The following is a 288,358-nucleotide window of genomic DNA, read 5'->3' as shown; positions in this document are numbered from 1 at the left end:
ATAACCCTTTAACACTTACTTATATGTACCCAAGTGATGTCTAAAAAATCTACAACTCATCCTGCAAAAAACATGGCCTTATATTGCTATGTAGATATAAAAATCATTAAAAAAAAACAAAAAAAAAACAGATAAAGGGGTTGTCTAGGATTAGAAAGAAGGGTCTTCTTTACCAGGAAAAGTACCACCAATCGATGTGTCTGGTTTTGTAGGCTCAGCCACATTCTCCTGAATGTGGAGTAGGTGCAATACCATACACAGCCTATGAACAAGGGTGGCGCTGTCTCTAGAAAAATATGAAGACAATTTTTTCTAATCCCAGATACTCCTTTAAGACCAATATTGGTTTCGCTTAAAGTCCATGTAAACCTTTGAAGGCTTTTATTTTATTTTTTTAATAAAACAATGTATCATATTATTTTAAACAACTTTGTAATTGATTTTTAATACTTTTTTGAGATACAGTGTATCAAAACTTAGGCCTCATTTACACGAACGTAATATACGCGCGTGCGACGCGCGTGCTTTGCACGCATGTCGTACGCACCTATATTAGTCAATGGGGCAGTTTAGACGATGCGTGAATTGCGCTCAGCGCGTGTGCGCAGAAAAAAACTCACGACATGTTCTATAATCGTGCGTTTTTCGCGCACTCACGCACCCATTGAAGTCAATGGGTGCGTGAAAACCACGCATGCCGCACGGAAGCACTTCCGTGCGAACTGCGTGATTCGCGCAAGAGCTGTCAAACTCCTGAATGTAAACAGAAAAGCACCACGTGCTTTTCTGTTTACAAACATCCAAACGGAGTGTCAAATTCGAGATGAGCGCACCGAACTTCACCGGGTTCGGCCAAACTCGTTTTGACCGAAACCGGTAAAAAATGTTCGGGTACGCGACGTCAGGAGACAGTCACTGTCCACGGTGCTGAAAGCGTTAAACTGGTTCAGCACCATGGACAGTGACTTCCGCTCCGAAAATCCATGAACCTGTAAAAAAAAAAAGACGTTCTGACTTACCGATAACTCCGGTCCGACCTCCCGGGATGACAGTTCAGTCCAAGTGACAGCTGCAGCCAATCACAGGCCAAGCACAGGCTGCAGCCAATCACAGGCTGCAGCGGTCTCATGGACTGCGGCGTCATCCTGGGAGGTGGGGCCGGATGACAAGAGAGGGACGCGTCACCAAGGCAACGGCCGGGAGCCCGGACTGGGGGAAGCAGGAAGTTCTTGGTAAGTATGAAAGTCTTTTTTTATTCACAGGTTGGTGTATATTGTGTTCGGCATTCACTGTCGAGGGTGCTGAAAGAGTTACTGCCGATCAGTTAGCTCTTTCAGCACCTTGGACAGTGACGGGCGTCGACTAGCCTCATCTCTATGATGGCGGCTGCGCGAAAATCACGCAGCCGCGCATCATACACGGATGACACACGGAGCTGCCAAGTGCCTTTTGCGCGCGCAAAACGCAGCGTTTTTTTGCACGCGCAAAACGCACACGCTCGTGTAAATGAGGCCTTAGATGTAGATGTAATCGATAACAAGTCAGGACCCACTCTTACCAAAGCAGTCAGTCGGATTCGGGTTGGAACGGAAAGTTGTTTAAAATAATAAGATACATTGTTTTTTTGTTTTTTTTTAAAAGTTCAAAGGTTTACATAATCCACTTCTGGCTTTGGTTAAAAAAAAAAAGAGAGATCAAAAGTTGCATTAAATTGGCCTGTAGGTTTACAATGCTCCAACATATCTATGAGAAATGCTTCTTGGAATTGACTGTAAGCTTTAGAACATCATGCTTTTTATTTACACGTTATGCCAAAAGGTTGAGTGATGATATTTGCTGACACCTTCGTTATACCTGTATATTCTGTTAGGCCCCATGCACACAACCGTGCCCGCAATCACGGCCCGCCGCCTGACAGCGGGCACGGCCGGCCGCCGACTGACAGACGCATTTTCGGGCCGTGCTCCCATACAAAGCATGGGAGCACGGCCCGCAAAATGCGAAAGAACGGACATGTTCCATAATTCCCTAAACATTTCCGCGGCACGGGCACCCTTCCGTAGTGCTACGGAAAGGTGTCCGCGTTCAATGAAAGTGAATGGGTCAGTTTTTGCAGACCGCAATTGCGGTCCGCAAAAACGGAGGTTTTTTACGGTCGTGTGCATGGGGCCTTAGGGCGGGTTCACACGTGGCGGAATTTCACTGAAATTCCGCTGCGGACACTCCGCAGCGTTAATCCGCAGCGGTGCCGTTTGTCCATTGACTTACACTTTAATTTAGCAGTGTTCGTTTAGACTAGGCGTAAAATTCCGCTGCGGAGCATAGGCTGCGGAGCGGAATTTGGTGTCCGCAGCATGCTCTGTCTGTTGCGGAGCAGTGGCGGACTGGTTGCGGACTCATGGCGGAATTTCTCCATTGACTTCAATGGAGAGTCAAAATTCCGCAATGAAGTCCGCAGATCTTATGTGTGCTGCGGAGCGTATTGTTTTTACTACCATGACATTTCTTCATTCTGGCTGGACCTATGTATTTCTAGGTCTACAGCCAGACTGAGGAAGTCAATGGGGCTCCCGTAATGACGGGAGCGTTGCTAGGAGACGTCTGTAAATAGTCACTGTCCAGGGTGCTGAAAGAGTTACGCGATCGGCAGTAACTGTTTCTGCACCCGGGACAGTGACTACCGATCTCAATATACATGTATGTGTAAAAAAATATATAAGTTCATACTTACCGAGAACTCCCTGCGTCTGTCTCCAGTCCGGCCTCCCAGGATGACGTTTCAGTCTAAGTGACGGCTGCAGCCAATCATAGGCCAAGCACAGGCTGCAGCGGTCACATGTTCTGGAGCGTCATCCAGGGAGGTCGGGCTGGATGCCGAAAGAGGGACGCGTCACCAAGACAACGGGCGGTAAGTATGAATTTCTTTGACTTTCACAAGGGAAAGTGCTGTCCCTTCTCTCTATCCTGCACTGATAGGGAGAAGGGAAGTACTTTTCCCGCAGTCCGCAGCAGCTAGTCCGCATCAATTTTCTGCACATTTTGTGCAGATCCGCAGCAGAATCTGCAACGCAGATTCTGTGCGGCATTGATGCGGACAGTTGCGGAGGAAATCCGCCACGTGTGGTCATGCCCTTAGGGTATGTGCACACACACTAATTACGTCCGTAATTGACGGACGTATTTCAGCCGCAAGTCCCGGACCGAACACAGTGCAGGGAGCCGGGCTCCTAGCATCATACTTATGTACGATGCTAGGAGTCCCTGCCTCGCTGCAGGACGACTGTCCCATACTGTAATCATGTTTTCAGTACGAGACAGTTGTCTTGCAGCGAGGCAGGGACTCCTAGCATCGTACATAAGCCCGGCTCCCTGCACTGTGTTCGGTCCGGGACTTGCGGCCGAAATACGTCCGTCAATTACGGACATAATTAGTGTGTGTGCACATACCCTTACACTTTTTCCGTGGTCTTTGTACAGTATTCTTCTACAGTAGTTGTTTTTACACAGTGCTGGGTCCTGAAGTGTCAATAAACAAGAAGGCTGGAGAACAAATTTTGTGCTGTTTGTGATAGACATTAAACAGACAGTGCTATGTAAAGGTGTATAATACACAGTCGAGTCACATTATTATGACCACCTCTTACTTTCGACGTCGACAGCGCTTAGCCCACGAAGGAAGTGATGTGTCGTGGGCTGGCTTGGTACGTATATAAGGTGTGCGATATTGCAGTCTGAACACATATCACTTGTTGTTGCCATGGGTAAAAGGGGCGATTTCTCAGAGTTGCAAAAAGGGAAAATTATTGGCTTTCGGGCTAAAGGTGGCAGTATTTCTCAAACAGCGCAGTTTGTGAACTGTTCACGTGCTACTATGGTGAAAGTGTATCGTGAGTGGACAAATGGCACCAATGTAAATAACCAATGTGGAAACTGCAGAGCACCACGTGCCAGTGATGTGAGAGGTGAACATCTGCTACGAAGGTGTGCGAGGGCCGAACGACCCGCAATAGTGGAGCAGTTCACCAAGGAAATTAACCAGGGGGCTATCAGGGGTGTGTCTAAAACAACAGTTCAGCGAACCCTACTGCTTATGGGGCTCCGAAGCAGTCGACTGCAGTATTGATTCCGTAAAAAAGCAGAAACCTTAGGGAAGGGAGATAAACAGGAAACATTAGCAATGGAAGCCCTTCCATTGAAATTAATGGTAACTATGGTTTCCGTTTGCCTTTCCGTTGATGGGTTCCCCTGACGGAAAGGTCTGACGGAACCCATCAACGGAACCTAAAACTGATGGGAACACACCCTTAGTAGTCATGTTCATACCATGCCCATACATATATAATATGTTTAGCACAAATATTTAATAAGTATATCATGAAGGGGACATTCGGGAAGGTAGAGAACATATATTAAGTGCAACGTGCTTATAAGTAGGCCATACACTCTGTCTTATCATAGGCCACCAGCATGAGTAAGAAATACAATATATGTCTATAACCTAAAACAAATGCCTGTAACAGCAATCACTCAATAATATAAGTAATCATGTTAAGTATGTACCTTACCCATAGTTTTGAGTAGTCAGCCTGATGAAACAAAACAATGTGCTCCCCAACGCGCGTTCCACATGGATGGCTTCTTCAGGCGTGCCTGTGTGTGTCCTGGTTTTACTCCTTTTTTTATACCCTGTAAACGACATACACTTTTGTGCAAGGTCCAAAGATAGCACCAGTGGTTTCTCAGCGTATGCACCCTGCGCGGCCGGAAGCCAGGCTCTCTCTGCTTCCGGTCCCTGGCGCCACCACGCATGCCCGAGCCCCTGACGGGGGCCCAACAGGGGGCTTGAGCATGCGAAGTGTGCCACAAGTGGACCGGAACGAGGAACACAGATTTACACTATAAATTATGCCAAATTATTCTGGTGTAAATAATAGTAAATCTGTCCATCTGCACGAAGCCATGCCCCCTCCTTCTAAACCCCATTCACTTTTCTAGTTATTTTTAAAAGTATTGAGAGAAGTTTAAATCGCACTAATTTGTGACTTTTTACACCACAAATGGCATAAAGCTGTTAATAAGTTTTCCTTATATGTTTACACATTCCACCAATTTACTTTGCAGAAGATTACATTCAGGTTGAACCGGAAACACGTGTTTAGTATTTTCTGCTTCCCTAGGTTTTCTTCTTTATCTTGCACTCATATTTTGACTTGATTTTTATTTCTCTAAAAATTGTACACACATTGGGAGAATGATGGAAAAGCAAGGAAACTAAGATGTCTGGACAGCAAACTCTACAGAGATGAGTCATGGCTGGAAGAAGTGTTCATAGCAGTCTGGGCCAAATGGAGAATATGAGGAAAGAGAACGTCTACCATCAGAGAAGAGGAGAAGACGTCACATGTGAGTCACTGGGTGCAATGGTTGTATATTTTGCCTGTTCTATAGCGCTAAATTTAATTTAAATAGTAATATCCATCCGGGGACCATGTCTTTTAAGAACTAACAATACCCTTAATAACTTATACATCATTCCCCTCATGCAGGGCCACCATCAGAAATGTCTGGGCCAAGGAGTTTGAGCCCCCTTTACTACCAGGGAGGAGGCAATGGAATGTGTCAGTAGGGGTGAAAAGCAAACTGGCAGGGGTGGAGCTGCAGGATGGAGACAGTAGGTGGGCAGGGGCTCTGTCATGGGGCAAGGAATAGAGACTAGGTAGCCGGGCTCTGTGGGGGGTAGGAAAAATGAAAAGTGGCAGGGGAGGGAGGGAGACCAGGGGGGAGATGTAACCTGACAGGAGCACTGTTGAGGGGCATGGGGAAGACAGTAGGTGTTTATGGGCTCTACGAGGGTGTAGGGGGCAACATAAAAAAATAATTGCACTGAAGCGGCCGCCTGTACACAAAAAGCTGCTACTTCGTGCTGCTGGCTTTAAGATCTTCCACCGTCGCTGCACGATGTCTACGTCTCCTCACATGCGGCACCCACTTTACCTGTGTAACCCCAGACTAGATGCCAAAATTAATTCAGCCCTCAGACCAGATCCCCTAAAATAAATTCAGATCCCAGACCAGATTGCGGCATAAACTTACCTCTCTGTGGTCCTGTCTATTCTCAGTGCCGCAACACTAGGTCCTGAAGCGGCGCTGGAAGGAGACATAACTGCTGAGCGAGGAGCTGTGAGGAATATGCCATGTGTGTGCCACTGTCTGTAAAGGGCAAGACGCAATGGCAGACGCAAGCAGGAAGGAGGGAGACCCAAGGAGGCAGGGAGGAGAAGCAAGGAGGCAATGGAAGACCCAAGGAGGCAGGGGGGAGATACAAGGAAGCAGGGGGAAACGTGAGGAGGCAAGGAGGAGAAGCAAAGAAGGCAGGGAAAAGATGTAAGGAGGCAGGGGGCAAAGACAAGGCAGCTTTGTGGGAAAGGGGCAGGAGAGAGACACATCTTAGCAGGGGCTCCCTGGGGAGGCAAGTGACACACAGTAGGTGACAGGGGTGAGGGCTGAACAGATAACAGAGAAGAAAAACAACGTAGGTTCTTTGTGTGGAGGGGAGGACTAATAATGGTTGCCCTGAAGCTGCTGCCTGTAGAGAACATAGGGCATGCTGCAGCTTTAGGAGCTCCAAAACCACCCTCCCACAGTCTACCCAACACCAATTGCAGCAGCCTCACACAGATACATCACTCACTGTGTCAAAAGCCAACGACTGCTGCTCCTGCTGGTTTTCAGTCCCGATGGCGAATGATGGGCCCGGAACTACCACCACCACGGTTTAAATGATGACTTCAAAGTTCTTTCTGTTTCCCTCCCACACACGGCCACACATGTCATGTTCACCAAAGTGAAATCATATAGGCTCAATTGTGGTGGCCATATAATCGATGCTGGCAGCTAGCGGGCCCCTTTTTTTACATTTCTGTTCGGGCCCCTGACAGCAATACCACTAGTGCTGCCCTGATGGTGGCCTTGCCCTAGGATCCTGTCACAACTTGGTAGCAAGTAGATCTCAAGATGCTCCCAAGTAAAAACAGTAGATGTCCACCTTGTTAAGGTTGCCTGCAGTAAAACTATAAGTACATAAGTACAATATTCCACTTACCAAGGAAGCAATAGATCATGTTGATCTTTGACACAAGTGTATAATGCTCTGACCTATCTACATGAACAATGGGTGCTATTAAGTTAAACTGTACTTACAAGTGTTTAGACTTTGTACATTAAGTAATACATGGAGTGTATTATGGAAGTGATCACAGCCTATCACTATTGTGCAGGGAAGACTCAGATGAAACAAACCATTCTCCCGGAGGTGACACATACAGTCTTTGAAGGCTTTTATTATTTCTTTCACTTTGGCATTGAAACGCTTGACTCCTCCCAGCCTCTCATAAGTATTCCATGTATTGTCTAAGCAGCCTGCTAGATCTACCTGTTCAGCGAGGTTAAAGCTACAGTATGTCTCCTGTAAAATTCAATGTGAGCCATTCAAGATGCTTCTTATCAAGTTGTTTATTTCTCACCATATGGTTTCTTGTGTTGTGCCAAACAAGTGCAGAGAAAGAACTAAAGTTTGTTGTAGTGGTGAGTATAAAGATTGTATTGTGGTCATTATAAGTTAGATATGTATTTGTCTATAAGATTTATAGAATTACAGATTCTAAGATCTGAATCTGTTCCTTAACTCTTTGGGGTTTTCTTAGATTCTGGGATAATGCAGTATGTTTATCTGAAGTCCAATGTAAAACTACAGATAACACATTAGGATATCAGAATGAGTCGTGCCATCTGTATTTTATCTTCAATGATCAATGTTACTGCTTGTGTTTTACTGATCTCCCTACTTAGTAGAGTAATTGGACTGCTGTCAATATGTAAGTATATTACGTATGTTGATTTTGACTACAATAAACTAAAAAACTATATCTATGATGCCTGGCCCTCCGAAGCATGTAGGCTGTTATACCTGCAAAAGGGGGTCTAACTCCATATTAACCCCTTAATGACAGGGCCAAGTTTGGCCTTGAGGACAGAACCATTTCTTGATTTTTTTTTTCTCTGTGCATCCAGGCACTCATTACTTTTTTCTTTTTTTTCGATGTAGCTGAATGAGACTTGTACTCTACGTAGGTGCAGGGCCGATTCTAACTTTTTGCTGCCTGTGGCGAAAATGTAAATGGTGCGCTGCACATATAGCCCCCCACATACAGCCCTAGCCCCTGTAGATAGTGCTGCACATGTAGCCCCTTACACTTTTAGCAAGAAAAAAACTTTACATACTCACCTAAACCGGCTCCCGTGCCATCTTCTTGCAATGCAGGTCTGCTGGGGCTGAACGACGCGGTGCCGACTGGCAGGGCAAGTCATTCTGTCCGGCCAATCAGCGCCTTTCAACGTTGCGTTGTTGAAAGGCGCTGATTGGCAGGCTGCCTAGCCCCGCCATTCAACGACGCAAGCGGCGCAATTCCCTAATATAGTGTCATAGGAATTGCTCCTTTTAGTCATGGAGTGAAGTGGAATATCAGTTTCATGAATGCCCTACAGATACATGCTGTCATAATCCTCTGATAGCTTAAAGGGAACTACTCGTGTATTAAATTTTAGATTCAATTATTAGATGTAAGTCTGTAGATGAGAATTAATTATTTATTTTTTATTTTTAGAAACTTACCTGGGGGTGGCCAAATTGGAAATACACACTTAATTTATGCATTGCTTGTATAGATATTACAGCAGGGTGTTCATGCTTTATGGCAACGATAAATAATATGACTCAATTGACAGAGAAATGTCATAGATTATTACAGTCTCCGAGAAGTGGTGTAGTACAACTCTATCCCCCCATAGAGTGACATGGGAGATGCATACAGAGTCTTATGTGTGTATAAATTGTTACCTAATGGTTCTGCGTAGCAAAGCACAGGAAATTATAAATGCCATATCATTATTGGAGCTCTGCTGCAGCTGAAAGGAGAAATGCAATAGCAATACTATATATATATATATATATATATATATATATATATATATATATATATATATATATATATATATATATATATACAGTATGACTTTAAATCCCTGCTCATTCTGAGCGTATGAGTCTAGTGGGCAGTCCAACTCAATGATTGGTAAACCAATGGGGTATCACAGCACCAGATACAAAATACTATGGGTGCAAGCCTCAAAAGAACCTGATCCAAAGTTCTTTGATGTAATCCAAATAGAGAGAGATGAAACAGTACATCGCAAAAATGTGGCATTTATTCATCCAAATATGCAACGTTTCAATCCAATTGGACCTTTTTCAAGAATGCCTGAGAAAGGTCCTATTGGATTGAAATGTTGCATATTTGGGTGACTAAATGCCTCATTTTTTGGATGAGCTGTCCCGTCTCTCTCTATTTTGATCAACTCAATGATTGACAGCCTACCCTATATGAGCACACATACAAAGATAGGTGTCAATCACTGGGTAGGACTGCCCACTGGACTCCGAATGAACAGGGATTTAATACAATAAATGTTAATCTATAGTGAATCTTTTTCAACAAAGCTTTATATCAACTGCTCAGTTCTCCCTACTCTATACTATACTGCCTGCAGAAAGGGAAGCAAGTTCAATGTGACTGGTGGCAGAAAACCATAAAATATGTGATTTGTAATAAAGCTGTCACCAACTGCAGCAAACCATTGTTGTATTTGTGTAAGTACTACTTTAGTTTATTTTGAAATTCCATAAAAATATATTTTCATGCCAGGTCCTGCATAAAATGTCTCCACCTAAAACATAAATCTTTTTCCTTGGCTTTACTGTCAAGCTACTTTAAGGGCACGTTCAGACGTGGCAGAGTTTTTCCGCTGCAAATGTTGGTGCAGATTTGGGGCAATTATGCAACGAATCTGCACCAACATTTGCATATTTGACAGGTAATTCAGACGTTGCCGAAAAGACAGCGGACTTGCCACAGATTTCAGTTTTTGCATTGCAAAGGCTGAAATCCGCAGTGAAATTCCACTTCTCCGCAACAGTCAGTGCATGCTGCAGAGGGAAAATTCCGCACCGCAGCCTATGGTCCGCAGCGGAGTTTTCCGCAGCGTCTGAACTAACTTGCCTAAAAATGTATTGAAACAACTGTAAAAAACGGCCGCTGGAGAATTCCACTGCGGACTGTCCGCAGTGGAATTCCACAGCAATTCTGCCTAGTCTGGCCGTGCCCTAACTCCTTCTCGCTGCAGCCACTTTTGACCTTCCTGACAGAGCCTCGTTTTTCAAATCTGACATGTGTCACTTTATGTGGTAATAACTTTGGAACGCTTTTACCTATCCGAGCAATTCTGAAATTGTTTTCTTGTGACATATTGTACTTTATGTCAGAGGTAAAATTTGGTCGATACATTCATGGTTTATTTGTGAAAGACACCACAATTTAGAGAAAATGTGCAAATATAAGCATTTTTCCAAATTTAAATGTATCTGCTTGTAAGACAGGCAGTTATACAACACAAAATAGTTACTAATTAGCATTTCCCATATGTCTACTTTATGTTAGTATTTTTTTTTTTACCTCCTTTTACTTTCATAGGACTCAACTTATAAGTTTAGAAGAAATTTCTCATATTTTCAGGAAAATTTCAAAAGCCTTTGGGGGGGCCTATATATTATAAACCCCCATAAATAGCCCTATTTTAAAAACTGCACCGCTCAAAGTATTGAAAACGCCATTTAGAAAGTTTCTTATCCCTTTAGACGTCTCACAGGAGTTAAAGCAAAGTGGAGGTCAAATCTCTTTTTTTTGCGGAAATTCCATTTTAATCCATTTTTTTCTGTAACACAGAAGGTTTTTGTAATGATGGGGGTAAGGAAACAGACAAGTGAACCCTAATCTACCCGCCACTCAGTCCCTGCCTACTTGCAACGACCCGCACTAGGCGACGGGGTACAACTGGGCGACGGTCCCTACGCTCAATAAGTGCCCGACAGACAAACAGATAAGGGTACACAGAAGCAAGGGAAAAGGGGCAGTTGCCCACGGCAACACCGTGAGCAACAAGAGTGGTGAACGAGCCGAGTCAAACCAGGAGTGTACGAGGTACCAAACGCAGAGCAGGAGAGTAGTCAGTAAGCCAGGGTCAGTATGAAGCAGGGACAAATAGTTCAAAAGGGCCAGGAAACCACACGAGAAGAATCACAAGCAAGGAGGAACAGGAAAGGCAGGTATAAATAGACAGAGGGCGGGAGCTAGCTCCGTCTGGCCAGGCTGTGATAGGCTCTCCCACTCCTAAGCCTGCCATCCTGAGTGGTGGAAGATGGAGTCAGTCTCACAGACATAGAAGCAGGTGCAGACTGATTACCTATGGGCGTGGATACAGAAGCTGTGCCTGGCAGATCCTTAAGGGTATGTTCACACGGCCAAATTTCAGACGTATACGAGGCGTATTATGCCTCGTTTTACGTCTGAAAATACGGCTCCAATACGTCGGCAAACATCTGCCCATTCATTTGAATGGGTTTGCCGACGTACTGTGCAGACGACCTGTTATTTACGCGTCGTCGTTTGACAGCTGTCAAACGACGACTCGTAAAAATACAGCCTCGTCAAAAGAAGTGCAGGACACTTCTTTCAGACGTTTTTGGAGCTGTTTTCTCATAGACTCCAATGAAAACAGCTCCAAAAACGGACGTAAAAAACGCTGCGAAAACGGCGCGAAAAACGCCGCGAAAAATGCGAGTTGGTAAAAAAACGTCTGAAAAGCAGGGTCTGTTTTCCCTTGAAAACAGCTCTGGATTTTCAGACGTTTTTGTTGACTACGTGTGAACATACCCTAACAGTTTTACCAGAGAAACACAAAACTATATTTATTGCCCTGATTCTGCAGTTTTTAGAAATATCCCACATGTAGCCCTAGTGTACTAATGAACTGAAACACAGGCCTCAGAAGCAAAAGAGCACCTAGTGGATTTTGGGGCCTTCTTTTTATTAGATTATACTTTAGGCACCATGTCGGGTTTGGAAGGTCTTGTGATGCCAAAACAAAGAAAACACCCCAAAAAATACCCCATTTTGGAAACTACACATTTTAACTTCACAGGTGTTTCATAGATTTTATTAGAATTTGGACGTGAAAATGAACACTTTTAATTTTTTCCAATAAGATGTCATTTTAGCTAAAAAAAAAAACAACTAAATTTTTACAAGGAATAAACGAGAAAAAGATCCCCGACATTTGTAAAGCAACTTCTCCAGAGTGCGTAAATACCCTAGATGCGGTCATAAACTTCTGTTTTGTCACATGGAAGGGCTCAGAAGGGAAGGCTGGATTGGTTTCTCGGCACCATGTTGCCTTTGCAAAGCCCCTAAGGTACCAGTACAGTGGTAATTCCCCAAAAATGAATCCATTTGGCACCCCTTGAGGAATTCATCTGGGGGTGTAGTTAGCATTTTGACCCCAAAGGTGTTTCATAGATTGTCTCCCATTGATTTCCTCCGAAAATGCCTCCCATTGATTTCAATGGGAGTTGGACGAGTTTTTTACCGCGAGTAAATTAACCGTGTCGCGGTAAAAAGGAGCGTCATGACCCATCTTGAGGCGGTTTCCGCCTCCAAAACCTAATTTCAATCAGTCAGAAAGAGGAAAAAAACGCCTCGACGAGTGTTTTGACGAGTTTTTGTCAAACCACTGTGCAAAAACCGTCTGGAGCAGTTTTTGCAGGAGGAATTTTCCTCCTGCAAAAAAACTCTGTGTGAACACAGCCTAATTATTATTCTGGGTTTCCCGGTTTTAGAAACACCCTACATGTGGCCCTAATCTTTTGCCTCTACATTTAACAGGGCTCTGGAGTGAAAGAGTAAATTAAGGCCTAATTTGGTGATTTACAAAGTATTGGTTCACTGATGTGAAATAATGAAAAAAGAAGTGAGAACTGAGAAGTGACCCCATTTTGGAAACTACACCCCTCAAGGCATTTATTAAGGGGTGTAGTGAGCCTTTTGACCCATTTTTGTGGGACGATCTGTAGTTTTTATTGGTACCATTTTGGGTTACATGCGACTTTTTGATTACTTTTTATCCTATTTTTTTGGGAGGCAAGGTGACCAAAAAACAGCAATTTTGGCATAGTTTTTTACGTTTTTTTATACTGCGTGTCACCATGTGTTATAAATGACATGTTAACGTTACTCTGCGGATCAGTACGGTTCTGGCGATATCAAATTTATAGCGCTTTTTTATGGGGTTTTTTTGCATCATAAATTGTAAAAAGAATGTATTTTTTCTGTCGCCATGTTGTAAGAACATTTAAATGTTTTCATCGACAGCTGTATGAGGGCTTGTTTTTGGGAGATGAGCTATAGTTTTTATAGGTACCATTTTTGATACATGTGACTTTTTTAACACTTTTTTAAATTTTTGGAAGGCAAGGTGACCAAAAAACGCCAATTCTGGCATTGTTTTTTAGGGGGTTTTTTCATCCAATATGGGATGAATAACATAATATTTTTATAGTTCAGGCCGTTACGGATGCGGCAATACCAAATATGTATGGTTTATTTTAAAAAATCAATAATAAAGGACTTGTTAAGTGAAAAAGGGCTATAGTTTTATTTTATTACTTGAGACTTTTATTTTTTACAACTTTTATTTTTTTCCACTTTTATTTTAGTCCCACTAGGGGACTTGAAGTTCCAATTGTCTGATTTCTGTTCAACTTTCTGATTTTCAATTTGGCTACAAACCACTAAGATGCAGCAATCGCTTTTGATCTAGCCAGACCGGGAAGCCAGTGTTAGGCTTCCGGTTGCCAATGCAGCCATCAGCAACCTGGTGTTGGGGTGCAGATTGGCTACGAACACCTGAAATGCAGCTGTCTCTTTCGACTGCTGCATTTAAGGGGTTAATGGTGGGGATCGGAGCTTTCTTCGGTCTCTGCCATTACAGCAGGGTGTCGGCTGTAATATACAGCTGACACCTGCGGCTGATGGAACGGACTCAGCTTCTGTCGTAAGTAAGTATACGTCAAATTGCGTGAAGCACTAGCTTTCCGTGACGCATACTTACGACAAATGTTGGGAAGGGGTTGAATTCTGAACAGTGTTTACAAAACAATTTTAGTAACCACTGTCAATCACTTATCGCTTCAATGAAACAAACATATCAGGCTGGATTCACACATCACGTATTTGTTGCAGATTTTTATTCAGGAGGGAGGAGATGTATAAGTTCTTTCTTTATATCTCCCATTCTTTATGAAACTACTTCTGGCTTTAGCACAAAAATATGCACCATATCTGCAACAAATACGTGATGTGTGAATCTAGCCATACAAAGGCAAAGTTGTGCTTTGGTATTAGGGCACATTCACATGTGGCAGAATTGCTGTGGAATTCCGCTGCGGAGAGTCCGCGGTGGTATTCTCCAGCGACCGTTTTTTACATTTGTTTCTATACATATTTAGGAAAGTTAGTTCAGACGTTGCGGAAAACTCTGCTGCGGACCATAGGCTGCGGTGCAGAATTTTCAGTCCACAGCATGCACTGTCTGTTGCGGAGAAGAAGCGGAATTTCACTGCGTATTTCAGCCTTTGCAATGCAAAAACTGAAATCTGTGGCAAGTCCGCTGTGTTTTCTGCAATGTCTGAATTACCTGTCAAATATGCAAATGTTGGTGCAGGTTCGTTGCGTAATTGCCCCAAATCTGCACCAACATTTGCAGCGGAAAAACTCTGCCACGTCTGAACGTGCCCTTAGGTTAAGTCACTCATGGCAGATTTTGTTGCAGAAATTTTCTGCGACTGAAAATGAGTTCCTTTCATCTGCATGTGGTTGTTTCTGCAGTAGGTGCATGGAATTCTGCAAGTTCCATTCTTATGAATGGAACTGATTTTTTTGCTGCGTATGACTGCACCCTTAGGCCTCGTTTATACATTGGTATTAAATCCCTTGGATTTCTGTTGAGGATGTGCCACAGCTGTGCTGCCGTTGTGTAGTAGATTTGCACAAGGATAAGGCCCCATGCACACGAACGTAAAAACGAACATAATCACGGGCCCATAGACTTCTATTGGCCACGGGTACCTCCCCGTATGCTTACGGGAAGGTGCCCGGGCCGTTAAAAAATATAGAACATGTCCTATTTTAGGCCGTAATTACGGCACGGGCAGGCCCATAGAAGTCTATGGGACTCCCGTAAATACAGGTGACTACGTGTGTGCACCTGCAATTACAGGAGCGTTGCTAGGCGACGTCAGTAAATAGTCATTGTCCAGGGTGCTGAAAGAGTTAAATGATCGGCAGTAATTGTTTCAGCATCCTGGACAGAAACTACTGATCACAATGTAGATCAACCAATATTATAACTTTTGTTCCATCTGTTAACATATTTTTTATTGGGTAAATAGATGGGGGATCAACAACACCTATTTATAAATTCACTCACCATTAGAATAACTTGATGTACTATATATATTTAGTTATTGCGCATATTATTTCACAGGTATTTCGTCATGGCGATAGAAGTCCAACTAGTACATACCCTAAGGACAAATATCTAGAAGACTCTTGGCCTGATGGGTTTGGACAACTCACTGAGGTATATAAAAAAAAAGAAGAGAAAAAATAAATATATACTGTGTATATATATCATCATCATCATCATCATCATCATCATCATCATCATCAATACTTGTGTCTCTCAATTAACAGAGTGGCATGGAGCAACAATATGAGCTGGGAAAGTATCTGAGGAAGAGGTATACTGGATTTCTGAATGAGACTTATAGTAGGCATGAGGTAAATATAGAAGTACTTCCCAAAATAACAATAGGCCATCAATATCTGACTGGTTGGGGTCCGACTACCGGCACACCCGTCGATCAGCTGTTTTGAAGGGCACCGTTCGCCCGAGCACTGCTTTCCCTTAATTACGGTCACTGCTCGTACTGTGAATCGCCGGCACACTTGTAGCAGAAGTTCACAGTATTTGCCGCGTTGCACACGACCGAATGCCACTCGAGCCATTTTTCACAGCATCCGAGTGGCACCCGATAATTTTCATGGACCCCATCACTTTAGTGGATGAATCGTTGAGATTGTTTGCAGAACTCCATTTGCATGTATTATATTGTAATTTGTTGTGGTTTTTCGGTGCAGAATCCATGACAAATGCGCCACCTTTGAAAATGTCATGCCAGACTTCGACTTAACTGACTGATACAGAAAGTAAAATGGATCATAATACATCATATTTTCCATACAAACCAGTTTTCACGCTGACTACAATGAATAATAATAAAAATAATGGAGAACCAGGCTTCTTGTTTTTTGGGTTTTTTTTTTTTTATTGTGTAGAATAGAGTAACAGGCTATGATAATCTGGCAACCAAAATAAAGTTTGCTGACATACCTCAAGACATTTACCATGAGAAAAGTTGGATGGAATTGTTTCTCTGTTTGTCTGTAAAAACAATGGAACCAAATAATGTAGAGACACTCTAGTATGAACAGAGCCTAAAAAAGTATATGAAATAATGCTATTCTCACCCATTTCATTAACTGCCATCCACATTAATTTAACAATTTTGCTATTAAAAAAAACAAAAAAATGATGTGCATTATTTAATCTAGCTAATAATATTGTAAATGTAGCTAAAGTATTCTTGTGCTGTATTAAATTCATTTTCTTGCTGGCCGGGACCAATGCTCCAGGCTGCCACAGTCCTAGCGTAAACCAACATCATCTATGTACAGTAATAAGATATTTTGACTTGATTTATTATTTTCTTTTAGGTTTATGTGAGAAGCACAGATATGGACCGTACATTAATGAGTGCCCAGGCAAATCTGGCTGGCTTATATCCACCTGTTGGCAAGCAAATCTGGAACCAAAATATTACATGGCAACCAATTCCAGTCCATACGGTGCCAGTCTCAGAGGACAATGTTAGTTTTTTAATTCCTATGGAAAATATGTTTTGTACTACATAAGTTTATGGTAGAACATTTTTAAAAATACAGTAGAATCCTTCATTACAGCATCAATGGGACATAATAGGTTCTGGATTAGAAGATATTTTGAATTATGGGACAGTCATAGAAAAGTATATAAAATTATCCATCACTCCAGCATTAAAAGGATTTTCTTTTATTCAAATCATGTTGCAAATAGACTTACGCGTTTCCATCCTTGCGGTTCTTAATCATAACGTAATTAAAAAACATTATTATCTAAATCGTAGAGAGTTAAGCTACAACCCGTATTGGCAAAGTCATGTCTGCTTGTCACACAGACGAAAAGGACATTTTCTATTTTAGAGAGAAATTCCCTTCAACCTAACACCTCAACCAATCACTTCACCTGTTCACACATCAGGAAATAACGCCATATTTCTAACAGATTAAGCAAATAGCTGCATTTCACACATCTTTCTTTTATTTCAGCTGCTTTACATGCCACTAAGAAACTGTCCTCTGTACAAAAAACTGCTAATAGAAACATATGAATCAATAGAGTTTAACAATCTCATAGACTCGTATAAGGTAAGTTAAATAGTATCTTCTATTATTATTATTATTATTATTATTATTATCTTCTATTCTACTGGTAAATCCCTAAATGTTGGCTTTGTTATCTGTATTTTAGATAGAGAAAACCAATTTTTTGAACATATTGGGAAATAATATCAATGTGATTACACCAGTTTTCTAACATAATCGATTTGAAAGAATGGCGTTTGGGTTGATATTTATCAAGCTCCCACCTCCTCCTTCTGTGACATCTACAAACGTTCCATAAGTGATGGATAAAAGGCAGTGTGGCTTGCAAATTGTAGATTGTGCAACTTATTTATTAAAGATTTCTGCATTTTTTTTGCACAGAAAAGTTGAAGTGAGCTATTCAAGGTAATACCTGGCCTAGCTCAGTAGCTGCACTATATTCCTTAGCTTGTGCCATGTTGAGGCGCACGGTGGTAGTATATATGCCCCAATGTGTTTCCTTTTCTTTCTTTTTTTTTTTAATCAATGTATATTAATTATTGTATTGTATAATGTTACAGCAATACCGATCCCTACGGATGTAAAATACACAAAGACAATACAGAAATAACCAACAATAGATCCACATTATTCCCCTGTAATCTATAATAATCTCTAAGGTATATAGTAAAATTGAGGTATATCTAATGAGTAGTATGGAATAGGTCAGCATTTCGATACCTACTTCCTTAAGAACGACATAGATTAAGGACCAACAATACTTACTGACGGGAATGCTACTGTTTATATTGATCGGGTAGTCTGAGCCGAACAAAAATTCCCATACCAACACAAACAAATGGAACTAATATTGGTTATGTGGAAAGAAACTGGTGAAGAATAGAAAAAAAAAAAGAATAGTACAGAAGGGAGAATGAGAGAGCTGGAAGAGGAGAGAGATAGATAACAAAATAAAAAAAGGGAGAAGATTATGAGGAGTTGCAGGAGATGGGAAATCAAATTGAGTCACTCTAAACATGTGCTTGACCCTTGCGGTGACCCTAACTCACCACAGTAATAACCCTAACACCAGACACCACTAACTCTAACTGTCCCTAACACTGTCCCTAATAGGGTCCCCAATCTGCAGACACTGTCCCTAACACAACATCAGGGAAACACTAGGAATTAAAGGCAATGAAAACAAAAATAAACAGATCCAAAACCCAGTGAAACAAGGCAAGCAGAACAGGATGAAACCAAACAACTCTAAAGCAAACAAGGACTGAGTAAATACAAAACAGAGCTGGAAAAACAGAAAAGTAGGTTGGTAACACACTATTTTGCACAAAGAAGCACAAGCAAACACCCATAGCATACGGCATGGGTCCTCAACTGGCAGACCGCGGTCAAAACCCAGACTGCGGACACCAGTTGTCTGGACCAGTGGTGTCGCTAGCACGGGGCATTCGGGCGGAAGCCCTGGATTTTTGGCCCGGTGCTCCGTATCCCAGGGTGACTACCACATTCATTTGTATCGGCGTCCTCAGGATGCCGATACAATTGAATACTTTGGCGGAGCATGGAGATAGTTCCCTGCTCTGCTATTCACTAGGCTACAGGCCACGTTAGGCCTACTGCCTATAAGACACTGGGGCAGTAGTGTGTGTGGCTCTATCTACAGGAGGAGTGTGTGTGGCACTATCCTTGGAGAGAGTGTGTGTGGCACTATCTACTGGGGGTGTGGCAATATCTATTGGGCTGTGACACTAACTACGGTGGTTTGTATCACTATCTACAGGGGTGTGTGACACTATCTACAGTGTCTGTGTGACACTATCAACAGGAGGACTGTGTGTGGCACTATCTACAGGGGGACTGTGGGTGGCACTATCTACAGGGGGACTGTGTGTGGCACTATCAACAGGAAGACTGTGTGTGGCACTATCACTAGAGGGACTGTGTGTGGCACTGTCTACAGGGGGCACTATGTATGACACTATCTACAAATCTTTACTAATGCTGTTCAACTGGGACCTTCACCTGATGACATACCCCGGTAAGTGGACCTTTGCTAAAAGTAGTTGAGCACCCCTTCTATATGGTATCACCAATACCCTCAGGTTAAATTTACATGTGGTGAATTTGCTGTAGAATTTCCATCCGGATTTGCTGACAGGAAATCTGCAGTGTATTACAGTAGCAGCAGAGTGGATGCGATTTTAATAAATCTCATCCGCGCACTGCAAAAAAATGTGTTCTGGGATTTCACTGCGTATTAGCAAATTCCAAACACAAAAATTATGTATTTTGAAAGTAAAAAAAAAAAAAAGAGAAGACTTTACTCACTCTTAGTTGGCTGATTTTCGCAACAGAAAATCCACCCAAAAATATATGCACTAACCTAAGCATGATTTAGTGCATATATTCTGACGGATTTCCCTGCGGTTTCTGGGTCAGGTATACTGCAAACTTTTCCGCAGCGTATCTGACCAGTCTGAATTTACCCTGATGTTGAGGTCAGGGATTCTTAAGTAGAGGCAGACAAATCAGGTCGCTCACTCCCAATAAGCCTCAGTGGCTCACATCAGTGTGGCTACACTAAGGCCCAATTCATACGACCTTAGATTTCGTCCGTAATTACGGTCCTTAATTACGGTCCATAATTACGGACCCATTCATTTCTTTGGCCGACGGACACATTCCCGTATATTTACGGGAAGGTGTTCATACCATAAAAGCTTCCGTAAAAAATAGGATATGTACAATTTTTTTATTTTACGGACTGTGCATCCCATACTTTATAATGGGAGCACGGTCTGCAAATGCGGATGACTGTCACGGACCTTGATTACAGCCACAGTCGTGTGCATGGGGCCTAAGACGTTTTGTAGTGGTACTGATTGATTTTAACTATTGAGTGACAGCTGCGGTCTACAAGATTGCATGCAACTCAATGTATTTAATTGGACTGCAGGTATAGATCAATAGTAAAAATCAATCAGTAGCACTACAAAAAGTCTCAGTGTAGCCCTGGCCATAGCAACTGCCCCAGCTGCTGAGGAATAGGTAGGAGATGACGAGCATGCAGGAAGAGACCTGCTGCTCATAAGCGACTGATAGGGTGGTTGTTCTCTGTAGGTGGTGAGAAAGAGTGTAGTCAGGGCCGGCGTTAGGGGGGGGCAAACTGGGGAATTGCCCAAGGCCCCCATCCTCTTAGGACCCCCTGCCGGCAGCTGCTATGGGGCCCACTCCGCCCGACCCATAATATTTATGCGCCGGGTGGCACAGGCACCCTCATGCCCGGTGATAGCAACAGCCACATTCACTTGTATGTGCATCCTCAGGACGCAGACACATGTGAATATTATAGGCTTCAGTCAACGTTAGGCCTGCAGCCTATAGGCGCTGGGACGAATCCCTGCACAGGCCGGCGAGATGACATCACTGCATCACGCCGATCTGCACATGCGTCCCACCCCAGAGGCTTTGCATCGGAGCCCTTGTATGTAGAGTCACACATCGCCAGACAGCCCCCACCCAAAAAAAAATTGTGCTTACCTTGCCCTATTCCCGTGACGGAGTGTCTGTCCGTCACGGGAATAGGCAAGGTAAGCACAATTTTTTTATTTTTTTGGGGTGGGGCTGTCTGGCGATGTGTGACACTACATACAAGGGCTGGAACGCTTTGTGACACTATATACAAGGGGGGAGCACTGTGAGACACTATATACAAGGGGGCGCTGTGTGACACTATATACAAGGGGGGAGCACTGTGTGACACTATATACAAGGGGAGAGCGCTTTGTGACACTATATACAAGGGGGGAATGCTGTACAACACTATATACAAGGGGGAAGCGCTGTGTGACACCATATACAAGGGGGGAACACTGTGTGACAGTATATACAAGGGGGGAGCTCTGTATGACACTATATACAAGGGGGAGGAGCACTGTGTGGCACTATATACAGGGGGATTCTGTGTGGCACTATATACAAGGAAGGGAGACTGTGTGGCAATATACAGGGGGGATTGCTGTGTAGCACTATATACAAAGGGGTTCTGTGTGGCACTATATACAAGAGAGGGGGGCTTTGTGGCACTATATACAAGGGAGGGGGGTTCTGTGTGGCACTATATACAAGGGAGCGAGCTGTGTGGCAATATACAGGGGGGATTGCTGTGTAGCACTATATACAAATGGTGGCTTGTGTTGCAATATACAGGGGGGGTTGCTGTGTAGCACTATATACAAGGGGGGTTCTGTGTGGCACTATATACAATAGAGGGGGGCTGTGGCACTGTATACAAAGGGGGGGTTGTGTGGCAATATACAGGGGGGATTGCTGTGTAGCACTAAATACAATGGGGGGTTCTGTGTGGCACTATATACAAGAGAGGGGGATTTGTGGCACTATATACAAGGGTGGGTGTTCTGTGTGGCACTATATACTAGGGTGGGGTGCTGTGTAGCAATATACAGGGGGATTTCTGTGTAGCACTACATACAAAGGGGGGGTTGTGTGGCACTATATACAAGGGGGCTGTGTGGCATTATATACAAGGGGGAGCTGTGTGGCACTATACACAAGGGGGGCTGTGTGGCACTATATACAAGGGGGGGCTGTTTGCCAATATACAGGGGGGATTGCTGTGTGGCACTATATACAAGGGGGGGCTGTGTAACACCATATACAAGGGGGCTGTGTGGCACTTTATACAAGGGGGGCTGTGTGGTACTATATATATATATATATATATATATATATAAAAGGGACAGGGGAAGTGTGGCACTACATATATATATATATATATATATACACACACAAGGGAGGGGGCTGTGGCACTACATACAAGGTTGGGGGGCTGTGTGGCACTATATACAATAAGGACTGTGCATCGCTATCCATTAGTGGGGGTTGTGTGGCACTATATATAAGGGGGAGCACTGTGGCATATGACAGGGGGCTGTGTGTGGTGCTATCTACAGGAGGCACAACGGGGTATTATTACTGTGGGTGCACAAAGGGGCTCGGTTACTGAGGGGACACTTTTATTGTGTCGAGCACTGAGGGATCATTATTACCATCTAGGGCACTGCAGATTACAAGTATGTTTAGAGGATGTAGTATAGGTGGGGAGGGTGCTTGAAAAGTGAGAAACCAACATGTCTGTGTGTCAAATTCTGCAGAGATGTGTCGTGGCTGGACTAAGTCGTCACAGTGGTCTGGGCTGGATGGAGAAAAAAAGTGAAAGTTAACGGCTCTAATCAGAGAAGACATCACCTGTGAGTCACTAGATATAAATGTGCTGTAATCACTTATATCATCTGTAGAGCTCCTGTGTATAATTGGCACCTACCACTATATGGTCACTACATGGTGGTAATATTGGTCTTTGTACAGTGTTTTTATTCCGTAACAGTATCGGAGTATTATTCAGTAACTATGTGGTTATGGTGTGGCAGTATTATTCAATAACATTATGCAGGTAATATTTCATCTGGTATAGTGGTATGATATAATTACTGTATATGTATATAGATAATTTTTTTGTGTGAGTGGGGGGACATATGCTTTGGGTCTTGCAACACTCCTGGATGCGCTAGAAATTAGCGATGCAGTTCTCTTCACACCGCCTTCTGAATTGACTGCATTATTGATACAGTAAGGGTGTGTTCTCATCTGAGTCGGGCTTCCGTCAGACCTTTCCGTCAGGGAAACCCATGAATGCAAACCAAATGGAAACCATAGCTTTACATTTGCATTACTATTGGTTTCCGTTTGTCTCTGTTCCGTAAGGTTTCCGTTTTTTGGACGGAATGAATTGCGCAGTCAACTGCGCTATAGTTTCTGCCAAAAAAACAAACCTTACGGAACGGAGACCAAGGAAACCATTTGCAACGGAAACTTTACCATTGAAAAAAATGGTAATGCAAACAGAAAGCTATGGTTTCCGTTTGGTTTGCGTTCATGGGTTCCCCTAACGGAAAGGTCTGACGGAAGCCATCAAAGGAAGCCGGACTCAGATGTGAACAGACCCTAATTCAGCATTTGGGGCCCCACTTTTAACTTTGCCCAGGGCCACACTTTGTCTAAAACCGGTCCTGAGTGTAGTTAAAGGGGTTGTCCGAGATACGATATCAAATTTTCAAAAAGTGTATCATACATTACCCATTATACAGACAACCTAAATAAAGCAGTATTTTAAAAAAAAATCCACTTACCGCCTATCTTCTTTGAATTTACCACCGTTTGTTTACATGCACTCCAGGTCCGGTTTGTTGATGTTTCCTTCTGATGAAACTTTTTTTTCCCTGCATGCATTGCAGGCTGTAATGAGCGTGCATGTAGGGTCCATGTGTGACACTGTTTGTTAGACCCTGTATCTAAGCCTAACACAATGTAGGCTTAGATACAGGACCCCAGCAGACAGTAATCTTATATAGTATACTATTATAGGCTCTGCTCCGGGACTCTGTGGAATCCCCTGACATTGGAGCAGAGCCTATACTAGCGTTGTGAGGCTCCTCCTTGGGTCTGCTCTGTCCTCTCCCTAGGGAGCAACAGGCAGCAGATAACAGCCTCAAGGGCTGCATGCGGCCCGTGTGCCGTGTGTTTGGTAACCCGTTATCAAAGCCTACTATGTGTAGGCTTTGGCAGTGTATCTAGTTCTAAAACATAAAAGTGCCGGTGCTGATATTGTACCTCGTAGACCGGGATAGTCATACGCAGGTGCCGTCCTTGTTCACTGTGAACACGCACAGGCGCGCTCATAGTGAACAACTACATAGGCTGGACGGGCACTAAAGAACCAGCACCTGCAGAAATGACACGTCACCAGTGACGTGTCGTATACCATCCGAGGTCTCTCTGGTCCGAGACCATGTGATGGGTATACGACACTATAGTGGTCTTAATTAGAACTTTATTGACTATTCCCATTGAGATACATGTCCCGCCTACTATTGTATCCTTAGGCTACATTCACACGAGCCTGACAGATTTATGCACGTAAAAAAACTGCGTATCCAAATATGAGGCAGCACTCCGTTAATAGAGAAAAATAGTAAGGATCTGTTTATTCACCAAATCTTTTGGAGAATTAACAGATCCTTACTATTTTTCCCTAGCATTTGGTGAAGAGACAGATCCTTACCATTTTTCACTATTAACGGCAGCGTACTGCCTCATATTTGGATATTGACTGTCAAGATTTAGGACACTGGTCGTGTGTCTGATGAGGAGTTGCACCCTACGCTACACAGGGTGGTGCTGCTTTTCTACCTTTTTTTAATTTAATGATAAATATTTCTACACTATCTTCTGATTAAAGATTATTTTGCCAAAAGGAGAAAACTGGCCATAGACATAAGTCTTTCCTCCATTATTATGCAAGTTAAACTCTGCTGAACAAGGTTGTTATTTCTTTAGAGGAAGGCAGGGTTCGGCCATCTCGGGGGAAACAAAGGATCAGACCGTTAAAACGCTATTTTGGTCATTCCTTTTATTTCCTGGCACTGGGAGACCATTGGTCTTAGCCTATGGGCATTAGATTTTCTCCAGATGTCTCAAGATCTCACCTCATGTTTATGGCTACTTTAAAGAGGCTCTGTCACCAGATTTTGCAACCCCTATCTCCTATTGCAGCAGATCGGCGCTGCAATGTAGATAAGAGTAACGTATTTTTTTTTTTTTTAAACGAGCATTTTTGGCCAAGTTATGACCATTTTTATATTTATGCAAATGAGGCTTTCTAAAGTACAACTGGGCGTGTTTAAAGTAAAAGTACAACTGGGCGTGTATTATGTGCGTACATCGGGGCGTTTTTACTTCTTTTACTATGGGCGTTGCGAATGGGAGTGTATGACGCTGACGAATCAGCATCATCCACTTCACTTCGTTAACACCCAGCTTCTGGCAGTGCACAGACACAGCGTGTTCTCGAGAGATCACGCTGTGACGTCACTCACTTCCTGCCCCAGGTCCTGCATCGTGTCGGACGAGCGAGGACACGTCGGCACCAGAGGCTACAGTTGATTCTGCAGCAGCATCAGCATTTGCAGGTAAGTAGCTACATCGACTTACCTGCAAACGCCGATGCTGCTGCAGAATCAACTGTAGCCTCTGGTGCCGATGTGTCCTCGCTCGTTCGACACGATGCAGGACCTGGGAAAGTGACGTCACAGCGTGATCTTACAAGAACACGCTGTGTCTGCACTGCCAGAAGCTGGGCGTTGTGAAGAGAAGTGGATGATACTTCTAGTCACAACGCCCAGCTAGTAAAAGAAGTAAAAACGCCCCGATGTACGCACATAATACACGCCCAGTTGTACTTTTACTTTAAACACGCCCAGTTGTACTTTAGAAAGCCTCATTTGCATAAATATAAAAATGGTCATAACTTGGCCAAAAATGCTCGTTTAAAAAAAAAAAAAAATGTTACTCTTATCTACATTGCAGTGCCGATCTGCTGCAATAGGAGATAGGGGTTGCAAAATCTGGTGACAGAGCCTCTTTAAGTATCTATTGTTTTATAAAATTTTGTAAAAAATTCACTTAGTTTAAGCCTATCTGTAATAACAAGGTTAGATGAAGGCCCCATGCTTATATGCATAATTTCTCTCCTCATCATGTGGTTTGTTACAAAAGTGGAATAGTTGACAGTAATCCACCCATCCACATGAGATAACTGTCGGATGTCAGCTATTTCTGGAGTCTCCCCTATAAACCTACAGAGTGTGCATGTTCATTTCAATGAGGATAAGGAACCAAGGATCGGGCATGTTGAAATCCAATATGACCGATCCTTCTCTCCCCAGACATCTGCTTTAGGGGAACAATTGAAAGGCTCCGATACCCATGAGATTGTCATTGCCCACTATTATTCCAAAATAAAAAAACACTATTGTGTTTGTATGTGATCCACTTCACCTCCATTTCTTTCCTTTATCATCCAAATCATGTTCTTAATGGATCAATGTTAACATAGGGGATATGCATAGTGGATAATATTGTATTTTTCTTACAGGACTTTCTAAATAGTTTACAAAATGACACTGGTTTCTCATCCGAAGACTTAACTGAAAGTAACAAGTGGTGGATAATATATGACGCTTTGCTCTGTGAGGTAAATATAATTACATTTTACATGTGTCGTATGTGCTACTAATAAATAGATTAAAAAGGGGTTTTTACTTTAACTATATACCACACATCATTTAAGGTCTACTACCATCCCATTATCCCCACCACATGCAACCTGCTATAAACCTTCTCCTTGGGAATTTGCCTTAAACATAGGTCATGGCACTAGCTGTGGTATTATTTAGGCACAGTATGGCACCAGCTGTGGTATTATTTAGGCACAGTATGGCACCAGCTGTGGTATTATTTAGGCACAGTATGGCACCAGCTGTGGTATTATTTAGGCACAGTATGGCACCAGCTGAGGTACTATTTAGGCACAGTATGGCACAAGCTGCGGTATTATTTCAGCACAGTATGGCATCAGCTGTGGTATTATTTAGGCACAGTATGGCATCAACTGTGGTATTATTTAGGCACAGTATGGCATCAGCTGTGGTATTATTTAGTAACAGTACAGCACTGTTAGTTGAACACTGTTATAACACTATTACTTCATGTAGGCACTGAATGTTACTGATAGATAGCACTCTACTTGGCACAGTGTGCACTATTATTTAGGTAATATTATGGCAGTTTTGCTTTCTATTTGTTCCCTTCCAAAAAATTAAGAGGACTCCTTTGTCTCCATGTCCAGGGGCAAGACTAACGTATCTTAAGAGATAGAGTGATTTGCCCAAAATTTATTAGGACACACCCCCCTTAATAAATTCCGAAAATCAATAAGCCTGCTGTATATTTGCACCCAAGTTTGCACCATTTTCACTCGTTTTCTTAATGTGGCTTATACTACGTCACTTTTATTGTCACTTTACAAAATATTCAAGTGACAAGAAAAGTCACACATTTTAACGCACATTGTTTGCACGTTACCATTTGCCAAACACTGCTTTGTACATGTGGGCCATGGTGGGTAATTGTCAATATGCAGCATGCTCCATATGTAGTATTGTGGCCTGTCTCCGCTAGAAGCCCTTTTTTCAGTGCATCTAGGAGAAAATATGGTCTGAAATATAGCACCCAATTCAAAACACACAAGCAGGTGTGAATGAGACCTAACTAAGATAAAGTGCACATGAAATGATGTCCATTTATTATAGCAAATTCACAATTACACGCTGCCAGACTGGGTAACCAAGGATGTCATGGACAAACTCTCTAAGCTATCTGATATTAGCATGTCAACTTTATATGGAGTATACAAACATTATGAGAAATCCAGGCTACAAGGAGGTAAGTTAGTTTTATTAAATTCCTCTAATTCTATATTTTAGTTGTCTGCTTTTGACCAGATCTATAACACCAATGTAACTTTAAAAAAAAACAGTTTTGCATTAGTTTGCTGTATTTGCAATATGCTAAGTTTGCCATAAAGGGAAAAAACACAAATCTATCAAAAAATGGGCTCACTCAAAAATCCACATGATGCGTGTCAATAATCACATACTATAAAAGTAGATACATAACTAAAAAAAAACAAGAAACACTGATTACCATATGTGACAACTGTGTGGGCATGTTACATTTAGGTTTTTGCATTTGACTTTCTATGCTTTGCACCCTAGTATACATACCTTACATATCCTGTGATTTAGGCATCTATATATCCTTGCTGCTACCACATTTAGTATATGCGACATCCTTTTAGTGTTCATGGTTTGTTTTAAATATATATATAATTAATAAAGTATTTAATTTTTGAAACGCAACGAGTGGAGTGTTTACCTTTATGTAGGTTGCTTGTGATATGGACTGTTATGGCACATTTTACTTCTAAAGGGTATTTCACATCTCAAGACCTTTCTATTACCATGTCCAAGCTTTCAACAATTGAGGATTCTGTGTATGTTTTTTGATTGTATTTAATGTCTTGTGGTTCCTTACATGTCTTCCACCTTTAATGCAAGTGTAGAACATAGATCTCCACCCCTTTAAAAGCTCCAAACTTTAATAATTACCCTACCAATACCAGGCAAAACCGCCAGATACCCAATTTTTTGGACCAATTTTCGCGCCATATTGGTGACATAAATTATATGACATAAAACTTTTTTCAAAATTATTGGTATGTAGATTGTAACTGAAGACCAAGTTGGCTTCATTAAAGGCCGACATACAAGGAGTTAAAATCAGATTGCTATCTCCAGAGATGCTCATTTCCTGAGATGTGGAAAGATGGAGATTCCTAGAGACAGTCCTAAATAAATTTGGTTATATTTTTGTAATTAAATATTCGATATTATCTTTATATACCAACCCTTCAGCATTAGTATATACTTACAGTTTATTTTCAATATAAGCAACGGGACACGACAGGGATGTACCTGCTGAAATGATTACAAGATCTCCAGAGGTTAAAGGTTTATTGGTAGGTGGTAAAGAACATAAAATAGGCTTATTTGCAGATAATGTGATAATATTAATAAGCCAAGTGCCACTATCCCCTCTTAACGAAATCCCAAAGATTATTGGAAAACATTTCAATGTACCTTATTATAAATTGATTATTTCTAAATCATTACTGATGCATCTTTAGCTTCCCCATTCACGCCTTGTCTCATTCTAAATTTACTTGGACGGAATTCAGTATCCCATATTTAGCGATTAAATTGACTCCTCAGATATCTCAAGTTGTCTCTGACCTTTTGTCATCTTTAGAATAGGTCAGTAATCATTTTGAGAAATAAGAGTTATCTTATACAGTATTGCCAGAATAAACATTGTTAAGATGACAATGTCGACAAAGTTTTTATATCTATGCAAAACCATCCCATTCATAATTCCTCTTTCAACAAGGTCTCAGATTTAAACATTATTTTTCCATTTTACTTGGAATAGGAAAAGGGCTAGTGTAGCGTATAAAAATGAAGTTCTAGGAGTTCCTGATTTAGAAGCCTCTAGCATAGCTGCTATTCTAGACCAATTACAATGTTGTTGAAATTCCCTGAGAAATTATTTATGGTCTCAATTGGAAGATAAGGCTCATCTTTGCTTTTTATTTAAAGAGGCTCTGTCACCAGATTTTGCAACCCCTATCTGCTATTGCAGCAGATCAGCGCTGCAATGGAGATAAGATTAACGTTTTTATTTTTAAAAAACGAGCATTTTTGGCCAAGTTATGACCATTTTTGTATTTATGCAAATGAGGCTTTCTAAAGTACAACTGGGCGTGTTTAAAGTAAAAGTACAACTGGGCGTGTATTATGTGCGTACATCGGGGCGTGTTTACTTCTTTTACTAGCTGGGCGTTGTGTATAGAAGTATCATCCACTTCTCTTCACAACGCCCAGCTTCTGGCAGTGCAGACACAGAGCGTGTTATCGAGAGATCACGCTGTGACGTCACTCACTTCCTGCCCCAGGTCCTGCATCGTGTCGGACGAGCGAGGACACATCGGCACCAGAGGCTACATTTGATTCTGCAGCAGCATCGGCGTTTGCAGGTAAGTCGATGTAGCTACTTACCTGCAAACGCTGATGCTGCTGCAGAATCAACTGTAGCCTCTGGGTGCCGATGTGGCCGACACGATGCAGGACCTGGGGCAGGAAGTGAGTGACGTCACAGCGTGATCTCTCGAGAACACGCTGTGTGTCTGCACTGCCAGAAGCTGGGCGTTCTGAAGAGAAGTGGATGATACTTCTCGTCAGAACGCCCAGCTAGTAAAAGAAGTAAACACGCCCCGATGTAACACAATACACGCCCAGTTGGACTTTTACTTTAAACACGCCCAGTTGGACTTTTGCAAGCCTCATTTGCATAAATACAAAAATGGTCATAACTTGGCCAAAAATGCTCGTTTTTAAAAAATAAAAACGTTACTGTAATCTACATTGCAGCGCCGATCTGCTGCAATAGGAGATAGGGGTTGCAAAATCTGGTGACAGAGCCTCTTTAAACAGATTTTACCCTGGGGAAAGTACTAAAGCTCAATACATGTTGAAATATGAAAGGGGAAATTTGGGCGATTGCTATACTTTTGATAAATAGAAAAAAGCATCTAGTTTGGCCTATGTAACCTATTAATGCATAACTTATACAGAATTGATGAGAAAATCAATTTAAAGCCCTGTTCACATGACACTGTGGACATCCATGTGTCGTAAACACCGGGAAAAGTTCCCACCGTATACCTCCGACAGAGGGCTGCGACGTATCCCATTATACAAGCATAGAGTGTGAAACGTTGCCGATAGTGTCCCATTGTAAAAGAAACGTATACCACGCAGTATGCAGGTTTTTTACCATATACAGTTCTATGGAATAGCATAGTCTATTATGCTATAGCATATTTTTTTTTTTTCAATATACCAATATATACTGGCCCGACGGAGGCCAAAAGGACATTCTTGTGGCGTCTGTTGGGTAAGCTTAGTGTGTATGTCGGGAGCTTTTCCTGGGAAGGGATGTGGTTTGATCAAAATTTAACTACATATGTGGGGTTCCTGTCCGATACTTTCAACTATTTGCAAAGATATGTTTAAATTGCTTTCACAAATTTTGGACCTAAAGATAATGGAAGACCCTGCCCTAGAGGTTATAGACGTGCATTTGGAGGAATTTTCCCTTTCTATTAGGGTGGTAATTCATCACATTCTCATTCATACAAGAATCTCCATACCCTTTTGTTGGAAATCTTCCATATCCCCTTCCATTAATGATAATATTAGTAGAAATAACTGTCCTTGTCATTATAAACTTCTCTTTCCACGTCCTCTGTAGCACATCATAAAACTCTGACAACCTGGAAACCTTGGATATTGTCTAAATATTATCTGTGATCTGATCTCGCAACATTATATTCTTTTACTTTGTAATCTAGCACTGTCTCTGAATATTTAGGTATCATTTTATTGTTCTGTTTACCTGTTGTATTGGTTGATAGAAGGTTTTCTAGTGACTTTTTTATTCCCCCGCTCAAGTCTGTACATGTAAGAATAATATGATACTGATATTGTAGAATGACGCACATGTAGCACTCTGTGGGGATTTGGTGCCTCTCATTTTGCTTTTCCTTTGTAAATGTTTTAAAATCCTATGAAACATTTTATGCAAAAAGAGATGTAATATTCTGATTTCCCCAGTGAAATAGTTGATTGTGGGGGTCACAGCTCAATGCACACAAAGTACACTTATTTCCATCAGTAATTGTGACCTATAAAGTTAATTAGTTTAGTCCCTAACATGTAATCTAATAAAAAGTAGGATAAGTCTCTAGCTGCTTTTAAGAGGGCAGTGAGCCCCCCTACATTATGGGTCCATGTACAGCTGCACAGATCACACATATGACATGTCCATCTCTGTTATCTCCTATTTGTCTAGTACAAAGTGGTGTGAAATCTACCAATTTAAAGAGGTTACCCAAGAATTTTATATTAACGGCCTATCCTTAGGATAGATCATCAATATCAGATCAGTGGGGGGTCCGACTCCCGACACGCCGATCAGCTGAATAAAGGGGCTGCAGCGCCGAACGCCGCAGCCTCTATATAGTTTACCTCTATATAGTTTACCAGCCACATCGCCGTATACATCCGTACCAGCTGTGCCATGAATGGGACTGAGCTGCAATCCCAGGCACAGTGGCTATGGCTGTGCCTGGCAAACAGTGAAGAGGCCTCTTCAGTCATCTGATCAGCAGTGGGTGCCAGGAGTCGGACCCCACCGTTCTGATAATAAATACCTCTCCTAAGGATAGGCCATCAATATAAAAAAGTCCGGGGAACCCTTTTAATGTGTTTATAACCACAAATTCATAGTCTTTTTAGTTTGATTTGGTTTGTGCCGCATATTATTCCTCTTCCCCAGCTATTATGTCAAATTCCGACAAGCAATGTACATGTTACCTGATTATCTGCTCTCCTTGAGATAATAAATACAGGCTATATGCATGTTTATTCTACAGTTCTTTGAACCCTCTTATACAGGAATACCTCCCAAAATGTGTAGTTCCTCGCCATTAATTAAAATTTCCTCATATTCTTCCACAAAACAATGAACCACAGACAGACTAAGAGGGCTTAAAGGGCACCTGTCACATTAAACATGTGGTCCGATCTAGGGGCAGCAGCAGTGGCGCAACTACCGAGGTAGCAACCGTAGCGGCTGCTACGGGGCCGCAGCTTGAGGGGGCCGTGCCGACAGCTACCCTGTCTTGCAGTAATTGTACCTGTGTCTATAGCACGCCAGTACAAATACATGCATTAGTGTTGAATGCCCGGGCATGTTCCGTGCCCGACCATTCAGCGCCTTACAATGACGCTGATTGGCGGGGCAAAATGACTTGCCTCGCCAATCGGCGCCTTTCAACTACGCTAGCGGTACGATTACGTCATCACGCCGCTTCCATGCTTGAAAGGCGCTGATTGACGGGGCAAGTCATTCTGCCCTGCTCATCAGCGCCTTTTAACGACGCGATGTTCAGCTCCAGAAGAGAGCAGATCAGCATTGCCATCAGATGGCGCAGGAATGGGATCATGTGAGTATGTGAGTATATACAGGGGGAGTTATATGTGAGACACTATATATAGGGGTGGGCTATATGTAGAACACTATCTATAGGAAAGCTATTTTTAGGGCACTTTCTATAGGGATGGGCTAAATGTGGGACACTATATACAGGGATGGGTTACCTGTGGGGCACTAGCTACAGGTGGCTATATGTAGGACACTGTCTACAGGGGTGGGCTATATGTGGGACACTATATACAGGGAGAGCTATATGTGAGACACTATCTACAGAGGTGGGCTATATGTGGAGCACTATCTATAGGAGAAGCTATATGTAGGGCAGCACAGTGGTTCAGTGGTTTGCACTATTGCCTTGCAGGTCTGGAGTCAATATGTAGGCACCATATACAGAGGGCTGTATGTGGGGCACTATCTACAGGGGCTTCTATGTAGATCACTATCTACAGAAGCTCTATGGGGGTCACTATATACAAGGGGCTATGGGGGCACTATCTATAGGGGGCATGGGGTGTGTGTGTGTGTGTGTGTGTGTGTGTGTGTGTGTGTGTGCGTGTGTGTGGGGGACATAGTGTATGGTACTATTATAAATCAGGGACACAGTGTATGGCGCTATTATACAGTAGTTAGAGGTGCAGTGTAACAGCATCTCCCAGTATATCTTTACTATTGTTTGGGTCATGCTGGGAGCTGTAGTTTTACGCCGTATACGTCAGAGTTTGCACTAAATTGAGCTGTATTTGTTCTGGTGTTGTATATATGTACTGATCTTGGTTCTGATGCTGTATGTAAGTACTGAGTTTTGTTCTGGTGCAGTATATATGTATGAGATTGGTTTTGGTGCTGTATATATGTAATGAGCTTGGTTCTGGGGATGTATATATGTATTGAGCTTGGTTTTGGGGATGTATTTATGTACTGAGCTTGGTTGTGGTGCTGTATATATGTATTGAGCTTTGTTCTAGGGATGTATATATGTACTGAGCTTGGTTTTGGTATTGTATATATGTACTGAGCTTGGTTTTAGTGCTGTATTTACGTACTGAGGTTGGTTCCAGTGCTGTATTTATGTACTGAGGTTTGTTCTGGTGCTGTATATATGTATGGGCTTGGTTCTAGTGCTGTATTTGTGTACTGAGCTTGGTTCTAGTGCTGTATATATGTACTGAGCTTGGTTCTGGTGCTGTACATATGTCAGAGCTTGGTTCTAGTACTGTATTTATGTACTGAGCTTGGTTGTGGGCTGTATGGCACTATCTACAAGGGGGAGGTGGGGGCGCTATCTACAAATGGGGTGTGACACTGTATATAGGCGGGGTTATATAGCACTGTCTACAGGGGGGCTGTATGGCACATTCTACAGGGGGCACGATTTATAAGGGGGGGCTGCTTTTGCCACCCGGGGGGCCCCGGTCAAGAGTTTTCTATGGGCCCAGTATTTCCTAGTTACGCCCCTGGAAAGCAGGTTATAGAGTAGTAGGAGCTGAGCAGATTGATGTATAGAAAGATGATGTAAGAAAATATTCAGGATAACCTGTAATTTAGTGATTTAAATCCCTGCTAACTGTGAACTTAAGAGTCCAGTGGGTGATCCTTCTCAGTAATTGGCAGCTATTTCTGTATTCGCACTCATACAGGAAATGCCGTCAATGAATGGTTAAGCCCGCCCACTGGACTCTTTAGCCCACAGTGAGCAGAGATTTAAATTAATAAATTAAAGGCTAACCTGAATCTTTTTGCACAAAACTATATATTTATCTACTCAGCTCCTCCTGCCCCATAACATGCTGCCTACAGTTTGGACAGCATGTTCAACAAGACAAGTTCCCATTAAAAGGGGTTTTCCGGGACTATAATATTGATGGCCCATCGTGAGATCTACATTGGAGCTGTAGACACAAAATTGTAGACATTTTTAAGCAAGACTATTTGCAAAATTGCTTAAATTATTTTTTTTATTCTTTTGTTATAACAAATTTGTTATTAAAAATTACATTTTTGGAGTCCCAACCAACCCCCATGAAAGACAGGAGAGATAAAAAGAGAAACCCTCGATCCTCAAAGATTAAATCTTTCTTGGTTCATTTGGTAACATCCACATCTGCAACAACACAGTTCTAACAATCAAAGCTCTACTCATGGCAATAATAACATACTTTGTAACTCGTAAACCTTGCCTACTACCAAAAAATGGTATATGCAAATAATAAGTATATGCAAATAATACAGGTATGTCCACCAAAAACATAATCTATTATTCCAAAGTAGTGTTTTACATTAAAAAAAATTCACTCATTATTTTTTTTCTCTGTCCCATATTTTAAAGAAAAGATTATTCAAGGGATAAGGTTTCTACTTGAACCTATTTAAATGTTCTTATATGTCCCTAAACCCAAAGGCTTTTTGCCCCTTCTAAAAAAAGAGTTCCAACAAGATATTATTTTCAGCTTCAACCAAGCACCTAAAGTCATGGAGCGTGGCCGGATGTCTGCTTGAGTAGACGTGCTTCACAGGGCTCCCGAGCTCCCTGACTCCCTATCCTGACGAAATCGTGGCCATCCTGGTTGCATAAGCGATTAAAAGTGCAGGAATAGTGACTGTGCCCCCCCCCCCCCCCATATCTGTACCTGTGAGTAGTTCCAGTTTTGGACATTGTGGGCCCTCCCTGGAGCGGGGTGGAGACGAGCAGCACTTCCGGTTGGCGTATGGTCGGCGGCTGAGACAGGCCACTTGCTCGAACAATATCCTCCCTGTGGAGACCTGTGCTGGAGGAGGTTAGTGGCGGAGTGGTAGAGACGGCTCTGTTCCAGGAACATTAACCCTGCACCATCCATATATCGCCGGCATCGAGTTGGGTGTCCTGCGGTACTGTTACGCTGCCGCCCATAGCCACGCTATCTGAGCGGGAATCCAATTGAAAGAAGGAGGAATCTTCCCTGGTGCCTCAAGGGCAATTGTTAGCCCTAAGACTACACTACCTGCACTACTATTGGATTTTGTACATTTACCATATTTATTATATACCCAGATCTGGGTCCTACACTGCTTCCCTGTACGACATTATACTGCAGCAAGTAGGCTTGTTTCATCCCTTGCTCCTGATTACCCTCCATCTTGTGCATACCCTGAAACCTCACCTCTACATCATGGGAGGTAGTAAGGCCGGAAAAAAGGGGAAGACTAAATCCATGACTGGGAACTATATACCCCCTTCTGATGATGAATCATTAGATGACATGGAGGATAATGCTTCTTGTGCAGCCTTGTCTAAAATGAAAGCTAATGCAGTGAAGAAACTGGAACAATTTCTCAGACCTATACGTCTTCCTGCCTCTCCAGACCCGTCTCTGTCCATATTTGAGGGATCCCTGAGTCCTCCGAGACCGATATCCCCACAGGACCAGCCTGTTTCCTCCTCACATGTGGATAAAAAATGTGCTGAACTATTGTCGGCCATTAACTCCTGTCAAGCTATGCTAGTTACATAAGTGGATGAACTAAGTCAAGATTTTGTTATACTGAGGCACAATATGCATAAGGTGCAAAATCGTACTACTGAAACAGAGCACAGGATTTCTGAGGTGGAGCATACTCTACGCCCTATTCAGGCTCAAATTGTGGATCTAAGGAGGCAGGTTGAGGCCTCGGCTGAGAGCGCTGATGACTTTGAGAATCGACAGACGGAATAACATCCGCATACTGGGGTTAACTAAAAAGTCGGAAGGCGCACACCCAGTGACTTTCCTGGATTCCTGGAATGATGGTTAAAGGAGATCTTTGATGCTACTGTCTTTTCTGCATTCTTTACTATTGAACGGGCACACAGGGTCCCTGCTCTCCCTGGTCCCCCAGGTGGTCCTCCTCGTTCTCTTCTAGCTCGGTTGTTACACTTCAGGGACAGAGATGCCATTCTCCAAGCAGCAAGGCGTAAGGGAACTATTCTTTATAATACCCAACGTCTCCAGCAACTCGGATATCTCAGTTACTATACGGAAGCAGCGTGTACGATTTATGCAGGTACAGAAGAAACTCCAAGAAAAGGGGTACAAGTATGCTATGCTGTACCCTGCTAAATTGAGGGTGATTGATGGCCCTACTGCGAGATTCTCTCTCCCTCCTTTCTTATTGCTTTGTTTTATTTCCCACCCCCACCACCTTTAAGCGGGGTCAGCTCTCGGGACTGTGCTAATGTGTTAGCTGTTAGCTTAGTCAGGGACCACTGTTCTCTATTTTTATTTCAGTTAGTGGGTAAGAGTCTACACTTGCAGAGTTTAGTGCTTGACAGGGATTGTTGGGGTCTTATTTTTCTTGTATTTTACGGTTCCATGATACTTATGATGGTTGCTTGTGTGAATGATTGTGCTCTATTTTTCCCTCCCTTCCCATTTTATGATCGTTCTAGGTCTCCGGCTGCTTCCTGTGCTCCAAGCGTACTATGGCTCCAATTAAAGTTTTGAGCTGGAATGTCCGTGGGCTTAATTCTAAATTTAAACGAGCTTTTGTTTTAAATTTTGTGAAGAAACTTTCGCCTCATATCATATGTTTGGAAGAGACATATTTAACCGGACAAAAAATTCTGGCCCTTAAGCGTGCTTGGATTGCAAGAGGATATCATTCCCCTTATTCTAACTATTCTCGTGGGGTGTCGCTTCTCATAGCAAAAAGTGTGCACCTGGAAGTTTTGCAGGTAGCCTGTGACCATTTTGGGTGATATGTTATAATACACTGTTCAGTACATGGTTAAATTTTTGCTGTCATTAATATGTATGTTCCCCCGCCTATAGATCCTGCACTGCTGGATTTAATAGCTCAGAAATTGACAGATATCCCGGTTGGCCCAATTTTATGTGTAGGTGACTTCAATGCGGTCCCTGATGCTTCGGTTGACCGTACGGGAGGTTCAGACGTGTCCTCTATTAACCTTAACTCTTGGTCCTCAATGCTTCATTTGACAGATGAGTGGCGTTGGAAATATTCTATAGATAAAATGTTCTCTTACTACTCCTTTGCTCACAAAACTTTCTCTAGAATTGACCTTGCTATGGCGTCCTGAGACTTCTTACCTACAGTTACTTCTATTACCATCACTCCTATATTACCATCACTCCTAGAAGAATCAGATCATTCAGCCCTCCTACTGACGTTTTCAGCTGGTCCTGCAGCTGACTCCAAAATATGGAGACTCCATCCGGCATGGCTGTCCTCTCCTGAGGTCAGATCTGAGGTGTTGACCTCTCATAGTTTATATTGGGAACATGTAAAGGATCTGCCAGGCACTACGTCTGTGGATACTCCCAGGATTAATCTGTAAAGGATCTGCCAGGCACTACGTCTGTGGATACTCCCAGGATTAATCAGTCGACACCTGAGGCCAGACCTCTTAGACTGACACCGGCTCCCACCAATCAGGGTGGCAGGCTCAGGAGTGGGAGAGCCTATCGCAGCCTGGTCAGTCAGAGTTAGCTCCGCCCCCTGTCCATTTATACCTGCCGTTTTCTCTTCCTCATTGCTTGTTATTCTTCTTGGATTCCTGGCCCCACTGCTGCCTTGCTCCAGCCTGCTTCTGCCGTTCTTCTGCCTTGCTTCAGTTCCCGCTTATCCTGCTTCGCTCTGCCCCTGGCTTGCTTCCTGCTCCGTGCTCTGTGTTTGTATACTCCACTACATCCTGATCCTGACTGGCTCGTTCACCACTCCGTTTCCTCACGGTGTTCCGTGGGCTACTGCCCCTTCCCTTGCTTGTTCTCTGTTTGTATCCCCTTGCACTTAGTCAGCGGAGGGACCGCCGCCCAGTTGTACCCCGTCGCCGTAGTTGTACCCCGTCGCCTAGGGCGGGTCGTTGCAAATAGGCAGGGACAGGGCGGTGGGTAGATTAGGGCTCACTTGTTCCCTTCACCTCCTTCCTGCCATAACATAATCAATTGACACCTGAGGCCGGACCTCTTAGACTGACTCCGGCTCCCACCAATCAGGGTGGCAGGCTCAGGAGTGGGAGAGCCTATCGCGGCCTGGTCAGTCGGAGTTAGCTCCGCCCCCTGTCCATTTATACCTGCCGTTTTCTCTTCCTCATTGCTTGTGATTCTTCCTGGTTTCCTGGCCCTGCTACAGCCTTGCTCCAGCCTGCTTCTGCCTTGCTTCAGCCTTGCTACAGCTTCCGCTTATCCTGCCTCGCTCTGACCCCGGCTTGCTTCCTGCTCCTTGCTCTGCGTTCGTATACTTGGTGACATCCTGATTCTGACTGGCTCGTTAACCACTCTGGTTTCCTCACGGTGTTCCGTGGGCTACTGCCCCTTCCCTTGCTTGTTCCCTGTTTGTATTCCCTTGCACTTAGTCAGCGTAGGGACCGCCGCCCAGTTGTACCCCGTCGCCTAGGGCAGGTCGTTGCAAGTAGGCAGGGACAGGGCGGTGGGTAGATTAGGGATCACTTATCCCCTCCTTCCTGCCATAACAGAACATAACTCTTCCTACCCGGATCCCTTAGTTGCATGGGACGCCTATAAAGCCACAGTTAGAGGTGCATTTGCGGTGGGGGTGGCAAAGCGCAGAGCAGTATCCAGGGAGAAGGAGAGGTTCCTGGTGGGTGAGATTCAGAGGGCCGAGAGAGAGTAGAGTACATAAGCGTGTGCTGTCTACTGAGGCATCGGTGTTTGAATTTGGTGATAAGAATGGCAAACTACTAGCATACTTGGCAAAGTCTGAGCGCCCCTGTACCTCTATTCTGTCCATTGTCTCCTCTGAGAGAATACTAATTACTGTCCCAAAGGATTTAAACCAAGCGTTTAGTGAATTCTATGCTGCACTATGTAGTTCAAGATGTAGTGCCCCCCCCCCCCCCCCCCCCCCCGGAAGAAATAGGACAATTTTTGGACACACTCCCCTTGTGGCGCTTATCTGATGCGCAGGCGACTGAGTTAGATAGCCCGCTTACTGATGGTGATATAGAAAACGCTATTCAGTTGTTGCCTTCTGGGAAGACTCCCAGACTTGATGGCCTAGGGGATTAATGGTATAAGGATAACTGTGATGTTTTAGTGTCTAGGTTTCAGATGTATACTGTAATGCCCTAGAAATGGGTGTCTTGCCTGCCTCCATGTGTGAGACTCTTGTTGTGGTGTTGTTGAAGCCAAGGAAGGATTCCCCTCTTCCAGACTCCTATCGTCCTATCTCAATTATTAACTGAGATGTAAAAATACTAGCCGAAATCCTGGCCACTAGATTAAACAAGGTTATCATGTCCTTGGTTCATCCTGACCAAACTGGCTTTATGCCTGGGAAGGCTACAGATATCAACAAACACAGGCTGTTTCTTAATATTGATGCTGCACAGCATGCCTCCCCTGGTTTTGTTCTCTCTCTAAATACATATAAAGCTTTTGACTCCGTTGAGTGGCGTTATCTTTGGATACTCCTCTCCCAATTAAATTTTGGACCGAGATATATTGCTCTTGTGCGCCTTTTATTTGAAAGGCCTAGCGCTAGAGTGAGAACAAATATGGATGTGTCTGCATCCTTCCCCTTGGGACGTGGTACCCATCAGGGATGCCCACTTTCCCCATTACTGTTTGCCCTCGCAATTGAGCCTCTGGCGTTAGCCGTACGTCATTTATCTTCCATAAAAGTTATTCCTCGGGTTCTATAAATGAGAAAATATCCCTATATGCGGATGATACACTGGTGTACTTGGCGGGTAATGGTCCTTCTCTTCTACAACTGATTGACAGATTTGGGGCCTTCTCAGGGTTATCGTGAATTTGTACCAAATCGGTTATGTTTCCTCTTTCTACTGGATATCGCTGCCAGCAGAGCCTCCCTGTTCCATTGCATATAGTATCTCAATTTATGCACCTTGGGGTGTGAGTTTCCCTTAACCTACTATGCTATCGTGAAGTCAACCTGACCCCCTTAGTGGCCTCTACTGAAAAACAGTTAAATACATGGAAAAAATCTTCCTCTTTCCTTATACGACAGGATTAATCTTTTACAATTATATATCTCTCTAAATTTTATATCTACTTCATGTTTGCCCAATTCTATTACCCAAACAATTTTTTGGACAGCTTGATGGTATTTTACACTCGTTCTACTGGCAGGGGGGCACTCCTAGGTTTAGCCTTAGTCTCCTACGGGCCCCTAAACAAATGGGGGGGATGGCTTCCAACCTTTATCTATACTACTTGGCATCACAGCTGGTGCTGACTGACATTGATTTAAGTAATGCGGCCACTGGGTTGGCAGGAGCACTTATGACTTCCTACGAGAGTCTTGCAAATTCATTATATAGGTTTAAGTCCCTGTGTTATACGCTGCCCCCATTGCAGACTGTGGCTGGTGCCTGGAGGTCGGCACACGTCTTACTAAAAGATACTACAGTTTCCTCTTACTCCCCCGGGACCCCACTATGGAACATTCCCTGGTTGTCTCACCTTGTGTCTCTGCCGGGTGCGGTGTTGTGGGCTAGGGTGGGGGTCCGGTTTCTGGGTCAATTGTACTCTGCAGATAGTGGTTTTGTATCCTTCTCTGAGCTTGAGGAATGGTTTTGGGTCTCGAGAAAGACATTCTTTCATTATCTCCAATTATGCCATGCATGTGTGGCCCAGTTTGGCTCTGTTTCACGTACTATGGGCTTCTCTAGAGTGGAGGATCTTCTTGGCGCTCCAAACGTTCCAAAGACTCTTACTCCAACTTATGCCTTGTTGTTATCTTCTGAAAAAAGGCTATTTGATAGGGCATTTGTGGAGTGGAGGAGACATATTCCTGACTTGGGGGAGGAGGAGTGGAGGGAAGTAGAACTTTCATTCTTTGACTCTGTTATCAGTGCAAGGGATTTCCTAATCAGATATATTATACACCGGTTAGACTCCAGAGCAGAGTTTCCCAACCATTTCAGGCTCGAGGCACCCCAGGAAAAATAAAAATTCTCAGGGCACCCCTACAAAAATAGTTTACAAAACGACAAAAAATGACTAAAAACAAGCACTACACTCTTAGGGTATGTTCACACAACGTTTTTTTGTTAGGCAGAAACTAAAAATCTGCCTCCAAATTCATTTAGGAATTTTGAGGCAGATTTTGAATTGACAGCGTTGTTTGACTTTTTTTTTTTGCTGTGTTTCTTGCCCACATTTTTTTTAAGCCGTTGAAGCGAATGCAAAAACCGCAGACAAAAAAGCACCAAACGAGCGCCGCAGTTTTTTTCTGCCTCCTATTAATTTCAACGGGAGGTCAGAGGTGGAAACCACTCGAAGACCATCAGCCTCCCACTCACAGTAATGATCATCAGCCCCCCACTCACAGTAATGACCATCAGCCCCCACTCACAGTAATGACCATCAGCCCCCCACTCACAGTAAAATTACCATCAGCCTCCCACTCACAGTATAATGACCCCTCAGTAAAGACACCATAAGCCCATTCCAGTAAAGTCACCATCAGCCTCCGTCCCCCCCAGTAAAATTACCATCAGCCCCCTCCAGTAAAGCCACCAACAGCCCCCCCCCCCCCCCCCCCGATAAAATGACCATCTGCCCCTCTAGTAAAGTGACCATCACAGAGAGAAAGTGCGATTACTCCTGGGGAAGGAATAAATAAGGAGGTATAAGAACAACAACTGCAAGCATGTCCAGGCTATTATTATGTGATATCAATGGACATTAAAGGGAGGCAGTGGCGGATTATCATATGGGCGATTCGGGCAGCCGCCCGGGGCCCGAGGCTCCCAGGGGGCCCATGGCAGCCCGAACCGCACATCATCTTGCAGAGGTACCTATTCAGCGCGCTAGCGCTGCTAACTAACGAAGATGAGGAGGGGAGGAGCAGGGAATTGGCCGGGAAAGGGGTAGGACACGCCTCCCTGACAAGTGCGGGCCGCCGCCATTGAGTAACAGAACAGCGACGGACGGCTGTTCTGTTACTCCGAATCTGCAAGACAAGAGCCGGGCGGTCGGTCACCGGCGCTGAGGTCAGTACAGCAGGCTTATCCTCCTGCCCAACTGGTTCCCGACCGCTGGCTGTATTTTTACGGCCAGCGGTCAGGGACGGGTCCTTAAAACCCGAGCCATAGACTTTCTACAGCTCGGGTTTTAACTTGCTGCCCGCGCGATCGGGCAGCTGAATGTCGGGTCTCCGGCTGTCAGTGACTGCCGGGGACCCTGAGGAGAAGACAGAAGCAGCTTTCGCTGCTTCTGTCTTCTCCGATGTCTTCTTACACAGCGTTCAATGAACGCTGTGTATAGGAATAGAGACAGCAGCAGCGGCGCTGTCTCTATTCCTCCCGGTGATCATGTGACTGGTCACATGATCGCCTGATGCCGTTAGTGGCAGGCTGCTGCTGGGTCTAACTAGACCCAGCACAGCCCTATTAGTGACAATCGTCACTATGAGAGGGCTGATTTCCCCTGTAACTGGGGCTGCTGTGCAGCTACAAACGGGCCCTGCGCTAAATTATAATCTTAGATGTGATAGATTTGAGGTGGATCCTGCGTGTCACTGATCCTGTCAGTCCTGCTGACCTGACGGATACAGGATACAAAGCAGCTGTATCTCAAAAAGTAAAAATATTTTTTAATAAAACGTAATTACAAAGTTGCACCAAACACACATTTTTATAAAAAATAAATAAAAACGACGTGATTTTTGCGACGTTTTTTCCATAGACAATGCAGGTTTCGTTTTTTATCGTTTTTATACACACCTTTTTTGCTATTTTACAATTTTTATTCATAAAGTTTGAAAATAATAGTAAACAAATAAGCTTTTTTACGTTTCAGCTATTTTTTTTTGGTAATAACATAGTTTTACCATAAAATAGACCTTTTATTTGAATCGTCATTGTTTACCGTAAATTTTAATATATATTAGGGTAATTGGGTAATATATATATATATATATATATATAAAATTATGATATAAAGTTTTTAAATGTGTACATAACCTTGTGGCACTATATACAAGGGGGAGCGCTGTATGCCACTATATACAAGGGGGAGCGCTGTGTGCCACTATATACAAGGGGGAGCGCTGTGTGGCACTATATACAAGGGGGAGCGCTGTGTGGCACTATATACAAGGGGGAGCGCTGTGTGGCACTATATACAAGGGGGAGCGCTGTGTGCCACTATATACAAGGGGGAGAGCTGTGTGGCACTATATACAAGGGGAGCGCTGTGTGGCACTATATACAAGGGGGAGCGCTGTGTGGCACTATATACAAGGGGGGGCTGTGTAGTGCTATCCACAGTGGTATGTGTGTGGCGCTCTTTATAGGGGGGGCTTTTTGGTGCTATTTACAAGAGGGGGAGGGCTGTGTGGCGCTCTCTACAGGGGGCTGTATGGCACTATCTATATGGGGCTGTGTGTAACGCTCTCTACGGGGAGGATGTGTGATATATAGAGGGGGCTGTGTATGGCGATATCTATGGGGGTGTGTAATATCTACAGGGGCTGTGTGTGGCACTATGTACAGGGGGCTGTGTGTATGTTGTGTTTTACAGTGTGTGGTATTATTATATTCAGGCATGCAGTGTTTGGTGCTATTATATTTAGGGGCACAGTATGTGGCACCATGATAACTTTATTTTCGTTTATAGGTGTGGAAATGTTGGAAAAGTGAGGAGACGTCCGAGTGGCAAATTCTGCAGAAATGAGTCATGGCCGGGAGAAGTCGTCATGAGCGCTGGACCGGATGGAGAAGAAAAGAGGAAAATAACTACTAGAATCTGAGACGTCGTCACCTGTGAGTCACTAGATTTATAGAGAATCTGTCACCTCTCCTGACATGTTTATTATAGGAATCCTTGTATTTCACAAAAAGTCTTTCTGCAGTCCAGGACTGATAGACAATTCCCCTTGTCAGGAGGATGTGTCCCAGCACAGTGTGATACTCTCAGTATGTAGGGACACAGCCCTGTGACAAGGGAAATCGTAACACTGTTAATGCTTGTCCAAAAAAGTAGTGTCAAAAATAGTTACGGCGCGGCAGGGCGGCGGTGAGGAAGGGGGGCCCAAGTTTGGGTAACAGCCCAGGGCCCATGGTCTACTTAATCCGCCACTGCAGGGAGGAGGTATAAGAGGAGAGAACTACAACTCCCAGCATGCCCAGACTGTTATGTGATATCAGAGGACATTACAGGAAGGAGGTATAAGAGGAGAGAACTACAACTCCCAGCATGAACAGGCTGTTATTATGGGATATCAGAGGACATTATAGAGAGGAGGTATAAGACGAGAGGACTACAACTTCCAGCATGTCCAGGCTGTTGTTATGGGATATCAGAAGACATTACAGAGAGAAGGTATAAGAGGAGAGGACTAAAACTACCAGCATGTCCAGGATGTTATTATGGGATATCAGAGGACATTACAGAGAGGAGGTATAAGAGGAGAGGACTACAACTCCCAGCATGTCCAGGACGTTATTATGGGATATCATAGGACATTACAGAGAGGAGGTATAAGAGGAGAGAACTACAACTTCCTGGCTCCATTTCTCACACAACTGCTAACAAAGTAAAGAAAAAAAAGACTTACCCTGCCCAGCGTTAATGGCTCCTCTCCCTCCGTCAGGCTTCTAGTGGGAAGCGGTGGGCGGTACTCGTAACAGACGTCCACGCGTCACGTCTGCTACAACGTCGGGGGCGGAGCTTGTAGCAAAAAAAAGTGGATGAGCGGAGTGCCCCGGCACCTCTGGACGGCTCTCGCGGCACCCCGGTTGGGAACCACTGCTCCAGAGAATTGGGGCCTCCTCTTTGGAGAGATGCTTTAGTAGGTATCAATCTGATGTCGGCACATACCTCCATTGTCTATGGCTATGTCCTAGGATTTTGCCATTTTGGTCAGAGGTAGAGGAGTTCCTTCATGTTCAATTTGAATTCCCTTGGCTCCTTGCCCCTAAGGTGTGCCTCTTGGGCATTATGAATGAGATTGTACAAGGCTATTACGATAAAAAAAAAAATCACTTTACTCTGTTTTGTGCTAGGAAGGTTCTGATTATGGCGTGGAAAGCCACGACGTTTGAAACACTGGATACAGTTAGTAAAGAAATATATACCTATGTATCAAAAATTGTACCTCAACAGGAGATGCAGTAACAAATTTGGAAAGATCTGGTCTAGGTGGTTGGAGACCTCGGACAATGCGATCTAATTCTTGTTTACATTACTGGCTGGGATGGGATCAATGGGGGAGGAATGGAGCGCTAGGTTGAATGGTGTATGAATGTGTGTTTTCTAAGTTGTTGTTAGGCAATGACTGCGGTTACCTTTATTTTTTAATTTAAAGAGGCTCTGTCACCAGATTATTAAATCCCTATCTCCTATTGAATGTGATTGGCGCTGCAATGTAGATAACAGCAAAGTTTTTTTGGTATTTTTTGAAAAACGATCATTTTTGCCCAAGTTATGAGCAATTTTATATTTATGCAAATGAGCTTTTCAATGGACAACTGGGCGTGTATTGTGTTTTTACCAACTGGGCGTTGTGAATAGAAGTGTATGACGCTGACAAATCAGCGTCATGCACTTCTCATCGTTCCCACCCAGCTTCTTTCACTGCAGACACACAGCGTGACGTCACCCACAGGTCCTTCAACCTTGTCGTCGGAAGAGAGAAGACGCATCAGTTCCAGGCGTCAGAGGGTACAGTTGAATCTGCAGCAGCATCACCATGTGCAGGTAAGCATAGCAAACTCCCTAGAGACGAGCATATTACCTTCTCAGACGGCTGGAGCCCATGTATCTTCTCTGTCCGACGCCAAGGTTGAAGGACCTGTGGGTGACGTCACGCTGTGTGTCTGCAGTGAAAGAATCTGGGTGGGAGCGATGAGAAGTGCAAAAAAAAACAACTTTGCTGTTATCTACATTGCAGCGCCCATCACATTCAATAGGAGATAGGGGTTTTATAATCTGGTGACAGAGCCTCTTTAACCGCAATGTATGTACCTTGATGTGATATTCCTTCCTCTACAAACCGCCTACTCAGGAATGTTAATGTATTATATATAATGGTGCCTTGTTTGTTGCCAACTAGTTTTTTTGGTTAGTAATTATGTTGTGCTTGTATTTACTTGTACTATTGAAATTGAAGAAATAAACCCCTTTTAAAAAAAACACTAAGGGCCTAAAGACTGAAATCCAGTGTACTCAAGCCTCCTTAATTCTTAGAATATCTAACAAACTTTTGTTTTACACTGGGACATTTCCACTTCCAGATCTGGTCATTAGTAAATCTATCTATCCATCATCCTAAAAAAAAAACTTTTCACCAATCCAGAGAATTCAGCAAAAAATATGCTAATTGACGTATAAAAAAAAAAAACATTTTAACTAAGGAAACCCTAGCAAAAAAAAAGGGATGTGGAGAAGTTTCCATACCCTAACTTTATCTCTCATTCTGTTAATTAGCAGAATCAACTTCAACTTCCCATTATATGAGGGATTGTGAAACAATTGAAATCTTAAATTGTCAAAACTTCTGGCCACTTCCAACAGTTTTATTTCAGATACAATAAATTTATTTTAAATTAATAAAAAAAAAAAATGATGCAACGGTGGACATAGCAGTTAAGCTATAAATAAAGAGAACATTACCTATGTATTGTATATCACATAAAAATATATACTCTTCAATAATTGTCATTATTATTCTATGTACGATTATTATTTTCCATTAATTATTTTTAGGTGTTCTTGTGAATTCCATTTTGACAAATATTACAAATGCTGCAACAAATCTGTCCAGCAATCTAAAGCTTATCATGTATTCTGGGGTACGTTGAAAATTCGATGTTCTTTTTTTGTTTCTATTAATTTTTTATTGCAATGATTAGCACCAGGTTTTCTAAATAGAGTTGTGTATGGCGTTTGCTACAGGCAGGCTATGTTCACACGGAGTGTTTTGACGAGTTTTTTGACGCGGAAACCGTGTCGCAAAACTCGGCAAAAACGGCCCAAAAATGCCTCCCATTGATTTCAATGGGAGGCGTCGGCGTCTTTTTCCCGCGAGCAGTAAAACTGCCTCGCGGGAAAAAGAAGCGACATGCCCTATCTTCGGGCGTTTCCGCCTCTGACCTCCCATTGACTTCAATGAGAGGCAGAGAAAGCGTATTTCGCTGTGTTTTATGCCCGCGGCGCTCAATGGCCGCAGGCGAAAACGCAGCGAAAACTCTGCGAAAATCGGCGTGCAGGGAGAGGAAAATCTGCCTCAAACTTCCAAACGGAATTTTGAGGCAGATATTCCTCCTGCAAAATACTCCGTGTGAACATAGCCTAATAATGGAATGGCCCTGCATGAAAATAAATACAGTCACGGAGTGGTGTGATCACTTGCAATGCCATCAAAGACGTGGTGTTCTTCTCTACAACATTTTGATGAAGTCCTTGGTTACATAGTGACTGTAGGAACAAGTAATCATGATATGGACTCATTTGTGGTCCTAATTAGGACGTGTGCCTGTCCTGTTACACAGACAACACATTGATATGATTAAACCCTGTGTAATGCTTAATTTCCTCTTTGGTGACACTGCAGGGAAATTGAACCTCAGCAGGCAGACACTTTGATCCTCTTATTGCCAAGGGACTATTCTAAAAAGTAGGGATTGTCCAAAGCGGAGAACCCCTTTGAAGCAGTTGGTACATTTTTAATAACTGATGCTTATTATTTGTGATCAGCTCGTTTGTAGCAGGGCTGCATGCACCAAATCACCTACTATTTACATCATATAGTAGTAGCTTTGCCTTTTTATTCAAAAAATTCTGGTACAAATGTTCTCTCCAAATGACTCTACTCCATCCCCATGTACCTAGATAGCACTATCTATTTGCATAGGCACTTACATTGGCTGGAGCCTGCACCCCATGTGAATGAACGGTGACCCCCTGCTCTGTGCTTAGGTTTTAGTGTAATGTGGTGGTCACCTTGATGGGGAAGCATTACAGACTTTTGCCTGGAAAATTATTTAGACACAAAGTAATACCTCCTTCCTGTGTGGGGAGCAGAGTCAGACCCACCAGAGTACCAAAGAATCCAGCATTGGGTCCAGGCTCTCATACAATATTGGGCCTCAAACGTCTAGCAGAAGACAACCTTATTTGGAGATGACTTTGGAGCAAGTAATTTGTCACTAGGTCTGTTTCTTATGGGCTTATTCATAAATAAGTTATTTGACTAAGGCTACGTTTATATATGTAATGGAGACTTCATTATACAGATTCCATCATAAATTTTCAGTGAGAACAACGACTGCCAAACCCCACGGTCTCCATTGTAAGTCAATGGGGTTCATTATGTGCCGGAGGTATCCGTTGATGATTTTTCTTCTAAATGCCCTATTCCTCTCTCCTAGCATGACACCACAATAGCTGCTCTTCAGATGGCTCTGAATGTCTCCAATGGTAAAATCCCTCCATATGCTGCATGTCATATAGTTGAACTTTACAAAGCGGATGATGGGTAAGTTAAAAATAATGTGCCTAGTTGAGGTATTTGAGAAGACAGTTGCTGAAAGTTTTCATAAGTATTGATGAAATAAAGACCCCTTTCATATCACGTTTGGGAGATCTGTCCTCCCATACATTCAAAAGAATGATTGAATGTTAGCAGAAGGGAGAATGGAAGAATTCCCTGATGAAATATTAAGCAATAGTTCCCCTCTCCCTTGTGCTGTGATTCGATCCTCTTTTTATTCTAAAAAGTCGTATGGGAGAATGCATCTCTCAAATTTAATGTGAAAGGGGTATAAAGTACAAACAAGAGAATAGGTGGTGTGAGAATATGCAAATAAGCACTCAATAGGTAAGCTAAAAATACATTTTATTCAATACTTATAGGAAAGACACACCAATAAAAAAAACAATTAAAAAGTACTAAAATGGTAAAAAACATGAACTAATGCCACTAAACAAAAATTTTCCAAGTTTTTTTCTGTGCTCTCAATTATTCTAACTCTTAGTAAACATTTGCTTTTTAATATACTTTTATACATTTTTAAAAGTGCCCCCGTTCTGCGATCCTGTCGCGTGACCTGGGACATCACCGTTTCTTTGGGTTCTAGTGACATCCTGTATACCAATAACATGGTCTAGAAGCTGATAGTCCTAGCCCAGTATACGGCACGTCACTAATGACGTATAGTTTGGGGGGCGTGTAGTTTCGCTGAGGGGAATGCACATGCACGGTACCCGCTTTAATATCCTTGAAAACAGAGGGAGGAGCCAACTTTATGCTGCTTACAGCGAGCCAAGTATAATGGGACTAGTACGCTCAGCATTACACTGAGTAAACAAACACACCCTGCAATTGCAGTCCAGCAATTAAATCAATTAGAGCGTGCCAGGAACCCTGGTATCAGTAATTACCGATTTTTTAAAAACAAAATTTACACCCATGGTCTCATCATCATTTTTATTTTTTTTTACACACTTGGTCTTATCAAGTATGGAAATGTATGCTTTATTATTATTCTTTTTTTGGAGGGATCTCGGAAAAAGCCTTTTATTAACAAATAGTACCCAGGAATTAGGATTATAACAAAAATCACCTTTTTCAAAAGCCACTATTGGGACCATGTAATCAGGCCAAGCATTCCTGCTATAAAGTGCAAGTGCAATGTGTAGTGCGAAGGAAATATAGAATACACTACATAAATACAACACAGATAAATAATCTAGCTGACCAATGCAGTGAAAAAAAGAGAAATTAAAGAAATGAAACAACTAATGAAGCAAAAACAGGTAATATCACCAATTATAAAAATGGAAAGTGCTGGGGGGACATTGGTCAGATACCAATTTGTATATTTTTTTTAACAGGTTTAACGTGATTATTAAACTACTATTGTTTAACATTTCCAGGCAATACACCGTTGAAATGTACTACCGGAATGACTCATTGGTAGATCCATACTTGGTCACTTTGCCAGGCTGCACTTCATCATGTAGTTTGGCAAAGTTTACTGATCTGACATCTTCAATAATTGTAGAAGACTGGGAGAAAGAATGTGGAGCTGAGTCAGATAAAAGATCAGGTATAATCAAATTTTCTTTTATTACCATGCAAACCAGGTAATTTGGAAAATAATTGTATCATCACCTACACTTACATATAACCTAAAAGGCTTGTCCCATCAGGGATACCAGGGCCTATGGATTCTTAGCATATCCAGATAAAAGCAATAAAACATTCAGAATGTAATCTAATAAGTATTGCACTTTAGAATAAACCTGTATATTATAAAGATACACTAATGAGTTGAAAATTACAGTTCTGACCCCTACATGACATTTTACCCTGGACTACAACCACAATTATCTATTATAATCACATATTATAATTAGCTAATGTAAAACACCACTAACTTTGAAGTTCATTGTAAGACAGGGTGGGCCATAAAAAAAGAAGCCTGTTTCCCTTGTGTGGTTTATACAGAATAATGGATAATGGAAGAATGACGTGCTTACCCGTTACAGGAGATTCTGTAAGTGGTTTCCGCCAGTGGCTATGCAAAATTGTGACCATCTTATCATATTCAGGAACACATACTGCCAAATCACACGTTTGATATTCTGAACAGGAATTTCAATTTGCAGTTTCTGTTCGGGCACTGTCTGGGGATTAGTTTCATAAACCTCACCCTTCAGGTAACCCCACAGATAAAAGTCACACACCGTTGGGTCTGGTGACCGTAGAGGCGACAACTCTTTGCTCACCGTACATTCTTCTGTTAATGTCGCATGAACTTGGCACAGGGACACGTGTGACATATGGCTAGTCTTGTTGAAAGAAACAATGCTCATGATCAGTTAACTGTTCATAGAATTGCTGTGTTCACATTTTCCTGAAAGAATTTGGGATTTTTGAATCAAGAAGTGACTGTTGGCGCAGCTAGTGAACTTTCTGTGTGCCAGTACCTATTGTTCTGCTTATTAACATACCCATTTAGATGGAACTACACTTATTCAGAAATTATGTATTGCAACGGGTCCAAATGACTATATACGATCATATCCAGAACCCAATTGCAATACGCAACACTCTCCTATTTATTCTCCTTCTTTAACTCTTGAACGATTGACACTCGGTATCAGTCACGTAACTATCGCTGTAGCAGCCACTATGGGCCGGACGGCACTGGGCCCCCTCATGCCCAGTGCTAGTGACAGCCACATTCACTTGTATCTGCGTCCTCAGGACGCAGATACAATTGACTACTATAGACTATTGATTACTATAGGCTGCAGGCCACGTTAGGCCTGCAGCCTATAAGGCGCTAGGAAGACTCCCTGCGAAGGACAGCGTGATGATGTCACTGCATCATGCTGGCCTGCGCAAGAGTCCTGCCCGGAGGATGTGCAGCATTCCGTCCTATTTTTTGGGGGGACTATGTGGCAATATACACAGGGGGATTTCTGTGTAGCACAATATACAAAGGGGGCAGGGTGGCACTATATACAAGGGGGGGGGGCGCTGTGTGGCACTATATACAAGGGAGGGTGCTGTGTGGTACTATATACAAGGGGGCCTGGGTGGCACTTTCTACAAGGGGGGGCTCTCTGGCAGTATATACAAGTGAGGGGTCTGTGTGGCACTATACACAAGGGAGGCTGTGTGGCACAATATACAAGGGGGGCTGTGTGGCACTATATTCAAAGGAGGGTGCCGTGTGGCACAATATACAAGGGGGGGCTGTGTGGCTCTATACAAGGGGGAGCTGTGTGGTACTATACAAGGGAGGGCTGTGTGGCACTTTATACAAGGGGGGGTGTGGCAATATATACAAGGGGGGGGCTGTGTGGCGCTATACAAGGGGGCGGGGCTGTGTGGCACTATACAAGGGATGGCTGGGTGGCACTATATACAAGGGGGGCTGTGTGGCACTATACAGAAGGGGCCTGTGTGGCCTATACACAAGGGGGAGCTGTGTAGCACTATATTCAAGGGGGACTGTGTGGCATTACTAAGGGGTGGCTGTGTGGCACTATCTACTAGGGGGGCTGTATGGAACTATTTACAAGGGGGAGGGCTTTGTGGCACAATCTACAGGGGTCTGTGTGTGGCGCAATCTACAGGGGTCTGCGTGTGGTGCAATCTACAGATGTCTGTGTTTGGCACAATCCACAGGGTTGTGTGTGTGGTGCAATCTACGGGGTCTGTGTGTGGCGCAATCTACAGGGGTCTGTGTGTGGCGCAATCTACAGGGATCTGTGTGTGGCGCAATCTACAGGGGTCTGTGTGTGGTGCAATCTAAAGAGGTCTGTGTGTGGCGCAATCTACGAACGGGGGCTGTGTGGCACTATATACAAGGGAAGGGGTCTGTGTGGCAATATATACAAGGGAGGGGGGCCTGTGTGGCACTATATACAGGGGGAGCTGTATGGCACTATCTAGAAGGGGGAGGTGGGGGGCACTATCTACAAGTGGGGTCTGACATTGTCTACAGGGGGCTGTAAGGCACAATCTACAGGGGGTCTGTATAGCACTGTCTACAGGGGGCTGTATGGCACAATCTACAGGAGCACTATCTATAAGAGGGGCTGCGCGTGCACCTAGGAGAGGGGGGCCCAGTTTGCTATTGGGCACAGTCTTTCCTAGTTACGTCCCTGCTCAGTATAGCTTCAGGTGTAGCGATATCAGTACACTTCGACATGTTGTTCTGCTAATGTGCGCCTACTGTGATAATTTTTACGTTGATTTCCTCTGACTTCTCATAATGCTCTCCTGGATAACAACAAGGGGTCTCCGGTTGTCTATTATGTTTTTTGCATCGGCCGCAGATCCTGTGTTACATCACTACCACACCAAACCATGTAAACTGCTTTTTACTGGAACAGGAAGGTCCGGAAATTGACCAGCAAAACAGTCCTGAGTTTCTTTGAATGAGCCTGCGCATACATAGGCCTCCACGATCACGTTTCTTTGTGGAATCAAATACGTCATGTTGGACACACTCACGCAAAACACAACTGCGCTCCACAAAGATTACTCCAAGTCTGACAGGGAAGGATAAGGGCCGGTTCACATCAGCGTTCGCTTTCCGTTCAAGGGTTCCGTCAGAGGTTTCCGTCGGGTCACAAACGGAAACCAATAGCAATGTTTCCGACACCATTGATATCAATGGTGATGCAAAGGAAGCTGTGGTTTCCGTTTGACTCTCCGTTGAGGGGTTCCACGACGGAAACCTCCGACGGAACCCCTGAACGGAAAGCCAACGCTGATGTGAACAGGCCCTTAGATGGGCCTCATACATTTTTTAAACTGCTGTAGTAAAATAAAAGCGGAGTTCTGATTTGTTGCTATGGATGAAAAAGCAATCTTAAATGTAAGAAAGTTTTAAAGAATGAGGCCCAATAAGCATTATACTGTACAAACCACACAAGGGAAACAGAGTTCTGTTTTCTATGGCCCACGCTGTAATATAACGTATAAACTTTATAGTATTTTCATTACCAAAAATGCTCAGTTGCAAACATGGGACAGCAGTTCACAGTTCTTGAGGCTGTCCTTCTTTCACATAACTAAATATTAAGGCTGTGTTCATATCACCATCGCTTTCCGCTGAGGGGTTCTTCTGGAGGTTTCCGTTGAGTTAAACCCTCAGCAGAAAGGCAAACGGAAACCTCAGCTTCCGTTTCCCTCACCATTGAACTCAATGGTGACGGAAACCTGGCTAATGGTTTCCGTCTGTCACCGTTGTGACAGGGTTCAGTCGTTTTGACGTAATCAATAGCACAGTCGACTGCGCTATTGGTTCTGTAAAGAACAACAGAACCCTGTCCCAACGGTGACAGATGGAAACCATAATCTAGGTTTCCGTCACCGATGAGTTCAATGGTGAGGGAAACGGAAGCTGAAGTTTCCGCTTGCCTTTCCGTTGAGGGTTAAGCCGACGGAAACCTCAGACGGAACCCCTCAACGGAAGGGCAACGGTGATGTTAACAGGCCCTAAGGCAGTCAACAGTCACTTGCCTATTAACCAATTACAGTAAAATGTAACCAGCATTCGGGTGTGGAAGAAAAAAGTAGCCTAGGTGAATGTTGCACCAATGCTTTGTTACTGAAATTAAACTTGTTTGCTAATTAAAGCATATTAGGCAATGGGTTTTAAACAATAATTTGAGAAGAGTGTAGCGCTAAAGGGGAGCTACAGTTTCATGGCATTCCAACTGATTTTACGGCAAGGAAAAAAAAAACAAGCTTATTGGTAATTTTATTATTGATGGCATCATGAACAAATCACAATCTTGGTTGATGGAAAAGCCTATGTAATTATTTCACGTGAATCTTTTTTTAGATTATTACCTGCCAAAAACATTTCTCTTGTTTAAAGGGGTTAAAAAAAAATAAAAAAAAATATCGTAAATCCATTTTACATGTCTCTTGTTTTCCCATGGCATTTTGGAGTTGAAAATTTTAGGTTTTTTTCACTCTTGACCTGCTCCTGTTCCTGCACTTGAAAATATCTGTACTTCCTGTAATGGGGCGGTCCATGAGCTGGGAATGTGCAGCTCCAAACTACAATGTCCTTGAGAATTTGCGGCATATGTAACTTCCTCCCACCTTCACTTTCCATCTTACCGTCCCTTGATTTTGAGTGTCTTCTCCCTCCCACCCTCAGTATCCTTTTCCCCGCCCAGTACACCTTACATATATTTTCCCTGCCTCCCTTTTGCACACAATGTGATTACATGATGCAGCGTGCGGGGGGAGAAGCAAGAGTGGGGGAGAAGATCCAGAAAGAGGGGTAAATCAACACTAGGAATGCAAGTCAAGCCCAACAAAAGAGTGGGCAGGAGTTAGATAATTTAAAGTGTCTGTGTCTGTCACAATGAGTGTGTGGATCCACTGGGCCGTACCGCCGTAGCGGGATAGCAGCTGGCCAAACAGGATACTAAGGCAAAATCAATAGTTCGAATAAGGGTACCTGCGGCAATACAGACAGTAGCGATGGCAGGCTCGGATGGGACCTTGGCAGCAGGCAGATACCAGGCGCGGTGAAATACAGCAGGCGTAGTATACGACACAACACGACTCCAACTCTCTACGGCACAGGAACAAGGTAGCACGGGATACAGGTAGCAGGAACGAGAACACTGGGAACTGGAAAACACTAAGGGACCATTTTCAAAGACTAACACGGGTAAACACAACAACGCTCAGACAATGGGGGAAGGGGCAGGGCCCTTCTTAAAGTCCAGGGTGATCATGGGAGCAATCAGCCAATCTAAAACATGTGTGTGCTCCGGCCCTTTAAGGCCGGGAATGAGCTCGAGCGCGCACCCTAGTGGTCACTTTAGGACAGGATGGCCGCATGTTCTGGCATCTCTGGGGAGGAAGACGTCTGCAGGATGATAGGAGTCTGCGGTCTGCGACCGCGAACGTTACAGTGTCGACTCATTATTCGGATTACAAGTACTACAAAACTTCTGACGACGATACTAGAAAGCAATAAGGATGGTGAAATTTCTATTGGAGTTATATTAGGAAGTTATGTAACGAACTGCCAATATGGCAATCATATTTTTATACCGGAAAACCCCTTTTAAAAAATCACTTTTTCATTTGCACGCTGTAACTGTAAAAATACAGTGGTAAACTTTTATATAAACCATATATGTTTAACAGTACAACATGCTTATTGTAAAAACATATTACTTAAAGTTAAACTCGGGGATACTTTTATAATTAGTACAATGGAGATACTAGGGTCATGTAACATACCAAGTCCAGTAATTCTTTTACTCTGGTACCTCAAATGCTCTGTACACCTGTAGGTCCTTAACAACACAGACAAATCCAAAATGGCTGCAGGTTACCGAGATGTAAGGCCCCATGCACACGACCGTAAAAAAACTTCTGTAAAAAACAGACCCATTCACTTCCATTGAACGCGGACACCTTTCCGTATCGCTACGGATGAGTGTGCGTGCCGCAGAACTGTGCCGGGAATTCTTAAGCATGTCCGTTCTTGGTCCGCAATTGCGGCATGGACTCCTCCATAGAAGTCTATGGGGGAAGCCAAAATTGCGGATGGCTACGGAGGTGTGTCCGCAAATACGGATAGCCATCCGCAAATACAGAAGTGTTGCTAAGCAACACAAAGGGGATTTCCTATTAACCAGGACTCTTTTTTTTCGGATCCGTATATACGGATGCAATACGGATGCACTGCGGACTGTATTTGCGGATACCATTCAGCAGAAACGGGTACGTTGCTGATGATTTGCTGATGACCATAAAGCAATACGGAACCGTATTTACGGTCAGTATTTGCGGATACGATCGTGTGCATTTGCGGCCACAATATATTTTGCGAACCCATTCTTTTCTATGGCCCCATGAACACGACCGTGGTTTACACAGATCAGATCGGTGTGGGGGCCGCAAATCTGGACCGAAAAAACTCAGGACATGTCATTTTACGGTCCGGATTTGCGCATTCACAAATACTGGTGAATTGTTGAGTCCTGATGACACACGGATGGACAACAAGGTTTTTATGTGGTCCGATGGAAGAACAAACAAAAAACACAGTATGAGGCCCCATGCACACGACCGTAAAAAACGTCAGTTTTTGCGGACCGCAATTGCGGTCTGCAAAAATTGACTCATTCACTTTCATTGAACGTGGACACCTTTCCGTAGCACTACGGAAGGGTGTCCGTGCCGTGCAAATGTTCCGGGAATTATGGAACATGTCCGTTCTTTTGCATTTTGCGGCCCGTGCTCCCATACTTTGTATGGGAGCACGGCCCGAAAATGCGGATGTCAGTCAGTGGCCGGCCGTGCCCATGGGGCCTTAATTGGGGGGGGGGCATTGAATGGAGGTAATTTTCTGATGGGGGGCGCCAAACTGAATCTTTGCCCTGGGTGAAGAAGAGCCTAGCTTTTAAAGGCGGTGGTATGTTACCTGACCCTAGTAGGTTAGTTTTACTAATTATAGACCTCTGTCCGGAGTTTCAGTTTTAAATAGCAGTTCTCTATGTATAAAGCAAATCTTTCATGGTGGAAATTCCACCACGTATTATTGAAGTAGCAATTCGGATGAGATTTTAACAAATTTCATCCACAAGCTGCGGAAAAAATCTGCAGTGGACACGTGCAGGAACTGACTTGCAGTGCAGATTGTCAATCTGCATGTCAATAAGTAAACGCCGTAGAACTTCCGCACGGACATTCAAGACAGAAATTTCACAGCATTTGTGCAGGAGCCCTTAGGGAGTTTATAGCCTATGTTTCCTTGATGTAATGGAAATCAGGATCTTAAGCTTTTGCATTGTCCACCCCCATGCTTTACACTGCATGTCAGCATGTTCAAATTGGCTGTTGTATAAAAGCACCAGAGGATCACTAAAAAGTCAGTGCACAGACCCTTTGGGCCCATTATAGTGTTAGAGCCTTGGCCCACTGGAGGATCCTCTGATACTCTGGTGAGCTATTCCAAACCTGGTTCAGGCCGCCATCTTCTTCTCCCTGGCAACTGGCACCAGAAGTCCTGCTGACAACACTTGATGAAGAAGCGAGTGCAGATGATATTCAGCAAACAGCACAGCTTGAAAAGGATTTATTAGAGAGTTTGTTTTATAATAATGAATGTTTGTCTGTGTATTTAACTAATAAAGTCGTGATTTTCTTTAGGTGTTGTCGGACTCACCGTTGCTGTGGTCATCCTGAGTATCGCAGTCCTTGGTCTGCTGATCTTATATTGCTGCAAGAAAAGCTCATTAAACTATGGCACAATGTAATAAAAGACTAGACATCTCTTGCTCCTGTATGTGGAAAGAATAACCGTGACAGCTTAAAGAGTTTGTCCCAGAATCAACCGTTTTCACCTATCCGCAGGATAGTAGAGATTGAAGCAGCACAACCAAATACGTGAAAAATAATGATCCTGTTTATTCCACACGCAACGTTTCAGCTCAGTACGAGCCTTTCTCAAGCATAACAGTGTAAGGGCCTGTTCACATCACCGTTCGCCTTCCGTTCCGGGGTTCCGTCGGAGGTTTCCGTCGGGTGAACCCCTCAACGGAAAGTGAAAGTGAAACCACAGCTTCCGTTTCAGTCACCATTGATATCAATGGTGTCGGAAACATCTCTAATGGTTTCCGTTCGTCACCATTCCGGAAGGTTTCCGGTTTTCCGACTGAATCAATAGCGGAGTCGACGTGAAATTCACTGACAGTCTGAACGGCCCCATTCAGTAACATAGGTCTGTGCGACGCGCGTTCAAAATCACGCGCGTAGCACGGACGTATTATACATCCGTGTGAATAAGCCCTAACACAGTGACCACAAATATGTTTCACAACTATAAATCTCATTAAGAACATTTCTTGTTAGAAGTCATAGAAAAAAAGTACAATATCTCATATAAAATCAACTACAATGTGTTCATATGGAAGTTTACAAACATATGTGAATAAATATTGAAAAAGTGAAGCATACATACAGTGTTATCATTATATTGTGTAAATAAGGTCAATCAGTAAGATCGACAACACATGCATAAACAATAGTGAATATCATGCCATCAGGTGTATAAAACATACAGTATATCGATTAAAAACAAAAATACTTCACCATCCCTGGGAAAGCTGTCCACGTCCTATACGGTCTACTGCGCATGTCTACTAATCATAATACGTCTAGTCTTACGCCTGTGTGCGTCCTGACGTCACGTGTCATTTCGCGCATGCGCTGGCTAATACACCAGATATACCAAATCTATTTTCCTCTATACTGAAGGATCACTGGACTGTGACCCAAGAGGCATGCACCCACCTAATCTATCTGTCCGGTGCTGCTGATTTTTTGCTTTAAAGAGGCTCTGTCACCAGAATAAAAATGCTCTATCTCCTACATCAGTTTATCGGCGCTGGAATGTAGTTACTAGCAATGTGTTTTTATTTTAAAAACTATGTTTTTTAACAAAGTTATGGCATTTAGAACATTTATGCAAATGAGGTCCTTAATGCCCAACTGGGCGTTTTTTAATTTTCAACCAAGACGCAGGGATGAAGGACCTGTGGGCAGAAGTGACGTCACAGCGCGATCTCGCGAGACCGCGCTGCTCAGTGAATCTAGCTTGGGTGTAAGACAGAGAGGTGTATGATGCGGATTGGCCAGCGTCATACACCTCTTTGTCATACGCCCACTTGGTTGAAAATTAAAAAACGCCCAGTTGGGCATTAAGGACCTCATTTGCATAAATGTTCTAAACGCCATAACTTTGTTAAAAAACATTGTTTTTAAAATAAAAACACATTGCTAGTAACTACATTCCAGCGCCGATAAACTGATGTAGGAGATAGAGCATTTTTATTCTGGTGACAGAGCCTCTTTAATACTGCATACACGCAGCTTTTCTGTTGCGGGTTTAGACATTGAATTTAATGGGGTGCTTTAATCAGCAACAAAGCAGTGTGGGTTCGTACCCTGAGGGTATGTTCACACAACAGCGTCCGTAACGGCTGAAATTACGGGGATGTTTCCGCCTGAAAACATCCCCGTAATTTCAGCCGTAACGGCATGTGCAGGCGCTTGAACGCCGCGTCCATTACGGACGTAATTGGCGCTGCTATTCATTGGAGCCAATGGGCAGATGTTTGTCAACGCTATTGAGGCGCTATTTTCGGACGGAATTCGGGGCAAAAACGCCCGAATTACGTCCGTAATTAGTGTGTGTGTGAACATACCCTAAAAGGGAAGCTGTCACCAGCATTTCACCTATTAAACCAGCAATACCTGGTGGACGTTTGTGAAACATCATTTCTATATAACCTATAATTGTCTTCTTAGTCGGATCTGTACCTTTAGTATTCAGTATTTTAATGTTCCCACACCGTATGCTAATGAGCATAAAAGAGTCAAATCTTCGTTTGAAAAGAGTCAAATATTCGTATGAAAAGAGTAATATCTTCGTTCCATCAAGTCTTTCCAAGTTTACCCCGCCTCCTTACTTTTGATTGACAGCTCCTCACCTTCCCCAGCACACAAAATCCCACGCTTGTGTGTTGATGTCCTCTTCTGGTATATGCGCACTAAGGGGCAACGGATTATTACGATAAAAAGCGCGAAATGTTTGCAGACCGTTATTTACAGTCGGAGGAGGAGTTTAGGAGAGGGGATAACGGCAATGAACTTTTTATAGCAGTGGCCAGTGAGGGATATGTAAAGTTCAATAGGTGAAATGCTGGTGACAGGTTCCCTTTAACCCTTTCACGACCAATGAACGTCCTGGTCGGCTGCTAGTTCCTGCCCCAGGACGTTCATTTTCGTCAGTATTTAAAACTGTCACTCTGTGTGAACACAGAGTGACAGGCGCGCGCTGACAGCTGTCCTAGACAGCTGACATATCAGTCTCGCCGGACAGCAGACCATCGCCCTTGCTTTCGGCAATTAACCCCTTAAGTGCGGCGACGGATTGCCGTCGCCGCATTTAAGTGGTTTGAAGCACATCGGCAGCCCCCACGAAGTGATTGTGGGGGCTACCGATGCTTGTCGTGGCAATCGGAGGTCAGATAATGACCTCCGGGTTGCCATGTACGGAAGCCTCGGAGGAGCAGCCTCCGGCCGGTCCTCCGAGGCTTCCTGTCAGAGTGACAGTCACGTCACAATGACAGTTAGAGTACATCACACTACGTGTGTAGTGTAATGTACTCTAGCAGCGATCAAAGCTGCAAGTCTAAGTGTCCCCTAGTGGGACAAGTGAAAAAAGTAAAAAAAAGTAATACAAATGTTTTAAAAAAAGTGTAAAAATAAAAGTTATAAGTGATATAAACACAAAATGCTTTTTTTTCCTATAATAAGACTTTTATTATAGAAAAAAAATGAACACGTTAAAAAAGTACACATATTTTGTATCACCGCGTTCGTAATGACCCCAACTATAAAACTGTAATGTTATTTTTCCCGCACGATGAACACCCCAAAAAAAACCAATAAAAAACTACGACAGAATCACAATTTTTTTGGTCACCACCGCTCCCTAAATAAAGAATAAAAAGTGATCCAAAAGTCGCATGTACCCAAGAATAGTACCAATAAAAACTTCTATCCGTCCCGCAAAAAACAAGCCCTTACACAGCTTTTTTTACAAAAAAAATAAAACATTTTTTTTTTATAAATAAGTCATTTTATTGTGCAAACGCTAAAAAAAAGGACCAAACCTATATACATCTGGTATCGCCGTAATCGTACCAACCCGCAGAATAAAGTAAAAATGTCATTTATAGCGTACGGTGAGCGCCGCAAAAAGAAAATCTAAAAAACGGTGTCAGAATTCCTGTTTTTTGCTCAGGATTGCAAAAAAATTGAATAAAAAGTGATCAAAAAAAATCGCATGTACCCCAAAATGGTACCAAAGAAAACTACAGATTGTCCCACAACAAATAAGCCCTCACAGGGCTCCGGTGGTGAAAAAATAAAAAAGTTATGGCTTTCAGAATATGGCGATGCAAAATGTGCAGAGTGTCCAAAAGCGGATAAGATCGGGCGCCATTTATCAGTGCGACACCGGCCCCACATCTATGAATTATTATTTATTTACCGCATTATTATACCCTCTTATTATGCCCTGATATACTCCGCACAGATTACACATACCCCCAAATTATAAACTGAAATACCAGCAAAACCCCAAACAAAACTACTGCCAAGCAAAATCTGCGCTCCAAAAGCAAAATGGCGTTCCCTCCCTTCTGAGCCCTGCAGCGTGCCCAAGCAGCAGTTTGCGCCCACACATATGGCGTCGCCATACCCGAGAGAACCCGCTTAACGTTTTATGAGGTATTTGTCTTCTGTGGCACAAACTGGGCACAACATATTATGCACTAAAATGGCGTATCAGTGGAAAATTGCAATTTTCACTTTGAACCATCCGCTGTGCATTAACCCCTTTGCGCACTATGACTTAATTGCCCGTCATGGTGCGGCGGTTGATGTATGGAGCCGGCTCACGTGCTGAGCCCGCTCCATACGCTGCGGGTGTCGGCTGTGTATTACAGCAGGCCCCCTCGGTACTAACGGACAGGTACAGCGATCGCTCTGATACAGAAGCCTGTAAGAATAACAATATACTGCAATACATTAGTATTGCAGTGTATTGTACCAGTGATCCAATGATCGCTGGCTCAAGTCCCCTAAGGGGATTGATTAATAAAATGTGTAGAAGAATTATAGTTATTAGTAGTGAGAATTTTTATTTTTTTAAAGTAAAAAAAAACACCTTTTCGCATTTTTCTTCTAAAGTAATGTAAAAAAATTAACAAAATTGGTATAGCTACGTCCATAAAAGTCCGAACTATTACAATATACCATTATTTAATTTGCACAGTGCACACCTTAAAAAAATGTAATAATTGAAACCGCCAAAATCGCTGTTTGTTTTTTTTGTCACCTTCGCTGTAAAAAAAAAATGTAATACAACTTTTGAATCACTTTTTATGTACCAAAAAATGGTACCAATAAAAACTGCAGCTCCTCCCGCAAGAAATAAGCCCTCACACCGCTCTATTGATGGAAAAATAAAAAAGTTATGGCTCTTGGAAAGCATGAAGTGAAAATCTAAAATATGAAAGCAAAAAATGGATCAGTCCTGAAAGGGTTAATTCATTTCTAATGAAAAAACGTATGAGCACATGTGGGGTATTTCCGTACTCGGAAGAAATTGCTTTATAAAAAATGGTTGTTTTTTTCCTCCTTTATCCCTTGTGAAAATGAGAAAATTCTAGATATTAATTTTCGCGCCCTAATTCTAACAAACTCTGCAAAAGACCCGTGGGGTGTAAATGCTCACTATACCCCTAGAAAAATTCCTTGAAGGTTTTTCCAAAATGGGGTCACTTTTGGTGGGTTTCCACTGTTTTGGTCCCTCCAGTGCATTGCAAATGCGACATGGCACCGAAAACAATTCCAGCAAAATCATAAATCCAAATGGCGCTCCTTCCCTTCTGAGCTCTGCTGTGGGTCCAAACAGCAGTTTATTACCACATATGGGGTATTGTCGTAATCGGGAGACATTGCTTTACAAATGCATTTTCTTCGTTATTCCTTGTAAATAAAAAAAATTCTATGTTATTTCAGAAAAAAAGTACATTTTAATTTTTACAGACTAATTCCAATATATTTAGCGAAAAACCTGTGTGGTCAAAATGCTAACTATACCCCTAGATAAATACCTTAAGGGGTCTAGTTTTCTAAATGGGGTAGTTTATGGGGAGTTTCTATCGTTCTGGCAGCTCAAAGCCTCTCCAAGTGTACAGTGGGGCCTAAAACATTTTCAAGCAAAATATGAGTCCTGAAAGCCTCCGGGTGCTACCTTCCTTTTGGGCCCTGCCGTGTGTCCAGGCAGCGCATTAGGGCCACAATGTGGGTATTTTTGAAATCAGGAGAAACAGGGTGATAGATTTTGTGGTGTGTTTCTTCATTCTCATGGTCGCTTTACAAAGAAATTGGTCTTCAAACTGATACTTTTATGAAAAAAAGTGAAATTTATTTTTTTTCACCTGCTATGTATTACATTTAGCAAAAAACTGTGGAGTCAAAATACTTACTATACCCCTAGGTAAATACCTTAAGGGGTCTAGTTTTCTAAATGGGGTCATTTGTGGGGGTTTCCATCACTGAGACCTATGAGCCTCTGAAAACCTGGCTTGGTGCAGGAAAACAAAATGTACTTCAAAATTTATAAAATTATTATTACATTTGTAAGTCCTCTAAATTGCTGAAAATATATTTTATTTTTTCAAAAGTGCTGCCAAAATAGAGTAAAGAGATAGAAATATATATATAATTTAAAAAATTGTACAGTATGTGTGTACATATGTGACATATTGCAGTTAAAAATAGGGAAAAATTTTAATTTTTACAAAATTTCTTCCATTTTTCTATTTTTTAATTAATTTCCACAAATTGTATCAGTCTACTTTTACCACTAAAATAAAGTACAACATGTGACGAAAAAACAATGTCAGAATTACTTGGATATTCAAAACTTTCACACAGTTATTCTCTGATAAAGTCAGACATACCAGATTTGACAAATCTGGCTTGGTCATTAAGGTACAAACATGCCCGGTCATTAAGGGGTTAAAAAATTCTTTGCGGGCTGAATAGTTTTTGGGGTTTTCGTTTTTACGGCTTTCACCGTGCGGTAAAAATGACAACTTATCTTTATTCTGTGGCTCAATATGATTACAGTCATACCAAATTTATATAGGTTTTATATTTTACTACTTTTATTGATAATAAACTTTTTGTTAAAAAACAAAATGTTTTCTGTCGCCACATTCTGAGAGCCATAACGTTTTTATTTTTTCACCGATTGAGTGTGAGGGCTTATTTTTTGCGGGACGAGCTGCAGGTTTTAACGATACCTTTTTTGGTACATAGAACTTTTTGATCACTTTGTATTACATTTGTTTTGAGAGCTAAGTTGACCAAAAAGCGATTTTGGTGCTTTACATTTTTATTTTTTACGGCGTTCACCGTGCGCGTTAAATAAAGCTATGCTGTAATAGTTCAGACTATTACGGACGCAGCAATACCAATTTTGTTTCCTTTTTTTATTTTTTACATTACTTTAAGAGGAAAATGGGAAAAGGTGAGTTTTTTGAACTTTGAATATATATTTTTTTTCACTACTAAAAACTTTTTTTCACTTCTTCTTACACACCTTTTTAGCACCCCTAGGGGACTTGAACCATCGATTGTTAGATCGCTGGTACAATATACTGCAATACTAACATATTGCAGTATATCGTCATCTTTACAGGCTTCTGTTAAGCCCTGCCAGTGGCAGGGCTTAACAGAGGCAGAGTGAAGGCAGTCCTGGGGGCCTTCATTAGGCCCCTGGGCTGCCATAACAACCAGTGGCGTAGCTATAGGGGTCGCAGCGGTCGCAGTTGTGACCGGGCCCCTAAGCCTGGGGGGCCCACGGGCCCCCGTTGCCATACAGCATGTTTTCGAACTAAATCTTCTGTGCCGTGAAGCCGGCACTTCCTGGTTACGGTCACATGGTACACTTAGTGTACCATGTGACCGTGTTGTCACGTGACACGGCTTCCAGACAGAGCAGAAGAGTCGGTGCGGAGGACTCCAGGTAAGCTGCAGTGTAGTGTAATAAATAAAGTAAAAACAAAGTAATGTTAAAAAAAAAAATACACATACACCTTTTTTATAATAAACATTAAAATAAGTCTCAATACATAAAACATACACATAATCGGTATTGCCGCGCCCGTAATAACCTGCACAACTATTTTTTTGCATCATTTATGATGTGTACTCTGTAAAAAAATAAAATAAAAATTGCTTTCTATCACTTAGGCCCCATTCACACGACCGTGCCCGCAATCACAGCCCGCGATTGCGGGCACGGCCGGCCGCCGACTGCCACCCGCATTTTCGGGCCGTGCTCCCATACAAAGTATGGGAGAACGGCCCGCAAAATGCAAAAGGACGGAAATGTTCCATAATTTTCGGAACATTTCTACGACACGGACACCCATCCGTAGCGATACAGAAAGGTGTCCGCACTCAATGAAAGTGAAAACGGAGGTTATTTACGGCCGTGTGCATGGGGCCTAATTGTGAGGCACAAGGTGCGATGATGAATTTAACCTCCATGTGCCTCACATTAATAGTAATTAACCCCATCATGTACCTTACATATTAACCCATTATGACTGAGAAACATGATGGGGTTAATTACTATTAATGTGAGGCACATTCAAAATTCATCATCACACCTCGCGCCTCACATCAGAAAATGGAAGAACTTTTTTTTTTTTTATTACTGTTGGCAAAGTAAACGAAGTATCGGTATCGAAGTCCAAATTTTGGTATCGTGACATGCCTACACTGTGGGTCGCGTCCCCCTGGGGGTTCGTGAGTCACTCACCGAGGTCCCGGTTCCAATCAATGCTGGAGCAAGGAGCTGACATCTCCTTAATCCAGCATTCCCTGTGCGGGCTCGACGCAGGCAGGCAGGATGTAGCGACATCATCACGCCTGCCTGCGCTGAGTCACTCATAGTACATACCGGAGGAGGCGAAGGATCCTCCACTCGACGTGGGAACGGGGATAGGTAAGTAATTATGCACATATGGGGGCATTATACTGTATGGGGGGGCTGATATTGTGGGGGGGGGCATTATACTGTATGGGGGGCTGATATGGGGAGCATTATACGGTATGGGGCTATTATGGGGGGCAGTATACGTTATGGGGCATTATACTGTGTGGGGGGCAGCTATGGGAGCATTAACTGTGTGGGGGCATTATACTATGGGGGCTGTTGGGCAAGGCGTCTGGGCATAGGAGCGCGCAGGGGTCTGATGATGATGGTGGTGCTGGGGAGGGGTAGGGGGGCCCAAGCTAAATTCTTGCACCCGGGCCCATGAGCCTTTAGCTACGCCCCTGATAACAACTGTCATCACCCCCCGATCTGAGATGCTGCAGGCGCGATTGACCGCTGCATTTGAGGAGTTAAACAGCCAGGAACAGCACAATCGCTGCTCCCGGCTGTTAGTACCGGGTGTTCACTGTAAAATACAGCCGATACTCGCAGCACATGGAGCGCACTCAGCACATGAGCGCGCTCCAAACATCACCCCCACATCTGTACGTAATAGCACGTCCGAGTGCGCGAAGGGGTTAATACCAAAATAAACTAAAACTCCTCCCGTAAAAAATAAGCCCTCACACCACTCTATTGATAGAAAAATAAAAAAGTTATGGCTCTTGGAATTCGGGGAGTGGAAAACAAAAATCAAAAAATGGTTTCGTCCCGAAGGGGTTAAAGTCTAAGAAAATCACTGACTTGGATATCTTCACACCTGCCAAACAATTGAGTGGAGAGGCCCACATGTTTGGCTGCTATAAAAGGTCAGGCGGTCAGGGTTTGAGAGGTGGGCAGGATTGTCAACATCATTTTTCTTTTTTTATCTAGACAACTTATCCAAAAATCAAGGCGACAGACAACAATTTAGAGGACTCTGTCACCACATTTATGCTGCCATGTCAGAGGGGTGTGGATGGTAGAAGACCCCACAGGAAATTTCTTGCCAGAGCTGATGGTGCACACTGCCAATTTTGTTACGGCTCAGGATGTCAAGATGGCTGGCTTTGTCTGTAAACTGGCAAATGTTAGGCCAAGGCGATGTTAGGCCCTCCTTGATACAAGCGCTGTTCTTCTTTGGGCCTCAGGATGGTGGCTGCTACTTCATACTTTGCAATTTAGGCCTAAAAGCCACCACATGGACCGACTCTATACCACTGCTGGCCATCTCACTTACTGTCTTTGGTCATGTCTCTTCTACATACCTTTCACCGTCCAGCGCAGCTATATGTACAGTGGGCCCTCACACACCACCTATGCTCACTCTTCAGGACCTGACATCACGGGCCCAACGATGAGATACTGACTAGCTCGGTTCTCAGTTCCAGCTCCAAAGCCGTTGGTCTTTCTCTCTTTCCGTCCATTTCCACGGCAACTTTTATCTTCTTCCCCTCCTTACAACAACACGTCTTCTCTCTTTAGTACGCAGAGCTTAGGTCTCGCTAACTTCCTCCCAACACTGAACATGGACTGGCGTGCTAACTGCTCTTTTATAATCCCAGTGCCGGCCCTAGGGCATGATCATGCTCATGCCCCCCCTCATTACCCTGTACACAGCAACAAATGCATTCCAAAATGGCTTCCTGGCCGTATATCCCGGCGCTGTAAATTTATCTGCGTGAACAAGCCAAGCACTTTTCCTTACCTGATATTTACAATCACAATAACCTGCACAAGCTTCTTTCACTTAAAGAAAATCACAGACGCATCAATTTTTTTTATTGACTCTGGTCCCCTATTTATACAGATTGTCTGTTCATTTACAGATGATTCACAACGCTGGAAGTGGGAAGGGGGCCCAATAGGTACAACATTAAAAAGAATAATAAATATATTGGACCTCTTTTATCAAAACTAAGAGAGAAACTGACCTTGTTGCCCATAGCAACTGATCAGAGCTCAGCTTTCATGTCTAAAACTGCTGTGAAAATACAAAAGCTGCATTGTGATTGTTTGCTATAGGCAACAAGGCCAGTATTCCTGTTAAACAGTTTTGATACATGAGGTCTATAATTTCTTCTACATACTTACATTAAATTAATGAAACTAAAATTAAATGCATGAGACATTCCCTTTAAGTGGCCCAATAAAAATGAAGTTAAAATGGATTAAAAAAATGAAAAATAAAAAAAGAGAAATTATTACTATGGATGACACGTTATTATTGTAGATAGTAATTGGTTTCTGTGGTCATGTGACTAGGGATGACGTGTCATTCATCTGCATTTCCTAAAGATAGCAGTGTGGGGGGCTTTGGCGACCAGCATTGCAGAAACTGTGCTGAATTTAAAGGTAACTATATTAGAAACTAAATTAGAAATTTTAAATTTATTTTTTTAAAGGGACGAGTTCCGTTGTTAAGTGTCATGTCTGAAGTGCAAATCAAGAGGCTACGATATTCCTGAATTCCAAAGATGATTGAAACCTGACCCAATGATACCAAGTCTTGATGAACTTTGCGTGAGTACCTCTCATAGAAGCCGTGAGATCCTCCATCCTCATGATCTCCTGTATCTTATCGAGGTAATGAGAGGCGGGGCCCCTGCCTGCCTGCAACCAGCTCCGAAATGGACCCCCCTCCCGCCCTGGAGGAAACGCCGGGTTGCCCAGGACTGGAAACATGGGGGACGGGGAAGGGGAGATCTCTGTCCGAGGGAAGACCTTCGACGCAACTGCCAGTGAGGGCCCTATTGTCGGGTGTGTCCTTGCTGGTATAGGGGTATCCCTGCCCAGCCAAGGTAGGGCCTGCAAGGGGACAGCCATAGACGACTGTTCCATCGACACCCATTGTTTGACCTCCGTGTGGCGGAACCAATCCAGGATGCGCGCCAAGTGCGAGGCCTGATGGTAAGATACGAAGTCAGGGAGCCCCACGCCCCCTTCACTCTTAGAGCGAAAAAGCGTGGAGCGGGCTATACGGGCCGGTTTCCCCACCCAAATGAAGCGGTGGAGTAAGGACGACAGAGCTCGGAAGAAAGTGTGGGGAATGTGGATCGGTAGGGCTTGGAAGAAGTACAGTATCCGTGGGAGGATGTTCATTTTGAAGATTACACATCTGCCGAACCACGTGAAGGTACCCTTCGTCCAGGAATCCAAATCGCCTTTTACACACTGAAGGAGAGGAGGATAGTTAACTGCATAAAGGCGAGAGAGATCCCTGGAGGGCTGGACCCCCAAGTATTGAAGCGAGTCTCTGGCCCACTTAAAGGAGAAGGACCCCGACAGGTCATCCACTAGGGACTGCGGCAGTGATATGTTGAGAGCCTTGGACTTCTGATAGTTAATTTTGAAATTTGACAGTTTCGAGTATCTACTCATCTCCGCCATGAGGTTGGGCAAGGAGATCCTGGGTGCCGTGAGGAAGAACAGAAGGTCGTCCGCATACGCAGCCACTTTATGGGATCTTCCACCCACTGATACTCCCGCTATGTCTGGGTTTGAGCGAACCCGACAAAGGAAGGGCTCCAGGCACAAAATAAAAACCAAGGGTGACAGGGGGCATCCCTGCCGCGTACCGTTGGAGATAGAGAGCGGGGAAGATAAGGTGAGTAGAGGCTCGAAATCCATTGCATCATGTGGGAACCCAGCCCGATGTGCCGCAAAGTGGTCGACATAAAGTCCCAGTCTACCCTGTCAAAGGCCTTCTCCGCATCCGTGGACAGCAGTAGTGTGGGCGGAGACGAGGCAGCCGCGTGATAAATCAGATTAATTGCCCTAGTGGTGTTATCCCTGGCTTCCCTAAGGGGCATGAAGCCCACCTGGTCGTAGTGGATCAAACTGTGCAGGAGGGGTGTGAGCCTATGGGCCAAGATTTTCGCAAACAGCTTGAGGTCTACATTAAGCAGTGAAATGGGGCGGTAGTTTTGGCAGCTGGTGGGGTCCTTTCCTTCTTTGGGTATAACCGTAATGTATGCCCGCAGTGCATCCTGATGGAGAGAGCACCCGTCTGTGAGAGAGTTATAGGCCTGCAGGTAATGAGGCGCGAGAAGATCTGAACAGACCTTGTAGTACTGAATAGGGAGCCCATCCGGGCCCGGCACCTTCCCCACCGGAGAATCCTTCAGGGCCCAGGACCACTCCTCTGGCGAAATCGGCTCTTCCAGAGCCGCTAGAGCTTCCTGCGGGATACTTTTCATCCCCGAGGAGCGGAGATATGCCTCCATCTGCTCCCGTCTAGTTCCCCCATCTGCGGTGGGAGAGGTCCGCGGGAGATTGTAGAGTGAGTGGTAGTATGCCCGGAAGGCTTCCGAGATGTCCTGGGGGTGGTGTAAACCCCCAGCTCCAGGGACCTGTACCTGGGGGACATAGGTGCGTGACCTAGTTTTCCGCAATGCCCGTGCCAAAGTCCTACCTGGTTTGTTACTGAATTCGTAGAAATGTCATCTACACTTTACTAGGGAGGCCCTAGCCTTAGCAAGACAAAGAGAACGGACCTGAACACGCAACTGCCCCAACTCCGCCCCCATCACCCGGTCCAAGGAAGCCTTGTGGGACTGCTTGAGGAGGTGTATACGAGATAACAGTTCACTCAAGTGAGCCGTCCGCTCCCTTTTAAGTTTAGATCCGATCCGGATGAAGGAACCCCGAATCACGCACTTATGTGCCTCCCAAACACTGAGCGGACTGACATCTGGGGATACATTCGTAGCAAAATACTCCCGTAGGTCCCTGTGTATTTCTGAGATTACCGTCGGGTCCTGCAGAAGCGAATCATTTAACCGCCACTGCCAGGAGCGAGGGTGGGCTGCAGGGAGACAGAGAGAGAGTGTAATGAGGGCGTGGTCCGAGAAGGTTATGTTATCTATTGAGACTGAGGAGAGGTTGGAGAGATGGGAGTGGCGCAGGAAGAAGTAGTCTAGTCTGGTGTATGTGTTGTGGGGGGCCGAAAAGAAGGTGTAGTCTCTTGTCGTCGGGTGCATAAGCCGCCTCGCATCTATCAATTGGTATTCATGTAACAACCGACGCACCTGGCGGTGTGCCGACCTTGGTAACGACGAGTGTCTGTGTGAGGAGTCTATAGTCGGGTCTAATATAGTCCCCCCCTAGTATGAGAGTGCCTTCCAAAAAACCATCCAACTCCGTCAAGACCCCATTCAAAAAAGGCGACCTGACCGGTGTTGGGGAGATAGCATGTGGCCAATGTGAACAGTGTGTTAGCCAACCTACCCTTCACGAAGATATACCGTCCCGCTCCATCTGTGCGAGTCTCCACGTGCTCCCACGGAAGAGAACGAGAGATCAAGATAGAGACCCCTTTGGTCTTGGAGTCCGGTAAGGTACTGTGATACCCCTCAGTGTAATGAGAGTCCGTCAACCGTGGAACGCTGTCCGCCCGGAAGTGAGTTTCCTGGAGGAACGCCACATGAGCTTTCTTTTTCCATAGAAGACGGAGGATGGAGGATCTCTTCTCTGGAACGTTCAGGCCCTGTGCATTCAGGGAAACAACCGTAATGTTAGACATGTGTAGCCACAGTAGGAAAACAGAAAGGGGGGGAAAGGTGGGGAAAGAGACGGTTACCCCCGTAGAGAGGGGGAAGGGCCAAGAAAAGGGACGCTAGCATCCCACTAACAGCGGAGTACAAAATCCCTAAACAATACTTTGCGTGTTATGTAGGGCCCGGGAGAAAACACCCCCTGAACATGACACAACAGCGCGGGAACCTAGTGGGGAACGTAGAAGGACAGCGGCGTGAAGAGGTGATCTCCCTGAAACTCGCCACTAATTCGGACTAAGGTTGTATAAGCCCAAATAAGAGCAGGCCGGAACCCCGGACTCGGCCGGATTACTGTAACGGGTGTATGTAGTTTCCTGACCTCCCACCGCAGCGCAGTATGATGGGGAAAAAGGTTCCCTGAGAAATTCCCCCAGACCTCACAGACTAGACCCCCAGGCCCACCTAAAATTCCCCTTTGGCCTGGCAACACTCCCTCCCGCAAAAACCTGAGAGGAAACCTGAGGAGAAAAGGAAGGGGGGTTAGACACTCATAACAAACAGCCCCCCAATGATATCCTCATGGGTACAGTGATACATTAGCCTTCTGGCCGCTGGCCGATCAATTTCTTCGGGGCGAGCGCCGTCCAGATGCCCGTTGCTCACGAGGACCGTCTCTAGGAGGAAGCAGAGAAGGGCGCACAGAGTCCGGGTACAGGCCTCCCCCTGGGGAAGAGCGACGGCGGCGGCTCCGTCCAGTCTGGGAGGCGCACTGGGGAGATTTCGAGGAAACGGAAGGCTGCTTCCAAGTCGTCCGGAGAGCGGACAGCAAAGGATTGCCCCTGTCGGCGGAGGATGACGTGGAAAGGATGGCCCCATCTGTAGGAAGCGCCTGCTTCTTTAGTTGCCTCCAGCAGAGGGCGTATCACCCTGCGCATATGTAGAGTCAGCCTTGAGACATCCGGCAGAATGGTCACCTCCGAACCCTGGAAAGGAATGGCCCCCCGCTCCCAAGCTCACCGTGCAATGTCCACCTTTTGTTAATAAAAGTGCACCCTGCAGATGACATCTCGGGGACGATTACTTTCCCTGTTCCGTGGGCCTGCCAAGCGATGTACCCTATCCATTTCAATGGCCAAATCGCGTGGTCTGTCCATGAGCTTGTTGAAGATATGGGTGACGACCTCGTATAGCTCCTCAGGCGGTACAGATTCTGAAATACCCCTCAGCTTTAAGTTGTTCCGTCTCCCCCTGTCCTCCACGTCGTCCAGGTGCAGGGAGAAGTCCCTCATTTGAGTCGATTGGATGTCCATAGACTGAGAGAGAACCGAAATGTCCGTTGTGTGAACAGAGTTCTGGCGCTCCAATGCGTCTACCCGTGCGGTTAAAGATCGTAAGTCCTGGGTCACCACCCCTATGGCCCGGTCATGCTTCTCTTCCAGTCGGGCTAGGCGAGCATCCAAATCTGATTTCGTGGGCAGTGCCCTCACCTTCTCCCATAACTCTGCCAGGGTCCGTTCCATAGGAGGGGGGCCAGTAGAAGTCGTTAGGTGGGGATCAGCGGAGGTGAGCGGGCCCCTTAGTATAGCTGGTGTGCCCTGGCTCAATGATGACATGTCCTCTGTGTAGTAATGCAGGGGGACAGCAGAGGAGAGTGGCGCCTTATCTACCGCGCCATTTTTTCCCCTGCGGCCATGTTCCCGTCCGGTCTCAGGGGGATGCTGCTGGGGGAGGGGAGCGGCAGCTCTCCCCGGAGGCACAGACCCTGCCACGATCCCTGCATCAGGACCTACCTCCGGGGATCGAGCATCAGAGGAGCGGTCCTGCAGTCCTCTGGAAGATCCAGCCGGGACTACGGTGCCGGTGGGCGGATATTCCCCACGCGACGCCTACTGCTGGGATGGAGGAGGGCCGCGGTGAAGACCCGTCGCGGCCGGATCGCAGGTAACGGTCCATTGAGGAGGGACCTGGTGTGACCAACTGAGACTTGCGGTGTCTCCCCTTGGTCATCCCTTGCCCGTGGTAGTGTGTAGAGAGTGATGCGGGTCCGGAGCTCTGAGCACACGCGTCCTCACACAGCCATCGTCAAGCCACGCCCCCAGAAATTTTCAATTTTAATATACTTTGTAACTTAATTTTAGGGGTCTTATGTAATGAAACTGCTGTCCATATGCCCTGTTAGAGCATAAGGACATCATAGAGGGAGGGTCCCAAGCTCAGGATTTCTCTCTATGAGGCCTTATTCAGACGATCGGGATATACGTCCGTGCAACACGCGTGATTTTCACGCGCGTCGCACGGATCTATATTAGTCTATGGGGTCCTGCAGACGTGTGTGATTTTTACTCAGCGTGAGTCCGCTGAAAAAAAGTCACGACATGTCCGTTCTTTGGGCGTTTTCCGTGCGACCAGCGTGATTCGCGCAACAGCTGTGAAAAGGATGAATGAAAACAGAAAAGCACCACGTGCTTTTCTGTTTACAAACATCCAAACGGAGTGTCATAATGATGGCCGCTGCGCGAAAAGCACGCAGCCGCGCATCATATGCTGAGGCCACAGGGAGCTGTTAAGTGCCTTTTTGCACAGGCAAAACGCCACGTTTTTTGCGTGTGCAAAAAGCACACGCTCGTGTGAACCCAGCCTAAGTCAGAGCAGAAAACTGCTAAGAACTGTGTATTACATGGTTGCCCATTCAGGCTGTTTTTAGAGAAGGAGCTGTCTTGGTGTGACAACCAGTGGTGTCATTGTGCTAGTGCGCAGTTTCTTAGCTGGTTGGGCGCAGCAGAGCACTCCTAAAATAGGCCTCCTGTGCCCTGCCACTCTCAACTGTCAAGGTCTGTAGTAGATTCGGAGTCCGATAGCTGAAGCGATCAGGCAGGACGGTGGTAATAGCAAGAGAAGTCAAGTAACATTCCAGATCGATACACAGATAAGCGGCAACAGGTTGTAGCACAAGGCAGAGACGTGGTCAGGAAATATTTCAAGTTTGGTACTTAGATAAGCAGCAACAGTTTGTAGTGTGAGGCAGACTAGAGGCAGTTAGCTCAATAGTCTGGCAAGGAGGAAGTGCAAAGTCCAGACTTACTGTATATAAGAAGCCGAAAGGGTAAGAGCAATCAGGAAATCAAGTTTTAGCTAAAAGTGACTTCATTAATTTGAGCAGAAGTTTGAAATGGCCCAATATATGTCTGGCCCAATTTTGCAGAAGGTATTTCAGCTCTAAATTTTATGTGGGAAGAGACACTTTTCAAAGTTAGGCCAGATTCACACATATGAGTGCAAACTCAGACATGAAAAACAACCATTTTTCACTGCTGAGTTGCACCCGTGTGGGTCTCTTTTTCATGGAAGAAAATAAGACATGTTCTATTTTTCAATGGACCCTTCACACGGTTCGTTGAAACAACGGCCGTGTGAACGGCCCCATTGAAATGCATGCGTTTGTGTGACGGCCGTGTTTTTAACAGCTGTCACACTGACTTATTCTACGTTCTTTTGAATAAGCCCTGAGTGTTTTAGTGCAGATGTGTACTGGCACTATAAAATGAGACTGGTACCAACAACTAGTCTTCACCCTGTGCCAGAGGAGAATTTGAATGTATTTTTTAATCCAACAGATCAGATGTCTCCAGTTTCATCTGTTCTTTTACATCAGTGACAGCGATTGCATAGCTCCCAATGGTCCCGGTTTCTCACCGCTGTCCCACCGTCCCAGGCGGTCTGAAAAATGTCCTGCTGGGAGCTGCAGCTGTATCAAAACAGCTGATTGCTGCTGACAGGCACCCTGCATGCCGGACTACTGCAGCAGCGATCAGCGTCAAAAGAAGGCAGGAGGTCTTGCGGCGGTATTCTGACTGGGATCAATGCCGGCCCGGGAGTGGACCAGTCCAGTCACCTGACCTGTCATCTAACCTCACCGGTCAGGTGACAGGTCAGATGACTGGACTGGTCCACTGCTGGGCCGGCATAGACACCATTGAGAACGCCGCAACAAAACCTCCTGCTTTCTTCTGACGGTGAGTGCCGTCAAAGCAGAGCGGAGAGTGGCAGCATTGGGCTACCTCTACCGCTCTGGTGGTATTGTGGCACAAAGTATAAGGGGGTTGGGTGGCACTATGTACAAGGAGTAGGGGGTTGTGTGGCACTATGTACAAAGGGGGAGGGGGGTTGTGTGGCACTATGTGCAAGGGGGAGGGGGGTTGTGTGGCACTATGTACAAGGGGGGGAGGAGGGTTGTGTGGCACTATGTACAAGGGGGGGAGGGTCGTGTTGCACTATGTACAAGGTGGGAGGAGGGTCATGTGGCATTATGTACAAGGGGGGAGGGGCGTTGTGTGGCACTATGTACAAGGGGGGAGGATGGTAGTGTGGCACTATGTACAAGGGGGAGGGGTTGTGTGGCGCTATGTACAAGAGGCGGGCTGTGTGTGGCGCTATCTACAGGGGGCGCTGTGTGTGGCTCTATCTACAGGGGGCTGTGTGTGGCGCTATCTACAGGGGGGCTGTGTGTGTAGCTATCTACAGGGGGCTGTGTGTGGCGCTATCTACAGGGGGACTGTGTGTGTAGCTATCTACAGGGGGAGCTATGTGTGGCGCTATATACAGGGGGGCTGTGTGTGGAGCTATGTACAGGGGGTGTATGTGGAGCTATGTACAGGGGGGCTGTGTGTGGCGCTATCTACAGGGGGGCTGTATGTGGAACTATCTACAGGGGGGCTGTGTGGAGCTATGTACAGGGGGGCTGTGTGTGGAGCTATCTACAGGGGGAGCTGTGTGTGGAGCTATGTACAGGGGGGCTGTGTGTGGAGCTATGTACAGGGGGTGTATGTGGAGCTATGTACAGGGGGGCTGTGTGTGGTGCTATCTACAGGGGGGCTGTGTGTGGAGCTATCTACAGGGGGGCTGTGTGGAGATATCTACAGGGGGGCTGTGTGGAGATATCTACAGGGGGGCTGTGTGGAGATATCTACAGGGGGGCTGTGTGGAGATATCTACAGGGGGGCTGTGTGGAGATATCTACAGGGGGGCTGTGTGGAGATATCTACAGGGGGGCTGTGTGGAGCTATCTACAGGGGGGCTGTGTGGAGCTATCTACAGGGGGGCTGTGTGTGGCGATATGTGTGTGGCGCTAATGTTACACTTAAGTTAGGAAAAGTAATATAAAGACGATACAACCTGATCCATAATATCTCTAATATCCAGACTGTCCAGAGATCCGCAGTGAGAATGTGCGCTTGTTATTTGAAGAAGGATCTGGCCGTGATTTGATGTGCTTATGCGGGATATTGGTCGTGGTTAGGGGCATGGCTTAAAAATGTCCCTCTTTTCCGAATTCAAAAGTTGGGAGGTATGGGATTGTCCTACGGATCTTATTTGAGCAATAAACAGCATAGCGGCCTGAACTCCCACAATAAAAGCAAGGATTTTCTGCTGTTGTAAGGGGTTTTCAAATAACATCAATTTGCATGGATTAAGACAAAAATTCTGTATTTTGCTGGGTCTTCAGGGTCGATTGACCAAAAGAGAAGGTAGGATTATTTGCATATATCTGGCTGCATTTTTGATGACCTGTGATTCAGTTATTTTATCAACTGTGCTGGGGGAGATTCAACAAAACTGGTGCAAAGAAAAAGTGAAGTAGTAGCCCATGGCAACCAATCAGATTCGACCTCTCATTTTTCAGAGGCCTTTTTGAAAAAAAAGCAGTGATCTGATTGGTTGCCAAGAGCAACTACTCGACGTTTCCTTTGATACAGTTTTAATCCTATGTGAACATGACTAGTACGGACCACTTTTCACCTGCTGAGTTTTCATAAAATAAATCGTGCACCATTTCAAACTCCATATTTGCCATTGAAACCTGTGTAATTTATGTATCACTGGCACTACATTGTCTAATACCGAATTATCAGTACGTTTGCCCATATTAAAAATGGTCGCGCTGAGAAGGCAGAGACTTCCTGCTGTCATAGACGTCAGATACAGGCAAGTCAGCTGACAGTCGCCTGACAGGTAGCGGGGAGAGTGATTGTATTGAGGGCGCATGCGTGCTGCTTCTCCTGGGCTGTAGACTGGAGCACCGGGGAGGGGAGTAAACATGGCGGCGTCCAGTGCCAGTCTTTGAGTCAGCTAGAGAAAACGGTGCAGTGATAGAAGCTTTCGAGAAGGAGAGAACTGCCATATCTGGACAGTCATAACCGCGCATCTAAGGAGGAGGGACTGTGCGCCTTTAGAGCCGGGAAGGGGCGGGACTGGAGTCCCGGGTACATCGCGGCTGCCTGCTGGTAACGTGCCGCTCGCTACTACTATATGTGCAGGTATGTCGATACGGTATATGTAGCTGGGGTCACGTGATATGCTGATAGGGATACTGGTTAGAAATGATGATGCTTAATTTCCTGTACGTGTGTGTGTGTATATATATATATATATATATATACATACACACACACACAGAATATAGGACTACAGCCTGACTGGGCACTACTGCCCCCATCGTGTTCATGAACAAGAAGACAGCGCTATCTATTTTTACATAATCTATAATAGTAATTGGCGAAACTAATAAATGAAGTATACGTGGGTAGCGGCTGGCATGTATACTCGCTGTATGTAGCTATCTGTCCTATGGACAGTGCAGGTAATCTATCAGTACTAACACTTCTATGAATAGGAGTCCCATTATTTGTCAATGGTCGTTGGAAGGCGCCGGCGGTATCTGTAATACGATGGATCTGGCATTGCGTTATGGATTCCGTTATAAATGGAAACCACAACATAGATGAGAACAGAGCCTTAAGGTTATCTATTAGCTCTACGGTTAAGTCTAAATGAGTAAATACTTGCATTTCCCAGAAACCTCACTTTTAGAACTCCCGGTTGTGCCATTCCCCTGATATTCCTCCTGGAAATGTATAAATACTTTGACAACTGGGTATCTTTGTCCCATTGTCCAATCAGCGCTGACCGTTTCAGACTGTGTAGGGACACACCCTATTGAAAAGGAGAATTGTAATGCCCAGCTGTCAATTTGTTCATTCATTTCAAGGAGGAATAACAGAGGAATGTTACCGTGCAGTGTGCTGAGAAGATACTCCAGAATTGTTATGTTATGGGAAATACAAGATCTGTCAGGAGAGACATGGGATTTCCCCACTATAGGCAGTGATGGCATATTTCTAGGATAGGTCTTTACTTATTTATCAGTGGGGTCTGACTCCTGGGACCCCACCAATCCTCAGAATGAAGGGGTAGTTAAGCGCCTCAGTTCCTTAACAGATGCCCCTGTGCAGGGAACTTCAGCGTATCCTTATTCACTTGAATGGCGCTGTTTTTCAGTGTCTTTCACGGTCGGGGGTAGGGAGTGCAACTGTGCAGGAGAAATACCCCTCGTCGGTTCATTTTTGGGATAGTCATTGGTCCCAGAAGTCTGATCTCCACCAGTCAGGATGTTATGGCATATCCTAAGAAATACCTTAACTTTCAATGAAGGAAGTGCATATCATTTACATATTTTATTCAAATATATTTAGGTAAAGAACCTTTTTCTTTAAAACATTTTTATTTTAAATAATGGGGGTAGAAGAACACAGTCATCTTGTCAGTCTCTCTACCCACTCCAATACCATTCTAGTAAAACTCGGAAAAATATGTTCCCACTAAGGGTATGTTCACACGGCCTATTTACGGACGTAAATCGGGCGTTTTTGCCCCGAATTACGCCCGAAAATAGCGCCTCAATAGCGCTGACAAACATCTGCCCATTGAAAGCAATGGGCAGACGTTTGTCTGTTCACACGAGGCGTATATTTACGCGCCGCTGTCAAATGACGGCGCGTAAATAGATACCCGCGTCAAAGAAGTGACCTGTCACTTCTTTGGCCGTAATTAGAGCCGTTATTCATTGACTCCAATGAATAGCAGCGCTAATTACGCCCGTAATTGACGCGGCGTTCAAGCGCCTGCACATGCCGGTATGGCTGAAATTACGGGGATGTTTTCAGGCTGAAACATCCCCGTAATTTCAGCCGTAACGGACGCCCTCGTGTGAACATACCCTAAGACTTGATGCAGTGCTGGACGTCTGTTGTCACCTTCCGCTCCATGACACCTGCGACCTCCTGAAGTGTTAGGGTATGTTCACACGCGTAACCAAAAACGTCTCAAAATACGGAGCTGTTTTCACGGGAAAACCGCTCCTGATTTTCAAAATTTTTTTTTTTTTAATCAAAATCACGGTTTTCGCTACGTTTTTTACTGCCGTTTTTGGAGCTGTTTTTCTAGAGTCTATGCAAAAACAGCTGAAGAAGTGACATGCACTTCTTTTTCGCGGCCGTTTTTTGTTTACATGGCCGTTTTGAAAAGCGGCCACTAAAAAACGGCCCGTCGGAACAGAACGCCGTTTTCCCATTGCAATCAATGGGCAGATGTTTGGAGGTGTTCTGCTTCCGATTTTTCGGGTGTTTACGACCCGAAAAACGGCCCAAAATATGCCGCGTGAACATACCCTTAGGCCTTATTCACACGGACGTGTTACACGTCCGTGCTACGCGCATGATTTTCACGCGCATCGCACGGACCTATGTTAGTGAATGGGGCCGTTCAGGCTGTCAGTCATTTTCATGCAGCGCATGTGCGCTGTGTAAAACTCACGACATGTCCTATACTTGCCTGTGTTTTGCGCAGTGCGCACCCATTGAAGTCAATGGGTGTGTGCAAATCGCGCACGGCACACGGAAGCACTTCCGGGTGCCGCCCGTGATCGCGCTACAGTAGTAAAATAAATGAAGAAAACAGAAAAGCACCTCGTGCTTTTCTGTTTGTAAACCTAAAAACAGAGTGTCATAATGATGCCGGCTGCGCGAAAATCACGCCGCCACGCACCATATGCTGATGACACACGGACCTTTTGCGTGCGCAAAATGGACACCTCCATGTGAATAAGGCCTTGGATAGTCGATAGGTGGGGTCCCCAGAACCTCTGCCGATCATGAGATTAAGCTAATACAGACTAGATAGGTGCATTTAGTAACGTGCAGTTCTCTTATATATTAATAATGGGGTAGCCTGGTTTAGATCATCTCTATCCATTCTCCCGATTATGGCTTATAGATCTATAGTTTTTTGCTTGAGACTCCCCTATATTAGCTAAAACAGAGAGCAGCGACTAAGAGCATGTTGCCTACTCGGGCAGATTATTGATTTCAGTAGAAGCTTTTTAATGCCTTATCCCTCTGTACCGTCGCTGCAGGGGAAATAAGGTCTTGCCACATGAAGCTTATCGCAGGGGTCTGGGCAGTGGGACCACCTATAATTAGTTCATCTCAGGGAACCTGTTTTCTGCTGCTAAGGGGTTGCCCATATCAAGGATCCCCTTTAACTGATTCTCTTCCAAGACCATACTGAACAGTCTTCAGTCTGCATCCTAATAGCAGAATACAGACTGCTGTAAATGGCAGCCTATATATAGCATGGTGACGTACACAACTGTTGTGTCACTCGGGCCGTTTTTGACGGCATCCGAGTGGCACCCGGTAGTCTAAACGGACACATTCACTTTAGCGGGTGAATCCGATCCGAGGAAAGATCGTCTTCGGATCACTGACTGGATAAACGGTCGCGTGCATGAGGCGTCACTCTGTCAGCACTGATTGGTCACTGTCTGTCTAAGGGTATGTTCACACGCAGTGACCAAAAACGTCTGAAAATACGGAGCTTTTTTCAAGGGAAAACAGCTCCTGATTTTCAGACGTTTTTTAAGCCATTCGCGATTTTCGCAGCGTTTTTTACGGCCGTTTTTGGAGCTGTTTTAAAAAGTCAATGAAAAACGCCTCCAAAAACGTCCCAAGAAGTGTCCTGCACTTCTTTTGACGAGCCGTCATTTTACGCGCCGTATTTTGACAGCACATCATAATTCCCATTGAAAGCAATGGGCAGATGTTTGTAGGTGTATTCGGGGCGTTTTTTCAGGTGTAATTCGAGGCATAAAATGCCCGAATTACGTCTAAAACCACTGAGTGTGAACATACCCTCAGGCTGGGTTCACACAGTTTTTCGCAGGCGGAAAATCTGCGTCAAAATTCCGTTTGGAAGTTTGAGGCAGATTTTCCTCTGCCTGCACGCCGATTCTCGTGGTTTTTCACCCGCAGCCATTGAGCGCCGCAGGCATAAAACGCAACGAAATACGCTTTCTCTGCCTCCCATTGATGTCAATGGGAGGTCAGAGGCGTAATCGCGCGAAGATAGGGCATGGCCCTTCTTTCTCCCGCTAGCCGGTTTTACTGCTCGCTGGAGAAAATCGCCCCCGCCTCCCATTGAAATCAATGGGAGGCATTTTTAGCCGTTTTTGGCGAGTTTTGCCGAGCGGTTTCCGCGCCGAATAAATTGTCAAAAAACTCAGTGTGAACCCTGCCTAAGTTAACACCCAGTTGTCAATTTATTTATTCGTTTCTAGGAGGAATAACAGAGGCATGTCACAACACAGAGTTCTAAGAAAATATGCTCCAGGATTTTATGGAAACTACAATTATTCACTAAAATAGACCTGTCAGGAGAGGTGACCGGTCCGCTTTAAAAGTGGGGGCACAGTAAAGGTTGTATCTACAATTCTTTATCGGTCTGGTCATAGACGTGACTTGTTCTCCCTGACTTTCCCCTACGGAGAAGTAGCTAGTCCTGTAGAGTCACAGTGAAGGCGTGTCCACACGTAACGGAATCGCTGCGTTTTTTCCGTCCGGAATTGTGGACGGAAAATACGCAGCGGAATACAGTAGCAGCATAGTGGGTGAGATTTAACAAATCTCATCCACACGCTGCGTAAAATTTCCGTCCTGAAATTCACTTGCGGTGCGTTTTTTTGTTTCACCGCATGTCAATTCCCGCTGCTGAAAGTGGAGTGGATTCGCACTATTTTCTGCAGTAAAAAACGCAGGAAATGCTGCGGGTTTTCAGCAGCGGAATGTCTTCTAGTTTTAACGGAAATGCTGCAGATATTTTCTGCAGCAATTCCTTTACGTGTGGACAAGCCTTAAGGCAGTCCCCGTAGACATGAGTTCCCGACAACCCAAATAATGTGCATGGGCAGCTTTACTCCGCATTGTTATTCGGGCGCTCCGGACCTGATCGTTTGCCATCTTCTTCACGCTTCTCAGCAGGCGTTGCTTCATAATAAAGAGATCTATTGCAATGATTGTGTGTTTTTTAGGATTGGATTCCCTGTGCCGTTGAAGGTTTTACAGGCATATGCTTCATCTTAAACCTGGTATTGTCAGGCCGGCTTCACCAAACATTTCCTGCTCTCGGCTGATTCTTGCTGATATCAGCACCGTCCCCGACTGATGCAGGAAACTATTCCCAGCAATGTGATGATGTGCATTTTCCATACTTGTCATTTCTGTTTCTGGCCTTGTATTGTATTCTACCACTTCCCCAGCATGTGCTTCTGATCTAGCTTTGATATGATTTACTCTCATCCATGGGACTTTGCCTCCGGACAGGATCACATTTCACTGCGGCAGGGCTGATGATCAGCGCCCACTTCCGTGCTCTTATTAATCTGATCAGTTTATAATCATGATTGGCTGGCTAGATCTACCAAATGTCACGTCATGTGACGACAGGATTCATAAATGAGGAAATATTTCCTTTTATTTTATCGCGCATTCTATTTGTTTATCTAGAATGAAAATGGGTGTTTTATAAATCTATGTGTTGTGATGTGAGTCGTCATCAGGTAGGCACAACCTGAGACCCAGGGGCACTGTGGGACTGAATCTACAGGGAACATCACTGAGTGGCAGGCACTGTGGGGCTGTATGAGTTCTATTTTAAATGGAATATTGGGATGTGCAAAGTTTTTATTAGTGGTTAGAAATTAAAAAAGGATTAACCAAACAAAAGCAATATTTGGCTAAATTTCACATCCCGCCTATCTCCTTTATGTAACTTAAAGGAGAAATCCAGGCAAAACTACAAGGCCTTGTCCACATGTAACGGATTTGCTTTGGAAAGTTTCCGCAGTTTCCGCATTAAGTAGCAAACAATCCGTTGTTGAAAATCTGTGCCATTTTATGCGTTTTTTACTGCGGAAAATAGTGTTTTTTGGGTTTTTTTGGTGCGTTTTTTTCCAAGGGCTGTGTGATGGTGATATTTCTTCTTCCTGTGATGTCATTTTCACCCCTTGAAAGAAATTCTGCAGCATTTCCGCAGAAAATTACGCAGTACATCGGAAAAACGCAGGAAATCGGTCCGCTTTCCGCAGCAATAATTGACATGCTGCGGAACTAAAATTACGCACAGCAGGTGAATTTCCGGACTGAATTTTTCCGCATTGTGTGAATGACATTCGTTAAATCTCACCCACTTTGCTGCTACTATATTCCGCTGCATATTTTCAGTCCGCAATTCTAGACAGAGAATATGCAGCAACTCCGTTACGTGTGGACAAGCCCTTACTGTGTTATGCCTGAGGGGGCGGTACATGACAGATATTCGCTTTTTGGTGCTCTTTGAATCTTTTTATCATGCACTGCCCCCCCCTCCCCCCCCGGCCCTGCATTAGGTACAACACAGATACAAAATTTTTCCCAGAGTGATGTTTTAAAAGGGTGTTCCTATGTGAGATTTTTATGGGATATCCCCTGTTCACCACTCCAGAGAGGAGATGAGGCGGCAGCACATGCATGCTGCATTGTAGTTTATGGAAGTTGCAAAACACTCCCCTATTTCTGTGTGCTCCGATAGATGGGAGTCCCAAAAGTGGGGACCCAATCTCTCAAACGTTTATGCCATATATTGTCGATGGGCCATAAGTGCTCCAAAAGGAGATTTCTGTTTTATTGCAACCCTTGTAAGCAGTACAATCTGGCAATGTGGCTCTTAGGCCAGAAAAGTTTGTGCACCCCTGGTCTACGCTAATGTAGTAGGGAAATCCATAAATAGCTGTTTTCTAATCTAATGCTCTTCTCTCTCTACCAATAATAATTCAGAGAAGTTGCCTGAATGAGGAATTCCCCATAGCGTTGTCCTCGCAACCACCATGCATGCCAAAGGAGTGATCCTGGAGTATATAGTCTGAAGTGGCTGTACAGGAAGGTCTTTGATATTAGTGTCTCTCCCTATACGAGGACCTGCAGTCTATTTTTACTTCAATGACGTGCCTGGGATTGGCTTTGACATGTATTTCAGGCTTTGTTCCTTTGTTGATAATGGTTGTATTTTATTTATTTTTTTGTTGCTTACGGGAACTATGAAATCTGAGAGATCTGCGTTGTTTTGTGTTTTATTATCAAGTTGAGACAAATGCTGGAGCTTTGTTTTTTTTTTAAATTTTATTTATTAAATATTTACAAAGAAAATACAGTTCTTATAATGATCTGGGATATCGCTAGTGCCAGAGGTCTCTGTGTTGTTTTTTTTTTACCTGAACTGTGCACTCGAGTGAATGAAGCGGTGCGGTACTTTTCTGCATAATAGGTGGGCAGGAGCGCCGCTGTACAGTAAAAGACTGAAGGATCATGGGGTTACTGGCAAATTGACCCCCCCCCCCCCACCCACCAGAAAGTGAGGGCATATCCCAGCGATACTCCATCACATTTAATTGTGGGGAAAACATTTTGTGTACACACGTTTATTTCCTGTAGCTTATATGGCGCCAGCGTATTTCCCAGCGTTGTACAGAGATTTAATCAGGCACAGCGGTTCTTTTCTGAAATGGGGCTCACTTTCTTACACACATTTATTACACACGATTATCAATGTGTTCACGACAGTTTTTGATGTAATTGCGTCTCTTTAAATAGGTCCATCGGAATGTGTGCCAAATTTGCGCATTGACGGGAGAACTGGGCTTTATCTGCCAGGAGACCTAGTTAAAGCCAAATTTTTTAAGCAGAGTTAGTAGAAATTGCACAAAATTATTGTTTGTATACAAAATCATGGCAGATTTTGCCACTGACTAAAGGGTTATACCCATCACACGTATGAAGAGGATATGCCAACACTTTGTGATCGGTGGGGTGCCGGGCAACTCAGTTTTTTCCTTCATAGCGGAACTATTACTGGAGCACACCCCTTGACCCCAGCTGTATTGCAGTTTCCTGTACAGTGGATGGCCGGGAGCGCTGCTGTGGAGGGAAAAACATTGACGGAACTGCAGCACTAAAGCAGCTGTCCCTTTATTGCCTGGATCCATGGGGGGCCCAGTTGCTATATGTTGCCCACATTGAACATAAAAAAATAAAGCCATCCGATTACCAATAATAAAGTTTTCAAAACTGTTCAGTTGCATGGTATAATTGAAGCAGAACTATTGTGAGGAAGTTACTTTTGTGATTGTTGTCATAATCCCAGGGATGGGGAAAAAAATGCCACAACCTTTACATGCTGCAATTTAGGAAACTACACTCAACAATCGTGCCCTTATGACATCCGTTACTAGTAATTCACTTTACATGGAAAACCATGTCCCAAAAGTGCTATCGTTGTGTAATGAAAACAGCGGTTCGTGAAGCTGACATTTACTTACAGCAAGCAGTGATCTTGAAAATGCTGATGGTATAATACTGGACATAAGACTAGAAAACCTCTTGAATCTGTGACGTTTCGAATGGTTTGTGGCAAATTTCTCTGATTATTTAGGCTTTTGAACTAGGGCGCCTCTGCAGCTTTTTCTAGTGCGACTTTCCAATTTGAACTCAAGCTGCAGCCTAGAAGAGTGTTTTACGTTGCATGCAGCTGGTTGCGCTCCTGTGCAGTGCAGCTGTCGCTAGATGGGTCAAATTGTAATGACGAACTGCAAAAAAGTTGCCGTGGAGTAAACCAGCCTTATGCTCCAGGGCTAAGTTGTCCTACGTGGGATCCGCTTTTATAAAATAACTCTTTGGGGGGAGATTTATTAGGACTGGCGTTTCATACGCCAGTCTTAATAACAAACAAGCTGGAATAAGATGCGACAAACTTATTAATAGGTGTTTGCTTCTTGATAACTTTGTCGCATCGCCGTCAGTCTCTGTGCCGCTGAATGAAATCTACGCCAGCTGGCATAGACTTCAGCTAGAATTTACGCCAGTTTCTATGCACAACACCTGCCTGAATCTAGCCTTGCTGTTTCGAAAAGTGGCAAAGGCAGCAGAAATGTCCCGGAAATTGCAATTTTAGACCTTTTTTTGTTTTGTTTTTTTTTACGCCAGAAAACTGGTGTAAAAGCGTTGTTACATTCTCCCCTTCGTTCTATACACAAAGATTTGTCATGTCCTTTAAAAGAAATGCGACACAATATGAGTTATTTACTAACTTCTGGTCCGTATGCAAATTTAGATCTCTCTTATTGGAGGAGCACTTTGTACTTTTTATTAGCCATATACCCTTTAATTTCATACTTTATATTTCTATACAGTTGTTATATGCAGTACTGTCACTAGAAACAGTACATCAAAAAACAGAATTGAACATGCTTTTTGCTCTAGCTTTATTAGGCCATGTTCACACGGATTTGCCATGGCTAAAACTGATTTGTTCCATGGATTTGCCAATGGATTAGATTCAAGAGAGCTAATCCATGGCTTTTCCGTAATTCAATAATGAACATGCTCTGGATTTTAAAATCCAAATTTCAAACACTTTTTTTTAATTTTTTTTTATTAAACAGGTCAGTCAGTGTGTTTAGTGTAACTTAAGGTCCCATGCACACGAACCTGCTTTTGCGGCCACAATTCCCCCGAAAATCCACGGGAGAATTGCGGCCCCATTCGTTCCTATGGGGCCATTCACATGACTGTGGTTTCCATGGTCCGTGCATGGCCCGGAGCCCGGACCGCAGAAAGAACGGACATGTCTTATTACGGCCGTGTTCTGCTGTCCAGGCTCATAGGAAATAATGCATGGCCAGCGATTTTGATGGCGGCTCGCGGGTGACACCCTGCCCCCGGCCGACCCGAAAATCACAGCCATGGCTACGGTTGTGTGCATAAGGCCTTATAATTTTGTTTTTTATTAAATATTTGTTTTTACTTTTGGAGATACAGCTGTTTGTATTCTCTATGCAGAGCAGCTGTATCGTTCGCTATGACCTGAAATCGTCAGTCCCGCGGACCTGACGGGTTCAGTTTTAGCGGGTTCTGCGTCTCTTTGTTCATAACTTGGATGTGATAGATGACAGGTGGATCCTGCAAATCAGACACTCGCAGGACCCGCTGACACTGAACCCGTCAGGTCCGCGGGACTGACTATTTCAGTTAGGAGCAAGATTTAGCAAACGATACAGCTTCTCTATATAGAGAATACAGTACAGTAAAGTAAAACCAAATTTTTAATAAAAACTAATTATAAAGTGACACCAAACACACTGATAGGCAATTTTTATTTTTAATAAACAGGTCAATCAAAGGTGTACATAGCATTTAAAATCTGCGAAATGTGCAGGGGGCCTAAAAGTGGCTTAAAGCATGGATTAGGGAGTCGAGACTGCGCATAGCTGTGCCCTGATGTTGAAGAGCTAAAATGAAACACAAAAACTGGCAAGCAGCCATAGAAAACAAGAAAAAATCTATATCATTTTAATCCCACGACTGAATATCCACTTTAATGCTTAAAATTGATCTTTATTGGAAACCTTTAATCGGGTGCAGTATATTGTAGTCCCTCTTGGCAGGCAAGGAGTCGGGGATTTAAAAAAAAAATCCTCTAGATTCCAGGTAGCGTTTTTGGGTATTGAGTTTGGGTACTGATGTTGATTCGGACACCACATCAGAACGATGTTTGCATTAGATTCATTTTACAAAATGGCTAAGAAGAAACGTGGCTGAAAATGTACGGAAAAAACGCTGGCATTTCTAAATCTGCCTCAAAAATCCACAAGGAATTTTGAGGAAGATATTTTTTTTTTTCTGCCTGACAAAAAACTGTGTGAACTGACCTGTATTGTTTGCAGAAGAAGTAAGTAAATGAATCCGCTAGTGATGAGATGGCAGATCTCTGGATATTTGTAGGAATGTCAGAGCTTCGTGTTTGCTCATTTTACACCTAAGCTACACTTTTCATATTCCACCAGTAAGTGAGTAAGAATCTAAATAGTTCTGTTAAGCAAATAGTTCTATGTATACAGATGTAGCCGAGCTCGTCATTCTGCACAATTCATCATGATGTCATGATGTCTTATTACCGATGCAGCGAGGCTATAGAGCTGCCATGGACGAGAGTGGTCCTTTTTCTGGGAGCAAAAAAACAACAACCCTTTTTTTTTTCATTTTGTTCAAACCCTTTAAAAACCTAGGTTTTTATATAAACCAACATCCTATTACTTACAAACCGACTAGTTTGAGGCAAATCGCATGATGGAACCACATTTTCTGGACTTTTAAGGGGGCCTGTCATGTGTTTTTTTTTTTTTTTTTAATCCACATACCTCTGTTCCTGGCGTCTTCCCGATTCTAGTACTGCAATTTAAAAATCTTTTTGCCCTCCCGTAGTCTTGCTACTGCCCCTGCTCCGCTTGCCACCTAATATGCTCTTTTTGAGTAAAGGTACAGAGAGAATAAGGCCTGTTCACACAGAATTTTTTTTATACAGAAAACGCGCCAAAAAACGGCGGAGGCGTTTTTTCCCCACGAGCGGTAAAACCGGCTCGCGGGTAGAAGAAGCAACATGCCCTATCTTCGGGCGTTTACGTTTCTGCCCTCCGCTGCGTTTTTGGCCGGGGGTGAAAAATGCGGCGGCAAACGGCGTGCAGGCAGATCAAAATTCCAGATGAAATTTTGACGCAGAATTTTCTGCCTGCAAAAAACTGTGAACAGGGCCTTACTCATCCCTCCTCAGTAGGTGTTGCCTCCTGCATCACTGTGACGCTGTCCAATCAGAGCGGGTCTTCTGCATCACTGTGGGGCTATCTGCTCTGATTGGACAGCGTCACAGTGATGTAGGAGGCAACGCCTACTGAGGAGAGATGAGTTCTTATCTGCACCTTTAGGCTGGATTCACACGAGTATTTTACGTCCGTAAAGGACGGAACGTATTTCGGTCGCAAGTCCCGGATTGAACACACTGCAGGGAGCCGGGCTCCTAGCATCATAGTTATGTACGACGCTAGGAGTCCCTGCCTCTCCGTGGAACTACTGTCCCGTACTGAAAACATGATTACAGTACAGGACAGTTGTCCCGCAGCGAGGCAGGGACTCCTAGCATCGTACATAACTATGATGCTAGGAGCCCGGCTCCCTGCAGTGTGTTCGGTCCGGGACTTGCGGCCGAAATACGTTCCGTCCATTACGGACATAATGCGCTCGTGTGAATCCAGCCTTACTCTTAGCTGCTAGATGGAAGGGAGTAAAAAGACCAATGACATAATAAAGGTCATTAACATTAAAGGGGTTATCCGGGGACCAAGCCCTCAGTCACGTGGGGCCGTGTCGGAGCGTCATCATTATTAGAAAAGCTCCTGCACTTCCGGGAACAATTCACGAGGTTTGAACTGTGCCATTTAGTACAGAATTTATAATTAAAGTATATTAGTAAGTGACTTCTTTTCACATAAATATATTATTGCAATGCAATTTTTGGTCCCCGGATAACCCCTTTAACCCCCACCAAAAATCCACAACAAAGTACAATTGATGTCAGTGGTTTAGAGAATAGAACAACCTGCATGGATTTAAGAACATGCTGCAGATTATTGAACTAGTATCCTGATGCAGATTTGCGCTGTATTTGTTATGGATTTCCCTTGCTCTATTGTGAAAGGTCAAATCATGTTCGGGCCTGGGTCACCGATCCTGCCGGAAATACTGGAAACAACGCACTAATGGAATGGGTGCCGGTTGTCTCTGTCGTTTTAACGGAATCCGCGCTTTTGATATTTTCATTGTACTGCTCCTCCGATGGAGCAGAACGGAAACCCGAATGCAGATGTGAACAGGCCCTTAAAATCCGAATGTAAATTAACATGTTCATACAAGCGGTTTTACAGGGAATTATTAGGCTAAATGCAAACGTTGCGTAATTTGATGCGGAAAATCTGCAGGTAATATCCGCACTTAAGAGTGCGTTCGCTTTCTGCATTTTTAGGTGCGGTTTATATGCACCGCAGGTCAGTTTATACACGGAAAAATTCTGCAACGTGTATATGACAGTACTTGGTATCTCATTTTCTTTGCTGCTGCGGATTTGTGTGGCAGAGATATATGCATGGTGTGCGAGTGGCGGCACAGATAATCCTGTTTGCATTATACTCTATGTAATATGAACAGTGGTGTGGCTTATTGCTATCTAATGACTATGGCGGCTTGGACCAACTTTCAGAATAGTCTAGCGGGAATCCTAATATAAAGTGCATTTGTGCACAGATCACTAAATGAGGATGAAGAAATCCTTCAGTGGTGATGTCATCCCTAAGCAGTTTTTATTGTGGCTCCGTCTTCCCTGCTACGCGGGTTGATCTTACTTATCAGAGCAGCTTTTGAACATGAATCACAGGAAAGATCCATTTCATCCTTTAGTAAACGGCTTTTAATTGCAATTTGGTTCTAAAAATAATCCGTTTAAATTGAATCTCATTTCCAGATGCAATTGGTTCAGTGTGCCAGTATAAGGCCATAGTCACACTGAGATTTTATTCCTTCAGGGATTTTGAGGCAGATTTAGATCTGCCTGCATGACTTTTTCCACGGTCTTTCGTGGCATTTTGGGTTGCGGCCATTGAAGCTAACGCAAATAACGCTCATAAATGCAATGCAAGTTTTTTTTTTCCTGCCTTCCATGGATTTCAATGGAAGGTCAGAGGCGGACACCATGGCAAAAAAAGGACATGCCGCTTTTTTTTTTTTTTTTTTTTTTTTAGCGCGAGTGGCCGAAAGCCGCCCGGGGAAAAAAAACGCCTTTGCCTCCCATTGAAATCAATGGAGGGAGATTTTGACTGTTCTTTGGTGCTGATCCAGATGCAGTTTCCGCATAAAAATCAGCGCCAAAAAACTCTGGGCTGACCCTTACAGTTTTTTTTATTTTTTTTTTTAACCTCCGCTCCAAATTTTGGAACGGCTTTAAACCGTAATGGCAGTAAAAAACAGAGGTTCCCATTGCAGTTATTCAGTAGTCTTTCCACTCGTAAATAATTTTATAGCCGTGATATTTGCTAAGCAGCAGCCTAAATATTTTCAGACTGCTGCTTAGGCTTCGTTCACATCTGCGCCAGGGTCCCATTCTGACGTTCCGTCTGAGCTTTCCGTCAGAACGGGAGCCTGACTGACACAAACGGAAACCATAGGTTGGGTCAGTCAGGGCTCCGTTCCGGCGGAAAGCTCCAGCGTTCCGTCGGAACGGAGCCCTAGCGCAGATATGAACGAAGCCTGAGACAGCCATTGTGTGATCGTGTTGTAAAGATTCAGCATTGACACTCGAGGTAGAAGAGATTGTGGCCTCGTGTCAAACACAAGCATAATCAGGGTATAATGTCGTCCATGGTGTAACCACCGTGGTATTACTAGCAGGACTGTTGTGTATTGCTGTCAATAGGAGAACACCGCTCCTTACTGAATACATGAGCCCAGCTTACTGTTCAAGAATCCTTCACCTTTTGGCTAAAACTAGACCAAAACAGTGTAAGGGTGTTCACACTGCTTATTTTCAGCCGTAAACGCCCCGAAAAACGGCTAAAAGTACGAGGGCTGAACGCCTCCAAACATCTACCCATTGATTTCAATGGGAAAAACTGTTTAGTTCCCACAGGGCGTTTTTTTACGCGCCATTTGTAAAAACGGCACGTAAAAAAGTGCATGTTTTTTTTAGCCGCTTTTCATTGTCTCAATAGAAAAACCGCTACAAAAGAGGCCGTAAAAAAATGCATCAAAAAAACGCCTGATGCATAAAATACGGCTGAAAATCAGAGGCTATTTTCCCTTGAAAACCGCTCCGTATTTTACAGCTGTTTTTTGTTTAGCGTGTGAACATACCCTGACGGATCGCAACTAGCTTTACCTACTGGATGTACTGTGTGACAACACTGCAGTCACTCTGTGACATCGTAGTCCAATCACGGACTAACCTGTTGGTTATACTGTGTGATGTCCATTCACTCACCGTATGACCTCATTCACTCACAGACTAACTTGCTGGAGATACTGTGTGACCGCATTATACTCCCACTGTAACATCATAGTCCAGTCACAGACTAACTTGCTGGAGATACTGTGTGACCGCATTATACTCCCACTGTAACATCATAGTCCAGTCACAGACTAACTTGCTGGAGATACTGTGTGACCGCATTATACTCCCACTGTAACATCATAGTCCAGTCACAGACTAACTTGCTGGAGATACTGTGTGACCGCATTATACTCCCACTGTAACATCATAGTCCAGTCACAGACTAACTTGCTGGAGATACTGTGTGACCGCATTATACTCCCACTGTAACATCATAGTCCAGTCACAGACTAACTTGCTGGAGATACTGTGTGACCGCATTATACTCCCACTGTAACATCATAGTCCAGTCACAGACTAACTTGCTGGAGATACTGTGTGACCGCATTATACTCCCACTGTAACATCATAGTCCAGTCACAGACTAACTTGCTGGAGATACTGTGTGACCGCATTATACTCCCACTGTAACATCATAGTCCAGTCACAGACTAACTTGCTGGAGATACTGTGTGACCGCATTATACTCCCACTGTAACATCATAGTCCAGTCACAGACTAACTTGCTGGAGATACTGTGTGACCGCATTATACTCCCACTGTAACATCATAGTCCAGTCACAGACTAACTTGCTGGAGATACTGTGTGACCGCATTATACTCCCACTGTAACATCATAGTCCAGTCACAGACTAACTTGCTGGAGATACTGTGTGACCGCATTATACTCCCACTGTAACATCATAGTCCAGTCACAGACTAACTTGCTGGAGATACTGTGTGACCGCATTATACTCCCACTGTAACATCATAGTCCAGTCACAGACTAACTTGCTGGAGATACTCTGTGACCGCATTATACTCCCACTGTAACATCATAGTCCAGTCACAGACTAACTTGCTTGAGATACTGTGTGACCGCATTATACTCCCACTGTAACATCATAGTCCAGTCACAGACTAACTTGCTGGAGATACTGTGTAGCAGCAATTCACTCACCCTATGACCTCACCGTCCATTTGCAGACTAAGCTTCTGGATAAACTTTGTGACAGCGTTCTTTATACCTGTACCCACACTCTGACATCAGCATGCAATCATAGACTAATTAGCAGGAAATACTATCTGACAGCGCTATTTATGTTTCAGATTAACTGCTGGATATGTTGTGTGACAGCATTGTACCCGCTCTGACATCATAGTCCAATCCGTACTTAATCTGATTTATATTCTGTGACCGCATCGTACCCGCTCTGACATCACAGTCCAATCAGTACTTAATCTGATTTATATTCTGTGACCGCATCGTACCCGCTCTGACATCATAGTCCAATCAGTACTTAATCTGATTTATATTCTGTGACCGCATCGTACCCGCTCTGACGACATAGTCCAATCAGAACTTAATCTGATTTATATTCTGTGACAGCATTGTCCAATGACATCACAGTCTAATCATTATCTAACCTGCTGATGCACTGTGTGACTGCCCTCAATCTATGACATCACCATCCTATCACAAACTGTGTGTGCGTCCACTTGCGGTTTGCCTCCATTTCTCATGTTGTTTTTTAAAATAAAGCAGGATGAGAAATATATGGTTAGCGCAGCCCGTTCAATCAAAATTTATTTTTTGTGTCCCATTTGACATTTGTTTACTGGGCTTCAGTCCGTTTTTTCAGCTTTGTACAGTATGATGCAGTACTGATCCCTTCCTTGATGTATTGGATTAAAGGATCCCATTGGCTTGAATTGATGGATGAGGAATAACAAATCTATTTTCCATCTGTCTTTTCCTCCTCAGAAATAAATAATTCCTGGTTAGTTGAATGGTATGGCTTCGTTCACATCTGCGTCAGGGCTCCGTACAGGCGTTCCGTCTGAGATTTCTGTCAGAATGGAACTCTGACTGAAACAAACAGAAACCATAGGTTTCCGTTTGCATCACCTTTTGATTTTAATGGTGACGGATTCGGTGCAAATGTTTCCGTTTGTCTCCATTGTGAAAGAGTTCCGTAGTTTTGATGGAGGCAATAGCGTATTCAACTGCGCTATTCATTCCGTCAAAACGACCCAACCCTTGCACAACGGAGACAAACGGAAGCGTTTGCACTGGATCCGTCACCATTTAAATCAATTGTGATGCAAAAGGAAACCTATGGTTTCCGTTTGTTTCAGTCAGGGTTCTGTTCTGATGGAAAGCACAGTTGTAACGTCTGAACGGAGCCCTGATGCAGATGTGAACGAAGCCTTAGGAAAAAAAATACAGATTAGAAACGGAATGTGACTAAGGCCTTATTCGCACTAATGTGTTAAACGTCCGTGTGACAGCCGTTGAAACAACGGCCTTCACATGGACCTATATAATTCAATGTGGCCGTTCACACGGCCGTTGTTTCAACGGACCGTGTGAAGGGTCCGTGAGAAAATAGGACGTCCTATTTTTTTTCACGCATCCCTCCATAGACTCTTTTATGGGGGATGCGTGAGATCGCCGTTTTTCTGACGGATAGAAAACTGATGAGAAATGGATACTAACAATCCTTGTTTTCCACCATCTACTCTGTGTAGTTTCTAAACCAAACAAATCAAACCAATCAAATCAATTTTACCATCTCTGTTTACTTCCTTCGGGTAAAATGTAAGGAGTGCTTCTAAAGCCCTGTTCACACAAGATAGATGGAGATATGCCAAATTTATCCATAGCGGCCTGCAAACACGACGTTTGTCCTTTTTGGAATTTGCTGGACAGATGTACGTCGGTAGACTGTTTTTTCTTTTTTTTTTTTTTGTCAGCTACATAGTGGCATATACTGTATCAGTCCTTTAAATTTGGCGTGAAACACGATGTGAACAGAGCCTAATACCATTGATGTTCAGTATTTAAATTGAGAAGATTCAGTCAAGCCAGGCCCTGGAGAACTCTGACCTATTGTTTATCGGTCATCCATAGGCCTTACTGGAAACATTTTCTGTGAAAAAAGGATGTGCCGTATGTGTTTTCAGACACGTTTCTGTGTTGTAACACGTATAGAGGCGATATAGGACTGACAACTGCTGAGTCGGGGTAAGCAGAAATGACAGTAAATGTACAGCCACTTCCTTTCTATCAGCAGAAAGAATCCTGAAATGCCTATGGATAAGGGTCATATTGTACCGGAGTTTAGCGAGAACTTTTATAGTCCCAGCCATAAAATTTAATGACCGAAGGTTACCAAGGTAATTTTATAATCCATATTTTTCTCTTCACTTTTGGAGATGGAAAAAAAAAAAGTCTGTATTTTTCTTTTTTAAACTACACCACTATTGTCCATGGTATTGCAGTTCAGCCTTATCTAAAGGGGTTGTCCACATTTGAAAAACAATACAGCAATACCCATTTAATATTTATTAAAGTATTTTTTAAATATACTTACCGCCTCAATGTTTCAGATGTCTTCTAATTCCGTCTATTGTCACGTGACTCCGCCACCGTCGGAACTTTTCTCTTCCGCTGATGTATCGTTTGGTCTTCAATCCTGACTTCCGGACGAGCTCCTCTTCCAGTCTTCTTGCTTCTTCTCTTCTGAATTACGTCTTCTTCCCCTTGCGCCGACACATGCGCGCTAACCTACAATATTTTGCGCATGCACATTGAAAGCAATTTCATTGCGCATGCACATTAACAGAAAGTTCATTGCACCTGTGTTCGAGGCATCCTAAGGGCTTATTCAGACGAACGTAAAATACGCGCGTGCAATGCGCGTGATTTTCACGTGCATTGCCCGTAGCTATATTAGTCATCGGGGCCGTGCAGACATGGCAGCGTTTTTTGCGCAGCGTTGCTCCGTTGCAAAAAACTCACGACATGTCAGTTGATTCAGCGTTTTCAACGCATCACGCACCCATTGAAGTCAATGGGTGCGTGAAAACCACGCATGTCGCACGGAAGCACTTCCGTGCGAACTGCGTGTTTGCGCAACAGCTGTCAAAAGGATGAATGTAAACCGAAAAGCACCACGTGCTTTTCTGTTTCCGAACATCCAAACGGAGTGTCTTTGCGATTAGCGAAGCCGGACAAGCGAACCGAACTTCACCGGGTTCGGCCGAACTCGATTTTGCCGAACCCGGCAAAAAAATTATCGGTACGCGACGTCAGGAGATAGTCACTGTCCATGGTGCAGAAAGAGTTAAACTGTTTCAGCACCATGGACAGTGACTACCGATCCCAATAAACATGAACCTGTAAAAAAAAAACGAAGTTCTGACTTACCGATTAACTCCCGGCGTCTTCCTCCAGTCTGACCTCCCGGGATGACAATTCAGGCCAAGTGACAGCTCCAGCCAATCACAGGCCAAGCACAGCCTGCAGCGGTCACATGAACTGGCGCGTCATCCAGGGTGGTGGGGCCCGATGTCGAGAGGCGCGTCACCAAGGACGCGTCACCAAGGCAACGGCCGGGAAGTTCTCGGTAAGTACAAACTTTTTCTTTTTTTCACGGCATTCACTGTCGAGGGTGCTGAAAGAGTTAGCTCTTTCAGCACCTTGGACAGTGACGGGCGTCGACTAGACTCATCTCTATGATGGCGGCTGCGCGAAAATCACGCAGCCGCGCATCAGACACGGATGACACACGCAGCTGTCAAATGGTGTTTGCGCGCGCAAAACGCCGCGTTGTTTGCGCGCGCAAAAACGCAACGCTCGTGTGAATCCAGCCTAAGACTCCTCAATACCCACCCCGTTCTTTCTTGGATTACGTCTCAATGTGAGCACTATTTTATTTTCATTCGTGTTATCCCTCGGTGCCATTATCACTGTAGATACCATTTTGCGGGGCGTGCGGGCACGGAGGGACTGTATGATACTTGTATGGTGATACACGGAGCCACGGGGCAATCCGGGTGCTGCCGTACAGCCTTCTACCTTTATTCTTATGGTTTTTTTTTATTAGGCTATTTTCACATGCAGAGGAAAATTTCTTCTGCGGGATTGGCATGAAAACCTGCTGAAAAATCCATGTGTTACATGACATATAGCATGTATGCCATATATGAATAACTAGAGCTCTTGTATTTACCGGTCTGTGGTCTTATTGTACTGGTATGCCCACTTTGTTTTTTTGTGCTATCCATTTTTAACTGATAGCACCCTGACACCCTTTCAATGGGGCCATGCACACTTACGTTGTTTTACCGGAACCGTGTGGCCGTTCCGTCAAAAATATTACCGGTCCTACTCCTGTCCGTTTTTTACGGAACAGTCTCAGCCTTTTCATTGATTTGGTCTGTAAAACAACGGACTGCACACGGAAGCCATCCATGTGCAGTGCGTGTTTCACGGAACAGTCATTAGCGGCCATACAACGGCTGACGGAAGTGTGCACGAAGCCTAATACTGTTTTCTAATTTTCGTTTTTAAGCATTTTTCTTTTCTTCTGCACATTATGTTTTGCGTTCTTTCAATAAGAACTCAAGTGTTGGAAACTTCCATTCACACCGTACTTCAAACAAACATGAGCGCTTAACACACATTCATCTTTCCATTTAGGGGTTATGCTTATACTAGGAAAAACAAATGTTTTAAATACAACATTTGTAGTAAAAAAACAATAAACCTTATGAAGTTTCAGCCTTGTCTTAATACAGACTGTTGGGAATGGGCAATAGAAGTTCTATTACAATTGATAACATGCTGTCAACCAGGACTTATGGGAATGTAAATTGCCACTTGACAGAACAGTGACAGCGAAAGTGCCTCAACCGGGACTAAAAATCTAAAGTCCACATTGCAGATTTTTTATTTTTTTTTGTAAGTGACAAAGGTAATTTGTTGGCCTCAGCACGGGCAGATTTTACATCCTGACCTTTGTGTGTCAGTATGTTAATAAATAATATTCTTTTCAATGAACATGACTGCAACAATAGTACCAGTATGGAAAATGACGACTCGGTATCTGGCACATGTTCCAGTGTCAGCACATTTTCTGTTGACTTGTGCTTTGCCATGCGTATCAATACATTTGTGCGCACAGTTTCTGAGTAGCCATTGAAGCCGCTAGATCTATGAAATGAATGTAACATTTCTTTTGAACTGGAGGTTATAAGTTGTAAGAAGAAATAATCTCAGTCTGTTTTAATAAATACTTTCCTCATGAAACAACAATTCTGGAACATCTTTTCTTAGAACTCTGCATTGTATCATTCCTCTGTTATTTCTCCTGGAAATGTATGAATAAATTGACAACTGTGTGTTATCATTCCGTTGTCAAAGGGGCGTGTCTCTACCAGGGCCGGCCTTAGGGGTGTATCACTCCAGCTTGTGGAAGGGGGTGCCGCGCTGGCTCCCTTCCCCTGCATGTGTTTCTGAAGCACCTGGGCCCGGCGACTCTGCAGCTGCCTTTCCGCCCGGGCACTTCTTCTATCAGTGGCGTCACTACTGCTGTAGCAGCCATAGCGGCTGCTAGCAGCGACACCGGGCATGAGGACCATGCCACGCTGGGATGTGCCCCCATGCCCAGTAGCGCCGCTAACAGTTCCTGTGGCTGCTAAAGCGGTAGCAACTACATATTCAATAGTATCTGCTTCCTTAGGACGCAGGTACTATTGAACGCTATGGCAGAGCAGGGAGCTATCAGCCTATCAGGCGGAGTGACAGAATCCCTGTGCAGGCCGGCGTGATGACATCACTGGATCACGCTGTCCTACGCAAGGATCCCGTTGTCTGCCTTGTGGAGCAGCTCCGTTCGTCGTGGGAATGGGGCCTAGGTGAGTACAATTTTTTTTATTATTTTTTATTTTTTTTTGGTGGGGTGCTGTCTATAAGTGGTAGGTGGGGGACTTAATGGCACTGTCTACAAGGGGGAGGTGAGGGTCTGTATAGTACTTTCTACAAGGGGAGGTGGGTGGGCTGTATGGCACTGTCTACAAGGGGGGGTGGGGGCTGTATGCCACTGTCTACACGGGGAGGTGAATAGGGCCACCTAAAACCCAGTTCTAGCTTTTTGTGCTCACACTGCCTCTTGGCCACTTACTGATTACATGGTCGGGAATTACAGAAACAGCGTAGCTCGCAGGCTACGCTGCTTTTGTAACTGCCATTCATTACTTAGTTTCCGTAACTCCAGATCATGCAATTAGGAAGTGGCCGGGAGTCAGCATGAGCGCAAAAAGCTAGAACGAGTTTTAGGGGGCCCTGATCTAGAGAGAGGTGTGGGACCTGCAACTATCTGACCTCTGACATATTCTGTGGATATGTCAAATGTCACTCATGGGAAAACCCCTTTAATAGATTAATACAGTCTTCGGCCCCATGCACACTACCGTCAAATTCATCCGTAATTACGTTCCGTAATTGCCCACGGACGCCTTCCTGTATATTTACGTGAAGGTGTCCGTGTCGTAGAAAGGTTCCGCAAAAGATAGGACATGTCCTAATTTTTGCTTTTTACTGACTGGGCTCCCACACTATATGGGAGCACGGCCTGCAAATGCGGTTGGCTGTCCAAAGCCGTCAGTGGCCGGCCTTGCCCGTAGCCCCGGTTTGTGATTTCGGGCACGGTCGTGTGCAGGAGGCCTTCAGGAAGTAATACCGTACAACCCCCTCCCCCATAGAACAGGGGACATGTATACAGAGACTTATCTGTTTATATAGTGTTGCTATCCTGCCTTATGTAGGCCTGCAGCAGTACAATAGAGATGTCCTTCACTAGCCCACCCCCTAATGATAATGATATGACTCTAGTCACCCTATCACAGTCTGAACAGCAAAGCTGGCAAGTGAGCTGTAGGAAGTGTTGGCCTATTGTGACTGCTCAAGTGTCCAGTGCAAAAACTAGAATATTTCTGTTTTTTGTTGGGTTTTTTATGTGGATAGTCCTATTAAAAAAATACCACCGACTGTTAAAAAAACCAAAAACGAACTCTTAGGCCTCATGCACACGACCGTAGCCATGTGCACGGCCGTGATTTTCGGGTCGGCCGGCTGCGGACTGTCAGCCGCGAGCCACCTGCAAATCACGGGACATGCACATGGCCGCGGCCATTATTTTCAATGAAGACGGCCGTAATAAGACAGGTCTGTTCTCTCTGCGGTGCGGGCTCCCGGGCCATGCATGGACCGTAAAAACTACGGTCGTGTGCATGGCCCCATAGAAATGAATGGGGCCGCAATTCTCCCGTGGATTTTCGGGGGAATAGCGGCCACAAAAGCACGTTCGTGTGCATGGAGCCTTATATTACCCTACCACAATGCAAATTGTCTGCCTTCTTGGGCACTGCGTTACCTGGACTTCTCCTCCTTCGACTTCCATTTTTCAGGTTTTTTTTTCCCCCCCCTGCGTTAACTTTTTCTTTATTTTTCGAAAAACAAAAATAATTTTATTTTATTTTTATTTTTTTTAAAACCCAAAACAAAACCCTAATGTTATTTTCTAATGATACATTCCCTTTGAACTTTTACTTCACTCACATACACCTCTATTTCTCCACCCCACCTGTTTTAAACAATTTTCCGATTTCTTCACTCTCTTTCAACCAGTAATTCTTCGATGGTTGTTTGGAGTGGATGCTTTTGCAAAATACTACGCAATGTTTTTCTGGTTGCTTTGTCTTGGCTTGGGATGTATCTGTGACACCCTCACTCAGTCTTGGTTTATAGACAGCAGGTGCTTTGGAATCTTATAAATGGATTTTCCATCTGAGAGATTACAGTGTCAGGATTAAGTCTTTCCAAGTGACAAATCCTTTCCACAGCTTTGGACTCATTTGTCCACTTCTTTAAAATAAGAAAAATAGTTGAAATTGTGTGAAGCGTTCTCTTTAGCTAGTTCGTGTGTAATACTAATGATACGGACAGTGCTGAAGTATAAACTGATGTTATTAACCTTGGAATAGGGGGAAATGGAGCTTGAGGGTTCAATAACTCATCACCGGTGGTACCGATGGAGATGTCAAAAGAATTATGTCCAACCTGCTGCGCTACCCTGTGGGTTGTTTATACAGGTTTTTTTTTTAACCTTCAGGGTTAGGGGATATCATTTGGGGTCTCATCGATTTGCTTTACTTAGAATTATGAAACTTTCATAATATAGAAATGATGTATTGCCATTAGTAGATTTATATAGTGTGATCACAATACTGGAAGCCATTCATACATGTGGAGTAGTTATGTCATGTTTTTAATTATTATTTTTTTTTTTTTTACAAATCTCTGAAAGAAATCATTTGGAGGCTGAAATACCATCCTGTCAACTTCTTGCTCACTTATCTGCTGGGCTTATTACAATGAAGGAAATTTGCAAACACAATTGCGCTAAAAATTCAGTCGAAAGGCCCACCACTACTTTCATCATTTTTGCTATTCAGAAAATAGTCTATCGTTTGTGTCTTCTTATGTCTCAATGACTTTGTGCTAGAATCCAGGACATTATCAATTAGTAATTTCCTGTGTACACTTATTAACGGAGTGGCTGTAGACAGTATGTAGTTAATGTTTCTGGCTTGTGGGACATTTGTGTTGTCTGCTCTTAGTACAATGTCCTTTTGTCTAAGATATCATTAGTGAAAGTATGTGATGTAGTTTTCATTTTGTCTTGGGAGGCTTAGGCCTCGTGCACACGACGGTGCAGCATTTACTGTCCGTAAATGATGCACGGATGTGTTGCGAGGTGTCATCCGCATTTGCAGAGCGTGCTCAGACTAATAAGTATAGAAGCACCGTCCGTAATTGCAAAAAATAGGGCATGTCCCATTAATTGCGAATCATTTCTACGGCCCTGACACCCCCTGTTAATATACGGGATGGCGTCTGTGGCCGATACAAACGAATGGGTCAGTATTTTATTATAAAAATGACGGTCATGTGCATGAGGCCTTAAGTGGCATTTTCAGAAATGGTATAAATTCCAGAGGAAGAGAGTAGCTTTTTCAACCCCCGTAGAAGCAATTCAAAACTACCTTATTTGCTAATGAAAAGGAATTAAAACACATTTGAAAAGCAAATTTAATTAAAACATACAAATTAAAATATATAGAAAATATATATACAAAGCAAAAACTGCTCAGCAGACATTTTTTCTTATGTATTTCATAGGTATTTAAAGGTGCACTTTTTTTGCACATATCACACTAACTCGCCAGTAATATTCTAGCAATGTCATTTTGTTTCTTCCAAGTTCAGTTGCATCTATACATTTTGAACCTTTTCATTATGGGAAGCTTTGTTGTGTGATCCCAGTCTAACCCCCAAAATAGATCATGCTTACTCTCCCCTGTGTAGATGGCTTCTTGTGAACTACAGGATTACATCTTTACCTGCAGGAGTGCAGTGATATAATAGGTAGGGTTGTCAAGATACCAGAATTTGGACTTCGATATCGATACTTCGATATACTCGATACCAAAACGATACTTTTGCCAACAATAATAATAATAAAAAAGTTCTTCAGTTTTCTGATGTGAGGCGCGTGGTGTGATGAATTTTTTTTATACCTCCACGTGCCTAACATTAATAGTAATTAACCCCATCATGTACCTCAGTCATAATGGACAACATTGGGTTAATGTGTGATGTACATGATGGGATTAATTACTATTAATGTGAGGCACATCGAGGTTCAAAATTCATAATACCTCGTGCCTCACATTAAGTGAAAGAAAGCGTTTTTTTTATATTCTCTAACAGCATAAACATGAATGACGCTATAAATGTGTTTTACGGTTGCGACTATACCGAATGTGTATGTTTCATGTATTGAGACTTATTTTAATTTTTAGTGTGTGTGTGTGTGTGTGTGTGTGTGTGTGTGTGTGTGTGTGTGTGTGTGTTTTAATTTAACATTACTTTATTTTTTTTAAACTTTAATTTACTGGCATATATCTATATACACAGGCAGTTGTTAGGACATACCGAACAACCCTGGGGTCCTTCAATAGACCCTGGGCTGTCTGCTCATATATGGTATGGCCCTCGATCACGTCACAGGTCTTCCCTGTGAGGTGATCTACAGGGCATCTCCCCTTCTCATTTTCCCCTGAATGCTGCGGTCAGCTTTGAATAGCGGTGGAGATGAGAGGTTTCTCCGATATCCGCCATTGGAGTGGGGCTGCGGCTGTGGCTGTGTAATACAGCCATTGCCCCGCTCCTGACAATAAGTGTGCACACGGTCAGCATGAGGTGAAGTGGCCGGCGCTGCACTAATGAGCGCAGGCACTGAAGACAGAACATGGGGGTGTTTTGCAGTGCGCCCGCCATGTTCTGTCTTCAGTGCCGCCGCTCATTAGTGCAGCGTTGGTCGCATCACATCATGCTGACCAGGCGCGCACGTCTCAGGAGTGGGGCAATGGCTGTATTACATTACACTCTCATACATTCATGTATTACTATACTAAGCTGTGCGGCCGTACAGCTTAGTATCGAAATACATGAAATAATGGTATCGAACCGTTTGAGGGTGTACGGTATCGAAACAGTATCAAAGTTTCGATGCATCGTGCATCCCTAATAATAGGCATCCATACAATGATTAGCTGCAGTTATACAACTCTCGTTACTCACACTGCCTGTCTATACTGTCTGTGTGTGCAGAGTCAAGTGTTTTTCTATGAGATTCTGCTACTTGCTGCCTCCTGTGAAAATTGACACAAGCAGGAAGCAGAGGAGACAGGCTGAGTTGCATCACATAGAATACACTGACTCCACAGTGTGAGGGCAGAAGTTCTAGGTCACCGATCTATCACTTGCTGCACTTAAATTGGACACAGAGAAAGTGCAGTGTGATGAGACTCTGCCCCCTCTATCGCTGCAAAACCAGAAGCCTCATGTGAAATGTAGGCTGCATTAGGGGAAACCTATCAGAGGGGAAGAAGGAACAAAGATGGCAGCCAACCCATAAATGGCACATTTACTCAAAAAGGTATGCACAAGGCATACACAGGAGACTCTGCATTATTTTCTATTAGCCTGCACTGCATAGACCAAAAAAAAAATTGCTGTAGTGTTTTTTTTTTTTAATAAGAAATTATTTAATAGCAAATATATTTATTAGACACTCCTCACCACTCCATTAAATATATAACACAGCATTTATACTAGAAGAAAAATAAAAGTAGAAGACAAACGCCATATCACACAGCCCGGGGCTGGGATGCGCTCCCTCTCGCAGCCCGGGGCTGGGATGCGCTCCCTCTCGCAGCCCGGGGCTGGGATGCGCTCCCTCTCGCAGCCCGGCGCTGGGGTGCTCTCCCTCTCGCAGCCCGGGAACGGTGTACAGTACCACTTTTATATTGCTATTTAGTGACCATATAGTGGTCCAGGCGCTTCAGAGGATACATTTCTGATCACATAGTCACAAGCTGAATAAACCACAATTAGGGTATGTTCACACGGCCTATTTACGGACGTAAATCGGGCGTTTTTGCCCCGAATTACGCCCGAAAATAGCGCCTCAATAGCGCTGACAAACATCTGCCCATTGAAAGCAATGGGCAGACGTTTGTCTGTTCACACGAGGCGTATATTTACGCGCCGCTGTCAAATGACGGCGCGTAAATAGACGCCCGCGTAGAAGAAGTGACCTGTCACTTCTTTGGCCGTAATTAGAGCCGTTATTCATTGACTCCAATGAATAGCAGCGCTAAATACGGCCGTAATTGACGCGGCGTTCAAGCGCCTGCACATGCCGGTACGGCTGAAATTACGGGGATGTTTTCAGGCTGAAACATCCCCGTAATTTCAGCCGTTACGGACCCCCGCCGTGTGAACATACCCTTAAATCATTGACTCGCAGGCAATTGCTGTTCCTGGCTGTTCGTGCCGGGTGTCGGCTGTAATGCACAACTGACACCTGCAGTGTATGGAGCGTGCGCTCCATACTTCCCTATAACACTTATCACGTACATGTATGTGATAACCCTTTTAACCCATTATCTGTTGTTTTAAAATTGATGGCCTAATAGGTGAACCTTTATTACAGCTATGGTCAATCCCAGAAAAAAATAAAATAATGGGGTCTGATATAGAAACCTCATTAGGATAAAATACACTTAGGGAAAAATCCTCAGCGGATTTTCTAGAAAATTTGCAACAAAATTTGCAGCATACCCACAGTTTCACACGGATTAAAAAATGTTTCCTGATACTTGTGGATGAGGTTTTTAAAACCTCATCGACATGAATTGTACTGTAAATTGCTGTGGATTTATGCACTAAAAGTCCGCGGTAATTCAGCAGCATGGGAGTTCACCCTTAGTGTATTCTGCGTAAATAGATGGGAGCCCCTAAATCAGATCAGTAAGTCAGAGCAGATTGGCTCCAAAAAGTTTTTCTGTCTCTGGAGAAGCCAGCACATCTGCGCATTACACGGACAGCTCATTGGTTTTAATGGACACCATGTAATTCTTCTTTCCCCTGTGCAAGCAAAATAAACACTTGCAGTCTGGATCTCCGATCTGAAAATTCTTCTTCTAACAAAAAGAAATTGTCAAAGTGGAAGACTCCATAAGGCCACGTGCGTGTTACGTGTGGATTTACCATGCAGATTTTTCTGTGGCAAATGAGCAGCGTGAAGCTGTCCCAGCAAAGTGAATGAGATTACAAGTAATCTCATCTACACGTTGAAGAACTTTTCCGCACGTAAATTGACCCGCGGTACAGATTTTAGAATTCGCAGCACGTCGCTTAATATCTTGCATTTCTGTCTAAAACTTCTCAACATTAAAATCTGCAACAAAATGTCAAAACTGCACCTAAAAACTATCTTTAGATTTTCTGTATCAAATTCCACAATGTGTGCTTCTATCCTTAAAGGGGTTTTCTGAGCACCGGGCGGTTCTTCATACTCATGACATATCCACAGGATAGGGCATCAGTATATGATCAGTGGAGGTCCGACACCCGGACCCCACACTGATCAGCTGTTCCGGCTGCCTCCGAGCACCGGATGTTATGCAGTGGCCAGTGTCTGAAGCCGATTGCTCCGCTCACAGTATATCGGCCGTGCTGCAGTGTACCTCTGTCTTTGTAGATGATGTGGTATTTTTGACATTTCTATAGCTGGGCCTGCTGTGTTTCTCAAGTTATTCCTATACGTACCCATCATGTTCTATTATGTTTTTATCATCCTTCAGTAAGTGCAGTTTACTGGCAAAATACATCACAAGATATGGTGTCCGTTTTGGTTGTGTATTTGAGCCAAGTCCTAGAACTGAGGCTTATCAGAATAGTACTGGACTTAATTTCAGCAATTTTTAAGGCGCACATATAAATTGGACAGGCTTTGATAGCAAACACGCGGGTAACTTATCTAAAGGAATAGCAATAGTGTAACTGTCATTAAATGTGCAGAAATTGTTCCTGCATAAATGTTTCTTCTACGATATCATTAGATAAAAATTATACTAGTGTGGGCAAGAAATGTGATCTCTTTGCTTATTGACTTCTAGTAAATAATAAAAATCGTAGTCCTATTGACCAAAAACGGTTAGAACATAGCCTAATCAGTGCTTCGTACCACCATGGTAGGTAACATTTTAACATAAGATGTCCTGTCTTTGCCCTGTGACTCCTGCTAAAACTAAGGGACAGCGGCACTCTAAGGCTATGTTCACACGGTGGATTTACTTGGCGGACCCGCCGAAAAATCCGCTGCAGAATTATTCCTTCCGTCAGCAGGAAGATTCCTACTCCCGTTCTTTTCAACAGGTGGATTCCGCCCAAACCTCCCAAATATTGAGCAGGGTGCTTCTTTTGTCCGCTAGCTGAAAAAAATCAGCTAGCGTGAAAAAGAAGCGTCTGCCTTCTATTGTAATGAATAGGAGGCGAAATTTTGCGGCGGCGGGTTCCACCGCAAAAAATCCTCAGTGTGAACAAGCACAGTGCAGAATACAATACTCAGCAATAATCCGCAATTAAATCCAGTTACTTGTGATGTCTTCTCTGATCAGTCCCCTAAATTAATTCAGACCCCAGACCACGTCCCAAAATTAATCCAGGTCCCCAAAATATATACAGACCCCAGACCAAACCCTAAAATTAATGCAGACCCCAGATTAGACCGCAAATTACGTCCTGAAGCTTGATCGCGTCGGGGCCCAGCCTGTGGTCTACCCGCCGTCCCGACCCTGTGCGACTTTAACTCTCTGCATTGAAATGAATAAAATCTGCTGTGACAATCCGCAACAAATCAACGACAGACTTGATTTGCTGCAAGTTAAAAAATCTGCAGTATACCTTTAATTCTGCATTGATTTTTTATTTTATTTTTTTTCAGCTACATGTCGATGGGGTTTTACAAACCCCATCCACATGTATTGTACTGTAAATCGCTGTGGATGTAGGGTGCAGAATCCACACTGATAATCTCCATTAATTCTGCAGCATGTGAGTTCACCTTTAGGCTGAGTTCACACAGGGCAGATACGCTGTGTAAAAGCATGCAGCGTATCCGCCCTGTGCGCCGCAGGAAATTCCGGGCGGAAAACCGCATCAAACTGTGGTGCACTTTGTCGCCCGGAATGGCCGCTGCGAAAAACTGCTGCGTTAACCGGGGGTTTCATCCCAGGAGACCACTGCCGCCTGTGATTGGCTGCAGCGGTGGTCACCTGGGATGAAGAGTCATCCCAGGAGGCCGGTACTCTGACGTTATCCAGACCGGCCTCCTGGGATGATGTTTCATCCTATGTGACCACCGCAACAGCCTATGATTGGCTGCAGCGGTCACATGGGATGAAGCGTTATCCCAGGAGGTCAGCTGGAGGAAAAAAACAGACTCCTGGGTTAGTATATAAGATTTATTTTCCCCGGAGTTTCGTTTTTTGGCATTGAATCGCTGCGAGCCTGCCGCAAAAAAAAACACAACTGCTATTTGTTGCGTGTTTTGCTTCCCCATTGAATACAATAGATTAGTTCTCTCTCATCCACTTTGCTGCTACTGTATTTACTGCGGGTTTTCTGCAACTAATTCCGTTGCGGAAAATCTGCAGTATTTACGCAATGTGTGAACTGATTTGGATATGTTCACATGCAGAAAATATGGTAGCTGGAAGCCCACAAACATCTGTCCATTGAAAACAATGGGAAAAATGGCGTTCTGTTCAGACGGGGCCTTTTTTGGAGCTGTTTTTCATAGTGTCAAAATACTGCACAAGTAAAAGCAGCTGAAAATTATGGAGCGGTTTTCAGAGAAGACATCCTCCTGATTTTCAGCTGTTTTTGAAGCGGTTTTTCTATTGACTTGTGATTCTGTTGGAGCCCCCATTCACTGCAATGGGACAGTAATTTGCACATAAAAATAATTAAAACCTATAACTAATTATTGGAACATTGCTATACTATCAAAGCCGTAGAAAGAATTAGTTTACTTTTTTGCTCTGCTCTAACTTTTGTATAGAGTAATTCAGTTGTCCGCCTCTATAAATGACATGTATTTTTATTTTGTACTAATATTGTTTCACTTGCGACATTCCTTTGTGAACATTAATTTACATGTTGTATTTTTTTTTTTTTTTCAGGTCTCCATGCAAAATGAATATAATTAGAGAGAACAAGGATCTAGCCTGTTTCTATACAACAAAACATTCCTGGAGGGGGAAGTAAGTTATTTTCTTCTAATTATGATGAATTAATTGAAAACATGTTTTGTTAAATTCCTTTAATCTGCCACCCGATAGTCCAGAAACTCCCATAATCCAGAACTTTCGTGCAAATCGGGAAATTTACAAGGCCAGAGTCAGAAATCTGAGCAGGCTATTATTGCTAAAAATGAAACAAAAAAAATTATAACATTTATTTTGAACTTTCTTCCCGTGCGTTTTCTACACTTACAAATATTTTTTTTAATACTTTTCTATTAATGTCAAGTTATCTAAAATATTTTATAATCTGGCATTTATCCGGTCCTAAGAAAGAGGACCGGTCACCTCTCCTGACACGTCTGTTTTAGTAAATACTTGTATTACCCATGAAATAACAATTCTGGAGCATCTTTTCTTATTTTCTTTTTTTGTTGTCTTTCCTCTGTTATACCTCCTAGAAATGTATGAATAAATTGACAACTGGGTGTTACCAGATGGGAGGGTGTCCCTACACATCCTGACTATATCCAATCAGTGTTCCCAGTCTCAGACTGCGTAGCGGTACACCTCTTTGACAAGGGGAATGGTGACAGCCTGTTGTCAATTTATTCATGCATTTCTAGGAGGAATAACAGAGGAAAGACAACATAGAGTTCTAAGAAAAGATGCTCCAGAATTGCTAGGAGGAATGGCACAACTTGGAGTTCTAAGCGAATATGTTCCAGAATTCTTTAATGGTGAATACAAGTATTTATTAAAATAGACATGTCAGGAGAGGTGACAGGTTCTCTTTGAGGCAATATTAAATGCATTGTGTACAGTCCTAGTGTTCACACTGAAGTGGTGGTTCAGTTTTGGATCACTCCCCTTTCTATACATAAGGTCTTGAATTGTCTCATTTGAAGCCTTTTATCTCTGTCTCTCTTGTGTTACTATTGGACTGCTGACTGCACATTCAGCATGGAGTGCACTTAGCGTCTCCTAATGGCAATGTCATGAACAAATACACAGTAAACAGTGAGGTTCCTGTTCTTCCCAAACTTCTGTCCCTACCTACTTGTACGACCCGACCTAAACGACGGCACACAACTGGGAGGCGTTCCCTATTCTGGTACAAGTGAAAACTGACAAACCGATAAGACCGAGACAGTACGAAATAACAAAGGGTCACCTGGGAAGTATACGGAGGGAGAGGCAGGGCAATTGCGCCGCAGACAAGTCCGGGTGCAGAAGGCGGAGTCAGGCAGGCAGGTTCAAACCGGGAGAGTGCGGAAAAAAAACAAAAGCCAGAAGGCAAAGAAAAGTCAGGAGTCCAGCCGAGGTCAGGTCACGAAGTTAAAATGCAAGTCGCTCAGGGGAGTCTGAAACAATGGAAAGCACTAGGCAAGGAAACACTAATTGCAGACACAGGCCAACTATCCCAGGCTGAACTAAATAAGGAAAGGGCGGAGCTCAGGAACATCAGCCAGGCTTTGATCGGCCTGACGCTCCTGAACTACTATTGGTTGCAGACTGCCTTAGTCCGCCAGGCCGGGCGATGCCCGAGCAAGTAACTCTAGATGTCCTGGAGACAGAGGGAGCCACAGGCAGAGAGTACGTGACAGGCAACATGCAGTTTTGTGCCAGTTGGAAAAGGGTTGCGAGGGTGTATTCTTAATACTTCTGTGGTATTACACTTGATGGATGTTTTGGTGCTTTTTACACAAAATTACAGTGCCATGGTCTTATCAGAGAAGGTGTGAGGATCAGCTCTGGGTTCTCGAGTTTCCTCTCATATTCCAAAAGCATACTGGTATGTTAGCAGGCTTTCTACGAAATTGGTCCTAGTATATGTGTGTGCTGATATAGGATAACATTAGATTGTGAGGATTATTGAGGGTAGGAATTGATGCCAATCTCTGTACAGATCTGTGGAATATGTTGGATGCCATAGAAGACAGGGATTGGAGAACCCACTGATCTTAATGGAGATCCAGTCGTCCAGTCACAAGAAATTAATGGCTTATCCCCAGGATAGGGCCTTAATATCTGATTGATCGGGGTCTGACTCCCGACACCCCCACCGATCAGCAGTTTAATGGGCCGCGGTGCTTGTACAAGTGCTGTTTCCCTTTCCTTACTGTCACTGCTCTTCGTGTGAATCGCTGACAAACACGTAGCGGCAGTTCACAGTATTAGAGCCTTCTCCCATTCACTTGAATGGGAGAAGGCTGTAATAGTGTGAACCGGCGCTACAAATGTCGGTGATTCACCGTACGAGCAGGTAGGGAATGAAGGGGAAGTGGCGCTCGTACGAGTGTCGCGGCCTCTTGAAAACAGATTATCGACTCGGGTGGCGGGAGTTAGCTATCAGATATTAATCCCTTAACGACCGAGCCATTTTTTAAATGTTTTCACTTCAAAGAGCCATAACTTTTTTTTTTTTCTTTCAGTCAATGGAGTGGTGTGAGGACTTATTGTTGCGGGAGGAGTTGTAGTATCTAATGGCACTATTTAAAGTACCGTATAATGTACTGGGAAACTGAAAAACTGTCATTCCTGCATTGTTTTTTTGGTTTTCGTTTTTACGGCTTTCACTGTGCAGTAAAAACGACAACTTAACTTTATTCTGCGGCTCAATATGATTACGGTGATACGAAATTGATATCGTTTTTTTAATAGTAATATAAGTAATTTTAAAAAACCCAAAAACATTTTGTTAAAAAAAAATAAAAAAATACGAGATCCGTAACTTTATTTTTTTTTTTTTCCCGTGGATTGAGAGGTGTGAGGGTTTATTTTTTGCGGGACGAGCTGTCGTTTTTGATCACTTTTTTTTTTTATAAAAAAAAAAAAATGTGCGATTTTGATGGCTTAAATGTTTTATTTTTTAACTGCATTCACTGTGCGAGTTAAATAATGGTATATTGTAACAGTTCAGACTTTTACAGACGCAGCGATACCAATTTTTTTAATTTTATTTTTTACATTACTTTTCAGTACTATGAAAAAAATATATTTTTATATATATATATATATATATATATATATATATAATTATTTTTATTTTTTTATTTTTTTTTCACTGCTAGAGACTTTATTCAACTTTTTTTTTTGCACCATTTATTAGTCCCCACTTGAACCAGCGATCGTTAGATCTAATGTATTGCAGCATATCGTCATTTTCACAGTCTTCTGTTAAGCCGTGCCAGAGACATGGCTTAACAGAGGCAAACAGAAGGCAGACCTGGGGGCCTGCATTAGGCCCCCGGGCTGCCATGACAAACACTGGCGCATCGGGGGGATCGCAGTGTGGGGGCGCTGATGAGCTGTCGAAGCTGGCCGCCCCCTCTTCAACGCTTCAGATTCTGTGTTCACGATTGACCATAGCATTTGAGGGGTTAAACGGCCAGGATCAGCGCGATTGCTGTTCCCGGCAATTGTCTGGGCTGTTGGCTATAAAACACAGCTGACACACGCGGGGTACGGAGGGTGCTCAGCCCGTGAGCGCCCTCCATACTTCCTATGACACTTATCACGTACGTGTCAAGGGGTTAATGACCTATCTTGAGGATAGCCCACTAATTTCTTACAACTGGACAACCCTTTTAATCACACCAATATGACATAATATTAATAGATGAGTTTAGCATTTACCTCTGTTTGCTATAAAGCCAACGATAATTGAAAGTATAGACTTGTGTCTAAAATAGTATACATTTGTTTTATTTTGCCATGTTTTTTTTAATCGTCCCATATATTTTCTGTTAGTTTATGGTTATACTTTTGTAGTATGTTTTGTATATGTGGTTTTATTTTCCTGTTTGGGGTCTGCAACATCCTTTAGGTTTATTCAAGAAATGGGGAACCGCAACGTAGAAACTGTAACGGAGAAGAATTGTTTCTCTCCAAAATCGACTAACTTTTTTTTGAGTATTTCACAACATAGTCTCCTATTAATTACATGCAGATATTATCGGTGTGTTTCTCATAGTAAAGTACTGCACATTTAAATAGGACCGGTCATATTTCTTTTTATCGTATAGGTTGCAAATGTATTCCTTTTTTTTTTTTTTTTTTTTTTTTTTTTTTATTATTGAAAAAGTACAATGGACAAGAAGCTGGTCACACAAAGTGCTTTCTATGCGAAACATGTCAATTTTGAATAAATTCAAAGTTGAATATTTTGTGATGGGCATTGAGAATACCGCATGTAAAATGTGTATTACACCAAATTCGTAGAAAAATAGAAGGTGACAGTCTTTCAATCTATGATTAAAACTATGGCATTTAAAGACCATAAATCGGTGGAAGTGATGGTCAAGTCATAGAGAGATTTTCACCCTAATTTGAAAAGATCCCCCTTCTTTTCTATCGATTGCCTCTATCTTAGCTACTAGGTATATTTAGTCTGTTTTAGGGAAACTGGATGGTAGCCAATATGGCTGCCATGAAAGCAATCACAGTGGTTTAAAGAGTAACTGGTTCATAAATTTTTTGACGTCAGAAGTTTTGATCGGTGGGGGTCCAGGTTCTAATACCACCACCAATCGCTAGAGCTAAGGGGCAGAAAGTGCTCAGCCGAGTGCAGTGCCCCTTCTCAGACTGGCGAGGCTAGCTGAAGACGGGCTCATAGAGCTACTTTTTTTAAATTAAGCTTTCCCTGACCAAGGCAGATTAGCCTTTCAGGAGTCATGATTTTAATGTCAAATAGCATTTTTCAACAAAATAAAATTCAAAGGACTGAGTGTATTGAATCTTAGTGGATTATATGGCAAATGGCACTTCTGAGCTGTTAAGAGTATAATTGATAAGAGGGTATTCGCTGCACTGAGTTCTATTTCAGATGTTCTGAATTGCATCCTCTTGAAAACAAAAATTCAAGCTGATAACTGAGGACATTCTTGTAAAATGTGCTGTATACTCAGCAGAGCAATAAATATTCAGCAGGGCAAGGGGAAGAAAGCAATGAGCCAATGATCACCTGGTCACCTTCTTCTTTGCCAACAGCAATGGCATAGCTATATGGGGTGCTGAGGATGAAGTAGCACCCAGCCGTAGTGGCCTGAAGATAGATCTTTATCACCCATTCACAGAATAGGTGATAAATGTCTTACCGCTGGGGGCCTCCCCGATCACTATAACGGGGTTCCCGAGCCCCCTGTTCCTCCTCACTACCCCACGCATTGAGGAGGACCTTAAATGAAGCAAAGGACAATCATGTGTGGTGACGCTCCGTTCAATGCCTGAAGGGCTGATGGTAACAGCCGTGATCTGAACTCGCCCTTTCCATCAGTTCCACAGATTTTGAATGGAGTGGTACCATTTATGCTCGACCGTTCAAAGTTCTCCTCACTGTGGTCATGCAGTGAGGAGGAATGGGTGCTTGTAGTTATCGATGGGGATACCAGCGGTGGGGCCCCAGCAGTCAGGCATATATCCACTACCTTGTGGATAGGTGATAAATGTCTATCTTAGAAAACAACTCTTGGGATTGGCTTTTTACAATAAAAAACATTTTTTCAAATAAATTTTGTCCACTGTACTAGATCCAGGTTCTTTCAGCTACATTTCTGGTCAGCAGGAGTTGGGTAACAAATAATCAATCGCCTGTCGCTTGTGTTCGTACACGTCTATGACCGTGAAACTCAGAGTTTTCATTTCTAAATTTTGAGCTCCGCAGGGGCAAATGAGACGTGTTTTGTATAGCAATATTTTGATATTATAAACAAGCAGGGTAAAGAGAGGCAGATTTCTATGTTTCACATGCTCTAGCTGGATCTGTTTTCTTTACCAACACGGCATTAATATCCCTTCGCATTGAAGGAGTTCCCTGGCCCTGTCTGATGAAAAAGATGAGATAAACGTTGTAATTAAAACCTCCAGTGTATAAAGGTCAATGCTAGAGTAATTCCTGCAATAAGTGCAAGCCTCAATTTTCAATATCTGCGCGACTTTATTTACTTGCTCTAATTTTTTCCCATGTTCTTAAAGGGGTATATCCATCTAAGACATGAATAAGGCAGGCATCAATATGCCATAAATGTCTGATCGCTGCGGGTTTTAACTCTGAGACCTGTGCCTATCTCTAGAACAGGGGTCTCCAGACCCCCGTCCTGTCACCACATCCAGGCGGACTGTAAGCGTCTCTACATAAATTCCTAAGGGAGTTACCTCTGGACTTTAAGGGCGGATTTACACGAGCGTGTGCGTTTTGCGCACGCAAAAAACTCTGCGTTATGCGTGCGCAAAAGGCACTTAACAGCTCCGTGTGTCATGATCATATGTTGCGCGGCTGCGTGCTTTTCGCACAGCCGCCATCATTATGACACCCTGGATGTTTGTAAACAGAAAAGCACGTGGTGCTTTTCTGTTTGCAGTCATAGTTTGCCTGCTGTTGCGCGAATCACGCACGTCCCACGGAGGTGCCTCCGTGAGGCATGCGTGATTTTCACGCACCCATTGACTTCAATGGGTGCGTGATGCGCGAAAAAAAGCAGAAATATAGGACCTGTCGTCGTGCGCAAAAATCACTGACAGTCTGCACTGCCCCATAGACTAGCATAGGTCTGTGCGACGCGTGCGAAAAGCACGTGCGTTGCACGGACGTATTACACGTTCGTGTAAATCCGCCCTAAGGATATCTCTGCTCGTCTGCTACATCATGCACGCTCTAGCCAAGCAGATGAGCAGAAACTTCAGTTATGTCCAGAGGAGAGGGGCTAGGGATGAGCGTGCAGAACACTTCCTGGTTTAGCAGAGAACTAGTCCCTAATTAGCATACAGCGCCCAAAGGAAGTAGGCTATGTTCACAGGGCTTATTTTCTGACGTTTTTTGGGCCATAAATGTCCGAAAAACGGCAGACAAAAAGGGGTGGGGAGGGTGTTTAAGTGGCCGTTTTGAAAACGGCCGCGTAAAAAAACAGCCACGAAAAAGACGTGCATGTCACTTCTTGAGCTGTTTTTGGAGCCGTTTTTCATTCTCTATAGAAAAACAGCTCCAAAACCGGCCGTGAAAACGTGAGTTTGAATAAAAAACGTCTGAAAATCAGGAGCTGTTTTCCCTTGAAAACAGCTCCTGATTTTCAGACATTTTCTATTCGAAGCGTGTGAACATACCATAAATGTCCTATTTCACACTTTTTAAAGCCCCAACATTATGCAATAAAGCCCATTGTTTTACTCTACATCTGTCTAGCGGTGTCCCTATGACGTGGCGAAAAGTTGTTTTTTTTAAAGTATAGGTGCATTTTAATGTTCCTCTAAAGTGTATGGTTAAAGTCTCAGACTATTTCCATATATTTGCTCGGCTGTAAAGACTTTCAAAGCTAGATCTTGGAAACAGGTAGGTCCCCCTACCCGTCATTACCTATACACTAGATTAAAGGAGATCCGCTCTCTTGAATATTTAACTGCTTCCCTTAAGGGTATGTGCACACATAGTGTTTTCAGGCGTATTTCCAGGCGTTTACGCCTCGAAAAACGCCTGAAAAAACGGAAGCAGAAAACCTATAAACATCTTCCAATTGATTTCAATGGGAAATACGGCGTTCTGTTCTGACGGGGCATTTTTTTACGCCTCACTTTCAAAAAACGGTGTGGAAAAAGAGTGCATGTCACTTCTTGAGCCGTTTTACTTTGACTTTATACAAAAACGGCCATAAAAAAAACGCTGCGAAAAACGCGAGTGGCTTAAAAAAACGTCTGAAAATCAGGAGCTGTTTCCCCTTGAAAAACGCTCTGTATTTTCAGACGTTCTTGATTTTGTGTGCACGCATACCCTAATAATGCATTGGATTCTTTTCAGGCCCTCTGGGAACCATGGGACAACCGGTCTATTTTGTCCATCAGAGATTAGACTGATTAAGGCCCTGTGAGAGCGGGGTAGAGTCCCAGGTCTTTTGGGCTTAAAGAGGCTCTGTCACCAGATTTTCAAACCCCTATCTCGTATTGCAGCAGATCGGCGCTGCAATGTAGATTACAGTAACGTTTTTGTTTTTTTCAAAAACGAGCATTTTTGGCCAAGTTATGACCATTTTTATATTTATGCAAATGAGCCTTTCTTAAGTACAACTGGGCGTGTTTAAAGTTATGTACAAGTGGGTGTATTGTGTGTGTTACATCTGGGCGTTTTTACTTGTTTTACTAGCTGGGCGTTGTGAATAGAAGTGAATGATGCTGACAAATCAACATCATCCACTTCTCTTCGTTAACACCCAGCTTCTGGCAGTGCACAGACACACAGCGTGTTCTCGAGAGATCACGCTGTGACGTCACTTCCTGCCCCAGGTCCTGCGTCGGACGAGCGAGGACACATCGGCGACAGAGGCTACAGTTGATTCTGCAGCAGCATCGACGTTTGCAGGTAAGTCGATGTAGCCTCTGTCGTCTGGTGCCGATGTGTCCTCGCTCGTCCGACACGATGCAGGACCTGGGGCAGGAAGTGACGTCACAGCGTGATCTCTCGAGAACACGCTGTCTGCACTGCCAGAAACTGGGTGGTAACGAAGAGAAGTGGATGATGCTGATTTGTCAGCATCATACACTTCTATTCACAACGCCCAGCTAGTAAAACAAGTAAAAACGCCCAGATGTACACACACAATACACGCCCACTTGTACATAACTTTAAACACGCCCAGTTGTACTTAAGAAAGGCTCATTTGCATAAATATAAAAATGCTCATAACTTGGCCAAAAATGCTTGTTTTTGAAAAAAAAAAACATTACTGTAATCTACATTGCAGCGCCGATCTGCTGCAATAGGAGATGGGGGTTTGAAAATCTGGTGACAGAGCCTCTTTAAGATTACCTTACCACCTCTTTGTTCTTCCCCTTGTCTTGTTTGATGTCTTGCTTTTATGCCTTTTTTTTTTTTTTTTCTTTTTTTTTGCACTCTGTTCTTATATTGTAATTACCCAAGGTTTGTCTTTAGAGATCCTTTATTTCATGATGCTATATGGAATGCTGTGCAAGTTTTCCCCCATAATTCTGCTCTCAATACCCCATAATGACAGAGTTAATACAGAATGTTAGGAATCTTTGCTAATTTATTGAAAATGGAAAAACTAAAATATTTCATTGACTTAAGTATTCAGACCTTTTACTCCGTACTTAGCTGATGCCCCTTTGGCAGCGATAACCGCCTCCAGTCCTCTTGGGTATGATGCCACAAGATTTGCACACCTGGATTTGGGGATTTTCTGCCATTCTTCTCTGCAGATCCTCTCAAGCTCTGTCAGGTTGGATGGGGGCCGTCGCTGGACAGCCATTTTCAGGTCTCCCCAGAGATTGGCTTTGTCAGGGCTCTGGCTGGGCCACTAAAGGACATTCACAGAGTGGTCTCTAAGCCACTCCTGTGTGGTCTTGGCTGTGTGCTTAGGGTCATTGTCTAGTTGGAAGGTGAACCTTTGGCCCAGCTCCTTGTATCTTTACCTCAACCCTTTCCAGTCTCCCTGTCCTAGCCGCTGAACTCCTCCCTCCCCCCCCCCCCCTCCCTTTTTGCTGTGGAAAGGCTTGTTTCTGGCCCCTCTGCCATAAAGCCCAGATTGGTGGAGTGCTGCAGTGATGGTTGACCTTCTGGAGATTTCTCCCATCTGCACACGGGATCTTTGGAGCTCAGCCAGAGTGACCATTGGGTTCTTGGTCACTTCTCCACTTATCAAGGCCCTTCTCTCCCAATTACTTAGTTTGGTGGCCAGCTCTAGGAAGAGTCCTGGTTGTTCCAAACTTCCTCTATTTTAGCATTAGAGGTCACCAGGTTCTTGGGAACTTTCGGCCTCAGAAGTTTTTTTTGTACCCTTCTCCAGATTTTTGCCACCACACAATCCTGTCTGAGTTCTGCAGACTGTTCTTTCCTCCTCATGGTTTGGTTTTTGCTCTGATATGCATTGTCAGCCTGTGAGACCTTATATAGACAGGGGTGTGTCTTTCCAAATCATGTCCAATCAAATGAATTTACCACAGGTGAACTCCAAGGTGTAGAAAAATTTCAAAGATGAAATTTAGCTTTGGGGGCCTCTTATTTGTCTAGATCACGTGTCTTAGCAAAGGGTCTGAATACTTATGTCCATGCAAAATTTTAGTTTTTTTCATTTTTAATCAATTTGCAAAAATTATAAAATTCTGTTTTTACTTTTGTTTATGGGATATTGAGTTCAGAATGATGGGGGTAAAAACAAAATGTAAAAAGTAGGGTCTGAGGACTTTTCGAATGCACTGTGACGACCTTGCCCTTTTGTATATCGTGTATTAGTCTACGTGTAATTTCTTTTTGAAACTTTAACTTTTTATTAAAAAAGACTATTAAAAAAAACAGTCAATCGTTTTTTCCCGCCGTTTTCAGTCATGCAACGAATCCAGTGCTTACATTTTATTTATTTATTTTTCTTGTTTCTATGACGGAACAGAAACTGAAAGGCAAGCATGTTCTTATCTGCACAATATTTCACCTGTTTGAGCAGTGCTTTGTTCTCCAGAGCTTCTCTTATCACTGTAGCGGCACGTTACAACCATTGTCAGCCATTTTAGGAGGGTATGGCCAATTGTTATTGATCACGGAGCATACGTGCAAGTATATAAAACACTTCCTTCTCTAGCTCTATGAGGGAGAGCTGGAATCACAAGTTCCCGACCTCTACTGATATTGGTTCCCGTTGAACCGAAACGTCGCTGTCTTGAGGTGAATAAATCCGCCCTGTTTTCATCTACTTTGAAGTCCTGGTGCCGTTACTGCGTCCTATGGTTTTTCTCTATCTAAATTGGGGAATTGATTCATCCTTTGGTGACGAGCACATGGCCTGATTTTTGGATTTGCTGGAGTGCTGTGTTCATTTGTATCTGGACTGTGTGTGTGTGTGTGTATATATGTATATGTATATATATATATATATATATATATATATATATATATATATATATATATATATATAATCATTTATTTTATTTCCACTTTGTGTTTTTCTGTTGACCTTAGTGTAAATAGCCTAATTCATTCCACTGTAATTCAGTATTTGTGCACAATCTAAGATCATTAAGTTATTACTTTTTTATAGGTGCTAAATATATGGGTTTATAATTTTGCATTGTAGCATCTATAGCTTTAATGGTTAGATGGTCCCACTTGCATTTTGTGTAATTTCTTAGTAAAACGGTTGTTTGCCCTGTGTTTGTCTGTTGCTCCAATCAATCACCCATTTTGCTTCGGGGGAGAAGATAAGTCTGTAACAAAATCTTCTATTCTTTCCTGTTGTCTAATGTTCGTTGTTCAGCTATACGCTGTGTCAGCTCTTCTTATTCAAGCATATTTTTCTAGGAAAACAAAATGATGATGACCTTTATCACTGTGCCAGTGAATGTCTCTTCATGTAGTAGCATTAAGTTAAGCTGATGCAGCCATTTTATTATACCCCTGTATTCGTTTTTCCAGATTCCAAACAATTGTTATGTTAGAATTCTGTTGTTGAATCTTAGGGTGAGTCCAAACGCGGTGGTTCTATCGGTTTCCTGCGTTTTTCAGAAAAACTGTGTCAAAAGCCACAACTTGGCCTAACATGTTTGCTGTCAAAGTTCCTTGGTTCTTTGCTTATTTTTTGTGAAGTTGAGAGGCTGTACTATCTAAGCCGAGACATGGCAGCGACTTTGCTGTCATATTCTTTAATAAAATGGCGTCCGTATTTAGATACATATGGAAGGAGTACATAATGATGTAGGTAATGGCTACAAAATACAAATAGAACAAGAAAGCATTGAATATTCAGACATGTAGCACCTCTGATCTCTCCTAGCGACATTCATGTCCAGCTTAATCCACAGTACCGCGTGATCTCGCGAGATCACGCTGTGCTGTCACTTACTCCCGTAGTTCCTTCACACAAGCGACAGGAGAATGACCGGACATCGCCGTCTGGTCATACTCCCTTCGCTTGTGTGAAGGAACTACAGGAGTAAGTGTCCGCACAGACTGATCTCGCGAGATCACGCTGTGCTGTGGATTAAGCTGGACATGAATAAAGAGAAGTGTATGACGCTGATTGGTCAGCGTCATACACTTATCTTTACTACACCCACTTGGTCAAGAGTAAAAATAAACGCCCATTTGGGCATTAAGAACAAATTTGCATAGCACTTAAAATCCTCTTAACTTTGTCAAAAATAAAAGTTTTTAAAAAAAAAAACAAAACACATTACTTATCTACATTCAAGCGCCTATTAGGTAGAAGATAGGGCAGCTATAAACTGGTGACAGAGCCTCTTTAACCCTTTCCCGTCGTAAACAACTTTCAATTTCAAACAACTTTTTTTCCTCCACACCTTCCAAAAGCTGTAACGTCTTTATTTTTCCGTCGGTATAGTACTATGAGGGCTTGATTTTTGCGGGACGAGTTGTAGTTTTTCGTAGCACCATTTATTTTGCCATATAATGTACTAGGAAATGGGAAAGAAATTATTTGTGGAGTAGAAAAAAAAAAAAAAAGCGATTCCTCCATGGTTTTTTTTGCGCACCGTTTTTACGGAATTCACTGTGCAATTAAAACAACATGTTAACTTTATTCTGTGGGTCAATAAGATTATGGAGATACCAAATATATATATATATATATATATATATATATATATAGTTTTTTTCTATATTTTACTACTTTTACAAGTAAAAACCGAAGTGTAAAAAAGAAAATGTATTTTGTGTCGCCAAATTCCGAGAGCCATAAGTTTTTTTATTTTTCTGTCGATTAAGTGGTATGAGGGCTTATTTTTTGCGGGATAAGCTGTAGTTTTAATAATACCATTTTGGTGTACATGCGACGCTTTGATCACTTTTTATTTCATTTTTTGTGGGAGATTAGGTGACCAAAAAAATAGAGATTCTGGCGTTCACAATTTTTTTTTTTTTTTTTTTTTTACGGCGTTCACCATGCGGGTTAAATAATGATATATTGTAATAGTTCAGACTTTTATGGATGCAGCGATACCAATTATATTTATTTATTTGTTTTACTATGCTCTAGGGGGAAAATGGGGAAAGGGTTTTTTGTTTTTTTTTTAGTTTTTAAAAAAAACAACTTTATTTAACTCATTTTTAATTATTTTTTTTAATAGTCCCCCTAGGGGACTTCAACCAGCGATCGTTAGATCACTTGCACGATATACTGCAATACTAATGTATTGCAGTTTATCGTGATTCTGACCGGCAACAATTAAAGAGGCTCTGTCACCAGATTATCAAATCCCTATCACCTATTGAATGTGATCTGCACTGCAATGTAGATAACAGAAAGTTTTTTGTTTTTTTTTTTTGTTTTTTTTTTAAACTATCATTTTTGCCCAAGTTATGAGCAATTTTATATTTATGCAAATGAGCTTTTCAGTGGGCAACTGGGCGTGTTTTCTCGTTTTACCAACTGGGCGTGTATTGTGTTTTTACCAACTTGGCGTTGTGAATAGAAGTGTATGACGCTGACAAATCGGCATCATACACTTCTCATCGTTCCCACCCAGCTTCTTTCACAGCAGACACAGCGTGACGTCACCCACAGGTCCTTCAGCCTTGTTGTCGAACGAAGAAGATACATCGGCTCCAGGCGTCCAAAAGGTTAATATGCTCGTCTCTAGGGAGTTTGCTATGCTTACCTGCACATGGTGATGCTGCTGCAAATTCAACTGTACTCTGACGCCTGGAGCGGATGTGTCTTCTCTCTTCCGACGCCAAGGTTGAAGGACCTGTGGGTGACGTCACGCTGTGTGTCTGCAGTGAAAGAACCTGGCTGGGAATGATGACGTCACCCACAGGTCCTTCAACCTTGGCGTCTGAAGAGAGAAGACTCATCAGTTCCAGGCGTCAGAGAGTACAGTGCAGGTAAGCATAGCAAACTCACTAGAGACGAGCATATTAACCTTTTGGACGCCTGGAGCCAATGTATCTTCTTTGTCCGACGACAAGGTTGAAGGACCTGTGGGTGACGTCACGCTGTGTCTGCTGTGAAAGAAGCTGGGTGGGAACGATGAGAAGTGCATGACTCTGATTAGTCAGCGTCATACACTTCTATTCACAACGCCCAGTTGGTAAAAACACAATACACGTCCAGTTGGTAAAACGAGATAACTGCCACAGTTGTCCATTGAAAAGCTCATTTGCATAAATATAAAATTGCTCATAACTTGGGCAAAAATGATCGTTTTTAAAAAACAAACAAAAAACTTTGCTGTTACTTTGCAGCGCCCATCACATTCAATAGGAGATAGGGATTTGATAATCTGGTGACAGAGCCTCTTTAAGCCCTGCGGTCGCTATTGACAGCAGCATTAAACGAGCGGGATCGAGCGCGATGCCGCTCGTTACTCTGAAGTGTCGGCTGTAACAAACAGCCGACACCCGCATCGTATGGAGCGGGTTCACTTTGTGAGCACGCTCCATACTTTCCCTACCCGGCTATGACGTAACTGTAGGTCATATTCGGGAAGGGGTTAATTACTAGCAGACACTGCTAACAGCATTTGTGTTATATATTGTGGGTGTGGGAAATGTATTATTTTTAACTGTTCCCATCTATGTATCTTTTTAATGTAATTTCATTATGTTGTTTGTTCTAGGTATAAAAGAGTGTTTTCAGTGGGATCCCATGCCATAACAACATACAATCCCACCACTCTTGAAGTTACAAATCAGGTAGGTAAAGATAAAATGTTAAAAAAAAAATAAACAATTTAAGATGAGTTTTTGTTAAAGGGTTTTTCCCACAATTGAATATTAAGTTTCTCTGTTAGATCATGCAAAACAAGAATTATTTTTAAGAATTGTTCCTGTGTCTTTATATTACTGTTACATACTTTTTATGGTGCCTCTGGTGTCCTCAAGGGCTGGTAAGAAGAAGCCGCTTCTGGTGTTCCCTTATTGGCTGGCCTACATAATAACAGGAATCACTCTGCCGCCTTTGGCCAAGAGGATTCAGGCAGTGGGACTGAGCTACTTGGCATGTTACCACCGGCATTGGACACAGGAGCAATTTTAGGCCAGGTTCACACATAGCGTAGATACTGCGGAAAATCTGCAACATAATACAGTATCTGCAGAGTGGATGAGATTTGAACAAATTTCATCAACACCCTGCGTATAGAAGCGGAAAAAATGCTCAGAAATTGACCTGCAGTGCATTTTTTTTTTTTATCATCAGCATGTCAATTGTATTTGCGCAATCGCTGCTTTTTTGTTGCAGGTTTCCCCCATTGACTTAAATGGGGAGGTAAAACCAGCCTCAAACGGCAGATGTTGCGATTTGCCCCTCAAAAATCGCAACTTGTAAAAAAAAAAAAAAATAATCTTAGACTTACCCAGATTTCTGTGCTTTCTCATCCTGGCCAGCCTCCTGGGATGACGTTTCGTCCCACGTGACCGCTGCAACGGACATTTTGGATGAAACGTCATCACAGGAGGCTGGGCTGCAGGACAGCAGAGGGATGCGTCACCATGGCTATGGGTAAGTATGAAACTTTTTTTTTCTTTTTTCGTTCAGTTTTTCTCAGCAGACATTCTGGCCGACATTTCCACCTCAACTGGAACAAGTGCCAGCTTGAGGCTGCATGCACACATTGTGTCATTTGGTGCAGTAAATGCGCATCAAAACCGCAGGTAGACGCAGATAATTTCACAAGTAAAATCTGCACACTAATAGTGTATATTTTTTTTATGCGTCTTTAGGTGCGGTTTTTACATTTTGATTCGAAAATAGGTGTGGTTTTATCCTGCAGATTTTGTTTCTTTTTTTTTTTTTTATATATATAAACTTGTCAGATACAATTCGCAGACAGAAAGATAAATTGACATACTGTGGATTTTAAAATGTGCCCCATAGATCAATTTATATATGGAAAAATTTTGCAATTTGTAGATGAGATTACTTGAAATCTCATTTGCTTTGCTCATGTTGTATTACGCTGTGTATTTGCTGCAGGAAAATCCACGCAGCAAATCCGTACGCAATGCACATTGTGTACGTTTGGCCTAAAGGAAAAGTAGAAACAGAAAACAACTTTATCTAAGGTTTTTATCATATATATTATCTCTAATATATTATATATATGTTTTAAGTCTTTTTTTTTTTATGTGACTATCCATATAAAAAAAAATCCTAAAAAGTAATGAACGCATTTTCTCCTACCTACTGTACTTAAAATGTATAAAGTAAGCTAAAATCAAATTCATGAAGTAGATCTTGATTGTTGTTTTTATAAAATCATTGTCAACCCGGTGAGGTTGATATTTTTCTCATGTTATACTTATTTATTTATATTGTCCATTTACACTATGTACACCTTTAATAAAAAAACAACAACAATTATGCAGTCTTGAAACTATTCCTACCATTTTGTGTCCACACCTCCTATACAGACAAATGCATCCCCATGGTAACAGACTACAAACAAACCCTGTGTTGTCTTCTGCAGTTATACTTCTGTCCTCTACTTCTTGTCAACTTGCATTAGATAGGTTAGTAAGAAGTAGAGACTGATGGCCGAGAATGGCTTTAGACAACATAATTTGTGTTATCATTGAGATGCAAAGGTCTGCAATGGAGCTGTATACGAAAAGCAAAGATTTAGCTTTTTGGCAGTGAAAGGGAAAAAGAACGGTGTCAATCAAACACACAACTGGGAACTGCTTTATGGCCTAAAATAACAAATCTGCACATACTCTCCTTTTTAAAGCCCCAACAGCCAGACTATACTGACTTTATCGATGTGGCTAGTGAGTGCGTATTTGTTATTTTTAGCCCATAAGCAACTCCCGTAAATTATTACTCACATCTCTAAAAACCCCTTTAATGATTTTAATACAAAAAAAATAGAATAAATCCTATGCTGATTATGGGTTTTGTGTTTCAGTGGCCTTATGGAGACATTTGCAGCATCGGTCCTGTGGGAAAAGGGCAAGGATCAGAATTTGCCCTCACATTTCGGAAGGGCAGTGGGAGGAAGTCTGAAACATTAAAGTTTTCTACTGAGCACAGGACAGAACTTCTGACAGAAGCCCTGGTAAGATATTTTTGCACATTCTACAGATTAGCTGTACTGGAGAGCACTTGATTGTGAATATACACTGCTTCAAAAAATTAAGGGAACGCTTAAATATCACATCGGATCTCGATGAACGAAAGATTTCAGTTGAAAAACTTTACTGATATAATTTGTGTAATTCTTTTGAGAACAAATTCACGTATCAACGGTCCATGGAAACCAAAATCAAAAAACCAATTGAGGGTTAGATTCCAAATCGCCCCAAATATAAAAGTAAAAAATTTAAATCACAGGCGGATCCAACTTGTGTGAATTTTCATCACGGCAACACATAATGCGTGCTCCTTATGAGACAGCTGGATCAGGGCATTAGTAAGCTCCTAGACTCTGTGCCACTACTTGGCGTCTAATGCATTGATTAATAATGTCCTAGAGGTTCTCAAAGGTCTGTGGAACATAAGGGCCAGTCAATGGCATCAATGCTCTCAACATTGATAAACTACCTATACACCGGGGCCACGTGAGACCGGACATTGTTCTTCATCAGTAGTAACCGAGGGCCCAGTGCACCAGAGTAAGGTCTCATAATGGCTCATAGGATTTCAACCTGGTACCGAACAGCAGTCAGGGTACACGTGGAGGTTTGTGCAACCCTCTAAGAATTTGCTTCCTGTGACCATCACTGACCCACTGTCAAACCAGTCATGCTGGATTATGTTGCAAGTAGTGTAAAGTTCACCACGGCGTCTCCAGACTCTCATGTCTGTCACGTGCTCATTTGTGAAGAGAACGGGATTCCAATGGCGGAACTGGGAATTCTGGTGTTCTCTGGCAAATGGCAATCGAGCTGCATGGTGCTGGCCTGTGAGCACAGGTACAACTACAGGACGTCGGGCCCTCATGCAGTCTGTTTCTTTATTTCCAATAAACATTGTATTAGATTTGTCTGCAGAACATAGTATACAAAGAGGTGCCGCAACATGTGGGACCTCCAAAAACATAAAATAATTGAATAGAGATACAGGGAATCAATCAAAATCATATAAATCTGAGTATCATATCAAATGACATGTCCGTACAGTATAATAATACAACAGCCCAGAGTATGCGTCACTCCATGGTACTGCAAAGGTCAGACGCAATCGAGTTACATAACACAAATCAGTAGGATGTAAAGCGGAACCTAGAACACATTGGGAACGGGAGGTAGCATACTCCATAGTTTCCAGTCTTTCTCAAACTTAACTAGTGTGTGATTTTTTTGATAGCCCATGACCTTTCTATTTTGAAGGAGAACTAAATTTGATGCAGTAATTCTGCTTTAGTAAAGGATTCAGACTATTTCCATTTACGGGCGGCCAGCAATACATGGGACAAGACTACACCCCCATCATTCGGGATTTGATCACGACCCAGAAAGCACAAAGCCAATCCGGGTGAAGCCACTATATGAGATCGTAAAATTTGGGAAATAAGCCGGAAAGCAATAGACCAAAGAGAGTGGGCTATTGGATGTTCCCACCACATATGCATGTATGTACCCCTAGCTCCACAACCTCTCCAACAGAACTCCGATGCAGAGTCAGACATTTTAGCCACTTGAGTTGGTGTAAGGCACCACCTGAAGGCAATTTTCCTTGACATTTCCCAACGTATCGAGTATTTGGAAATTCTCTCTTTACCAACGCCAATCATGAAAAGATCTATCCAGACACAAATCCATATCCCATTTAGAGATGTATGAATTTTTTTTCAGTAGGTTATTAGCATAAAACATTAGAGCTAGACGTGCAAGGGACGGAGTAAAAACATCCAGTGAGGAGAGCGCATGTCGAATGCACAGATACTTATAAGAGTCTACGTTCGGAATGCCGTATGAGGAAGAGAGGACTTGGAATGAACAGAAGGTAGCGTTGACGTAAAGACAGGAAATTTTTGCCAAACCTGCACTTACCCAGGAGTCCATATTCATATTATCTAAATAATATAAATATCTGAGAGGCATATCTTTTAGAGACTCACAATCCCCGCCATCAGATTTGCGAAGAAAGTAGAAAATGCATGCAAGGAGACTGATGTCCCCACCAGGGGAACCCTCGGAGATAACCTTAGGGGATTTTATATTGATACGCCTGGACCTATTATCCGCACCTTTTAGTCTTAAGCCATTGAACTTCTTCCAAAGCATTATGGGTGTCTACTAGCTGACTGCGGGCCTTCCTGGAGAAGCCCGACTACCTTTGCAACCTGAATGGGCTGCAGGTACCGCCGCATGCTACCAGAAGTGACCAGGACACTATAAAAATGCAATACTAGAGAAGAATCCATCAAAAACGATAAGGAGAGCAGAATTGTTTGTGGCCACCACCTGCAAAACCATTCCCTCTTTGGGGGATGTCTTGCTGATGCCTTTCCAGTGCACCTGTTTCTACTTTAATTTGCACCAAAGCAGGTGAAATTGATTAACAATCGCTTATGCTTCCCAATGTTCACACGTTGTGGTAAAAATTTGTTTGTTTTTTTTTGCCACGATTTGCAACAAAGCTGCGCTACTATGCGTTAAAATAACGCATTTTGACCATGATGTGTGAACTCTGCCTTACTGGACAGACATTCCTGAAGTTTACCGGTAATTGACTTTGGGTTATACTGTGATGCTTAAATGTTCCCTTCATTTTTGTAAGCAGTATATAAGTGTATGTTTGAGTATGTCAGTTTTCAGTATTTGCATGCCTGTGTGTTGTCTGGGGTTTACTTTTTATTTTTGTACTGCCTTGTAAACGCAGCATATTTGTACTCAAATTGTTTTTTTTCCCCCCCAATAGCGATTCAGGACGGATTTTTCTGAAGGGAAGATTACTGGAAGGGCAAGTATACTATGAACAACCACACATGCAATAGCATTAAAAATGTCACATCAGCTGTAATACCCAGGGACTCTATTGATGTGTTTTGGGAGGGTTTTCTCATTGGCAAATCGAGGCTACATATTAAGATGCCACTTGAGATAATAAAAATGGTTTCTACAAGGGTAGATAAGCTAAGTCTCTTTTTAATATAGAAACTGTTAAAACAAGTAAGGCAATTGTAATTTGTGTTATACACCCAGCTTTGGAAAACATGGGCAGATTTATCAATGTATATCTGACTATTTTCTGAATTACATACATTGAAAGTGATTTGCATTATAGCCAAATGCCATATTTAAAAAGCTCCTAGGCCACTTCCTCCCGACGCGTACGAATGTGTTGTTAAAAGTGGGCGGGGCTTTCTGAGTTGCACTGAGCGCAACTCCTATCTAAAAGATTTGACGCTTTTCTAACTAGAAAAGTATTTAAAAACAATACCATGTCTTGACTGTTGCGCAAGAGTATAGGCGCACTACTGCAGTTTTTTCAATTAAAGTGCAATTTCGGATCGCATAGAGGTTACAGCTGACTGCAAAATTGGTGCTACTTACTCCTTTCCTCCTCTTCCCCTGTTTTCTTAACTGTTCACTCAGACATAATTGACTCATAGAAGCTGTAGAGTAGATAGAAGACAATTCTAAGCTTTACTGAGAGATCAGGTTACAGCTGCCCATAGAAGTCTATGTAGAGAGGCAGGGTAAAAAGAAGCAGGAGACTTGTTAACTGTCTCCTATACACAGCATAAAGAGGAGATCCATTATACAGCAGTAAGGAGCAGTGCAGCTGGAAATCTAGCACTATGGTGAGCTATAACCCTTACCAGAAGAAACATGGAGAAGTTTATACATCAGTAATGAGCAGCATAGGTGAGGCTCCAGCACTGTTGTGAGATCTAACTGTCTGTCTGCAGCTACTGCCTCCTTCTGCGCTCCCTCCCCTCTCCATAGACTTGAAGTGGCAACTGTAACCTGATCACTCAGTGGAGCTTGTAAACAATCTCCTCCCTGCCTCACTGAAAACAGTTCTATGAGTGAATTTTGAGTGAATTAACAGTTAAGAAAACGGGATGGTAAGAGCCTGATAAGTGGAAAAAGAGGCATTTTTCTCTAATAAGATATATCACAAAGTTTATATTTTGTATCATTAATACATAAAAAAATATTTATAACTGAAGGTATTCTTTAAATATCTAGATACACTGAATGACCAATTTATTTAGAGATATCTGTCCTTTCACATTTAGGGCTTTCCTGCATTGAAATTATACAAGTGACCCCAGAGTGCAGCATAAAATCAAGTGAGCAAGTTTTCCATGTATTCATTTCAGTGTGAATCCACATTAGAATAGGAAAATCGAGCGAACTGAGCAACTTTGATTGCGCCATGGTCATCCGTGCTGGACTAGGGCCAGCATTTCAAAAACTGACAACCTTGTGGGGTTGTCTCGTGCAACGGTGTCGAGTATCGGAGAATGGTGTGATCAAGGATAATCCAGTGAAAGGGGATCCTGTGGATATCGGCAACTCGTCGACAAAATCGGTCAGAGGAGAATCTCATGAATATTTTTGATAAACAGGCAGTGCACAGTCAATCAAATTGTGGCCAAATACAATGCTGGTGCTTCAATTAACATGTCCATACCCACAACTCGACGTTCCTTTGCACAGATGGGCTGTGATAGCAGGCAACATGTTCCAGTGTTATTGCTGTCTAAGGCAGACAAAAAGGCAAGACTCCAGTGTGTAAAAGAGCGTAAAAATTGGATTACTGAGCAGTGGAAAAACATTGCCCGGTCAGATTAATCCAGATTTCTGTTGCACCATGCTGATGAGAGGGTGAGCATTTGGCGCAAGCAGCATGAGCCGATTTACTCTATCAGGTGTCAACAGTTCAGGTTGGTGCAGGTAGATTATTGGAGTCTTTTCTTGGTGCACACTGGATCCTCTGATACCCGAGGATACATTTTTGAATAGAAGGGCTTATTCAAGCAAAGTGGCGGACCAAGTTCATTCCTTCATGGCAGCTGTTTACTTTATGGCAGAAGGCACTTAGGAGAAGCTATCCTGTCCGCATGGGCGAATATTCCTGCAGAATGATTTCAACACCTAGTGGAGTCAATGCCATGATGAATTGCTGCGGTTCTGAAGGCCAAAGGAGGTCCAACGTGCTAGTAGATGGGTGTCTATAATAAAGTGGTCATTCAGTGTACAATCAATGTTTAATTAAAGTTCTTTGTATGGTATTTAATAATAATGTCCTAAATGGATTACATTTGTTTGCTTGGAATGGGTAAGGCCCTTTTCACATAGGTCTTTTTGCAGGTAGAAAAAAAATCTGTCTCCTAATTCTTTCAGGAATTTTGAAGCAGATTTGGAACAGCCTGCGTTTTTTTTTTCTCTTTGTATTTCGCTGCATATTTTGCCCACGGCCATGGACTCTAATGCAAGGGTTTTTTTTCTGCCCCCCATTGATTTCAATGGGAGGTCAGGTGGAAACCGCAGCAAGAAAAAACATGCCGTTTTTTCCCCCCGCGAGCAGCCGGAGAAAAAATGTCAAACATTGAACAACAATGTTCTCTAGTCCCATTTAAATCAAGTGGGGCGATTTCGGCAATTTTTTGGCGCTGATTCAGACGTGGTCTCTGCATCAAAATCAGCGCCAAAAAACTGTGTAAACTGACCCTTAGTGTATAGCAGGGGTCGGGAACCTATGGCTCGCGAGCCAGATATGGCTCTTTTGATGGCCGTATCTGGCTCGCAAACAGGGCTCCTACCCAGTGGCGGATTATCATTAGGGCGTTTCGGGCGGTCGCCCGGGGCCCAAGACTGCCAGGGGGCCCAAGGAGCCTATGACCGCCCGAACCCCCTCATGCCCAGTGGCGTCGCTAGCACCGGAGGGAGCCCCGGTGCCAGGACCGCACCTGTCAGGCGAGGGGAGCTTTGCTTCTACTTAGCAGCCGTGGTCTGTGCTGCTTTAGAAGCTCCCCCTCCAGCCCCCCTTCCCTGCTCTAAACATCTCTGCTGCTAGCTGTCGGGACATGGGGGAGGGGAGACTGTCGGCGGGCTCTGTGCTGTGAGCAGGAGAAGAGCTGCAGTGAAGACATAAAAGGTAAGTGCATGTGTGTTTAATATCCATATTCATGTGTGTTTAATGTCCATATTCATGTATGTTTAATGTCCATATTCATGTATGTTTAATGTCCATATTCATGTATGTTTAATGTCCATATTCATGTATGTTTAATGTCCATATTCATGTGTTTACAAGGTGTACTTTGTGTATAATGTGCATACTCGTGTATAATGTGCCTACTCGTGTGTACTTTGTGTACTATGCATACTTTGTGTATAATGTGCCTACTTTGTGTACTTTGTGCATAATGTGTGTACTTTGTGTACTGTGCGTACTTTGTGCATAATGTGCGTACTTTGTACTGTGCGTACTTTGTGCATAATGTGCGTACTTTGTGCGTACTTTGTGCATAATGTGCGTACTTTGTGCGTACTTTGTGCATAATGTGCGTACTTTGTGCGTACTTTGTGCATAATGTGCGTACTTTGTGCATAATGTGGTACTTTGTGTACTGTGCATACTTTGTGCATAATGTGCCTACTTTGTGCATAATGTGCGTACTTTGTGCATAATGTGCGTACTTTGTGCATAATGTGCCTACTTTGTGCATAATGTGCGTACTTTGTGCATAATGTGGTACTTTGTGTACTGTGCATACTTTGTGCATAATGTGCGTACTTTGTGCATAATGTGCGTACTTTGTGCATAATGTGCCTACTTTGTGTACTGTGTGTACTTTGTGCATAATGTGCGTACTTTGTGCATAATGTGCGTACTTTGTGCATAATGTGGGTACTTTGTGCATAATGTGCGTACTTTGTGCATAATGTGCGTACTGTGTGTACTTTGTGCATAATGTGCCTACTTTGTGCATAATGTGGTACTTTGTGTACTGTGCATACTTTGTGCATAATGTGCGTACTTTGTGTACTTTGTGCATAATGTGCGTACTTTGTGCATAATGTGCCTACTTTGTGCATAATGTGCCTACTTTGTGCATAATGTGCGTACTTTGTGTACTTTGTGCATAATGTGCGTACTTTGTGCATAATGTGCCTACTTTGTGCATAATGTGCGTACTTTGTGTACTTTGTGCATAATGTGCGTACTTTGTGCATAATGTGCCTACTTTGTGCATAATGTGGTACTTTGTGTACTGTGCATACTTTGTGCATAATGTGCGTACTTTGTGTACTTTGTGCATAATGTGCGTACTTTGTGCATAATGTGCCTACTTTGTGCGTACTTTGTGTACTTTGTGCATAATGTGCGTACTTTGTGCATAATGTGCGTACTGTGTGTACTTTGTGCATAATGTGCCTACTTTGTGTACTAGTGTTTAGGTAGTGTTAGCAATAGTTACGGCGCGGCAGGGTGGTGGTGGAGAAGGGGGGCCCAAGTTTGGGTAACAGCCCAGGGCCCATGGTCTTCTTAATCCGCCACTGCTCCTACCTGTCTATGGGAAGGATGCATGCACCGCGCTCCATCAGCCCGTGCACCGCGCTCCATCAGGCCGCGGTGCACGCTGATATTGGTAGTTCTTTGATGGCCTGATAAGCATTGGCGGCAGTGGTGAGCGGCAGGGAGCATGGACTACATTTCCCATAACTCCCTGCATAGCCGCGCCGTCTGCAAGCACGCACCTGCGTCCCCTAGTGAAGCGGCATCTGCCTCCTCCCTTGTGTCTCCCTTGGACGTTAACGGTAGGAAGTATTCTATTCGTCGTTGGTTAGCAACAGCATTAAAACGTTATTATGTTATAAAAAAAAGAGTTCGGAGATTTGTTGTTCTTTAAAATTAAATACAAGTCAATGTGTGCACTTTATGTACAGTGAGACTATTTAATAAAGTTCAATTATTTATTACGCTGGGTGTGCCTGCTTGTATGTACCACTTTAAGTAGTAAATGCTTTAGTTCCCTATGGGTCTGAGCCTCTCTTTTTTGTTCATTTTCTGTAAGACCAACACTTTTAAAAGGGCCACTGACAGATACAATTGCTCCAGCGGTCACTTAGTACACAAAGGAGTGTTCCTCTCTGCTGCACTAAGCCACCGCTGGACCTAAACAATAATTCGCTGTAAAATAATAAAATAGATAATTGACATAACTGACAATGCGTTGTGTGACATGTCCAACATTCCAGCTTCTTTCTTCTGCGAATGCCTCAAAGCTGGCATTCTCTCAACATCAGGTGGGAAGAATGCCAGCTTCCAGTCATGCGCAGGAAAAAGAAGAAGCCAGACTGCTGGACTGATGTCATGCATCGCAAGCTCACAATGTAAGTTATTTATTTAATTTTTTTACTGCTAATTACCATTGTTTCAGTCCAGTTGTGGCTTTATACAGCAGGGAGGAGCATTCCTTGCTGTACTAAGTGAACATTGGAGCGATTGATCTGTCAATGGCCCTTTAAACATATTGTACGGCTCTCGCGGAATTATATTTCAAAATATGTGGCGTTTACGGCTCTCTTAGCCAAAAAGGTTCCTGACCCCTGGTGTATAGCCTTGGTTTAATTAGTTTCCTATTTTGTTTTAGAGGTACAACTGCTACAAGCATCACTGGAGTGATAGTAGAAAATTAGTCACTCTGGAAGTGACTCCGGGGGGAATAGACCAAATTGATCCAACGAACAATCGTGTCCTCTGCTCTTATGACTATCGGAATATTGAAGGTTTTGCAGAAGTTTCTGATTACCAAGGAGGGTTCTGCATTTTGTACGGAGGTTTTAGTCGACTGGTAAGTGTTTCTGGCCATTTTATGGCTTAAATTTTTTTTTATCAAAATGTTAAGGCCCTGTTTACACGGTGGATTCTCCATAGACAAATCCGCCATGAATTTATTTTAATTTTTTTATAGAAAATTCACGACAGAAATCCGCAACTGAAAATATAATTTCTGACGCAGACTGGCCAGCGTATCCGCACGCGGATTAGCTCTATTGTAATTCAGGGTATCTAATCTGTGTCAATAATGAACGTGCTGTGGTTTTGAAAATCTGCAATGTGTTTATTCCGCGCAGATATTTTCTAGAGCATGTGAATAGGGTATCAACAATGTTCTCTCTAAGGCCGGGTTCCCACGTATCAGCTGAATTCTGTGCGGAAATTCCGCAGCACTTACAGTAGTAGCAAAGTGAATGAGATTTAGAAAGTCTCCTGCCCACGCTGTGGGAAAAAAAACGCACAAAAGTCGTGCGGAAAGTGATCTGAGTTGCATGTCAATTTATAAAACCGATAAAAACAAGGGGACATATACAAAAACACCGAAAAAGGCCATACTTACAAATGGACACAGCCAGGTCAGAAACGCTGATGGAGAGTGAGCAGGTGCTTTAAATAATAATAGCCACTCCCACTAGTCTTGAGGGGAGTGGTGTGTGGTGCATGGGATGTGTAGTAAGAAATAATAAATGATTATTATTTCTTACTACACATCCCATGCACCACACACACCACTCCCCTCAAGACTAGTGGGAGTGGCTATTATTATTTAAAGCACCTGCTCACTCCTTCATCAGCGTTTCTGACCTGGCTGTGTCCATTTGTAAGTATGGCCTTTTTCGGTGTGCATGTCAATTTATGCTGCGTGTTCTGTGCGGAGATGCTTCGTGTTTGGCTCATAGACTTCAATGGGGAGCAGAAATTCTGCAACAGATTTATTTTGCGGTTTTTACATCGTTTACGCAGCGGAAACACATTAAAAAGCGCTGGGAATTCGCAAGTGCACATATAATTTGCTGTAACCAATGCTAAATCCGCAGGTAAAACCGCTGCAGAAAAAAAAGTTTCCGCCGCAATATGAGCTGAAAAGCTCACTATTTCGTGTGGATTTCTGTCACAGATTTACCAGCGTTTTTCTAGAGATGCTGTTGTGGATTTTCTGTTGCAGAACATCTGCAGCGTATCCTGTGTGTGGAAACATGCCCTAAGCCTTTGTAGCTGGTGAGCGGCACAGTTAGGCCTTGTTCACACGGCGTGTATTCGATGAGTTTTGCAGCGTTTTACGTGCCGAAAAATGTGTAAAAAATGCATGCTCTGAGCTTCCCATTGACGTGTATATGATACGTTTTTTTTTGTGTAAATAAACAAGTGTCAGGTCGATTCTTAGTGTGTAGAACAAGCTTAATTCCCATAGTCAATGGGAGTCCTAATTACGCAACCCGAAAAATGCGCCTCAAATGCGGCAAAAAAACGCGTCAAACACCTGTACTTTAAAAAGCACTTGGCAAAAACGCTACACGTAGTCTGTTTTTGAGCGCCGTGTGAACAAGGCCTCTCTGTCATGGGCACTGTGTTATCTAAGCCAAGTACAGCATCAAGTAAATATTATTGTACAGTGCTCCTTTATGATCTAGGGCAGTAAAGGAGTTATCGTTAGTATCCCTGATGGTCTAGAGTAGTGAAGTGGTTAATGTCAAGATCCCTTGTTATCTTGGGCAGTGATGGGGTTAGTTTTAGGATCCCTGGTGGAGGACAGTGTAGGGTTTAACCTTTCATACCTAGTCCAGTGGTTACTCACCTCTCCGGGATCCAGCATTGTCCTTACTGTAACGGAAAGACGACCACTTATCGTTCAGTTTCTTGTTCTCTCTCTGAACTGATCATAGAGATGAGCGTAGGGAGGGGGTAGAGAGGATGGAGCAGCTGTATCTGTACAAATGCTCGGTTCTCTCCGTGATTGGGCATAGCCATTCAGTAGCGCTCTACCGATCATTACGGGGGAAGCTCAGGGAGTCTGTACAGGGGTAGCCTCTGTGCAGTTCTGCAGTGCAGCTTAAAGGGAACAGCAGTCAGTATAACATACTCTATTCACATGCTTTGTAAGGAGTTAGGGGATTCCATCAGTATCCACGACAGAAACCTTATTGTGTGAACATGGCATTAAGCTGTGAACTTGAAAGGGTTTTCTCCTAATGGTCTTTGGTATATATCCATTAGATATAAAAACTCACTTCAGTGGACAGTGCAGCAACAATGTTAAAGGGTTATTCCCAGCTCCCTGTTTATTTTTATTTTTTTAGGTAATTCATTTATATATGTAGTATTTTGCACCCCTTGCAGTCATCCACATCTTAATACTTCTTATGGCTCCGTCTATTTTCGCCCCTTCTCCTACCCCGGCGTTTCCTGAAGTGTGGTCGTGTCGCTCAAGCATTTCTCTCCGCCACTATCTTGATTCGCGCTCCTGATGCTGCTTTCAAAAACTTCTGATAGCAGCACTGGACTCGCAAACGAAGGGAATAGCTCGAGGGTTGCTGTCCAAGCCCTGGAGCAGTTTCTCACAAATAATATGACCAGCTGGGGAGGAGGAAGGGTTGGGAGATCGCAGTCTCCGCGTGCTCCCAGCAATCTAGCCAACAGAGACTGAGAACTGCGCAAGCGCGTCAGCAGATTGCAAACAGCAGCAGTGGTCGTTTCCATAGGAATGACCACCGCAACAAAGATGGCGGAATGGGGTGAAGAGAAGGCTGTAGCTGCAAAACACTTCACTACAGAAAGGTGTTTAAAGATATTAAGTGTTTTTCACTCCTTCACACTTGGACATAAAAATATATGTTGGGAATAACGTTTTAATAGATCCAGAAGCCTCTGCAATTAAATCAATAGGAGTACAGTATTATGTGTATTGTGATTAGTTTTTTATTTATTTTTCTTGTGTGTCATCGCCTGTTCATTTTCCCTTTATCAGTGACTTAGTTGTTTGTAGAATTAGAATAATTCTATCCCTGATGTAACGGAAATCATACACATACTTCCTGGTGAGCTTGTGGCGGGCTTGTGCTTATATAAAGCAGACAACCTGAAAAGAAAGATCTGCAGTGTAAATGATTAGACAAAAAGGAAGTGGATTTTAAAGTATGTCAGGCACCTTGTAGATAATTCAGCTAAACTGCAGTTATGAAGTCCTAATAGATCTCTTCTAAAAGCAGCGAACACTGAGGGAAATAAATAGCAGGTAAGCATCACAGAAACCTAGTGGCTGACGTCTCATTTTTAAAGGGAATGTGTCGCTAGAAAAACATATTTGTTTTAGTTAAACAATTATTATTTAAGTGATTACACGTTGTTTTCATTTTTTCACTAGTCAGGAAATATTCTAAATTAGATTCTAATTTATAACAGCAGTTCCCAAAATTGCAGCATGGTCAATGTGGTAAAGCAACCTTATTGCTTTATGCTGCAAATTTGGGGTAGACACACTCTCTCTAGTGTCCTCACACAATTCCCCCTCCCAGGAGAAGGAGGGGTTTGAATCTTCAAACCTCCTACACTGTGTGCCACCATTTTCTGAGCGACTGCACAGTGGAGGAGGATTAGATACAGTTCTCAGACGACAGTATAACACGAACATAATACACACATCACATACACGAACATAAATGACCTCCTGCCGCCGCCTCAACTCCTATTCCTTGCGCCTTTACTTCCTTGAACATATGGCCGGAAGTCGTCATCTTACTGTCTGGCAGCGGCTTCCGGCCCACAAGAAAATGGCGCCGGATTTCGCTCTGCGAACGAGCTTCGTTTTGGTCGTTCCCACACAGACGGCGTACGCTGCAGAGAATGGAACGGCTCCCGTTCGCATTCTCTATGGGGTTGTATGTGCCATGTTCCATCTCTGTATGTGTCGTTAATCGACACATACAGAGATGAAAAAAAGATGGCAGCCCCCATATAGAAATAAAAGAAAGTAAAAAGTGGAACACGGGAACACAAATAAATAAAAATTATGTTAATATATTTAAAGCAATATGATAAAAGAAAAAAAAATGTCATGACACCTTCCCTTTAAGTCCCGAGCTCTATTTTGTTTTCTTACTAGTTCTAGCTAGTCTCCCATCCTCCCTGATTTTTGGGATGATCCTTCTGACTCTGGTGATGCTTAGCTCTATTTCAGTTAAAGATGATCTGTCACCAGTTTATTAATTCCCCATCTACTGACTAATCTAATAGGCGCTTTGCTGCTAACTAGTGTTTTTTTTAAAAACACGTTTATTTGCGGAGTTATGAGCATTTTTCTAAATATGCTAATAGCCAAATAGGAGGTGACACTTTCTTTTCACTCTGGGCGGTGTAATGTTTTCTGTATGATGCTGTCCAATCAGCATACAGCTTCTCCCCCTTCCCTGCCCAGCAACACAGTGTGATCATCATCTAGTATACAACTACCATTCCCGACTGTGTTTTCAATATCTCCGGTTGTGTCACAGCTAGAACTCCGATCCTGGTGTCATATGAAAGATTAGAATCTCCTCTTTCATATGCCACCACCTAGAACCACTGTTCTAGGTGGCCCACAGCCCGAGATATGGCTGTTTTGAAGTGATCCCCCTTCCCTCTGTCTCTCATACTGTGTGTGAAGCAGCTTGATGCTGATTGGACAGCGTCAGAGGCTGTGAGGAAGCTCCGCCTCAGGAGAATCACTGCTGTTACCTCCCACTTGTCTAATAAAGGCTCATTTACAGATTTAGAAAAAAAGCTCAGAACTTTTAAAATACCCAACTTTTTGGGACACCATTTTCACTAGCATGATCAGCGAGACAGTGCCTCTTTACCCCATTAAATATTGGGTGCTATGGTTTTTGTGAAAAGTAGACTGACTGCTGGTGTTTTGTTGTTTTGCTTGGTTTAGTAAAAATTGTAATACAATAGAAAATATATTTTAGCCTGAAAGACATAAATAACACGAATTATACTCCTCTGCTGTGCTTGAAAACCAATATCTGCCACTACACCCTCACATTATGACTGACATCACCACTTGTATGAAAGTTTTCTGTAATCCCCTGCACTGTCTAATTGACTTTTCTGAGAGTTTGATTGAATTCAGTGCTGTGCTACATGGCATCATGGACCTTAATTTCAGAACCTTGAAAAGGCATGTAGGGAAGATTGTTTTTATTTAATCATCCCAATACCACGACTTAAAGGGTGGAACTGCTTTTTAAACTACTAAACTTTGGTTGAGTATGTAAGAAATTGCTAAACCAGCAGTTCTCTAATTCATTGTTAATAATAAAAATACACTGTTTAGGTGCCAGAATTCGAATGCTTTCCCTTCTATTTAATGTGTTTCCTTTTCAGCATTTATTTGCTACAGAACAAAGGGATGAAATAATTAAAAGTGCCATAGAGCATGCTGGCAACTACATAGGAATTTCCCTGAGGACAAGAAAAGATCCTATAGAATTTGAGCACTTTGTGAACCTTCGTTTGGGGAAATATAGCAATGATGAATCTATCACCTCCTTAGCAGAATTCATTGTTCAGAAGATAACTCCAAGGCACACGGTAAGGTTTTTCTATGTTTATATGCACTTATCTGACTTTATTTAAAGTGGTCAACACACTTTTACAATGTAGTCACCTCCGTCATTACTGGGAGACACGGGTTTGGCTGTTTAATCTACATGATCAGCTGAGATCATCGGGGAAAATGTCAAACATTGCAGCGGCATTCCCTGCAAATGAATTGGTGGCCATGTTGTACATGGGCATGAAGTGTCCTCGGGAGTGGAAGTGGCTCTCCACTCTGAATGCTTGATGGTTGTTCTGAGGAGTGTATAGACACCCTTAAAGAGACTCTGTCACCACATTATAAGTGCCCTATCTCCTACATAAGGAGATTGGCGCTATAATGTAGGTGACAGTAGTGCTTTTTATAAAAAAAAAACGATCTGTTTTCACCACTTTATTAGCGATTTTAGATTTATGCTAATGAGTTGCATAATGCCCAAGTGGGCGTGTTTTTACTTTAGACCAAGTGGGTGTTGTACAGAGGAGTGTATGACGCTGACCAATCAGCATCATGCACTCCTCTCCATTCATTTAGTCAGCGCATAGGGATCGTTATGTAGGAGATAGGGCACTTATAATGTGGTGACAGAACCTCTTTAAGCATACTTTCTCTAAATTCATACAGCAGTTTTATTTTCGTAGAATTTAAACATATTCTTCCATTTACTTTACATTTTTTAAACAATGCCTTTTATTACTAAAGGTATAAGAACAAAGTTTAGCGGCTCTCCTCTCTTGGTAATAGAGGGTACTGAGCAGGGGACCCTCCTCTATGAAGTCCATATGTCTTAATAGGGCACATAGACACGGGTTGTCCTTGTGAAACTACTCCCCTTAAAGGGATTGTCACAAGATTGAATATTCTATTTTTCTGTTGGATCAAGCAAAGCAACAATTTTTCAATTGGAATGTTTTTTTTTAAATTCTCTTTTGTCTAGATATTATTTTTACATATTTATGGCACCCATTTTCTTTTTTTTATTCCTTATCAGGATGTCCACCTAATGTGTTGAATGGTTCAGAATTGGAAATCAGATTGCAGTGCAGATAAGCGGGATGTGTTTGTTTTTTGTTTGTTTTTTTGTGGGAGTTTTTTCATCCAAGGGCCTTACACAATTTTAACGTAATCTGTAACGAAATAATGTATAATGAAAAATTAAAACGCATGTCTGGAGGTCTGAAGAAACAAAGGCTAAATCTTGGGATGGAATGCTTTGTTTCTCACACGTCGGCAATATGGCTGCCACACACTGGGACTCTGTAGCCGTGCATGAATCACCTATGGTATCTTAACGTCAAGAGCAAACATTAAATGGGTTATCCCATCAGGGCAACACTTTTTTTCTTAGGCCTGGCTACTGTAACCTCCAGTGATCAGCTGAGGACTGAAACCTAAAAGTTACATTAAACTGTACCAATTCAATTGTATACAAGACCATATAATGCAAAGTCTCACAGAGACCCTTCAAAACAAGGGCTGCTATTGACATTGGTTCTTCAACCTGAGTTTACCATGAGCAGAGAATCCCCCACCATGATGTCCATGTATGACATGGAAAGGGTTTGTACTGAGCAGACAGCTTTGTATGTCCTGCATGTATGCTGTAGATATTGGAATCAATGAAGGTGAATCAATAGATCTGCTTCATTAATAATCTCTCTGGTTGGGAGACTTTTTATTTTTTTGCGGATTCTCTCTCTCTCATGACCGTGGCACTTTAAATTATACTTTGCTATGTACGTTGCAGACTTACCAGAATTGTCGGTAATAATTGAGTTGTAATATTCCAGAAATATCCGGTCTTCTAGAATTTCATTAGGAGGAAGTTGTGGATATGCGATCATTTAATTGTGTGTTCTGTTTTAGGAGCCAGAGAAAAGGTTATTAGCACTTACTGAAACGTGTCTGGTGGAACGAGACCCAGCAACCTACAACATTGTGACACTGAAACCACTCGGAGAGGTGAGTCCCAGTGGTTTGAAAGATCCTGTATGAGTCTAACTTATGTTTCTTCTAGTAGAAGATGCAGTCTTGGTCATCTGCCATAAACCTTCGCTCATAGCTCTGGGAAATGCTTGGAAGTGTAAATGGACACAAAAGAAAACTTACATTTCTACAAGCGTAGGGCGGAACTGAACAATCTGGTGGGAGTCCCCATCAAAAACTAGATTTTGCTCTTCACAGACTGGAACGCTGTTAAACAACTACGGCGTCCCACGTTGTCTAAAGTTACTTTCACATGCTGCATCTGAAGCAAATGTTTGTACTTTTAACTTGGCTACATGGGTTTTACTGCAGTACTTTCCCATAGAAAGTTAGATGATAAATTACGTACTGTACATTTCATGTACATTTCCTAAAAAATAGAAAATATTTTGTTAGTTTTCGCCTTGACTATTGGATCTCAAAGTGCATTACTTTACATACATATTATCTATGTTTATGCAAGAACATTTTTCTTATAGCTATTCCTCTATTATGGTGAAGCTCCCTCTTTGATTTACATAGTCTTTCTAAGGGCCAGTTCACACAGTTTTTTGACGCAGAAACTGCTTCGGAAAACGCACCAAAAAATGTCCGAATTTGCCTCCCATTGATTTCAATGGGAGGCAGAGGCGGTTTTTTCCCGCAAGCGGAAAAAGAAGCGGCATGCCCTATCTTCGGGCGTTTACGTCTTTGACTGCCCATTGAAATCAATGGGAGGCAGAGAAAGCATATTTCGCTGTGAAAAACGGCGTGCAGGCAGATGAAAATCTGCCTCAAAATTCCGGATGGAATTTTGAGGCAGAATTTCAGCCTGTAAAAAAACCTGTGTGAACATGGCCTAATATTTCTTCGTTGTTGCTATTTTCACTTATTTTCTATATTATTTTTTTTTACTTCGGTGTATAAAAGACAAATAAACAAATGTATGTTTAAGCTTTTGCTATTATGTGTGTCTTTTTAGTACTTTGCGTGTATAATGGTGTCCAGCTATGAATGGGCTGTAGGTCTCAGTGACTCATTAACATTTTAAATGGGTTATCAATTAGTTTGATCATAAAAGTGTGATCAAGTGGAACTGTGCTCTGGAACTCAAACTGATGCTCTTTAAAAGCCCCTTGTTCATGACATCTGTAGTTTATTAATGCCCTATCTCCTAACTAATCGAATAGGCGCTATTGTCCTGATAACTTATGATATTTTTTTTTCCAAAAACGTTTATTATGTGCAAAGTTCTGAGCATTTTTCTAAATATGCTAGTTTGACTATACTTGCGAAATGGGAGGTTACTCTTTCTTTTTACTCTGGGCGGTGTAATGTTTTCTCTGACGCTGTCCAAGCGTCATACAGTTCTCCTCTTCCCAGCCCAGCAACACAGCCTGATCATATAGTATATAGCTTCCATTCCCGACTGTTTTCAACTGGTGATACCTCTGGTTGTTTCACAGCTAGAACTACGATTAGAATCTCATCTTTCATATGCCACCAGAACCGCTGTTCTAGGTAGTTCACAGCTGGAGATATGGCTGTTTTGAAGTGACTCCCCTTCCCTCCAGCCTCAGTCGCTCACACTGTGTGAAGCAGCTTCATGCTGATAGGAAAGCGTCAGAGGCTGTGAGGAAGCTCCACCTCAGGAGAATCGCTGGTGTTGACACCCACTTGTCTAGTATAGCCTCATTTGCATACTTAGAAAAAAGCTCATAACTTTTTAAATAATAAACTTTTTGGGACAGTTTCCACTAGCATGATCAGCGTGACTGCGCCTATTAGATTAATTAGGAGATTGGGCGTTACTAAACTAGTGGCAGATCCTCTCTAAGGCTAAAGAACTGGCCGTGTTTGCACAGACCGTCTCCATAGAGCTGGTTGGGAGTGATGGAAAGAGCGGAGCGCTGTCACTTGGCTATTTCCATTGCTCCTATTCATCTCTAGGGAGATTGCGCAAATGTGGCCATTTCACCAGACTTGAAGACATCAGTTTAGGTTCTTGGCATCAGTGGGTGGGTGTCCCAGTAGTCAGAACAGGCAAAAGTTAAAAAGAAAATGAAGGTGGTTCTTTAATCGATAAAATGGCGCAATTGGGAGTGGCGCAAATCATAATTGTGTTTTCTTGTCTAGATTTTTGCACTAGTGTATGACCCAGAAAACCCTCAACTCTTTACCATTGAATTTATCAAAGGTCAAATTCGGAAATACTCTTCCACGGAAAGGTATCATCCCTTTACTTTTAAGTTGTGAACATATTTTCAGTTATAAAAATGTTGATTTTTGGGTCACGGGTTGTGTTTACAGTTATAGGCTATGTTCACACAGTGGATTTTGCTTGGCGGGTTCACTCGCAAAATCCGCTGCAGAATTATTCCTGCCATCAGCTGGAAACTTCGTACTCCCATTCGCTTCAATAAGTCTGGGCGGAATCCGCCAGAAGAACGGGCATGCTGCTTCTTTTGTCCGCTAGCTGAATATCCGCTAGCGTGAAAAAGAAGCGTCCGCTGCAAAAATTCTGCCCTGTGAACAGGGCCTAACACACTTTGTCCAACCAATTCTGTTTATTTGCAGTTAATCACGGTTGATCTTCTGTTTAATCATGTATCCATCTATGTATACATACCTCTAGACTAAATCATAAGAATTTCTAACATTCAGTAGCCAGCATTGGAATTTTTTTATATATATATATATATATATATAAAATTAATTTTTTGCTGAAAATCCCACGTTGATCTTTTCTACAATATAGAATTGACTGTAACAGAAATATCTATTGGTTCACATTGTAGTCATCCTTTGTGATGTTATCTAGAAATAGGACTTCAGTATATGAATGACTTTCTAAAAAGGTTATTTTTCTTGTTTGTTTTTTTTTCTAATCAAAAACGTATATACTATTTTATTAGTTCACAAGTGTTATTTGGCTTAGTAATAGATACAAAATAAAGTAAACGAAAGAACTTTGAATTGAAAGGTTTGAATTTCATTGTGAAGATGTTTATTCTCAGAGATTCCTTGTTGGCGAGCCTTTTAGATGGAGTCCGAGCTTCTGGTAATAGGGATATCTGTGTCAAAATGACTCCAACACAGAGAGGCCAACGGTGGGGTCTCATGAGTGTGCCTGTGGATGAAGAAGTGGAAAGTCTTCACATGAGATTTCTTACTACTCCGCCAAGTAAGTAGACATAATTAACATATTCATTATAAAAGAGTTTTAGGTTTTTTTGCCCTCAGAAGAAACCTCCTTAGTCTACCAATAAAATCTCTCGTGTAATGTAGTAATTAGAAATCGGAGAGAAGGGGATGAGGGGGATGCACCTTCTCTATATATCTGCGGAGCGGCAGTAGTAGGGATCTGTCAGATTGGCTCACAGTACTAAACACAGGTCTTGCATCACACCAGGAAGAGCTTTCCCACTCTAGAGGGAAATAAAAAAGTTACAATTTTTTCAAAAGGTGTTCAAAGGGATGGGAATTTTTGGCAGCACTACATGTAATACACCTATAGATGCCTAAGAAGGTCTTGGGGTTATTTTTTGTAAAGGGGGTTTTACACTGGGAAATTATCGAGCAAACTTTAGTTTATGGAACGCTCGTTGTTGATAATTGCCCTCTGTAAACAGGGCAGCGACCAGCAGATGAACTAGCAAACGCTCAATCATCTGCTGATACTATCGTTTTAAAGTTAAATATTATGGTGTCCGCAGCACATCTCCCTGTGTAAATCGTGAGACAATCTGCCGGCGTGGTGATGATCATAATAATGTATGGGGACGAGCGATCGGAGTAACGACCGCTCGTCCCCATACATAGCTCCTTGTGACCGGAGCAAACTAGTGCCAATCAACGAGCTGTCTCGTTGATCGGCGCTCGCTGCATCGGCCAAAATCTGCCGGTTTATTAGGGCCTTAATAATAAACATGTTTTAAAGTGCAGTTGATAACCCGGAATTCTAGTTTTAACAGTTTATATGTTGGTATCAGTGGGAAACATATGCAGAAAATGGCACATGTTCAGGAACAGTATGCGGGCGCCTTTAAGTCTAGCAACTAATTGTCAAGTGTGAGGTGATCATCATAGAGTGCCTCTCTTTATTCTCTTAACAAATGGTTTACCAGTGTGTTCTCTGGTATGTCACAAATGATAGACAATAGGAAAAAAAACTTTCATTTTTAATCTCTTACAGATGGAGTATTTGCAGATGCAGTGTTTAGGTTCAATTCTAACATCTCTTACAGTGGAGTTCTGCATGCAGTAACTCAAGATGTAGGTATATTATGATATGATACAGTTTATCAAATTATTTTTCTGTATGTTATATAATGACTTGTTCATTGTACTTAAAAATGTTAAAAAATATTTGGAAACCTTATTCCTGTACAGCAGGGTAAGGCCACCCTGGTGAGGCAGAAATCTATGTTCTTAAGATCCACCACGATAAAAAAGTATTTTGACACAGAAGAGAAGTGACCCTGTTCTTATTTTTATATGACCATTTTGATTTTTGTGCGTACGTACGTACGTACGTACGTACGTACGTACGTACGTACGTGCGTGCGTGTTCCAGACAGGTCTTGTAAGTTTGTGTTATCACCGAGTTTGTGGGGTATGTTCACCATATACACAGTGAATGCTCCTGGCTTATACAACCAACATATCCTATAGTGAACCTAACGGCAACTGTAACACCCAGCTTAGTTGCTGCTTTCCGTGCCCGGTGTCAGATCAGGCGGCAAAGGGACACTTTATAGAATAGGACTGAGCTGCAGTACCAGGCACAGCCACAACTGTATGTATAGTGCTGTGCCTGGGTAAACATTGAGAACTTAATTTAGCTACTTGGCGGGCGGGGTCCGGTTTGCCGAACACCCAATGACCAAATATTGAACTTATTTCTACTACTTTATTGTTTTAAGTTGATGCAACGGCCCTCTCAGTGTGGTCTTTGTTTTGCCAAGATGAGATGACAAAAAAAATGTTCATTGTACACAAACACGAAGAAATGTGCCGTGTTGGTTAAACTTTTATTGCTGCGATGAAATAACATTGTGTAAGGAAAAGATTTTAGATATTGGACAACCATGGAGTTCAATGCTGGTAAAAAAAAGAGCACAATCTGATTTAGTCATTTCACACAATATAATGGTGATTTTTAATTGAATTCCAGATCATGTGGATATGAATTTCCATCCGTGTTTTATTATCCGACTTCCTTTTTATTAGAAACAGGACCCTCTGATATTATAATAGTATTTAGCCGCATGTACAATAGCGATATTACTAGATGTGCCGTCATTTGAAGCGTGTAGAATAATGGTTTTATAGGGGCAGTGTTAACCTGAATGTCGGACAACTGTTACCATTAAGATAAATGCTGCATGCAAATCCTGCTGTAGATATAGTGAAGCGAAGGCCTCCATCAGGATAGGAAGACCTCTTCTAATGCATAATAAATAAAGCATGTTCCTTGCTGAATTATTTACAGAAAGTAATTATTAGGTGTGACCGTTATGAAAATGATTAGAAAAGTTATTCATATGGTATAAACAGCCGTTTACAGGGTCTAAGAAGTTTTTATGATGAAATGGATTAATCCTATTCTTAAAGGCTATGTATACCTTTAAATTGTTTTGGGTTTTTTTTTGTGTGTTTTTTTTTTTTCAGTGTTTGGTGCAACTTTCTAAATACTTTTTATTAAAAATAATTTTTACTTTTTGAGATACAGCTGCTTTGTAGGATCGACCTGTTATCGATCACATCTAAGTTATGTACTTAGATGTGATCGGTAACAACTTGATCCTTCATGGATCCACTGACACTCAACCCAACCCGTCAATGCCGCTGACCTGACGGATACAGGTTTCCGCGCTAGATACAGCTGCTCTGTATACAGGATACAAAGTAACTGTATCTCAAAAAGTAAAAATAATTTTTCATAAAACGTATTTAGGAAGTTGCACCAAACACAGACATTTTTATTTTAAAAAAAAACTATCAATTTCAAGAGTACATAGCCTTTAACTCCCTTTTCAATATATATATGTATTTTTTTTTTTTAAATATCAGAAATATATACTCCAGCTCGGAAATTGCATGCTCTCTCCCATTTCTACAACATGATCATACATTTTACAACATATGATGTCATTGCCTGTCTCATCCTCCGCTTATTGTACCAGTCAATAGAAATCTTTTGTTGTGTTTCGCTTTATCCCTAGCACCTGGTGTGTATTTAGTCCTATTAGATTTTCTCCTAAACTATCACTGTGAGCAACTCTATCATGAAAGAGAGACCCTTTTAAACATGGGCATATTGAGATAAGCTAAAGTTAAAACGAATGGGTGCTAAGAGCTTTCATTATACTGCTTACAGATTCCTAGCCTGGCTTCGAACTGAAAAGGAGATTTTATAGCAGCAGCCTATTATACTCCAATATATCCTTAGCACCCATTCGTTTTCAGTGGGTGTTTGTGAGAGGGATAGAGAGAGAGAGAGATCCCCTTGTTTATTGTGCCTTTGTCTTATGACAGGTGATGTAATATAGAGGAGAATAGGAAAAAAAAATATCAGTTTTTCCTCCTTATTTGCGCTTGTGTACTTTGCAGGTAGTTTGTTTTGTTTTTTCATTTGTTTGTAGCTGACATTTTTTTGTTTTATTCCTGTACAGGGCCTGTTCTCTGAAAATAAGGAGAAGTTAATTAATAACGCCATAACCTCCTTGCTCTCCCAAGAAGGAGAGCAGACCGCGTCTAATGCAGAGCTGGAAAGCCAATTTCAGGCAGTCAGGCGACTAGTGGCCTCAAAAGCCGGATTCCTGGCCTTTACTCAGCTACCAAAGTAAGGAGCGTATCATGAAGAAAATCCGTTTTCTGCTACTATACTCGCTGCCTGAGGCCTCACATGCAGTCAGATGTGTTACTTGGACTTTAATGCTAACTAATATTTTATACTTTTCACAAAGGTATCTAGCCCTCCTTAGAGTTCACCTTACTGTACTAATATCGACGGAATGAGTCATGGGCGAAGTGGTCAATTGATTAAATCTCATAACATGGGTATAATTGTATATTGGTCATAAATTTAAAAAAATATTTCCACCCAAAAATACACCTGAAAATAGTTTTCTTCCCCAGAGGGATAGATAAGAAAAAAAAGGCATAACCCCTACATCACAAGGTGCTATGAAGTCTGCATTCTCCATTGTGAATTTTGGAAAACACTGGAAGATAAAATGGTTAAAACTAAAATAGCTGAAAAAAAAATTGATGTAAGAACTTGGGAGAGAAAAACCTTACAAAACATTAACTGCTTCCTAATGAAATTTATGTATGCAGTATTGTATATAAAAACTGCATGTTGGGTGCCATTCTACACCCCTGAAGTCCATGCGAAACCGTATATCACAAAATTGCTAGGAGTAGGGCAATATATCGCCTTCATAGTAGTGGTCTTTTACATGTGAGGGGTTATTCCTATCTCATAAAGCGATGGCACATCGCTAGAATATGCCATCGCTTTATAATCTGTGGGGATCTGACCTCAGGGACCCCCACTGATCGTGAGAATGTAGGGGCTGTAGCTGTACTTTAGCACTGCAGCCACTAATGTTTCTCCCTGCCCAGCGGGACTCCCTGCCAAGAGAAGGGGGCCGAGCTGTAGCTACCTGCATAGCCGCGCTCTAACGGCGGAGATCAGAGAAACCGTGGATCGCCGCCGCTATTCCCATGAATACTGCGATCAAAGCTGACTGCAGTATTCAAGCATACGCCTTGGATTGTGTCACAGGGAATCCCTGTGAAGCGATCGCGGGACATACCATATATGGGCGGACAGCCCAGGGTCCATTGAAGGATCCCAGGGCTGTCTGACCATATTTCCTGTTAGGACATGCTTAGGTATGTCCCAACAACTGCCTGTGTACTATCAGTGCACAGGCTAATGTACTGGCATATAGAATATGCCAGTACAATCAAGTTTAAAAAAAAAACAAAAATACACACATTTTTTACAATAAACATTAAAATAAAAGTCTCCATACATAAAATATACACATTTGGTATAGTCGCGACTGTAATAACAAATTTATAGTGTCATTTATAATGTTTACGCTGTAAAAAAATAACTGCTTTCTTTCACTTACTAATGTGAGGCACGAGGTATTATGAAGTTTGAACCTCCATGTGTCTCACATGAATATGAATTAACCCCACCATGTACCTCACACATTAACCCAATGTTGTCCATTATGACTGTGAGGAACATGATGGGGTTAATTACTATTAATGTGAGGCACACAGAGGTTCAAAACTCATCACACCACAAGCCTCACATCAGAAAATGGAAGAACTCCCTTTTTTTAAAATTTTATTATTGTTGGGAAAGTATTGTTTCGGTATCGAGTATACTATATACTACAATACTACACAAAGTATCGGTATCGAAGTCCAAATTCTGGTATCGTGACAACCCTACATTGTAGGGGATGCATCGCTAAAGCAGTGCTGCTTCCCCTTCATTCTCAGGAGCCTAGCACAATGCCTTCACTTTGAGATAAAAAATAAACCTTTAAAATAAAGGAATGTAGTTGAAAAGTCCCCCTGTTGGGATACGGCCCCAGTTTTGACAAGAAAATACAGGTAGAGATATGACCATAAATATGGACATGTTAAATTGACCTTAAAGGGATCGGCAGGCCATTTTAATAGTCGAGTAATGGTTCATTTTTTATTTCAGAACATTTCCTGCTGACAGATTAATTTATTAAACTCTATGAGATTGCCCTTTAAGATGACGGTGTATGTTAATGATCGAAATGTTATGGCGTTAATCATTTTTACATATATGTTACTTGAGACGTTTGATCCCACCAATGGAAATCTGCTCCACTTTTTGAAACACCTCTTGTTCTTGCTTTACATTTTTACGGATTAAGTAATCTACCTCTGTTGTCTGATAGAAAGACATGTAGGGCAATGCAAATGCTATAACCTATTGGAAAGAGTCATTCATATGGAGGAAAATATCAGTTCATGCATGCCAGTTTCCCGATAAGCAGTCTGATTGCAAAAGGGAATCGAAATTCTCATATCGGGGATGCAATCTATCAAGGGATACGGCTATAGGCAGCTTTAGTTTACATAGTGGAGTAATGTAAATGTTCAGCCATTATGACCTAATGATATGGCGTTTCCTGCTATTTATTGATCTGCAATTGGAGGTCAGAAATGCTGAAGTAAATGAACTCCATTACGTACTCTCATCTCAAACATAATAACCTTATCATTGAAAGGGCACTGCCAATAAGCTGCACGACCTCATTGTTGAATAGCTCCGACTCTGGTGTCTTCACATTTCTACCTGTACGTAATTATAATATATAGACATATGTATATATCGAAGTGTTAAAATTAAGTACCATAGACACAGTCAGACTATGTTGAGCGTGTTGAGCTCCCTTGCATTGGTGACTATGTTGTTAACCAGTGTTTTCTTTGATTTGAAGGTTTCGAGAACGTCTGGGAGTGAAAGTAGTGAAAGCTCTAAAGAGGAATAATGATGGTGTGACCCATGCTGCTATTGACATGCTATGTGCACTTATGTGTGTAAGTGTTTGTGTGCTCTCTTATGGTGAACTAACCATTCATTTATAGTTCGAAGATACTTGACTTGACAATGGTGAATCATGTCTTTAAACAGGGATTGCTTAATGTGCTGTATTAATGTATGCGGTTGTAAACTTTGGGCTGCACTTGATATTTATGTGATTGACAGCCTCCCGATTTGCTTATGTATACAGAGATAGCTGTCAATCACTGAGTAGGACCGCCCAATGGACTTCTAAGACCAGAGGGCGCAGGAATTTAGATCAACCAATGAGCCGTTCTACTGAATCTTTTCCAACAAAACGACATGTTGATCTGCTTAGGTTCCGTTCACGTCTGACGCAGATGTGAACAAAGCCTTCGCTCCCCTGCTGTATAACATGCTGCCTACAGATAGAGCAGCATGTTCATGTTCTTTTTAAGATGTAATATAAAATCCAACATTTTGGGGATTTATCTTGTAAATGCTCTCATGACAGACAGGTTCAGTTTAAAATAGAATTGTGCATGGATTTATAGATTGTATAAAATCTTATCACCTCTGTGTGATGATCTTTTGGCTATTCCTCCCTGCCTGAAGTTTGCCCCATGAAGTGCATTAGTGGTAAAATAAGTACAATGGGGCCAATTAAATAGTTAATAGCCTGAAACATTGAATTTAGCTGATGACAAAGTGACTTAACTTCCCAGTTTTATGGTTTTTATTTTTAGACCTTTCAATCACAAGAACCAGAACAGTAGTTTGATTTGCAAGACAAGTTTTTACAATTCATGGTTAACTTTTTATCATCTGTAAATAATTATAATTTCCTTGCATGATAGAAGGTTCTATATCATTGTCTTATGGTTCTTTTCACCCAAATGTTTTTTTTGTTTTTTTAATTCATGGAAAAAGGAGTATTTGAATATGCACTTATGCAAAAGTGTTACATCTAGCTAATATAGTCGCAAAAAAAAGACACTTGTCCAGCAAGTTCAACCAGGGGATGGGTGAAGGTAAGGAGTAGGGTAAATTTTATAAGTTTATTTCCACCTATTGATCCAGAGGAAAGAAAAAGTAAACCCATAAGGCATGACACAATCTGCCCTAAAAGGGAAACATTTCCTTCATGGTCCCACGTGGCGATCAGACTGGATCAACATTCAAATGATTCTATACATTTACATAAGCGTTGGTGTTACTTTTGTTCTAAGAAATAATCGAAGACTTTCCATTATGTGTTTTTTTGCTAAAACCACCTTCTGCAGTTGGCTATTCCGCAGATTGTCACACTTCATACAGTAAAGAAGGCTTGTCTTCTCTGAGGATTGAACCTTTTTTTTTCTCCAGAAGGAGGGAGTTCCGCGTGGCTATTTATAGGATTGTACATGGTACAGCTTATCACCATATTTTTGGTATGGGCCATTAATATATTTAGATCTATCACGTCCCCCTTAGACGTTGCTTCTCAAGGCTAAATAAATGTACTTATTTTTATCTTTCCTCATAACAAAAATACTCCATGCCACTTATTATGGCTGGGTTCACACCTGTCAGAGGAGCAGAACAAGGGAGTAACGGAACCGTTGCACAACAGACACCGCTGGTTGCCAACTTCCCGTTAGGTTGTCTTTGATTTTACCAGGCAATAGCACAGCATGCTGTCTCCGGTAATCCCCGGCAAACCCTGCCAGATCTGCGACGGAGGCCGCTAACAGAGCCTCTGACACAGATGTGAACGATGCCTTAGTTTATTTGCGCTTTGTATTTTTTCCAACTCCAGAGCATCCTTTCTATGAACTGGAGCCCAGAACTGAACTGCATATTCTAGATAAGGCCGCACTAATGCTTTGTAAAGTGGTAATATTACATCCCTGTCCCGCGAGTCCATGCTTCTTTTAATACACAACAGTATCCTGCTGGCCTTAGAAGCAGCTGATTGACATTATATGCTGTTATTTAGTCTATGATCTACAAGTACACCCAGATCCTTCAGTGCTTTCCATCAGAATGGTGCCCTGACTGACACAAACTGATTTCAATGGTGACTGATCCGGTGCTAATGGTTTCCGTTTTGTCTGCGTTGTGCAAGGGTTCCGTCATTTTGACGGAATGAATAGCGTAATCGACTACGGTATGGATTCCGTTAAAACGACGGAACACTCGCACAACTGAGACAAACGGAAACCATTGCCACCGGGACTCACAGTTGAAATCAATGGTGATGCAAACGGAAACCTATGGTTTCCATTTGTTTCAGTCTGTGTCCTGTTCTGACGGAAAACTCCGTCAGAACAGGACCCTGACACAGATGTGAACGAAGCCTTAATTGTGCAACTTTTTTTGTTTTATTTTACTTCAGTGTGTATTTTTATTCTGTGCTTGTTTTATTCGCACTTCTGTTCGGTTAGATTTCGGGCAAAATAACGAAAACCTGATAGAAAACTTAACACATCCCATGATGAGTCAATTGAATGAAAATAGATTTGTCATGGTTCCTTTTAAAAGCGAAGCCATGAAGTCTGCGTGTTATAAAATTTTAGAATAATACTCAATGTGTTTATGCTAGTCTAATGTGTAAAAGCATGTGATCAAGCGTTGCTATCTGCCTTAGTTATGCTGCTGTAGAAAATTCTCTTATGTCTGTTTCTCATGGAAAAATGTTGGCACTCCTAGAAACTTGTGATATATAGATCACATTTTATCATATGAAACCGTTTTTTTTGTGTGTTTAACAAAATTCTCACTCTGCAGTTTTTGTGTGATAAGTGCAGCATCACATTGGTCACATATGTTTATTTTGGCTGCTGTGCCTTGAACCTTTTTGAAAACTGTCAAGAAGTTGCTTTAGTTGGCTTATCTGGTATTCTTATTATGGGTATAAATTAAGTGCATACTGGTTTCCTGATGGGAATGGGCTGTCAGCCGGTTTGGCTCTTTGGATGCTCATGTGTTAATGGTACACAAACCTTAATTAAAATAAATAAGCTATAATAAGATCTGTCAGTAGCAGCTAACCTGCTTGTTGATGGTTTCTCTTGATCAACAGATTTTTTTGAGATGCAATGTTAGCCCCTCCCCCCCAACAAAGTGAAGTATATGGGCAGGTGCAAATCCGCTGTGAATGCATAAGCAAACAAACACATATATGCGGGTCTGATAAGCTAAAAACTACCGGCTGCTCGGCACATTAACATGAGTATCTAACTGAAGTTTTAGGTATTCATATAATAAAAAGTCTATTTGGATGTTTGTGTTAATAAGCTGGACTTTCTTGGTGTGGTATGGTACACAATGCCATAAGGTCCGCCAGCAGCAGCTAAGGCTCTGTTCACACCTGCATCGGAGGCTCTATTTGGAGTCTGCGTTGCAGTTTCAGATTTGACAGAAAGAATAGCGCTGCCTGTAGCACTATTCTGCCTGTCAAAACAAGGGACAGCCCGACAAACCCCTTTATAATGGGGTTTGTCGGGCGCGCTGGCGTCTGTCATATGATGTATGTTTTATAATCGGAAACCACGATGCCAATGCAATCAGAGCCTTATCTGGTTGTAGATGGATTCAGAGTATACAATTTTCCTTTGCACAAAGTAAAGGTAAACTGAAAAATAAGCAAAATTTACCAAAAGACCGCTATTACACACATGCTAGATTTTACGTTTGATGACTGTACACGCTATCTGTAGTCTTACTTTAAGTGTAGGATTTACATAGCTGACTTTGGCTTTTCGAGGTTTTTCTCATATTTAATCTGCATATACCTTGTCCAATGTTGTTTTTTATTCCCTTTGTTCTCCAGCCTATGCATGACGACTATGACTTAAGGCAAGAGCAACTGAACAAAGCATCCCTTCTTTCTTCCAAAAAGTTTCTGGAAAACTTACTAGAAAAATTTAACTCGTATGTGGTAAGTAAGCACTGCAACTCTAAGGGCCTATTCACATCCGCGTCGGGTTCCATTTGCGATTTCCTTTCATCCATTGTCAGAGGAACAGATGAACGGAAAGCCGAATGTAAACTATAGCTTCCATTTGCATTAGCATTGATTTCAATGGTAATGCTTCCATTGCAGTTGGTTTCCGTTTGTTTCTGTTCCGTAAAGTTCCCGTTTTTTTTAGCAGTAACAATAGCGTAGCCGACTAACACTTGTTTCCGTGAAAAAAATGTTTAGTAAAAGTTTACGAAACGGAAATAAACGGAAACCAACTTAACGGAATAATTACCATCTAAATCAATGGTAATGCAAACGGAAGCTATAGGTTTCTTTTCGGCTTTCCGTTCATCTGTATCTCTGAAGGAATGGATGAACGGAAAGCCCAAACGGAACCAGACGCTGATGCACATGGTAATGTTTTTTTTTACTTTGGCTTTCCCACTCTTCATGAACAAAACAGATTAGACAGGCTATAGACTTTCTCTAAGATAATTTGCTTTTCTCGGCAAGCGTCCTTCACTAGCTGTGGAAAGTCAAATGTAGTCCTTAAATTGGCTCTAAAAGTCAAGACTTATTTAAAGTCCCTTCCTAAGACATATAAAATTCAAGGATATTACTACACCTTTGTAATTGTTTCTTCATTTAAAAGCCTCTTGATATGGGAACGAAGGATTTTGTTGACGCAATCCTTGCCAATATATATTTGACTCAAGGTTTAGGGGTTGGTGTGTCAACTGACACCCGTCCAGTACACTTATCCAAATTTATTAGTTATATCGATATATCGGAGAGAAGTAAGAGACACAGAGACAATGCTTGGTATACCCACAAATATGCTTCTCTACTTTATTGATAAAAATGCAATTACAATAATATCTTTCAAAAGGGGAATAGGCTTGAGGTCAGCCAATTATTTACAATGTGACGGCGCTATCTCAGCCAATTACATACAATGGGGAGTTGCTCGTGCTGAGCCAATCACAAGAGAGACTTTTTACATGTAAGCCTACAATTTCCCATAACATGCCACGACATGGACTGATTGGTCATTATGACCCCCACAGCTGCCATATCACCAGCCTATTCACCATAACAACAATGGTAAAGAAACTGTATTCCCAGACAATATGGGACGGCAGACTGAAAAGATCTGGTAAATATTTAGCTACATTCTCCATAACAAGGAATCTTAACATTAGCTAAGGAATAATAACCTGTAATTATTCAGACACCTTAAATAAACAGATGATTCTTCAAACACAAAATGGGTTCTTTAAGACTAGATGGATACTCCATGCAAGATGGAGTCACATAACCATACTTTCAAAATGGAGTCACATAAACACATTTTACTCACTTTCACAATTTTAAGCTGTAAAATTGTGAATTTCTTAGTTTATTATATTTTGTAATGTATGAGTGAAATTTATTTTTGTTAATTCACATGATCAAATAATTCCCTTTTCTTCAACCCTGGGCAAGCAATATTTTTTTTTTTAACTGGTAACAGTCGGCACTATGGTTTGATGGTTACTAAATGAATGAAAGAGTAACTTTTAGTCAAAAGGGTACATTTCAAATTTCTCCACAACCCACGTATGTATTTGTTTGAAGTATCTCTCTCTCAGGAACTTTGTGTTACTCCTGATATGTCCGAGACCTACGTCCTTGTATTATGGTCTCCTCCGCAACTTACGAGCCTTCATGATTAAATGGACCTCTTCCTTCTGCTGTTCTCCCTTTCTCTCCTCAATGAATGGGATTGAGCTGCAATATCCGACACATGCCTTGGACAATAATGGTGCTGTTTTTGGGAAAAAAAACACCTTTAACAGGTTCCCGACCGCTGGCCGTATTTATACGGCCAGCGGTCAGGGTCTCTAAAGTCCGGCGTATAGTATATATACGGCCGCACTTCAGAGACTGTGCACGTGGGATCGCGTGCACACAGCTCTATGCCCTGGCTGTTGCTAACAGCCATGGGCACTGGGCAGAATGTCAGGGGTCAATCTTTTGGCCCCTGAACATGTGATCGCTGTGACAACCAATCACAGCGATCACATGCATTTCTGCTTATAAAACAGTGTGCACGCGATCGCGTGCACACAGCCCTGTGCCCACGCTGTTACCAACAGCTCTGGGCACTGGGCAGAGTATCAGGGACCAATCTGATGGTCCCTGAACATGTGGTCGCTGTGAAAACCTATCACAGCGACCACATTTGTTTTATTTTGACTTTTCTGGCAGTAAATCTCCTGCCTCTTTTCTTCTCCTCAAACATTGTTTCAGTTTGAGGAGAAGAAGAGACTCGGGAGAATTGCTGCCAGAAGATTACAGTTACAGTTACAAAAAAATACAGTTACACTCTAAAACATTCTCTGTATAGATAGATTTCTATCTATCTATACAATCTATCTATCCATCTATCTTTTTTTCTATCTATCTACCTTTCTTTCTTTTATTCTATTAGAATAGGCAGGTAGGGAGTATATAATTATATATATATCCACATATATATAATATAGCAATAGCGGTTTATTTTTTTGTTAGCGGTAGTGTAGATATATATAGCAGTTAGTTTGTGTTTTATAAAAAAAATAAAAATAAAAAATTGTTTAGTTAGTGTTAGTGTTAGTTACGTTATGGCGAGGAAGTTGTTTAGCGCCGAGGAGGCATACGCCATGCTGTGGTCTGAGTCGGAGACCGCATCAGAGATGGCGTCCGAGATGGAACCTGTTTTAGGTAGTGACGATGACAGCGTCACTTCAGGTTCATCTTCAGGGGACGTTGTCCCTGATGCAGTCGAAACTGCAGAACATGAAAGCGCAGGGCCAAGTAGCGCTGTAGCACGGGACAGCCTGGTCCCTCCAGTCCAGGCTCTTGTATGGGCACCTGCCCCATCTTTTGGGCCTAGAATCCACGGATTTACAGCCACTCCTGGCATAACCGTGGACAATACAAATTTTGTCCAAATGGATTACTTCCATTTATTTATAACGGACGACATCCTAAATCAGATTGTCCACGAAACAAATTTATATGCCACGCAATATATAAGGCAGAAACCTTCATCCACCCATGCCAGAGATTGGACGCCCACCAATTTGCAGGAATTAAAAAAAATTTTGGGGCTCACCCTAAATATGGGTATTGTCAAAAAGCCCTCCATTAGGTCTTACTGGTCAACAAGACCCGCCCAAGCCACCCCAGTATATTCTGCAGTAATGCCCAGGTCTCGTTATGAGACAATAATGAGGTTCCTCCACTTCAATGACAACGCACAGGCCCCCCCAAGTACCGATGCAAACCGGGATCGGTTGTTCAAAATAAGACCGCTAATAAATTCCCTGAATAATTTATTTCTGCAACTCTACACCCCTGAGCAGAATGTAAGTGTGGACGAATCCCTCCTCAACTTTCATGGCAGACTTAGCTTTCGCCAATATCTACCTTCCAAAAGGGCAAGATATGGCGTTAAGCTCTACAAATTGTGTGAAAGCGGGTCAGTATATACCACCGCCTTCAGAATTTATGAAGGGCGGGACCGCACAATAAATGTTCCTGGATGCCCCCCTGATCTTTCCACCAGCATTAAGATCGTGTGGGAGATAATGCAGCCTCTGCTTCACAAGGGGTACCACCTGTACTGCGACAATTTTTATTCGAGTGTGCCCCTGTTTAGGCATTTGCATGCTGCAAGGACTGGGGCATGTGGTACCATGCGCAAAAACAGAATTGGTTTTCCACAGCAATTAGTGGGGAAGCGCATGGTAAAGGGGGACTCCTGTGCTTATGCATCTGAAGAATTGCTGGCGGTCAAGTTCAGGGATCGCAAAGACGTGTATGTGCTAAGCACGATTCATACCGGAGGAACAGTGGCAGTGAGGGAAAGAGGGGCAACATCGGACAAGCACAAACCGGTGAGCGTGTCCGAATATAACAAGTACATGGGGGGGGTGGATTTAAGCGACCAGGTTTTACAGCCCTATTTAGTAAAACGCAAAACTAAAACCTGGTACAAAAAGGTGGCCATTTATTTGTTACAGGTGGCCATCCACAATTCATTTGTGCTCTACAAAAAAAACAGAGGCAGAGACACATACCTGGATTTCCAGGAAAAAATTATTGAAGGCCTCATTTTTGATGTTCAGGACACCCGAGAATGCCCCCAGTCTGAGGATGTCACGCGACTGACTGAAAGACACTTCATCAGTCGGATTCCCCCAACAGCAACCAGAAGCAACCCTCAGAAAAAGTGCCGCGTCTGCAGAAAAGACGGGCACCGCAAAGATTCCCGATATTTCTGTCCCTCATGTCCCTCGCAACCAGGCCTGTGCATTGAGCCATGTTTTAAAAAATACCACACTGTTCTGAATTATTAGATTTTAGTTAATATGTTGAAAATATATTTGCCCTACATTACGTTTTTATTTTTCCCATGATTTTACTCCAAGGGTGAGGGAGGGAATGGGTGGGGGGTGGATGTCATGTTTGCATATTCTCTAAAGTTCATCTGCTGGAGAGCTCCATTTGCATTAACCTGCAATTTCTTATTTTAGAAAACCCCAAAAAAAAAATTCCCATTATACCCCTAGATGAATATTTTGGGATTTCTGCTTCAAGAGCAGATATTTTGGAAGTGTTATAGAAACTCTGTTGAGTTTTGTAAAACCAGCTTTGAAAAAAAGCGATATGTGAAATAATCTTCTTCTATCCTCCGCCCTCCTACATCTCTATGTGATAAATAAGGCCACATATTTGGTATCCCCGTGCACGGGAGAAGTGGCAGAATGTGAACGGAGATTAATTTTGACCGTGGTCTATACCGTGTGTGAAAAATGCTGGTATAAACTGACGCATTTGCTAAAAAATTGCTAATTTTATTTTGATCCATCTTATTCAAGAAACTTTCAGAAGAAAACTGGACTTGCTAAAAATATGATAAACCCCTTGAAGGAAACCTTGTGGGGTCTACTTGTGTGAATGAAGTCATTTATGGTGTGTTTCTAATGTTTCAGCAGCATTAGGCCCCCCAGAAAACAGTATGCTGCTATAAAATCAAATGCAGAATTCCTGGACCAAAAAGCCTCCTTTTATGCCAAGCCCTGGCACATGCCCGCACAGTGAATAAGGCACACATATTTGGTATCCCCATGCACGGGAGAAGTGGAAGAACGTGAAAGGAGATGAATTTTGGCCGTGGTCTATACCGTGTGTGAAAAATACTAGCCTAAACTGACGCATTTGCTAAAAAAGTGCTGATTTTATTTTGTTCCATCTTATTCAAGAAACTTTCAGAAGAAAACTGGACTTGCTAAAAATATGATAAACTCCTTGAAGAAAACCTTGTGGGGTCTACTTGTGTGAATGAAGTCATTTATGGGGTGTTTCTAATGTTTCAGCAGCATTAGGCCCCCCAGAAAACAGTATGCGGCTCTAAAATCAAATGCAAAATTCCTGGACCGAAAAGGCCAAAAAGCCTCCTTTTATGCCAAGCCCTGGCACATGCCCGCACAGCGAATAAGGCACACATATTTGGTATCCCCATGCACGGGAGAAGTGGAAGAATGTGAAAGGAGATGAATTTTGTCCGTGGACTATACCGTGTGTGAAAAATACTAGCCTAAACTGACGCATTTGCTAAATTCTTGCATTTTTTTCCAATTTTGCCCACTTTAGAGAAAAAAATAAAAATGATATATACTGACAAATGCCACTAAAACAAAGCCCTATCTGTCCTTTAAAAAGAGTGTAAAATTCAAAGATGAACTTTATTCACCTACAGAGTTATAGTCATCTAAAGAAGCGCATAGCAAAATTGTGAAATTTGCTCTGGTCATTTAGCTGTAAAACAGCCTAGTCCTTAACCGGTTAATTCTTTTACTTTCATGTATTAATTATGTTCCCCATAACTTGTGGGTTCCTGCTCCCAGTGCCAAAACAACCATAAATTGGATAAGGAATCTTCTCACATTTTGGTGACCGGTATGCTACTGTGAGGTACTTGTTGCTGGACTTTCTCGACCAGGCCTGGTTTTCCTATATAGAAAATATATGGTATATGTAAATAAAGTTGTGGCCCCATGACCTGGTTAACCCTGTTTTTTTGTCATTTGTTCCTTTCTTCTAAGGTGAAAAGAAGTGCCAGAAAATTATCTTTTATTATTGAATGTTGAGATTTTTGAATGAATGTTATAATATTGTGTTTTATTTCTCTTGTAGAATTATGGGTCTGGAGCTTTGGTTATCAGTTCACTCTTGGATTTCCTCACGTTTGCTCTCTGCGCACCATACAGCGAGACAACGGAAGGGCAGCAATTTGATATGCTGCTTGAGATGGTAGCATCAAATGGTCGAACGCTTTTCAAACTCTTTCAGGTATTATGAATTTATAGTTTTATTTTGTTTCTCTTGCATCTAACAATTTTACCATTCTTAAGAGCATATAGTAGATTAAAGTACGGAAAGCGTGTTGTACTGCCTACTAAACACGGGTTATTTTTACATGTATCCAATGTTTTTGGTTTTAGATTTTGATTGTTGGTAAACTGATCTGTTTTTCCGTCTTTATTTTAGCACCCTTCCATGGCTATTGTAAAGGGAGCTGGCTTAGTCATGAAGGCAATCATTGAAGTAAGTCTACCTACTGTATGTTATTATAATGTGTAAATGTTTTGGATTGCTTTAATAACCCAAATTAAATATTTATGGATTTGAATAGTAAAGTAGTAAAACGATTATTTACTAATCTACTGTGTAGTTAGGTTGTTCTCTGGGCAAAACTGATGTGTTATACTTTATTCAGGGCCTGAGGGGATGGTGTATGACAAAAGGATTCACAACATAGAGGTAATCTCTGTGTCATGCACCGCTGCCTCATGCCTTACACTAGGAATAGCTTAGCGTATTCGTTTTACCTACATTGTTCCATTTAAAGAGGCTCTGTTACCACATTATAAGTGGCCTATATTGTACATGATGTGATCGGCGCTGTAATGTAGATTACAGCAGTGTTTTTTATTTAGGAAAACGATCATTTTTGTCGGAGTTATGATCTATATTAGCTTTATGCTAATGAGTTTCTCAATGGACAACTGGGCGTGTTTTACTTTTTGGCCAAGTGGGCGTTGTACAGGGGAGTGTATGACGCTGACCAATCAGTGACCAATCAGTGTCATACACTTCTCTCCATTCATTTACTCTGCACATAGCGATATAGCTATATTGCTATGTGCAGCCACATAAACACACTATAACATTACTGCAATGTCCTGATAATGAATATACATTACCTCCAGCCAGGACGGGATGTGTATTCAGAATCCTGACCACTTCTGTAGCGTCTCTGTGATTTATAGCACAGCACGGCGAGATCTCGCTGTAAATGACCGTTTACAGCGTAATCTCGCGAGACTACGCCTGCTATGCTGTAAATCACAGAGACGCTACAGAAGTGGTCAGGATTCTGAATACACATCCCGTCCTGGCTGGAGGTAATGTATATTCATAGTCAGGACACTGCAGTAATGTTATAGTGTGTTTATGTGGCTGCACATAGCAATATAGCTATATCGCTATGTGCAGAGTAAATGAATGGAGAGAAGTGTATGACGCTGATTGGTCACTGATTGGTCAGCGTCATACACTCCCCTGTACAACGCCCACGTGGCCAAAAAGTAAAACACGCCCAGTTGTCCATTGAGAAACTCATTAGCATAAAGCTAATATAGATCATAACTCCGTCACAAATTATCGATTTCCTAAATAAAAAAACACTGCTGTAATCTACATTACAGCGCCGATCACATCATGTACAATATAGGCCACTTATAATGTGGTGAGAGAGCCTCTTTAAAGGGCTTGTCTTGTCTTGACAACCCCTTGATGGTCCCCAGCTCGGGATTAATCTCTGAAAGCCAAAGCAGAAAGCCTCTCCATCCATGGTTGGCTATTCATTTGATTGGTCTCATGTAATACTACATTTATCCTGTAGCGGATGCTGCAGGGAAAGGAGCCATTGTTGAAATCCTTCCCTGGCTAACGCTTCCTAAATTAATGGTTGGGGGGGGCGCGGAGTGGCATGCAAGATTTCTTTGCTCCTGTCAATGAAGTCCTTGCCTTCATATATGATGGTCAGAACTGGTGGAAAAGTAACACTATTTTAGATTTGGGTTCTTCTGTATCGTCAAAAATGTAACAAAATATTGACGGGTCAAGGTTTAACATAGGGTAGAAATTTGGAACAAATGCCTGCTGGATTTTTTTGGTTCCAAGACAATTCTTCTGGCTCAAACATGTAATTACTGTGATTTATATCCTTTTAATCTTCTAGGAAGCAGACAAAGAAATTGCAACAAAAATGCAGGAACTTTCTCTCAGTGAAGGTGCCTTACCCCGACACTTGCACACAGCTATGTTTACAATAAGTGTCGATCAAAGAATGCTCACAAATAGGTGAGTTTATGGGTTTTTATTTTGTCCGCTTATGTATCATATCAATTCTATGCAAAGCATAGCCTTAAAACAATGGAAATGCCCACAAATTGGCTAATCTAATTACACTGGACAACTCATATGAGCATGTCCGCCAGAGTGTGATCATGTCTCTACTTTTCTATATTGTGGAATGAGTGCAACCCTTATAGGTTACTATGGTCATATTTATTGTCATTGTACTGTTTTTGTTTATAATTTCACTTAACTCCTTAACGCCGAAGGACGGATATATCCGTCCTCAGCAGCTGCTAGTTCGCACAGGAGGACGGATATATCCATCCTGTGATGGCGCGGGTACTGAGACTGTACCCACGCGATCAGCGGCAGGAGCACGGCTGTTATACTCAGCCTGGCTCCTGCTGCAACTGCCGGAATCGAAGCGCGCGCCGATTCCGGCAGTTTAACCCATTAAATGCCGCTGTCAATAGTGACAGCGGCATTTAATGTGTTTGACAGAGGGGGGAGCTCCCTCTGTCACCCGATCGGCGCCCCCGCAAACAAATCGCGGGTCGCCGTCGGGTTTCCATGACAGCCGGGGGTCTAACAAAGACCCCCAGGTCTGCCTTCAGCATCTGCCTGTTAGGCGATGCCAGAGGCATGACCTAACAGGTTGCCTGTCAGTTTTACACTGACAGGCAATAATGCTTTGGTATACTAAGTATACCAAAGCATTATATATGCGATCGGCACATCGCATAGTGAAGACCCCTGGTGGGACTAAAAAAAAAAATGTAAAACAGTTAAAGTTTGTGAAAAAAAAATAAAAATAATTACAGTCAAAGTCAAATAAAACTACTTTTTTGGCCCAAAAAGTGGTTTTATTTAGTAAAAGTGTCAAAACAAATCACACATACACATATATGGTATCCCAGCGTTCGTAACAACTTGACCAATAAAATGAACATATTAATTAAACCGCCGGATGAACGGCGTCCAAAGAAAACGCAAAAAACAACGTCAAAATTCTCTCTTTTCTCCCATTCCCCCCATAAAAAATAAAATAAAAGTAAATCTATAAGTCCTATGTACCCCAAAATAGTACTAATAAAAACTACACATTGTCCCGCAAAAATCAAGCCCACGTACGGCCACATCGACGGAAAAATAAAAACGTTACGGCTCTTGGAATGCGGCGATGCAAAAACAAGTAATTTTTTTCTAAAAGGGTTTTTATTGTGCAAACGTAGGAAAAACATATAAAACCTTTACATATTTGGTATCCCCGTAATCGTGCCGACCCACAGAATAAAGTTAACATGTTATTTACGCTGCGTAGTAAACGGCGTAAACTTATAACGTGAAAATCAATGCTGGAATAGCTGCTTATTTTCAATTCTCTCCTAAAATAAAGTTAATAAAAGTTAATCAATATGTTATAAGCATCTAAAAATGGTCCAATTACAAAATACATCTCGTCCCGCAAAAAAACAAGCCCTTATACGGCTATATAGACGGAATAAAAAAAGAGTTACGACTCTTGGAATGCGATCGTGAAAAAACAAAAAATAATCCTTGGTCATTAACGTGCAAAATGGCCCGGTCATTAAGGGGTTAAAATTACAAAATTCAGCTGTATTTCTGTTGTTTAGGTTAGCTGTTATTTGTTTAAAACAAGAACATTAAAATGTATCTGAAATGTATCTTTTTATTTCTTTCCAGACAGCTGAGTAGACACTTAGTTGGCCTATGGACTGCAGATAACACAACATCTTTACATTTGTTGAAGCGTATTTTGGTATGTAAAAAGGAAAGACTGTTTAGTAATTGTCTACAAAACCAATTTTAAAAAAAAGGGGAACCATACTTTCTAAATTTCCTTAGAACGTATGGTTCCCTCAAAGCCTTTTATCTGCTAACAAGGTTCTGACCTAAATCCAGTTGTTGTTTTTTTTTTTTATTTAAGTGAAGCCATACATTTTTTTTTTAACATAGGCTATATAGTCCACAATTAATAATTGTATATTGTATAATGTGTTTTTGGGTTTTTCAATTATCTTTCTAATTTTGCAGTATAGAAATAAATCTGCAGCCTGGTAACCATCGACAAACAGACTAGCTGAAGTTGAAAGATCTTTTTATGGCTTTTTTTTTTTTTCTTCTTTTCTTCTAATTATGGTTTGTGCGTAAACCAAGGACCGTTCAGGTGATGAGCACGTGATTATTTGATGCCAGTAGGCCCATTAACAAAGTAAAGGGGGCCTGTCTGCTCTCCTGACACGTCTGTTTTTAGTAAAAACTTGTATTCCCAAAGAAATAACAATGCTGGAGCATCTTTTCTTAGAACAATGCACTATTATTCCTCTGTTATTCTTCCTGGGAATTTATTAATAAACTGGGTGTTGCCATTCCCCTTGTCAAAGGGGAGTGTCACTACATAGTCTGAAACTAACAGCACTAATTGAACGTTGTCAGTGTGCAGGGACACACCCCCAACTAGTAACCCCCAATTGTAAATGTATTCATACATTTATAGAAGGAAAAACAGAAGAACAACACAACGCAGAGTTGTAAGAATATATAATCCAGAATGGTTATAGTATGGGAAATTGCAGCTATTTGCTGAAACGGACATATCGGGATAGCTGACTTGTCCTTTAAAGAGAAACTGACGGCTCTACTGACCTGTTTGTTTTAGTAAATACTTGTATTCCCCAATCTTTTCTTAGAACTATTGTGACATTCCTCTGTTATATATCCTGGAAATGTATGAATAAATTGACAACTGAGCATTCCCATTCCCCTTGTCAATATGATATATACTGTCTGACTGTCAGCTATGATTGGCGCTCTGACCGCTATAAAGCTATATTAGGACATTAACAACCGCATGGATTTAAAAAGTGGACGTTGACGCGAAGTATTGTAAACATTTTAAGGGTTTCTGCAGAAAACAAAATGCTTCTAGACTAAACTGACTAGTAAATTCATGATTCCTAGTGTTAAGCTTGTATTAAAATGGTTTGCTTGATCTCCCAGCCCCCAGGTTTGCTGGTGTACCTGGATAGTAAGGATCCTGTTCCAGAAAAAGATATTGACCGAATGCACATCAGGGATAATCTGAAAATTGCTTCTGTAAGTTTTTGTGCATTTTTTTGATTGTATTCTCTGTGCACTCTGGACACAAGTGAGACTACACAGTCTTCCACAAAATATTGTTTGCTAACATGTCACGTTAACAACAGTTTGTTTTAAAACTATAAATCGTTGATCACACCCAAATTTATTGTGCACCCTTTTCTGAGGTTGAAGTGTGCAAAAGCATCCACTGAAGTAATACAATTAATAGCTTTAACCTTATCATACAGCACACGATAAAAGGGTGACCGCACACTGCAAACACCAATGTCACCTATGCCGCTAAATATAAATAAAAATGCATTACTGCTAAATCTACTTACAATAGGGAGGTTCTTAATGCGCATTGTGATCAAATTGTGTGAGCCCACCTGCCACGACAAGGCGTCCTCTATAGGTGGGAACCTTCTCTACCCATACACCCAGAACTGGGACCAAGCCTACAGATATCTGGGGATGGTAGGAACCAGCATGGGAGGAGTGCAAAAAATGGAGGCAGTCACTAACCCCACATATATGAATCAGATAAACAACAATAAAGTTTGAACAGCACATTCCAGCAAAATGAAACAAAACGTGTATGCAGGTGCAAGAACGCCAGTGACTGAAAATATATACAGCACACAAGAAAATGGCGACCGCACACTGCAAACACCAATGTCACCTAGGCCACTTTAACCTTATCATAGTTATCAAGAGTTATTTCCATAATACAAAGCTAGTATATGACATCACCTTGCGATCAGTAGGGGTCCAACTGTCTGGACCCCCACCGATCCTGATAATGAAGAAGTCGCAGCGTTAATTTAGCAATGCGTCCCCTTTTGTGTTTTTTTTCTGCACAGCAATGCTCATAGCCACTGGCTATGCAGAGAACTGCTGCACAGCGTGGGGCCAGGAGTGCTTATGTGTAGGGGCCGCAGCGCTAAAGCTCCTTCAATCTCTGGAGCATTGGGGATCCCAGCAGCCAGGCCCTTACAGATCACAAAGTGATGGCTTTGTGTGATGGGAATAACTCTGTAAGGATTTTTGGATTAAATATCTATGAATAATTAATATAAAAAAAACAAAAAAATATCTATGAATAATTGATTGTCAGCCAGCAGCTTTCAATCAAGATCACTAAAATAAAAAAATGACTTGAGAAATGGGCCTCGTGTTATCGTTCCACTCCAGAAGAAATTGGTGCTCTGTGTTATGTCTATTGCAGGGCCTGAATGGGGAATGCAGATCCTCTATCTTTGGTGTTCTTTGAGTCTGAGTTGTGCACCTCCCTCACCAGGCATAACCGTGTATCAGTTTTTTCCTGGAGTGTTCCTACAATTGCTAGCCACGTACTTCCAAAACCAGTTGCTACATTACTTACAGGGTTTTATATATTACCTACTATTTTTTTTCCCTTTAAAACAGGATCAATATGGCAAATTTAACAAAGTTCCAGAATGGCAAAGGTTGGCCGGCAAAGCTGCTAAAGAAGTTGAAAAATTTGCCAAGGATAAAGTTGATTTGGTTTTATTGCACTGGAGGGATAGGATGGGAATTGCACAGAAAGATGTAAGTATACAGTATAAATGAGAATGTTTTTGTATTTTTTCAATTTTGCATATATATATATATATATAATCTCTATCTTAGTGTTTGGAATAAAACTGAAATATATTGCTACTGGTGGAAAATAAGACCAGAGTCACTGTCTCCTCTTCTTTTTTTTCCTTATATTCACATCCTTTCTCATTGCCTTTTTTGTTCAACCAACCTCTCTCTCTCTCTCTCTCTCTCTCTCTCTCTCTTTCTCTTTGTGACCCACACACTTTTCCTTCCATTTGTTTTTTTTCTCTTTTTTTTTTTTCTTTTATGCCAATCGTTTTTTTTTTTTTTAGTCAGACAAAGGGGGTGTGGCTTTCAAGTGATTTACCAAAGTCTTCCTCCAGTTTGTGGCTGTAAGGGCCTGTTCACATCAGCGCTGCCCTTCCATCGAGCGGTTCCGTCTGAGGTCTCCGTCAGATTAACCCCTCAACGGAAAGGTAAACGGAAATCTTCGCTTCCGTTTCCCTCACCATTGATCTCCATGGTGACGGAAACGTTGTTAATGGTTCCCGTTGGTCACCGTTGTGACAGGGTTCCGTTGTTTTTACTGAATCAACAGCGCAGTCGCAGTTTGCCTTTCCGTTGAGGGGTAACCTGACGGAAACCTCAGACAGAACCCCTCAGCGGAAGGGCAACGCTGATGTGAACAGGCCCTTATATATTCCCTTACAGGATTGTGTCGCAATAGAATTTTACTCCTGGTGTACCACTAAGTTGCTTTTCTATAGTAAGTGACACAAAAGCTTAAAAATTTTAATGTGCGTTATTCATTAGGGACTTTGGACTCCCTCATTAATTATTAGAATGGGAAACATCTATTATTTATCATATATCGATTGATGGATAAGGGCATGTTCACGCGGCTTGTTTTCTGGCGTATTTCGACGCGTAAAATGCTTGTATTACTCTCTGAAATACACTTTGAAAACGCCTGCAAACAGCCTTCCATTGTTTTCAACGTTTCCCATTGACAATGGCAAAAAAGATTAGAAAATACACTTAAAAAAAGCTTTAAATTCTGCTCCAAAAACACCTGGTTTTCAGTCTGATTTATCTTAAAATCAGCCTCGTATTTTTCTACCTGAAAATAAGCCATTCGAACATGCCCTGAAAAGAACAGCTATTTTTATTGGTTATAACGTAGAGTCCATCGGTTCATGGTATGCCTAATTATATTTTAGTCCAAAAATGTTTTAATAAGTGTTTTATTTAATCGAAGGCTACAACTTGAATGACAGATTAATTTTTGACCAAATTAATATTTAAAGGGGTATTCCGGAACTAAAAAATTACATTTATTTAAATAAAACAATGAAAAAGATATAACTTTCCAATGTACTTACGTTTCATCAGATGGCTGTAGCGTCGTATATCCTCCTCCGTCGCCGTCCCCTTAGCAATGCAAAATCTGCACTTCCTGTGCAGACCCGTCCATTTGGTCTTCTGCCTTGCTTCCGGTTTCCGGCTTTCACACTGTACGGTTACGTCATCAAAAATGACGTAACCGTACCACGTGCTTCTTTATTGAATTAGAGCATGCGTGGTGAACACACTCCACCGCGCATGCTCTGTGAAATTATGTGGCTGCGTCTTCAGCGGCCGTGTATATTACACTGCGCATGCGCAAGGTTGAAGGTGTGTAGCGGTGTGTATACGAAGTTGCAGGAATAACGGCCGTTTCGGCCGTCTTCCCGACAGGTGCAGGAGCTGTGACAGCTGCTGTCTCGTACAGCAGCTGCCGCAGCTCCTACAGCGGGGACCGATCGCTGTGTCCCCGCTGTCTAACCCCTTAAAAGCCGCGTTCTATAGAGATCGCGGGTTTTTAGGGGTTAAGTTACCATCGCCGGCCTGCTACACGATAGCGGCCGGCGATGGTTACTATGGCAACCGGACACCAAACAAAGGCGTCCGGCTATGCCATCGACGGAAGCCTAGTGGGTCCTGACAAAGTCAGGACCCACTATGCTTGCTGTCAGTGAATAGCTGACAGTTCTAATACACTGCACTACGGATGTAGTGCAGTGTATTAGAATAGCGATCAGGGCCTCCTGCCCTCAAGTCCCCTAGTGGGACAAAGTAATAAAGTAAAAAAAAAAGTTAAAAAAGATGTGTAAAAATAAGAAATTAAAAGTTAAAAAAATCCCCCTTTTTTTCCCTTATCAGTCCTTTTTTATTAATAAAAATATATAAATAAACGATACATAATTGGTATCGCCGCGTCCGTAACGGCCTGAACTACAAAATTATTTCGTTATTTATCCCGCGCGGTGAACGCCGTAAAAGAAAATAATAATATACCGTACCAAAATCACAATTGTTTGGTCACTTCACCTCCCAAAAAATGTATTAAAAATAGATCAAAAAGTTGCATTTACCGAAAAATGTTACTGATCGAAACTACAGTTCGTTACGCAAAAAATAAGTCCTTGCACGGCTTTATTGATGGAAAAATTATAAAGTTCTGGCTCTTAGAATAAGGTAACAAAAAGTGAATGATTGTTTACAAAACGTATTTTATTGTGCAAACGCCATAAGACATAAAAAAACTATAAACATCTGGTGTCACCGTAAGGCCGAGTTTACACGAGCGTGTGCGTTTTGTGCAAGCAAAAAGAGCGGCGTTTTGCGTGCGCAAAAAGCACTTAACAGCTCCGTGTGTCAGCCCTTTATGATGCGCGGCTGCGTGCTTTTCGCGCAGCCGCCATCATTATGACACTCCGTTTGGATGTTTGTAAACAGAAAAGAACGTGGTGCTTTTCTGTTTTCATTCATCCTTTACAGTGCTGTTGCGTGAATCACGCGCGTCCCACGGAATTGCTTCCGTGCGACATGCGTGGTTTTCACACACCCATTGACTTCAATGGGTGCGTGATGCGCGAACAGCGCACAAATATAGGACGTCGTGCGTTTCACGCAGCGGACATACGCTGCGTGAAAATCACGTACCTGTCTGCACGGCCCCATAGAGTAACATAGGTCCCTGCGACGCGCGTTGCAAAAACGTATAATACGCTCGTGTAAATGAGCCCTAATCGTATCGCCCCATAGAATAAAGTGAATATGTCATTTATAGCGCACGGTGAACGCTGTAACAAAAATAGAATTAAAAAACAATAGAATTGCTGTTTTTTAGTCACCACGCCACTTAAAAATAGAATAAAAACTGATCAAAAAGCCGCATGCACCCCAAGAAAACTACAATGTATTCCTCAAGTGGTCTAGTTTCCAAAATGGGATCACCTTTTGGGGGTTTCCACTATTTTGGTACCACAAGACCTATTCAAACCGGACATGGTGCCTAATAAAAAGGCGGCCTCAAAATCCACTGGGTGCTCCTTTGCTTCTGAGGCCGGTGCTTCAGTCCATTACCGCCCGAGGGCCACATGTGGGATATTTCTACTGCAGAATCTGGACAATAAGTATTGAGTTGCGTTTCTCTGGTAAAACATTTTGTGCATAAACTTTCTAAATGCTGTTGTGAATACTTTGAGGGGTCTAGTTTCTAAAATGTCGTGTTTCATAGGGGTGTCTAATATATAGGCCCCTCAAAGCCACTTCAGAACTGAACTGGAAGCCCAAAAAAAATAATTAGGCAATACTTCGCTTCTATACGAACTAGTTAGCGATTCACAGTGTGATGAAGTAAGGGGAAGCAGCGCTTATACGAGCGGTGCACCCCCTTCAAACAGCCGATGACTTTTCAGTTCACAGGTAGCAGAGTTACATGATGGGGAATTTGTTTTCCTGTTGTGTAACTCTGCTACCTGTCAATGGAAAAATCAGCTGCCAGAGTGAAAAATGTTTCCACACAGAGGAGTACCGCAAAGAAACACCTGGGAATCAGACATGATGGACTAACATTTTTCCCTGTGGTGGATGACTTTTCAGTTGACAGGTAGCAGAGTTACATGAAGGGGAATTATTTTTCATCGATGGCTAGTTAGGAGCGCTGCTTCCCTTTAGTTTTTTCTTGCTCACTGTGAATCTCCGACACAGGATGCAGCGGCGATCCACAGGTATTGCTCCTTTTATCCCAATTCACATGTTAGAATTCAATTTTTTTTATTTTATATATATATATATATATATATATATATATATAAAATACAGTATTTAAAACTAAGACTGTATAAACAGTTAATATACATTTAGAAAACTTATAATTATAAAGACCAAACTTTACGTATCATCATATAGGGTCAGTGTTGTTTAAAAACGCAGATATCCAGTGATTTCAGCTTGTGCTAGCAGTAATAGAATGAGAGCACCAAAATGAAGACTGGGATTGCAGAAGTTAGTAGAGCTGGGTGTAGTAGGCGGAGCAAGTGCACTGCTGCATGCACATTGCATGCTGGGACTAGAGCAGTGCATGCAGGGAGGAGAAACACAGGAAGAGAAGAGGAATGAACTTACTGAGCAAAACAAACCTCTCCAGGTAAACAATAGGGAGTAATGTTACTAAAACCATTTATTATCAAGAAAAAGCTAGACAGAGTGCACTAATATCTTAATAGAGGAACATTGCATTGATTTAAAAAATAAAAAAAAGTATTGGAAAACCCCTTTAAACACCGGTCGTTCCCATTTACCAATTATCTATAAATGTAGAATTGAAACTGCACAAATGAATAGTATGTAAACTAGTCCAATCATTCAGTCTGTATTGTTATTTCTTATTGACCTTATGTTGCTTCAGTTGCTATTAAATTTAAAGGGAAAATTCACCTTCAAACATCTTCTAACATGTTACTGAGATGTCAGAACACATCATTGGTGGGGGTGAGCGCCCTGAGACCTGCGACCTGCACCAATGGCTAGAAAGAAGCAGTCAATGGGAATTTTCTGACTACAAATCCATAGATCTTAGTCTGATGAAATCGTAGACCCCCACTGACAATGTAATTCGACGTGCCTCAGTTTCAAGGGTAATATTCCCTTTAAAAACTTGTGTTGTATGACTTGAGTAAGATATACGTGGCTGTTTAGGGTGCTGTCAACACCAGGTTGTTCTCTAAATCTCTCTTTCCCTTGTTTTTATTATCCCTACTTTCCTTATCAGGACAGAAATAATATGGTGAGTCTGAATTGTCTTCTCTGTGTTCGTACGGCTTGTCTCTTTATGGCTCTGTTCATTGTTTTTTCTTATTGGAAATATGAGCGGATGTAATCTGTTTACTGTAAGTGGTGAGGGGTATAAAGCGGTGTTGGGTTTTCAGATTTCCGATCAGCCAAGTCTGAATGTGATATGACTATGTTGACATATTATTATGCACGTACTTTATCTAAGGAATGTTTTTGTTTTTTTAAATATTTGCATGCATTGCTTGCATCCCCGTATTATTTGGAGTCGTCTGTGGGCTTGCCTGCCTTCTTAACTTTTTGTCTGTTTCCACTTTTAACTAATTTAAGACATACAATTTAGGCTGTATTCACACAGCCTTTAGAGACTCCATTCACAGCCCCAATCTGCAGTCCCCGGTGATTTTGACGGAAGAATAGCGATGCCTGCAGCGCTATTCTCCCAGTCAAAACTCTGGAAACCGATGTAAAATTCAATGTGCCCATTCCTTCTTTCCCTCCGGCAACTTCCGTTTGCACTAAATAGTCAGCTGGTCCCACCGAAATCAGTGGGTTTGGCTGACTTTCATCTGTTGTGTATGGGCATCTTTAGACTCTACAGTAATCTCATGAAGTTAACTGAATGTAGTGGAGTACAGAGCATTGTAATATAGAAACTAAGCTTTACTGTCCATCAAGAAATGGTAATGCAGCTCTGGACTAAAATACAGGTTGTAACTCCGGACCAGAACGCTTTCAGTAGTGCAATATGTTTACAAAGTCATTCTACACTCCTGTATTCTCATATATATTTTTATTGGGTATCGTTCTGGACGTAATATGAAAAACAGTTGATTCTGTTGCACAACTGCTGTAAGCTTTGTGGTAGTAGTTTGGTGGGGTTATTAAAGGGACATGAAATCTAGAATAAAGAAAAATATACAGAAAACAAATGCATTCCTACTTGTCAGCTGGCATAATTTTATGATCTTGTCTTCCGAATACCTTTCGTTTGGGGATGAACTGAGCATAGTGCTTCGTTAAAGGGGGTGGTGCTTTGCCTGCCTGGTCTCCCATTGCAGATATAGCACTGTGGAGGGATTCTGTTGCAGCAAGCTGCCTCCCAGCCAGAGCTTCATCTCCTCTAAATCAAAGGCATATATGCCTACTGGTACACACGTAGAAAATGTACCTTTTTCACCATTTGGAATGCCATATAGGACAGAAAATACAAAGAACCTCACAAAAGTGTTGCCAGTATTTTTTTTTTTTTAAAAAACACAATTTTAGCGTCCCTATAATAAGTCAGCAATCTCTAGTCTTATGTAGATGCCTTGCACCCTCATGCTTCTTTCACGTGGCTGTCATAATTTTTTTTCACATATATTCAGTTCGTTTTAAATACTAATATTGTAACACTATTTGTTTTGTATGCAATCCAGAAATAATTGAACCTTATGAATCATGTCCGTCTCCTATAAACCATTTAGGCCTAGATTACATCTGTGTTGGAGGCTTCATCTGCGCTGCTGTTTCCAATAAAACCACGGACACCCCGACGGAAACCCGACAGAACCCAGTAAATTCAGTGGTATCCGTGGTGAAACGGAACTGCTGTGTCCAATATTTTCGTTGTTTTGCTCCTATGACGGAGCAGAGCAACGGAAATACCAAACGCGGATGTGAACATAGCCTAAGAAGCCCGTTTTTTTTTATTCTAAATGACATTTGGTAAAGAACTGTAAGTTTTGATAAACACTCATTGATATGTGAAGAACCCTTTAAGTGGCATAAACACGCTAGCTGAACGAATTTGAGATAAGTATTTGTTTTATATTTTCAGAATATAAACCAAAAACCTGTCATCCTTCGTAAAAGGCGGCAACGGATAAAAATAGAGGCCAATTGGGATCTTTTTTACTACAGGTGAAAAACAAAATCTCTCAAATGTTTGAATTTTGCTTTTGTCTATAAATGTAACACCACACATACATATATTTAATGAGTTTTGTGTCTGCATTTTTTATTTGTTTCATTATTTTGGATTCTTTATATACATTGAAATTTCTTTCACATACAAGAGGGAATGATTGATTTCAGATAAGAAACAGAAAGCTACAATATGAGATTGCATATAAAAACTCACTTCTTGAATCTTTATTTGAATTCTACCAATACATGTCCTCTGCCCCCTTTAAGAATGGAACTAAATTGTAGAATGAGGCAGTGGAACACATACTTAAACTAAACCAGTTTAACTTTAATACTATCATCGGTGACTGCAGATTCTCCCATGTGGTAACAATTCATATCTGTATCGCTTGTATTTCTTTAAGATTTCACCAGGATCATGCTCGATCCAACTTGATCTGGAACTTTAAAACAAGGGAGGAGTTAAGAGACACACTCGAAGGTGAAATGAGAGCATTTAATGTTGATCGGGAACTTGGAAGCTCAACAGTGATATCATGGAATTATCAGGAGTTTGAGGTATTCCTACATCCCTCCTAAGTTCTTCTCCCATTGAGGCACTATCTTTTTCTTGCATTCATCATGTACTTGGTTTTTATATAATTTGTATAAACCTAAAATGCATCAAATACTTGAAAAGAGAACACTGGAAAGAAATGTGAACTTTTTCAAATGCAAAATGGTATGACTAGGTCCACATCACTTTTAGAATTGTTATTTTTTTAATTACTAAACAAAAAGATATAAAAATCTATACTGCAAAACATTATGAAAGGGTATGCTGGATCTCTAAAAAAAACGATGTAGTTGGCATATTCAGGAAAACAGCAGCACAGCCACCAAAAAAATTCTTCAGTGTGAAAGGACAACTCCCCAAACATGGGTGATGCACGCAGCAAAGAATCCCAGGTCCAAGGGAGACAATCCATATGCAATCGTAGAAAGGAACTGCAGCACTCAAGATAATCCAAAGAAGTGTATTTGATTTATTTACCAAGCATAAAAACACTTGCAACGTTTCAACCCATGAATGGGTCTTTATCAAGCATATGCAGTTGGCATCCATTGGCAGATTTGCTTTTTTCTTTTGTTTGGATTCGTCTGCCATTAAATTCCATTCTAGAAAAAACGTACACCTCAAAAATGTTTTGTTAGCATTGGAATTTACGCTACTATTTAAGACAACACACACGCTCACACATACGCACACGGATACTTTGAATACTTTTGAATCTGTTTTTTAGGTACCAAAAATTTTCTAAAAGCATAGTAAAAAGGTGTGTGCAAAGGGCCTAATTGTAGACCTGACTAAACTCAAAACCTAAACATTCAATCTTGACTTCAGTTAACACCATTGCCCCACCTTGTCATACTCAAGATGAGGTATGGGGAGTTGTTTGGTAGGGTCCTCACAATAGACATCTGGTGGTCACTCGCACCTATTTTTTTCCCTGGCCAGTAATATAAGGGCTCTGCAGCTTCAAAGAAATCCTTTTTTGACCCCTTGAACATTTATTTATTATTTAGGAAAGAAAACCACCAGTGACCAGTGTAAGGACCCTGGCAAATGATTTCTCCTATCTGTTTTTTGAACCTCTGTTAAGTTGACATTGGATGGAGGAGTCAACTGTAGTCATTTTCTGTATTTTAGTGGAGTTCAAGGATAACTAAACGTTTAACAAACTTCTGACATGTCAGAAGTTTTGATTGGTGGGGTCCAAGCACTGAGACCCCCACCAATCGCTAAAACGAAGAGGCAGAAGCGCTCGTGTGAGCTCTTAGCTGCTTCGTTTCTGTTCAGCTTTTTCCGGAAAGCCGATGTAGTGGAGTATGGGCTCATAGACTTTCTATTGAGTCCCTACTCGGCTACATTGATTTCCAGAAAAAGACGAATAGAAACGAAGCGGCTAAGCACTCACACGAGCGCTTTTTAACGATTGGTGGAGGTCTCCGTGCATGGACCCCCACCAATCAAAACTTATGACATGTCAGAAGTTTGTTAAACGTTTAGTTAAACTTTAAGCTATTTAACTACTTGATTGTTAAAGTGTAACCCTCGTTTCATTTTTGTTTTCCATACAAATCAATACTACAAGTGAATATAAGAAACTTATAGTGGGAATGGCTGGGAAAGGTGCTGGATAAGATGAATGTCCAGGGAACCTTTTGGATCTTCTTGAAAGGTGTCTACAATAATCCCCAAGCTCGCATTTATACCTCAGGATTTCTGTCGGCTCCCTTTCACTTGCATAAAGAGACCCATCAGGGATGTCCCCTGTCGCCACTATTATTTAATCTAGCACTGGAACCTATAGCTAGATTTCTGGAGGAGTCAGCAGTGTTCAGAGGTATTCAGGTGGGGTCTCTGGCAGTTAAGTTAGCCCTGTTTGCTGACGACGTTATACTTTTTATGTCAAATCCTCAAGAGCATTTACTGCCGGTCTCTCATTTTTTACAGGACTTTGGGCAATGCTCGGGATACAAAGTCAACATAGCTAAAAGCGAACTGCTGGAGTTGGGCAAACCGTTACCTAAGACCTATTGGCAATCTTTGGGATGTGGGATATCTCCGGTCAAGCACTGCATTACTTATCTAGGCATTCAGATAGGGAAGGTGCCTGAAACTCTGTATGGCCTGAATTATCCACCGCTATTTAAAAAAATACAGGCAGAACTCACCAGATGGTGTCAGTTGCCGTTATCCCTTTTGGGGAGGTGTCACTTGATTAAGATGGTTAGTTTCCCCAGACTGCTATATCCCTTTCAAACACTCCCGCTCTTACTGAAACATGTGGATGTCTCCAAACTGACTTCATTCACAAAATTTATATGGGCAGGAAAGAGGCCTCGCATTGCACTCACTAAGCTCATGATAGGCAAGCATGAGGGGGGCTGAAGTTTCCAAATATCAGGGGTTTTAACGTGGTATGTCTCTTTCGTCATGTAGTGGATTGGCTCCACGAAACGAGCCATTATTCCAACTTAGATCTGGGAAGGGCGTATGCCTCACCCTGGAACCTGATAGCCTTGTTGCACTGTAGAGTTTCTTCTCTTCCGTGCCGTCTCAAAACCTGCATTGTACTGAGAGATACAGTCCTAGCCTGGAAAGCGGTTCGTAAATCCTTCGACCTGCCTCACCTGCTCTCTAAACATATGCCGTTGTGTGGACACCCGGAATTCCTACCGGGAGTAGACAGTGGGGATAGATTCGCCTCTTGGGGGGATGCAGGTATTAATAACGCAGGGGACCTTATGTATATAGAGGAAAGGAGATGGTTAACCGGGGCGGAAATCACCGCTAAACTCAGACCCTTAGAGGGTAATGTTAATTTTTTACAAGTTCTTCAGGTGCGCTCATTTTGCACCTCTAGGCTCAGGGATTTGAATAAGGAAGCCACCACTCATACTCTAGATGAGGTCATAGGCCCAATGACTCTTCGGGCGTCTATTTCAAGGTTGTATAGAGCACTTGGGGATTGTTTTGTCTGCCCGCGACCACGGGATATGTCCAAAGTCTGGGAATGATGGACTCAAGATCCAGGTATAGGAGAGATCATATTGGGTTGGGAGACGGTACGGAGGAGTATCGTGAACGAGAGCTGGAGGGAAACCTATTTTAAATTAATGCATTCGGCTATATATGGCTTCAATATTTTGCCTTCACAGTCCTTTCCCGATCGCATTACGTGTTCTCACAAATGTCACACCCCCCTGACGAATTTGTGGCATGGAGTATGGGGTTGTGCTCACACTAAACGATATTGGGTGATGGTACACAACTATATTTTGGATCATTGGAAGGCGAAACTTCCAATGACACCTCAAGCGCTGCTGTTCCATCAGGGGCGATCGACGGAGGAAGAGTGTGCTTGAGGGTTCAGATCTCCTCCCTCTTTGGTACACACGATTTTACTGGTGGCCTTGAGATGCCTTCTAAGTAAATGGCTGGAAACTGACACGCCGGGGCTAGACCTGATAGTGTCCCGTTTGAAACAGTTGTTAGCTCTTGAGCGGGTGGAGGTGGAAAGACGGAAAGAAACGGGAGCCAAGAAGTTATTCGCTAAATGGCAAATATTTATAGAATTGCAATGCACAGCGGCCGAGGTGGTGGAAATTGTTACGCCTTTCAGGCACACAGCGTGGTATCATACGCAGCTTCTGGCAGGCACTTTAGGAGGCTTGCAACTTCAGTCTAGTTAGGGGATAGATGGGACGTAGCTACTCATTGATGACCTAAGTCGTGTTCAGGGAAAGGGGGAAGTCATGTTTTTTCAGTTGATATGAGGATCGAAACTTATGCCATGATTGTATGTTATGCTATGTTAGTTTAATGTTATTTTGTTGGCCGTTGTGTGCTGTCCATTTATAACGCAACCTTTCTGTGAAATGTTTATAAGAAAATGTGAAAACTGTTAATAAAAAATGTTTTAAAAAAGAAACACTGATAAATGGGGAAAGTAACTTTTATCTAATTAAATATATTACATACTCCTTTCCTCCCCCCTCTGTTTTCATAACTATTCACTTACTCTGAATTTACTCATAAAATCTGTATTCAGTGGATTCAGGGAGGAGTCTATTGAGGGGGAGGGGGAGCAGGAGGGAAGAGCAGCTGCAGAGTGAGAGAGCGACATAGACAGATACAGACCCTGCAGCTATTAAGTATTCTGTCACCCCAGTGCTGGATTTATATCTATACTGCTCCTTACTGCTGTATAATGAATCTTCTCTGGCTGCTGTGTATAAGAGACTATTAGCAATTCTCCTGCTTCTGCTTTCTATTCCCCCCTCATCTCTCAAAACTTTTATGGCCAGCTTCAACCTGATCTCTCAGTGCATATTAGAATCGTCTCCTCTCAGCTCTATGGATTCTGAGTGAATTCAGAGTGTGTGAATAGTTAATAAATCAGGGAAGAGGAGGAAAGAACTCTGATAAGTGTAGAAAGGGGCATTTTTCTCTAGAAAGATAAATTACATAGTTTCCTTTCTCCTGCTCCCATCTCCACTCTCCATAGACTTCTATAGGCAGCTGTAATCTTATCTTTCAGTAAACTGTCTTCATCTCTGCCTCACTGAATATGGGTTTTGGCAGAGAATTGAGAGTGAATGATCAGTGCAGGAGGGGGAGAGGAGTCTAATAATGGAGAAAGAGGCATTTTTTTTTTATATTTTTTTTTATAAGATACATGACAAGGTTTCTTATGTTTGCTTGAACTATTAATTTATGGAAAAAGAAAATGAAATGACAGTTACACTTTAAAATCTATTTTTCTACATGTGTTGCACACTTGTAGTGAATGTAGATTTAAAAAAATAAGTCGTACGACAGCCCGCCACAGATTCAAGTGCAGGTGATGTTTTAATATGTAAAATTGTAACATAATAAGGATATAAATTTGGACACAATATGAGAGCTTTCAGACTTCTACTGACCTTCATGAGGTTGAACCTGAAGAGTGATGGAAGGGAAACTAAGGATAATGAAATAATGACAATGCTTGGTTATAGATATGTTTTGTAATATGTGTGTTTAGAAATATATTATGTTGACGTTTATATGTGAGTGGATGCTAAATGTTATATTTAAGCTGTATAATTCACAGCTTGGACAGGAGAGTTTATTTTGCATTGCGCATAGAGATCAATCTGCATAAAAGGCTATTGCTCTGTACACACTTAGTCTAGCATGCTGCGTAATTCTATCCAGTAAAAGACAACCGATAACCTGACTGACCCATTAGTCAAACCGATCATAACAGATCTATCCTATCCATCGCGGATCCTGTAAAAATAGAAGCCATAATGGCAATGTGAATAAAGCCTCAAGTTGGTGTATTCTGGTTTTTTCTCATGTTGATCTTGCATGCATTCTGTTCTTTATTCTAGGTGAAATACGAGTGTTTGGCTGACGAGATAAAGATCGGAGACTACTACCTACGATTGCTATTGGAAGAAGATGAGAATGAGGAGAACAGTGTTATAAAACAATCGTAAGGAACCATTTCTCCTATGATGTGGTATTCAGATCTAGAATTCATCCGTTTAAGGTCATTTCCTTGTTTTTCTATAGGTATGAATTCTTCAATGAACTCTACCATCGATTCCTCCTCACTCCAAAAGTGAACATGAAGTGTTTATGTTTACAAGCCCTGGCAATTGTGTATGGCAGGTGCCATGAAGAAATAGGAGCATTTACAGATACCAAGTACCTTGTTGGAATGCTTGAGAGGGTATCATGTTTATATTTACTATATGAAATAGATCCTATAATAATAACTAAAGTAATACTAGGATGTCCATTTGTCAACTTCTTGTAACATTATGTATATTCCCTACCTGGAAGCTGTATATGAAGCTATATATAAGATCTATTTAAGGTATATACACCAGTATAAATCCATAAAACATGTACACAAAGGTGTGTGTGTGTGTGTATGTGTATATATATATATATGTGTGTGTATGTATATATATATATATATGTGTGTATGTGTATATATATATATATATGTGTGTGTGTATGTGTATATATATATATATATATATATGTGTGTGTGTGTGTATATATATATATATATATAGAATTAAAATTAAAGAGGCTTGTGCACAGGCCCAGTAGAACAAACACCTTCCATGTTTGGTGTAATGCATTTGAATATAGCCTGGGCAAAGTCTGGAGGTTTGATGCTTCTGCCGAGGCTTTACCCACCACTGAAGATCTTGAATCATGGAGCGGAACAATTGACTATTAAATAAAGGATCTGGATCATTTTTTGGGTTTTGTTCCTGTTCTTGCTTTCAGTGCACTGACAGACTGGAAAGGGACAGGCTCATCTTATTTTTAAACAAGCTGATTCTTAATAAGGTAGGTGGCATAGAAGCTACACATTATCAATAAATTCTACAACCTTTTCCACTGTTGAGGTTGAGCAATAAGTAATATATACTTTTCAATATTAACATTCACTAGAAAAATGTGAAAGATGTTATGGACTCCAATGGAGTTAGGATCCTGGTTGATCTCCTTACCTTAGCACATCTTCACACCAGCAGAGCCACGGTCCCACTTCAGGTGAGTTACACAACTGTAAATCTTTGACATACTTATGGCTTTATATGTAGTGGTCTCACTCTACGGTTTCTAATATTCACACAAAATATAACATTTAGCAACTGTAAGCAAAACGATTTTTAATTGTGAATGCACTTCTTTAAGGAAAAATGTTAAAGGGGTTGTCTAAGATTAGAAAAATGGTCCGTTTTTTAAATTTATTTTTTAGTCTTCCCCCACCCTAGAAGCTGCGTTACTCTTATCCATGAGCTTGATGGAATAGGGCTGAGCTGCAATACTAGACACTGCCCATGGACAAGAGTGGCGCGGTTTCTTGAAAAAAAAAAAAACAGGTCTTATTCCTAATCCTTTAACAGCACCACTGTTACCAAAAATGTACTGCCCTCTGACACTTACTCGTTGCACCCCTTCTAGTGGTAATAATTGTCGAATAACTGAAAAAGAACTATAAGTATATCAGTATCAGTGAATTAAATTAATACTCATGAGGGAGGTACTCACACCACCTCCCAACAGGACGCAGACAAAACACAATGCTACATAGAGGGAGATTACACAGGTGCAATATACTGATACAACACCCGCTCACACGCCTAGTATTCATGAGGGGGGTGGCTGCTTAGTATTATCATTGCATACAAATGTGGCTTTTATAAGAATGTCAGTCACATGGGTGCATGTAGTGCACCGTGCTGGCTTACAGCCTATTAGTCAGGCCCATAATATTAGACAGGGCGGGCTGCCCAGCACCTTCCAATAAACGGACATACCATTCTCCCCCAGCACTAGACCTGACTGCATCCTGAAAAGGTATCCATGATACACGATATATATCAATGATAAACATGAGGTATTGGTGATATTTTGGCCAAAATACGCAAGCTCGCAACCAGTGTCAAGGGTCCCCATCGTATTTGCGACTCCCTACACTCCTATTACAAACCACTGAAAAAGAACTATATTAATTTAGAATCACTAAAGTTTAGTGGTAATAATTGCCTTCAAACACTTCTTTATAATTTAGTATCTATCTTTTACATTGTTGTTGAGGAATTTAAACCACCATTCTTATTTTTGCCTAAATCATGAATCGAACTCTGCATAGAATTATACTACCAATATTGATGTAATGCTGTCCGAATCCCCAGAAGGGTTATTCCCAAATTCATAAATTATCACACTTCCACAGGATAGGTTCTAATTTTCTGATTGCTGGGGTCCCACCGCTGGAACCCCCACCGATCGTGAGAATGGGGCTACCAAACCCAGATCCCCTCACTGCTCGACTGCCGTGAGGGGGACAATGAATGGAGTGGTGGTCCAGCATGCACTCTGCCGCTCCATTCAATATCTGTGGGAATGATGGAAACAGTGAGTGGAGTGGCGGGCGCACGCTCGACCAACTCTACATTCAAACATCTCATTGTGACGGTGCAGTGAGGCTCATCTGGACCGCCATTCCCACGATTGGTGGGGGTACTAGCCGTAGGGCCCACAGCAATCAGAAAAAATAATCAACTATCCTGTGTATAGGTGCTAATTTATGATTTTGGTAATACGCCCTTAAGAAGTCATATCAATATAGTGTTTTCAAAAACAGACTTATTAACCCCTTCCCGCAAATGGGCGTTACTGTACGTCCTTTTTAGCGGCTCGTTCCCGCAAATGGGCGTACAGTAACGCCCTGAGGATGAAGCAGACACAGGAGCTGTGCGCGCTTCATCCTCAGCGGGTGTCGGCTGTAATATACAGCTGACATCCCGCTGCAACGGCGGCGATCACTGTTATGTCCGATCGCCGCCATTTAACCCCTCAAATGCCGCTGTCAATAGCGACAGCGGCATTTTAAGTGATTGATACAGAGGGAGGGGGCTCCCTCTGTACCCCATTGGCCCCCAGCGAAAAATCGCGGGGTTCTGATGGTTGCAATGGCAACCAGGAAGCCTAGCAATGGCTTCCTGGTTGCCAGGTACGGGAGCCTATTAGGTCCTGCCCGAGGCAGGACGTAATAGGCTCAACTGTCAGTTATAAAATGACAGTTATAATACACTGCACTACATCAGTACATACAGAAGTAGTGCAGTGTATTGTACAGGGGATCAGAAGATCAGATCTTCCAGTCCCCTAGTATGTGTAAAATAAAACGTAAAACGTATGTACGTAATAAAAACAATAATCGTCTTGTTTCCCTGATCAAGCCCTTTATAATTAGAAAAAAATGGAAAAAAAGACAAGAACTAGACATAATAGGTATCGCCGCGTTCGTATCGGCCTTACCTATAAAAATATCATATTATTTATCCCGCACGGTGAACACCGTAAAAAAAATACAATAAAAAACAATGCCATAATTTCCTTTTTTGGTCACGTTGTTTCCAATAAAATGGAATAAAAAGTGATCAAAAAGTCGTGCGTAGCCAAACATGGTACCAATAAAAACGACAGTGTGTCACGCAAAAAACAAGCCCTCACAAAGCTCCGTCAACAAAAAAATAAAAAAGTTATGGCTCTCAGGACATGGTGACACTAAAACATTTTATTTATAAAAGTGTTTTTATTTTGTAAAAGTAGTAAAACATATAAAAACTATATAAATTTGGTATTGCCATAATCGTATCAAACCGCAGAATAAAGCAAACATGTTGTTTATGCTGCACAGAGAACGCCGTTTAAAAATTGATAAAATAAAACAGCAAGAGAATTTCTGTTTTTTGGTCCCCTCACCCCCCAAAAAATGTAATAAAAACTGATCACATTATCACATTTACCCCAAAATGATACTAATAAAAATGACAGCTCATACCATGAAAATCAAGCGCTCACATAGCTCGTCAACGGAAAAATAAAAAGTTATGACTCTTGGAGCGCAATAATGCAAAACGACGGCCCAGACTAATTTATATGTGCAGCAGTTCTTCACCTAAAACCCCACGTCATCATTTGCAGCCCCCATTGGTAGACCCTGTAAATGCAGCGAAAACGATGACATTTTGGGGTCTGTGCTACATATGGGGCTAGTGAAGAAGTCAAAGATTAGGCAATACTGGAGTGCGGATATTTTGTACAACACCACAGACACCCTTTATAAGTGTGACTCCTACACCCAATAATCCGGCCTGTGCATGAAGGATTGGTTCAAAGCGTACGTCACTATCCATGGATCATTTTATTATTCATTTTCCCCATTATTACATCATCCTATTATGACCTGTTTCACTCCGCCCAGCTTACATATACTCTGATGTACTCCGCACAGCTTACATATACCCTGATACACTCCGCCCAGCTTACATATGCCCTGATGTACTCCGCACACTTTACATATACCCTGATGTACTCCGCACAGCTAACATATACCCTGATATACTCTGCACAGCTTACATATACCCTGATGTACTCCGCCCAGCTTACATATACCCTGATGTACTCCGCACAGCTTACATATACCCTGATGTACTCCGCACATATTACATATACCCTGATGTACTCCGCACAGCTTACATATACCCTGATGTACTCCGCCCAGCTTACATATACCCTGATACACTCCACCCAGCTAACATATACCCTGATGCACTCCGCCCAGCTTACATATACCCTGATGCACTCCGCCCAGCTTACATATACCCTGATGCACTCCGCCCAGCTTATATATACCCTGATGCACTCCGCCCAGCTTACATATACCCTGATGTACTCCGCCCAGCTTACATATACCCTGATGTACTCCGCCCAGCTTACATATACCCTGATGTACTCCGCCCAGCTTACATATACCCTGATGCACTCCGCCCAGCTTACATATACCCTGATGCACTCCGCCCAGCTTACATATACCCTGATGCACTCCGCCCAGCTTACATATACCCTGATGCACTCCGCCCAGCTTACATATACCCTGATGCACTCCGCCCAGCTTACATATACCCTGATGTACTCCGCACAGCTTACATATACCCTGATGTACTCCGCACAGCTTACATATACCCTGATGTACTCCGCACAGCTTACATATACCCTGATACACTCCGCCCAGCTTACATATGCCCCCACATTATAAGCTGAAACACCAGTAAAACACTAAACAAAATCTGCGCTCCAAAAGCCAAATGGCGGTCCTTCTGGGCCTGGCAGTGTGCCCAAACAGCAGTTTATGACCACATATGGGATATTACTGTACTCTGGAGAACCGCTTAACAATAATTTATGGGGTGTGTGTCTACGGTGGTACAAGCTGGGCACAACACATTGGGCACTGAAATAGCATATATGTGGAAAATGGCAATTTTAAATCTGCAACATCCACTGTGCACTAATTTCTACAAAACCTTTGGGGTTAAAATGCTCACTACACTTCTAGATGAATTCCTTGAGGGGTGTAGTTTCCCAAATGGGGTCACTTCTCGGGGGTTTTCACTGTACTGGTACCTCAGCGCAATGCAACATGGAGTAAAAAACAAATTTTGTAAAATCTCCACTCCAAAAACGAAATTGCGCTTTTTCCCTTTAGACTCTTGCTGTGTGTCCAAATAGCAGTTTATAACCACATATGGGGTACTTCCCTATTCAGGAGAAATTTTGTCACACATTTTGGGGTGTCTTTTCTCCTGTATTGCTTGTGTAAATGAAAAATTATGTGCTAAATCTATAGGTTATTGGGAAAAAAAATGTTTTCATTTTCACGGCCCAATTATAATAAAATCTGTAAAACACCTGAGGGCTCAAAATGCTCACTACACCTCTAATTTAATTCTTTGAGGGGTATAGTCTCCAAAATGGGATCACACCTGGGGAATTTCTACTATACTGGTACTTCAGGGGCTCTGCAAATGCGACATGGCCCCCAGAAACCAATTCAGCAAAATCTGAGCTGCAAAATCCAAATGGTGCTCCGTCCCCTCTGAGCCCTGCTGTGGGTCCAAACAGCATTTTATTACCACATATGGGGTATTGCAATAATCAGGAGAAATTGCTTTACAAATGTTGAGGTGTTTTTTCTCCTTTATTCCTTATAAAAATTAGAAAATTCTATGTTTTTTCAGAAAAAAAGTCTATTTTCATCTTCACAGACTAATTCTAATAAATTCAGCAAAAAACCTGTGGGGTCAAAATGGCAACTATACCACTAGAAAAATTCCTTGAGGGGCATAGTTTCCAAAATTGAGTCACTTTTGGGGGGTTTCCCCTGTTTAGGTCCCTCCAGGGCGTTGCAAACACGACACGGCACAGAAAAATATTCCAGTAAAATCAGTGCTCCAAAATCCAAATGGCGCTCCTTCCCTTCTGAGCACTGCCGTGGGTCCAAGCAGCAGTTTATTACCACATGTGGGGTATTTCCGTAATCGTGAGAAATTGCTTTAAAATTGTTGGGGTGCTTTTTCTCCTTTATTCCTTGCAAAAATTCGAAAATTATACGTTTTTCCACAATAAAAGTAGATTTTCATTTTCACAGACTAATTCAAATAAATTTAGCAGAAAACCTGTGGGGTCAAAATGCTAACTATACCCCTAGATAAATTCCCTGAGGGGTGTAGTTTCAAAAATGGGGTCACTTTTGGGGGTTTCCACTGTTTTGGCACCACAAGACCTCTTCAAACCTGACATGGTGCCTAAAATATATTCTAAAAAATGGAGGCCCCAAAATCCTTTAGGTGCTCCTTTGCTTCTGAGGCCTGTGTTTCAGTCCATTAGCGCACTAGGGTCACATGTGGGATATTTCTAAAAACTGCTGAATCTGGGCAATAAATATTGAGTTGCATTTCTCAGGTAAAACCTTCTGTGTTACAGAAAAAATTTATTACAAATTAATTTTGTAAAAAAAAATGAAATTTGTAAATTTCACCTCTACTTTCCTTCAATTCCTGTGAAACGCCTAAAGGGTTGAAACACTTTCTGAATGCTGTTTTGAATACTTTGACGGGTGCAGTTCAGAACTGAACTCGTCCCTGAAAAAAATAGCCTTTTGAAATGTTCTTAAAAATATGAGAAATTTCTGCTAAAGTTCTAAGCCTTGTAACGTCCTAGAAAAATAAAAGGATGTTCAAAAAACGATGCAAACATAAAGTAGACATATGGGGGATGTTAATTAGTAACTATTTTGTGTGGTATTACTATCTGTTTTACAAGCAGATACATTTAAAATTAGAAAAATCATAATTTCTTCAAATTTTCTCCAAATTATGGTGTTTTTCACAAATAAGCAATAAATTTATCGACCAAATTTTTTCACTAACCTAAAGTACAATATGTCACGAGAAAACAATCTCTGGAATGCTTTTACCTATCAAAGCGATTCTGAGTTATTACCACATACAAGTGACACATGGCAGATTTGAAAAAATGGGTCTGGTCCTGAAGGCCAAAAATAGCTTGGTCTTGAAGGGGTTAATTTGTATCCGTAGTTGGGATTGCAAAGCAGTGTTATGTGCATTATAAAAGTAGCCAAATTGTATCTGATTCCTTTTATAGAGCAATGTCATTGAAGCTTCTCCTGATATGAAGAGGGAAAGTGAGAAGGAATGGTATTTTGGCAATGCTGACAAGGAAAGGAGTGGCCCATACAGTTTTGTGGAGGTACATTTTTTTTTTTAAATTGAAACTGTCAATAACCCTAGGCCTCATGCCCACTTCGGTTATTTTCTTCAGGGTGCTATTCAATTTTTTTTAACTGATAGCACCCTGACACTGTCATTTCTATGGGACCATGCACCCTTCCATTGTTTTTTCTATGGGGCCATGCACCCTTCCATTGTTTTTTCTATGGGACCATGCACCCTTCCATTGTTTTTTCTATGGGGCCATGCACCCTTCCATTGTTTTTTCTATGGGACCATGCACCCTTCCATTGTTTTTTCTATGGGGCCATGCACCCTTCCATTGTTTTGACAGTTCCGTTCATCTGTTCCGTCAAAAGTAGTGCATGTCCTACTTTTGTCCGTCGTTCAGTGACCGTGGGGCCCATTGAAGTCTATGGGTCCGTCAAAAAAACGGACAGCACACGGAAGGCATCCGTGTGCCGTCCGTTTTTCACGGATCCGTTGCTAAGCAACGGCTGGCGGGCCAAAGTTCCCTGCATTCAGCACGCAAGATGGATTTTAATGGACTGTTTAAAACGGAAGCACAACGGAAACCACACGGATGTCACAACGGACACACGGATCCATTTTAAACGGACGTGAAAACGCTGAAGGATGTGTGCATGAGGCCTTAACCCTTAGTAATGGGTTGTGTAGAATGCTGAGAAGACCTGTCTAGTTTCCCCTCTTTCTGGAATCTTGTACTAAATACACATTTTAATTTGTATAAAACTGAACTGCATTGTTATTTTGACAGATGCAAGAATTCTGGGCCAAAGGATTGTTAAGCCCAAAAACTCGCTGCTGGGCACAGGGTATGGACGGTTGGCGCCCGTTGCAAGTCATACCCCAACTAAAATGGTGCTTGCTGGCAAGTGGTCAAGCTGTCCTGAATGAAACTGATTTGGCCACCCTTATCTTAAATATGCTTATAACCATGTGTGGATACTTCCCTAGCAGGTACGTTTTATTTTTTTTCATATGTGTTGTTTCCACTTCCACAAAAATGCAACATATTCAATATTAGTAGGACTAACAAATCCTAGATAAAGGCTTTCACCATCAACATAGAAGTGTGAAACCATTGACTTTTCTTCCATAGAATATTGCTATAGTTAATTTGTTCACTCACAAGGAATCTGGATATCTTTCTTGCAATATAATAACTTTCGTCTGTTCTTGAGATGGCTAATTGACCCAGTGATTTTCGTGAATGCCGTATTTGGAGTCGGGTTAGGCCCCATGCACACGTGGTGGTGTGGTGTGCACGGCCCGTGATTTGTGGCTCGGACGGCTGTAGTGTGTCATCCGCGGGTTGCCCGCAAATCACGTGGCGTTCGCATGGCCATGTACGTTCATTTCACGAAGCCCGGACCGCAAAATGCGGCCGTAATAAAACATGCCCTAACTTTTTGCGGTACAGACTCCCAGGCAATGCACGGACCGTGGAAAACACGGTTGTGTGCATGGGCCCATAGAAATGAATGGGACCGCAATTCACGAACAAATTTGCGAGTAAATTGCGGCCGCAAAAACATGTTCATGTGCGTGAGGCCTTAGAATTTTTTTCCCCCTACCTAAAAACGTGTGTTAACTATCTCCACGGGGAATTTCTTTTTGCCTATTTTTCTGGATTAATACTACATGAAAAAAAGTTGATGTATATGGTGGTGTGTTTTTCAACCTTTATTCAATGACCGGAAATAATAATTTCTTTCCCTAGTTTGTTACCGTTGATGTGTTGCTTGTATCTGGATATAAGTAAGGTCTCACACATTTGGTTGAAAAATGTTCGCACTCAAACTACATTTTTGTAGCCAGTTTAGCAATCGTGACCTTCTGAGCACCCCTTTCTGCCAAACAGACTTAATTGACTAGCAACAGTTTCCGTCGAGGTGTCCATCATTGGACGACGGAAGCGCTGCATGAAGCGGTATTTTTCCTATCAAATTTGACTGAATCTGTGACCGAGCCCCAATGCAGATCCCTTTAGAGTTGATTGATGCTTTGATGTTTTTTTTTTTCCCTCCAGGGACCAAGACAATGCCATTATTAGACCACTTCCTAAAATAAAAAGATTGCTGTCCGATAACACTTGCCTTCCTCATATCACACAGGTCAGTAAGATTTCCTTATTTGATGACCAGACTCCTAGTCAAGTTTTTCCTTTTTGGGCTGTATTCTCCATCTACTTTTTTTTTAGTTATTTTATATTTATTTTTTTCCTCATTTCCCAATACATGAAATGCTAAACATCGAAAAAAGGTTTAGAAATATTCAATGGCTCTAAACATTTTTTTCACTGTTCATTGAAACTTTTGCCCTTCTTTTGCTTTGGCTGAATCCAGTTGTGTTTCCATTTCATTCCTCAGCTTTTGCTGACGTTTGACCCCATCCTGGTAGAGAAGGTTTCCATATTGCTGTATCACATCATGCAAGACAACCCACAGCTGCCTCGTTTCTATCTCACTGGAGTATTCTTCTTTATAATGATGTACACTGGTTCCAACGTGCTTCCTATAGCCAGGTAAGAAGTCACTGATCAGGTGCAACACCAGCTAGAAAAGTTATTGTTTGTATTCCGAGTCCACTATGTAGAATTCTACCGTAGCAGACCTGGTCTTCGCAAAGTTTTCTTACCCACTGTTATTTTCTGTCCTTTTCTGAGATGACCAGGGTTTATATTAAAGTTTAACATGTGATTATTCTTCGCTGTATGTACAGTCTTTTTTCTGTGAATATAGCGATATAAAATTTAGTTTTTTATGTTTTAGTACTGTACAGTAAAGGCATGTTTTGTTCAGAGAGCCTAGCATCTAAGGGGTTAAACGGGCAGGATCAAATATTTCTCTGATCCCGTTACAGCAGAGGCCCAGCTGTCAATCACACCTGGGCTCCTCCTGTTGATCATACAGGCACAGCTCCTGTGCCCACACGATGATCATGACGTAACTGAACATCATGGAGCCTCGAAGTAAGGCAATCCATGATGTACGGTTACGGCACGGTTTCTTAAGGGGTTAAGGCTCTGTTCACACTGGGGTCATGGGTTCCATTTTACAGGATCCACAATAGATGTGATACATTTGTTTTGTGAAGAATATTAATGTAGCCTATCGATTTATTTATTATTTTTTTTGTTTGTTTTTTATTTTTTATTTATTTTTTAAAATTTGTCTCAGGTTTCAGTTTTTTTACTGGGCAGAATAAAGCAGCAGGCTACACTACTCACCCAGTCAGTGAAATGTAAACCCGATTCAATTGAACCGTGACGCTTGTGAAAAACTATTTGGGCAACAGAGATATGACCCTGGGAATTTCCTGCAATTCCCTAATATAAGCATAGATTCACCAAAGGCGCAACTTTTATTTAAAATTAATTTTAAATATTTATTGGGCAGTTTTAATATAGCCTGTATAGTTCCTCAACACCATAGTTTGGTTAGAGCAAATATATTATGAAGATACTGTCAGGGTAAGGCCACACAGAGCGGCAATGACTCCCAACAAACACGCCGGCACCCTGTTCGACACGGCGGGCAGCCTGCTAATGGCCTTCCGTTCCTGGTTACCTGCAAAATCGCGCGGATCATAAAGGGTGTATTAATTAATGGCCTCACGATTTTGCAGGTAAAGGGCCATTTTACCCTCAATAACGTGAGGCAATGCCACTTTGTCTGGCCTTATCCTCACAGTTTCACAAAACCAGACAAACAGATCTTTAAATTGAGAAATATTAGTAATTCTTATTTTCAGGATTTGCCTCTTTGCAGCCGATAGCACTATTAATGTCTGTCTATATGTGCGTAAAGACACAATATTATCATGCAAAATATCATATAGTAAAATCATTTGTTTTTGTTCTTAGATTTCTCAAGAACACTCATACGAAACAAGCTTTCAGATCAGAAGAGGTATGCACACTGTTTGGAAATACTATTTTATGTCAGTTTCACTATAGTCTTCTGTCAGGCAGTCATCATGGTATGGGGGGGGCCCAACCATAGAACTATCCCAGAGGTGAAAAGTGACTAAATAACATGGGTGCTCAGGAATCTGTAAGCCAACAACTATCTGAGAGATGAATGGCCATGGTCCGCTCTGGGGTTATTCTGGGCTCTTCCCAAGTTTTTATAACCACACGAGAATTTAATCGGGCTAACCTTTGCCTATTTTTGTTGTTGGACTTATGTAGGTGCTTAGTGTTTTTATATTTATTTTTTTTAGTCATCGAGCAAGATTTGCAGTGATTTGTGAAACAACTGTAGGCCCCTGATAACTAACATGCAGTCCTTCAGTACGTTTTCTATGATCTTTGAACTAGAAGCATGGGTAGAAGGAAAAAACTTGTGCTTCCATTGGAAATTATATAAGCACCACCTCTAGTATTCTAAAGAAACTCCTGATTTCTGGTGTACTCTTATAGATATATTATTAGATTCCTTTTAGTTTGTCTTAACACAAGTTAAAATATGCAGATTACAAATCGGTTCTAGTTATGGAGTTACGTTTGTTCCCTTTGAACGCACAGTAACTAGGGGCATGCGTGCTATTATAGAGCAGCAGTGACGATTGCGGCCCCTAGCGTAGGTCTAGAAATCCATACAACAGACAGAGCATGCCACATTTATTTAGAATTTAGTTTATCTTGAACAGGCTTGTCTCTGGAAATCACGTGGAAACCAGATTCAACAAATGGAATATATAAAAGCTCACGATACATTGGCAGTTCTAAGGGCTGGACACCTTTCCCAATGCCTTCAATAACAGAACCGCAGTATATTAATGATTTCTTTGTTTCAGAACAAAGGAACAGATATCTTTCAGCGCAGCATCCTTGGTCACATTCTCCCTGAAGCTATGGTATGCTATCTCGAAAATTATGAGTCTGAAAAATTTTCTGAGATTTTCCTTGGAGAGTTTGATACTCCAGAAGCTATTTGGAGCAGTGAAATGAGGTATGCATCACTTTAAGTACTCAAGAATCCTATAGCCTTATCTATATTTTTCCAGTTAAATTCCAATTGTATAGCACTCAATGATGTGGTTTGTGCTCCCAAGTTAACACAAACTGGCCAGACCAATGGGTTGCCAATAGTTTATTTTTTATTTTTTTTGCTAGCTGCATTTCCACGTGTCATGTACATGTTGTGTATTCCCTGGAATCCTGCATTCTTGCTCTTCATTTTTCCTTTAAATGCATAATAGATTTGTTTTCATATTCCTGTTCTACATTCTCTTTCTCCTGATACATTTTCGATGTTAACGAATTTCAGGCGTCTCATGATTGAAAAGATTGCTGCCCACTTGGCTGATTTCAGCCCCCGACTTCAGAGTAACACCAGAGCACTTTACCAGTATTGCCCCATCCCAGTCATCAATTATCCTCAACTGGAGAATGAGCTGTTCTGCAATATCTACTACCTGAAACATTTCTGTGACGCTTTCAGATTTCCGGATTGGCCTATTAAAGATCCTGTAAGTAACCTCTATCAGATAATATTTCTGGGTTTGTTTCATTGCTGTATGAAAATTGTATCTATAAAATGTTTAGTATTTATTTTTATTTTTTATTTTTCTTATCAGGTAAAACTTTTGAAGGACACTCTGGATGCATGGAAAAAAGAAGTGGAGAAAAAACCTCCAAGCATGTCTATTGATGATGCTTACGAAGTTCTTGGTCTTCCTAAAGGGCAAGGCCCGTAAGTTGGAAGAATATAGATCTAAACTATCGATTTAAAAAGAGTGTTACTAAAAAATAAAGTGCTATTGTCTGCGTTCATTAATATGTGAGGCTGAAAACCTGTCTTGATTACGTCAAACTGACACATCTACCAGGCCTGTTACAAGAGAGAGCTGAGATACACTGAAGAGCCCTGCAGCAGGGTTACATAGTTAGTTAGTACGGCTGAAAAAAGACACATGTCCATCAAGTTCAACCAAGGGAAGGGAAAAGGGAAGGAAAAATTTCTACACATAGGAGCTAATATTTTTTTGTTCTAGGAAATTATCTAACCCTTTTTTAAAGCCATCTACTGTCCCTGCTGTGACCAGCTCCTGCGGTGACTATTCCATAAATTCACCGTTCTTACTGTAAAGAAGCCTTGTCGCCTCTGCAGCTTGAACCTTTTTTCTCCAGACGGAGGGAGTGCCCCCTTGTTTTTTGAGGGGGTTTTACAAGGAACAGGATTTCACCATATTTTTTGTATGTGCCATTAATATATTTATATAGGTTAATCATGTCCCCCCTTAGTCGTCTTTTTTCAAGGCTAAATAGGTTTAATTCTTTCAATCTTTCCTCATAACTTAAATTCTCCATGCCCCTTATTAGCTTCGTTGCTCTTCTTTGTATTTTTTCCAACTCCAGGGCATCCTTTCTATGAACTGGAGCCCAGAACTGGACTGCATATTCTAGATGAGGCCTCACTAATGCTTTGTAAAGTGGTAATATTACATCCCTGTCCCGTGAGTCCATGCCTCTTTTAATACACGACAATATCCTGCTGGCCTTTGAAGCAGCTGATTGACACTGCATGCTGTTATTGAGTTTATGATTTACAAGTACACCCAGATCCTTCTCAACAAGTGAATCCGCCAGTGTAGCTCCCCCTAGGACATATGATGCATGCAGGTTGTTGGTACCCAGATGCATAACTTTACATTTATCTACATTAAACTTCATCTGCCAAGTGGACGCCCAAACACTTAGTTTGTTTAAATCTGCCTGTAATTCATGAACATCTTCCATAGTCTGAACTATATTACATAGCTTGGTGTCATCTGCAAAAATAGAAATCGTGCTATTAATCCCATCCTCTATATCATTAATAAATAAGTTGAATAATAGTGGTCCCAGCACTGAACCCTGGGGTACACCACTTATAACCGGTGACCATTCAGAGAAGGAATCATTGACCACAACTCTCTGGATACGGTCCTTGAGCCAATTCTCAATCCAATTACAAACTATATTTTCTAAACCTATAGTCCTTAATTTACCCATTAGGCGTCTATGGGGGACAGTGTCAAATGCCTTTGCAAAGTCCAAAAACACTAAATCCACAGCGGCCCCTCTGTCTAGACTTCTGCTCACCTCTTCATAAAAACAGATTAGGTTGGTTTGACAACTTCTGTCCTTAGTAAAACCGTGCTGGCTGTCACTTATAATGCTATTTATTGTCACATAATCCTGTATATAGTCCCTCAATAGCCCCTCAAACATTTTCCCCACGATGGATGTGAGCATTATAAGATCAAAATTGGTTTTTAGCCTCTGGATGTAAACAAGAATGTTCTTTCACTGACATCAAGCAGAGATCTTTAAAATGGTGTCCTTTTCACTATACTTGTGCACATGTAAGCATGAGCACAGGTGGTGGAGACAGTCGCAATCGCTTCTATAAATACAAAGTTGATTTGTGGCCATGAGGTATAGTCATGCAACTTTAGCCATTGTTTTGCTATGTGCCACTTAGGCAGATGCCCACCACATGTATGTAGTCAAAGCCATGTACAATGTGGCGGCAATTCAGTTACATAAAAATAAATGTGTATAGATATGTTATATTTTCTTGTTCATTAGCCCACCACCTTCACCTCACCAGACCTCATATCCGTCTCATCCCTCAAAATCTTGTCTCTTTGACAGACATATAGGTCTTAACACCGATCCTTGCACCTTCCTCTCTATCTCTCACCTGTGTTCATGCTATACAACAGGCAATCAATAAGAAACATCCCTTAATAAGAAATAGATGCCTTCAGTATAAATATGTAGTCCGTAACCTAATACAAGATTTGCATGGACGCTTATCCTGAGGTCTCTCTTGGCACTGAGGTTTTAACCTCCTCCCTGCCTCTGCTCATATAAAGATAACATTATACATTCGTGAATTATGGGAGTTGTGCTTGCTCCATTAGTTTTTCTTTTTAGGACATGGAATGCACACAATACCATATAAACCAAAGAAATAGGTTTAAAATGTTCACTGTTTTATCACATTCCAACCACTATTAAAAGGAATACCCTTTAAGAAGTTTTTTTGCTTTAAACCATCTCTACTTGTTAGAAAAGTCCCTTGACAATAAGCAGATCACAAAGTTTTCCCCTGCTGGTACATGCAGCGATCAGCTGTAATTTGTGGAGTAACCTTGGCAGTAAGTATTTCATTTCCCTGCAGCGCCACCACAGGGGAAGTTACGTATTGCAGTGACCATTCAAATCAACGGGTTTTCTGTGTAATACAGGCAAGAGAGGGAGTGAATATGTAACTGCTCTCCACTCTAGCCTAGAGCTAAGAATCCTGTAAATTGATCTACCTCTATTAACTCTAAATTCCCTAATAAGATATATGAAAATGGGTTTATAGGTTTTCTACACATGAAGACCACTTCTGTTCATATGCCCTATTCGGGCACATGGACGTCATAGTGGGGGATCCTCTGCTCAGTGCCCTGTTCTATAAGCCATAACTGAGAGCCGCTGTATTACATGGGTGACCCATTCATCAGAATGGCAGCCATGTAATACAACATTTCGCCTGCAGCAGCCGGTTTTGTCCGGTAACAATGTTACTACATTCCATTTGACATGCATTTGACATTGACTAAACATTTTTATTTTTTTGTCGCTCTTTCTTCCTAGTATTTATGCGCTTTAGTTGCTTCAAACAGTGTCCTGAAGAATTAGCTCAGATGTTGCAGATTTAGATTTTGTAAACCTAAAGAAAGCAAAAGCAAATTACATGTCAAAACGTCTGTGAAATGTATCTTCTAAACTGTTAAGCAACTGGAATCTCTTTCCACTTTGTAGACTGATGAATACTCTAGGCCCTTTGTGGGATTTTGCGCTTTCTAGATCAGTAATTAATCTTTTTATTTTCTTTTTATCCAAGGCAAGAAGAGAGTAAGATAAGGAAAGCATACTTCAGACTTGCTCAGAAATATCATCCGGACAAGAATCCTGAAGGAAGGGTTTGTATTAATTGCATTTGCTCGTACCAGTCTAAAGGTACATGATAGTAATGTTTTAGTTGTCTCCTTCTTAAGATTGACCCCTTTTATGCTTATCGCAAGGTCTACCTTTTGTATTTTTATCTTTTTCACGTCAGACGGTTTGTACATGTTGTTCTGATTTTATTCAGAAAATAATACTTTTTTAATTTGAAGAAAAAAAAAAAAAGCTCACTAGATTAAGGCTTTGTTCACATAGTGTTTAAGCCTTCCATCAGAGGTATACGCCGGAAGAATTTTCCAACATCTACTTCTGACAAAAGGCTCCAGTGTATACCACTCTATAGGCTACTACTCTATTACATACAGCGAAAAAAAAAGTTATACCAATTTATCTAAGCCCATTGTATGCCAAAATGGAACACTTTTAAACTACACTAGGTCAATGAGGCCCTATTGATACGTAATGTGAACACCCAAAGGCCACATTCACACGGGGCAAGGCTTCTAGCGGAGAATGCCTACAAGTCCAATGGTACATGCCACGTATAAAATCAGAGGCATATGGAGGTACAGTAGAGGCCTAAAGTATCTCTATTGCTGCCCTATTACGACTCTGTACAAAACGGAGGCCATGTGCATGAGCCCTTAGGTAATATTTTCATAAACTTTATTATAATACAACAATATTCAGTGTAAAACTTCAGGAAATCATTCATTATCCATTAAAAGTGACAGTAGGAAATAACCTTTTATGGTTGATTAGGTATACATTTTTTTTAATTATATTTAATCAGATTTAATTAAATATTTTGTAAAGTTACAAAGGAAGAAATCAATAGTTGAATGCAAATTATCTGACCAGTAAAGGGTTTTTGCTCATCTTTGACATTTATGGCAAAGCCACAGAATATGCCATAAAAGTCCAATAGGGGCAGGTCCCACCTCTGGGACCCGTATCTATCTCTAGAATGAGACCCCTGAACCCCATTCTACCTTGCTCAACACCCGCTGCCTCCTGGCCACTTCCTGATGCTATGGTCGGGAGTTACGGAAACAGCCTAGCTTGCTGTGCTAAGAATGTTTCCATAGAAGTGAATGGTAGTTATGGAAACAGCTGAGCACGGCGATCTACGCTGTTCCCATACCTCCTGAGTTCGGGTAACAGCGTAGCTCTCTGAGATACGCTGTTGCCGTAATTCCCAAGCACTTGACCACCAAGTGGCCGGGAGGCAGCGGGAGCTGAGCTAGCTAGGACTGGGTTCAGGGTGCCCCGTTGTAGAAATAGGGGCGGGTCCTAGAGATGGGACTCGTATCTATCGGACATTTATGGCATATCCTGTGGAAATGCCATAAATGTCCAAATGTGAACACCCCCATAAAGAGGGAGAGGTTCTGTCCAATACTATCAAGTATAAATGTCTATACAGAAATCAACTTCGTCCAAACTGAACAGATAGTGTACTGTGACAAAAAAGACAAGTGAAAAGTGATATCTGTGTTAAGACTGGTGAGCAGCAGGCATTCTGGAAATGGGAGTCTTCGGCATGGAAAGGAAAACCACATTAAAAAAGCAGAAAAGAAAGGAAAAAAGGGATGAAAAATATACACACCACACAATGTGACTTGGAATCTGAGGTTAGGGAAAACATAAAATGGACAGCCTGGATTCTTCTGTTCTGATCCTATTGGTTGGATATGTCTGGTTAGCACTTATTTTCGCTTAAGACAAGTATTCATGTTTGTTAGGTCATTGTCTTTTTAATCGTTGGACTAAAGATCTTTTCCTTAACCATTGCAGCATGTGTATGACTGGCTTAGCAATAAATGTAAAATACTGTATACATTGTAGCCCTGGTCCTGTTTCATGAAGCTCGCTGAATTATGGGCTTGGGTTGTTGTCCGTTATTATAAAATTATAACTATGTGTTGATTTATTTTCCCCATTTTTATTTTCTTTCTATGCACGTCTTGAGCAGCGGTCAGTCTAAATGGCTGATAGATGTTCTATATGACTGGTTACCACAGTGAATGTTCTATTGATACTCCACACAGATTCATTTCAAGTAAAATGTTTGTTGCATTCCTTACCTACTTTTCCAGGATATGTTTGAAAAAGTTAACAAGGCATATGAGTTCCTGTGTACAAAGTTGACGAAGATTGTGGATGGCCCAGATCCAGAAAATATCATTCTGATCCTTAAAACTCAGAGCATTTTATTCAATCGGCACAAGGAAGGTAAATGTATATTTCATTTTTATTATAGATCTGTATGTTTTATAATTACTCGTCCACCGACTTTTCTTCATTGTCTGTTTACCGTTCAGTGGATGTCAACTTCAACTCCACTTACCTCTACGGGTATGTTCACACATTGTGGATTCTGTCCTCTTTATGGGATAAACATTTTTTTATAAAAACATTAAGGCCTCATGCACACGACCGTAGCCATGTGCACAACCGTGATTTCCGGGTCGGCCGGCCATTATTTTCAATGAGCCCGGACCGCAGAACACGGCCGTAATAAGGCTTGCCCGTTCTTTCTGCGGTCTGGGCTCCGGGGCCATTCACGGACCATGAAAACCACGGTCGTGTGCGTGGCCCCATAGGAATGAATGGGGCCGCAATTCTCCGGTGGATTTTCGGGGGAATTGTGGCCGAAAAAAGCACGTTCGTGTGCATGGGGTCTAACAAAAAAAAGTCCGCAAAAATAAATAAATAAAAATCTGCACATATTAAGTATTCACACGAATGTAATAACCTGAGGAATTCATTTTATTTAGTGTAAAACGTGAACAGTGTAAAGAGAAAATAAATTTTTTTTTTTCTATATTCAAGCTGAAAAATAAATTACATACCGTATTTTTCGGACTATAAGATGACGTTTTTAGCAAGAATTAATCTTGTAGTCGGCAGTCAAGCGATCCGGCAGCGCCGGGCCCCCTGACCGCTTTTTTCTTAAACCCTTTCCGACCCATGTGTCGGCACATCATGGAACGGGGAGGGGATGATGTTTGGAGCGGAGCGGGCTCACGCGCTGAGCCAACTCCATACACTGCAAGTGTCAGCTGTGTTTTACAGTTGACACGCTGCTCTAACGGCCAGGAACAGCGATGGCGCTGTTCCTGGCCGTTTAACTAGTTCAATGCCACGGTCAATAGCGACCGCAGCATTTATAGGGGTCTTCCCATGAAGGACATTTGACACATCCACAGGATATAATCCAAAAAATAAAGTATTTGAAGCAGTACAAATCCTGATGTCAGGAGCGGTGTCACGCTGTAAAATCAGACAAAGCCAGTCTGATATAGTGTAATCCTCAGCAAAAGCATGGTTTAACAGCAGCACACGTGTCCCAAATTTCAATCAATGTATTCTTTTATCGGTTAAACATCCAGTAAACATGGCAACGTTTCAACCCGTGACAAGTGGAGGGTCTTTCTCAAGCCTGATACATGTTCAACCATACTTTTGCTGAGGATATCCACAGGATATGTCATAAATGTCAGATAGATGCGGGTCCCACCTCTGGGACCCGCACCTATATCTAGAACGGGGCCCCCTAGTCCCCGTTCTATCTTACCCAGCTTTGCTGTCTCCTGGCCCCTTCCTGGTTAGGTGGTCGGGAGTTACGGAAACGGCCGAGTGCTCGCTGAACTACGCTGTTTCCATAACTCCAATAGAAGTGAATGGGAGTTACGGAAACAACATAGCACCGCGAGTTACCCTGTTTCCAGAACTCGGTAGCTATAAAAACGGTGACATGGTCGAGTTACGGAAACAGCGTAACGCGCTGAGCTTCACTGTTTACATAACTCCCATAAAACTGAACAGTAGTTACGGAAACAGCGTAGCATGCTACGCTGCTTCTGTAACTGCCATTCACTACTAATGATCGCTGGTACAATAATGATCTAATAATGATCTAATCATCGCTGGTTCAAGCCCCCTAGGGGAACTAATAAAATGTGTAAAAAAATATTAAAAGTGAAAAAACATTTTTCCCTAAGCAAAATGGAAAATTAAAAAAAAAAATTGGCATTGCTGCGTAAACTATCACAATATAGCATTATTTGACTCGCACTGTGAACGGCGTAAAAAAAATAAAATAAAAACCCCAGAATCTTTTTTTTTTTTGGTCACCATACCACTAAAAAGAATGAAATAAAAAGTGATGATAAAATCATATGTACCAAAAAATGGTACCCGCAAATAATAAGCCGTCACACCGCTCAAACGATGAAAAAATAAAATATAAAAGTTATGGCTCTCAGAATGTAGTGAAACCGAACCAAATTTTTTTTTTTAACCAATAGTTTTTTAACTAGTGGTACGTTTTAGTCATATTAAATTATTATTCGGTACTACGGTTTATACCTTTTTTTAGATATATGTTATGAGACAAACAAACAATAGCAGATAGGTCAATGTATATAGGCTTTATCAATGTATATAGGCTTATTTGCAGTAACCCATTGTGTTCCTACACCGGACCCACAAAGTGGTGTATCCTCCTTTTTTAAATTTATTTTTAATTAATACATGCTCAGAAAGGGTAGAGTAAAATGGTCTTTTATTTTGTCATTTATTTTGAATAGATCTTCAGCCTTACAAATATGCTGGCTACCCGATGCTCATCAGAACTATAACCATGGAGACCTCCGATGATCAGCTTTTCTCCAAGCTTTCTCTCCTTCCTGCTGCCACTGAATTGGCTTTTCACACCGTGAATTGTTCCGCACTTAATGCAGAGGAACTCAGAAGAGAAAATGGCATAGAGGTACCACATTTTCAGTTCTCACTTATTAACTTTACCTTTAACATAAAATGGCATTAGGGCTTTGTAGTGAAATGACTTTGTGGCAGTCTGCTTCCTGCCACCTACGTAATCCTCTTACAGTCTGTAAGCCCTGATCACACTCTTGTTAATGACATATTTACATCACGAACTGCTCATTACAGTTTTTGTTCTTGTAGTTTTACATTTTAGCATAACCCTAGTCTCTAATTTGTTTTTAGGTGCTACAAGAAGCTTTCTCCCGCTGTGTGTCCGTGTTAACTGGATCAAGTAAGCCAGAAGACATGCCTGTTCAGGTACATCAACTTGTAATAGCGGCAAAAATTCTGATCAGACCTATGAGAAAACGCTTGTTTCCTCTCCTGCCTAATGGATAAATACCTCTATTTGTTATCCTTTGGCTATATGGACACCTTCCATTGATTGTGATTGTTACATTTGGTACAGGTGCCTTTTTAAAGCCAGTTTTGAAGAGAAGCCCAATAGTACAAGTTGTCAGGTCCGTATTTCACACCGAATAACCACCTCTGTAAATTGAAAGCTGAAGGCATGCCTGGAGAGAAGTACACCACACAAATGTCTGAGGTACAGCTTCAATGTCAGCCAGGAGGGACTGAACTTTATTCAGAACAAAGAAACACACACAGAGAAGACACATGCCCCTCCCTATAAGTTTTCCTATACATTCTTCTGCACACTCCTCTTTGCATTCCAGGGGGCGGTGTCTTCCATAGGTGTGTCCGACATGAACAAAGAACTTGTTATATATATCAGTATATTACACAAAGAACTGAAATGTATATACATATGTGTGAGGATAATATTTTTCAGACAATATACATAGTAATGATCCCTGACAGTCCCCCCTAAAAATATTATTCTATCCCTGAGTCTTGCCTAGCAACCTACCACTGACCACTCGAACCAGGCGGGTAGGGGTTTTGGATTTCTTCACCAGCTTGAGACGAGCTACTCCTGATGAGTAACCCCCCTTTGTACCTGGACTTCTAAGGTGTCGGAGTGGTCCTAACTTTCCCTATTCTCCTCTGGATACAGGATGGTTGTCTTGATATAATCTACAAACCACTGCTGGTTGTAATATATATATATTAATCCAGTCTACATTTTTATTAACAGTAATAATTGTCGCACTGTCACTTACTGTCCTAATGGGACTTTACCCCTGCAGATATGACAGGTCATGGGCAGCACAGTGACCTTCACCTCACACCTTCACATAAAACTCCTCAGATTGTAATTTGCAGCACCGCGGCATATTTACACACATTATAATTATAAACCTCAGACATTATAAACAATAGGGCCTCAGCTAATAACATAATGCTATCACCAATCTCATGCTATCACCCTCAGGTCTCGGGTCCCATCAGTTCATTGCCAGTCCTGTACACCATCATCTTCTTCTTCTCCTGTCTTCTGCTCTTCACTGACTGTCACCCTCAGGGTAACCCACACAATTGTGGAGTCAGACTACGTTGGTGTCCAGTGGGGGAGTTATTATTACCCCCTCCTGGTCACTTATCAAAACACTTGATCCTGCTGTCGGATTCACTCAGGTCTTTGGTCTTTACTTTGCTGATGTCATCAGGACTTGGTTTGGTCCTTCTCATCTGTCCGACACAGTCTCCTTTGGTTTACGTCATCAGGCTGTACATAGCACCTCATGTTGTGAGCCTGGGGTGAGATCCCACGTAGGCGGATTAGTGGAGTTGTATTGTGACTATCAAACCCTCCGCATCTGTACTCTTCCTCTGGCAAGTTACTTGTCTGGGTGGCCGCTTAGAATTGTGACACTGCCGTCAGTTCATGATAAACGCGTTGTACTGGCTCAGGCTGTGCCTGCCGCATCTCAGTGATAAAGTTCATCGTGTTAAAAGTCTTTTAGTTCATATTTACTGGCACTTGCTGGGGACCCCCAACTCTTGTCAATTGTTAAAATAAATACTAATCTGGTGATAACATCATCCGCATACACTATAAACGTTGTTCTAAGTACATACAATAATGTCAGGCCCCTAAATGACATCAAACACCTTTATATAAGGAAAAACTTCTCTGTTACAATGGACAGGGCACCTAGAAGATGTGTAACTTACTGGGTACATTTCATTTGCACTTGGTGATACCCTTTCAGCAGGATTTGTACCTTTATCTCAGCTGATTGCCTGGAACATCTCCACCTCACAGAAACATACACAGATTCCACATGTTTATCTGACAAGCGTCTTAAACCTATTTTTCTTACTCTAATCTGGTTCGTTCTACCTGGGAAGGCCTCTCAAGGTCGGTTCTCTTCGTAGGAGGCGGGTATGATAAGGTTGGCACCGGTCTGCCAGGACTGTTCTGTAGGCAAATCAAACAGCTCTAACAGAATTTAGCAGCGACAGCTGTAAAACCTGGGACATACCAATTAGATCTTACCCAAATAATTAATTTGAAGAAAAACATTAACAAATAGCATCTTTACATCAAACGTTCACACTGGTCAGTAACTAAAACTTACAAACTGATTCTTCTTCTTTATATACATATCTATACATACACATATACACTGCACAGAATTCTCTGCTCTAAAATTTCCCTTTCACAACAAAAATAAAAAATAAACAAATAAAAATGTTTTCTAATGGGAATATTCCACTTCTGTACCTTTTATCTGACGCATGACTCTAATAGTCCAATGCTAAGGCTGATCCAGAACTTTACATAAAACTTAACCTCAGTATTTAATATTCCCACAACACTTCTTAAATACAATTATTAAACAAACTAACCTTGGGACAATGTCTAGAGAACTGCTGACATCTTATCATTGTACAAACACCAGTTCAATACTTGGGATAACATTGTTCCCTCGTCACTTACACACAATGTCTGCAATGGGGAAGATACCGGCCGGGCTTCAGGCCCCCCCTGAGAACAGGTCTACACACATGAGCACTTTGTCATACACTTCTACCTCGGGTAGTTGTATGTTCTGCAGTCGCTGGGACGGGTAATCTGGCCGGGCTTCACAGGTACCTTTGCTGTTTTACCTATGTCATGCCGTGCGCACATCACGCCGGCTGCTACAAACCTAGTGGTGGCATTATTGTATCCAGGGACAAGCCAATTTACTGATAACTGGCCGCACATACCCTTGTTGTCAGTTCTGTCTTCTCTCGCTCTCTCAATTGGCTTACCCGATGATCCAATAAAGTTCCTACTACCAATGGGCCCATAATTGTGGGCGATGCCAAAAGCGTACCCAGAGTCAGTGTAAATGTCGGCCGTCTTACCTTCTGCCAGGTTACAAGCCTCAGCGAGCACCTCCAGCTCCGCTCCTTGAGATGAACAAGAAGGTGAGAGTGGTTTCTGGGTAATTTACCTGGTGCCTCGTATCCCGGCTTGTACATACTGTATAATAAAATCTCTTTATTACAAATTTACATTAAAAACCCATGTCACATATAGATAGAACATCTCAAAGGGGTGGCGTCTTCATCCTCTAAAATAAAACCAAATGTTATACACTTCTCCACACTCATCTGATAATCCAGAATACTTTGAGAATCTCACTTTTATCAGGTTCTGCAAATACTTGCTTAATACAAAAACAAATAAAAAGAAAACATTCCCAAAAACTTTACATCAAATTAACAATGTCCAGACAATTTTTGTTTTGCCTTCTCCCTCATCTAAATCCATAAAGACTCGTGTGAGTGACGTCACCTCTGCCTCCTGTGTAAATTTGCTGGTGGGAGATGGTCTCTTACACATTTTTAGATCTCCTGAAACCAAATTAATTAACTCAAAACAAACCAAAATTGTACCTGATCAGTTCCTTCACCCTTCCCCCCTTTGTGGACTCTGCGAAAGTAATGTAGCAGAGTTCAAAACTACATCTCAACATAACAAAGTCTGGCACTAGTTTAACCCCCTGTAATGTGCAACAGCCTGAAACAAAAATGACTTTTTCCTGACGAAAATACATTTGATCTTTACAATGACACAACTCATGTGTGAAATCAAAAACAAAACAATTGTAGTTAGTTATTCAATAAAACAAAAAAATATTATCTCTGATAACATTAATTACTGCAAACCAATAAACTGTATATATAAATAGGGAACGGTGGGGGCACATACATTTTCAAAACCCCGTGTCTCACAGTATCTGTAGTTTAATACATCTGAATTAACATCAAAACACATGAAATCTGATCACATAAATATCGTAACTTTTATCAACAACAGCGCATGCGCAAAAGAGAAGAAATTTATTTCGGTTTGTAGACATTACTGATATATATATATCAGCAGTGCATATTGAAATCCCTTTGTCCCATCAGCCCTGCAGACTGCACCCAGTCAGCCCCCCTCCTCCTCCTCCCAAACACAGCACACTACAGGGGAGAGGGAGGGGGGTCACACACTCATTTCTCACAACTTCTCACAGCTTCTCACAATCTTAACACTTTCAATGCCGGCAAAACAACATACGTATCTGCAATCATTCATCACACCATTGTATAGGAATTATCTACGTTAATGTTTAACCGTACAATCTGACGGCCACCATCTCTATATTATGATGACGTGTTGTTTCATCAGTGAACTAGACTGGAACTTCTGTAAATAGAAAAAAACACTACAAATGACAAAATTAACAAGGTGATTATTTCATACTGATTTGGTTGGGCCGGGCGTGGCCACATCAGGGGTGGGTGGTGGGGGGCAGCCTCTCCCATTGGAAACACATTGCGCAGCTGTGAAGGGGGGGGGGGGGGGTTCCCCACCCACAATGAGGACACACTCAACATGAGGTTACGGACACCATTACCGGGCGTCGGCTGGTCCTGTGTTTTCTAATACATATAACATACAATACCTTTCTTATTACTAACTTCCATTCACTTCACCAAATCATGAATAGGATCGGGTGATCCTGATGATTTGAATATGGACCGTAAACCATCCATTCTAACAGTCTATATTATACACGTAACTTATATAACAATTTTCGGTCTACAACTCTCTTGTCTGGCCACTATATTACTTACAATTTAATACACGACTTAACAGTTTTTTTTTTGTTTTTTTTTGTTTTTTTCAGTTTATACACCCCGCATATGCCTTATCACACGACTTATCAGTGTTTTTGTCTCACGTCTTATCAGTGCATCATTGCACCCCGCGTGCCCGCGTCTCACGTCTTATCACACATGTACTTATGCCCGCGTGCCTATCCACGACTTATCACACATGTACTTATGCCCGCGTGCCCCTGTATAAGACAGGTTATAATACTATCCACGACTTATCACACATATATATTGTGCCCGCGTATTTTCTATCTAGCCCCTAATTACCCAGAGGATGGTTAGTCGGGCGCGACTAAGGTCTCACAGGTTTTTTACCTCACAGCGGAAAATATCACCTCTGTCGCCTGAGATAGTCCAGGAAATCAACAAAAGGGTTCTACAGATCGCCACAAGACTGTCCACTAACACAGATAAGACGAAGATTTATAAAATCAATTCGCTTACCGTGTTATTGCGGAGGTGATCAAATTCCTTCAGTGGGCAACTTTGAGTTATCTGTTTCACCCTGTGATTGTCGATTGTCCGGATTTTGATATTTCCTCGAGTGAGGTCCCATCTGGGTCGCCAAATGTCAGGTCCGTATTTCACACCGAATAACCACCTCTGTAAATTGAAAGCTGAAGGCATGCCTGGAGAGAAGTACACCACACAAATGTCTGAGGTACAGCTTCAATGTCAGCCAGGAGGGACTGAACTTTATTCAGAACAAAGAAACACACACAGAGAAGACACATGCCCCTCCCTATAAGTTTTCCTATACATTCTTCTGCACACTCCTCTTTGCATTCCAGGGGGCGGTGTCTTCCATAGGTGTGTCCGACATGAACAAAGAACTTGTTATATATATCAGTATATTACACAAAGAACTGAAATGTATATACATATGTGTGAGGATAATATTTTTCAGACAATATACATAGTAATGATCCCTGACAAAGTTACCTAGTTACTTAGTTTCTGTATCTACCATTCACAATAGCCGAGAATGACTGATCACTATTCAGCAATAAATGGCATAGCCTATCTATATGCCATAAATGTCTGTGATATTTAACCGGTTAAGGACTAGGCTGTTTTACAGCTAAATGACCAGAGCAAATTTCACAATTTTGCTATGCGCTTCTTTAGATGACTATAACTCTGCAGGTGAATAAAGTTCATCTTTGAATTTTACACTCTTTTTAAAGGACAGATAGGGCTTTGTTTTAGTGGCATTTGTCAGTATATATCATTTTTATTTTTTTCTCTAAAGTGGGCAAAATTGGAAAAAAATGCAAGAATTTAGCAAATGCGTCAGTTTAGGCTAGTATTTTTCACACACGGTATAGTCCACGGACAAAATTCATCTCCTTTCACATTCTTCCACTTCTCCCGTGCATGGGGATACCAAATATGTGTGCCTTATTCGCTGTGCGGGCATGTGCCAGGGCTTGGCATAAAAGGAGGCTTTTTGGCCTTTTCGGTCCAGGAATTTTGCATTTGATTTTAGAGCCGCATACTGTTTTCTGGGGGGCGTAATGCTGCTGAAACATTAGAAACACCCCATAAATGACTTCATTCACACAAGTAGACCCCACAAGGTTTCCTTCAAGGGGTTTATCATATTTTTAGACAGTCCAGTTTTCTTCTGAAAGTTTCTTGAATAAGATGGATCAAAATAAAATTAGCAATTTTTTAGCAAATGCGTCAGTTTATACCAGCATTTTTCACACACGGTATAGACCACGGTCAAAATTAATCTCCGTTCACATTCTGCCACTTCTCCCGAGCATGGGGATACCAAATATGTGGGCCTTATTATCACATAGAGATGTAGGAGGGCGGACGATAGAAGAAGATTATTTCACATATCGCTTTTTTTCAAAGCTGGTTTTACAAAACTCAACAGAGTTGCTATAACACTTCCAAAATATCTGCTCTTGAAGCAGAAATCCCAAAATATTCATCTAGGGGTATAATGGGAATTTATTTTTGGGGGTTTTCTAAAATAAGAAATTGCAGGTTAATGCAAATGGAGCTCTCCAGCAGATGAACTTTAGAAAACATCAAACATGACATCCACCCCCCACCCATTCCCTCCCTCACCCTTGGAGTAAAATCAGGGGAAAAATAAAAACGTAATGTAGGGCAAATATATTTTCAACAAATTAACTAAAATCTAATAATTCAGAACAGTGTGGTATTTTTTAAAACATGGCTCAATGCACAGGCCTGGTTGTGAGGGACAGAAATATCGGGAATCTTTGCGGTGCCCGTCTTTTCTGCAGACGCGGCACTTTTTCTGGGGGTTGCTTCTGGTTGCTGTTGGGGGAATCCGACTGATGAAGTGTCTTTCAGTCAGTCGCGTGACATCCTCAGACTGGGGGCATTCTCGGGTGTCCTGAACATCAAAAATAAGGCCTTCAATAATTTTTTCCTGGAAATCCAGGTATGTGTCTCTGCCTCTGTTTTTTTTGTAGAGCACAAATGAATTGTGGATGGCCACCTGTAACAAATAAATGGCCACCTTTTTGTACCAGGTTTTAGTTTTGCGTTTTACTAAATAGGGCTGTAAAACCTGGTCGCTTAAATCCACCCCCCCCATGTACTTGTTATATTCGGACACGCTCACTGGTTTGTGCTTGTCCGATGTTGCCCCTCTTTCCCTCACTGCCACTGTTCCTGCGGTATGAATCGTGCTTAGCACATACACATCTTTGCGATCCCTGAACTTGACCGCCAGCAATTCTTCAGATGCATAAGCACAGGAGTCCCCCTTTACCATGCGCTTCCCCACTAATTGCTGTGGAAAACCAATTCTGTTTTTGCGCATGGTACCACATGCCCCAGTCCTTGCAGCATGCAAATGCCTAAACAGGGGCACACTCGAATAAAAATTATCACAGTACAGGTGGTACCCCTTGTGAAGCAGAGGCTGCATTATCTCCCACACGATCTTACTGCTGGTGGAAAGATCAGGGGGGCATCCAGGAACATTTATTGTGCGGTCCCGCCCTTCATAAATTCTGAAGGCGGTGGTATATCCTGACCCGCTTTCACACAATTTGTAGAGCTTAACGCCATATCTTGCCCTTTTGGAAGGTAGATATTGGCGAAAGCTAAGTCTGCCATGAAAGTTGAGGAGGGATTCGTCCACACTTACATTCTGCTCAGGGGTGTAGAGTTGCAGAAATAAATTATTCAGGGAATTTATTAGCGGTCTTATTTTGAACAACCGATCCCGGTTTGCATCGGTACTTGGGGGGGCCTGTGCGTTGTCATTGAAGTGGAGGAACCTCATTATTGTCTCATAACGAGACCTGGGCATTACTGCAGAATATACTGGGGTGGCTTTGGCGGGTCTTGTTGACCAGTAAGACCTAATGGAGGGCTTTTTGACAATACCCATATTTAGGGTGAGCCCCAAAAAAATTTTTAATTCCTGCAAATTGGTGGGCGTCCAATCTCTGCCATGGGTGGATGAAGGTTTCTGCCTTATATATTGCGTGGCATATAAATTTGTTTCGTGGACAATCTGATTTAGGATGTCGTCCGTTATAAATAAATGGAAGTAATCCATTTGGACAAAATTTGTATTGTCCACGGTTATGCCAGGAGTGGCCGTAAATCCGTGGATTCTAGGCCCAAAAGATGGGGCAGGTGCCCATACAAGAGCCTGGACTGGAGGGACCAGGCTGTCCCGTGCTACAGCGCTACTTGGCCCTGCGCTTTCATGTTCTGCAGTTTCGACTGCATCAGGGACAAAGTCCCCTGAAGATGAACCTGAAGTGACGCTGTCATCGTCACTACCTAAAACAGGTTCCATCTCGGACGCCATCTCTGATGCGGTCTCCGACTCAGACCACAGCATGGCGTATGCCTCCTCGGCGCTAAACAACTTCCTCGCCATAACGTAACTAACACCAACTAAACAAATTTTTTTTTTTTTTTTTTTTTTTTATAAAACACACAAACTAACTGCTATATATATCTACACTACCGCTAACAAAAAAATAAACCGCTATTGCTATATATATTATATATATGTGGATATATATATAATTATATACTCCCTACCTGCCTATTCTAATAGAATAAAAGAAAGAAAGATAGATAGATAGAAAAAAAGATAGATGGATAGATAGATTGTATAGATAGATAGAAATCTATCTATACAGAGAATGTTTTAGAGTGTAACTGTATTTTTTTGTAACTGTAATCTTCTGGCAGCAATTCTCCCGAGTCTCCTCTTCTCCTCAAACTGAAACAATGTTTGAGGAGAAGAAAAGAGGCAGGAGATTTACTGCCAGAAAAGTCAAAATAAAACAAATGTGGTCGCTGTGATAGGTTTTCACAGCGACCACATGTTCAGGGACCATCCGATTGGTCCCTGATACTCTGCCCAGTGCCCAGAGCTGTTGGTAACAGCGTGGGCACAGGGCTGTGTGCACGCGATCGCGTGCACACTGTTTTATAAGCAGGAATGCATGTGATCGCTGTGATTGGTTGTCACAGCGACCACATGTTCAGGGACCATCAGATTGGTCCCTGATACTCTGCCCAGTGCCCAGAGCTGTTGGTAACAGCGAGGGCACAGGGCTGTGTGCACGCGATCGCGTGCACACTGTTTTCTATGCAGAAATGCATGTGATCGCTGTGATTGGTTGTCACAGCGATCACATGTTCAGGGGCCAAAAGATTGACCCCTGACATTCTGCCCAGTGCCCATGGCTGTTAGCAACAGCCAGGGCATAGAGCTGTGTGCACGCGATCCCGCGTGCACAGTCTCTGAAGTGCGGCCGTATATATACTATACGCCGGACTTTAGAGACCCTGACCGCTGGCCGTATAAATACGGCCAGCGGTCGGGAACCTGTTAAAGGGAACCTGTCACCAGCATTTCACCTATTGAACTCACCTCACCCCTCGCTGGCCACTGCTGTCAAAAGTTCATTGCTGTTATCCCCTCTACTAAACTCCTCCAACCGTAAATAAGTCTGCAGGTATTTTTGCGTCTTTTATGGTAATAATCAGTCCGCCTCGTTCGTTCCTCTTAAGCCCGCCCACTGCCAAAGATTGGCCCGCCCTAAATGCCAAAATCCCATCTGTGGTGCGCGCATGTGACAGTCATGTATGGTCCGATACCCTTCCCTGCTTCTGGGCCTCGAATCTAGTTACTTCGCCTGCGCCGCTATGGTGTCCCGTTGTGCGCATGCACTAGAACAGTCATAGATGCGCAAGCACTGGATTTCGTGTGTGCTGGGGGAGGAGAGGAGCTGTCAATCAAAAGTAAGGAGGCGGGGTTAACGTTTAAAGGCTTGAGGAATGAAGATCTGACTCTTCGAGCAAAGATATGACTCTTTTATGCTCTTTAGCATACGGCACGGGAACGCAAAAAAACTGAATACTAAAGGTACAGAGCCGACTAAGAAGACAATTATAGGTTACATAAAAATGTATTTTCACCCACTACCACCAGGTATTGCTGGATTAATAGGTGAAATGCTGGTGACAGGTTCCCTTTAAGCCTCGCAAAAGAGTAAAGTAAGGCTCTTATCAACAGAAACAGCTTGGCTAAGTTCCGTTTTACGGCAGAATAGGTGGACCACTTTTACCCCAAGGGATGAAGACTCCAATCAGATGAACATGTCATTCCTATATTCTCAGAACATTGACCTGAGCTCCGCATTTACATGTAGAGAAATCTTGTTTGAATAGAAACCGGAAAAATTGCTCCCATGATGCAAAATCAATCCCTTCTATTTTGTGGAATAGTAAGCCCCTCAAATAACAGTTCATTCTGGTACTCACGGTTTTTCTTTTTTTTTTTTCAGGTTTGTGGGCATATATGCAGATGTTACAGTGTAGCTGCTCAGTTTGAAGAGTGCAGAGAGAAGATTATTGAGATGCCAAACATCATTAAAGATCTCTGTAGAGTATTCTATTATGGCAAGGTATGTTTCTGTTATGCTAATTTACCTATACTGTGTGTGTGAGATTGGATATATTTTTTTTTATATTGTGGCATCCAACTATAGGTTATTCCTTTTACATTTTGCTCATCAGTTAATGCATCGTATTTTCAGGATGTAACGAGAAATCCCAATCATCATTGCTTGTATAATCTGCATCTAGGTATAAATAGTTTTTGCCCATAATAGCCCTTTAAACTCCATTTAGAAGTCTGTGTGGCTTGGGAACTACATTCAGCTTGCGTGTCTCTTATGGTTTCTAGACTTCTGACCACATCCACGCTCAGGGCCTCCATTGTAATCCCTAGACTAGGCTGGGCCTGAGAGGAACACTGCTGTTGATACACACTAGCGTTGGTGTAGATCGAGAATAATGGTGTTACTGATACCTTTCGTAAAATCCCAATTAGACTGCCGGCGCCATGTCTGCTTTGCGCTAGGAGTATAAAATAGAAAAAAAAACCGTGTTAGTAGGTCTTTGCGGTGCTTAATTGGAACATTTTACAATGATACTTGCCTCTGTTTTTATAATTGAGTCTCCTGAATTGCCGGTAGCATGTTATTGGGCTAGATCAAAGCTGCAAAAGTGCTCTATAGCATGCGTAGCCGCTTTGGCTCCTAACCGCTTCCCCCGCTTTACTTGAGAGCTGAAGAATGCCCATAATCTATGGGCTATATTCAGCTTTCCTGTGTCAAGATTATATAATTTGACATGTGGTGGTGCCGCCAAGGTTCTATATGTTCAAGCAAGCACTTTAACAGTTTCATTCTAACAAAGGGGCGTCTCAGAACCACTACCAATATGTCAGTTTTCTATAACTGGTCTTATGCTTTAACCCCTTCCCGCTCCTGGACGTACTATTAGGTCATGGCAGCTGTATCGTTCGCGCTCCATGACCTAATAGTATGTCTCGGGAGTAACGGCCGTTTCGGCCGTCCTCCCGACACATACAGGAGCTGTGACAGCTGCTGTCTTGTTCAGCAGCTGTCACAGCTCCTACAGCGGGGACCGATCGCTGTGTCCCCGCTGATTAACCCCTTAAAAGCCGCGTTCTATAGAGATCGCGGCTTTTTAGGGGTTAAGTTGCCATCGCCGGCCTGCTACGCGATAGCGGCCGGCGATGGTGACTATGGCAACCGGACACCAAACAATGGCGTCAAGACCCACTATGCTTGCTGTCAGTGAGTAGCTGACAGTTCTAATACACTGCACTACGCATGTAGTGCAGTGTATTAGAATTGCGATCAGGGCCTCCTACCCTCAAGTCCCCTAGTGGGACAAAGTAATACAGTAAAAAAAAAGTTAAAAAAAGATGTGTAAAAATAAGAAAATAAAAGTTTTAAAAGTGATAAAAGTTAAAATCCCCCCTTTTCCCTTATCAGTCCTTTATTATTAATAAAAATATATAAACAAACAAATAAACTATACATAATTGATATCGCCGCGTCCGTAACGGCCTGAACTACAAAATTATTTTGTTATTTATCCCGCACGGTCAACGCCGTAAAAGAAAATAATAATAAACCGAACCACAATCACAATTGTTTGGTCACTTCACCTCCCAAAAAATGGAATAAAAAGAGATCAAAAAGTCGCATGTACCGAAAAATGGTCCTGATCGAAACTACAGTTCGTTACGCAAAAAATAAGTCCTCGCACGGCTTTATTGATGGAAAAATAAAAAAGTTCTGGCTCTTAGAATAAGGTAACACAAAAAGTGAATGATTGTTTACAAAACGTATTTTATTGTGCAAACGCCATAAGACATAAAAAAAAACTAAACATCTGGTATCGCCGTAAATCGTATCGCCCCACAGAATAAAGTGAATATGTCATTTATAGCGCACGGTGAACGCTGTAAAAGAAATAGAATAAAAAAACAATAGTAGAATTGCTGTTTTTTAGTCACCACGCCATCTAAAAATGGAATAAAAACGGATCAAAAAGCCGCATGCACCCCAAGAAAACTACAATGGATTCCTCAAGGGGTCTAGTTTCCAAATTGGGGTCACTTTTGGGGGGTTCCCAATGTTTTGGCACCACAAGACCTCTTCAAACCGGACATGGTGCCTAATAAAAAAGAGGCTTCAAAATCCACTAGGTGGTCCTTTGCTTCGGAGGCCGGTGCTTCAGTCCATTACCGCCCGAGGGCCACATGTGGGATATTTCTCAAAACTGCAGAATCTGGGCAATAAGTATTAAGTTGCGTTTCTCTGATAAATCCTTTTGTGTTATAAAAAAAAATGGTATAAAGAGGATTTTCTGACAAAAAAAAAAAGTCAATTTCACCTCTACTTTGCTCTAAATTTCTGTGAAACACCTAAAGGGTTCATAAACTTTCTAAATGCTGTTGTGAATACTTTGAGGGGTCTAGTTTCTAAAATGGGGTATTTGATAGGCGTTTCTAATATATGGGCCCCTCAAAGCAACTTCAGAACTGAACTTTAACCTAAAAAAATAAATAAATGAGGCAATACTTTGCTTCTTACATTATACTGATAATGAGCCGTGCCGACCCCGAGATGACCCCAGTTTTGACCGTTTGTATAAACGGAGACCCCTATTAGACCGTTCCAGTGCCCGGTTTTCCCAAGCATACACCCCCGAGAAGTGTATTTCTATTGATGAGTCCCTGGTACATTTTAAAGGGAGGGTTCAATTCCGCGAGTACCTGCCGGGTAAGAGGGCAAGGTATGGCGTAAAGATGTATAAGCTGCGAGAGTGCATCAGGGTATACCTACAGGTTTAGACTATATGAAGGAAAGGCCACCCCCAAACCAGACTGCATCCTGGACTACAATAGGTACATGGGAGGGATGGACTTGTAAGATCAAATCCTGAAGCCCTACAGCGCCATGCGGTGTGGTATAAGAAGCTGGCCGGGCACATCATACAGATGGCATTGTACAATGCGTACGTGCTACGTCGATGTGCAGGCCAGACGGGAACTTTCCTGGAATTTCAAGAGGTGATTATCAAGAACCTAATCTTTAGGGACCAAGAAGGGGGGGCACCCAGTACTTCTGGAAGCAGGGCCACACGCATCGTACCAAGGCGGCAACACTTTTCAGGAGAAGTTCCCCAAACTGGCAAGAAGGGAAAAAGTCAAAAGAGGTGCAAAGTCTGCTATCAGAGGGGGATAAGGGATGACACAATATATCAATGTGACACGTGTCCCGAATAACCAGAGCTCTTTATGAAAGTCAGTTTTAAAATTGATCATACATCCCTTGGTTTATAATTTACCCCAATTTTACTTACCCTGATGCACTCCGCACAGCTTATCCCCCCTCGTCTTTCCCCTCTGAGCCCTGCTGTGTGTCCAGGCAGCTGATAACAGCCACATGTAGGGTATTGCCATACCCGGGAGAACCCACATTACAGTTTATGGGGTGTAGGTCTCTGGTCAAAATGCTCACTACACCTCTAGATGAATGCCTTAAGGGTGTAGTTATTAAAACGGGGTCACTTCTTGCGGGTTTCAACTGTACTGGTACCTCAGGTGCTTCTGCATATATGACTTCGCACTAGAAAATCCCCAGTAGGCCAAATGGTGGTCCTTTCCTTCTGAGCCCTCCCATGGGCCCAAACGACAGTTTATCACAACAAATGGGGTATTGCGGCACTCAGAACAAATTGCGCAACAGAATGGGGTATTTTGTTTCTTGTGAAAATAAGAAATTCAGCCAAAACTACTTATTATTTGAAAAAAATAATTTTGTTTTCATTCCCAGCCCAATTCAAATAAGTTCTGTGAAAAAACTATGGGGTCAAAATGGTCACAACACCCATAAATGAATTCCTTGAGGGGTGTATTTTCCAAAATGTGGTCATTTGTGGTTGGTTTCTATTGCTTTGATACCTCTGGGGCTCTGCAAATGCGACATGGCACCCGAAAACCAATCCAGCAAAATCTGGACTCCAAAGAACACACAGCGCTCCTTTCCTTCTGAGCCCTCCCATGGGCCCAAACGGCAGTTTATCACCACAAATGGGGTATTGCCGTACTCAGGAGAAATTGGGCAACAAAATTGAGTATTTTGTTCCCTGTGAAAATAAGAAATTTTGATAAAAAATTACATCTTATTGGAAAAAATGTCATTTTTTTAACGTCACAGCCCAATTGAAATAGGTGCTGTGAAAAAACTGTGTGGTCAAAATGCTAACAACAACCATAAATTAATTCCTTGAGGGGTGTAGTTTCCAAAATGGGGTCACTTTTGGTGGGTTTCCATTGCTTTGATACCTCTGAGGCTCTGCAAATGCGACATGGCACCCGAAAACCAATCCAGCAAAATCTGGACTCCAACAAACATATAGCGCTCCTTTCCTTCTGAGCCCTCCCATGGGCCCAAACGGCAGTTTATCACCACAAATGGGGTATTGCCACACTAAGGACAAATTGGGCAACAAGATGGGGTATTTTGTTCCCTGTGAAAATAAGAAATTTTGATCACAAATGACATTTTATTGGAAAAAATGAAATTTTTTTTCATTTCACAGCCCAATTCAAATACGTGCTGTGAAAAAACTGTGCGGTCAAAATGGTAACAACAACCATAAATGAATTCCTTGAGGGGTGTAGTTTCCAAAATGGGGTCACTATTGGGGGATTCCTACTGTTTTGGCACCTCAACACCTCTTCAAACCTGGCATGCTGCCTAAAATATATTCTAATAAAAAAGAGGACTGAAAATGCACTAGGTGCTTCTTTGCTTCTAGAGCTTGTGTTTTAGTCCACGAGAACACTAGAGCCACATGTGGGACATTTCTAAAAACTGCAGAATCTGGACAATACATATTTAGTAGTGTTTCTCTGGTAAAACCTTCTGTGTTACAGAAAAAAAAATGAATAAAATTGAAATTCAGCAAGAAAAATGAAATTTGCAAATTTCACCTCCACTTTGCTTTAATTCCTGTGAAATGCCTGAAGGGTTAAAAAACTTTCTAAATGCTGTTTTGATGAATACTTTGAGGGGTCTAGTTTTTAAAATGGGGTGTTTTATCAGGGTTTCTAATACATAGGCCCCACAAAGCCACTTCAGAACTCAAGAGGTACCTTAAAAAAAAGGCTTTTGAAATTTTCTTAAAAATATGAGAAATTGCTGTTTATGTTCTAAGCCTTGTAACGTCCAAGAAAAATAAAATAATGTTCAAAAAACGATGCCAATCTAAAGTAGACATATGGGAAATGTGACTAGTAACTATTTTGGGTGGTATAACCGTCTGTTTTACAAGCAGATGCATTTCAATTCTGAAAAATGCAATTTTTTCAAAATTTTCTCTAAATTTTGCAATTTTTCACCAATAAGCACTGAATATATCGACCAAATTTTACCACGAACATGAAGCCCAATGTGTCACGAGAAAACAATCTCAGAATCGCTTGGGTAGGTTTAAGCATTCCGACGTTATTGCCACATAAAGTGAAATATGTCAGATTTGAAAAATGGGCTCTGAGCCTTAAGGCCAAAACTAGGCTGCGTCCTTAAGGGGTTAAAAGACCAATAATTTGTATTCTTTTACCAGTGTTGAAATGCACTGCATTAAGCATAAAAAACTGCCAATCATTTGGACTGCTGTAGACGATACTTTAAAAGTCTTAGAGTTGTATGCAGATAAATCATTCCAACCCTGTTTTGCTTGTTTTAGGCACTTACTTTTATTCAGCTGCTCTCTGTTCTGGCACCTTGTGAGGGGCCCCCGAGCAGGGGTATATGGGACAATGGTCAGAACATTTTTTTAAGTTATATTGTTAGCAATCATTAAAGGGAAGGTCCACTCTTACAACAAATCTTTTTTTATTGTTCTAGTTATCCTAAAAAACTAAAAAAAAATTAGCAAATTTTTCAAATCGTCTTATTACGATCTCTTTTATATCGTTTTGTCTACTATACAGACCGATGTGTCTCCATGGTAACAGACTACAAACAAACTCTGTGTAGTCTGATCTTGCAGTTATACGTTCTTCCACCTGTCCCCTGCTTGTTACTAACCTACTTGTTGGTAGGTTAGCAAGAAGTAGGGGACAAATGGATGGCAATATGAACTGCAGTATCCGACTACACAGAGTCTTTTAGCATTGACGTGCATAGGTCTGTATAGTAGACACAAAACTGTAGGTTATTTTTCATTTAAGACTATAAAGTTGCTTCATTTTTAATTTTAGATGTATTGGAACACTTTGTTGCCTTCCCATTATGTGTCTGCCAACCATTGCTCTTTGTACTGTGCAAATATTTTTATCCATGCTTCAAGGACCAGTTAATGATGATTGCACAGTATTGCAGTGTGGTGCAGTTTTTTAGTTCGGTATTCCTTCCTATTCCATTAAGGTATCTGTCCAATCATGTATTTGATGATGAAGAGGAGAACTATAGTGTTATAGTATAGTATGAATGCAAATTACAGAATTGTTAACTTATTTATGCCTCTTGTGTCATCATTTACAAACCATTAAAAATGTGCCATTAAAACCTCATATTTGTTTGTTCACAGAAGGTACAGAGACTGTCTTCACTAGCAGTGGAATGCGTCAGTTCCTTTGCAGTGGATTTCTTTCTGCAAACGCATTTGTTCCATGCAGGGATTTTGTGGCATCTACTTATTCATCCTTTTAACTATGACTTTACATTGGAGGAAAGTGGTATTCAGAAGAATGAAGACACTAATCAACAGGTATGTGCACATATCCTCTCCATAATCTGTGGTCTACTTAGATATGACCTCTGTAATAAGTAGATGTCCAATGTAAGGGGCAGCTCAGTTTTTTGCAGGTAGAAAAAAAATCTTCCAAATTCTTCCAGGAATTTTGATGCAGATTCTGAACTGCCAGCGTTTTTTTAACACTTTTTTTTTTTTTTTTCGTGCGGTTTTTCGTCCATGGCCATTGAATCTAATGAAAGATCCGTGGGCATAAAACCGCTCAAACTAGCGCCATTGGTTTTTCTGTCTACCATTGGTTTCAATGGAAGGTCAGAGGCGGACACAGTTCAATGAAACCGCACTGGACATATTAGGTTGGTATTCGGAGAGGGAATCGATAGAATACCAGGAGACTCCATACTAAGTATGTAACGGCAATATCTAGATAGAGGCAATTTTGGAATTGAAAAATTGTTCTGTTTCATCTTTTAAAAATATATTTTTGTACATTGGAACGATGTTGGGAAATAAGTTTTGATGGCGGGTTTTCTGGGAAAATTATTTCCTGCAGAGTTTATTATTTTAATAGCAGTTGGTCACATTTGAAAATGTTCAAAGAAAACTTTTTTTTTTATTCTGCTACCAAACAATGTAATGTTAATGCAACATTTTTCTTACCTGCATTACAGTACACCCCATGTTGATTTACAACCTCTTTTCCATTGTTCAACAGGAAGTTGCTAACAGTCTTGCCAAGCTCAGCCTTCTTGCTCTTAGCCGATTAGGCGGATATTTAACTGGTGAACAAGAAACCCCTGAAAATCCAGTGATCCGGAAAAGCTTAGCGGGGATGCTCACTCCTTATGTTGCTAGGAGACTTTCTGTGTCCTCTCCTGAAGAGGTATAGATAGTCCTGTTGGTCTAGAGCAATATGCTTTTCATACTAGCTGCAATCTGGGTATTACTGTCATAAGCCCATTTGTCTGTACATTGTAAAGATTAATTCATATCATCTGTAGCCATATGACAAACTTATTATATTATAACTTTGACTAAATATTGATGGTGTTTTTTTTATTTTGTTCTTACAGTATATGATCTAGAGGTCATTGTTCATTTTACTGATATTAAATATTGCAACATGATATTCTAAAGCTATAGTCATTGCTATATTATGAGGAGACCGATTTGACTAAAGGCACTGTATCGTTTAGAAAAACCATTTTCATATACCCTATTAGGGAATTCTGAGTGTATAGAGAGAAATCCCCTGTTCAGGATCCTCATCTCTTGGTCAGAGTGGAGAGCCGATATAAAGAGTGTCTCTCGCTCTGGAGGACCTGTCCATTACACAGACAACCCATTGATTTGAATGAGCACTGTGTAATGCTTAATTTTCCCTGTGATGGCGCTGCAGGGAAATTGAACACTTCCCTACAGATAACAGCTCATCACTAAGGGTCCCAGCAAGGGGACACCTTGTGATCATTCTTGCCAAGGTACCCATCAAACAAGTAGGTGTTGTCTAAAGAGGACAACCCCTTTAACTTGTACTAGTTGGTAGAATTGTAAGATTGTCCGCTGTCATTCCATATTTGATTATTTTCAAATAAACAAAAATAGTGCATCAACCGGAAAACTAACGCAATCCTTGCCATGGTAACGAATAGGACAGAAATATAGTGTTTGTGACGTACAATCACTGCTAGATTTATTCTTTTTCACTCCTCAGATCCTCAAAATGCTGAATTGTAACACAGAAAGCCCCTACCTAATATGGAACAACGGCACCAGAGCAGAACTTTTGGAATTTCTTGAATCTGAGCAGGAAAGCATGACAAGACGAGTAAGAAAAAAAAAACAGATCTATTTTGTTAGCAAAAGAGTTGCTCTCCGACAGTTAATGGGGAAAACCCATTGATGTGTGTTATATGCAATATAATGTACAATATACTTAGATTAATAATTATTTTTCAGGGGGAATGTGATAAAAGCTATGGGGCTGATTTAGTGTTCAGTGATCACGCCAAGGAGCTCATTGTGGGGGAGATTTTTGTACGGGTGTACAATGAGCAGCCCACTTTCCAGCTTGAGGTGAGTGTATATTTATTAATGGAACATAAAGTAAAGTTTATCTAGAGGCTTGTGACACGATCTCTGCACTAATACATTACTAACAATCTGTGCAGCTTGACTCAAAGGTGGCAAGTTTAATGTTACATTTTAAGTTTTCGGGGACATTGGTCTCTAATTCTAGCTATATATAATACGTAACCGGTATCGTGTCCTGCCTGTTTAGGGTCTGACTGACAGTCCCAGCTGCTCTCCGCATGCAATAAGTATGTCTGTTTGACCTGCATACATGTTCCAGGAGAAGTGATGGGAAATCACATAGTGTCTGGTAGAATAGTGACTACCATCGAAGTTTTGCCTTGGACATATGAACATAATAGAGGAGTCTTCCCTGCTCGAGACCCCCTCACTGAGGCAGAGTGGAAGCCACTCTTTAAAGAGTAACTGCACTTTCATCAAACTTATATGTCTCTATGATATGACAAAAGTTTAGATCGCGGTTGCTGTGACCCTCACCGTTGTTGAAGCGAAGGTGCAGAAGCGCTCAGCTGAGCGCTTTTCACGTTCGGCTGTGATCAGTACTCATTGTCAGGCTGAAGAAGGTAATTTCCTACCGAGAAAAATATTACAAATTGAAATATACCTGGACATGTGATAGTTAATGAGCTAAAACAAACTTTTAATTGGAATTTGCATCTAGAACTGGATTATACAGTTTCATCACTTTTATTATTCCCGCACAGGTACCAAAAGCCTTTGCCGCTAGTCTGCTAGATTACATTGGATCCCAAGCACAGTACCTTCATACACTCATGGCCATGACCCAGACTGGCAAAGTGGAGTCCGAACAGCATGGAGAAAGATTACAGAAGGTTGAAGTGTCTCTGGAAGCTTTAAGGAATGTAATCAAGCACAACCCCGGTAGTAGTTTTTATTTTTATTTGTTTTTAATAGCATAGTGGGAATTAAGCGCTTGGCATACAACAGTCAATGACAGCCGTTCTCTCACTGGTGATTGCATGGACACATCTGTACACACGTATGGCGCTAAAACATTAAAGAGGTTGTCCCACCATAACAACTTATCACCTATCCACAGGCATGTGTAATGTGTACATGCATTAAATATGTCTAGTGAATAATGTAGTTTTTATTTTTATTTTTTATTATTCTATCCACTTCAGGGTCAGAGACAGAATGCATTGGACATTTCAAGTTGATATTTTCTTTGCTGCGAGTCCATGGAGCAGGAAAAGTTCAGCAGCTTGCTTTAGAGGTAAGTGGTCACTACTTCACAGGTTGGAAATGGACCTCTAATGCACCACTGGCCTCCTTGAAGTTGAATTTATTGCAGCAGATCAATTACTGTAATCATAAAAGCCTTTGTACTCAAAGGGAACCTGTCACTTCAGCCGACCTATGTGTACAATTACACCCGCTAAACACCCCTCCCTTAAGTGCCGAACAGAAGGACTGGACATGGAGTATGATCATCCCAGCCAGTTAGCGGCTCTTAAAAGGGTCATGTGATACAATCTATGACTTCTGTTTCTGAAGCTGAGGGATCATGTGATACATCATATGACTCTGCAGAACTAGGAGGTGCCCCCCCCCCCCATTTAACATGGGGGGCGGACTGTTTAGTGGATACAATTGCACTGGCTCTATTTGGGTATCTCATAGATGCTCCAATTTGAAGAGGTCTGTAATAGTGACAAGTTCTTTAAGTATGGAGATACTAAAAACCGAAAACGGTGAAAAAAAATTCACCGTGGATTAAAGTTAGCAGCCAGCTTTTTACGTTCTTGTAAGTGAGATTTTAAACTATTGCATCTGGAACTGCAACAGTTTTTGGGCTTCCTACGTATTTTCTAAACATTAGGGGAAAATTATTAATACTGTCTTAAAGTTACACAGGAAAAAACTAGGCAAAAACTGCGCCAAATTTAGACATTTTCACTTCCTTACACCATCTAATCGCTGTTGTACTTTACAACGATATTTTGCACCAAAGGAATGGGTCACGTCATTAATCGGGCCTGACAACTCCTCTTAGACACTTTTCTAGACACTTTTCCAAAGCTGTCTAGTAAGGGTATGTTCACACGCTTAACAAAAAACGTCTGAAAATACGGAGCTGTTGTCAAGGGAAAACGGCTCCTGATTTTCAGACCGTTTTTAAGCCACTCGTGTTTTTCGCAGCGTTTTTTTACGGCCGTTTTTGGAGCGGTTTGCATTAGTCAATGAAAAACTACTCCAAAAACGTAACAATAAGTCACCTGCACTTTTTCGCGGCCATTTGAAAAAACGGCCACGTAAAAAAACGGCCCATTGGAACAGAACGCAGTTTTTCCCATTGCAATCAATGGGCAGATGTTTGGAGGCAGTCTGCTTCCGATTTTTCGTCCGTTTACGGCCCGAAAAACGGCTGAAAATAGCCCGTGTGAACAGACCCTAAGGCATAAAATGTGCAAGAAAAACCTATAATAAATGGCACACAGGATTTGCGGCAATTTGCTTTTGTAATTCTCCCCCAGTGTCTGTTATCTGTAGTGCTTTTGTGGCTTTTTTTTTTCTTGCAGATATTTCCATTTATTGTTTTTCTCCGTTTTATTTGACAGGTAGTCAACATAGTCACCAGTAACCAGGAATGTGTTAGTAACATTGCTGAATCCATGGTTCTCTCCAGCCTATTGGCTCTGTTGCATTCATTACCAACGAGTAAGTCTGGGTTTTCCTTTGTAGGTTTGGGAGGTAAATTCAGCTTTCTTACTTCTGATCACGGCATTATGCTTTCCACAGATTGTTACAATAACAATATACCGTAAAATTCCTGTAACCTGGCGTTGGTGGGACCTAAAAAGGTGCCAAATGTTTATGAAAGGATTATCAAATGTACTGAATTATCAGAAAGCCATAGAAAATCATGTAAATGACCTTGTAAGGGTAGACAAGACCGCACTAAATACGGTTTCTGCTTCTAGTCTTGTGAACGTCCAGATGATATATAAACTGTTTAGTGGAGAAGAGTTGTTAAGTAGTAAAGGCTTCCAGAAAGTCAAAAATCACCCCGATATATTGCAAAGACGTAGTCATTGTAGCCGCACAATGGGTTGCGAAATCCACACCGGAATAGACAAAACGATGTTGTAAATTGTCCATAAATATGTTTGCACATGTCGGGGCGACATTGCTTCCCATCGCAGTTCCTTGAATTTAGAGAAAATAATCTTCCCCAAATAAATTATTTTTGTACAGAATAATTCTGTGCAATCTTCTAATAAAATCTAAAGTGTCTGATGTATGATCTGGTATAGATTACAAAGGACCGTAAGATTGGATCAAAAAGGCAAACGCACACACACACGTGTATGTATTTTTATTTCTTTTATATACGGATTGAGTTACCAAAAAAAAAGGGTAGGGGAACTACAATTCTTTAAGGAATCTTTTTGTGTGTTCTCTTTTCAGGTCGACAGCTTGTTCTTGCAACCCTGTATGCCTTAACATCCAGCACAAAAATCATAAAAGAGGCCATGGCCAAAGGTATGTAAAAGCTACTTCTTATTGATGGCCATTGTAAATACGCTATGTACAGCCTTCAGTTTAGTGACATTTCATTTTTTTTCTAGACTACTTTGTAAAGGGTTATTCCCAACTTAGACATTTATTGCATATCCACAGGATATGACCTAAATGTCTGATAGATGTTGGTCCCAGCTCTGGAACCCGCACCTATATCAAGATACAGCTGCTCGGCTGTTTTCATAACTCCCATCCAACAGAACAGCACTCCCACTCTCCACTAGTCCCCGCCTGGAATCGTCAGCTTGCTGCTGCCGAGATGGGGTCGGGTTCATCTTTCAGACATTATTGGCGTATCCTGTGGATATGCCATAAATATCTGAGTTGGGAGTAACCCTAAAACTGTTTTGTTTTTTTTCTTTTTTCATAGGGGCTTTAATCTACTTATTGGATATGTTTTGTAACTCAACTCACCCACAAGTCCGATCACAAACAGCAGAGCTGTTTGCTAAGATGACAACTGACAAGCTTGTTGGTCCTAAGGTGAGATGATTTTATCCATACATTAGATAAATTTATAGCATAAATCCATATTTTAATGAGTCATGTATTCAGTTTAGGAATGATACTGGTGCAAACAGATAATTTTATTGAATTCTATTTAAAACCATGGATAATAGAAATCCTTTCCTTACTTCTAGGTCCGAATTGCACTGATAAAGTTCTTGCCAGGAGTATTCATGGACGCAATGAGGGACAATGCCGAAGCTGCTGTTCATATATTTGAAGGAACCCATGAAAACCCAGAATTAATTTGGAATGATAACTCTAGGGAAAAAGTGTCAACCACAGTCCGTGAAATGATGTTAGAGTAAGTTGAAACATGATTTTTCAATATTGTGATGAAGTCAAATTTCACGATCAAGATCTTTAGCCCTCCTGAAGACTTGCTGTTGTGATTCTGACTACCTTTACACCTTAAGGCGCTTATTTGACTACACATTAATTGGCTCTCTAATTTTTTCTGGAATTATTGAATTGTATGCATTACATACGGTGTTTACACACTATTATAATACCTTCTAGATATTCAAAATTAACCTTTCACTAGACCGAACACTGAAGGGTAGGTACTCCTTTGAACAGAATTTTGCAGGGTACACACACAATTAATCTGCATAATAAATTGAGTAACTTAAAAGGAATACATTACAATCCATATATTAGATAATTTAAGATTAAGCAGAACTCTCCCATCAAATATAGCCTATTCAGTCTTCTATCCCATCAAATACAGCCTATTCGGGCAATGTTCCATATGGACGTCCACTCATGAAATATCACCGTTCCATTTGTATAACTTTGAAACAGCACATAGCGGTCAATATTGGAAAAGATAGGAAAATACAAAGACTGGTGTGAGTCTGTTTCCGTTATTCAAACTTCTATAAAATGGACAAAGAGAACGCCAGCAGTGTTAACCACAGCACCATCTTTCCATGTTTTGGGTAGACATTGTAAAGTGATGTTTAAAGGTCAACATTAAACAACATTGTCCTGAAAACCAAACTGTGGTTACAAAGTGTTTCTTCCGAACGACCATCTAACTGCTTCACGTAATAGGCTTGTGTTAGCTGATTTGTGACTGCTTCACCGATGACCGACAAACTGGTAGCATATGGCTATATCTTGCCATTTTTTCATTCTGTGTGAAATCTGTACATGGACCCTTAACAGGGTATCTAAATAATACAACTTTTCAGTTCTTGGACTTTTAGTTATAGTTCAACCCATCTGTTGTAATGTATTTCTATAGACATAGACTAATGTGCTCCTTTAACCCTTAGGCACTTTAGACAGCAGGTAGAAAATCCTGATGCAAATTGGAAGGTACGTTATTTTATTTAACTTTATTTTTTAAGGTGTTGTATGCAAATAAATGTGTTTACCCTTACACTTATGAAGCCTATATGTATCTTTTACATAAATTTTTGTATTTTACGCTGCTAAACAAGTAATAAAAATATTACCAGACCATGAGAATAATTTTCAAAAACACTTTTCGTTAGCATGTTTTTAATGTTTCCAAGTATTTGCCTTTTAAAAACATGATTTTCATATGTTCTAGTTACCAGATGATTTCAACATTGCTTTTGGAGAGGCACATGGAGAATTATCAGTCGGTGGTGTTTTCCTAAGAATATTTATCGCTCAACCGGCTTGGGTTCTACGGAAGCCGAGAGAGTTCCTTGTTGCTCTACTGGAGAAATTCACTGAACTTCTGGAAAAAAATAATGTTCATGTAAGATTTTTGGGCGATGATTATCAGTTTCAGATAGCTAGATAAACGTGGGGAGATGTAAAGGCCCTTTTACACCGGCCGATAAGCGACCGGTGCAGCGAGCACCGATCAACGAGACCTCGTTGTTCAGTGCTCATTTTCCTGTCACACGGAGCTATAGATGGGGACGAGCGGTCGTTACTCCAATCTCTCGTCCCCATAAATTATTATCATGTCGGCAGCGCGTCTCCCTGTTTACACAGGGAGATTTGCTGCCGACAACGATAATATTTTACTTTCTGAAAACGATACGACCAGCAGATGATCGAGCGTTTGCTTGGTCATCTGCTGATCGTTCCCCTGTTTACACAGGGCAATTATCGGCAACGAGTGTTATATGAACGCTCGTCTGCCCGATAATCGTCCTGTGTAAAACCCCCTTAAGCCTCAAGCATCTTACTTCTGCCATAGATTTGGGACTTTTGAGTGTTTCAAAACCAAAGGGCTTGCGAACCTTTTGTTCTAGACATTGGTGGGTTTCCATTGTTCTGACCACCTCCATTATCAGACATTAATAGCATATTCTATCCATTTGCCATTAAAGTCCATTGTTAAAATACCTCTATAAGAAATGGGAGAAAAGGCACGGTTTTATTATGCACAGATTGGGATGAAGAATTCTGTTAGAATTTATGTTAACGTGGTTGTCTCATCACAGACCACCCTTTTTAGATTGAAGCTGATTTTACCGGCGAAAGCTGCGGTGACCAGTAGTATTACATGGCGACTATTCAGATGAATGCCGTTTGAGTCCACCAGAGCAAGAGCCGCCATCTGTGACCATATGCCCTTATAGAATTAAATGCAGAATTAGTGTTGTATATTGTAGTCTATAGTATATTAGTGTTTTATGATATAGTAAATAATATTGGGTTAAGATTTAAATAAAACCGGTAAAGAATAACAAAATCGTTTATCTGTATTTGTCCCGTAGGGTGAAACCTTAGAAACTGTTACCACAGCAACGGTCTGTTTGTTCAATGCCCAGCCTCAGTTATTGGACCAAGTCCCACCTTTGGGTCACCTGCCTAAGATCCTCCAGGCATTGAGCCACAAGAATAATGCTATTCCAAAGTGTGCAATACGGGTCATTCACACTATGACAGATAATGAGGTACTATATTACTTTTGATGGTGTTCTTTATTTTATGTCACATGACCTCCATTTAATTAAACGTCCATTTTATCCTAGTTATGTGTTCGAGCAATGGCTTCACTGGAAACGATTGGACCCTTCATGTTTGGAATGAAAAAACGTTCAGACATGATTGGAATGGCCTGTGAAGCACTTAATAGGATGTTCCAGAAGGAGCAGACAGAGTTGGTGGCACAAGTGAGAAATCTGTTCTAAAATTTGATGTGACCATAGATGTATCAAAATTATAATTGCACATTTATAAGGTTTGTTAGATGGTGTCTTTTGAATGACTGTTACATGGTCTTGAAAACGTTTGTGTCAAACACAGTAGACATGTGATCGTCTTTCTAGTACTTGATCAGCTGAGACTGTATGGGATACATACTGGTAATGAGCATTTGTTTACTTGGTCAGTGCTATTGCACCACTGGCAACATTTTAAGGACTGTATATATGGGATGTTCAAATAAAAAATGGACGGGATCTCACCCACCCATCAGGAAGAAAACCGTTTATGTCTGGATATCTGGTCTCACTCCTGCATTAGCACTATATTTTAAAATAAATGTATCCCATTGTTCAATTAAAGTCAAAATATTGTATAAGAAATATTTTGGAAATATACCCATTCTGCTCTATAGTAAGTGTGCCCCTGGATCTTTACAAGAACTTGGCGATGCAGCAGCCACTTGAGCCTATTCAAGAGTTGTCAAGCAAATAAAGCTTAAAGTGAATATCCACCTTTTATCATCATAGTGTTTATCGGTCTGAAATTCTGTGCGTATTATTTTCTTAGTATATCTAGCAGTCGGAGCTCTGTTTTTCAGATACAGAGCGCCAAATCCCCTGCATAGGCATAGATTAAAAAAATAACATGCTGGCTGTCTTCTGTCAACACTAGAGGGAGCTGGGGAGCTTACTCCATACTTTCTTACCTTTTTATAAATGTATAAAATTTAATGTGTGTACTTTTTACACTGTTCACCAAGAAATTGTCTGTTCGTAAGCTAAAAGGGACCGCTATGAGTATTTTTTTTCAAGTGTGATAGTATTATTTTTTTTATACCAAGAACAAACAAAATAAAATAAGGTACAATCATGTTCTGCCATGACAGCAGCAAGCAGGGGTAGAATCACCAGGGGATAAATAGATAGTAGCTTTTTTTTATTTTTATTTTAGGTCTATAATAGGGGACATGGCACCCTAGAAATAAGTATGACTAGTATTGCAAAAAATATAAAAATCTTTAATGCATAATAAATTTCAGCAATACAGGATATCAAAAACAATAATATAACAAAAGTAATGATCAGAGAAAAAAAATCAGGTAGGTAAGGTGTTAATAACCTAGGGGTCAACAGAAAAACCCACCTCAAAAACAGCAGAACCACTCCTACATAATCCCACCACTCTATTATCAAAAATAAAGTGCCTCTCACGCAGTTACCCTCCTTTTCCCCACCATGACTTCAGATACGCTCCTTTAATATCCTTCTGGTTTTTCACCCTGCCATTACATGGTATGGGTGTTTGACTTATACATTTTTTACCAGTATATCTGTATACAGTTTTGTAGATGGTGTATGTGCACCATCAGCTGGTGCTTTATATCTATGTACCCTTTATCCATCGTATACTATTTTCCTATGATTATTTATATATTATATCATAGGCTTTTTGGGATAATAGAGTGGTGGGGTTATGTAGGAGTGGTTCTGCTATTTTTTTTTTTTCTTTCTGATCATTACTTTTATTATTGTTTTTGATACCATGTATTGCTGATATTTATTATGTATTAAAGATTTTTATTATTTTTGCAATACTTGTCCTACTTCTTTCTAGGGTGCTTATGTCCCCTGTGCTTTTGCTTATAGGTTGTCTACTTGTATTGTGGGGACTCCTTATACCGGTTTTTGGTCTAGTTTGAGGTTTCTTGTAGGTTTATATATGTTCCTGTATAATAACCAGAACCCTGTCCCAGAAAACCCATTTAACAGATGGCTGTCTGTAAAGTGTTCAATGTTGACCAGTATATATTATATTATTTCCATGTTTTCCAGGCATTGAAAGCAGATCTAGTCCCATATTTACTAAGGTTGCTTGAAGGGCAAGGCCTTGAGAACCTACAAAGTCCTGCATCCACAAAGGCTCAGATAGTTAAAGCGTTGAAGTCCATGACTCGTAGCTTGCAGTATGGAGAACAGGTGAGTAATCCCCAACAATAATATATAATGTATTCATGTCCTTATATTTATAATGTAAATGGCTGTGTGTGTTTTCTAGGTAAATGAAATTCTTTCTCGATCCTCTATATGGAGTGCCTTTAAAGATCAGAAACACGACTTGTTTATTTCTGAATCACAAACAGCAGGATACCTCACTGGTAAGAATTTTTCATCCCATGAAAGTTTGTTCAGATTTTTTACCTTTTGATGAGCATTGTACATTTTTTATATTTTTATATATAATGTACATAAAGAGTTGTCTAACGTTCTAAATACATTGCATTACTTAACTTGTACTGATCCTGATTTACAGTCTATAATATAGTCCAGAGCTGAATTCACAATTCTGTTGGTGAACTTCCCTATTTAAAGGGGGTTGTCTCAACCAGACAACCAATGTCCATTTACCCTATTAGTGTATATGGATGTCATCCAGGGGGTTCTCCTGCTTAGGACTATTAGCCAGAATGGAGAACCACTGCAAAGAGCAGCTCCCACCGGCATACTCTGTGTGACCATGTACTACATGTTCACCCATTAATTTGAGTGAGCGCTGTATTATGACATATTTCCGGCAGTGGCTGCTGCAGTGGACATGTGAGGCCACCCGCAGCTTTCCCAGTGATATGTTCACTGTGGTCCCAGCATCTAGACTCGGGCTTATCAATGGGCAACTTCCTTTTCAAAAGGGGTTCTCCAGTTGAGACAACCCCTATATAATATCTTCACAAAATAAATTTAGGCAATATTTGTAAGACATTAATATGTAGACCAGGTAAGTACAGAGCTATGGTACCAATTAATTCCAAAGGAGAATCCACAAGACAATAGGGGGACATTCCTTTTGTTTCATATGTCCATTCTTTTTCTGAAACAAACAGGAATGGGAGGAAAGTTAAAAAAAAAAAAAAAACCTTCTCAATAAAAAAAAAGATAGTTCCTACTTTCATGTAATGTGATCCATTCTTGTTTTTGGGAACAAATATGCAGATAAAACATAAAAAATATGGCCATGTGCAGAATCCATTACTGTGCTCTCTGCCCATACCATACCCTGGATTACATATCTGTTATATTGCTTGCCTGACTTCTATTCTCTATGACATAATTCATGCTTTTCTGCAAATCTAACTTCACCCTTACTGTCAATAGGAAGGACCGTTTAAAATTAGAGCATCAGCGCGATACCCGAATAGTTATAATAGTGATTATAGTCGCATCCAATAAACAGCCCCCGAGAGGGCCAAATAGGCTTGTTCTTTGGTGTCACATGGTCCCTCTCATCAGCACATTGCCATGCAGTATGTGATTTCTATTTCCAAGAATAGCCGCTGATTATGTGATGCACCATGTTACTCCAAAGATCGGAAGTGCATTTCAAACCTGTGTTTAGCAATTTTGGGGCTTTTTAGTGGGGGTAATTGTACCCACTTTTATAATCCATCAGGGTATGCTGTTTATGTCCTTATTTTAATAGGTCTGGGTTCCCTTTAAAAGGTCGAAAGAAGTAGGCGAGGAACGCAGAAACTAGACTGCAAATTATTCCAACACTTGTTAAAATACATCTAAATGGTGGTGAATGTCATTTGCCACTTAAGATGGGTGTTTTTTCACCCATGTGATTTAAAGGTATACTTTATATTTGTGGCTGATAATACAAGAGAAAAAAACAAAACCGTGGCCCTTCTTTATCAAACCTGTCTAACATAGAACTGGCATTGTTGGCTATAGCAACCAATCACAGTTCAGCTTATTCCAGAGCAGCTTGATGGTACTCTTACACAGCCCAAAATGGGCGGTGTAAACGAGCGTCGATCAAGGAGACGGCTCGTTGATCGGTTCTAGTTTGCTCCTATCACACGGAGCAATGATTGGCTATGTATAGGAACGAGCACTCGTTACTACGATCGCTCTACCCCATAGGTTTTCATCATGCCAGCAGCCTGGTTACACATGGAGATGTTCTGCCGACAACGATGATTTTTAATTCTGCATAAAGTAGCAGATCTGCGTTTAAATGTATACAGTTTTTATACAGAACATGTGCACGGCATGCTCACATAACCCCCTGTGTGGATTGTTTTGGAATTCATATCTAATTTCGCAGAATATTTGGAGAATTAAAGGGGTTGTCTAGTTTCAGTAAATGAATGTTCATTTTTGTATCATTTAAAAGTTAAAAATTTTTCCTATACTTTACTTTTTGCAATAATTCTCACGGTGTGTCCATCACATGAACATTGACAGAATTTTATCCACTGGAAGTTAACAAATGTTCCTACTAAATAACAACAAGCAGAGATCTTGAAAACCGTGAGGAATTAATACAGAAAGTATATTGGAAAATTGGATAACTCAATTATCCAAAAAGATAACATTAATTTTCTGAAACCGAACAACCCCTTTTAAGGCACAAAAACTTGCTTTTATAAAGTGGTTTTCCTGAATAAAGGGTTTTATACAAGATCAACCTTGATCTTGGTCATGTTGATTATTTAGGCTCTAAACCACAAATCCTATTCGATACACTGCTGGGACTTAGCTCTGCCTTTTTCCAACCCTTATGGAGAGGGTTTTTTTTTTTAAAAACGGGAAAACCACTGTGCCAATGCTTACCTGTTCTATTTTCTTAACTGGGCACTCGCACCCTTTTCTCCCATTTTCGGGACATATTGCCTTTTATTGTAAAAAAAAATAAAAAAAAATGAATTGACTGCATTAGGCCAGCATCACACACACTCAGTTTTTGGCTCCTTTTTTTTTTTTTTAGTCAAAGACAGAAATGTATCCAAAATAAAGGAAAGGGTTAAAGAAAACCTGCATCTCCTGTCTTTTTTTTTGTCTATGCCTGTGTTTGGCTATAAAAAAAAATAATCAAAAACTGATATCTGATATTTTTTTTTACTGTATTAAACTGCAGGGCTGTCTTTTGTGGAAATGTCTCTGACATATAGAGGCATTATCAAAAAGACCGTTCTAAGTAGCAATTTACATTCTTGACTATCATGGAAGGTTTTCCGTTAAGTGTGAGTGTCCATTAAGATGAATGGTGAACTTTGTACACCCTTATGCTTGTTGCTCTCTGCTTCCTTCCTGATTTCCTCTTCCCTTGCTTTTTACATTTCTTTTCTTCCTTCAGGTGTCTCTCCTTCCCTTCTTACTGGTAGCAGCCCCCTTCATCTCAGAAGTGGGCTTTAGATGCTCTCTTCCGGGCAGCTTGCTATCTGCTGTGTAGCTCTGTAACACAGGTACAATGCTTGTTGCACCTGCCGCATTCATGCATCTTGTGCTCCAGACATGAACACTGTATATACATAACCCTTCCCCAATCTTACTGGTTTGTGTTGTGTTTAGATCATTTACATGAATTCAACGCTTTTCAAATCAAGTCCTCAAGGAACACCGTAGTCCGTTGTAAATGTAGTGACACTAAATAAATCCCCAGTGCAATAGTAATGCCGCTGCCGGATGCTTCTGACAGTGGCTTCTCTTCAAGCAGAAAAAACGATCAGGAAGAGATTGTGACATGCCCGATCCTCATTTTCACCCACATTTGCTGTCAGAGGATGTTTGGGAGGCCCCATACATTAGATTGACATTAAGCTAATGTGGATGGGCAGCTTAAGGAAATTCTCAAAACATGCCCAGTTGGGGTTCCTTGCGGACTGGAACTGAGAAACTGATCTCGTCTATTAATACTAAATAAGAATATTTAGTTGCTTTGATGCGTTTGACTCCAGAAACTTAAGCAGGTGATTCATCAGGTTAAGCAGGTGATTCACGTCATTACCATCTACATTGAGACTCATTTTGTTGTCCGTATTCTTGTTCAACTTAGATCAAGATTTCCCTACACGCGCCCTACACCTCATTAATTATGTACGGTTTCCCTGACTGGCTCTCTCTTATGATTCTAGTGGAGTGACATGATGTCTAGGGCCAATCACAGCACACCTATGTGAAGTTGTATCCACATTGTCCATGATTGGTTGCCCCGACATCGCAATATCATGTCTATATGGACATATTTAGGGAAATTTATCTTGCGAAAATCTCTAACATTTTTATTCCACTCTCACCATTCATACTAAACCTAGGAGATTTTATATATAAAATTTTGGATGTCACCACTCTTATGTATGCCAGTGCTATTAATGGATTTGGTAAGCTAGAATGTAGTGATACCTCGCCAATGGATTTAAAATTAAAAAAAAGAATGTTTGGTGGTGGAGATCCCTGATCTTCCGATCAATCAAGCATGGGCGAGGGAAGAGAATGTCCAGATTGTTTGAAGCCAACAGCGATGGTGACAGTAACTTAGATAATCAGGTTTTAGAACAGTGCCGTGTTGCAGAGCATCTCTGAATACTTAGCATATTGAACATTGACAGAATAGGAACTCATTTATTCACTCCAGTCAAGAACAGGAAGCTAAGAATATAGTGGGCACAGATTTTAACAAAACCAGACAATTGAAGATCTGAAAGGTGCTGTATGGTTTGATGAATTTCAATTTCTGTTGCACCATGCAGATGACCGGGTCATATCCTCTAGGGAATGTTTTCAACAGCTTGTTGAATTCATGCCACAAGAGGCTACTCTGAGGAAAAAGAGGTCGCATAAAATACTGGACAGGTGTAAATAATACAGTGGCCACCGAGTCTATGTGCTTTTTGCACATTAGACAGGTTTCTGCTGTGACACATGCACATTTGAGAAATATAGATTCATTGACTAGTCAATAGTCTATCTATACACACTGCATGTCCAGCACATAGGGAAAAAAATGCTCCCAACGTATGTGCCAATACAGTTGGATCCTGCTAAATTGGATTTTTGTTACTCGCCATAAAATCCTTTTCTCAATGTGTTCATTGTGGACACAGATGATAACCGTGGTGTGTAACTACTGCCTCTAGGAGGCTGACAATAAGTAAAAGAAAAAGGTGTTTGCTCCTACAAGCTATACCCCTCCTGCAGACACGGAGCTAAACAGTTTGTACATAGTAGGAGAAGCAGAGAAACCTCTAAATCTCACATGGTTCCAGGAACGGGTTGAGGTACCCAGAAGTTGTCGGTGAACATAAGGTGAATCGATGGGCAACCCCTTGGATGAAAATCCAGACTCGGGGGAAATGAAGGCCAAACCCCAGATCCAGACCCTGCTATAGAAAAATCAAAAACCTGGACCAGTAGAAAAGGAAAGCCTGGACCAGGAAAAAGAAGAGTGAGGAATCTCTTCTCACACTAGCGGAGGAAAGACATTTGGGTTCTGTGGGAAATAAGAGATGTAAGATTTTCTGGTATTCAGCATAGTTGTGATCTGTTCGGAGAACCACGACATCTCTGGACTGTGGTTGAATCAGTCCTGGAACCGAAGTTAGTGACTCCTAAAGAACTGGTGGAAGACTGAACCCTGAGAGAGTTAGGGCGTCCCTGAGAGACAGGGGACATTAGCCTGAAAAGAGATAACGTGGGCATACCACGCCAACGAAGTAAGGCCGGTGCCACCAGGATTGTTGGGGTGTCTTCTGCCTTGATTTATCTGCAAAAATCTAGGAAAATGTACAGTAGAAAGAACTGATCTCTGGGTACGAATAGTGTGTAAACTGCACAGGCCAGTGAGTGAAGGGACCACTCTTCTTGGCTTGAATGTGTTTGTTGGGGAAAGTCTGCTATCCAGTAGCACACGTACGGAATGCGAACCGCAGATAATGCCAACGTGGCTCTCATAGCCGACAATAGTATCCTGGCTGATTCTGGAAAAGCTGAGCTGCGGGACCCAGCTTGATGGTTGAAATAGGCAACCGCAGTGAATTTGTCAGACCGGAAATTATCCATCAGTCGGTCCATGGGAAAAAAGACTGGGACCAATAAAATCTGTAGAACTCAAATACTAACAGGAGTGGAAGATTCCTTTCCAGAAGGCTGACGCCTCATTGGAGAGGTTGACCTGCAGAGCAAGTGAGGAAGTGGCCCTGGGGGGTGGCTAGAAAGAGCCTTCACTGGGGACCATGATGTACCGCCAGGAGGAGAATAGACTAATCCATTGGAGTTGGAGATCGCAGTTAGAGGGCCAGAATTGCCCAATGAGTGAGACACTGAGCATAGGGGATGGCCTTCTTGGAAGAAGGTCCCTGGATGATGCTGGAACTGCCATGTTGTGGCCACCACCCTCATGCAGACACTAAGAGCAGTCGCCGGGCTTCCCGAAAGTACTACGAACACAGGGGGAAAAAAGACCCGCCAACCTGAGCAAGCACTGGAGGACTGCCTTAGATATTCAAAGCAAAGGAAAATTTTATCACCGTTCATAGTAACTTCATACAAAAGTGTAATTCCCCTAACAAGAAACAATAGATGCGCTTTAGATCCAGGGCTCGGGTAGCAAAACCCATCCCTCTTTGGGACCACCGAGTAAAAGAAGCTCTATTTTGTAGTCCGAACGACCTACTTCGCAGACCCCTCGATCTTTGGTGGGACTAAACCAAGGAGAAAAAAAGTCCAGAAAATGAAAGAGCCTGCCTAAGTTGGCCCAAATGAATGCAGGAAGGATCCTGCTGAACCCATTTCTAGAGGAGGTGGTGCCAGGAAGGACTTGGCAAGGAGCTGCATTCCCCCGTAGAATGGGGGAAGGTGTGAAAAAAAATCTAAAAGGACTGGAACCAAGGTACTGGTTGTCGCGATTACTTTGGCATGATTGAGAGCACTTCTTGCCAGTTGCCTCATATATAGTTAGTCTCGATACTGAGCCAAAGACATGGTAGTCTGCACAGAGCGCTCGAAAGCTGGATCAGTTGCCACAACTTTGAGTCCGAAAGCGTGGTGGATCAACACCTGTAAAAGCAGTGTAGCGCACCACCGTTTGCCAACATCCAGAGAAGCATCGCTGGGGTACTTTGCTGCAGAGAAAATACTGGTTAGCCAGGTTTGCCAATTTCTCTCGGGGGGGCTCCAGACAAGATGCCCTTGTGATTCCAAAGACATAGCGTTTGCCATGGGGATAGAGAGAGGCTTGGTCAGACAAGAGACCAGTTGAATCTACCAGAGGCGAAGATGGCACTTGGCCAGGAGGACTTTAGATCCAGGTGTTTGGAGTGGGAGAAACGCCTGTCTGGGTGCTTCCACTCTTTCAGAGGAGTCGGTCAGAGTGGATAGGAAACACTTATGGGGAACAATAATCCCCCCCCCCCCCCCAAAGGAGAAACCCTCATGTCTCGAGTGCAGGGTCCATGATCCTTGATCGGAGCGTCTCCCAGTCTTCAGCATTAATTCGGTCCATTATGATTTTTTGGGGCAACTGTTTAGTATATAAATCAGATTTAGGCATGGAAACTACTTGTTCATCGAAGAGGGCAATGTTTGCAGAATTCTGCAAGATGTCTGATTGTGTCCCTGAGCCGCTGGGAAGGAAAAGCAACACATCTGTTGCTTTGAAGACTAATTTGTCTCACCAGGGAATGAGAAGCACAGTCAGTGATGATTTTTTGGGAGAGGGGGGCCACCGTTACTGACTCAGGATCCATGAGGAGGAGGGCAGAGTAAGCAAGAAAGAGGTTGCAGTAGAACCCATCCATGACTCCAGTAGTGTGGTCTAGTAGGCCGCAATGGTGCCGGGGATCTTGATTTTGTTGCTGCGACAAGGCCTAGTGAAAGTAAAATGCGTACTTGCCAGAGTAGGGGGGGTCTGCCTCCAACAAACAATAAGCGAAAAACTGATTAGTTTTAGTATTTGCAGGATGGGCCACGTATGCAACTGTATGGAATAAACTCGCCTATGTCTGGAGAATTTCCTGGCGTATACGCCGAATGTGCAATGTGTGAAAAGAGCCTTAAGGGCCTTTTACACTGGCGGATATTCGGCCGATGCAGCGAGCCCCGATCAACGAGGCATCGTTGATCGGCGCTCGTTTGCTCCTGTCACAAGGAGCTATGGATGGGGACAAGCGGTCTTTACTCTGATCGCTCGTCCCCATACATTAATATCATGTCTGCAGTGCGTCTAACTGTTTAGACAGGGAGATGTGCTGCACACAACGATAATATTAAATTTTTTTAAAACGATACAACCAGCAGATCGTGCGTTTGCTCGTTCATCTGCTGATCTTTCCCCTGTTTACACAGGGCAATTATCGGCAATGATCGTTCTATGAACACTCGTCTGCACGTTAATCAGCCAGTGTAAAAACCCCTTTAGTGGAGTGAGCTGTACAGTGTCTTGTTATTTTGGTGTGTCCTCACACTTTTGTTAGAGCGTATCTTTACTGGTCTGTTGTCTGACGTTGCATTTCAGCAAATGGTTATTCAACGTGTTCAGTCCAGTTAATTCTTGGGAATCTTTTCAAAACTTTGTTGGTAGTAATGGGACAAATGGAAAAATATAGCATAGTAATAAACAAGCCATGCAATAAGCACAATAATGTTTTCAACTCCATTCTCCTCTCATCCATCCATTTAGAATCTACTTCATTCCTCTACTTCCCCATGTCATACTCTAGGGAAAGAGGAAAATTAGATATGTTGAGCTGTTTGGTGTGGTCCTTACAGTAAAGAGCTGATTTGAGACACGGAGGCGTAGAACTCCTTTCAGTAGGGGATTCCCATCTGTACTATTCTGCTATTCCTGCCAGTGTCCGTCCCCTTTTCCAAAAATATATTTCTCTTAAGTTTTCCTGCCACAGCAGCGCGAGGACTACACCAAAAATCTCCACCATATTGCTGCTTCCTCAGCCCCTGTAAGTGTGACCTGGGAAAGAGGGCTCTTTGGTTATCTACTATTACACCTGAATTTGAGTTTACAGTGGCTTTAGGCTATGACTCTACGGTGACAGTCAGACGTTTGTTTGTTTGTTTGTTTGTTTGTTTTCTTGGTTTGTTTTTTTTTGTTGCAAGGTCTCTTTCAACTTTCTTCTCTAATAGGGAATATGTCATTTTAAAGCAAATCTCCATGTCACTGTGGAGCCATGGCCTTAATTGTAACTCATCTCTGCAAGTTGGCTGTATATTTTTATAGGACATTTTCAATAACTAATGGCATGTAAAACTAACAGTCTTTCTAATTTATTCAGGACCCGGAGTTGCTGGCTACCTTACTGCAGGGTCGTCATCTACAGTTATGCCCAATGTACCACCACCAGTGGACCATGAAGTAGGAGATCTTGGCTAGTCAACACAGATGTTACACCAATAATTTCAAAAGGAGGAACTGCTTCTTGCACGAGGAAAAGTGCTTTAAGCCTTTTCTCTTCCCCCCCCCCCCCCCAGGGTTGATTCAAAGGACTTTATTTTCTGCCTTCCTTGTTTTAAGACAAAGTGTTATTCCTTTTTGTAATAAATATATTTTTATTTAGGGATAAAAAAAAATGAAAAAAAAGGTGGAGATGTGATTCTGATGAAGCATCACTATGTAACATACACATGAAAGCACTCTGTTAATCAGCTGTCTGGTTACACAACCTGTTCTGTTCTTTCCTTTTGTATCTAAGCACATTATGTTCCTTTGTATTTGTTTTACAAGACTGTGAATCAAAGTAATAATAATCTCTCCCCAATATAAGTTTTATATTCCAAGAATAGGCAAAGGCGTGGTCTACAATGATAGGGCATTCACGTTGCTCTTCTCTGCCATGTTGGAATTGATTGGGCTCGCTGAGAAGTATGGAATGCCAACAGTGTTCAGTCTGTGAAATGTGTCCAAACCATTAACACCATCCTCTCGAGAATGAAGAGAAGATGATATTCCCGTGTACAGCATAGCTTTACCAAATAATAAATAAAAGTGAATATCAAAATGTCAGCTTGTTATGTAAGAACCTAATATAATAGTGACATGATTCCTACATTATTCCCCAGTATATACAGCTTTCTATGAATGTACATTATACAGATCATTCATTCGTGTACAGAAAATTTTAAGAAAATAAAGGGAAATAATGACCTTAATGGAACTTCTGTCAGATGCTGCCATGTTGCCTACAAATTTATATATTAAAACGATGATTCCGTTGTATATAGTATTTATTGCCTTACTATATGAAGGCAGAGGATTTTTTGGGGTAACGCCATTTAGTGTGACATCCATATTGTTGATAATCACATTCACTCAGATGTATTTGCAACTCAAAATGATAAGCGTTAAGTCTAAACTGTGTTCCAATTGGTGCATATCTTGCCTTGATGGTAGAGATCTAAAAGCATGTGCTGGCCAACAACTGATTCATGCTACACCATACTACACTAAGGGCACATTCACACAGCCGTATCTCCAGTATGTGTTACATTCATATATTTCTTGCTAAAAATGTGATTGGAAAGGTTTTCCTATTTTCCTCTTAGTTTTTTTTTCCATTTTTTTTTTTATTATTTTATCTTTTTTGTAAGATGGGCCAGAAACATTGCTGTGCACCCAACAAGTGATGATAATTCTATCCAGGGAATCACAATGCCTCAGTAATGCATATTTGGCTGGGAATTAAATAAAGTAAAGAAACAAAACTGTGCTGGGCTTATGAAGGTAATCGCCCAGAAAATATAAGTTTTTGGGTTTAGAACTTAATGTGGCTTAATATATCCTGATACCCATGTCGGATGTTTTGACATAGTTGCCCTATATGGCCAAAAGTATTTGGAAATACACCTATATGAGCTTGTTGGACATCCCATTCCAAAACCATGGGTGTTAATACTAGTCCTTCTTAATGAATTAGAATAGCCTCAAAAAGTTTTATTTATTTCAGTAATTAAATAAAAAAATATTATATGGATTTGTTACACACAGAGTGATCTATTTCCAGCACTTTTTTCCTTTTAATGTTGATGATTATAGCTAACAGTTAACAAAAACCGAAAATTTAGTCTCTCAAAAATGTTGATTTTTGGTAAAAGTTGAAGATGGTAGACTCATGGTGTCACACTCTAATCAGCTAATCAACACATAACACCTGCAAAGGTTTCCTAAGCCTTTAAAAGGACTGGTCTGTTGCTCAGTGGTCCAAAATCCTGTTTTCAGATGAAGGTATATTTTGCATTACATTGGGAAAAATCAAGGTCCCAGAGTCTGGAGGAAGAGTGGAGAGGTGTTCAATCCAAGTTGTTTGCGGTCCAGTGTGAAGTTTCCACAGTCGGTGATGGTTTGCGGAGCTGTGTTATATGAAGTCCAGAGTCAATGCAGCTGTCTACCAGGAAATTTTAGATCACTTTGTTTCCCTCTGCTCACGAGCTTTATGGAGATGCTGATTTCATTTTCCAGCAGGGCACCTGCCCACACTGCCAAAAGTACCAATGCCTGGTTTAATAACCACAGTATCACTGATTGGCCAGCAAACTCGCCTGACCTAAACCCCATAGATAGTCTATGGGGTAATGTAAAGAGGAAGAGGAGAGACACCAGACCCAACAATGCGGATGAGCTGAAGGCAGCTATCAAAGCAACCTGGGCTTCCATAATGCCACAGCAGTGCCACAGGCTGATCGCCTCCATGCCATTGATGCAGTAATTCATGCAGAAGGAGCCCCGATCAAGTATTGAGGGCATATACTGTATATACTTTTCAGTAGGCCAACATTTTGGTATTAAAAATCATTTTTGAAATTGGGCTTATTTAATATTCTAGTTTTCTGAGATACTAAATTTTGGGTTTTCATTAACTGTTAGCCATAATCCTCAACAATAAAAGAAAAATAATGCTGGAAATAGATCACAAGGTGTAATGAATCTATATAATATGAGTTTCACTTTCTGAATTGACTGAAAGAAATTAACTTATTGATGACATTCTAATTCATTGAGAAGGACTTTTGGTGTCTACAACAGCCTCCACTGTTCTAGGAGCGCTTTCTACAAGAATTTAGAATGTGTCTGTGGGAATTTGTGCTCATGCAGCCAAAATAGCACTTGTTACTCCAAATCCAGTTTATAAACCAGAAACTTTCTTCAACCGCTTTTGGTTGATTGACTGCCCCTTAGACCATTGTGGTGTTCCTAAGAAATCCTATGCAGAAGACCCATGGTTAAGTATGTGACAGATTACTGCTCTGCATGACTTGAATTGTACATTAAAGGGGTTATCCAGGGACTAAAAATTGTATTGCATTAATATTTTTTGTGTGAAAAGAAGTCCCATACTAATGTACTTTTAATTTAAAATTCGGTACGAACTCGTGCAGTTCAAACCCGGTGAATTGTTCCCAGAAGTCCTATAGCTTTTCTAATATTTTTTTTTTAAATTCTATTTATTTATGAGATTCAAGCATTTACATCATATAGCAATGGCTAAATAGCCGAATCACAATAAGAAAGGAATAAAAAGAACGGAAACTTTGTAACTAATCAGACCTGTCATTACACGTTTCCAAGAGATATGGTATTATGAAAGGTAGGTCAACAGGTAGCATACAGTCATGGCTCATAGTCCATCCCAATCCTAATCAGCTGTGCCAGAGAGAGCACCCCGGATGCCCAAGTCTTATAAAAATTTTCAGGACATTTACGATTGTGGTACAATACCTTCTCATATTGTAGCCCACCATTAACAAGAGACTTCCATTGAGCAAAGGTAGGGATTGTATCAGCCATCCAATGAAGAGCTAAAGCTTTTCGGGAAATAGGATTTCACACAAAAAGATCTTTTGATGATGTGAGTAAAGCTCATCATCCGTCAGGCCAAAAAGACAGAATAAGGGATCATGAGAAACAGGAGACCCCATAATCAGTGTAATGTACCTTAAAACCTCAACCCAAAAAGACGCAATAGGTGCCAAAAAAATATGCCAAAAATCAGCGGCTTCCAGATGACACCTCGGGCACGGCGTAGTTGGAATGGCTCCCATTTTATGTAGATGCATCGGGGTTAAATAAGCCTGATGGGTAATATACAACTGGGTAAGTCTATTGTTAGCTGCCGGTGACACCAGCAGATGTGAGGATTGCAGTTTCATCCAATCTTCATCAGTGATAAGTGGTAGAGTCGTTAACCAGCCCACCTTGGCAGGGGGGAATGTGTTTCAGAACCATTCGGTTCTGTCGTGGAAGGCAATAGCTCAAAATATTTTAGACGAGTGTTCCAACAGACACTCACGCCAGGAACTTTTTCCAGCAGCCTAATCAGGAGATTTCATACCAATATACATATAGAGAGAGGAGAAATAACACACAGACGCTGCTGATCTGCTCAAAATATTCCTCTGGTGGTTTATTGCCAAACTCAATTACAATATCATTCAAAAGGGGTGTAGGCTTGAGGTTAACCAAACAGAGGCAATGTGACAATATTTCTTATTCAGCCAATAGCAGACCATATGAATATTTCAAGTACATAATTATAATTCTTCATTAAAAATTCTGACATCGGGTAACACCTGGAGACAAACATACAATGGAGGTGTTGTTAACTGTTCTTTCCCATGAGGGAGTGTGTTGCGATAACGAGAAATAATTGCATTTTATGTCTGGGTGTTCAGCCAACCCGCTAGCATAGATGTATGAAGACCATATTATGAACACATAAAGATAACACATATCTTTGAGACTCGAGCAACTATGTAGAGGAAAGGTCATTAAAATAATGGAGAATACATATCTTAGTAATTCGGCATCCTGCTTGATAATTCATAATGTAATTTAATACAGAGAATATAATCAAATAAACCATCCTTCACAAACCCCCCTTTTTCTCATATTAAATTACAGAAATTCTATATTATAATTCTAAACCTCAAACAATATATCAATAGGGCCACAACTAATACTATAATGCCATCCGCAATCTCAGGTTTGGGTATAGGGTCCTACCAGTGCATTGACCAGTCCTGTACATCATCATCCTCTTCTGTCTTCTGCTCTTCACTGACTGTCGCCTTTAGGGTAACCCACACAATTGTGGAGTCAGACTGTACGGTGGTGTCCAGTGGGGGATTTATTATTACCCTCCTGGTCACTTATTAAAAAACTTGGATGCTGCTAACGGGTTCACTCATGTTTTTGGTCTTTGCTTTACTTTGACTTTTGCTGATGTCATCAGGACTTGCCTTGGTCCTTCTCATCTGTCAGACACCGTCTCTTTTAGTATACATCACCGGGCTGTACTGTGAGGGTATGTGCACACACACTAATTACGTCCGTAATTGACGGACGTATTTCGGCCGCAAGTACCGGACCGAACACACTGCAGGGAGCCGGGCTCCTAGCATCATACTTATGTACGATGCTAGGAGTCCCTGCCTCGCTGCAGGACAACTGTCCCGTACTGAAAACATGATTACAGTACGGTAATTAGTGTGTGTGCACATACCCTGAGCCTGGGGTGAGATCCCACATAGACTGAGTACTGGAGTTTTATTGTGACTGCCACAAAACCCTCCGCATCTGTCCTTTTCCTGGGGCAAGTTGCTTGTCTGCGCGGCTGCTTAGAATTGTGACACTGCCGTCAGTTCATGACAAACGCGTAGTATTGGTTCAGGCTGCGCTTGCTGCATCTAGGTGATGGAGTTCATCATGTTAAACTCTTTTAGTTCATGTTTACTGGCACTTGCTGGGGACCCACTCCTTGTCAATTGTTAAAATAAATACAAATCTGGTGATAACATTTACATAATGTAAAAATTGTTCTAAGTACATACAATAACAATGTCAGGCCCTTAAACTAAATCAAACACACATTAATGTAAGAAAAACATCTCTGTCCCAATGGACAGGGCGTCTAGAAAATGTGTAGTTACTGGGTACATTGTATTTGCACTTGTTACTCTTTTTAGCAGGATTTGTATCTTGTTTTGATTACCTGTAACAGCTCCTACTCACAAAACTATACACAGCTATCATATGTTTAAATGACAAGTGTCTCAAACCAATTTTTTCTTAGGGTATGTTCACACGTAGTCAACCAAAACGTCTGAAAATCCAGAGCTGTTTTCAAGGGAAAACAGACCCTGCTTTTCAGACGTTTTTTTACCAACTCGCATTTTTACCAACTCGTTTTTTTACCAACTCGTTTTTGGAGCTGTTTTCATTGGAGTCTATGAGAAAACAGCTCCAAAAACGTCCAAAGAAGTGTCCTGCACTTCTTTTGACGAGGCTGTATTTTTACGCGTCGTCGTTTGACAGCTGTCAAACGACGACGCGTAAATAACAGGTCGTCTGCACAGTACGTCGGCAAACCCATTCAAATGAATGGGCAGATGTTTGCCGACGTATTGTAGCCATATTTTCAGACGTAAAACGAGGCATAATACGCCTCGTATACGTCTGAAATTTGGCCGCGTGAACATACCCTTACTCTGGTTTGTATTGCATGGGAAGGCCTCTCCAGATCCCTTCTCTTCGTGGGAGGCGGGTATGATGATAAGGTTGGCACCGGTCTGCCAGGACTGTTCTCTAGGTAAATCTAACAGCAACAGCTGTAAAACCTGGGACATACCAATTAGCTCTTACCAAATCGATCCTTGCAGTCTTGGGGCATATGTGAGGTCACACACATCATCAAAGCAAGTGCCTTGGGTGCTACTGGTTTACCTTCCTTTATCCGTCCACATTCTGTTAGAATCTGGTTTTCACGCCCTTTGCTCCCTGTTGGACACTTCCTGTGGAGAACAATCTTTTAGATCGCATAATCATTAATTGATCTTAATCAGATAATGAAATTGAAGAAAAACTTTAACAAATAACATCTTTATATTAAACATTCACATTGAGCAATAACTAGAAGTGATACATGCAAACTGATTTTCCTTCTTTATATATATATATATATATATATATATACATATATATATATATGTCAATCACCTATGATTTGGATCTGGATAAATCACTGGAGGGTAGGTATCAGTCGACACCCATTACAAATTTCAGTCTAATATATTTTGGCCCATGATTGCGGTAAGAGTTACCGCATATATATGTATATAGAATCCAAAAATCAGGCAGCACTACAAGGTATAAGCAAAGTAGAAAAAGGTGCTTTATTGGTCCATATACACACGGCGTTTCAGCTCAACACAAGAGCCTTTCTCACTTGAGAAAGGCTCCTGTGTTGAGCTGGAACGTGTGTATATATACCAATATAGCACCTTTTTCTACTTTGCTTATACCTTGGAGTGCTGCCTGATTTTTGGATTCTACTACAGAAAGTCTGTTAGCCCTGACCTGGGCAGGTCGGCACCCACCTACGATTTATAAGGCTGTGCGGCTGACATTGTATTTGGACTTTTTTTATATATATATATATATATATATATATATATATATATATATATATATATATAGACTGCACAGAATTTTCTGCTCTAAAATTTTCCTTTCACAACAAAAATATTTTCAAATGGGAATCTAAGAAGTTATCATTTACAAATCATAACACTGACTCATGCCTCTAAGGCTGGGTTCACACGACCTATGTTCAGACGTAAACGAGGCGTTTTACGCCTCGATTTACGTCTGAAAATACGACTCCAATACGTCGGCAAACATCTGCCCATTCATTTGAATGGGTTTGACGACGTACTGTGCTGACCTGTCATTTACGCGTCGCTGTCAAACGACGACGCGTAAAAAAGACGGCTCGTCAAAAGAAGTGCAGGACACTTCTTGAGACGTAATTTGAGCCGTTTTTCATTGATTCCAATGAAGAACAGCTCCAAATTACGGCCGTAATTGACGCCTCGCAAAACGCGAGTACATGCAATTACGTCTGAAATTACGGAGCTGGTTTCTCCTGAAAACAGCTCCGTAATTTGAGACGTAAATGCAGTTATCGTGTGCACATACCCTAATACTCCAATGCTTAGGCACGCTGATCCAGAACTTTACATAAAACGTAACCTCAGTATTTAATATTCCCACAGCACTTCTTGAATACCATTACTAACCAAACTAACTTTGGAATAACATCTAGAGAACTGCTGATATCTTATCATTGTACAAACACCACTTCAATATTGGGGCAAAAACTATTCCTGTCACTACACACAACTTCTGCAATGGGAAAGATACTGGCCAGGTCTCAGGCCACCCTGAGAACAGGTCTACACATAGGAGCACATTTTCATACACACCTACCTCGGGTAGTTGTATGTACTGCAGTCACTGGAACAGGTAATCTGGCCGGGGTGCACTTTTCATAGGTACCTTTGCTGGTTCACATATGTCAGGCCGTGCACATATGCAGGCTGCTACAAACCTAGTGGTGGCATTATTAAAGCAAATTTACTGATACCTGGCTGCACATACTCTTGTTGTCAGGTCTGTCATCTCTTGCTCTCTCAATTGGCTTACCCGATGATCCAACAAAGGTCCTACTACAAATGGGCCAATAATTGTGGGCGATGCCAAAAGCGTACGTAAATTCAGTGTAAATGTCGGCTGCATTACCTTTTGCCAGGTTACAAGCCTCAGCGAGCACCTCCACCTCCGCTTCTTAAGATGAACAAGAAGGTGAGAGTGGTTTTTGGATAATTTACCTTGTGCCTCGTATCCTGTCTTGTACATACTGTATATGATGAAGTAGCTCTACATTACAAATTTACATTGGAAACCCATGTTGCATATGGATAGACTATTTCAAAATGGGGGAGTTTTATTCTCAAAAATAAAAACACGTTATACACTTCTCCACACTCATCTGATAACCTAGAACACTTGAGAATCCCACCCCTAAGGTCCTATAGATACCTGATTAATACCACAGCAACAAAAAATATATTTTATTACAAAAAATCTGGCATAAAATTAACAATGTTCAGATAATTTTCACCTTCCCAACTAAATCTGTAAAGACTCATCTGTGTGTGATGTCAACTTGGCCTCCTGTGAAGATTTTCTGGAGGGGGATGGTGTCTTACACAATACCTCATATTGGGTGGAGACTACAGCACAGCATACACCATCTACACAGAAAAACTCAAAATCTGGGTTACTCATTGGGGTCTCATACACATTTTGTAGATCTCCTAGAACCAAATTCATTAATTCAAAACAAAATACAAATCAAAATAATTGTACCTGATCGGTCTTATCACTACTCCCTACTTTTTGGACTGCAGATGTAATGTAGCAGGGTTCAAAACTACATATCTCAATATAATAACTCTGTCTGGGGATCACTAGTTTGGCCCCCTTTAACCCGTTAGTGACCGGCCCATAGTCTTTTTACGTCGGTCACTAATGGGCCTTATTCCGATGCCATAGACTTTTTACGTCGCGGCATCGGAGTAAGTAAACAGAGCACGGAGCTGTCAAATCAGAGGCAGCTGAGGGCTGGGGGCGTCCCTGCTCTGCCGGGTGAGATCAATATAAGTATTGATCTCACCCCTTTAACCTCAATAGCGAGCACCGCATCTGAGTGGTTTTGGAGAGAGGGAGGGAGCTCCCTCTCATCCCACCGACACCCGGCGATAAGATTGCCGAGTGTCTGTGTCTCTAATGGCAGCCGGGGGCCTAATAAAGGCCCCCAGGTCTGCCTGGAGCGAATGCCTGCTAGATCATGCCGCAGGCATGACCTAGCAGATGCGTGTCCGTTTTAAACGGACAGGCAGTAATACACTGCAATACAAAAGTATTGCAGTGCATTATAATAGCGATCGGAGGATCGCATAGTGAAGTCCCCTAGTGGGACTAGTAAAAAAAAGTTAAAAAAAAGTTTAATAAAGTTAATTTAAAAAAATGTGAAAAAAAAAATGAAAAACCCATTTTTTCCCCTTACAAACTGCTTTAGTATTAAAAAAACAAAATAAAGTTAAAAAGTTACACATATTTGGTATCGCCGCGTCCGTAACGACCCCGACTATAAAGCTATTACATAACTTAACCCGCACGGTGAACGCCGTAAAAAATTAAATAAAAAAGGATGGAAAAATTGCTGTTTTCTGTGAATCCTGACTTGGAAATAAATGTGATTAAAAAGTGATCAAAAAGTCGCATCTACTCCAAAATGGTACCAATAAAAACTACAAGTCTTCCCGCAAAAAAAAAAAGCCCTCATACAACCGCATCGGCGAAAAAATAAAAACGTTACTGCTCTTCAAATATGGAGACACAAAAACAAATAATTTTGAAAAAAAAGCGTTTTTACTGTGTAAAAGTAGTAAAACATACAAAAACGATACAAATTTGGTATCGTTGCAATCGTAACAACCCGCTGAATAAACTTATTGTGTTATTTATACCACACGGTAAACGGCAGAGATTTAGGATGCAAAAAAGGGTGGCGAAATTTCAGATTTTTTTCTATTCCCCCCCCCCACAAAAAAAGTTAATAAAAGTTAATCAATAAATAATTTGTACCTAAAAATGGTTGTAATGTCGAGGTAGGGAAACAGACAAGTGAGCCCTAATCTACCCGCCACTCAGTCCCTGCCTACTTGCAACGACCCGCCCTAGGCGACGGGGTACAACTGGGCGACGGTCCCTACACAATAGGTGCACGACAGACAAACAGACAAGGGTACAAAGAAGCCAGGGAAATGGGGAAGTTGCCCACGGGAACACCGTGAGTCAAACCAGGAGATGAGCGAGGTACAAAAACGCAGAGCAGAAGAGTGGTCAGAAAAGCCAAGGTCAATCACAAGCAGAGGATCAGTAGTTCAAGAAGCTGCAGCAGGGCCAGGAAACAAACAGAGAAGAATCACAAGCAAAGGAGGAACAGGAAAGGCAGGTATAAATAGACAGAGGGCGGGAGCTAGCTCCGTCTGGCCAGGCTGTGATAGGCTCTCCCACTCCTAAGCCTGCCATCCTGGGTGGTGGAAGATGGAGTCAGTCTCACAGACATAGAAGCAGGTGCAGACTGATTACCTATGGGCGTCGACACAGAAGTTGTGTCTGGCAGATCCTTTACAGTACCCCCCCTTTTATGAGGGGCCACCGGACCTTTTCTAGGTGGACCTGGTTTATTGGGGAAACGAAGGTGGAACCTCCTGAGCAATACCCCAGCGTGAACATCCCGGGCGGGTACCCAAGTCCTCTCCTCAGGCCCGTATCCCCTCCAATGGACCAGGTACTGGAGGGAGCCTTGGACCATCCTGCTGTCCACAATCTTGGCCACCTCGAATTCTACCCCCTCAGGGGTGAGAACAGAGACCGGAGGTTTCCTCGAGGGAGCCAAGGACAGGGAGCAGCGTTTAAGGAGGGAGGCATGAAACACGTCGTGTACTCCAAAAGACGGGGGCAACTCCAGTCGGAAGGAGACAGGGTTAAGGACTTCAATGACCTTGTATGGCCCTATAAACCGGGGAGCAAACTTCTTGGACGGGACTTTAAGGCGCAAATTCTTTGACGATAGCCACACCAGATCCCCGACCACACTCAAGGGGTTAGCAGAACGTCTTCTATCTGCCTGAGTTTTTTGTATGCTCTGGGACTCCTCTAGGTTCTTCTGAACCTGGGCCCAGACTGTGCACAGTTCCCGATGAACGACATGGGTCCAAGGTCTCTGGGGAACGGGCAAAGAACATAGTAAGCCCGCTGGTCGGGACCTGGGAGTCTTGGACCTAGCACAAACTTCACAAGCGGCGACGTAGGCCTTAACGTCTTTGAGCAACCCAGGCCACCAATAGTTTCTGGCAATGAGGTGCTTGGTACCCAGGATGCCTGGATGGCCAGATAGTGCAGAGTCATGATTTTCCCAAAGTACCCTTAGCCGGAATTGCAGGGGAACAAACAGCTTGTTCTCAGGAAGGTTCCCGGGAGCTGAACCTTGATCAGCCGCAATTTCAGAGACTAAATCAGAATCAATAGAGGAAATGATTATACCTGGAGGCAAAACACAAGCAGCATCTTCCTCCGAAGGAGGGCTGGCCATGAAGCTACGCGACAGCCTTAATATTTTTAGACCCAGCCCTATAGGTGACCAAAAAGTTGAATCTGGTAAAAAATAACGCCCATCGAGCTTGTCTCTGGTTTAGCCTCCGGGCAGATTCTAGGAAAACCAGATTCTTGTGGTCGGTAAGGACCGTAACCTGGTGCCTAGCCCCCTCCAGGAAGTGGCGCCACTCTTCAAATGCCCATTTAATGGCTAAGAGTTTGCGGTTGCCAATATCATAGTTACTCTCAGTGGGCGAAAACTTCCTGGAGAAGTAGGCACAGGGGCGGAGATGGGTGAGGGACCTGGTACCCTGGGACAAGACAGCCCCCACTCCCACCTCGGACGCGTCAACCTCCACGATAAATGGCTCCATTTGGTTGGGCTGAACCAGCACTGGGGCCGAGCTAAAGCACTTCTTAAGGACCTCAAAAGCCTGGACAGCCTCAGGAGGCCAGTGGAGGAGATCAGCACCTTTGCGAGTGAGATCCGTAAGAGGCTTAGCGATGACCGAGAAGTTAGCAATAAATCTCCTGTAATGATTAGCAAACCCCAGGAAGCACTGTAACGCCTTCAGGGAGGCAGGTTGGACCCATTCCGCCACAGCCTGGACCTTGGCGGGGTCCATGCGGAATTCATGAGGAGTGAGGATTTGACCCAAAAACGGTATCTCCTGCCCCCCAAACACACATTTTTCGGTCTTAGCAAACAGTTTGTTTTCCCGAAGGGCCTGGAGCACCTTCCTGACATGCTCAATGTGGGAGGACCAGTCCTTGGAAAACACAAGTATGTCATCAAGGTACACTACAAGAAATACCCCCAGGTAGTCTCTTAAAACCTCATTTATGAAATTCTGGAAGACCGCGGGAGCATTACACAACCCAAAGGGCATGACGAGGTATTCGAAATGACCTTCGGGCGTGTTAAACGCAGTCTTCCACTCATCCCCCTCTTTGATGCGGATAAGGTTATAAGCCCCCCGTAGATCAAACTTAGAGAACCATTGGGCCCCCTGAACCTGATTGAAGAGATCAGGAATCAAAGGAAGGGGATACTGGTTCCTTACAGTGACCTTATTCAAGTTTCGGTAATCAATGCATGGCCTAAGACCACCATCCTTCTTCCCTACGAAGAAGAAGCCAGCACCTACCGGAGAAGTAGAGGGGCGAATGTAACCCTTGGCCAGGCATTCCTGGATATACTCTCTCATGGCTTCACGTTCGGGACAAGAGAGATTAAATATCCTACCCTTAGGGAGCTTAGCTCCTGGTACCAATTCAATTGCGCAATCGTATTCTCTATGAGGTGGTAACACTTTGGAGGCCTCTTTAGAGAAAACATCAGCGAAGTCCTGAACAAACTCAGGTAGAGTGTTCACCTCCTCAGGGAGAGAAATAGAATTAACAGGAAAACATGACGTCATGCATTCATTACCCCATTTGGTAAGATCCCCAGTATTCCAGTCAAAAGTGGGATTATGCAACTGCAACCAGGGAAGGCCTAAAACCAAATCGGACGATAATCCCTGCATCACCAGTACAGAGCAATGCTCCAAATGCATGGAGCCCACAAGGAGTTCAAAAACAGGGGTATGCTGTGTAAAATAACCATTAGCAAGAGGAGTGGAGTCGATACCCACTACCGGGACAGGTTTAGGCAAATCAATCAATGGCATAGCTAGAGACATAGCAAAATCCACAGACATAATATTAGCAGAAGGCACTGCCGGTAGCAGACCTACCACCAAAAGAGACCTGAAAGGGAAGCAAGATTTTATTACGTTTCATATTTACGGGAAATACCTGTGCGCCCAAGTGACCTCCCCGATGGTTACTTAGGTGCGGAAGTTCTTCCGGCTGCTTATTCTTACGCCTAGGACAGTTGTTCACTTGATGCTTGTCATCCCCACAGTAGAAGCAGAGACCATTCTTCCTGCGGAACTCTCTACGCTGTTGGGGGGACACGGAGGCCCCGAGTTGCATAGGTACCTCCGAGTCTTCCGTGGAAGAACGAAGCAACGGAACCTCGGGAGGCATCATGGGGGAGTCAGAGGAGAAAACACAAACACGTTCAAGTCGTCGTTCCCTGAGACGTCGGTCAAGTCGTACCGCTAAAGCCATAACCTGATCTAGGGAGTCAGAAGAGGGATAGCTAACTACCAGGTCTTTCAGGGCGTTCGACAGACCCAATCTAAACTGGCACCTTAAGGCAGGGTCATTCCACCGAGAAGCTACGCACCACTTCCTAAAGTCAGAACAATACTCCTCAACAGGTCTCTTACCCTGACGTAAGGTCACCAGCTGACTCTCGGCAAAGGCAGTCTTGTCAGTCTCGTCATAAATGAGCCCGAGAGCAGAAAAGAAAAGATCAACGGAGAAAAGTTCAGGGGCGTCAGGAGCCAAGGAGAAGGCCCATTCTTGGGGCCCGTCCTGGAGCCGGGACATAATTATACCCACCCGCTGGCTCTCAGAACCAGAGGAGTGGGGCTTTAAGCGAAAATAGAGCCTACAACTCTCCCGAAAGGAGAAAAAAGTCTTCCGGTCCCCTGAGAACCGGTCAGGCATCTTGAGGTGGGGTTGAAGAGGTGAGGTGAAAGGCACTACCAGGGTAGCATCAGGCTGGTTGTCCCTCTGAGCCAGGGCCTGGACCTGTAGGGAGAGGCCCTGAATTTGCTGAGCCAGGGTCTCAAGGGGGTCCATAGTAGTGTCAGGGACCAGGGTAGACTAGGTATATGGGCTTGTGATTATGTAATGTCGGGGTAGGGAAACAGACAAGTGAGCCCTAATCTACCCGCCACTCAGTCCCTGCCTACTTGCAACGACCCGCCCTAGGCGACGGGGTACAACTGGGCGACGGTCCCTACACTCAATAGGTGCACGACAGACAAACAGACAAGGGTACAAAGAAGCCAGGGAAATGGGGAAGTTGCCCACGGGAACACCGTGAGCAACAAGCGAGGTGAACGAGCCGAGTCAAACCAGGAGATGAGCAAGGTACAAAAATGCAGAGCAGAAGAGTGGTCAGAAAAGCCAAGGTCAATCACAAGCAGAGGATCAGTAGTTCAAGAAGCTGCAGCAGGTCCAGGAAACAAACAGAGAAGAATCACAAGCAAAGGAGGAACAGGAAAGGCAGGTATAAATAGACAGAGGGCGGGAGCTAGCTCCGTCTGGCCAGTCTGTGATAGGCTCTCCCACTCCTAAGCCTGCCATCCTGGGTGGTGGAAGATGGAGTCAGTCTCACAGACATAGAAGCAGGTGCAGACTGATTACCTATGGGCGTCGACACAGAAGTTGTGTCTGGCAGATCCTTTACAATGGTGTTATTAAAAAATACAACTTGTGCCGCAAAAAAACAAGACCTTATACAGCTATGTCAACGCAAAAATAAAAAGAAAAAGAAATAAAAATAATTCTTTATCCAATAAAACAGAAAATAATATATCTGCTAATATTAATTACTGCAAACCAATAAACTATATGTGGGAATAGGGAACAGTAGGGGTAGATACATTTTCAAGACCCCGTGTCTCACAATATCTGTATTTTAATTAATTTGAATTAGGTTCAAAACAGTTCAAAATTAAATCTGGTCACATCATAACACATGAATATGCAGCGTAGCGCCACACACTCCAGCAGTCCATATTTTGTAATTTTACTCTCTCTGCGTACTAAGTACAGAACAGCATGTGTAGAGATAAGACACACTCCTTCACACTGTAACCAGCCATCAGCCTGCCTCCTGTATCCTCACACACATAACCCCCCTTTTATTCAGACCAGTACTTTTCTGGAATGACTCCAATTTAACCTCATACACAAGACACTTTTTTTTTTACACAGAACCGTTGTTAAGAATAAAGAGAATATAGATCCAAAATCAGTGCAATATTGTGGTCACTTGTCTCATCAGTACAATCCATGCCATACCTGTTCAAGGTATAATCTGGTATGTCTGTTTTTAGACTTCACACTCAGGGCCGCCATCAGGAATTTCAGGGCCCCCTACAGCTACATTTTCTGGGCCCCCCTACCGTGGCACCGCCTGTTAACGGTACTCCGTCCAGTACTATATCATGGTACCCAGGGCCGCCATCAGGGGGGGTATTAGGGGTACTGATGTGAGAGGCCCGGCCAAACCTAATTGAAAGGGGGGCCCGGCAACTGCCGCGACTTGCCTTTGGTAGAAAAAAAACAGGCCCCTGCAATGGGGCCCGTTTTTTTCACCAAAAGAATGTCATGAGCTGCGGGCCCCCCTTTCAATTAGGTTTGGCCGGGCCTCTCACATCAGTACCCCTAATACCCCCCCTGATGGCGGCCCTGGGTAGCATGGGGGCCGTCAAACACCGCCGCCCGTGCGACCGATCACGCGCACCCGCAAACTCCCGCGCATGCGCACCGGCGACCGCCTGGAACCGCGCACCGAATTTTGAGGCAGATTTTGACCTGCCCACACTATCTTGCCGCGTTTTTTGCCCGCGGCGATTGAGGACAGCAGACAGAAAACGCAGCGAAAAATGCATTTTCTGCCTCCCATTGATTTAGAAAGGACGTGCTGCTTTTTCTTTTTTCCGCGACTGGCTGCCATTGATTTCAGATTAAATCAATGGGGGGCGGTTTTGGAAGTTGTTTGGTGCTGATTCTGACGCAGTGTCTGAGTCAATATCAAGGCCCAAAAACTCTGGGAACTGGGCCTTATTGTTAGGGCTTATTCAGACGAACGTGTAATACGTCCGTGAAACGTGTGTGATTTTCACGCGCCTTGCACGGACCTATGTTACTCTATGGTGCCGTGCAGACTGTCAGTGATTTTCACGCAGCGCGAGTCCGCTGCGTAAAACTCACGACATGTCCGATATTTGTGCATTGTTCGCGCATCACGCACCCATTGAAGTCAATGGTTGCATGAAAATCACGCCCAGCACTTCCACAGCCGTATAAACTATGAATGAAAACAGAAAAGCACCACGTGCTACAAACATACAAACAGAGTGTCATAATGATGGCGGCTGCGCGAAAATCACGCATCATACGCTGCTGCCACACGGAGCTGTTATGGACCTTTTGCAAGCGCAAAACGCCACGTTTTTGCACGCGCAAAAAGCACACGCTCGTGTAAATCCGGCCTTAGGGTAGGAACACACTAGGCATGAACGCTGCGGATTTTATGCAACACATTTTATTGTGGAAAAGCCGCAGCGTATCACAGTCGCAGCAGAGAGGATGAGATTAGAACAAATCTCATCCACACGCTGCAAAAATAATGGACCTGCAGTGTGACTTTTTGGCTTTTTAAGTCGCATGTCAATGTATTCTGTGGAATCGCTGCTCCTCTGTTGCGGAAATGCTGCGGTTCTGCCGCAAAAATCACAAATGAGAAAAAAAAAAAAAAAGGCACTTTTTTAAATTTATAAAAAAGTTTAGACCCCGGCCGTAGTCCTGGTGACGCGATCCTCTATTCTTAGCGCAGCCCCGCCTCCTGGGATGACGCTGTAGACCATGTGACCGCTGCAGCAGTCACATGGGATGAAACGTCATGACAGGAGGCGGGGCTGCGTTCAGAAGAGAGAGATGCGTCACTTAAACTACGGCCGGGGTAAGTCTAAACTTTTTTTTCCCTGCAGGATTCCCGCAGCGGACACGCCTCACCAAACCTGCGCCACTATTGGGTGCGGTTTTGCTGGCAGAATTCCCTGCGGCTCCCGGGATAAGCTGTGTAGTTTTACTCAGCATATCCGCCTAGTGTGTCCCTTATGATGTCGCTCCTGGAGCTGCTGCCGGTCTCTAAATAGGCAGTTGGTCCAGTAGAATTTGGAATTATTTTTTTTTGTGAACCAGCTTAAAAAAATACAAAACTTTTGTGTTAGGGCCTGTTCACATCACCGTTCGCTTCCGCTCCGGGGTTCCTTCTGAGGTTTCTGTCGGGTGAACCCCGCAACGGAAAGTGAAAGTGACAGCACAGCTTCCGTTTCCATCACCATTAGCGCAGTCGACTGCGCTATTAATTCCGTCCGAAAACCAGCCGGAATGGTGACGAACGGAAACCATTAGCGATGTTTCCGTCACCATTGAGATCAATGGTGACTGAAACGGAAGCTGTGCTGTCACTTTCACTTTATTTGTTTCTGCTCTTGCTTGTGCTCTCAGTCGGCCACTGGGGGCGCATGGTAAGGTGAGCTTATTCCATCTGTTCACTTGTTGTGGTGCTGTGGGATGGCACCTGTTGCTGTGGTGCTGCATTTGTGGGAGGACGTAGCCCAGAGCCAAGGAGGCTTGGCACGGTCTGATGGCATGGGTGCTTTCGGGCCCCTGGGTTGCTCCCTCTGCAGGAGCGCTGCTGCGGTGGCCGCCATGCGGTGCTGCAACCGCTGGAGTAAGGACCTACTTTAAAAGAGGTCGCCGTATACAGTTTGATCAAAATGTTAATAAAGAAATTATGCCTGGCGGCTCAGATCAACGTATACATTGTGGATTGTGCGGTCCATGTCTTTTTCCTCTAAATATTTTGTATACTGCAATATACCTGACTGCTCCGTATTCTTCAGTCTCCCTGCCAAAATCTACACCTGTCTCACATCCCCCTCACACCAACTTACTCATAACCACCTGTAATCACTTACTTTGTCATTTTAAATTATGCCCGGTTAACAGTTAACCCCTGGCCATCCACCATTCCTTACTCAACTTTCCACAAACCATTTATTTATCACGTGCAAACAACCAGCTTTTGGCTACCAGCCTTTTTTTTTTAAAAAATCCACAGTTTGACAGTTTGCTATTCACATCTGGGTCTAGGAGTTTTAGTGATGATTTCTTTAGGGGCTTTGGGTGTGAGCCAATACCAATGTCCTTCACTGTAATTTGTGTAGGTAGTTATACTACTACGACACATGTGGGTCATTCTTCGCTTTGAACACAGATTATTATGTTACAACGGTATTCATTTCCAGTGGTCTGATGTTATACTACTACAGACTCAAAGTCAATACGCTGGATTATCAAATGCGTGTTAGAAATCAGTCTGTACTGATTCCTACCTTATGCCAGGCTGACAATGCATACAACTGGTGGTTTTAAAGGACCCTTACACATAATATTACAAGCTGGCAGTGTGCCAGAAGCATATCAATGGTTATTCCATACAGCATTCAAAGTTTTCCCTATATATATATTTACTTGACTACTACAATCTTGTCAAAGAACCTGATTATTACAGGATCTCTTTTAGTTGTTATAGCATCTTTCTACCCCTGTTTGTCACAATAATCTTTGGCTGTATGCCGCTGGGCTCCCGCTCTGCCCTCTGAGATCCTGGCGGTACTACTGGTACTATCTACAGGATATCTCCGACGAATATCCAACTCCTCCTATTTTTGTGTGATAAGGAGCCGATCATCCTTGAGTCTGGAAGAATGGTGTGTGTACCATAAGGGAGGAGTCAGCCTGACTCTTAGCCTTGGAGAAAAGGTTTGTTTAATATAAGGGAGGGGGTAGTCTGACTCCTAGCATCTATGACGTGGTATATTTTGGGAACTCATGGTTTTTCATTTGAGACGCCTCCTGAGCCTATGATTGGTTCAGGACAAACATATTGTCATTATATGCTATTGGCTAAATGAAATCCAAATTAATGTCATATTGAAAACATTGTAAATGATTGGCTTGAATCAAGCTGCTCCTACTTCAAAAGATATTATTGTAATGGTTTGATGAATAAACGGCAGAGAAGGATTTTGACCATACAAAGCATGGTCTCTTGTGTCATCTTTTCTCTCATATATATATATATATATATATATATATATATATATATATATATATTTTTTTTTTTTTTTCTTTTTTTCTTTATATATATATATATAATTATGTTAGCACCGCTGTAAACTGTTTTGCTGTTTAGAGGAGCTATAAAACTGACCTTCCTTTGAGCTAGTTGAGAATCTGGCGCATTACATTTGTGGGTTCGATTAAACTCTCCAAATGGCTAGAAAAAGAGAGCTTTCATGTGAAACTCGACAGTCTATTCTTGTTCTTAGAAATGAAGGCTATTCCATGCGAGAAATTGCCAAGAAACTGAAGATTTCCTACAACGGTGTGTACTACTCCCTTCAGAGGACAGCACAAACAGGCTCTAACCAGAGTAGAAAGAGAAGTGGGAGGCCCCGCTGCACAACTGAGCAACAAGACAAGTACATTAGAGTCTCTAGTTTGAGAAATAGACGCCTCACAGGTCCTCAACTGGCAGCTTCATTAAATAGTACCCGCAAAACGCCAGTGTCAACGTCTACAGTGAAGAGGCGACTCCGGGATGCTGGCCTTCAGGGCAGAGTGGCAAAGAAAAAGCCATATCTGAGACTGGCTAATAAAAGGAAAAGATTAATATGGGCAAAAGCACACAGACATTGGACAGAGGAAGATTGGAAAAAAGTGTTATGGACAGAAGAATCGAAGTTTGAGGTGTTTGGATCACACAGAAGAACATTTGTGAGACGCAGAACAACTGAAAAGATGCTGGAAGAGTGCCTGACGCCATCTGTCAAGCATTGTGGAGGTAATGTGATGGTCTGGGGTTGCTTTAGTGCTGGTAAAGTGGGAGATTTGTACAAGATTTGTACAAGGGATTTTGAATAAGGAAGGCTATCACTCCATTTTGCAACGCCATGCCATACCCTGTGGACAGCGCTTGATTGGAACCAATTTCATCCTACAACAGGACAATGACCCAAAGCACACCTCCAAATTATGCAAGAACTATTTAGGGAAGAAGCAGGCAGCTGGTATTCTATCTGTAATGGAGTGGCCAGCGCAGTCACCAGATCTCAACCCCATAGAGCTGTTGTGGGAACAGCTTGACCGCATGGTACGCAAGAAGTGCCCATCAAGCCAATCCAACTTGTGGGAGGGGCTTCTGGAAGCATGGGGTGAAATTTCTCCCGATTACCTCAGCAAATTAACAGCTAGAATGCCAAAGGTCTGCAATGCTGTAATTGCTGCAAATGGAGCATTCCTTGACGAAAGCAAAGTTTGAAGGAGAAAATTATTATTTCAAATAAAAATCATTATTTCTAACCTTGTCAATGTCTTGACTATATTTTCTAGTCATTTTGCAACCCATTTGATAAATATAAGTGTGAGTTTTCATGGAAAACACAAAATTGTCTGGGTGACCCCAAACTTTTGAACAGTAGTATATATATATATATATATATAGAAGATCCAAACATAGGAGCAGCACTGTGTCAATAGCCAGAAACGGTTGGTGCTAGCTTCAAAATATCAAGGAGTGACGAGCTCCTCATGCATATATCCAAGAAAAAGAGACTGGAAGCAGCACTCAGCAAAAAAAATGTGAATTTATTCACCCAACACAGCAACGTTTCACTTCCTCCATGGCTTGAAAATGCTTCCATGGAGGAAGTGAAACGTTGCTGTGTTGGGTGAATAAATTCACATTTTTTTTGCTGAGTGCTGCTTCCAGTCTCTTTTTCTTGGATATATATATATATATATATATATATATATATATATATGTCAATCACCTATGATTTGGATCTGGATAAATCACTGGAGGGTAGGTATCAGTCGACACCCATTACAAATTTCAGTCTAATATATTTTGGCCCATGATTGCGGTAAGAGTTTTGGTGCCGAAACCCAGGAGATTGCTCGTCTGATAAGCTGTCGCTGGAGGCCTGGTGGTATTGCATCAGTGAATATCAAAAACCGACCAGTACGTAAGAAGCTTATTCTTACGAACATTTTTCACTCATTCATTGCCGAGGCCGGAATTAGCGGGCATGACGTCACATCTCCTGAACGCAATAATTTTAATCCCTTTCACAAGGTGTTTAACCCCTTCCCGACATCCGCTTTATATATACAGCGGAGGTCAGGTGGGGGAGTATGCCGCACGAGAGGAATCCCGCTTGTTTAACCCTGTAGATGCCGCGGTTAATAGCGACCACGTCATCTAAGCGGTTATAAACAGGGGCGCCCCCACGATGCGATCATGGGGTGCCAATAGTTGTCATTGCAGCCTGGGGGCCTAATGAAGGGCTCCAGGTCTGGCATCTTTGTACTCCAATTAAGACCTGGTACAGACAGGGCTTAATAGGAGCATGTCAGAACCACAATATACTGCATTACATTAGTATTACAGTATACCGTCCAAGCGAATCAACAATCGCTGGTTCAAGACTCCTAGGGGGACTAATAAAAAAAAGTTAAACATTGTTAAATAGTTTTTTTTAATATATATCTAAAAAAATATGAAAAGTTAGAAAAAACCTTTTCCCATTTTCCCCTAAAATCAGTGTAATTTTTTTCTAAACATAACTGTTATTGCCACGTTAGTACTATCACAATATAACATTATTTAACTCATTTGGTATCAACGTAAGCGTATTGACCAACAGAATAAAGTTAACATGTTGTTTTTACCATGGGGAGAGAAAAATTTAAAATAAAAATCAGAAAAATGGTTGCAGAGGGAAGGGGTTAACGTTCAAACGCCTCTGAAAACGCAATGTTTACTAACACAATTGAAAAAAGAGCATCAAAAACACACTGCGGAAACCCAATCTAAGGCTGCGTTCACACGTGTTCAAAATGAGTTTTACGTAACAAAACCGCTCCATTGTGGCACGATGTTGCCATAATCACGGACAAAAAAACACATTTTGATCACGATATGTTAACCCAGTCTTTGACCAGTTTTCTTTATACCTCTTCAAGAACGCTCAACAGGTAATGTTTTCAGGATTGCACATGTGATATACCATATTTTTCAGACTATAGGACGCACTTTTTATCATAGAATCTGTGCTATAATGTGCCGATTCTTATAGCCTGAATGCACCAGTGTAAGAAGAAGCAGGACACTGAGCTCCCTGCTTCAAAGGTCTGTGCAGTGTAATGGAAGCATGGCCTGTGCTGTGTGTAAAAAATCTCTTGGATATCTGCTCACTGAACAGTCACATCTTACACACTGACTAATGTCAAATCTCACTGTTCAGTGAGCAGACAACCCAGACATTATTACACACAGCACAGTAAATATGTGCAGGCGCTGATCTGAAAGGACCTTCTAGCCATGACCCCTCCTATGTAAAAAAACAGCAAGAGCAGATTTATCACTATTACCCCTTCCACTCCACACCTCTGATGTCTCGTCAGTTCAGGGGAGGGTGAGAGCAGTATAGATGCCATTATCTTGTATTTCTGTGGCTGACATTGTATTGGGGGCACTGTGGCTGACATTGGAGCACTGTTAATGGCATTGTTATGGGGCACTGTGGCTGGCATTGTATTGGGGCACTCTGTCTGGCATTGTATTGAGGCACTTTTGATGGCATTGTTATGGGGCACTGTGGCTGGCATTGTATTGAGGCACTGTGGCTGGCATTATATTGGGTCACTGTGGCTGGCATTGTATTAGGGCACTGTAGTACCGTATATATACCCTATTGTCTAAATATTACCCAGGAAATATACAGTTAAAGGAAAAACCCTTTTTCTTCTCTTTTATGCTTCAAATTATGGGTCCGCCTTATGGTCCAGTGCGTCCTATAGTCCAAAATATACAGTAATTATCAGTGATTCAAGAATTTCCATCTATGGAATATCCTCAAATCATGACATTGTTAGGCTTGGTTTGAACAATGCCGATTTATTGCATTGTTGAAGTGCTTCTTAATTGCTTAGAAAAACACATTTTAAAAAAACGCATGCGTTTTACCACGATTGTGGCTGTGCAGCTATTACAGGTGCAGCACCTGGTTTGAATGTGTTTTACCTGTAATAGCTGCATGCCTGCCAACTGCATCGCAAAATCATATTGAAACGTGTTTTTCTTTTAAAATGCGTTTTTTAAAGCAAATAAGAAGCACTTCACAACTACATTAAAAACGCCATGTGGAACCGCAGCCTTAGGCTTACTTGATGACTAGAGTCGAGAAACACTGGTTCTGTTTGCAGTTTACTCTGACCTCTCTACGTTCAGGAGAGCCATCTCTTTTTCAGTAAAAAATATGATTGGATCCTACACAAAGAGAGAATTGAAATGTTCTCTAAGGTAAGGTCTGGAAATTTCTTCCGTCTGTTCGCATATTTTTTATTAAAAAAGACGAATGGGATCAGCCAAATGTAGTGTGAAATCTGCAGAGGCTACAGTCAATTACCATAGCTGGGTCCTAATTAAGCAGAGTCAAAAAAAGCTGCCACCACTGATAAAATGGCATGTAAGGATGACCCATGGGCTAGTGACTTGAGTATGATTACACCGCAACTAGAATTCTATGGAGTTAGTAAAAATTCCAACCATATACTGAAAAACCAATATCATCAAAGCTCTATTCACACTTGTGCTGTTGTTTCCGTTTACAATGGAAACCATGATGCTATTCGTAGCACAGCAGTTATCACAAAAGCCTGATGGACCCCTTTGACTTACAATGGGTTCGGTTCCGTCACTTTCAGAGGAAGAAAAGCAGTGCATGCATCGCAGTTCTTCGCGTCAAAGCTGCCAGGTCTGCCGATGGCGCTCCTAACGGAGCCTCTGCCGTCCGTGTGAACAAAGTCGTATGGAACAGTTACAGAAATATCTGCAACAAATATGCCAGATGTGAATATACATAGGGCATATGGACGTTATAGTTGGATCTGCATGTAAGAGCCACACTGCAAAACCAGCTGTCTGCTGGGCGTGCCAGTTGTCTGAGGAAACCATCCCTTTTAAATGGAACATGTCAGCAGTATTGATCAATCCAAACTGCTGACAGCGCTATATAGAGAATGTAGAGAAAAATCTATGTCTTAATGCCCCTGGTGCCACGATCGAGAGTGATATGGAGATGGCTTCTACATGTTCAGTGCTCTGGGCTCCCTGCACTGAATGCTCCCCAGTCACCTCCAGTGACGTTTCTAGCTTCCAACGAGGAGACCACTAGAGTCGACACTCAAAGCAGAGTGTGGCACTTGCGATTGTGGCGCCAGAGACATTAAGAAGTGAGAAAAAAAACTGCTGACAGATTCCCTTTCAAGGGAATTTATTGTCAGAAAGGGATCTATTGTTTAAATCAACCTTTTAATTTAAAGTGTACCTTTAGTTAGAAATAAAAAATCTTATTTTTCAGTATTTACAATTAGCTTTATCTTGGCGATGTAGTTCATTAACAGAGTTCTTCTGCTTTTTCAATTAGGGTGGATTCACACGTGGCAGATTTTTTTTGCAGAAATTTCACCCCTGGTGCAAGAGTGTTGGCAACTGAGAGGCTGAGTTCACACATCACAGATTTATCACTCATTTTGATGCAGATTTCACCTTTTGCATTGCTATGGGGTAAATCTGCAACAAAAATCAGCATTGTTTGGACCCCAAAACTATCCTAGGCCAGGGGTACTCAACTAGTTTAAGTAAAGGTCCACTTACCTGTGTCTGTAGTCAAGTGAAGATCCAAGATGAACACCAACAGTAAAGATGTCTTATAAATAGTTCTACATAGTTTGCAAAACGTTATCAAGATTTCTAATTATTAATTAGTGGGAAAACTGGACCCCAGACCAGACCCCTAAATATAATATCACCCCCAGACTAGACGCATAAAATTAGATCCCTGACAAAACAAAAAAAAGACATACTTACCTCTCCCGAGTGCTCTTCACTTCCAGCTGCTGCCGCACATGACGTCCTGCTGCTGGCCAGAGTTGGGACCTTGTCTGCGGGACCCTGGCAGTAGTTCTGCTCCTGACAGCAGACCTGCCGTCATAAATGCATTGGAGGAGACACGAAATACGTAGCGTAAACATTAATAAATTTATCTGCGTTTTGGAGTTTCAATCCGCAGCATTTAAATTTATGCTGCGTTTTAGTTGATTTTCAGTTGTGGGTTTTCCCTGTTGAATTCAATGGGGATGCAAATCTTGCAACAGAAAGCCAAGTGTTGCGACTTTTGTGGCGTATTTGCAGCGATTACGCCGCAAAAATCACAACTATGGAAAAAAACAAAAAAAACATACTTACCCAGAAGTCTGTTTCTTCGTCCAGTAATATGACATTGCATCCCATGTAACCTCTGCAGCCGATCACAGGCTATAGCGACGGTCACATGTGATGAAACATATTCCCAGGAGGCTGGTCTGGATGACGTCAGAGGGCCGGCCTCCTGGGATGACGTTACATCTCATGTAACCGCGGCTGCAGCCAATCACAGGCTGCAGCAGTCACACGGGCTGCAGCGTCATCCAGGGAGGCCAGACAAGACTGCACAGGTGGGGCGCGTCGCCATAACAATGGCCTAGGTAAGTATGAATGTTTTTTACTGCTACTTCCAGCAGAGGAAAGTCTGTCCGGAAAAACGCACCACAATGTGGTGCGATTTTTCGGACGGAATGTACTGCATATTCGAGGTCGGACACACTGCATGATTTTTACGCAGCGTATCCAACCTGTGGGAACTTGGCCCAAGTGTTTCATAGAACTTATTAGAGTTAGTACATAAAAAAGCAATTTTTTTCCAATATGTAGTTTTAGTTTAAAATTGTTAATTTTTGCAAGAAGTTAGACGAGAAAAATAAGTACAGCAATACCCCATATGTGTGTTCGTAAACTGCTGTTTGGCCACACGGCAGGGCTCAGAAGGGAAGGAGCAACATTTGACATGGGTTGCAGATTTTGCTGGAATCGTTTTTCAGCACCATGTCACATTTGCCCAAGTTTGGAAACTACATCCATCAAGGAATCCATCTAGGTTTGTAGTGAGCATTTTGACCCCACGTGTGTTTCATAAAATTTGTAAGAATTGGACTGTGCAAATAAAAAATTAGATTTTTCCCAATAATATGTAGTTTTAGTTTAAAATTTTTCATTTTCACAAGGAATCTAGGAAAAAAGCACCCCACAATTTGTTACACAAGTACTGCTGAGTACGGTAATACTCCATATGTGGTTGTAAACTGCTGTTTCGGTACACAGCAGGGCTCAGAAGGGAAGAAGTGCCATATGAAGTGTGGATTTTGCTGGAATGACTTTCTGGTGTCATGTCTTGTTTGCAAAGCTTTTTTATTTTTCATTAGATGGAGCTGTACGAAGGGCTTGTTTATGATCCTTTTATGACCAAAATACTTTTACAGTATTCACCGTGTATAAATGACAGGTTGACATTACTCTGATTGTGTCGCCATAGCCATTACTTTTTATTTTTCTGTCGTCAATGCTCTATGAAGGCTTATTTTTTTTTAGTTTTTATTGATTACCATTTTGGGAAACAGGCATCTTTGTTAATTTTTACAGCGTTCAGCGTGTGGGTTTCATAATGATATCATTTTTATAATTTGCATTGTTATAGATGCGGCAAAACAAATTATGTAAACAAAAAGACTATAATTTTTTTTTACTTGAAATTTTATTTTTTTTAAACTTTTTTTCTTAGTCTCTGTAATGACGGGGGTGGGGAGACAGACAAGTGAGCCCTAATCTACCAGCCACTCAGTCCCTGCCTACTTGCAACGACCCGCCCTAGGCGACGGGGTACAACTGGGCGACGGTCCCTACGCTCAATAAGTGCACGACAGACTAACAGACCAGGGTACACAGAGCTAGGGGGAGAAAGGGGCAGTTGCCCACGGCAACACCGTGAGCAACAAGAGAAGTGAACAAGCCGAGTCAAACCAGGAGAGTACGAGGTGCCAAACGCAGAGCAGGAGAGTAGTGAACAAGCCGAGTCAAACCAGGAGTGAACGAGGTACCACACGCTGAGCAGGAGAGTAGTCAGCAAGCCGGGGTCAATATGAAGCAAGGACAATAGTACAAGAAGCTGCAGCAGGGCCAGGAAACCAAACGAGAAGAATCACAAGCAAAGGAGGAACAGGAAAGGCAGGTATAAATAGACAGAGGGCGGGAGCTAGCTCCGTCTGGCCAGGCTGTGATAGGTTCTCCCACTCCTAAGCCTGCCACCCTGAGTGGTGGAAGATGGAGTCAGTCTCACAGACATAGAAGCAGGTGCAGACTGATTATCTATGGCCGTTAACCCCGAAGCTGTGCCTGGCAGATCCTTTACAGTCTCACTAGGGGACTTGAATACCCAATCTGCTGATCGCTGATATAACACATTGCAAAAATTCTGCATTGCACTGTATTATGCCTATCAGTGTTAAACTGAAAGGCAGTTTCCTATTAGCTTCTGTAGATGGCACACTTAGAGGCCTTTGTTAGGACGCTAGTTTCCATAGCAACCAATCACCCTGTCCCTCTGTCAACTACTTAGATTCCTTGGTCGATAGCAACCAAAGCATCTAGGAGGTTAAAATGGACAGGATCGGAATTAACTCTAATCCTAATCATTGCAGCAGGCTGTCAGATGTATGCTACAGTTGACGCCCACTGCTGATGGCACGTCTCAGCTTCTGAGCTTGCAACATCAACATTACGTACATGAACGCCATTTTGCATTTAGGCCCATAAAAAAGTTATGACTCTTGTTAGGCAGGGAGAAAAAAGCAAAAAATAATAACAATAATGCTTGGTCATTAAGTCCAAAGAAGGCCTGGTCCTTAAGGGGTTAAGGAAGCACTCCAGCAATATATTTTTTTGCCTATATAGTGCAGCATAGGCTATTTTAAAATAATGTAAGGGCTCCTGTGTTTGCCTTGTGTATACCTGTTTTAGGTAATATGCCATTTATGGGTTGTCTGCCAACTTGGTGCCGTCTTCCCCTCTGATATGGTTCCCCTAATGCATTACTCATTTAAAAATCTGATGGCAAAACAGGTGTCGGGGCTCTGTGGTGGTAGTCTTTTTGTATTTGTGGGGCACAACATGCAGCAATCTGGTTAGTAACTGATCTTGATCTATCACAATTATTATGGTTACATTGGATGGCATTTATCTACTGATCGTATACCTCTTGTTCCTGTTAGGTAACTGGATTTATTATTTGTGATGGCTATACATATTTGTGTTATTATAATATTGTCATGCACATTGTGTTTCTCAGACCACCACCTTATGGTTTTTAAATGATGTATGTTGCATTTAAGATCTTGATGGAAAGTAGATGTGCTTAAGGGGGGATTCACACGAGCGTGATTTGCGCGCGTGCAGGCCGCGTTTTTTTCGCACGCCACGCACAGCACTATAGAAGTCAATGAGGCAGTTCAAACAGTGCGTGATTTTTGCGCAGCGTTTGTTCGCTGCGTACTAAACGCGACAGGTTCAATAACTCTGCGTATTTTGCGCATCACGCACCCATTGAAGTCAATGGGTGCGTGAAAATCACGCATGTCATACGGTGGCAGCAGGTCCGAACGCGCGTTTTTCACGCAGTACACATTGTCTCTATGCTAAGGAGTTTGAACTAACTAGTTGAAACCAGCAGAAAAGCAGGAAGTAGCTTAGACAGCAGATTTTCAAAAAGAGGCCAAACCGTTTACTACAGCACCACAAGCAGCTTGCAGGCATGCCTCGGCAGATGGATGTGGCGAAGCTCATAGCGTTAGTTCAGGAGCGTCCGGAGGTCTGGAACACCCATGCGGAGTCCTACCATGACCGCACAGTGAAGGAGGCAGCATGGGAGCAGATTGCAGAGGCGCTGTTCGAGCAGGAGTGGGCCGACAGCCGCACCCGTGACCGCCAACGCATTGGTGAGTGCATATATGTGTGTCGACATCGCTGTGTATAATGACATCCATATTGCCTATTGCGTCCCTGGTGAATCAATGCCTGTCATTGCCAACGTTTCCGTTCAGTGGCATCTTTATATAGTATCATCAAGTTAGGTTTGTTCTTGTGTGGACGTGTGGTACAGTAGTTTATATGCACTGTCTGTGTGCGCAGTAACATCTGGTGTGTTTGTTGAATGATGTGTTCTTTATTAATCATACAGTGGACGATGTAAAGAGACGGTGGCGAAGCTCAAGGGACCAGTTCAGGAGAGAATATGGTTCCGGCGGGCGCAGCGGAGAAGGTGGCACCAGAAAACGCCGCTATATTTATTATGAGCAGCTGTTGTTCCTGCGGGAAATAATGGACATGCGACCGTAAGTACTCGTTATTGGCCCTTTTTGCAAACGTCACCTACCAAAAATGTCAGATACGCCAAAGCAGCTTTGCGTTTGCACAGTAAATTGGGTTCCTCAACTGACGTCTCCCCTATATTCTAGAACAAGCGACACTCTGGATGCGACTGAAGAGGAGGCACGGCCCGAGTGTAGCCAGGCGTCCGAATCCGCCGCTCCCCTGGTCACCCTAACCCCGGAGCCCACCCAAGAGGATCCTGTCCCAGTTGCCTCAGCGCCTGAAGCAGGGCAACCGGACCAAGTGGCACCTAGCCATGCAGCACCCCGCCGCCGACGCCCTGTCAACCCACCCGCAGGTGCACTTGTGGACGCCCGTGTTCTGAAGTACCTGCGCCGTGCTGCTGATGAGGACAATCACGACTTTTTTTGTCGCAGCATGGCACCTTTAATGCTGCGGGTACCAGTGGATAGGCTGGTGCGGCTGCAATCAAATATGCTGTCGCTAATCGACAGTGCTACCCCCCCGCTTAGTCCAGGCCGGTGCTTTACATCTATCGAGCACTGGCGTAGTGTCTTTATGCCCTCAGCGGGGGTACATTTGCCAGGGCCCTCCCAACCTGCCCCTGGGATATCGCAGATGGCGCAATACCCTCCAGCCCCAAGATACCTCTCCCCTGGCCCAATGCCTGGCCCTGTCCGTCACTTCCCTCCATACTCCCTACCTGCCCCAAGTTTACAGGCTCCCATGCAGCCTCACGGCTACCAAACGCAGTATCACCCCCGCTGTGCAGGAACATCCTCATCAGGTCCGGGGACAGCATAGTGGTGCGGATATGTCTGCTTTCACCTCGCCGCCCCATGCCTATCACAACCTGTAGGGGCGCGTGTGTTCTAAGGCCACATGTTAAAAAGCCATGACAGGCTAGGAATCCTTCCATGGTTCTTTATGATATGCATCATGTTGGTGCCAATTTTTGTTGGGCTATGTTCTCCCGCGTGTGTATTTTTCTGTTATGGCGTGTATGTGCCAAAAACATAAACGCCAAAGTTTTATATATTTCACTCCCGTGTGGACAATCCTTCTGTTACATAGATCACCATTTCTACAGCCCCTACCGCTATGAAGTGCCATGTTGTAAGAGGTTGGGACGGTATGACATTTCTCCAGCACATCGTTGAGGTCTTCGTTGGTTGGAAGGGGTTTGGAATACCAGGAACTGAGGTGTTATTAGTATAGTTATTGTTTGCCCATACCTACCTTTACTCACCCAGAAAGGGGCGCTGACATATAGGGCAGGAAATCCATTGTCTACACAAGAGGATGTTATGTCCAGGAATTATTGGCTTATAAAAAGGGTATTCCAAGCGCCTCCCGAGCTTTAAGCTCGCAACCCACGTCAAGGGGCCTCAAGTTTTGCGAGTCCCTAACCCTCCCCCCCCCAACAAATCAAAAAAGGACTAGAGGGATAAACACACGTTCGAGAAAATAATACTAACTTCACCACACCTCAAAAGGCTACGTTCTGCCAGGTTACAACTCAAGGCTGGCTGTCAAAATACTCCGCAAATTGGTGGCGCACTCGCTGGCCAGATGTCGGTGGCCGCCCAGCCTGGGCGAGGCTGGTGGTGGGTGCAGATGTTAACATATATTCCCAATCATGAGCGGCATCATGGATGCGGGTAAAGTTGTGCAGCACAACACAGGCTTTGATCACACATGTCACATTTGACGGCGACATTTGCATTGCTGTCATCAGGACCCTCCACTTGCTGGTCATGATGCCAAAGGCGCATTCCACGACTTTCCGTGATCTGCATAGGCGTTTATTGAAAATGCGCCTACGGTTATCCATGCCCCTGCGCGCATATGGACGCATGACTTGTCTGCTGAGGGCAAAACCTTCATCTGCAACCATAACATAAGGAACGGGTGGACCGCTGGTGCCAGGGAGGATGCTAGGCTCGGGTACATCAAGTTGGTTAGACATTAGACGCTGGCCCATTCTGGATTAGCGAAAAATGCGGGCATCCGCAGAGCTTCCATAGGACCCGATGTCCACGATGGTAAAGCACAAATTACAGTCCGACAAGGCCAGCAAGACTATGGAAAAAAACTGCTTGTAGTTGAAGTATCGAGACCCAGAGTGGGGGGGTTTTCGGACACGGATGTGCTTCCCATCGAGTGCACCAATACAGTGGGGAAATTGGGTGTCGGTTTCAAACTGCTGCGCTATTCGAAGCCAGTGTTGGGCCGTAGGCTGAGGGATCACGCTGCTCTTCAATCTCAGCCACAGGACCACACAGGTTGCTGGGACAATGCCGGAAATAGTGGAATTCAAAATGAAGGGAATGGTAGCTATTGCCGGTCGCCAAAAATCTACAGGAAATCATAAAAGCAAACCACAAAGCCAACATGTTAGGTAGGACATGAAGCACCTAAAACAATGTGTAACCTGGATAACAAAACAGCACATACCGTAAGGTGACAAGGAGACGCTCCTCTGGGGAAATACAGCGTCGCATGTTGGTGTCCTGATAGGTTATTCCAGGCCGAACCAGCTCCAGCAGCATATCAAAGGCAGGCATAGACAGGCGGCAAAAGGCGCGAAATTTGTCAGGGTGACGACGGAGGTCAGCAAAGAGGGTATGAAAATGCCCTTTAGAGGTGCGTTGGGCCACTATTGGGTGAACCCACATCCTACCTGATCTCCGCCGGTGTGGCCGTAGAATGCTACCGCGTTGGCCAAACCTCCGGGATAGCATCCATGCTAATAGGACACGGGCCAGAGAGCTAGGTGGCATCAATGCAGTGTGGCATACAAAGTAACCGCAAATACTGGTTTGAACACTGGGTTGCACCAAAAGCACACAAATGAATAAACACAGGTGCACACATCAAGCAGGGGAGCTGCATTCTTGGCCTTTTTTGAGGCTGGCGTAAGCAGAACAGCTGCGTGCGTTTTTTCCACGCGCAGGAAAAACGCATGTCTTACGCGCGTATTACACGCACACATGATTAAAACACGCATTGCTCACGCTGCTGACACGCGCGCAAAACGCTGCGTTGTTTGCGCACGCAAAAACGCAACGTCCGTCTGTATCTGCCCTAAATCTTATTACACTTCTTTATATAGTTCACATGTTCATGTGTCTGAGGCACAGCTTGAGACATACTTATCTGGTTTCCCCTTGCCTCTTTTGTCCTCTGATAGAGTTTTTGGAGACCCCATTACAGTTGGAGGAATTGCAGGACGTGGTATCATCCCTAGCTAATAAGGCTCCGATGGTCTTCCGGAAGAATGTTTTAAAAAATTGGGTGGCATACATTTGCCACACCTTCTGGATGTTTTTTCGTCGGCTGTTAGGGACCAGGGCTTACCTGACACTATGAGAGAGGCAGTGATAGACCTGTGGCTAGACTTCGTGTGAATAACTTTCTGACTGATAAGTTTCCATTAGGTAGAGGTACATGGCAGGTATACCCCTCAAGGTATTCACAAAATTGTTAAAAGGGTTCTCCCGGGTATGCCGATGCCATATATGTGGAAGTAAACTGCTTTTTGGGCACACTGTAGGGTTCAGAAGGGAGGTAGCGCCATTTGGCTTTTGGAGCGTGGATTTTGCTTGTAGTAGTTTTGTTTGGAGTCTTACTGGTGTTTCCGTTTATAATGTGGGGGTACATGTAAGCCGGGCGGAGTATATAACGGGCATAGTCAGGTGGTATAATAATGGGGTAAAAAAAACAATAAAATGATCCATAGATGTGTGTTACACTGTGACACAATCCTTTCTGCACAGGCCGGTGTCGCACTAATAAATGGTCTTTACTTATTCCCCTTTTGGTCCACACTCGGGTTCTTTGCAGTTTGAGGAATTTTGCTGGGAAGTGTTGTCCTGGTATAATACGGGCACCCTTCCAGCAGATATGTTTGGGCCCTCCCCTTCCTGGTTCCCTAATTTTAGGGGCCTTGATAATTCGCAACTTGAAACAGAAGAAACGTTCCCCTCGGGCCGGCACAACTGCATATTTTTATTTCCTGGCTTATTGGAGCCTTAACTAATTTTATTTTTTCATAGACGTAGTGGTATGACGGCTGTTTTTTTGCGGGACGAGCTGTAGTTTTTATTGGTACCATTTTGGGGTACATGTGACTTTTTGATCACTTGTTATCCTTTTTTTTTTGGGAGGCAAGGTGACCAAAAAACAGCAATTCTGGCTGATTTTTTAAATTCTTTTTATACAGCGTTCACCATGCGTTATAAATTACATGTTACCTTTATTCTGGTCAGTCCGATTCCAGTGATACCTAATATATAGCACTTTTTATGTTTTACAACTTTTTGCACAATAAAATAACTTTTGTAAAGAGAATGGATTTTTTCTGTCGCCAAGTTGTGAGAGCCATAACGGTTTTAATTTTTTCGTCGACGGAGCTGTATGAGGGCTTGTTTTTAGCGAGACCAGTTATAGTTTTTATAGACACCATTTTTGGGTACATGCGATTTTTTGATCACTTTTTATTTCAATTTTTGGAAGACAAAGTGACCAAAAAATAACAATTATGTCAGTATTTTTTAGGGTTTTTTTACGGCGTTCACTGTGCGGAATAAATAACATAAGCGATACCAAATATGTATGGCTTTATTATTTTCTTCAATAATAAATGACTTGATAAGGGAAAAAGGGCGATTGTGTTTTGTGTTATTATTTGACTTTTATTGTATTTTTTACAGCTTTTATTTTAACTTTTTTTACACTTTTCTTTAGTCCCACTAGGGGACTTGAAGGTCCAACTGTTTGTTTGATGTTCTAATACATTGCACTACCTATGTATTAGAACTGTCAGTTGTTCACTGACAGCAAGCCGATCAGGGTCCGCCTCCGGACGGGGCCTAATCGGCTTCCGTAATGGCAGATAGGAAGCCATTGTTAGGCATTCTGTTGCCATAGTAACAGTCACCAGCCTTGCCATCGCATGGCAGGGCTGCCGATTTCATACAAACCACTTTGATGCAGCGATTGCATTGAATCGCTGCATTGAAGGGGTTAATGGCAGGAATCGAAGCTAGCTCCGGTTCCTGCCGTAGATCGGGGTGTCCGCTGTAACATACAGCGGACACCCACTGCTGATGACGCCGGCTCAGCTTCTGAGCCAGAAGCTGAGCTGGCGCCATCTTGCCGATGGTACCGGAAGCCTCCTGGGCCCCGCCGACGACGGGGTTTAGGAGGATTCCCTTACTGGCAGACCGGGAGGTAAGTATTAGCCCTCCGATCGCCTTTGCAGCCACCGGCAACCCAGCGATCACGTTGCTTGGGTGTCGGTGGCTATAAACTCCTCACATGCTGCGACCTACTTGCAACGACCCGCCCTAGGCGACGGGGTACAACTGGGCGACGGTCCCTACACTCAATAGGTGCACGACAGACAAACAGACAAGGGTACAAAGAAGCCAGGGAAATGGGGAAGTTGCCCACGGGAACACCGTGAGCAACAATCGAAGTGAACGAGCCGAGTCAAACCAGGAGATGAGCGAGGTACAAAAACGCAGAGCTGCAGCAGGGCCAGGAAACCAGCAGAGAAGAATCACAAGCAAAGGAGGAACAGGAAAGGCAGGTATAAATAGACAGTGGGCAGGAACTAGCTCCGTCTGGCCAGGCTGTGATAGGCTCTCCCACTCCTAAGCCTGCCATCCTGGGTGGTGGAAGATGGAGTCAGTCTCACAGACATAGAAGCAGGTGCAGACTGATTACCTATGGGCGTCGACACATAAGTTGTGTCTGGCAGATCCTTTACACTGTGTCCTGAAGGCCAAAACAGCCTGTGTCCTTAAGGGGTTAAAGGAGGGCCTGAGTCTGCCAGCTGTTTTAATGAATCTTTAAATCCAAATATGCTCAGAAATAGAGATCAACGAGAGCACTAAGTGTTGAAACCTTAAACTTTAGGGTGTTAGGCCTTAAGTTCTTAATAAAAAGGACCTATAACCTTTCTTGACTTGTCTGTTTTAGTAAAAATAAAACTGTATTCCTCATGAAATAACTATTCTGTAGCATCTCTTCTTGGAAATCTGCACTATGCCGTTCGTCTATTATTCCTCCTAGAAACGTATGAATAATTTGACAACTGGGTGTTACCATTCCCCTTGTCAAAGGGGTGTGTCCTACAGTCTCCTTGTCAACACTGATTGGACATCGTCCCTTAACTGGAAACACCCCATTGGACGATGCCCTAACTTGTAAAACCCAGTTGTCTATTTATAAATTTATAGGAGGAATAACAGAGGAACGCACAATGCAGAGTTCTAAGAAAAGATGCTGCAGAATTATTATTTCATATGGAATATAATTATTTATTAAAACAGACATGTCAGGAGCTGAGGCAGGTCCTCCTTAGGACCCTCCTGAAGGAAGTCTAGGATTAGAGGAATACCAGGGGCACTCAAGATATTAATGGGCCCAGCTGCGGATCCACAGAAATTTCTCCAAATCTGGAGGTAAATTTCTGATGTAATCCTCTTTCAGCTGGCAAATCAGGTAGAGATAACCTAATCTGCCTTTATTATTAAAATAAATAAACGAATAAACTATACATAATTGGTATCGCCACGTCCGTAAAGGCCTGAACTACAAAATTATTTTGTATTTAGCCCGCACGGTGAACTCCGTAACAGAAAATAACAATAAACCATACCAGAATCACAATTTTTTGGTCACTTCACCTCCTAAAAAATTGAATAAAAAGAGATCAAAAAGTCGCATGTACCTAAAAATGGTCCTGATCGAAACTACAGTTCGTTACGCACAAAACAATTCCTCGCACGGCTTTCTTGATGAAAAAATGTTAAAGTTCTGGCTCTTAGAATAAGGTAACACAAAAAGTAAATGATTTATTACAAAAAGTATTTTATTACGCAAACGCTATAAGACATAAAAAAAACTATAAACATAATCGTATCGCCACGCAGAATAAAGTGAATATGTCATTTATAGCGCACGGTGAACGCTGTAAAAAAAAATAGAATAAAAAAACAATAGTAGAATTGCTGTTTATTAGTCACCACGCCACCTAAAAATAGAATAAAACTGATCAAAAAGCCGCATGCACCCCAAGAAAACTACAATGGATTCCTCAAGGGGTCTAGTTTCCAAAATAGGGTCACTTTTGGGGGGTTTCCACTGTTTTGGCTATAAACATAGGGTATCGCCATAATCGTATCGCCACGCAGAATAAAGTGAATGTGTCATTTATAGCGCACGGTGAACGCTGTAAAAAAAATTGAATAGAAAAACAATAGTAGAATTGCTGTTTTTTAGTCACCACACCACCTAAAAATAGAATAAAAACTGATCAAAAAGCTGCATGCACCCCAAGAAAACTATAATGGATTCCTCAAGGGGTCTAGTTTCCAAATTGGGGTCACTTTTGGGGGGTTTCCACTGTTTTGACACCACAAGACCTCTTCAAACTGGACATGGTGCCTAATAAAAAGGAGGCCTCATAATCCTCTACGTGCTCCTTTGCTTTGGAGGCCGATGCTTCAGTTCATTAGTGCACTAGGGCCACATGTGGGATATTTCTCAAAACTGCAGAATCTGGGCAATAAGTATTGAGTTGCGTTTCTCTGGTAAAATCTCTTGTGTTACAGGAAAAAATTTAATAAAAAGGATTTTCTCTCAAAAAAATAAATATGTAAATTTCACCTCTACGTTGCTCTAAATTCCCGTGAAACACCTAAAGGGTTCATAAACTTTCTAAATGCTGTTGTGAATACTTTGAGGGGTCTAGTTTCTAAAATGGGGTGTTTGATAGGGGTTTCTAATATATGGGCCCCTCAAAGCAACTTCAGAACTGAACTGGAACCTAAAAAAAATAAATAAATGAGGCAATACTTCGTTTCTTACATTATACTGATAATGAGCCGTGCCCACCCTTTAATGACCCCACTTTTAACCGTTTGTATAAACTGAGACCCCTATTAGACCATTTCAGTGCCCGGTTTTCCCAAGCATACACCCCCGAGAATTATATTTCTATTGAGGAGTCATTGGTACATTTTAAAGGGAGGGTTCAATTCCGCCAGTACCTGCTTAGTAAGTGGGCAAGGTATGGTGTGAAGATGTATAAGTTGTGCGAGCGCCATGCGTTGTGGTATAAGAAGCTGGCCGTGCACATCATACCGATGGCTTTGTACAATGTGTGCGTGCTACGTCGATGTGCAGGCCAGAGGGGAACTTTCCTGGAATTTCAAGAGGTGATTATCAAGAATAGAGATGAGCGAACTTATCAAAAGTTCGGTTCGGCTAGTTCGCCGAATTTCACAAAAAAGTTCGGTTCGGACCGAACTAGTTCTGACCGAACCTGTCACTTACGTGCGCCGAGCATGCTACTGTCCAGGGTGCTGATAGAGTTAATGGGCTGCACTAACTCTTTCAGCAACCTTCACAGTACATGCTCGGCGCGCGGAAAATACCATTTAAATGTAATAAAAAAATAAAAATTATACGTTCGTACTTACTTTCCTCCTGTCCGGCCTCCAGCGATGACGTTTCATCCCTTTCGCCGCTGCAGCCAATCACAGGCTGTAGTGGCGGTCACGTACGTCAGGATGACGCTTCATCCCACGTGACCGCCTCTGCAGCCAATCACAGGCTGCAGCGGCGACATGAATGAAACGTCATCGCTGGAGGCCGGACAGGAGGAAAGTAAGTATGAACGTATTATTATTATTTTTTGGCATGTATGTATGTTGGCATGTATGTATGTATGTATATCTGTGCATGTATGTTTGCATGTATGTTGGCATGTATGTATACATGTGCATGTTTGTATGTATATTTGCATGTATGTATGTATGTTTGCATGTATGTATTTTTGCATGTATGTTGTCATGTATGTATGTATGTATGTATGTTGTCATGTATGTATATATGTGCATGTGTGTATGTATATTTGTATGTATGTATGTTTGCATGTATGTTTGCATGAATGTATGTTTGCATGTATGTATGCATGTTTGTATGTATATTTGCATGTGTGTATATATATATATGTATGTATGTTGTCATGTATGTATGTATGTATGTATATATGTGCATGTATGTTGGCATGTATGTGCATGTGTGTATGTATGTATGTATATTTGCATGTATGTATGTTGTCATGTATGTATGTATATATGTGCATGTATGTTTGCATGTATGTTGGCATGTATGTATACATGTGCATGTTTGTATGTATATTTGCATGTATATATGTTTGCATGTGTGTATGTATGTTTGCATGTATGTATGTTTGCATGTATGTATGTTGTCATGTATGTTTGTATGTATGTTGTCATGTATGTATGTATATATGTGCATGTATGTATGTTTGCATGTTTTTATTTTTGCATGTATGTTTGCATGTATGTTTATATATATATATGTGCATGTATTTATGTTTGCATGTATATTTGTGCATGCTTGTATATATGTATTATGTATCTTTGCATGTTTGTTTGTATGTATGTTTTCATGTGTGTGTGTGTATGCATGTATGTATGATAGTTTGCATGTATATATGTGTGTATGTTTGCATGTATGTATATTTGCATGTATATATGTGCATGCTTGTATATATGTATGTATGTATGTTTGTATATATGTATGTATATTTGTATATATGTATGTATGTATGGCCATGTATGATACTGTCTGCTGGCGCCCTGTATCTAAGTCAACTTCACGGCAGGCTTCTATACATGGTATAACAGTCAGTATCACACATTAAACTGAATCTAAGCCTACGACATGTTTTATTTCATTATTTTATTTTTTTACAGGTTTGGTGTTTGGACTACGTCGGTTTCGAGGACTACTTCGATGACGGTTTTTTTTCTACAATAAAATGGTTAATGAGGGTTGTGTTGGGGGTGCTTTATTTCAATAAAATATTTTATCTATATCTTTGTCTTTTTCTTTTCAAATTTTATTATTACCACTTTAGTAATGGCCGCTGTCTGAGTGACAACATCCATTACTAAGGCGAGGCTTAGTGTTAGCCGGTGCAGAGGCTAACACTAACCACCATTATTACCCCGGTACCCACCACCACCAGGGGTGCCGGGAAGAGGCAGGTACGATCCAGTACCCGACCATCTGTTGTGATGGTCGGGCTCTGGGGCGGCCGCAGGCTGGTATTATGAGGCTGGGAAGGGCCAAAAACAGTGGACCTTCCCACCCTTGTAATGCTAGGCTGCTGCTGCTGTGTTGTATCTGGCTGGTTATAAAAGTGGGGGGGACCCCACGTCATTTTTTTAAATTATTTATTTATTTACATTTTTTTTTTTTAAAAAGACATGGGGTTCCACCCAATTTATCATAACCAGCCACATACAACACAGTGTTATTAGCCTGGGAATGGACAAAACCAGTGGCCCTTCCCACCCATGTAATGCCAGACTGCTGCGGCCTTGTATATGGCTGGTTATTAAAAATGTGGGGGACCCGTCTATTGCTAAATTTGTTAAATTCCAAAAAAAAAACGACGTGGGGGTCCCCCCCATTTTTATAACCAGCCCGATACAACACAGCAGCAGCAGCCTAGCATTACAAGGGTGGGAAGGTCCACTGATTTTGGCCCTTCCCAGCCTCATAATACCAGCCGACGGCTGCCCCAGTACCCGACCATCACAACAGATGGTCGGGTACTGGATCGTACCAAGCTCTTCCCGGCACCCCTGGTGGTGGTGGGTACCGGGGTAATAATGGGTGGTTAGTGCTAGCCTCTGCACCGGCTAACACTAAGTACCGCCTTAATAATGGACGCTGTCAATCAGCCAACTGCCATTATCTAGGCACTAATAAAGTTTGAAAAAAAAACACAAAGACAATTCTTTTTTATTGAAATAAGAAATCCCCAACAAAACCCTCGTTAACCATTTTATTAAAATTTGAAAAAACGCAGATCTACGCAGTAGTCCAACGAATCGTAGATGTAGTCCAATCGGTACATCAAAATCTGCAACAACATAAAAAAACAGTTATCAATGTGAACAATACCAATACTTCTACTCTCCTACACACACATATATACACGCACACACACACAAACAACCATACACAGACACACATATATACACAAACACAACAAGATATACACACACACATAAACAGACAAACACATATACACGAACTCACACATATCCAAACACACACACACACACACACACAGTTATACACACATACACGAACACATATACACAAACACATATACAAACAAAAACACACATACCCAAACACACATATACACAAACACATATACACAAACACACCCATATATACACACAAACACACACCCATATACACACATATACACATATACAAAAACACACACAAACATCTACACACAAACATATACACAAATACACCCATATATACACAAACATATACACAAAACACATATACACAAACACACCCATATATACACACACACATATAAAAACAAAAACAGACAAAGTCACATACCCAAACACACATATATACACAAACACACATACACAAACACGGTTTCTTTTAAATGCTGCTGGGGAACCCGCTCGATCCACTATATAAGGCTGCGCTACAGTGCAGCATTTAAAAGAAACAGGATCCTGACCTGTCCATAGAGTTTAAGGCAGCACAGAGTATTTCAGGAGATGAGCGTGCAGATTCAGTGCTGCTGCGAACTCTGCTCTTACCATTACGTAGCTCTCAGTCTGTTACCTCTCCTCCACTCCTGTCCTCCAGAACACCTTCACATGATTGGCAAGTCACCACGTAATGGTAAGAGCAGAGTTCACAGCAGCACAGAGTATTTCAGGAGATGAGCGTGCGGATCTTGTGCGGGGTGGTGACTTGCCAATCATGTGAAGGTGTTATTGAGGACAGGAGTGGAGGAGAGGTAACAGACTGAGCTACGTAATGGTAAGAGCAGAGTTCACAGCAGCACTGAATCTGCACGCTCCTCTCCTGAAATACTCTGTGCTGCTGTGAACTCTGTTCTTACCATTACGTAGCTCAGTCTGTTACATCTCCTCCACTCCTGTCCTCTATAACACGTTCACATGATTGGCAAGTCACCACCACGCACAAGATCCGCACGCTCATCTCCTGAAATACTCTGTGCTGCTGTGAACTCTGCTCTTACCATTACGTGGTGACTTGCCAATCATGTGAAGGTGTTCTTGAGGACAGGAGTGGAGGAGAGATAACAGACTGAGAGCTACGTAATGGTAAGAGCAGAGTTCACAACAGCACTGAATCTGCACGCTCATCTCCTGAAATACTCTGTGCTGCCTTAAACTCTGTGGACAGGTCAGGATCCTGTTTCTTTTAAATGCTGCACTGTAGCGTAGCCTTATATAGTGGATCGAGCGGGTTCCCTAGCAGCATTTAAAAGAAACAGGATCCTGACCTGTCCACAGAGTTTAAGGCAGCACAGAGTATTTCAGGAGATGAGCACGGGCAGCCGTTCGTTTTTCCGAGCCGTGCTCCCATCATGCACACGACCGTAAAAACACCCGTTATTGCGGGTCGTAATTACGACCCGCAATAACGGGCTCATAGACTTCTGTTACCCACGGGTACCTTTCCGTATTCTCACGGGAAGGTGCCCGTGCCGTTAAAAAAATAGAACATGTTCTATTTTACGGGCCGTGCTGCTATAATTATAATGACAGCACGGTTCGCAAAAGCGGCCGGCTGCCCGTGGCCGGCCGGCCGTGCTCGTAGTTACGAGTCGTAATTACGAGCACGGCCCGTAAAATAAAAAAATAGAACATGTTCTATCTTTTTAACGGCACGGGCACCTTCCCGTGAGAAAACAGGAAGGTACCCGTGGCTAACAGAAGTCTATGGGCCCGCTATTTCGGGTCGTAATTACGACCCGTGATAACGGGTGTTTTTATGGTCGACTCGTGTGCATGAGGCCCCGTAATGACGGGTGGCTACATGTGTGCACCCATCATTACGGCAGCGTTGCTAGGTGACGTCAGTAAGGGTATGTGCACACACACTAATTACGTCCGTAATTGACGGACGTATTTCGGCCGCAAGTACCGGACCGAACACCCTGCAGGGAGCCGGGCTCCTAGCATCATATTTATGTACGATGCTAGGAGTCCCTGCCTCTCCGTGGAACTACTGTCCCGTACTGAAAACATGATTACAGTACGGGACAGTTGTCCTGCAGAGAGGCAGGGACTCCTAGCATCGTACATAAGTATGATGCTAGGAGCCCGGCTCCCTGCACTGTGTTCGGTCCGGTACTTGCGGCCGAAATACGTCCGTCATTTACGGACGTAATTAGTGTGTGTGCACATACACTAAATAGTCACTGTTCAGGGTGCTGAAAGAGTTAACTGATCGGCAGTAACTGTTTCAGTACCCTGGACAGTGACTACCGATCACAGTACCTGTAAAAAAAAAGACGTTCATACTTACCGAGAACTTTCTGCTTCCTCCAGTCCGGTCTCCTGGCCGTTGCCTTGGTGACGCGTCCCTCTCGACATCCGGCCCGACATTCCTTGATGACGATGCAGCCTTGTGAGCGCTGCAGCCAATCACAGGCTGCCGCGGCCTCTGCAGCCAATCACAGGCTGCAGAGGCCTCTGCAGCCAATCACAGGCTGCCGCGTCAGAAAAGGTCGGACTGGAGGAAGAAGAGGGACTCGTTAACAAGACAACGACCGGGTACGTATGAAATGCTTTTTATTTTATTTTTAATCAGCAGCCTCTTTTCTCTATCAGTGATTGATAGAGATAAGTGGCTGCCGATTTGTATAATGTTTTTGACCGGGTTCGGTCAAAACGGGTTCGGCCGAACCCGGTGAAGTTCGGATTCGCTGCGAACCGAACTTTACCGGAAGTTCGGACCGAAACCGGGTTCGGTTGTCCCGGTTCGCTCATCTCTAATCAAGAACCTAATCTTTAGGGACCAAGAAGGGGGGGCACCCAGTACTTCTGGAAGCGAGGCCACACGCATCGCACCAGGGCAACACTTTCCAGGAGAAGTTCCCCAAACTGGCAAGAAGGGAAAAAGTCAAAAGAGGTGCAAAGTCTGCTATAAGAGGGCGATGAAGGATGACACAATATATCAATGTGACACGTGTCCCGAAAAACCAGAGCTCTGTATGAAAGAGTGTTTTAAAATTTATCATACATCCCTTGGTTTATAATTTACCCCAATTTTACGTACCCTGATGTACTCCGCACAGCTTATCCCCCCTCGTCTTTCCCCTCTGGGCCCTGCTGTGTGCCCAGGCAGCTGATAACAGCCGCATGTAGGGTAGTGCCGTACCCGGGAGAACCCACATTACAGTTTATGGGTTGTATGTCTCCGGTCAAAATGCTCACTACACCTCTAGATGAATGCCTTAAGGGTGTAGTTTTTAAAACAGGGTCACTTCTTGCGGGTTTCAACTGTACTGGTACCTCAGGGGCTTCTGCATACATGACTTCGCACCAGAAAATCCCCAGTAGGCCAAATGGTGGTCCTTTCCTTCGGAGCCCTCCCATGGGTCCAAACCGCAGTTTATCACCACAAATGGGGTATTGCGGCACTCAGAACAAATTGCGCAACAGAATTGGGTATTTTGTTCCTTGTGAAAATAAGAAATTTTCAGCCAAAACTACATATTATTGGAAAAAATTTATTTTGTTTTAATTCCCAGCCCAATTCAAATAAGTTCTGTGAAAAAACTATGGGGTCAAAATGGTCACAACACCCATAAATGAATTCCTTTAGGGGTGTAGTTTCCAAAATGGGGTCATTTGTGGTTGGTTTCCATTGCTTTGATACCTCTGGGGCTCTGCAAATGCGACATGGCACCCGAAAACCAATCCAGCAAAATCTGGACTCCAAAGAACAAATAGCGCTCCTTTCCTTCTGAGCCCTCCCATGGGCCCAAACGGCAGTTTATCACCACAAATGGGGTATTGCCGCACTCAGGACAAATTGGGCAACAAAATTGAGTATTTTATTTCTTGTGAAAATAAGAATTTTTGAGCTAAAACGACATATTATTGGAAAAAATATTTTATTTAAAATTCCCAGCCCAATTCAAATAAGTTCTGTGAAGAAACTATGGGGTCTAAATGGACACATTACCCATAAATGAATTCCTTGAGGGGTGCCGTTTCCAAAATGGGGTCACTTCTGGTGGGTTTCCATTGCTTTGATACCTCTGGGGATCTGCAAATGCGACATGGCACCCGAAAACCAAACCAGCAAAATCTGCACTCCAAAGAACACACAGCGCTCCTTCTCTTCTGAGGCCTCCCATGGGCCCAAACGGTAGTTTATCGCCACAAATGGGGTATTGCTGCACTCAGGAGAAATTGGGCAACAAAATGGGGTATTTTGTTCCCTGTGAAAATAAGAAATTTTGATAAAAAAATGACATCTTGTTAAGGATCTGCCAGGCACAGCTTCTGTATCCACGCCCATAGGTAATCAGTCTGCACCTGCTTCTATGTCTGTGAGACTGACTCCATCTTCCACCACTCAGGATGGCAGGCTTAGGAGTGGGAGAGCCTATCACAGCCTGGCCAGACGGAGCTAGCTCCCACCCTCTGTCTATTTATACCTGCCTTTCCTGTTCCTCCTTGCTTGTGATTCTTCTCTGTTGGTTTCCTGGCCCTGCTGCAGCTTCTTGAACTACTTGTCCCTGCTTCGTATTGACCCTGGCTTACTGACTACTCTTCTGCTCTGCGTTTGGTACCTCGTACACTCCTGGTTTGACTCGACTTGTTCACTACTCTCCTGCTCTACGTTTGGCACCTCATACTCTCCTGGTTTGACTCAGCTCGTTTACTACTCTTGTTTCTCACGGTGTTGCCGTGGGCAACTGCCCCGTTTCCCTTTGTTCTGTGTTTCCTTGTCTGTT

General features: G+C 42.3%; 2 protein-coding genes across 3 annotated transcripts; both read left to right on the top strand.

Annotated features, from left to right (window-relative positions):
- Positions 1–7,425: 7,425 nt before the first annotated feature.
- ACP3 (acid phosphatase 3) lies at positions 7,426–59,356 on the top strand. Its single transcript, XM_075828597.1, has 11 exons — positions 7,426–7,584; positions 15,493–15,588; positions 15,702–15,788; positions 16,785–16,937; positions 17,436–17,534; positions 26,506–26,604; positions 27,722–27,854; positions 47,759–47,844; positions 49,423–49,529; positions 50,930–51,102; positions 58,710–59,356. Exons 1-11 carry the CDS (start codon positions 7,459–7,461, stop codon positions 58,814–58,816), a joined length of 1,266 nt encoding a protein of 421 aa, XP_075684712.1. The 5' UTR covers positions 7,426–7,458; the 3' UTR covers positions 58,817–59,356.
- A 19,285-nt stretch (positions 59,357–78,641) lies between these two features.
- DNAJC13 (DnaJ heat shock protein family (Hsp40) member C13) lies at positions 78,642–243,672 on the top strand. Of its 2 annotated transcripts, XR_012847729.1 has the most exons (57): positions 78,642–78,940; positions 110,241–110,321; positions 124,872–124,947; positions 127,161–127,310; positions 130,118–130,159; positions 135,813–136,013; positions 141,362–141,568; positions 143,442–143,537; positions 145,677–145,768; positions 146,558–146,724; positions 147,736–147,815; positions 150,218–150,387; positions 153,053–153,152; positions 156,932–157,039; positions 163,289–163,444; positions 163,643–163,699; positions 165,399–165,520; positions 167,222–167,297; positions 168,539–168,634; positions 170,048–170,191; positions 177,126–177,208; positions 177,619–177,772; positions 183,140–183,243; positions 183,324–183,483; positions 184,056–184,118; positions 184,224–184,325; positions 190,794–190,898; positions 191,658–191,860; positions 192,933–193,017; positions 193,273–193,427; positions 194,769–194,814; positions 195,704–195,858; positions 196,177–196,378; positions 196,487–196,602; positions 199,795–199,873; positions 201,956–202,091; positions 204,452–204,633; positions 204,873–204,947; positions 215,570–215,689; positions 222,207–222,386; positions 223,087–223,254; positions 224,086–224,199; positions 224,331–224,447; positions 225,170–225,347; positions 225,611–225,702; positions 227,048–227,147; positions 227,898–227,972; positions 228,382–228,494; positions 228,653–228,822; positions 229,799–229,841; positions 230,080–230,253; positions 231,227–231,406; positions 231,485–231,625; positions 233,492–233,635; positions 233,715–233,814; positions 236,796–236,904; positions 242,725–242,812. XR_012847729.1 is itself a non-coding variant. In XM_075827118.1 (56 exons), the coding sequence occupies exons 1-56, from the start codon at positions 78,933–78,935 to the stop codon at positions 242,820–242,822; spliced, it is 6,741 nt and encodes a 2,246-aa protein (XP_075683233.1). In that variant the 5' UTR covers positions 78,643–78,932; the 3' UTR covers positions 242,823–243,672. The 2 variants fall into 2 exon arrangements, 1 of the variants encoding a protein (XP_075683233.1); XM_075827118.1 differs by lacking the exon at positions 236,796–236,904 and having other exon boundaries at positions 78,643–78,940; positions 242,725–243,672.
- Positions 243,673–288,358: the final 44,686 nt, after the last annotated feature.

The sequence above is a fragment of the Rhinoderma darwinii genome, chromosome 5 (genome assembly GCF_050947455.1).
Source record: "Rhinoderma darwinii isolate aRhiDar2 chromosome 5, aRhiDar2.hap1, whole genome shotgun sequence".
Taxonomy (NCBI): domain Eukaryota; kingdom Metazoa; phylum Chordata; class Amphibia; order Anura; family Rhinodermatidae; genus Rhinoderma; species Rhinoderma darwinii.
Note: the sequence above shows the minus strand (reverse complement) of the source record. Positions and strands in the feature narration are given on the sequence as shown.

Coding starts and splice junctions, on each gene's coding strand:
- ACP3 (XM_075828597.1), top strand. CDS start 7,459: ATGTCTCCTGTAAAATTCAATGTGAGCCATTCAAGATGCTTCTTATCA. Junction 26,605..27,721: donor ATGACGCTTTGCTCTGTGAG/GTAAATATAATT, acceptor CATTTATTATAG/CAAATTCACAATTACACGCT. Junction 49,530..50,929: donor CTTTACAAAGCGGATGATGG/GTAAGTTAAAAA, acceptor TAACATTTCCAG/GCAATACACCGTTGAAATGT.
- DNAJC13 (XM_075827118.1), top strand. Junction 141,569..143,441: donor AGATAACTCCAAGGCACACG/GTAAGGTTTTTC, acceptor GTTCTGTTTTAG/GAGCCAGAGAAAAGGTTATT. Junction 184,119..184,223: donor ACAAGCTGATTCTTAATAAG/GTAGGTGGCATA, acceptor AACATTCACTAG/AAAAATGTGAAAGATGTTAT.